This window comes from Cyrtonyx montezumae, unplaced genomic scaffold (genome assembly GCF_038088225.1).
Source record: "Cyrtonyx montezumae isolate F1298 unplaced genomic scaffold, pur_monq_1.0 scaffold_3, whole genome shotgun sequence".
Lineage (NCBI taxonomy): Eukaryota > Metazoa > Chordata > Aves > Galliformes > Odontophoridae > Cyrtonyx > Cyrtonyx montezumae.
This window is the reverse complement of record NW_027072034.1, coordinates 108,055,669-108,344,026: the sequence shown is the minus strand read 5'-3', so window position 1 is coordinate 108,344,026 and position 288,358 is coordinate 108,055,669. Positions and strand designations below refer to the sequence as shown.

Here is a 288,358-nt window from a genome sequence, read left to right as displayed (position 1 = left end):
TTACACACCAGAAGAAACAACCTTTCAGATCACACCGATGCTATCCTTCCATTACAAAAGGCAATCTTTTATTTACCCACATTTCACATTAATTAAAAATACATGAGCATGATGGCTCTTAAAAGATCACACATTGCAGAAAATTGTTACATTAATGCTAACTTGGCTCTGAAGTGAGACTTTTCTAAAAATGTTACATAATATGAATAATTAAGTAATTGCACTTATTTTTGACTGTGTTTCCTTTTAATTGAACTACTGAGGTACTGAACTTTAGGCTGTCACCTTTAAATAACTTGTTACGCTAATAAGATGAAAAGTCTTTTACAAACTTTACTATGCTTGGAAGTGCTTTATGATCTAATTATTCCAGGTAAGGCACTGCACACAGATACACTGACACTGATAACAACGTTCACCTCTAATTCCAGCAGAACCAGCTTGGAGTTCAGACTAGAGAAACACAAACAGCTTTTTGTGGCAAAACAAAGCTAAATAAAGCCAGGCAGGGAGTGCATAGCTGGAACCCATCATGCCTGCTACAGATGTCAATGGTGTGGCTCAACCACCCAGCCACAAGCAGCCCAGACCCTGCAGTACCACTGCCTGGTGATGTGAAAGGAGATAAGAACACTCTTCTGCTGACCTCCTGCTCCTTACGTACTCTACAGGACCAATTTTCCCCTTCTCTTAAACACTTCTGCATCAATCAGAGCTGACTGGAATTTTTTTTTCTAGCAGAACATTTTCTGTGGTAAACTTGAAATTTAATTAAACCTGTCTGTCTCTTATCAGTCTATCAGTCTCCTTATCACCCTATGAAGTCTTCACTGAGACAGTTTCTTTAGCCTCTTCTCCCAGAAGGAGAAGCCTCATACCTTTGGTCATAAATTCACACGTAAAACACACTTACTACAGTGATTCCAGAATGAAACACCAGAGTTCCCATTTCAGAAGAGACATCAGGATTTCATAGGATGCATAATAGTTTCACTGAGGAATTTGCAGTAGGAAAAAAACTTCCTTGTTCCTTGGATCTAATACACATAAATTATTTAATATCCTATTACCTGAGTACTGAGAGAATCAGGAACACAGCGATGACTTCTAAAGTTACATTTCACTGAACTGTAATGTATGAGAGATTTTCTTCTTTTAATACCTGAAAGACTTTTTCCCCATTGCTCTATTACTTCACATGCCACTTTGATTTTAAGAACAGTATTTAGTATTTGCCAGTAAGAGTCTGGATATGCAAGAAAAGACAGTTCAAAACCAGGAAAAATATTATCAGTGTTGTTGAAAGTATGAGACAATCATTGGCAAATTCTTAACTGTATATTCACTTAGATTATATCTAGTTAGACCTCATCACAAGTGTCATCTCCAGGCTCTAATTCTCCAAGTCTATTTTAAGCCAGCATTATGATGAAATTAGTTAGCATGTAGCATCTTAAAAATAAATAAATAAATAGCTTCAGGATCATAACTTTCCTTTCTTCATATAAAAATCCCTCTAACCAATCCCAATATATTCTCATGGAGCATTGTTAGAAGCTGTAAAAACTCACCTCTCTCTTAGAGAACCACGCTTCTTAAAAACAACTTTCTATGTTTGGAAATTCGCTGTAAAGGTTGCCATGGTGATTAATTTTAAAAGTGAAATTCTCACATTTTAAAGTTTTTCTTTAAAGAGGAAATGTTCCATAGTAGTGCCCAGGCCTCATCAAGGCAAACGGGAACGAAAATATCTTTGTCTTGAAGGCTAAAGGACATGGCCTCTGTGTAACTGAAACTTCAGAACAGATATTTTCAGAAGAACATTGGAAATGTGTATTTCTACCTGAAGTTGAAAGAAAAATACATTAGTGGGAAAAGAACTGATGGGAAAAAACAGCATCTGCCAGTGGTCAGACTACAGCCAACAGGACAACTTATAATAGTAAAAGGAAGGAAGAAAGATAAGGAGGGAATGGCAGTTGTAACTGGCAGTTAGCAAAAACAGTTAAGTGGAGTCAACCATGGTAGTTATATTGCATGGCAAGAGAGAGAAGAAAACTACATCCTCAAAGAAAGGGTCTTGAAGTTAAAAGTTATTAATGAACAGCTCTTTACCCAATGAATGCATCTTCAGTTTTCTTTCATGAGTCAAGATGCAATTCCACATGGTCATCTCCATCTATTGACTCCTCCTCTGCACACTGCTGCATTAAATCTTGGCTTCCACACAACTGCATTACTGTGGAGAGCAGGGAACATGTATCCCTGTTCCCTCAGCGAGAGATGGAAAAATACCATTTCTTCTCTTAAAAAAGATATTCAGTCTTCAGCATCACATCATGCAACTTCTCACTATGTGAGTAGTTACTGGAGAAATAATAGCAGATATTGTGCCAGTTCAATACCTAGGCAAGGTATAATTTCCTTATTCACATAAGGATCACAGTACTGCAAGATAAAAAATTAAACACACAGTGAATAATGCATCTATCTCTCTAGGCAGAAGTATCCATACAAGCACAATTAAAATGTCTGACATAAACAAAGCTGATTTTAACACAATCAAATTCTTTCTTCAGAGATCTTAAAGCTACAGTTTAAATGGCAAGAAGGAAAAACATGCTGCAGCTCAGAGGTAAAGCATCTGAGTGTCATTCATTTCACTTTGCCCAGGAAAGATTTCACTTGATCTACTACAATACCAAGCCACAGTAAACATAAAACCTTCCAAGTTACAACAAATGATTCAAATGATTTTAAAAAGATAAAAGAAATGATCAATTTGACATGGCAAAACACATAAATAGTTATTACTACTGTTCTGTCTTTACTGTAATTTTTAATAAAGCCTCGTGTTTCATATTTACCCACTAGAATTTCTAGGGAAAAAAAAAACAAAACTGTTACTTGCAAGATGTCAAATTTACAGAAACACCTGAAATGAAAGCTGGGTAGAAAATAGTCATCACCCCTGCTCCCAGCCATCAGTAACAATGGCGGTTCTAAATCACTTGTTCAAGTCTGCACCATTTTACCTTCTCTGTAAACACAGTCATTAGCAACTCACTGATCTCTAAAGAAAGCCCTAAAGAAAGTTTAGTTTCAAAGCACAAAAAGTCCCAGAGAACTGTGTCTTGCTGCACATGGTTTAAGAACAACCAAATGCTTTATGTTGAGCAGGAAGAAAACTGGAGTATAGTGCGCAAATAGCTAAACTGGTACAAGTATCTTAAGATATTCTTTTCCCCTCTCTTATCAACAAAGAAGTTAACTCTTCTGCACCCTAACTTTCATAGAGAAAATAGATAGATGAAATCTCTTACTATACCCTATGTTCATTCTTGAACAAGGACCTTTTTAAGAAGGACAAAGGCAAACCACGTGTAATGCTGTAATACAATGGAAAGCACATCAATAAGAGCATAGTAGCAAAGTCCAAGGCTACTCGCAAGCGAGGATATGCTCAAATGTGGCAGCTATAGAGGTAGAAACAAAGGAAAAGATCTGCTTACCCTTGGATAGCCTCACATACAAGGGGACGTCCAACAAGATACCCTTGCCTCCACTGCCAACCCTTAAATGAGATCTAGGTCCACCCCTTCAGGTCACTCAGGTATACTGCACACACCTGAGCTCCCCTGGGTTGGCCCTGCATTCCTACCAGGTGCTCAATCGCTAGTTCAAGTCATGGCTTTGCATTTTCACTACACCATACTACAGAAATCCAAACTTAAAATTTCCCAGATATCCTTAGAGATTGAATGTTTCCAATGTTCCTTTACTTTTATGGAAAAAAGTATAAAAGAAAGGTAAGAAAACAAGCATTTACCAGCTTCAGTCCACAGTGAAGGGGGGGGGGGCAACTAAAAGGGACAACTCTAACCAAAATCCTATCTTCTTACTGGGATTTTTGTCACAGAGCTTTTGCTCCTAGCCCTAAAATCACACACACATCTTTCAATGAGAAAAAAATAGGAAAGGAAGACTCCAGAGGTGTTTTTTAGAGAGATTGTTAGCCTCCGTATGCTTATAAATGCTATGCACACACAGTAGCCTTGTTGGGTACAGAACTGTTAGAACTGGGAAAGAAACACCAGAAGAGCGATAAAGCACTCCAGCCACTGCTCATGATTAATACTCAGCTCCATCAAAGACTAATTTCTATGTTCTTGATTTATCTTCATTTAAAGATATGAATGTTCACATCGGACTTGAAAAGCCCCATATCTCTGTGTCACTGGAAGACACAGAGATGAGATGGTAAAGGTCACTGTGTATTGCAAATATTCCTCTGTAATAACTTTCAGTGGTCTACAAACCCACTCAGCCATTGCTTGCTATCTCCAAATACAAAGGTCAAGATCCACACAGCTGGGAGCAGAGATGCAGCTGATGTAGACCTCCATTTAGTTGAGAACAAAGATGAGAATCACTGGAGCTAAATAATTCCATTCAATATCTGTGAAAGCTGACACTGGTTTTGTGTCTATGAATAAAGTGAACGAAGAACAGTACTGAAACATCATTCATGTGCTTTGTGCCTTTTCTGCTTCGCTTTTGTCTCTCCTGTTTCATTTACTTGAACTGCAATCTTTCTTAGACAATGATTTGCCTCTCATTTTCTCAGCTTCAGGAAACTGCAGAACAGTTTCTACTTAGAATATTGGTAAATGGATTTAGAATCACCACTAACCAGAAGAGACAAAATCTAGATGGGAACTAGTCCAAATTTTGATCAATTAAAGATCAGTGAAGCCTGTTACACCCACTTTATTTGAAAGGCAACACCATATCTACATAGCAGGTCTTGGATATGCATGAATTCAGAATCATGACTTGCAGATGAAGGCAAAAAAAATCCCTAAGCGTGACCAGATTGGTGGCCAGAAAATTGCACTACCTGTCAGTGAACAAGACATACATCAGGCCATACCTGCTGGCCTGGGAATCCTGCAATACATGGACCTAACCACCAAAATCAGCCAGAAGGAAAAATGTGCTCCTCACACAGTGATGCGAAGCTATTTTGCACCAATAAAACCAGGGCTGAGCTGTTCAAGCTTTGGCATACAGTTGAATAAGTATATGAAAGATGAACAAAAATATTCTCTATAATTATCCTCTTTTTAATTTGTTCTGAATTTTACAAATACTTATGCCCAGAAAGGTTTAATTTAAAGCATAAGTGGAACTGTTATCTTTGAACAGGTCAGGGCACATTGATGGAATTCTTTAAGATTACACAGCCAGTTAAGTATATGGTACCCATCTCCCTTTGATAGTATTTGAAAATGGACACTTGGCCTTCTGGTCCTTCTCTAGGATGGTATCAGCATTCAGAATGAGCAGACAATACACAAGCATACTGCGGAGGATACTCACTGGCTAATTACTGACACTGTAAAAGAGCAGAAACTCATGAAATATATTTCCTGGAGTTAGAAGCACTGTTTCCATCCAAGCCAAGACTAAATGAACAAATAAACTAAAAGAAAACACTATGCTTTTAGCTGAACCTTTTCCTCAGCAACTTTGCCCAAGCTGCTGGTGTTTCCCTTGAGTCCACACTGACATGCTACAACCAGCACCAAAAAAAGGCACTTCAAGGAGTTCTTATCTCCTTTCCTTAATGCACATCTGAGGTTCCCCTAGGAACTTGTTCCCTAAGAAACAAAGATAAATGAGCAAAGGAAGACTCAGCTGCCCCGTACAGTATCCAAAACATATGAATATGTGGTAAAAGTTCTGTAAAATTTTTTGATCTTTCACAGAATGTAAATAAAAAGAAACATTTGATTTTCCACTCTTCTTTCAGAAAGAGAAGACTCTGAATGAGAAATATATACTTTCATTATAAACTTAGAAATTTCACATTACACGTAGCCCTGAAGACAGAAGGGACTCTTAATTAGAGATAAAAATTTCATGGTTGTTTCTAGCCGTAAAGAAGGCCCTGCAAAGACACAAATCTAAACATAAAGATACATTTCTAGAGGGTAAGACCAGTTGAGATATCCTGGGACTGCATCAAAATGATGAGTGCTAGTACACAGAAAAAAATAAGGCTTAAACTCTCAGAAATGAAAGAGAAGGAAAAAATTTACCTGGAAATCTTCCTCCCTTCTCCAAGGACCCTTCACATTAGCACGGTACAGTGTGATGGATCAGTGTCTCCTAGTCCAATCCACATTTGTACCTACCCCATCATTTCCAAATGAGAGAGAGCTGCTATGTGAATGTAGCACATTTAGTGACTCAGTATCCTGCATTACTAGAACAACCTGCCAACAATTCAGCTGCTAAATTTGCAGCTTTGCTGAAATCAATGACCAATTCAGCCCCAGCTGGATGGGGGGAGTCACTGCAATGTAATGTCCTGCAGCTCTCCTAAGTGGCACCATTAGACTTTGGAACTGTGGCCAAGAACTATTAATATTCCACAGAAGCTATCTATGAATGCTACAGAAATGTATGGCCTCTAGCATATCCACAAAAGAGCAGACATTGTCATTCACAGTCTTTAGAAACAGACTTTGGGAATGCCTTCCACAATACATATCAGAAAGGCACACCCAAGGTATGAGAGTAACCCTGGGAGTGACTGGTAACATAATGCTCCCCAGGTGCTTCATGCTTAGAGGTCAAGCAATCAATCATCTGGTGTCACTGTATGCAGCCCCAAACTTCCTGAAACATTTGATTATGTTACCCACAGAGGAGTCATTGAAAAAACAACTGCTCTGATGGTGATGCAAATGTGTCCACTGAAACAAAAAACAACTTAGTACTGGGAGGAAAGCCTCTGGTAGAGAGCTTTCATAGTCCCATGGACCAAAGCATTGGCTATGAATTCCTGTTTAGTACCTGTGAAGGACACAGGAACCAATTTATAGTACAAAATTATCCATTGCTGTCAGTATTGAGGAGTCCTGGCATAATGAAGAAAGTGGCTAGCTTTCTTAGTGAAATTGACAGGAAGGTCAAAATATTGTTGACTCTGATCTGCAGTAAACACCAGCCAGGGTCTAGAGGGGAAGCGAGAGCTGAAACAAGGGTCAAAATTTCAGCAAGGACTCTCTAGGAGAGAGAGAGATGAGGCAAAGACAATGCAGGAACATGTTATTAAGCTACATCCAATTCTTTGCAAGTACTTTAAGCACAATACCAGGGAGGCTGTCAATCCATCAAACATCAAATATTGAGGACGTTGGAAAGACTCCAGCTGTTATCTAGAAAACACTCAAACTAAGGAGGCAAGAGGACTCAAACAGTGATCAGTTGTATCTCCACATTCTTCACACAGCTTAGAAGATCCTGAGGATACTCAAGGTAGCCAGTACATGCTAATGACAAGTGGGATGGTCCAAGATCTAGGAACAGACATTCGACTGGACAGGTGAAGAAATAAGCAAAGCAGTGATCCTAGCAAACTACCACTGGATTAATATTGTTGAAGAGCTGGCTCCTGCACCAGCAAGAACTGCACTGCTGTGCAGGAGAGATCAGAGGCCACAGTCTTCATGCAGCCCCAGTAGTTTAAAATGCATGACACAGTCCTGGCAAAACAGAAGCTGTTATTATAGAGGCTGAAAGCATAGATGGCCACTACTGCTGGCAGAAATACAGAAGAGCACATACTTTCTATAGCCACATCATAAAGATTTCAGCCTCCTGCAATAAGCTAACACACCTGACTGAAAACTCAAGGCAATCCAGGAATGATGAAAAGGAAGAATTAAACCTGCTCCTTTGAGCACCTCCAATGGGAAAGATCAGAGTGAGGGCTGTTGGGCAGCTTAATTTTTTAGGTGTTTAGAAATTATTCACAGGCAATTTACAGTTTAGGCAAACTGTAGAGGGCAAATGGACCTTCTTGCACCTCCTACTGCTGGTTGAGAGATGTGGTTCTCATTCAGGACTGGATTCTATCTCAAGGAACTTCTATGCTGTCCCAGCAGAATTAAGAGACAATAACATGAGATGAGCAACACTACTCTTGAAAGGACAGAGAAAAGAGAAGGAATATATCATGCCCCCCATGTCCTGGGCCATGAACATATGCCTGCCTCATATCGTGCAAGTCAAGGAACAGTGCAGAGTGGGATTCATCATTCTAGGAGAAAATAGAGGTCTGTTCACCTTCAGTGACAGGTAGCACCTAATCACAGCAGGTAACTCTTGCAAATTCCAAGATGTGGACTGTCCAGGTGGCTGGTGATGGTTTACAATATGTAAACAGAAGGCAGATGTTGTACTATCCAACTAGTGAGTTCAAAAGATACGCCAAAATTCAACACAATTAAACACTTCAATCCCAGATAGAAGTTTAGGTACATATCCTCTTTACATAGATATTCAACAATTAAAAAGTGTTTAGTACCAGCAATCTCAACAAAAAGAGAAAACATTTGCAAAAATATACAATATCTTGAAATGACAAAAGCAGAAATAGAAACCTGTGCAACGTGCACAACACTTGGAAAGAGGAGCAGATATTGTAGAGAAGGCAGGCTGAGGACTGATCAGTCTAAATGTATCTCTATGGCTGGCACTGCAGCTATATTTACAACATGTCTGCAAATAGCTAATTCAGTTGCCTGCTGTTACATGACTCACGAAACACAGTGATTTTCCTTTCCCTGCTGAAAAAGATTAAAACATTACTTCCATATACTCAGGAGAAGGAATAATAAAGTTATTAGCCAAAAAAAATTGAAGTGAGCTCAAGATTTCCAAAACAGTTTTATTTTACCCTCAGAGTTCTGCTTGAGCAATCACTCATTTTTAGTTCTGTCTAATTTTAATTTTTGCTCCCCAGGTTTTCATAAAACAAAAGTTTTTTTTTTTCCCTGTTTTTTTTGTTTGCCAATGTATTATTAAAGATAATAAAAAGTATTTACACTGTCATAAGCTTTAATTCTGGAGCTACAGAGATTTTATACTAAATTCAAGAACTTCCAATACATGAGGCAGAGAAAATAAGAATAAACTTTCTTATACTAAACAATAATCAATTTTAGTGATCCTACTCAGTCCTTCATCCAAGTCAAGAACAGATGTAGATTCCAGTCAGACCAGGTTCTCTTCACCCTGCTTACCAGGAATCAGAAGGAAGAGAAATCTCACTGCAAAATTACTTAGAAAATAACTCAAGAAACAACAGTGAAGGTGACTATCTAATGACGTGTCTCACTGAGATTATCACCCACCTTTAAAACTGAGAGGAGGAGATTCCTTTCCCCAGAAATCGTGAAAAACCTCAAAAGAAAGCAAAAGCCCTGGCAATTATCATAAATGTTTTGTTAAGAAATATCACTTGTAGTCTGAGAGCTCATTATTCATTTTTCATCCCTGAAGAATCAGCTTTCCTCAGAGTTATGCCATAAGCAGTGTGATCATGTACTGCCACTGACACAATCTAATTTGCTCTGTATGCAGACATTTATGATTTCATATTGACCTACTTCAGACTAATGGTATAATAATGTCAACTTGTGGTTTTTAGAAGGAAAAAATAAAGTAGTAAATCTCAAGTAAATGGCCATTGTAGCAAGAAGCCACATTTCCCAGAAGAGGACCTGGTCCTGCTGTTAACGATGCCACCTCCTGTCAGCCAGCTCTGTTCCATGTAATGCTGTTTAAAAAGTGAAGTTGTTGGTGTAATTCTGGGGGACTTGCTAACCATCCCCCAGCACGAAACAAGCTGTCACATAGAGAGGCAGTGCGTTGAGCTGGTGACAGTGTTGTGCAGCCTGGGATCCACACTGATGCCATCACTGATGTGATGTTGGCCTGGGCCAAGGTAAGGCCAAACCCTCCCAGAATGGGAAGAGATAGGCTCTGATGATGAAGTGGTGTGGTGATGCCCTCATTTCTGAGAAGATCTCAACCTCAGGTTTTGCTGCTTCATCTCCTCTGCCTCACCAGCCTAGCCAAGGTTGCCTTTCCAGGACGATGGCTCAAGCACCAAGAGCAAAGCTATTTACTCCCTAACCTCAGCAGCTACCAATGGTACCTCTGCCAGGAGCCAGGCCTGTCTTCTTGGCCCTTGGGCCCTGTCTTTGATGAAGTTCAGCCCCCCCTCCATCACCTCTGGGACTGCTGTGACTTTCTCATCAGCTCCTCGTCAGAGTGGCCTGCTCCCCTTTCACACCCAATCTCATCAATCACTCAAAGATTTCCCTTCTTCCTAAAGAAGTTCTCATTACACTTATTCTTCATCTCCTTTCTGTTCCCATAAAAAAGACTTTCTTTCATTTTCTTTATCTGTGATCTTTTAATTAATTTGCTTTCATTTGTTCAACTGCAGCACAATGTCTTTGGAGCGCTATTTTCTGTGCCATGCATTACCTGAGTTATCTTAAATTCTCCAAAGACTTCTGGGGATGGCTTATTTACAAGGCATTCTGTAACTATAGGAAGGTTTTTACGTAGTGCTAGAAATGAAGCTGTCATTGTGAAAGTAGTAGTGAAATAAACTGTAGGGTTTAATCCTTATACCTTATACTCAGGCAAAAACAGTTTACTCCCAAACAAAACAGAAACATCTTCCCATAATTGCACCCACTGAAATGATCTACTAATTACATTTTAAAATCAGTATTGTGGAAAAGTTGTTCCTGCAGGTACTATACTGTATGTCATTCAAAAATATTCCAGTATGCCAATTGATAGTTATGTATACTGTTTAATGCTTCTGCTCTAACAGCTGGGAAACAGCACTGCTGGGACTGGCATAACACAAGACTGAAGTCTGTTCTGCAGTCTGTGGTGGCACACAGTGACAACACTGTTCTGGCATGCAGGCAAGTACTTCTGTAGTGAATCCATGTAGCATGTGTTTCTATTGCAGGCAGCAGCAGAAAGCAGGAAAGATCATAGACCTTCATTAATGTATTTTCAGTATGTTGTGGGATGCTGGTGACTACAGTCAGTAAATGAATTTCTAGCACCAGAATCCCTTCCTCAACAACCACAGACAAGGAGTAGATAAAAGTATGAATCCAGTACACACTGATGAATTTCAGCAGGACACCAGGACTGCTGAGCCAGCACTGTCACTCTGGTTACTTGGTTACATTGATTGAAAGATGTGAATGAGAATTTAAGAAGTACTTTTTTGGACTAGGATTCTACAGCAGCTTTAGGCATTCAGGTTTCTGTATATTACATACCAGTTTACATCTGGGATTCCCTAATACACTGTTTGTTCTAGGAGGCCAGATTTTCAAATTCTGTGCAGACTCCTGTTTTAAACATCAGCTTCTTCTTGGGATTTTAGAAGGCCAAAGTTCCTCTGCTATCCTCGTGGTAAATTCAAAATTCTTATTTAAAGGGCAAAATAAAATGCAAGAAAAACTTATTTTAAGGTACTTTTGATGGTGTAGTTATAGTTGGTGTAGCACAGTGCTTCTTGTAAATAATTCTCACAGCACATAACTGAGTTTGGTTTTATCTACCTAGAATTTCATCTATCGTCATGCTGCCCATTATCTTCAGTTTGTTGGGTCCCATTAGGGATTTGCAAACTTCTAGTTTTGCCTCACCTAAATAATTCTTTACTGTCTGTAAATGCTGCTGGTCACCCTGCACAAACCCTTTCTAATTCCTCTCCCAAATGCATCTGATCTCTTTCATGCTTTCTCAGTGCATACAACAGATTCTTCCATTCAGTTGTAACTAAGCTCTTCCAGCCTCACACCTTTTACTTCACCCTGAACTACCCTGAAACATGTATTTAAGGTTTACCTTCTTACTATGAACCATCTCCTTCCTAGAAGAGCAATCCTGGATAGACAAAGAATGAGACTAATTTCAGTGGTGGTTTTCATTCAAGGTTTCTTCTGTGCTCACTCCCTTCATCCCTCCCTTCTCTGCTCAGCTCATTCCTGGGGGTCACAACTGCACCTCTCTTATTTGTCAGTGAAATGCCATGGCAGACCCTGACATTATGGGCAGAAGACATCAAAGACTCTGACAAGGAAATAAAATGTCTCATATTCGATGCTTGAATTAGTAATATTAATGTTACAAAAGCTGTACCAGATATTTCCCTGGCTTAGATGCTCCAAGGAACTCCAACCACAATGTGTCAGATTTAGCAGTCATCTTCAAACAACTAGAGACACTTTCACACCTGGCCTCTGGAGAAAACATGCACTGCTGACTTTTCTTTAAATTAAATCAATAAAAACACAGCTGGTTTAAAATAAAACAAAGCAAAACATAAAATTGACTAAAGAATAAAAGCCATCTACTATAGACCTCTGTCCTACCTATAGGAGATGTACCAGAAAACCAAAAGGAATGTACAGAACAGTGATTTTTCTGCCTCTCTCTGCATATGTATACCTATTTAAAAAAAACCAACAACACAGCACACATTTAATGGTGTTAACAATCCTGATTTCCCATGGGAACCCTATGTTAAGAAGGGAGATCTTGCAGGCAGTAGTAACATAGCAGTATCACAAAAATGCAAATATAATGACAAGAAAGGTAAAGCAACACTTTGGAACAAAACTACACAGGATAACAGATTATTACCTATGTAGCTGTTAACATGGATAAGCAGCCTGATTTGAATGCCAGGGGTTCTTTTGACTCAAGAGTATTGGATAACCATCTAGAATAAAAGTAAGTTCAAGGCAAAGAAAAATGCAGTGTGCAGGTAAACTCACTTGAGCTCATAAAATGTAAAGAAGTTCAATGAATGATAAGGGTGGTGAGGCAGTAAAGCGGGTTGCCCAGAGAGGCAGTGGATGCCCTGTCCCTGCTGACATCCAAGATGAGGCTGGAGGGGCTCTGAGCACCTGATTGAGCTGTGGGTGTCCCTGTTCATTGTGGAGGATTTGGACCACATGATCTTTAAGGGTCTCTTCCAACTTAGATGATTCTGTGATTCTATGAACTGGAGCCAGGGCAGCAGGTGGACACACCAGCAAGTGAATAAAATCAGGTTGCAACTCAGCTGTTGCCCTGCAGGGTTAAAAGAGATGTGCAGCATTGGGCCAGGTGTAGCTGTGGGGCAGAAAGCAACAATGCCCGGGGCCATGGGTAATAGAGATAAACATTGCACAGAGTGGCAAATGCACAACACTTAAGAGGGTATTTAGAACCACCACCATGAAAACTCTTGCCAAGATCCCATGTTTCTTCATTCTCTTGATTAAAAGCACAGCAGCAATCTAATATTAGCACATTCTGACAATTCAGAGCCTCTTTTACTTCAAAGTGAATCTTTCACTCTCAACACACAGTTTTTCTTTTGATGGCCTCAAAACACTTGTGATCTATTTTCCAATCCTGTTTTCTGCTCTCCTAATGGTCAGCTATTTAGAAACTAAACCAAATAATCAACCATAATCTGCAAGCAATAAAAATAGCACACTACGCATATGGAAAACACATTTTCTTTGAGACAAAGGGATGAAAGAGATCATTACTTTTGCACCTTCTGTCTACAGTTGATTCCCCAAATACACTGATTTTTAGCTGTGTCTGTAGTCTTGCTGAGACATGAATTTCTTGTTATAAAAATATGGAAAAGTGTTCTTTTCAAAATAATTTGAGTCTATATCCCATCAGAGATGATTGAGATAAGAGCTATAAAACACCAAGGAATGAACACATAAGTACTGACTGCAGCACAAAGCAACTTAGCCTCAGTTCGTCTCACAGATATCTGGTTCCTCTTCTGCCACAATGGCAAACGATTTTCTTCTCCATTACATTTTTCACTCTTCACCTTATTTTAGCATACATGGTATCACTGCAGTGTGGGCTGCAAAACTCTCGACCACATCGCCATTGTAACTGCTTACAGACATGGAGTGACTGAACACTCACCTAATACCGCTACAGAAACTTGACAGAAACATCCAGAAACCTCAAAAGACACTGACATCTTGCAGCTTGTGTGCCATGACTCTCTGCAAAGTTTTTCTCTGCTGCTGCCTGTGAAAGTCCAGGTCGATTTGGATGATGCCAAATGCTAATTGCAAAGATTCTGTCTTAATATATCCACATTTTCCCAGCACAAGGCACAGACCATTACTGTCTTACTACATATTATCCTTCTATTGTTATTATTTGGATAAAGTCAGCTTATCCTGTTGCCTTTACTAAAAAAAAAAAGAAATTCACGTATTTGTCTTTTAGTGTTTTGTTTGATTCCTGGACATAGAATTTGAAGTGACATAGTAAAATGGCACTCATTTGGTACCAAAGCATCTGGGAAAACTGATCATTGTTATATGACATACTTTCTTGGGCACATCTTTATCTCTAGCACAATTGTAGCTCCTGTAAATAGAATAAAAATGACTATTCCCATGTCCTTTAGAATAAAGTTCACATTTCCTTGTGAAAAATACTGTTACCTGGGAGCTCTGAAGCACAATGAACTGATGGTGCCTTCTTCAGTCATCAAATGTCTCAGAGAGGAAGGTTCATTTCAGTTTGAGTGGAGTGATTTTTGACTACATAATTACCACCTGGATTGCCTCTAGCATGATTTTTGCTATACAGTTCTTAGAAATATCAGTGCATTGCTGATCTAATTCTATGTGTGTTATAAAACTTCCTTTGGATTCACAATGCCAAGCCAGAGCTAATTGCATTGCTGAGCTAAAGGCAGGGAAGAGCTGGCAATTGAGCTCACTCTTTTTCTCAGCACAACTTGAATTAAAATGTCATTACAAGTTTGTTGTACTAGGTTTTATCTCATTTACCACCTTACCTCTTTGTAACACTTCCTCTCCTTGCTTAAAGCATAAAATATTCGCTGATTGTCTGCTTAAACCAATACGGTTTTTATGAGGATACACTGTAACTGCTTTTTATCAGATGATGAACTTATTGAAATTGGTCTGTTAAAATACAGCCACACTGAAGCGCACTAGCCCTTTTGAACATGAGTGATATTTGTTCTCATAAAAGTGGGTGGGTGCACAGTGGCTTCGCAGCGAGGTACACAAGTGGCTGTAAGTACAGTCCAACTCTCATCAAGACATTGCTCACAGAAGATATGGATGCCCCATCCCTGGAGGTGTTCAAGGCCAGGTTGGATGGGGCCCTGGGCAGCCTGAGCTGGTGCCTGATTTAGTGGCTGGCAATACTGCCCGCAGCATTGGAGTTGGAACTAGATGACCTTTGAGGTCTCTTCCAACCCACAAATTCTATGATTCTATTTTTCACTGTAACAGTTCAGGAAGACAATTTCATAGCCCACAACTGTTCTCAGATGCAGCAAGAGGCATTTAAGAAGTGAGACATATGAAAGACAAATCTCATTATGTGAAATGAGGTTACTTAGTAACTGGGACTCTTTTGAAGTATTACCTGGAGACATCCATCTTAAAGAAGGCTCACACATGGCCTTGTAAACCTGTAATATTAGTAGGAATTAAAGCCCTAATCCTAACACAGGGACAAAGCATTGCAAGGACAGCAGGCATGAGAATACACTTGGCCCAGAGCTGACTGACTCATCTGGATTCAAAAAGTCAGAGCCCAGACTGATATAAAGGTGCTCCACACTGTAAAAGCACTGTAAAAGATGCTCTGAGAGGTTGTTCCCTTAACAGAAACAGGTAAAGCCTACAATGACCTTTAACAAGTTGACCACAACACTGTGGCATCGTCCCCCCAGTAGCACCAGCCGGGGTAATGCTTACACTGTACAGAGTCACTGAAGAACTCAGCTGGAAGGTACAAACCCAGCTTTGTCAGGGCAAATGTCTCAGCAACATGGGAAACAGAGCTACAAGGACCTCGCAAGGCTCCCCCCAGCCTCTCTGCCTTCTACTTTGGCAAACCAAAGCCATGCAAGACACAAGATAGTTTCACCCTCCCCCCCCCCCCCCCAAGAAAGATTACAGGATTCATTACACAACCATCCTATTCTGTTTCCTCTTCCAGTCTTCTGTTCTCCTTACAATTAGAAAGTTTTCTTTAACATACAGAGCTCACATGCTGTGGGATAAGGTTTTTACTCCCTCATCTACTCATTGTGGACAGAGAGTAGATCATTCCTTTCCCATCTGCCACCACTTTTGCTGTGAGATAACAGAAGAGATGACCACAATCCCCTCAATCTGTTCTCTTGGGGTACACTCTTGGAAACCTTGTCTTCCAAGCCTTGACTGTCCTTGCTGTTCTATACCAAAATTTATTTCCCAGCTTTTTCACCTTCTCATGAAAGGTACTGCCCCAAACCTGGCAAAATACTGCAGATGAAATCTTCTTGTTGAGATCTGCCAGCAACAGAAGGAGGATTTCTCCACGTATCTTCCAGACAGCTATCTTCCTCCTACATCCCAGTATGTTGTCTTGTAGCACTACATTATTGGCTTACGCTCATTTCTTATATCACTGTAACTCTCCCACCCATGGATCTTTTTCTAGAAAACATCTGTTTCTTGTTCCCCACCCTTCACAGTTGCAGGCTACATTTTTTTTCTACCTAAATGCAGTCACTCTGACTGAAGAGCATCCCATATTTTCAGACCACTTTTTCTATTTCACAGTGATCATTTTGAGCTTTACTCCAGACCCTCAACACATTCACACCCCAATAAGTTTGTGTCATAGTTTGTTTTCATAGAATAGAATGTTCTATCACCTTAGTTTTTAACAAATTATTGTGCAGTACAGAGCACCAGAAGGAAAAGACTTCTTGACACACCCTGTTTGAAACATCCTCCAGGGTAATGGATTCAGTATCTCATCTTGGCCTGTTTTGGGTGTCTTTTTTTTTTTTTTCTGAACTATGAGGCACTCATCTTATGAGTTTCCTAAGTATCAGGATTCAGTAGCTTGCAAATGAGAACACCATCAAAGACTTTGTCAAAAAGCCAAAGAAATATGTAAACTACTATTTCTCCCATGTGCAGAAAACTTGTTACCCCATCACAGAATAAAATAAGGTGGCTTTCATACAATTGCTTCTCAACAATCCTGAGGCTTCAGCTCATCCTTGTTATAATTTGCATATGTATCAAAAGCTTATTTGCTAAGTATCTTTTCCCAATTTTATTCCAGGGATTAACGCCAAACTAACTAGTCAGTAATTTCCTGGCTCCTCTTTTTTTTTTTTTTTTTTTTTTGCTTTGTATATGTGATAGATTTATATGTTTTCTAGTTAAGCTGTCCTGTGCTGTCTTGATTAACCATAGTTCTTCTCCAATACATTAAGGTCAAATTAGCTTCTTTACCAGCACTGTAAGATAGGAAAGCTTTGTCAGCACTGCTCTTTCCCTCTAATTACCTTAAAAGGTCTTTTTTTAAGCCATCTTCTTCTCTTTCTGTTCCTTCTGCCTTTGAAAACACCTCTCCTACTTCAAACATAACTCCTTTGTAATGGGATTCTGCACTGGAAGGCACACTAGGTTTGAAACTACTGAGGCCAGCAACACTGCTAGATGGGGATCCCGCAGGGCTGATGGGGTGAGTTTTCATAAATCTGATACTCTAACTGCATATACCCAGAGCTTCAGTCATCACTGAGTTAGCAGTGGTTTGCTCAGGAGTGTCTTTATTTAATTCACACAAGTTGTGTGCCAACCTTGCCCCAGAACATTGAGACTGCAATTCTGCTTGGTAGGTTTTCAGAATCAGAGATTAATGGTTCCCTTTGAATAAACTCTTTAGCCTCCATGTAACCTTTTTTATATGAGGACTTGGATCAGGAATTTTTTGAGGTGGGAATGCATTTAAAAATTATCTTCCTCCTGAGAACACCATACTACTCTGATGCTGCTGAATGAGGCAACATCAAAGTGCACCTGCTGCACTGAAACAAAGAACTGCCAATGCTTTATTTTTTTCCCAATTGTTTCATGAGGCTGCAATTGCTGAATTTGTCTTAAATTTTCAAATCAATTAGATCAACATAAAATTACATATGCTGCTATTTATTTTAGGGTCAAATAAACACTCTGAAATGTTTACTCTGTGCCCATATTTTCTGAATCAGAACTATTTTCTCACTTACTCATAGTCATAGGATTATTTCCAATTTTTATAAGGTTTGATATCTTAGCAAATTATGGGTAGTTTTTCATCAAAACAGCAAAGATATACCACTGTCAAAAAAAACCCATTTACTGTAAAGATTTGCTACAGCTACTGAGTAGAATGGTTATTAAGCTCTTACTAACATTAGCAGAATATTTCCATAATGATATATAAAGAAATTAAAATGCGTTAGTAGGAACTTCAGAAAGGTAAGAACATCTGACAAAAGAAACACCAAACCTCAGCTGTTTTTTCATAATCCACCCTTTTCCTTGTCCCTCACTTTGTTGCTGCTGCTCAGATGCTACAGAATGCAAAACCTAACTGCTCAAGCTCTGCACAGATGAGTCCTATCCACAGAAACAGCTGTTCAGTGCTGGCTCCTTATTCATCAAAATTTCAGGGCACCAGGCTAGCACAGTTCTGTCAGTGCAAAAAGAACAAGCTGTAAAAGTCGTGTCTCTTCTTCTTAATATAAAAAATATGGGACTTAAGTAATTACAAGAGAGTGAGAGAGATAAGAAGGGGAACATCAAGGTTATCAGCAGAGCACACAAAGCACTAATCCTGGGTTTGACCTGAATTTTTCTAGTAAATGTTGGATTAGCTCAGATACTTTGCATTAATCTTTTCCATCAGACATTCTAATTCTGTGGTCTGAAAGTGGCTGGTTTTGCACAGCTTCCCTCCCAGGCCGTTTTTGTCATCATTACATTTATTAATTTAAAATAATACAAATAATCTGCTGAAGAGATAATGGTCTTCCCGATTTATTTTACATCTCACTCATTAAACTGGATTCAGCTTGTCTCCTCCAACATCATATATAACCTTATATTTATTTATTTACAGCCAAGGTGCCTGACAGAATAGGCTTTCCTCTTGAGCACATACACTCTATAGCTCATGGCTGATTTAACTTGAAAGAATGACAGTTGTAATTACAAGTTTTCAGGATTATGCAAAGGAAAACTCTTGAAAAGTTAACTTTTTTTGTTAGGCATTCCAAACAATAAATTAATCAGTTCTAAATATTTTCTAGATATTTCCTTAGGAGACCTTGTAGGAGACCAAATTCTTTTCTGTCAGTTTATGAATGAGATATGGAAAATGTTCTTGCAGAGTAAGGGGTATACTTTAGCAAAGCTCAGCTTTATTGGCAAACATCTTCTTTAATGGGTCATAGTATGGCTAGTTAGTTCTGAATCTTACATGCTTTATATTGATAATTAAACTGGAATATCATGGATAATCCCTCAGTACAGGAGTTGGAGGTAGTAAAATTGAAAGAGAATTAGAATGAGTGAGACAAGATGATACACTGTCCTGATACAAAAATAATAGTATATATGGCTTAATAGCAGTATGATTACTTCAGTGATAGACTATGTAGATAACATTGTTTCTTCCAAAAAAGAGATAAAGCAATCGATCAAGATGATATAAAGCTACAACAAAATTCAGAATTGTAAACTTAGGAAACCGTGCTCTCTAGGAAAGGATGTTACATTTCAACAGCTACACCTACATGAAGAAATTCTAAGAAATCTGATCTTAAGAAAAGCAGAGACAAAGTATTAGCAGAAGTTCCTTAACTTCCAATACAAATTAAAAAAAAAAAAAAGAAAAAAAATGAAAAGAAAGAAAGAGAGAGAGGAAGAGCAGATGAAGCAAGCAGACAGTGTAGGCTTTAATAGATCAGCAGGCCAGCATTCCATGGCTTCTCTCCTGGACAACCTATGGCTTTTTCCTGCACTCGCCCTTCTGCCTCAGCAAACACGGCTACACCTCAGGAAGCCTAACAGCAGAGAGGTTCAAGCAGTAAGGCTGGATACTGCTCATGAAATTAGGGGAGCAGAGGGTCCTGGTATGAATAAAACTCTATCTTTCCATTGTTGCTTGGCCTGCTTCATACCATTAACATTTGTTTCGCTACAGAGCAGAAATGAGAGGGAGCTTTGTCAAATTCAGATAAATTATGGCACATCTACTTTATATCAAAAAAGATGAATATATTTATACTCTAAATAAATATTTAAAGAGCATTCAGTTTCCAGTTTATTCAAATTACCACATCTTCAGTCCTGCATTCAGTTCCTGGCAGGAACCTGCACCAGTGGGACCAGCAGCACTAGTAACTGCCAACCTCGCACTCCACTGCTGACAGCAACTTCCTCACTCGGACCACAGAATCATAGAATTATTAAGGTTGGAAAGAATTCTAAGATCATCTAGTCCAACTATCAACCCATTCCCACCATACCACTAGACTATGTCACTCAATGCAATGTCCACTCTTTTTTGAACACCTTTGGGACCAGTGACTCCACCAGCTCTCTGGGCAGCCCATTCCAGCACTTGACCACTCATTTGGAGAAGTATTTCTAACATCCAGTCTGTATCTTCCCTGGTGAAACGTGAAGCCATTCCTTCTAGTCCTATCACTAGTTACAAGAGAGAAGAGGCCGACCCCCAGCTCACCACAACCTCCCTTCAGGTGGTTATAGAGAGCAACAGGGTCTCCCCTGAGCCTCCTCTCTCCAGAATGAGCAATCCCAGCTCCCTCAACTGCTCTACATAAGGCCTTTGCTCCAGACCCCTCACCAGCTTCATCGCAAGGTAGTCCTTGAGCATTTTCTATGGAGAGCTATGGAAATCCACGCTACCTAGCTACTTTTGTCTTTGTCTCCTTCTCTTGGTGTTCTGTCCCAAGCATCAAGCCATCTCTCTTGGGGATGGGTGACTGAGGACAACAAATGAACAAACAAACATGACTACTTGGTACAGAAAGCAGCAGGCATTTTCTAACTTGCCTAGTCCTGCAACATCTTATAGCTAGAACAGCCCAACATAAAAAAGAAAGTTTTTATATTTTATGCTGCTCTTTGGGGTCTTAATTTACAGCTTGTTTAGGTGAAAAGCACATTCAAACCTCACTGCTATAGACAAACAGCTCAAGCATGTCTCTGCAACCCCAACTTCTGAAAATGAAAGTGGAGTTGTAAAGCCAGAAGGATTCCTAGCCTGGGAAAGCAACTGATACTGTATTTTCTTCTCATGATGCAAATGCTAGACAATAGGTACCAAAACAGTGGTACCTGTGGACATAATATCTGCATTGAAGAAAATAACTCATTTCCCTTCCACAGGCCCCTATTCCACGCCTTCCATGGGTGTACTCATCAATCAGATTTTTCTTTTAACTTAAAGCAAACCTATGAGAAAGTTTATGCCCTGTTCAGTGCTCCACAACACTGATACCACACTGATCTGCTGCTGTCACTCACCATAGGAGGGCACATGGATGCTCACAACACCAGAGGCACTACAACAAAAAGCAGAAACCCAGAGTTTCCCCATCATGGTGTCAGACAGCAAGATCCTGGATGCTATATCCCATCACATCCAACTTTGGAAGCAGCTTGGCCCTGCAAACTCATAAACGTGAATAATCTTGGCTAAAACAAAAGCAGAGGAAATATTCACATGAATATTTCAATATTTCAATTTTCACTTGAATTGCAAGCACAAGCCCATGATTTAGCAGAGTACACAGCTGGTTACAAAACCAGTCACTTTACATTCATAAGGCCCTCAGGCATTATGCCTGCTGTTGCTATTTATTTTTTCTTTTTTTTCTTTTTCATAGACTCAGTTTATTTGAATCACTTAGCTTTGGAGGCTAATTAAATAATAAAATATTCTGTTTGCAAATTGTAGCACATTGCCCTCACACAATGCAAAGTGCCAGATGGGAATTTGCTCAGCTGCTAAAGGTTCTATGGTTGTTGCTTTGCTCTCACTTTAAGAACTGTTAACTTCAGGTCAGGATTTTTTCAGCCCCAGTTTGCCAGGGGCAAAACTGGTCTCTGGCCTGCAGTACAAAGCTAGCTGTTCTCTTGTGTAAGTCTGAGTAACCCCTAAGCACTCAATTCTTTTGAAAACAAGACTATTTACTTATCTCCAAGTATACAGACCTGAGAGCTCTGCTTTTCTAAAATACTGTCTTAATCAAATAAAAGAAAGCCAACTCTGTTGTTTTCAAAGACATTTTTGAACACCTATCCACTTGTTCTTCAATCTCTTTTGCAATACTAAAATACTTACCAGTGCATTGACAGAAAAATGCAACATGGTGATGCTGCCACTCATGCTGAAAGTACAAAAGAATATGAATTCTATCCAGTCAGTGCTAGCATCTGTCTTTCAATGACCAGAGTGTCATAGACATCCCTACTCCTGAGGAAAAATGGGAGTACTTCATTGACAACGTGATATATGTGAAGCGGCAAGTGCACATAAGAAAATAAAGACTCCTTATGGAGTTTCAATAATTCATATTAACTACATTAAAAAAAAAAGATAATAGAATTACTGTGACCTCATGAAATGATGCCACATAAAGATATATTGCTTGTGTTCCTAGCATTAATCTTTCTTAAAGTCCATGGATCAGCCTCATGGGATCTGAATGTCTCAAAGATATTCATTGGTTTATTCTCATAAAAAGAAGTAAAATAACCAACCAAATAACCCCCCCAAAAAGACAGAAAAGTTACTCTCCTTATCCTCCTAGATGCACATTGCCTGTAATTTCCCTATGGTCTCACAGGGAGAACACGGGCAGCCCAGACACAGCTATTGTAAAGACCTGATCACTCTGCTTTCTTGAATCCACCCCTTCCAGTCAATAGATATAGCAGAATGAAAATATAACTATTCAGAAGTATTAAAAGGTTCTAGACTGTGTGAGGGCAGTAGCATCTCCACCACAAAAGTCAGAGCTAAGAACCCAGTAACACAGCAGCTCTGGCCTACCAGTATGTATTTTAGTTTATAGCACTATTAAAGAGCTGATATATCAGCAAGCTTGATTTCTCCATAAATAAGAGAATCAACTAAAGTAATTTATTCCCCTGGGCTTCTGTTTTTTAAATAATCCCCTAGTATACATGTGTATGTCTGTTTGTGCTTAACTCTACTTGCATCACAGATGGCTGCACTTGAAAAATTTTCTTGTATTTAATATTTTTCTTTACCTGAACCAGTGTATTTCTGGAGAAGCTAGGTAGTTTGTCTGAGACCACACCACATGTCAGAGATGCAGTTGGCATCAGAAGTTTTAGCTACCACCTGCAACTCTGTAGAGAGGTTCTCTGTCAAGGCACACTTGGATTGTGCTGCCTCTGCTGCTGCTAGCCTTCCAATTGCTGCTGGAAACAGCTGCAGCTTGAAGAATCACTATCTGTGACAAAATGGCTATGTGACATTAATGAGCTCAGTACCACAGAAACACAGAATACCTCTGGCTGAAAGGGACCTTAAACTCCACCCAGCCTCATCCCCCTGCCATGGGCAGGGCTGCCACCCACCAGCTCAGGCTGCCCAGGGTCCCATCCAACCTGGCATTGAACCTCCAGGGGTGGGGCACCCACAGCTTCTCTGGGCAGCTGTGCCAGCACCTCACTATCCTCTGAGGGTGTGGATTCATGTCTGACAGCTCCTTCAGTGCCATCACTGACCACTTAAATGAATTAAAATCAAAATAACTTTCAGTACTTAAAGACTGTGCCCTCACCTAAGAAATATAGGGCACCATTCCTGAAACAAAAGAACCACAGAAGATACAAAATCAGAGCTTAGACACGAACTTAAATGCAAAGTAAATGACTTCCAGCAAATTCAATGGCATCACTACTTCCCATGTTCTTACTCATGTGTGTAGCTGCTTGGATCTCCACTAGACATTGGGAACAGACTGAAATCTGAATGCATTCATTTTGGGAATTCTGATACCAATTTTTTATGATCATTATCTCATTAGTTTGCAGTTACACTCTGCAAGATAAGCAGTGTCTGGTCTTTCAGTCTTGCAGGCCTCAAATTATATCAATAGTGGTTCATAATCCAAGCTTGATCCACCATTTCTCTTTTTTAAAATTAAATTCTTATTTCACAAAGCATATTCAAGAAGTCTCCAGTTCTCTTTTCTGGGCTACAGTTCAGAAAACAGGAACACAAGAGGATCCCTACCCTAGTCTCTGTTTTCAACAGGTGTTTCTTTTGTATTTCATGACATATTAGGGTCTTCTTATAAGGAGATTAAAAAAATAAGGAAAAAAACAATCTGTTGTATAGTTCAATATTATCTCTCTGCTCTGCAGCCTAGTAGCTCTTCAGGAATAGTAAATTAGCTTGCAGCACTGATTTTTCCCCAGACACTTCTCTTACTTTGAATTTGCATCCTTATCCTGTAGATTATGTATGCTTGTGCGTCACTGTGACTGAATTAGACTACAAGTTCCTCGTAGCAGAATACTTTATTCTGTTCACAGCACTACACTCAATTTTGATGTTCAAATAATAAAGTAACATAGGAAACATAATAGAAGAAAAATCAACCAAAATATCCCTAGCACAAGATTGACGGTAGGTCTAACAGCTACTTGACAAAAATCAATAGACCTCACAACCTAAATGTTTACAGTTGAAGACTTAAAAATGTAGCTTCACAGCCTTCACATGATCAATTCTTTTCCTAAATGTTCATCGTGGGAGCTTTTCTACTGAGAGAGAAGAGCTCTTCCTAAAATAGCTCCCTGCATGGAAAGGCTTATTCTGAGATCCTAAGCATAAATTCTTGTTTCCTCCTTTTTCTGGATCCCTAAGAGGCCAGTGGGGTGGACGGGGCCAAACTCTACCTGGCGGCTGGGCTTTCAGAGATGAAATGATCCTCCCATGTCCAGGTGTGTGTGGTGGCAGAAGTGACACCATTTTCAGCTCAGTGCAAGAGAGCAGTAAGGAAATGTCTCAAGACTCCAGACTTGCATGCAGAAATCTTGGAGAATTATGAGGAGGAAGAAACACACTTTGTACTGAGCTCAGAGAAAAGAATCAAGAATAGAGTCTTGCCAGCTGTGTCAAATGCAGAACATATACAAAATATATATCATTAAGAGCAGTCCATTGTCAGACACAAGGCAGCAGAATAAGAAATGGCTTGATGAGCACTTTCTATTCTATTTTGTAGTCATTCACAGACTTGCTTAATGTGCTTTAGTGACTTGCTAATCTCAGTTTTTCCATCAGGACCTTGTTTTTTGGTAGGGAGACAATAGTCAAACAAATTACACTGCTGTATATTATATTTATATTGTACCATATAATGCCTGGAATCACTGCAGAGAGAATTACAGGAAGGGAGCAGTATATTCTGTCTAGTCAGCTGTTTTTTTTCTATTTGCACCAAATGCTCTGTGTATGTTCTTGTACTCAGGAGCTCCAATACCCATTTTCATTTTCTGTTCTCCTTCATTAATCCTGCTCTGTAATCTCATAAGTCCTGCCTTAGCTGCTGCTATCCTGGACTGGATACAGCTGGATGCAGCTCTCTCATTCAGCAAAATATTATTTTTTCTATATATTACTGGATAAAACATTTATACCTGCTACAATATTTATGCAGCAAGCATAAGTTTTAGCTCCACATTCTTTGGAGGCACCAGGAGGGGCATCTCCAACTCTCAGCTCTCATGTGTGCTTCCTGCTCTCCCTCCACCTGCTGATGTGGGATTGCTCACTGCTCAGAGCTATGCAGAGCATAGGGAGAGGAGATATCACGCTATGGTAGCTTCCAGGAGATGCAGTGGTTGTCTCAAAGAGAGCAATCCTTTCAAAATGGAGAGAGCAGCTTAATCAACAAATAGTTAGTGACCTGGAAAGACAGGTAATTTAGTGCTTGGCTGCAAGATGAACACTTAATTGAAGCTTTTTCAAGTGCTTGAAGAACTTATTCCCAGAGCTTGCAAATGAACCTAAATACCCCATAAAGCAAAAGGGATTGGTGATTTCTTCCACTATCCAAACCAGTGTTCTTGCATTTTCAAGCAGCCAAGCAAACCAGATGGAAATAGATGGGGCTTCCTAGCACTCCACTGTCTTCCACCCTCCTGGCTGGCAATCTTCCGTGGTGCCAAAACAGCCACAGATTAGGCACTGCAGGATAAGCACTAATGCTCACATTCATTATCTCTAGTTCAGAGGCATGCCTGTGTTCAGGTAGCTCTTGAGTTCTCAGTTTAGACCACACAAGTGTAAACACGGCTGGAGTAGGGTTAAAACCACCAGTTTTTCATTTTTCATCTACCACTGGTAAGCTGACCTCCAGCCTAAGCTGGGTTACAATACACTACCGAACAGCAAAAATCTCAGAAACCAGTTGCCACCTGCCTGTAAATACTAGCTATTGTGCTGCATCTATTCACTAAGGAGACCAGTCCGATAAAAGCTATTATGTTAATTATTTAATTGACTTTGGGAATGAATAAGAAATGTTTTGGATCAGTCTCCATCACTTCCCTATGGTCAGAACCCCTGTCATCAGGGCTGTCAATCAATATAAATGCCAGTCTTTGCAATGCTTCTGACCAGACTAAGTAACTGCCATGTCAGTTCTTTCCCCTCTGCACCACCCAGAAAGTACAAATAGGACATAGCTTGGTCCTACCTGCCAAATGGAGATCAGCATCAGTGGAGGGGAACTCTCAGCAGGCAGGAAGGCAGCCAAGGCTGTGCCCTGCACAGGCAATGGGTTACGTCAGAAGGGAGAAATCCTTGCCTGCAGTCTGCTTGTGCTGATGCAGCAAGGGCACCTGCTCAGCCAGGTATCAGCAAAGGGCAATGCAAGAGCTGGGAGCTGATGTTAATACTTTTACACTTCTACAAAGCAAATGATGGAACTTGAGAAAATTTGGACCTGCACTTCAAGTGTTCCTATTTGTCAGAAGTAAGTAAAAGCCAAAGCAAAACCTTGATCTAGAGGTTAATTAGTTTTAAGACATGAAATAAATCTCCATGAAGCTGTTCCTCATGATTCTTTCAAATGTGTATTCTTATAGCAATGGGTGAGACACTATATTCCAGTTCTTCTGAAACTTCTGCTGGTGTTGCAAAATGCACAGTCAATTTAGTTTACTGCAGTGGATTACAGATAAACTTGCTGATCTGAAGAAATGACCTTCAATTTCTTTTTTATCAGGAGCTCAGTAAGCTCTTGGATGTCATTGGCTTGACAGTACAGCAGAGCATTTCTCTGAGCCACTTGCAAATACAAGTAAAAAATGCACTACAATGGAAGCTATGAAGTCCAGTTTAAACCCAAGCACTGTACACTGCCGCTCTGCCTGTTCTGTCACTTTATCCTGCCCCAGGTGCCACACTGATCAATTTACTACAGATAACCATGCCTGTAGTCAGATAATTACATTAAGCAATCTTGTGCCATTTTCCTGTCAATTTAGAAATTTACAGCTTTAAACGATTTTTTATCATATGTTTCTAAACTTTGGTTAATCCATCTTTCAAACCTCTTCTACAAGACAAACTATTTTACACACAAGAAAGAGAAGATAACCATCTGTTTCAGTGATTGGTGTAGCATTACTGATAGACAACACGACATGAACAGCTGTAGGTGTCACCCATTCCTGCATGGATCTGGTGGAGTTAGAGCAATGCTTGTAAAATATACTAACCAACAAAGCAATAGGCAAAGCCCAATTGATTGACCCAAAAGCCAGACTCCAAAGTATTGCCAGAATCAGAAAGCTTTACACTTGCTATGCTAATACTATTCTATTATGCCATTTTTGTTTCTCTGTAGAAGAGATATTTAAAAATCAAAAAGGGTTAAATAAATAAGAAGAATTATAGTGATTCGATAGCGTTCAGAACAGCGAACTGATTGTAACAGGAAATCAATGTGAAGAAATCTACCAACAATGTATTTGGCTGCAAACATTTACTACACATTAGTCAAGGAAGCCCATGCCTAAAAATTCAGGATCTTCCTAGGTCTGCAGAAGTACTAGGGTTGGTATGTTGCCATCCTATACCGACAGCTTCATTATGCTCAATATAACTGTAGTGTTACTGAAGAAAGTACCGTAACATACACTGGCTCTGATTAAGTACACTGTCTCTAGCTAATCGAACCCAAGTAATGCCTCTCAGTGTAACTCAATAACCATGTCAATGCTGTGCTCCACACATCTACAGTGTGCAGTGACTTTGCAGCTTCTCTTGTATGGTCCTTTGTTTTTGTTGCCATTTTGTTTTGCTTGATTGGTTGGTTTGCTTTGTTTTATTTCAACAACAGGGTAAACTTTCTGGCTGGTTTGCACTGCAGCTATCTAGAATCAGATAAACACCACAGGCACCATTAAAATGGATTTAAACCTTGTAAATTTCTTGCTGCATTTAGGAATACCTAACCAAGATTACTTTTACTATTACTGGTCACTGCTGATGGGATTCCTTAATTGCTGCGTCCATAACATTCTAGAGGGTTTTGCCTTATTTTCTCTAAAAATCCTATGCATCTGAACACATCTCCCATGCAATTTCATTAAGCAGTTCAAAAGCACTTTCAACACTATCTGTTCTATTATCTTGCAAATATCAATGTTTTCTTGTCTTTTTCTCTGGGAAGTTGCATGCCACCATCATAACCAAGGGAATTTTACTTCCAGATATGATCATTTCAAACTAGTTCTTATGGACAAAGAAGTTTGAAGAGCGATTTTTATCAAGGGAGATCTGTGAGATGTTACAGAATTAAACCTCGCCTAATCTCGATTCTCAGCACGTTCACTCTGATGATTTGTAAGAGCTGCCATCCTGAAACTAGCACTTATATTCTGTATTTTTTATGCCATCTTATTATGATTGTGCTGAGGTTATGTCATGGGAATGGTATTTTTAAAAACTGCATAATTGTCTTCCACATTTCTCCCTTTTGTAGTGTGGTCAGGGTACTCACTGAATAAACAGAAATATAATGTATAATTACTTTCCAAATTCTTTGAGCTGTTTATGGAAATAAGAAAATGGTTTTTTATTGATACCATTTAAGACTTATTTAGTGTGAGCTTTACCTTTGCTTATTTATTTACACAACTGACAGTATGAAAATGAGAAGTAAGAAATACAATCCAAACTCTTCTATGGATAATGTTGAAAAGTGGCCATGAAAAACATGAGATTAGTTTCCTCATGATACTACTTATATTTCCTCTGTATAAATTAATGCTCTGCAAATTGAGTGTTGGTTTTCACAGGACCAAATCAGCACCGAGAGTACAAGAGAACAAGGCACTCAGTTTGAATGGCACTTCTGCTCTTGCTGAGGTGGCTTCATCTGCAAGTTGTCAAGAAATGTCACAGCTCTCTCACTGAAAATTTTTGACATCAATAGCTCTAGACAGACACCTTTCTCATCAGTTTCATGCCATGTTCATTCATTTCCAATATCCCAAAATTTCTAGTGCCCTTTAAAGGGTCTTCTGAGACTCTGCTATTACAAACCAGGCAATCCATTGCTGCTCACAAGTCTAACCACAACAAGAAACACTCCCCATTTCAATCTCAAATTAGGCATTGTAAGCATCTTGGAAATAGCAACAAAAAACGACAATGGGAATCAGCTAGCTGGAACTGAGGAGCTGCTTCTGTCTGCAAATTAATGTCTCATATTAAAAATTAATTGGAAAAATAATCTGTTTATTTATTTGGGGCACTTTCTATCCAACGATCCTGAAAAAAAAAAGTTACTTCTAAAGTAGAACAATTATTTTTTTCATTTCTCAGTTGATCATTCTATAAGCTTCAAGCAAGGCACTGTTAATTTCTAGTAATTTAGTCTTCAAACTCAATAAAAGATTCAGAGTCCGTGAAATCTATGGGTCTTCTGTGATTATGGCATGAATATGAACACAATTCATTCTACTCTAATAATCTAATTATTTCTCTGTGCTGGCCTGAATACATTTATGAAAGACAAAATTATATAGAAAAAAAAACGCTTAACAGCAGTGAACAATGCAAATTTCCAGATACTATATCCTATCCTCTTTCTTCTGCAATTCTCCTGTGCTAATGCTCTATCTGAAACATATTTCTTCATCCCAATTCATTGTTTTGCATTCAGTTCCCCTTTAACAAACAAAACTGATATTTCTTCCTAAAGACGAAAGGTACAGGATAGAAACAATTTTCTTTCTTTTCTCTTTTTTTTTTTAATCTTTTTTCTTTTTTTTCTTAACCCTGAAGAATAGAAAAGCCTCATTAAAACCAAAACTGCATAATTCTGAATTCCCTGGGCTCATACACTTTTCCTGCAGCCTGTATCTGCTCCATGTAGGCCGCTGCTATGCATCAGAAAATGGAGTGAGACACTGTCATCACCTAGAGTAAGTGAAGATTAACAGCTGCCAGCTCTCTCTTCCAACATGGGCAAGAGAAATGCAAAACACCCTACCTGATTTCTTGAGCATACTCAGTGAGACCCAGCTCCAAGCTCAGTACATCTGTGCCACTCACAAACTGTGAACTGTGCTGAAAAACTCTTAACCCTGCTACTTCTCATCATTCGCACTTCCCCTTGTTCCTGACATCCATTTCTTCTGCTCTAGGAGTGTTGTTCTTCTTCAAACACTGGGAAACAGAATTGGTCAGAAATTTGCATAGAAACAAAAGCATATTTTGCTTCATACCTCTACAAAGAATACCTGTCCAAAGCAGACAGAGAGGGATTTGATCGCTGTCCCCACTGGTAGCTTTATGTGCTGACTCCTGTATCCTCTAGGGCTATCTCTGTAATAAACTTCAAAATTATCCAAAACAGGCTAAAAAAGGTGTGAGCTTAGAAACGTAGAGGGCTGCAAAAATAAAGTGATTAACAGTAGATTTCAAGAACCCACAATTCCAGGTATCAAATATCATGTGCTTTAAAACAAATAAATAAATCTCCTGTCTCAAATGCTCATGGCGACAAAATCAGCAAAAAAAAGAAAGTAAGATGAGTTTAATAATAAACAAGAGCTGGAACAAACTTTGTTACTTTGCTTGCTTGCCTTTCTCACTCATTCCCCATGGCAACTGTACGGACTATTTACTAAAACTCCCAGAATAATACTTCATAAAAACTGATACCAATACATGAAAGATGACTTTGAATTTTAAACTTAACACCAACCAGACAACTATCACTAACCACAGGGAATCCACTGACTACAGCTGAACAGAAGCTCCTCCCTGAGCCGGGCAGCAACCTGGCACAGGAGCAAGGTGAAGAGGAAAAGCATACATTTTTACTTATAATGGATTTCCTGACAAACTGGAGCACTAGATTCTATTTCACACTTTCACCAAAGATTTTCAATTACATCAATTCCTGCTGATATTCTCATGTGGGGAAGAAGATCCTCAATGTGTCTTGCATGACTCCATTTATCAGCAACACCTGCCTCTGAATTAGTTAATCCCACTTGAAGCCTGAGCTTGCTCAGCAAAATAGCAATACCAAATCCAGAAGGATTAACGTTGTAACAAAGTGCTCAGCATCTTACAGTTAGCAGGGTGCAGTATTATTGGCTTGTCAGACATTTTATGAGAGGAGTAACAAAAAACTTCTCCACTTTCCCAAAGTGTAAAATTCAACACAGAAGTGACCTTTTGCAAAGGTTGCAAGCCTGAATTTTCCTACATCAGCTGATAAGTTGTGCAGGGAGGAAATGGTCTTTGTGGGAAACCAAGGGTTCTGTATATCCTCCAGTATAAATCAATAAGTCTCTAATTTCCTTGGCGCAACATTAGGTACTTACTTCCCTAAAACTGCCCTGCAGAGGAACTGAATGTACTGTTTTGCTCTCCACGCTTCTATTCACACTAATGGCTGCCTCTGTTACCACGAAACCATAAGTGTGATTACACGTAAAAACATTTCCACGATATATTTAAATTATAATAGTAAGAGATAAACAATGATTGGAGGAACATTCTTAGTATTATTTTCTGACCTCTGAAATGTCTCTGCCTTTAACTTCCAAGTGCATTAAGATCATGACATATCCACTGCTTCAATTCAGAAAAAATCTAAAGTGAAAGAAATTATTTTAAAGCATGAGAAATTGAACTCATCATTTTCTGAGTCCCAATGGGTAGAGTCAAGGTCAGGCCCTTTCCTGGGATCTTGTGTTAAACATGATCTATTTCTATCTATTTCTTGCACTGGGACTGAAACGAGCAGGTAACAAATCCCCAAAAAGCCACATGCATTGTGGGATCCTGTGCTGTGACAACCCCCTGCAAATAGTGCTCCAAACAGCATTTCAGATGCTTTTCTCACTCAAAATTTGCAGTCCCTGGCCATGATTCACAGGACAGACATTCTGGTAAAGCTTCTGAAGCATGGCCCTACCCCTGAGAGTTTCAAGGGCACACAAGTGAAGTTTTAGCTGTTTTTCTCACAGCACTTAGGACAGAAGAAGAATTCTTGAGTTTGAGATTTGTCTGATTACAATTACTACTTGCACTACTTATATTATGTCCTTTACTAAAAACGGTAATGATATGGAGGGAAAACATTTTCACAGTTTGATTGGATTTACATTTAACACAAAAACTGTGAAGATAAAACTCATCCTCACTTATAGCTAATCAAGATTTACCTTTCTTTTAAAACTGTAGTTTTAAAATATTCATCACATCAGTGAACACAGTAGCCATGCATATACAAACATGGGACATTTGGTTTTACATATTTCAAAGCAACTTTGCTTTAGGATAGCAGAAGTAAGAAGAACCATACTTTATTATCCCCAGAAATATATACATATACATATATTCTCGGTATGTTAGACCAGGATTTGATATTTGAAGAAGCTCAATAACCCATTAAGGCTGGCTTTCATCAGCCATGAGAAATCTACAAAACACGTTTTACACTAAAAACTTCAAGAAATAGTGTACAGTTAGGGTTGATTATATTCTTGTGCTGTGTTCAAGAACACCTTAACAAGGACAGTGTTTTTTCACCTGCACATAATCCCGTTACAGTGCAAGGGCATCCCTACAGCAGTCCGAGTAAGAAAGCAGAGACTCTCTTTCCTGGGATCTCCTGGACACCAACCGTACCATATAGCAGCAAAGGAAGAATTACCCTGACAGAGAGGAAGAAAGGTTTGTAGCTTTCTTCCTTTAAATTACTCATTACACATTATAAGCAAACTCCGTAGTAACAGACACACTTCCCCCTTGTGACTCCTCTGCCTAGAGAATATGGAGCATGGCTCCAGACTGACTTTGCAGTATGCTCACTCCTAGAATGGAAAAAACTGAAGCTCTTAAATATTTGTCCTACATATATTGCCAACATTTTTCTCAGTATCAGAGGATGATATTCCTGGATTTCATTTTGCCTTTTAAAATATTTAGTGGTTGACATATTAAAAAAACTATATCAAAAGAGTATTTAGTTTGCAATATCAAGCCACCAGACATAAAGAAATGCCAAGTTTAAGGCTGCATCAGTGAAATATGCTCAACGTTTTGTGCTTATGCAATATGATATGACCACAAATAATTTTTATCTTCAGTGTGCACTTGGGAGACATTTCTGAGATAACCATCAATTCCATGTGGCCTCTCCCTCAGCAGAAGGGGAGCTGCATACAAAAATGGAGATTGAAGCTGTATGAAAAGAAATGTTAGTCTCTGGTTTAAAGAATCTGAATTTTTGTCTTTAGGAAGTTGATTGTATACCCACCTCTGCCTTCAGTGCAAAAAAAGGGTAAATGTGGCACTGAGGGACACGTTTACTGGGCACAATGGTGGTTGGCTAGATTATCTTAGTGGACTTATCTTACTTTAATGATCCTATGATTGTAAATAAATGGCTTCAATGGGTGCCTAGCTTTCAGCACAAGACAGCTATGGTACTCATACCTCTGGCTGGTATCAATTCATACCTGATTTTGATTATATGAAATGCTAAAAAAGGCAACGAAAAAATCATGCTCTTTGGAGTTCAAATTCAGCGCCCTAAGCTAATCGGTATTTCTCACTTTCATACAAAATCTCCCTTTATCTGTAAAGTAATAAGAACTGGCAACAGCAACAAGAAGGGAAAATGATTTGCCATCTGGTGATTAGCAGAAGTTATGGTGATAAGACATAAAAATACATCTATCAAGATTTTTATTTATTTATTTATTTTGAGTACTGTTTGAATCATACATACATAAGACAAGGAAGATAAAATGGGACATAGAAGAAACTCAGTGAAAATCACTGCATGCGAACATCTGACTAAAGCCTACGGAAGAATGTATAGACGCAGCCAAATTCTGCCACTTATTAATTCTCAAATCATTGCTTTTAAACTCTCATGTGCCTTTTAGTGTAATAAACCATGCCTAGACTGCACAGTGCAACCATTCAGGAATGCACTGCACTACTCACAAAGCCATATCTGAGGCATAAAATCTATTTGCAGGCTTACAGATGTTTCCAAAAAAATGCAGTTCAAAGGATAGACATGGTAACAGTGTGTCCCCAGAACATGTTTTTCCCCTGGAGTCTATAAAGGGGAGAGGAGATATGTTTGACAACAGCGAAGCAGAAATATCACTTCAATTGCAAGTCAGTTAGCCCAGAGTGCACTGCAACTAGAATACTAGTGAGTGCTTCAGGGTACATAAAAATCTAACCAGGCATTGTGATATGCCCTGGAAAGAAAAATAACTGGGAATGTTTAGACAGGCAAAGACAAGCATCAATGATACCAAAATTATTTAGCAAATATCCTAAATATTTCTTTATGTTCTGTAACAATATGATAATTCCCTTTTCCCATCACAATGTTTCTGGAATAATAAGCTATCTGGAATGAGCTGGGCACTGTTTTTGAGAGGCCTGGGTTCAGCTAAGACACACGTTTTTTCTATTATTCTAATAGAAATAATCTTTGACAATTATCAAGTTTATATGCAGTAATTGCCACTGTGTGATTGAAAAGCAGAAAGTGCATTGCAAATCCCAGATGTAGGGATCATCACAAACTGACCTTAAGAAAACACTGAAAATCACTGAATCTGTGTCACATCGGTCTCACTGCTTCTCACTCCTCTCCCTCATGGGACTGAAATTAAGCAGATATCCTAAACCCATCTTACTTTTCTCACTACTTGTCTTTTCAAAATAACCCAAGTGCCAAAGTGTCCTTCAGCAAACAATGTCACACTGGGACAAGCAAGGGCCTGCTGTAAACCCTCACTGCTTCACCTATTGAATTTCAATTCTGACATTTTCCTTAAGTTTAGGAAATGAGATTATCATACTGAAATTCCACACTGTGCTTCTGGTTTGTTCTGCCTCTGCATTGAAATGTGACCTTTAACTCTGTCATTGCATTATTTACCAAACATTTAACGGAAAATCATTATTTGTTGTTGCAAGGAATGTTAATCTGTGCAACAATCATTGCTGAACTACCGTAATTCAGAGGTTTGAGTGGATTCCCTTCCTTCTCCTGAGGGCTGGGGAGCTCAAAACTCAATTTTCCCCTTCCCATCTAAAACAGGGAACTTCTATGGCAATAACTTCAAAAACCCTGGATGTTAACCAAGGCAGTGTTGCCAGCTTCAGTATGAAAAGCTTGAAACAATTTTGGCCAGTATCAGTTGCCTAATTCTGCTTCATTATGGTTCTAGATTTGATAATTATGGAATGTACTGTTTTCCTAGCTTTTTCCTATTCAGAAAAAGTGTTCTTGATAATAAGGTCACCATTTTATTTGGCTCTTAGGTTCCAGTACTTTTGTCCTGCTAACTCCTGCTCTCTGGTTTTCTACACCAGCTTCACAATCTATTGAGACTGCAGCTCAGGCTCTTCATCAGAAATCACAATCTTTGCTGATCCCTGGGGACTGAAGCTGAGCTGGGCTCAGCACAGACAGAATACAGTATATAGTAGAAATGAATAGGGAAAAAAACAATCAGTATGAGAAAAAAACCTATCATCCCCATGAAGAACAAAGGAGAAACAGAAGAAAACAGAAAATAAGAAAAAATATGAAGACAACCCAGTACATAAATAGGCAAAAAAAGTATGTGTCAAGACTGTGAGAGAGGCAAACATGGAGCACAAAGAAGCTAGCCTGAGAGAGAGACAAACAAGATGGAGAGAAGTTGTGGGTTTACAAGGATACATGGAGATATACAAATAGGATCATAAAGGCATTTTATACAAACTCATCCTCCAAGAACATCCAGGCTCATTAAGAAAAAGTCCAATATGACATGTGTGAAACATTGTGCCTAGTTTTCATGAAAAACAGTTTTGTCAAAGAAAATGATCTGAAATGGGAATAATCTCCTGGAATCCAAAACAGATAATCACCAGGCTAGTTTTCCCTACAGCAAATTGGCTCAGAGGAGGTTCAGTCTTGCTTCTTATTATTCCTAGCTTCCTATCATCAAATAGCAATAGGCTCCTCTAAGAGACTTGGCTTACAGATCTTAGATATGCTTCAAATTGGATTCTAGGATCTCTAACTTCTACTGTTATACCTATGGAGAAAGCATGAGGAGCCAAGCTGCTAGAATCCTGGGATTTTAGACACACAGCCACTATGACATGGTCCTAATCTGGGTTTGTCATATAAATACTGACTGTTCAAAAATGGTTACATTTTTAGGGTGCCAGACTGGTGCCCATGTGTGCTGGTGGCTCTAATCTCATGTTGATGATGTGCTGTTTGAATCTGACTCTTAACAATCACTATGAAGAGCTAACAATACTGAAACAATTCCAGGGAGTGTATTCAGATTATTTCAGAGAGCATATTTAAATAATAATAATAATAATAAAATTATCTGTTGGTAATATGGACTTTCACATAACCAAGTTGTGTAAAATTCTTGGACAGCAAGCCTGTTGTTAAGCCTGACAGTCAAAACCTAAGTGAAGAGTCTGGAAATCTCTGAACTCAAAACTCAGACTTTACCATCTGGTGGGGATCAGTCTTCTCTCAGGGAAACACATTTGGAAGTATGCTTGATGTAACTCCTCCTGAGATAGTAGAGGGAAGGGAAGGTATTTTGAGAGATGAACCTTGCAATGTTGTAAGCTTCTTCATCCAACTTTCAAAAAATAATACTATTTTCTCTACTATAAAGAAACATAAATCTTTTGTGAAAACGATCACTAGGATTCATGCACTCTTATGCCAAAATCCACCCATGTGCACAAAGCTATGTGATTTCAGGTCTCCTATCTGGGGATTTAATTGCAGCTTCAATCGTCCTGTTCAGAGATGGTTGTTCTTAGAGATCAAACACTTGCATTAACATGCTTCAGGACTAAAACCCCTTCCACTGGGATGCTGAGGAGCTGTCCAATACCTTTTCACCAGATTATTATTTCACTTTATTCTGCTAACAGAACAACATAAACGTTTTGATTTTAGACATCTCAGATGATCAGAACAAGACCACTTGAATTTGGTTGACTCAAGTAAAGGTAATTTTGTCTTCTTCACACCTTTCACCAAAATGGCTACAAAGGTTTCCAAAGTAATTCAGAAGTAAATACTTTGTCTTAAAATTTTCCAATTAGATTTTAGATTCAAAAGTGCTAAAGAAACCTATAAAATAGAGCAGTCCTTCAGGAATGCTTCAGTTCTTCATTTTTTCCCAGAATAAGCAGGCCTAATTCTGCCCCACTGATTCTGGAGTGACGTGGTTGTGATTAAAGCTATGCATGAGAAATTTATTTAACACACAAAATCTCTCAATTTATTGTCTGTTATTTCCTAGGAATAAATTGTTCTTGAGCAAATCTGCAGAGCATGAACAGAAAGCCCACAGTTTCCTTGAAGAGTCAGTCAGATCTATGCAAGTGTTATACTGCTATAAAGACAGAAAGCACAAGTGCCTGAGACCTGACAGGCATAGAATGAAAGCACTTAGTAAGAGGGCAGTGCAACCACAGAAGATGTGTCAGACATATTTAACAATGCCCTAAAGGTAAGTCTTCCACACAGTTATGGAAAAAAAGCCCACAAACACTTCCCAAAGATCCAAACTCCTTCTGACAGGTTATGTTGCATGGCATCCAAGCACTGAGCTCCTGGACATCCACAAAATGCAAATGTAGCAACTGGGCTGAAGATAGATAACTCATTAATGCCCCAGACATACAGAGACAGATTCATAATATTTGCAGTATTAAGAGCTGTAAAGTCCTTGAAATCAATCTGTGCAAAATCTACAGACTTGAAGAGATACGATGTTCAGATAAATCAGTAAACATTAGCTATATGAATAAAAGAAAGCCTAGAAATTGCAGTCAATTCTTGATATATATCAGTATTTTTATCGCCATGGATAAAGAAGTAAACAAAACTACAATTAATACCACATGTAATACATAGATTTAGTGGATATTATAACAGGTAATTACATGAACTTCATAAGAGTATAACATGGTTCATTACCAAAACATTTGCCAACAGTTTTCACAAGGTGCTTTGAAAATCACTAACCAGTGCACTGCATGGTACTGATGGCTTGAGCTCTGCATCGTGCACATACCAGCATCATATGTATCACGTCAGTCTGGGGCACAGAGGGAAACTGGGGTGCAGTTACTCCACCACTTGTATTTTGTAGCCAGTGACAATCAATAGCTGTGTGTGTCTTGTTGAAAAGGATATGAGTACACAGAAAACATAAAACTAAATAGAGTACTTGTAAAGGAAATTAGTGAGCATTCTGTAGAAAAGTATTCCTTAATGTCTGCAACACAAAGGTGTATGACTGAGTATTTGCGGAGCATGGAGTTTTAAAGAACTTGGTTTTATGGACAAATCAAGCGAGGAGTGCATATTTATCATATTCAGGAAAAAAAAAAAAACACCAATGCAGTGACTTCATCAGACCATTGGGTGATTTCAGCTGGCTGCTTTTTTTTTTTTTTTCTCCCTGCAGTTGTTTTCTATGCAGTCCTCAGACATTCTGCAAAGGAATTAACATGACACCATGCTGTGAAACAAGGAAGTACTATGAGTGCATCCCGATATCTCAGCTTTCATGGAATTCCTAAGAATTGAAAGGAGCATCGACCTACTTGGATTTCTTGTTATTCGGGGGTTTCCCCCTTCTCTCTGCCTCTTACAGATTTTACAGGAGATTGCTTCTTTATTTTTTAGCTCAAAGCTGCAATGGGATGTGCTGGCAGAATTTAGGTGCAGTCATCTCAGTTGCAGTACACAGACATCAGCTTCCAAATGTAAACATCCCATTGCAAGCTAATGTGGTTTAAACTGGAAAAAATACTTCAGGATTATTATTTTTCCTCCTTCTCCTTTTGCCTCATGACTTTGAAAATCATACCACATTATATATTTCAGCTTTTAGACTTTTATTGAAAAAAGGCATGATTATTCTTGTAGGTTAAAAATCAGCTTTTACAATATAGTCTTTTAGACACACAATGTTTTTCAAGTGAGAACAGTCCTTTGGATTAAATGTTAGGTAAGAATGCAGATTTTAAGGTATGGGAATGTCTGATATTATAATAATCAGTTGAAAATAAAAATAATGTGCCGTGTCACACTTAACTAATCGTCAGAATCATTTTGATTGCACATGTATTTTGCAAATCCTCTTAAAGTTTACAATAATTTTCTTAGGAACAAGAGGGCACAGTAAACAGCTCAACGTGCAGATGCCTACACACAATTACTTATTACTTTTAATCCAGAGAAGGCTAAACTCGGTCTCCTAAAAGCAATACTATGACCTACAGGCACTCAGGACTGTTTCTCCATGTGTGCTAACAAGATCACCACTGGTCTCATTTCACAACCAAAAGTTTCTTTACTGCTGCAATTGTATCAGTGCTTATTGAAACAGGAACAGAACAAACACAGATATCTTTGCTCTCCACTTGAAATGCAGACCTTAGAGCCTTTGTATAACAGACAGTGGGTTAGACTACTTTTGGGATAAATGTTGCTTAAACAACTCATTGAGCTGTATAGATGCCAAGAGAGATGGAGAGGAAGGTTTGCAGCATGCCCTTCTGTACTGGTGAGGAGAGAAACAGGTCTCTGCTGCACCAGTGGGTGCAGCGTGATGCCATCATGAGCTGATGAGGCAGCTGACTTGGGCCACTGACAGGTGGGCATGTGCTGGCCCTGACCATACTTTTGTTTCATTATTTTTCCCCCCTGAAAGCAATGCAGCAGGTACCTCACTGCACCATGAAGTCCTCTACCTGCAGATCTATGTAAGCACTCCTACCCCTGTACCTCTTGCAGGTGCTGAGCACTGCATGTCCTGCTTTGATCTCTGATTGTCCTCCCTTCCACAACACACATACACACCAAGCCAACCAGACATAAATATCCTACCTTTCTTTTCTGTACTTGAGTGCAAGAACAATTGCAGTGTCTGAAAGTTTTTACTTTTTTGGGAAAGGGAAGGAGGTACACAAACCCTGCTGATCTAAGCAGCTCATGTGAAACAAACCCTTCTCAATTACAGCATAAATCACCAGCAGAACTATTTTATTTAGCAATGACAAAAAAAACACATTAAACAATGAAAACAATTTCTAGATACTAGCATTTTCCTTTCTTGAAAAAGGCATTGCAGAGACAGAATTAAATCTTTATTCTTATCCTACCTCATCAAAATATAAGAACATATCACCCCATTGCCTCCCCTGTCAGCCAGGGATGAGTCTGAGCCTGTGTTATATCTCTGCCTTCGGCAGACCTGTTTAGATTAAGTGAAGTTGTTATTATTCCTGCAGTGTGTAAGTGCTATGCGTAGTCAACTCACATAATGGATTCACAGTATGCAGTGTGTAAGTTAATATTTTTGCAGTTCTCTCATACCAAAAGGCAAGTTTACTTTATGTCTCATGCAACAAATAATAATGTCTGAGGTCACAGATGCCTGTGGAAAAAATAACAACTTTTCTTACTTGCAACATCAATGCTGATAAAATAGCTTAGGACATGAATTAAATAAGAAAAGATTTAATTTAGTTGCACTTCTTTTCTACTGCAGAGTTGTACAAGGGTAAGAATTTGCAATTGTATAGATCAGAGAGGGACCAGGGCTATTGGGTTGCTTGTCGTCCCAACTTCTCGTCCCAACCACTCAGCACTTCAAAGATGCAAAAGGTCCAACTTAAATCTATGTCATCAGGTGTTTCTATGTTTAAAATGCTGGAAGAGCAGATCCTTCCTATGCCAATGACACACACTGGCACAAACCACATGTACTCCGCACTCTTGCACACAGGGGTTTCAGAGTTTTCTGGATGAACAGCCAAAGCAAGGGCTTTCTGTGCCCTTCTGCCATAGCAGTGCAGACCAACAGAAATGAGTCATTTTTATCAAATCTCTCCTTCAGTTCCCCAGAACCTTAAGCCATTGCTGCCACCCACAATCGCGAGCAATGTTCAAGCCTCCTGTTTCAAGGACAAAGAGGCAGCACTCAGATTGCAATCACTACTTCAGAGCTCTGAGCCAGAGAGGGGAAAAGAGCAAAAATCAAGAGAAAACTTATATTTCAGTTAGCTCACAACTGCTGTGAAGTAGATGAAAATGGTAACTAGTATTGCGTGAAGGTCACGAGGCTTATCTAAGAACATAGTGGGAAAAACAGACAGGGGAAGGAGAGAGGAGAGAGAGGGAGGGAGGGAGAGAGCATGAGCACTGCAGCAAAGAAGCTATGCTCAGCCAATACATGCTGGCACTTACCATAAAAATAGAAAGATCCAAAGAGAATCAGATTAAAGATCCTTTTTATCTCTCTTCAATAGAAAGATTTCCACATGAAGCTCTGAACACAGCTGTCCAGGGAAAAGCAAGGCAGTTTGATGCTACACAGAAAACACTAACACAGCAGTGGCAAGTCCTTGCTCAGCCTTCCAAAACCTGCAAGCAGTTTGTGCTGAAAAATCTACAGAAAGAAGTCTGGAGACGACTCCTACATAACACTGCAGCTAAAGCGGACTGCTGTTTTCCTCCAGTCACTCAGGCTGCACTGTTTTCATGTTCATCTTCTCACCATTACTTACATCCTAGAGGTGGGCTTGGGGGTGGGGAAAGAGATTTCTCCTCCAAGTGGAAAAGAGCGCAGAGACGGCATCAGCATTTTTAATCAGTGGCTGCGAGTACCCAATCAGAGGAACTGAGTTATGCCGGCGTGACAGTTGTCCAAAGCACGGCAGCCTGGTGCGGTCCCTGCTTGCACAAGAACACTTTAGGTAATCTGCTGCTTAACCCCTGCAAGCTTTTCCGTGCCCACATGCAAACAAACTGTCGTCATGCAACGTGTCTCCCCCTCCAAGGAAAACAGCTTTGAAAACTATGAGCTGCTCCTGGGCTGCTACTCTGATATGCTGTTTTCTGTATTCGTGCCGTAGTACAAAAGGAAGAAAAGTTTAGAGGGTTGCATCATTTCACTTTACAATTTATTACCCAGTAGCTTTCATGTGTAAAACACACATGAAACTCCTCCTTCTTCAAAGATCTCTTTTTGGAAGAGAAAGCAGCCTGAGAGAGATTTTACAGCACAGATCCACTGCTTTGGAATGTCTTATTAAAGTCAGCACTGTTTATGACATGAACTCATGAAACTCTGACAGCAGCAGATCCCCCAAAATATATTACCAAGGTCTCCTCCAGCACACCCTCAAAATACAACTGGTATTAAATATTTGTGATGTTATCTATCATGCTATTGGACATTTTGAAAACAAAAATGAACAGAACTTAACCTAATTTGTAATAAGAATACCCACAGTCTGGAAACAAACCATTCTGTGGCATTTAACTCAATCAGCACAGGACAACAATGCAGTCAACATTAAAGCTGCCAAACACTGCAACTTCCATAGAATGCTTCTGCTTCTAAAATGTAAATGCCTAGATTTAACTGTGGAGGAGAAATTCTCCTGATCCTACTGCACAGTGGAACAGGCAAAAATACAGCATATAATTTGCCTTTAATTAAGCAGACACTCTGCTAGTAGACATGCAATGTTAAATGTTCACCTTTTAAAAGTACTTTTAGAATAGTCAGTCCCAGATTTCTGCCATATCATAAAATAAACATAAATATCACCCAGCTCATATTCACATTTCAGAAGGTAGCCTGAGTATCTATGAGGATATTTTGGAAATTCTTCCCGTTACCTGACTCAGCTCTTTCTAAGGTGCCATGTTGCCAAAGGACTTGATTTTCAAGGCCCAAGATAGTATTTTGGGCAGCAACATAGTACATAATATATGTTTCCAGACCACCAGTGGTTGCTTCTACCATTGAAAGTACATTGAATTTGTCATGGCGGGTTTGTTGGACTATGATATAATCAACCTGCAAGGCCTCTCCATACCTATACTTCTGCCATCATCCTTCATAGAAATGAGGCTTTATCTGCCTGACTTAATTGCAGTGCGTGTTTCAGACTCATGGACAACCTACATAATAAAATAATACATAATAGTCTACATAATAGTCAAGTCCATCCCTTGATGCCCAGTCTATCTATAAAATGCATCCCTTCCTTGATAGCCTAGAGATGTAACCAGTCCACTGAACTAGAACTAGTTCACCCTTATGTTTTCAGTCTAGATCTAAGGCAGACTTTGGTGGACAATGCTATAAATATTTTCCAGTGAGACTCTTCAACAAATAAAACTGGATCTTATCTTTGTAAAAGGAAGGGATTGCATGGTCTGTCCCCACTTTTTTCATGTAAGCATGGGTGGTGTGAGAAGAGGCTGCTCACAGGGGCAGGAAGAACTGAAGAGGTGCCATCCAAATCCTCACTGGTGTCAGCTACAACAACACAAAAGATATGAATAAAGACTAATAGAGAAGTTAATTCAAGCTTCCTACTAAGAGCAGAGGATTGAACGCTCAAGTAGAGGATTGAACGCTTTATGTAAGCTCCTACTGAAGCCACCTCCAAGAAATTGGAAGAACTCTCTGGCAAATGCTCAGGGTATATTTAACGCTGGATCTATGTTTCTGGTGAACAAAACATCTCAGTTTCTTTGGAAAAAATATACATATGTCCACAGATAAATAATTATCTCTTCTGTTCCAGAAGAACAACTACTGCCTGAAAAAAATACTGAAACCAGCTCTTCTTCTACATCTAATTAGAGGAGAGGAAAAAAAATCTTTTTGTTTCAGTGAAAGAGAGCCAAGAGAGCACTGTCTGTCAAAACTCAGATTTCTTTTGTCCTACCTATGTAGCTGTTAGTCCAGAAAGAAAAACAAACTCAGGACTCAGTGATTCAGAACTGTTCTCTGTATTCCTCCTCAATAATTTATATGACAACAGTTCAAACCGACTTTCCTCAGCAGGAAGTTAAAGATGATATGCAGGATCCCATCTCACTACTGCTTCAACTGAATGGCCAGCTATTCAAAGTGAAAGGTTTAGGAAGGCAGAGGGGGGATGGACTGCCAACATGCCCATCTTCACAGTGTACCCTGACAGGTGAATGTGTGACTGTTACAGGGAGGTGAGTGGAGAAGTAGAATTGAATATAAAGGAATAATGAAAATTTCAGTAAAAGATGTTTAAAGTTTCACTGAGTAGTTTTAGTGTGTTTTATTTCTCCATTATGTCAGGATCAGAGAGACCTGGACAGGCTGGAGAGCTGCACCAAGGACAAATGTAGAGTCGTACATCTGAAGAGGAATAACCACATGCATTAGTACAGGTTAGGGGCCAGCTGGCTGGAAAGGAGCTCCGGAGAAAAAGACCTTTGGTTCCTGGTGGACAACAGGTTGACCATGATCAAGCATTAAACAGAGTATGACCTGTTGATTGAGGGAGGTTATTCTCTCCCTTTGCTCTGCTCTGGTGAGGCCACACCTGGAGTACTGCGTCCAGTTCTGTGTTTTCCAGTTTAAGAAAAACACAGAACTAATGGAGACAGTTCAGCAGAGGGCCACAAAGATTATTAGGGACCTCAGTCTGGAGAAGAATGAGAGAGGATCTTATCAATACTTATAAATAAAGGGTAGGAATGAAGGGAATGGGGCCAGGTTTTTTTTTGGTGGTGCCCAGCAACAGGACAAACTGGAACAATGGGCACAAACTGGAACACAGGAATTTCCATCTGGACAATTACAGAGTTCTGGAACAGGCTGCCTAGAGTGGTTGTGGAATCTCCTCCTCTGGAGATATTCAAGACTAATGTTTTTCTGTATAACCTAGTCCAGGGAACCTGCTTTAGCAAGGAGGCTGTACTAGATGATCTCCAGAGGTCCCTTCCAACCCCTGTGATTTTGCAATCACCTCTGAATGCAAAATATTTCCAAGCTCTGAATTAAATGAAGGAGATAGGAAGGCAATAGTAAAATTAAGAATATAAGAAATATGTAAAACCTTCCTTCTCTGCTTTGTTAGGGCATCTTTCCAAGGAATTCAACACAACTCTAATATCTTGTATTGAGGTTCTTGATGAAAGCAATGAAGCCTCAGCTTCTACTAATTTTGCCCTGGGTAACTAAGAAAAATTAGTACTGCTCAGTTCAAATACCCCTCAACTTTCTTCCCCCCCCCCCCCCCACTTTTTAATTTTAATTGTTATTATCCATTAGATTGTTTTCAGTTATCTAACCTCTACAAGGATCACTGTGCACTGTGACAAGGTTTCTCATTAGTCATCTTCATGGCAGGCTTAAAACATTTTCCGATATATTAGCCTGCCACATGATGGTTCTTTGTATGTTTTGCATACTTTCTGGACTATTTTTGAGTCCATGCAGGATTTTAACCAGTTCTTTTAAAACACACTGAGAGAAGAGATCTTTCTGCTGATTCCAAAATGGTTTGCTTTGTGGTTTCTAATTAGAAAATTCTTGAATTAGTGTTGGAGCGAAGTATTTCAAGTTATGATATTGTTCTTCCCTAAAGGCAAAACAGAAATAGTTATTACATTTTTCTACTTTTAAAATAATTGACTATCCCAGTATTTCTACAAAAGAATTATAACAGACAAGAACAGTTTAAATAAAAATGCAATTCCTATCATACTGTAAAATCTTTCCTGACTCTAAGAGATGCTTTATCTATTTTCTACTCTATTACACATTAATATTCATAGCTGTCAACATAGCAAATTTTCAAAATCTATTTTATGGCTTTCCCTGTAAGATAAAAATTATATATTTTTAACAAGAGAAGACTTCACTCTTCGAAATGTCCTTTCCACGAAAAACTAAAATGTTCTTAAATATTCTTCAGATAAATAATCATATAAAATTGGCTTCATCTTCAAGTCTGCTAATAACAAAGCAAGAGTATCAATGTCTGTTCAGGGAGAAACTTTATTTATCCTTATTTTCTAGATAAATGAAAGCCGAGGACTTCACAAACTTCCACAAACACTGCTGATGCAGCATTTGGAATTGAGTACATGAGGTTCTGATCAGCTCATAGAGATGAGAAAGTAAGGAAACTGAAAGGCATGATCGAATTCAAGAAAAGATGCTGCTAACACGAAATCAGTCTGACCACTACTAATACGGGAGTGTATAAACAGGAGGGGGAACAATTGTTTACACAAGTTAATAGTAATAGGACAAGGGGAATGGTTTTAAACTAAGAATGGGAGATTTAGGTTGGATGTTAAGAGGAAGTTTTTCACTCAAAGGGTGGTAATGCACTGGCACCAGTTGCCCCAGAGGTTGTGGATGCCCCATCACTGGAGGCATTCAAGGCAAGGCTGGATGTGCCTCTGGGCAGCCTGCTTCAGTGGCTGGTGACCCTACCCATGGCAGGGGGATTGAAATTTGATAAACTTTGAGGTCCTCTTCAACACAGGTCATTCTATGAATCTAATACTTTCAACCTTGGGGTTTTTATTTATTTATTTATTTATTTTGCATCATTCATATAGCAATTTCAGAAATATCAGAAACATCCAGATGGAAAAGATGAGAGTAATCAGTTATCTAGACCTTCATTTCTACAACATAAATTTAGTTCTAATGTCTTAATTGTAATTAATACAGTACAAGTAACTGACAAGATTGTGTGGGTAAAAACTATAGCTGCTGAATATGCCATCTTTTGTTCTAATTAGACTGTTTGTAAGACTAATTTGATAAAAACAAGAAAAGCTGAGTTCTTCAATGATGAAGCCAAAATACCTAGAAGAAAATCAGTTCATCAAAACCAAAACAAAACAGAACAAAAAAAAACCAAACAAACAAAGAAACCACCCTGAAAAAACAATGTCTATAAACATAATTTGGCAGAAAAAGCTGTAATATTCTTGACAGTATTCTAGAGACTCTCTAAAGGAAATTTATCTAGGGAATAATGATAATCTCCCCTTACAGGTTTTTGTTGTTTTTTGTTTGTTTGTTTGTTTGTTCGTTTGTTTTTCCACTAATGTTGAAATTTCCTGTCTATTGTTACATATAAAAAGATCTGACATTTAGCTTCATCATGGGAGAAAGGCTAGTTGTTCACCCCCATTTGTCAAACAAAGCCACAAATTCTAATGTCTAAGCATAAAAATGGAGTATTTTTCATTTTCTTCCTACAAGAGAAGGTTTCCCCCTTCCTCACCTCCTTTGCAAAGAAGAATGTAAATCAAAGCCACAGCGAGGTAACTGAGAGATATGACTCATACCAAGCATGCCATTACCAGTCCTACATTTAGAGTATCACATTTGGTCTTTATCTCAGGATCTCAGAATTAGACTCTCTATAAATCAAGTATGAAAAATTATACGTATATTACTTCTTTAAGCATAAAGTGCATCTTGTGCATCTTTAAGAAGGCTGTAATAAGCAACAACAACAAAAAATCCACAGCCACTTAGCCTGAAGCCAAAAGTAGTAGGTACAAGCAGGGAATATACAAAGCCCACCAATGTGAAATCTTAATTTAATGTCACTTTTTTTCAAGTGGAAAATCAGTATTTATGATTACTAATTTTAAAATATTTTAAACTGAATTATGCTGCTGCTGTTTTCATTATATTAATGATATTATGCACAATGAATACAAAATTACCACCATCAAATCAGAACAAAAGCATGGGAAGCAATTTTAACACTCTTTACAGATCATACTTTAATGGTACAGAAGATTCTATTAATTTCAATCTATTTCCCTAATTTAATAAAATTAAACTCCCAGAAACGAATTGATCTTATAATAGGCCATAAATGTTACATTTCTCTTCTAAAAAAACACATTTATCTCCCTACCCATACTAATTCCAGAACAGATGGTCAGGAGATAACCCAGTCAAATAGTCAAAATAAATAAATAATTTTATTTATTTATATATTATAAATTATTATTATAAATAATTTTATTTATTTATTTATTTTTAAATAATGCAGAAGTTATTTTGCCACATATTGCTGTGTTTTCACTGTAAATAAATAGAAAAGTTTACTGTTCATCTGAATCAAAGACAAAAAGGACAAACCCTTTCAGGATGAGTGACTGGAGAGAAATGATTTAGAATACACCTAGGACATAATCTCCTGAAGCCCATAGGTCAGTTCCTAGCATAGATAAGCACGGCACTAAGAAGATGGACTACCCAGTAAGAGATTAAACTGAGGTCTACTTGCCTTTTAATGACAGAAGTTAGGTCTTGCCCTGAAAATGCTGATGTTAGCAAAGAAGTCAGAAGGCTAACTCATTACAAAATAAGGAAGAAAACTCAAAAACATCACAAAATAGGATACACATGCAGACATGCACATGAGAGACAAGGATTTCACTTTATAATATTAATACAGGGAGCACTGCTGAGCATATGAACAATTGGCACCTTTTCTGTTAATTTTTAATAGGTTTATAGAGTTACATAAAACAGTAACTGAGTATTTTGAAGTTTAACATTCCTTGATTGAAGGGTATGAACCTGATCTAATCAAATCCTGAACCTAGATCTAATCAAATCCTGAACTAAATAAGCTGTTTCAGGTTGGTCCTGTTTTCTGTGGAAGGCTGGTCAAGACAAGCTTCTTCAAATCCCTTCTAAACTAAATTGCAACACTCTCAAATAAAAATTCTCAAATGAAACTGCAAAATAAGCATCAGTGATGTGCTGATCCATATACACATATATATGTATCATAATAAAAGAACATGAGTATCTTTTAACAGCATACAGGAAAAGAGAAAATCACAGGAACAAGAGAAGTTCCACCCCTCTTTTCCTCTCAATAATACTCTCTGGGATTTCAGAGATAATTTTATCCTGGCTTCCCCCAACCAAGCAAGGACCAAAATGAGAGGACTCACTCACTGAGAAGCTTCAAAAACTGACTGATCAAGCTTTGGAAACTGACTCCATCTAATGATAAACTTCTCCACTTGTTACTCATCTAATTCAGAAACATGGACCTTTTAAACATGCTCTATTTCTGTATGCACAGACAAAGTAGATAAAGACTTGTGACTTACATGTGATTACAGATTTTTTATGGATTTTTAATGTAAAAAAAAAATTCTAGAAATTTCACCATTAATAAGCCTATTTAATGTATGTAACACCAAAAGCAAGAGGAAATAAAAACAAAAATATTGAAGTATACTCGGAAGTATACTTCTAAATGCATCTCTAGGCCACAGTCATAAATACTGCCAATTATTGACAACACTATTTCAATAAAACCTTTTATCAGAAGCTCTATTGCCTTATAAAAGATCTTTCACAAAGAGCTGAAAAGTACGAACTCCTCAACAATAAATGATATAACATGCACTTAAGACACAATATAATGGAAAAATGTAATAACAGGTATGTTTGTGATGAAATAAATAGTTTAAATGTATTTACTGACCATGCTTGTCTGTATGTGACATGAAAACATATGAACCAAAGTACACAATTTCAGACCATTGTTTCTTATCCAGTGGTAGAAAGTCAGAGAAAGGCAAGAGGAGAAAGATGCCAAGACAACAGTTCCTTTAGCTTGACAGGTTAAGATGAAGAATTTTAGTGAGAAGAGAAATAAAAATGTTTGAGACAAGCCAGAGTCACCATTATTTTTACAGGTTCTTCTGGTGTAGGCAAAGAATCTTTCTGGGACAGTGAAATCTATCCTGATTGAAGCAGACAGTATCTAGTTTATAAAATCTTTCTATTGATTCACTCCCTCCTCCTTACCTTCCCTTTACTTAGATGCATTTTTAAATGTGAGGGGAAAAAAAAGTTTGCAAAGTTTTTTGACAGTTTTCAAAGCTTCAAAAACACTTTTTTTTTTTTTGGAAGAGAGACCTTAAAAGAGAATGCTTGTCACATAACACTTGGCTGTTCCCATCCAACTCCAGTGCTTATCCTGGGAGTCTGGTAGGAAGCCAATAGCCTCAGGGCACAAAGAAATCAAATTTACAGCTAAATGGGTCCCGCACCTAATCATAAAGTCACTTTCTGATAAGACACACAGGACCAGTCAGGAATTTGGGGAGCACATGCCTAAAATTATAAATCAGAAGAACAAAAAAAAGCATTATCAATAGTGTAGAAAATACTATTTCCCAATAGTATTTTCCCTATTTCACTATTTCCCAAGTGAAACACATTGATGTGAAAAAGGAAATCAAAGCCAAAAAGGGACATTGCAACAGTGCTGCCTAAGATTATTTGTCCTGGATTCAGAGTTTTAGTTCCAGATACAGTTTCCTCATGCATACATCCAAATCCACCATGAGCCTGTAGTTTACTACTTTCTTATTTTCATTGTATATGCCATTGCTTAAATAAAACATAATTAATAATAGCGATAATAAACTCACCCAGTCTAGAGCAGCTTCTCATTTCTAGGAAGAAGCAGAAAGCTTGGACAGTTCATTCTTGGACACTTGCTGGCAATGTGAAAGACAACCACACATTCCTCAGCCATTCCTAGGAGAAGCTTAAAGTGTGAAATCCTACACAGCTCAACAGATTGAGTCAGGAAGAAAATCCAGATGTAGTCCAACAGGCCTACCCTCATTGCTGACTATGAAGAATTGACATGTAGGATATATGTTGCTTTAGGTCCTAAGCAAATTTCCCCTGAAACCAGGGGGAAGTTTTCAAGGAAAGAAATGTCCCTGATGGAAAAATTCTGTCGTAATATCTTAAAGGATTTGAGAACCCCTTTTGTTGCACAAAATTAAGACTAGTTCAAAAGACTGCTGACTTTAGATGGATTACTTTGCAAGATAGCAGTAAATCATCAGGGAAACAGCCATGTCCAGCTGGATCTAATAATACATTGCAACATTTCTGTCTGCAACTCCCCATGTGCATTCTTTGAGGGGAAATGCTGTCCACAGTGCATGAGATAATAGGGCAAGAGAGACGAGAAACATAGATAAAACACCTCTTTCTTTTGATCTACTCTCAGTTCTCCAGTACCACCACAGACTGATTAATGGTCACTGCACACTGGGAAGTATTAGTGGCCATTTGCTCTTATATTTTTTCACCTTAAATGCTATTACTCCCTGATGTCAAACACAACTAGAAGACAATCCTGAAAGCTGGAGGAAGTTCTGTAACCAGACATGCTGTCACGCTTTTTCCTGTCTTTGCCTGAGAAAGGTACCTTGCATTCCACAAACCAATGTTTTGATATCTTCAGTACTTTCCAAAAAACACAGATTCAGAACAGTTTTATAACGTGATATTTTGGCTCTTAATATTTTTCAAGTGTGGATCTGAAGTGTTAGCATGGCCCTGGAAGAAGCAATTGTTTTGCTCTTCAGATTCACGGTCATTTCTACTCTGAAAATCCACTGTAAAATACATGACATGAGAAGGCAAAAGAACATCAGCAGAGGAAGACAGAAAATAAGTCAAACAGATTATTATATAAACTCACCATTTTCTTTCACCTTCCTCCCTTGCATTTCTTTTACTTTATTGCCTGGGGCTAGGAAAATGAATTGACTAGGTTTCTGTGAAGAAGCAGAACCATCTTATAGCAATAAACTCAGAAATATACCTTGCTAAGTTTAAAGACAGTCTGTCAAAAAAGCAGCTTACATGAATAGATTCACATACATTTCTTCCCAAGACCATGTGAGGCCATGCACACATTTCTGACCACTGTGGCTACAGGGCAGACTGGAGGAAAGCAAGGACCATCACATTCTGATCCCAACTAGATCTCTACTGATGCAGTCACAGAATAATGCAAGCCAGGTCAGCAAGGCAAACGGATGGCAGACTCCCTCCAGGGATCTTGCTGTGGCTGCCACAGGTCCAAGCTGTCAGTCTGCAGATGTCCCTCACCAACTCTGACTGCCAGCCCCAGGGCAGATGTCCCAGATCAGCCCATTTGCTGGAGGTACACAGGGCTCAGAATGCTGCCAGCTGCTCTGCTGGCTGGTAGGACTGGCCTTAGCTGCAGGGCTCTGCCATGATGGATGCACGTGAGCCATTCTCATTTCATCTCAGGGTACAAGATTGCCTTTTAAGGGTGTTTTATCATGTTTTATCATCATCAGTTTTATCATGAAGTGCTCGCTGCTGCTTGAACACATTGTGATCCCTTACTTCTCTGATGACATAGTTTGCACAGCATTTGTTGTTGATGATGTGTTAATTTTTTTTTTTGGTACTTCAAAAGTTCAGTTTTCAGTTTTACATACACCACAGGCACGTGTGCTTGCTGCCAACACAGCAGAGTGTCTGACTGCCCTTCCTCCCTTCCTCAAGAAGACCCAAGTGTCCATCCTATAAGCATCCTGCCTCTAGCTCCTCAGCTTTAGAAGGTCTCAGACTAGTGCTTCACCTTACTTCTCTTCCTCTGGATTGCTTCACTGGCAGGAAGACAATTCATAAGCATCTGAGGATGGTTCAGGATATATGTTTTTTGATAATTCAGATGTAGGAGGACAAACAGAACAGCATAACTCTGTGCTCTTGAACATGTCCACATTCTATTCTTTGACTGAGCTTAGGAATCCTGCCCATTAGTCACGCTTACCTTTAACACTGTTTTTGTGGTTTCTGTCTATGCAGATGTAGAAATGAGATGATGAGTGCTACCATGGATCTGCCTGCAGCTGGAACACAAGACCAGCACACATTTCTCCTTATTGCTCCTCTTCGCATGCAGAAGTGTGTGTCTGCTACAAGGGCCTCCATAGACTCAAGAGGCAGGACTTCCCACCAAAGATATTCTAATGGCAGTGGTGCAATGACAGCAAGCATCACAAAAGAGACCTCCAGTTTCTGCTGCACTGGTGACTCTGGGGTCTCTGGTGGCCACAAGCAGCAAAGATTTAAGTAAGGGCTCTTTGAACTACAGACAGCCATAATTTAGAGAAACATGTAGCATTAGCCTCTGCAAACTTCTCTATGGGTTTCATATTGAGCCTGAGTTGGCAGATAAGATCTTTGTATTAGCAGGATTTTTTGCAGTTGCCAGGGGAAGTAATAGCATGATACCAGTGAAAAAGAATGGCTGCAGGAACCAGGACAGTGTAAATGACTCCTCAGTGCAAAAATCAAAACCTTTCAACAGCTTGGCATGGAGATGAAACCAATCCAACTCCAACAACCCCTTTTCTCAAAAACAGCATGAGGCATCCAGGGAAAGATTGAAATGTTTCTCTTCCACCTGTACTTGTAAGGACAACACTCATCTATGCCAGACTCTCTCGTTTTACCTTGCAACTTGGCCTCTTCTAATACCAGTCCTCAAACTGCCCTTGTTGTTTGGCACACGTTACCCACGCCCTCCCTCACGCTTCCCAAGTGGCTGTCTATATGTACTCACTGTAATTGGAGGAGTAACGTACATTAACTTTGCCAGCTTCATTGGGATTCATTTTTAATAACAAGATTGAAAAGGTGAAAGAAGTACAAATTCATTCTGTCAGAGCCAAAGTCATGCTCCTGATGACAAAGTATCAGGAGAGAACAGAGGAACCCAAACCTGTTTTATATGATGACAAATCCTTTCTTGGGCTGTCACTCAAAACCTCTGGAGCACTTTTTTTGCAGTAAAAGCTGCTCCCAGCTTCATGCTCCCTTTCTAACAACTGTGCTACCACTTTCCAAGTCTCAACCCCAAAATCCTAAAGAGGAGGAAGAGAGACCTCTCCTGTTCCTGCAGTCTCTCTCATCACATAGAGTCATCATCATGGTAATATATTTCTCCTAGGCTTAGTATTTTTTCAGGTGCTTGCAGTGCTCTCATGGTCATCATACTTTTTTCCATATAGCAATCCAGCACTAGCGTTTGTCATACATACATATATAGGGTTTGCCTTATAAAACTTGAACACCTTGCAGAATAAAACACAGGAGACCGATCTGGGTTGTAAAAACAGCCTTGCAGTTATCCCATTGATCAGAGCCCACAGAGAATTCTGGTTTTCTTGTAGAGGCTCACTTCCTTAGTGCCTTTTGTCCACACCCTGATTGCCAGTGAGTCCAGTACAGCCTACATCAGCTGCAAGATGTTACAGAATAAAATGAAGAGGAAAAACCTTTCTCTGAAGTCTGATCCTCACTCATCAGGTGTAGAGAGATCTTTAGTTCCTTAAGAGAGATCAGAGTTAAGAATAAATTCATTTTGAGACTATTCAGCCCAAAATTTGGATACTGTAGCGCCATTTAAGAACTTATTCGTATTTCAGTGCAATACAAGAATTCAACTGAATTCTTTCTTCACTTAAACTGCTACCAGAGTTTTCATGAGTGGAACCTCGAGGAAGCCTCACACTGACAAGTTTCTCTGGATCTTGCAAAAGTGTAATTTGACGCAACGTGCACAGGGGACCAAGAGCCCTCACTGGAGAGGCATCAGCCAAGACACCGAGAATTCAAGGTATTGTCCATGATGCTGAACATTTTCCTGTACCGTCCATGAAGTTCTTAGTAGTATGCATGATTTGTTGGCTTCTTTGGCTAAGAAAACTAAAAGTCTTTTAAAAAAACCTGAACATATGGCCTAGACCTCCAATACGAATATGATTCAATTTGTTAGAAAAGTACCTATTCTAAAAAAACCATCAGCATGAATAATCAGATAGTATATTCAGAATGGTTTACTAACACATTTTTACTGATTAACTATCTACCTTCTTTAATTGTCCTGCATAAAAGCATATTCATTTACAAAATTAATCCAGATTACTCAATTAGAACATTTATCATCATCAAAAGTCATTTGTTATTAAGTAAATGCACTGTTGAAAGCAAGCATATTTTTACTTTATATGGAAGGAACAGGTTGAAAAAACAGGGAGAAATTTAACAAAAAGTTTTAAGCATGGACAATAAAACAAATACCTTTGTACAGACTATTGCATACAGATTTGGACTTTTAAAGAACTATGCACAGAATCTGCAGTCAGATGCTTATCACTGTTGTTAAAACAGGCATAAACATTTTAAAATGAAATAACCAAATATGCAAGTAATCCTGCATGCAGCTTCTAGACAACTAGCACACTTGAGGTTAAATACATCTTTAAGTTGCTTCAGAATAAAGTCTAAATCAGTATAAGGCAACATTACAAATCAAATACAACCAGTAAGTCTTGTAGTCTTCTATGCTGCATCTCCTTAGCTGCTGAAGAGGGCTTTAAAAGCTGCTTGAAAACTAAAAATGAAGCCTCTGAGACTCATTTATTTTGAAGAATCACTAAACAGAAGGCTGTAGCATGCCACTAAAAAGGATTCTACCAATAAAAATATGTTTGATCCCTAGGTAGAAGTGGGTGGGAGGGCAGCTCATTCAAAAGAATGTCAGAATGTTGACTTAAAGTATGACAAAAATCCAGCAGTATTTTCCACAGCTAAAAAGGAAGACAGGACTTCGAGCACCCACCGGAAATAACAAAATAAGATGGTGTCACTGTAGTACTGATCAGAATTCTATCACCTGGTGAAAAAATTATGAACACCTAATCAGAATGTTATCCTAATACATTGTAATTACTCTAAAATACAAATTAATAGACACTGATAATGAATTTATCAATAAACAATAATATAAATTCCTTATTTAAAGTAAAGTGTTGTACACTACTATTTAAGCTGATAAAGATTATAATTGGCAATTAGATTTCTTCAAAGGTGGATTCCTTAAATTCCTACAGTAGTACTTTATCAGTTCTCCTGTGCATAAGGACATTAAATAAGAATGTCAGTGGCCCATTTCTGTGAAGATAACCTTGTCTGATGTTACTCTGAAACGTTTCAGGAGCTGTTTAACTGAAATTTACATCAGTCAAATTTCCAGATTTTTAACTAAAACTCTTTGTTCGACTGTTGATGATTATTCTGGTTCAGCTTTTGATTATGCACTAACTAGTTCATATACTTGAGCTCAGAAAAACTTTTTACTGGCAGGTTTCAATAATATTTTTAGCAGAATATACGTCTATAAACAATGAAAAATAAAAGGCTAAGGTCATATTTCTGGACTAAATAGCCAGCAATGTAGGATATTTGGATGTTTAAAATGAAATGCAGTGATATTATGTTTGAAAATGAACAATTTTAATCTCTGGTTAATTGAAAGAATTTTTGACTATGCTTTGAATTATTCAACCTTGATGTATACCCTAAGAGCTGAGCAGTAATTGTCTTGAGTGGAGTCAGGAGTTGATTCTATGTTCCCCTTCCAACTTGGGATCACCCACGATTATAATATTTATTATGGTATTCTGCCATGCTTTAAAGATGATTCTTGGTATTTTGCAGCTTCCTCCTCTCTAACATCCAAAAACCAACGTAAAGCCCAAAAGAGTACATGAAAAAACTGAAACCACATGATGTTTAGTGTAATTGAAAATTATTAGAAAGTATTAATAAATATACAGTCTCTTCATCAGAAGTCTCATTTCCAAGATGAACAGCATAGGAGCCTGAATTGACTCAAACAAGGATGCTTTTTTTCCCCCTTTAGTGATTAACCAAGTGGAGATTAAAACTGCCATAATTCACAGTACTGTTTAATGTAAAGAAATGGGACCTGATTGTGGAAAATATCACAAATACTTATGGTATTGTGCTTATGAAAAATGTTCAAAGAATTTTTAAGTCATCTGAATTACTGTGACAAGCAATTGAACCACTGTTCAGGTTCATCACTCTCTACCTTGAAGTTATGGAGGAATACAGTTTATAGTTTGATACATTTTGACAGACGAGAAGCACTCTTTTCCACTTTCTGAAATTTTCTGACCACAGTTCTAAGTCACCATTTCCTGCTGTGCTCATCATTAGAAGTGATCTCTTCTTTCCTCACTATTAACCCGCCACAAGACAAACTCCATTCTTACCAGCTTAAAACCAAGTTGAGCTCATGATTTCCTGTATTTATCAATATAGTCTCTTTCTACTTCTGCAATTTCTAGTTGCCTTATTAATCACTTGACGACTTGTTATTCATAATATGAAGTAAGATTTGAAAGTGTTGTGCTTCATTTGGCACAGGAGGCAACACTCACTAGTGGACTAGTGAGATGCTTTACTTTCCCTTTGTCAGTTGTAACAATACACACAATTCCCAGATCATTTCCCTTTTCAAGCATTTTTTTTTAAACAACTAACTAAAATTGCCAGTAACTTATAATAACAATGAGCTTAATGTATCACTTAAGGTTTTATATAGCATAGACACGGCCAATTCATCACAGCAGATTACATCCTTTGTTCAGCTGCCCATCTAATTCAGGTCCAAATCCTATTTTTAACAGTGACTCATTTAATTTCATCCTCACCATCCTGCTATATCAGCTCAATATTATTACATAATTCAACCCAACAGAGCACAATAGAAAGTTTTGTGCTACAGCTTCATTACTTACTCAAAATCAATGATGCCTTTTACTTCAGCACAACAGAGTACATTTATTAATGCTGATTCTAAAATCAGTTTTACTAATAACAGCAGAGATAATAGTTTCTTTGCTATCCTGAAGATAACCTAGAGGGGTCTGATTCCTGCTCCTATGAAAAACTACATTTGTGACCTTGCAGAATAGTTGCAAAACTGTTCCACTTTTCTGTCTCTTCCTCCATCACCTACCAACCATATAAATTGCAGTTCAATATCTCTGCCTAAGAAAAAAATATTGAAGCCTATTTTCAGCAAGCATTTGGTGCATGTTCTTATCTTTATGTATGGAGCTGCAATGATAGTCTCCCTTCCCCCATGAGCTTCCCCTCAAATATCTTGCTTTCCTTATACTCTATTTCATCTTAAAGACTGAAGTTTTCCAAGAATATGAATGACAAGATTTCTGGCAACTGAGAAATGAAACATCTAGGGGAAGTATTTAAGCAAGAAAGAAGCATGCAGCTTCTTGCAACATAAAGTGTGTTTCTAGTTTTTATTCGGCAGGCAAAGATGACTGGGCTTTAGGAACTTGTTGTATGCAAAACTACAACTGTTTCTGTAGCCACAAAGTAGTATCCTGAATGTGCATTCTTCTTCTCTGCAAACAACATTAAGTGCCTCTTACAGGGGATGTCTGAAGTTTATTTCTAAGAGAAAAAAGGAAACAAGGGTATAGGAAATGACTGGACAAAAAAGGTAGGCAGTACACAGAGAGAGCAGTTGTGTGACAGCAAAATAGAGCTTAGTCTATAGACAATACTGAAAGAAAATGTATGATCTTCACTAGAGGCAGCAAGGAGCACTTCTAAAATACATTTGAAGACATTCGGTCAAATTTGAGTAGAAGTTTTGCACATCCTGGATTATGTCACTTCATATTCCAGCACAAATCAGTCTTCCCATTGATTCTAGCGGAGTATAAACACAGACCTGAATTTCAAACTGAAAATCGAAGTTAGGGGGTTCATGCACTCTGGTCAGAGGGATTCGAGCGCAAGCACATCAGTGGACTTCAGAAGTACATCTGAGGATTTTCCCCAGAAATAAACACTTCTCAGACTTCTCAACCAAAAGGCATTGCCTAGGCATAAATGTCAAGAGTATTAAAACCGATGATACACAAGTACAAAGCAGCTGATAATCTAATGAACACTAGATCAGCAAGTGCCAAATAAGCTCCTACTTCTCTCTACAGTGAAGGGAGCTGTGTGCAGAACAGCTCTCTGGAGTGAGGGGGATCTGCTCTCTCCTTGGCCCTTGCCACTGGGTCAGCAGCCTGCATCTCCACCAGCCCACAAACATCCATCCTGATTTTGAGAGGTATGCAGCGAATACTAAGAGAATGACTAAGGGGAAGAAATACAACATTGGAAGAAAAATATGGGCAAAAGAGAAATAAACAAATTGGTGAAAACAGACAGCTTTCAATTTATATTTCCAGTTTTTGCATATCTAGCTTTCTTGAGAAAATTTATAATCTCTCTTCTAATTGGGGAGTGAGGAGAAACCAAGCAAATTATCTTAAGTCAAGCTTTAAAGACAAAAAGGACAAAATAAAGAAGGGCTTGATTGGAGCTTTTCTGCATTGCTCATTCCATTTTAATTTTACGGCTCCTGCTCACTGTCTCAGTCTTGAACTATAGTGCTAAATTTGAATGCTTCCTACTTGACATCTGCAATTCTGACATAATCCTTTCTCTTTCGAAGGACCAAGACTTCATTACCTATATTGAACTGGAAAAAAAAAAAAAAGAAAAAACCTCATTAAGAATTTGTGTTTTCTTTATAGTTTTGCCAGATTAACAATTTTTTTTCCAATTCAGTTTCTTCAATACAACTATCAAAAGGAAACATTCAGTTTTTTTTAATGGGCTTTTTTTTTCCAGCACAGAGATGTATGTTACTTATACACACAGCAAATCAATTTTTAACTGTGTTGTACTCACAAACGAGCAATAAAATAAACATTCTTCTGCACACTTAATTTCTCTGGAGACATAGTTGGGAAATGCACCCATCTTTGTTTTGCATAGTTAATAAGATTTAAATACATATTTTATCCTTGTCTTTTCCTATACACTATTAATTTGATTATAAAATATGCAAGACAGGTACACAGAGTAGGGTGTGTCTCACTGGGGGTTGGACTCGATGATCTCTTGAGGTCCCTTCCAACCCCTATGATTCTATGATTGACAGAAGAGCTAAACAGACTGTTGTTTTGCAGAGTATCAGTAAATCCCTATCATGTTTAAGTACTAATTAAACACTTCCATCTTGCACTAAGACTCCATAGTGCTGGAGGACTCCACTAGTAAAGTGGTTCAGAGACGCATTCTTATGTATAAACAATATTGTACCATCTATAACTCCATCCTAATCCTTTTCAGCTTTAACCAACCAGTATGCAAAAACAGAATGTTGGACAGAGGAAAAGGAATCTCCATGAAATCTGAAATTCAAATAAAAAATTTTGTATCTGTTATGGTCAATACACATTACAGATATAGGCAACAAAGAACACAGAAAGCAAAATGAAGGGAAACTTATAAATCCAAGCCTGTTAGCCAAGCATCAATATGAGAAGAAAAGTGCATTACGGATCCTGATGAGTTTACATGAAACTCTAGCAATGTGCAAATGGTGATAGCATCAATTTAAATGTATGCAATAACAGGCCAACCTCAGATCAGGAGAAAGGGCAAATGCCCTCAAGGAAGACCTTGTAGCTAATTTCAGAAGAGATGTTAACAGAAAAGTCTGCAATAAATGTACTTGTAGCTCTAAAGATGTTCAATAAAGACAGCATAAGAATCACTGATGTGGCACTACAAGAGGCACGTGTTAGCACTGTCAGTGCTGAATGCCTTTGGACGATAGAGCACAATTAAACAGCACAGGCTGTTGGCATCTCTAAAAATAAGAGTTACAAAAGGAACTGACAGCTCACTGTTCTTAGATGAGTTTTGGTTTCTCATTGCTAAGGAGGAAGGTCCAGTAGAGAATCAGATAGATTGATTTCAGTGGAATAACTCTCAAGTTCAAAATTAAGCATATGCTTAAACGCTTTTCTGGATCAGAACCAGGCACTTCAGTAACTTCTAGGCTTGAATCTATTAGAAGGTCAGAAGACAAACAAGTTTCAAAATTTTTGTTTAAATATACACGTTCAGATATTTGAAAATATAGTCTTAACCGTTCTCTGTGTCCCAAGAGTCAGCAAGGATGGCTAATGTTACCAAAATACTTAGGATCCTAATTCATCATACTTACTGAATACAGTATGGTTGTTCTTTTTGCGTTTTTCTTTCACAAGTGATAAAAGCATACACTGCCCTTGAGAAGCCAAAGACAACACTGTGTTTCAGGGAAGGTATTCTGTAGCAAATTGCCCTTCCTCTAATTTTGATAGAAGTAGTTATCAGTTGTCATTCATTACACTGGGAGACTGCTGGTAGCTGAATGAAAGAACTGAGAAGGATAAGCATTCTATCCATGGCCACATATTGCAGCAGAGGCAGGGTGCTTGCAATCAGGACACAAGTTATCACCTGGGCTGCATCATTTTCAGGGTTCAGTTACCTTTAGGGCTCCCAACTTGCATTTTTGGAAGCAATGTTTTTTTCTTATGAACCTTATTATCCTTATGACTGTCTAGCATAGAGCTCCTAGACTGCTGAAAACTCATTCTATTTCAAATTCTTTTAAGATGCTTATAGAAAAAACACCAAACAAACCTCTCCAAATGATACCTGTCTTTATATAAGCATACAGAGTATAAGCAGAGAAGCAGAAGCAGTCAGGACACTGTAGGCACAGCAAATACTGACTTTGGCATCAGTACATGGATATTATGTCCCATCAGGTGAGGACTCTAATCAGAATCCAGGCGTCTAATGAGAAACATGCATTTTCTTTATAGTTCTCAATGTTATAATTTCATTAACCCCTTTGCAGCTGAAAGCAGAGCAAAAAGAAGGTACGGTCTCATGATTAATAACCATCATCTTTCTAGTTCTCATTCTTTTCCTCTGATATAAGGAATCCTTACTCAGATCCCTTAAGAAGAATCTGTGCACAGTGACAAACCATAGACCAAACTGAGCCTATGACTGGAGTCACTTTGTAGACGAGCACGGAAATGTCCCTAACACCAAAGCCACTGCATATTGCTCTGCTGCTTTCATAACGCTTCCACCCGTGATAAGGAGAGGCAGCACCATCTTGTGGCTTTACCCCTTACACGCAGTCCCGAGAAATCGGGCAGTTTATGAGCCCTCCAAACCAGGATTTGGCACCAGAGCCCATTAACCGCTAACATCAGCGGTTACACCTCTGGGGTAACTTAATAGTTTCATCGATCTCAGAAGCTGCTGGTCAGGTTATGCGAACGAATCAGATGCCTGTTATTTTGTTAAGAGGTATTTCTTGGACTAAGTAAATAATTAAACAGAAAATGGAGCCTACTGGCATGGTTTTTATTTCTTTATTTTTTTAAATTGCTTTTGCTTTGCTAAACACAACAAGCTTTTTTACCCTCTTAAGATACAATATGCTCTTCTCTACTCTATTTTATTTTTCTGCTTAAGTTCCAGTATGTCTCTGTCCTTTTTTGAAAATAAGCAGTTTGGTTCAACAGCTTCAGTCTCTCCCTCTATCAGATATTTCACCTGACATCCCAGGCTTCCATTGGCTTTTTCAGTTACAGCACACTCCTTACTAGTAGTTGAGTTTATATTCCTCTGCCTTTTCCAGTTGAGGACTCCCAGTTCTCATGAGAAAACAAAATCTTGAAATCTGTGATTTTGTATTTTATCACACTTCACTTTTTCTGTTCCCAGAAGTCATCCATTCCTTCCCACATGGATTTCAGGTTCTCCTCTGTAGTATCAATTATTCCACCTTAGAATCATAGAATGATTAAGGCTGTAAAAAACCTTTAAGATCACCTAGTCCAACCATCCACCCACCACCAATATTGCTCACTAAATAATGTTCCTCATGGCACATCCACACATTTTTTGAACAGCTCCAGGTGCAGTGACCACTTCCACGAGCAGCCTGTGCCAGTGCAGCACCACTCTTTCTCTTCCTATGATCCAACTCACCAGCTCAGCCTTTCTGTGCATTCCTCTTTTCCAGGCAGATGTCATCCCTAAAAAATATTAATCTTATTTCTAATACCAGCAGTGAGGAAACTCCACTATTAATCTTCCTCTTATTTAGTATTCCTTCTCCCAGGACTCTTGTCATATCCTTCTCAATCATCTCCTTACTCACGTTGTAATTCTAAGCTTCAATTTTCTACAAGTGAAAAAAAATATATAAAAAATCCCAGATAGGCCTATACTATGCCCTTTACAAAATTCAGTTAATATTAGATCCATTGCACTCTCTTCCTTTGTGTCTATTTTATCAAAGATCGTTAATTGGATTCTTCCATCATACTAAGAAGTAATCACTGTCACAGTTATTTCTTCATACAGCTTTTTGCTGTTAGTGTATGATTTAAAAAAGGCCTTAAAACCTGCATGAAACAACATAGGTGTAAATATATATATATAATTAGATGGAAGCTACACAATCAAAGAATCCATTTAAGTACACTCTTACATGTGCAATGTCAAAAAACACTAATTTGATTTTTGACCATGACAAATATAGCATTTACAGCAGATGGCAATATTACTGTGAAACTGAACCCTGCATCATAGCATCAAGGGGAAAGTTTTGATGCTATAATCACATCACTAAAATAAAACAGATGTGGTGTGAATATAAAAGAAACAATGTGTTCTGAACAAAGACACAGAAAATGCAAGTTCTCCTGAAACTGCTCTGTCTCATACATTCACACAGCAGGCACACAGGCACAGACCCAGGAAAGACAAAGAGGTGCCTACTTCACGTTTTCCATAACCAGTATGACCATTACCTACTTCACGTTTTCCATAACCAGTATGACCATTACCTACTTCACGTTTTCCATAACCAGTATGACCATTACCTACTTCACGTTTTCCATAACCAGTATGACCATTACACATTTTAAGGAGTACATCAGCAAGCAAGAGTGAGGTCAGGTCTAGCAGTGGAGAAAGGCATAATAAAATAGTTTGGGTAATTACAGAGCAATCAGCTTAACATCGATATTTGAGAGGAGATGGTGACAAATTAGAAAGCAAGCAATAAATCAAGCAGTCGGTAAGCACCTTCAAGAAAGTAAGATGACAAAGAGCCAATAGATTTTTCAGAAACAATTTCTGGTAAATCAATATAATTGCTTTCAAAACAGCTGATCTAGCATTTGAGAGTATCAAGCTGCTATAATAAACAAAAAAGAAATACAGTCTTGAGGAAGACATGCTAATTTCATTCAGCACAGAAATGCTTGAAAGAAAAGGGTGAGATTAGCAGTAGTAGAATTGGGAGGTAATATAATAAACAAATCTTGAAATTTTGTATTTAAAAGTTGTCAATGATAAAAATTTGTTATGTACTGTAAGCCACAGGTAGGACTAGTTCAGAACTCAAAATGAACCTCACAAATGTAAAGGAATGGTCTAAAGGTCAAAGGCAATTTCAGGAAGCAAAATAAAAGAATCTAGAAAAGATACAACAAACAATATCAAAGTCTTAAGAGGAGAACAGATCCTTAAGATAGCAGAGATGAAGAGGAGTTATCAGGTTGTACTGGTAAACACATGCAAGTAGAATCAGTAATAGTGCTCTTCAAAAAGATGTTTTAGCTAGGGATATTAATTTGCATCTTTATAAGTCAGAGGTGGTAACTATTCTATGCTAATTAGTGCTGGTTATACTTTCATTGCAGAGCTATACCCTGTCCTAGGTACCACACTTCAAATGAAGACAAATGAGCAAGCTCAGGCAAAGGCAAAGATGAAAAAATGTTGAAATAACAGCCTTTGAGAAGAGGACCAGGTTTATTAATTCTGGGAAAAAGAAAAATAGGTATGACTATTAAAAGAACACCGCAACACTGAAAAATTATACAGCAATACCAGGTGAGCTATTTTCCAACTCCCCAAAGGAGGGCAGGGAGGCAACAGTGATCTGGATTAACTTTGGAGCAAATAACATTGAGGATTAGTAAATACTAATAATAATAAAAAAAAACAATGTAATTTTAAAATCTTATAAATTGTAAAGGATACTAAGCAAATGTCTGCAACAAAGAAAAATGAAATATTTAAAGATATAAACATTTGGGAATACCAAAATATTTTAAAAATGTATTAGAAAAATCCTTTAGGAACTGATATGTTTAATAGTCCAATAGGCTTTATGCAGTCACAATATCTATCTTAAAACCTTCAGAACATATTATATCCAAAGAAATCAATGTATGCCATGCAATTATCATTAAATAGTTATTTTTATTATTATAAGGCGTCTTTATTCTGAGTAATTAAATTACCACTGACTATGTAGACTATTTTCAAGTGTCACTTCTTCAACTAGACAGAACACTGTGTGCTTTTTTTCTTAATACACATGAATGCATTTCCAGTTTTAATGTAGTTATCTTCCTGTCTGGCTCAGCACCAGCAAAACTGGAGTAGATTACATAGACTCATAGAATCATTTAGTTTGGAAAAGACCTCTAAGATCATCAAATCCAACCGCCCACCTACCACCACTGTTGCCCACTAAACTAAATCTCTCAGCACCAGATCTCCACATTTCTTGAACACCTCCAGGAATGGTAAATTTAGGTTTTATTTTTGTTTGTTTGTTTTTGCTGTTGTTTTTGGTTTTGATAGGCATTTTTAAATTTATCTGCAACCAGAAATTCACATAATAAATGTAATCCAGTTTAAAAACCTTAATTTTTTTTATCAAACAGTTATCAAAACTATGTTATTTGCCTGTATTCTTAACAAGATTTCTGAGTTAGAAAGCTAGCACAGAAAAACTCTTCATGTTTTGTCCCATTCTGAGCATAGGTATTCTTTTTCTTTTGTTCTTATCAGTGAGTTGAAAAAAATAAAAATTGAGAAGTTTACAAACAGAAGTCATATTAGAAAGTCAAGGTTTCCTTTCTGAAGTACAAAAAAATGGATTCTGAAGTCTATTATACTCCAGTGTGCAAGAACAAGATCCAGTACCACTCTCTAAATTATCTAGTGTTACAGAATGCCGTGAAGTAACAAAGGCAGTGAACTGTAACTAATGTCTGAAAGTATGATGCAAAGTACCCACTAAAATATGCTTGCCAAATGCTATTAGTGACAGTTCTACATCTTTCATACTGCATATCTAAATGCACAGTTTTATTGTGTCAGTATCTCATTTTCAGCATCATTATCTTGTTCCGTATTGAAATTCAGCTCAAACATCCCAAGCACAGCTCATTACAGGGCTCTGAACATGTGCTGCTGAGGAGGAAGCAGCCAGCATTTTCCTGATATTGGTGGTTAGAAAATAATTTGTTTGCAAATACAATCTATATCTTCAATTTGTCTGCAAATACAGTCTATATCTTCATCAAATACTGGTGGTTTAGCATAGTTTGTTTTTCAATTATGCTATCAAAGTACTAGAGTTTGGTATGAATTCTCAAGAGAGTAGCTGCACAACTCTGTGCCATGGTATTCTTTTGCATCTTTCCAGAAAATGAGCTATCAAGCAGTCTCACACATAAGCCTGGATGCAATTTTATGATATGCTTTACCTCATTAATCCATCTCTAAATTACCCTCTGTCTTTTCAGAAAATCCACCCATTTCAGCTGATGCAGTGCTCTTGTCTGACTTGCACTGAACTCTGTATGCTACTGAGCAGCTGTTCTCTTTGCTGAAAACAAGCTTCTCCCTCATCACAAAACAGGCTCAGAAAACTTGGTGAAGTTATATATATATATATATATATATATATATATATATATATGTTATAGAGTGTTATATATGATACTATATATGATTACTATGTTGCAATCCAGTCACACTGGATAATCAGTTTTTGAACTGCTTAAGAAATAAAAAAAAATTAACTCAGGGTGAAGATTGCATCACCTTGGGCCACAAGCCATGTTATGCAGCAGCACTTCCCAGCCCTGTTGGGAATGGGCATTGCCTCAGCTATGCTGCACTGCTACTTTGAAGCAATTTGGTAGAATACCTACATCAATTTCTTAATGCATGCCCTTCAAAGACACTGTAACTCAAAGAACAAAACTAGGGCACATGCATTTGACTTACTAGTGTCATACCAGCACCTTTGACTATAGGTAGCCATGCTTTAGATCTACGAAGGTGTTTCTGCAAAGCTGGCAATTCTTTACCATGCTTTATTATAGTTTTATTATTGTACTACTATTTTTACTAGTATTTCACTCTCATCCACATCAGCTCTAGATGGCAGGAACACTCAAACCTTGAAGTAATGCACATATGCCATTTAAATACTTCACAATCAAATCTGGGTTATTACTCCTCATATGGAAATTGTATTGAGTATTTCACAGCACATACAGTATTTCTATAATTACAGTAGGTGGTAAGATATATAAATTAAATTTCTAGGATATAGTCACAGAGTTCATAAAAAGATCACTGAATTGTGCACAAGGTGTGTGGATTTATACTGCTCTGAGCTGGAACTAGCAATGTAGATGAGTTAGAGATACATTTATTCTTGCATGAATTGCTTAGCAATTGCACTAGCACTCCTACTTTTCAAGTGGCACTGTCAGAGCAGGCATTAGGAATCACATTTGAAGTACTGGATCTCGGGATTTTTGGCTGCCATGACATATCCATCCAATTTGAGAGGACAAGTTATTGTATCATAAAGCTCTGGGAAGTAGGAAATCAGTTTTGCTTGGATTTTGCTTGGGTTTCAGCATCGTTCCAAGCCCATTATTTTTAGGTGACATGATTACATCAATTACAGTGAATTATATTTATGTACTACAACAGCAACAAAAAAGAGCAGTAATACCATCAACAGAATAATATATACTTCATTGTACTTTTCATTACAGATCAAATTCAGCCTCCTGTTGTCAGCAAGTATTATAGCATTACATACATTTTAAGAAGTGGAACAGAACTAGGAATTCAGACCGGCCCTTTTCCGGTCTTACTGCCTTCAATGCTGGGTCCACTAAGACCTCATCCACAAACCTCTCTGCATCCTGGCACCTAGGCAGAACCTTGCTAATCCCACCCTATTATCAGCACAAGAAAGGAGGCATTAACCAATCCTTATAGAAGAATCCATTCAGGAATCAGAGAGACCAGGGCCCCATCTGCAAGTAAGAAAAATTCACTGAGTTCATGACCCACTTCCTCATCATCACCTTAATCAAAGATCCTTCAAATATAAATGGGAGCAGACTATGGGTCAAGTGATTTGTCTTCTCACCACAGTTCCTCACCAGTCATCCCCTTTCCTTCACACCTTCAGAGGCCTCTGAATCTCAGAGTGTAAGCACTCCATTGCTGAGCAGTGCACTTATTTCTCCAGTTTCTAATAGACATGAGCCTGTAGTGGCTGGAAACACGAGTGCACTCCCATGCACATTACTGGATATACATATATCCCATACACATTACTGGATCCATGTACATGACTGCTTGAGATAAGCCAGATGCTCATAGAATTTTGAAGGGATGATGAACATATCAGAGTATCCACCATCACACATCTTACCATAGGCACAAAAGAGATGGTGTTGCCCTGAATGCCTCCACATGCTTGTCAAGAAGTTTGTCTCCCAGTTTTAAACTAAGCATACCAAATAAAATATTGTTATGGTAGAGAAAGTCACTATTTCTGATACTTTTTAAACCATGAGACAAGTTGTTTGAGTAAGTATTACTTCTTACATCTTACATTCAGCTTCTGTGATCTAATCCTTCCTCAGGAGCAGACAAAGCTGTCTGGTAGCAGAAAGTTATTTAACTTAAGTACTAAAACTGCTGAATAAATTAAATTCTGATGTGTAAAAAAATTACCACTTACCTGTAGAGTCTTGACTTAAAGTTTCTTGACTGCTGCTGCTGTACGAAGGCACTGGAGTGATAGAAAGTGAAGCTGGACAGGATAATGGATATAAGTCATTTTGTGTATGAAAACATTGAAATGCAGGAGCACAGGCATCTTCAGATAAGATGACAGGGTGATGAGGGTTTCCATACACATATGGATTTTTCCAGCGAAGCAGTCCTACAGCAAGAGTGCCAGCAGTGCCCAAACCTAACAACAAACATCTGAAGTTAAAACTGGTGCTCTTGTTACATAGTAACTTAGGATTTTGGAGAAGGAAGCTATAATAAAGTAATGTAACTCCTATTTTGAGTTATATGAGCATATACACACATCAAGGGCTCTCAAGTTTGGCTACTTTGGAGAAAGAGCAGGGTAGCACTACAAAAAGTTCAGTGAACTGTAATAAAATACCTACCACTACTTAATAGAGAGGACTGTTATTAGTAGCAGACTTAGTAGCAATAGATATCATTTAACAAAAATCTATCTTTCCTACTTTCATTCCTTTCTTTAGAAAAAATTCTAATTCATTCTTTTCTTGGCAACAGGATTGATGAATTTTCTAGAGAGCTAACCTTCATTGTATAATTAGATTTCTGTTGGAAATTTGAAACACATTTCAGCATATCAATAATACTGAGAGCAGAGCTAGCAATGCATGGCTTTGTCTAGGTACCTGAACCATGGCTTTTTACTCAACTTTTCTTGTTGTTATTTAAATTTCTCTGAATACAGAGAAGATTCCCACAGACTAAATACTACACCTACATCATACTGCCTGCTTACTTTATTAAAAATCATAGAATAACAGAATTGTTCAGATTGGAAAAGACCTTTAAGATCAAGTCCAACCACAACGTAATCATACTAGCCTAACTCTAAAAACCCAGCTCTAAATCATGTCCCTGAGCATCATATCCAAATGAATTTTAACACATTCAGGGATAGTGACTCTACCACCAATGCTCAGGAAGATGGAAGCATTACTACATACACACATTGTATAGAATTTATAGCTACATGGTATAGAATTTGTAGCTACTATTTAACTTGGATATGACACTGAAAAATCCATCAGCATTTCTAACATATCTCTCTATGTTCAGAATTTAAAAATAAGCTTGCAGCCCCTCCTTGCTCCATTACCATTTCCAGTAGACATCGATTTTCACTTTGAGCAATAAAGATTCAGTCTGCAAACTCATCTGAAAGCATGTTATTGATTTTTTTTTCAATGAAAAAAAGAAAACCCCAAACCACAAATATAACACATGGAGAAGACTATTAGTTTTCTCATTTATCCATTAATTGATTCAATAACATAATGCCTACACTAAAACTAGTTTCACTTTGAGGTTTATCTGCAAAAGAGCATATGCTGTAGCTGTAAGCATATAACGTACAGATTGAGACTGACAAATGAAACTTATAAATGAAAGACGCTCAGATGCCTTGAGTGAAGACAAGACCCTCCAAGGCTTTAGCTGATGTGGCTATCAAGATTAAACAAAGTAAGTAACAGCTGTCACCATAATCACTTTTTGTAGCCACGTTAGAATAATTGTGTAATGAAAATACTGTGTACAGAAATGTGTAAGTATTGGTGGTACCTAAGTGTACCGAAATACAAATATTGATATATATATAATTTCCTCACACCTAGAAGCATAAGAGAGAGACATCTCTCTCTTATCAGAGAGTATCTCATTCACAGAGTATCTGGGACACTCTGTGAATGTCAATTCTAAATTACTAAATTGCAAATCCATAACAGTTATTTCAAAAGAAACAAAAGTTCATGGTGAAAACGTAGGAAGCTTTTAAGGAAAGAAGGAAAAAAACGTCTCCAGACATGTAGCACTTCAAAAAGCAGAAAACACTTTATAAAGAGTTGTCAGAACTCACAGATCTATCTTTCAGGGTGTTCACAACTCAGTGGATCACTGCCAAAGGCATGAACCTGGCTAACCTTGCTGCTGCATGGACAGATGTGCTCAACTGCATGGCAGCAAAGTGGCAGCTGAGACGAAGTCCCAAAGAAGAAACTTTGCAGTGATATCTGAACAAAATCTGTGCCAAGATTTTCTCAATTTGAAACAACCACAGAAAGAACTATCTAGCTCTCAGTGCAGCTCCTCGATTGCACAGCAGGGAAGGGGTTGCTGAGATGAGCAGAAGAATGTTTCACAGCATAATAGCGTATGGTTGGAAGCACACCAGCACTTGGGAATCTGCAGACAGCGTTCCTGCCATAAGCTTAGTGCTGTTCCCTGATGTGTTGGTACAGCTACACTTCACAGAACAACAAGTAAACATACCCTTCATTAGCAAAATGTAAATTAAATTCTATGTTCTGGAACCTTTTCTCCAGTGTAGATGACAGAAATGGGCTTGATATTTCCCTAGAACCTTGCAGATACATTGCCCGAAGGAGTCACTCTTATGGTTTGAAAGCAAATACAAACCTGGCTACCCCAGTCCCTTAGCTTGCCTATCAGCCAACCACTTTTTGGGCTGCCCTGCTCTAGATGCCTCCCTCCCTCTCTTCCCACAGCATTCTGAGAAGCAGTGGATCTATATCACCAAGTTGTCATTGCTGAGCGCTGGCAGCTCCCAGGCTGATTCTCTCTCAGCCTCCACCATGTATAAAAACTCACTGGAAACCCTTTATTGCTATTATTATTTTTTAAATGTCCTCAAGCACCACTAATCCTTAAAAACAATCCATAATATTCCTCCTCCCCTATCACCACCTGAGTGCCATACACAACTGCACAACTGAGTAAACTCCTGTCTCTGCTCTGTGACAGAACAAACCCAAACTACCCAAGCGAGAAAAAAAATATATTATTTACCCTGAGTGGTCTGTGAGCCTGCTCTGCCTGAGCTGCAGGCTGATGCTGCTGCAGCAGCGTCACAGCGGCTGGTCCCCTGTGCCCCACGCACCCGCAGACCCCTGCTGCCAGCTGGTGTTCGGGATGCCCCCATCCTGCAGAGCCTCTTCCCTCCACTGCTGCTGCCCAAAGTCTGCAAGGTACGTGCTGTCACATGCTACAAGCTCAGTCCTGCCATACAAAGCTTTCCTTTTTTTTTTCTCTCCTCCTCCTCTCTCCTTTGCCAGCTTGCCCCAATCCTCACAGTCAGACACAGATGCTGCTTCAGCCAAGCTGCTCTGTAGGAAATTAAACTCCACCAGAGAGAAAAAAGGAACCAGCATACTCGAGAGGCTTTGCAGAGACATACATGTTTGTTGCTAGCACCTTCCCAGTGCACAGCCCTCCCTGAGTGACAGTGGTAAGGACAACCAGGCTCGGTCTCACACAAGGGCATGAGTTTGCTGAAGGATGAGCCAAACACATCTGCAGGAAAGACTGTGTGGCAAAAAGAACGCACACATGGAGACCAGGTGGGGCAGGATATCTCTTGTCTCCTGGTCTAAAACTGCCCTGGTTCTAGCAGCAGCTCTGAGCCTGTCCCACAGAGGACAATCAAAAGCTCTGTAGTGCAGGGAAGGAGGTCTGAACAGGAGCAGGACTGTATCTTGAATCAGAATTCATCTTGCTACCTGCCCAGCTTGCTTTGGAGCCTGATTCAAAGCATTCCCTGGGTTACCTGCTCTGAAAGATGGTCTCTTCATCCTCTATTTAATCCTTCTAGGCTGTTAAGGGGGTTTAGACACCTCATTTACAAATATCTTTTGCAGTTTGAACAGTCTTACTCCTTTTTGTTCTCTACAGATATTGATTATCCCGTTTTCAGGTGACCTACTTAATACATTCATCCTCACCAAGTGGAACTTCACCATCTTAACAGTTTTACAGTCTCTACCAAGCTATACACTATTGTGAACAAAATTGCAGAAATGCTGTCTGTAAAAAAAATGTAAGCTTGGCAGAGAAAAGAAATAGATGAACGATCACTCAGGAAATATTCAGGAGAAAATATTATTGGACAAAAAGAGACAGAGCATAGAGGAATATGGTGCCCAGAGCCCAACAGCCAACTACCTAGTTTGCAGTACTGTGTCCAGTTCTGGGCTTGCTGGTACAAAAAAGACAAGGATCTCCTGGAAAGACAATAAAAGATACAAAGATAATAAAGGATGTGGAACACCTCCTTTATGAGGAAAGGCTGGGGGACCTGGGTCTGTTCAGCCTTAAGAAAAGAAGGCTCAGAGGGGATCTGATCCATGTCTTTACATATCTAAGGAGTGAGAGGCAAAGGGATGAGGCCAGACTCTTCTCAGCAGTGTGTGAGGGGAAATGGCCACAAACTGAAGCATAGGAAGTTCCACACAAACGTGAATGGGAACTTCTTCACAGTGCAGTGACGGAGCACTGGCACAGCTGCACAGAGAGCTGGTGGAATTCCCTTCTCTGGAGACTTTCAAGACCCACCTGGATGCCTACCTGTGCAACCTGGGCTAGGGAGCCTGCCTTGGCAAGGGAGTTGGACTCAATGATCTCTAGAGGTCCCTTCTGTGATATGCCATGTTTAGATCAAGCTAAGGAAAATCCTTTTCATCCTGATTTTTCTTACCCCAACTATTCTGTTTGAGGATTTCTGCCCCCAGCAGATTCTGCCCTCACTAACTTTAGAAAACACCTATTTCTAAACAGATCATCACCTTGCTCTGCAGCACTATGCTCATCTGTCTTCTTCACCATCACCCTATACCCACCTGACTCTAAACTCATCTAGCAAACTGGCATTTACAATCCAGAAAGTGGAGGCACACTGTAGCAGACCACATAACTCTTCTGTATTGATGAGCCACATTAAACTATGGTGGTTCAGCATACGCCTTAATAGGTTACAGTTGGCACTGCCAGTGCAATTAAACAGACAGACATACCTAGAATATTCGTTTCCTTAACTGCCATTCTTCACAAAAAGTATATAATAATCAATCACTTACCAATATATATATATATATATATATATAAGTATCAACAATACCTTAGCATATAGGTGATTTATAGGTAATGCAGCAACAAAAAGCACAGCAGCAGATCAACAGTACCAATCTCTACAGAGTAAAAAAATCCTAAGTTGATATCAGCACATTTTTATCTTGCATATATTTGGTACATATACGTATGTAGAGATATATTTAGCCAAATGGGATGACACCAACTACTTTCAAGAAACTCTGTGCCAACTAAGCATATTTGACATTTGCACACAGCATAAAACTGAAAGTGCTTGTGCAGGACTTCTTTCCAAAGTTTGGGTTAAGCAGAAAAACAGCTTTTAGCCTCACTATATTTATATGTGCCCCAGTTCAAACTTTTGAACTTCACGTCTCCTTGCCCAACTTTTATATGCTGGCCTTAGCTGTTAGAATGGCTAACACAACTGGATACAAAAGAGCAACTTAACTATATTTTGATAAAAAAAAATAAAAAATAGAAAAGTTTTTCCTGTTGGCAATCACCATCTTTTCCCCTTTGTGGAAAGGGATTTATCATTTAGTTGTCTCATATTTAGATATTTACTCTCAAGGGAGAACCAGATTTCCCATGGCTGTTATTATTTGCTTCATATCTAAACTGAAAGAGAACCAACATTTGTGCAAAGTTTTGCTAAAAGCTAAAAATAGATATTTAATATAGGAAATAAATTGTAAGTGCCACTTTTTAAATATATATACACACACAAACATATACACACATTAAATAAATAAAACAAGTACTATGATTGCATTTACTGATGTGCAAGCAACTTTCTACTGTTGTTCCTACTGAAGATTATGGCTTCACATCCAAGGACATAATTCATGGTTCAACCACAGAACAACTGAAACATGGCAGACCCTAAAGCATAATGCAGAGGGGCACATTCCCTCTGCTTAACTTCAGTTAACTGACTTAGATGGCTGATGTCCCCAGGTTCTTTAAATAAATTGCAAGAGCAAGGATCATCTCAAGAGTCGTTCGCAGCAAGATCGTAACTCTGGTCTGTGAATTATTCTCAAGAGTTTTTGTCTGACTCCTTTAAGTACAGATATAGCATAAAGTAACTAGCTACCTTATTTAGCTTGTTAAATTAATTCCCTGAAGAGGGGCAATGCAAACAATCACTTCAAGTATCCATTTTGTGACTCAGTCTTCTTGAAATTTTTCAACAGGCATTGAAAAGTTTATAGGAAGGGTTAGAGGAGAAGAAATCAGAGACCCTAAAAGAAGTTTACATGCTTTTAATCTTTATAAATCATTCTGAAAAAATCTTGAAAAACTACTCATGCAGGTTTTTTTGTCTTTTTTTTTCTTTTTTTTTTTAACATGCACAGGAAGAATAATTACTGTCACTTATCACAGTCTGCTAAGTACTCATTTCTGTTAAAATGTTCAGAAGGAGTTTGTTGGCTAAGTAATCAGTGGCTGTTAATGAACAAACAAGCAAACACATAGGCTGTATGTTATCCTCAGTTACTCTTTACGATTTCTTTCTTTCACCTTTGTCACAGGAACTATTGCTCTGTAGCCCTATCTGAGAACCCTATCTGAAACTGGCCTTTTTTCTTCCACAAAACACTTAACAGGAATGCTTGAGGCAGCAACCTTTTCAACTGGAGTGCACCCAGTTCTGAGCCCTCTGACATAAGAAGGACATCAAGCTGTTGGAGCAGGTCCAGAGGAGGGCCACAAGGTAATCAGAGGACTGGAGCACATCCCCTACAAGGAGGGGCTGAGAGAGATAGGGCTTCTCAGCCTGGAAAGAGAAGGCTCTGGAAGGACCTTCTAGCAGCTTTTCAGTACCTAAGGGGGCCTAGAGGAAAGTGGGAGGGACTTTTTATAAAGCCAGGTAGCAACAGGATGAGGGGAAATGGCTTTGAACTGGAAGAGGGTAGCTTTAGACTAGATATTAGGAAGAAATTCTTTACTGTGAGGGTAATGGGACACAGGAACAGGTGGTCCAGAGGGACTATAGATGCTCCTACCTTGGAAGCATTCAAGGTTAGGCTGGACGGGGCTTTATGTACCCAGCCTGGTCTAGAGGGAGGTGTCCCTACCTGTAGCAGAGGGCTTGGAACTAAGTGATTTTAAAGGTCTTTTTCAACCCAGACCATTCCATGCTCTATAATATGATCTAGAGCTTATAGTGCACCAGATACAGTTCAGATTTTTTTCCACAGAGCAACAAGCAAATAAACAATGCCATGGAGTAAATGTTATAAATATAGAGAAAAAAATAGATTTATCAGAGTGACACAAACCTCTTGAATTCAAATTTCTTACATGTTTTTAAGACAAGCTGTAATCCCCTAAAGACTCCGCTTCTGTTTCTATAGTGCTGACGGATGAGCCCACTTCAGGATAATTGGGCAATTCTTCTGCCTTCTGCATAAGGCATCCTAGAGGCAATTTATGCCTTTAAGAATATAAAATATATTATGTTTTTCTCTCTCTGAATTTCAGCATGGTACCAGACAAAGAAGCTAAGTTCACCCTCTCATAAGGCAGCAGAGGGAGGTTGGGGTTTCATTACGCATTCAAATTCATACAGATGCCTTAAGCCCATTAATCACACTTACTAGCTGCTAAACACTCCCAGCTGCGAGTAAAGTCCACTGAATTTATTCAGTCCTGCAGGACACTAACTACTTTGACTAATGAAGGGCAAGACAACTCAATTACCTCAGCTGAGTGGATGCTTTAATCTCAGCAACTTAGTCTCAATTTTTCTTTCTGTTTAAGGAGAAACGCCTATTTGTTTATACCTCAAGAAATAATCAAAGTCCAGTGACGTGGTCCTGTAGGAACTCATATGGCAATGAATCATGGTTTTCAGCACAGAGTGGAGAAATGGGCAATGGACCACATGGTGAAGGATGGGGAGAATCCCAAAGGCTGAACATCTACTCATGTAGTCAGTGCTCTCTTCCATATAACATCCTGGAGTAAAAATTTTAAATAATAACTTCTAATGAAAGCATGTGTCAAAATTCAATCATACAGGAGAAATTTGAAGGTAGCACTAACCATCTGAATTGCATCATTTTCTAAACTATGAATACTTGATTTTAGAGTCCCAATAAGTTACTTTCACAGTCTAATTAAAATAGGTTGTGAGTTGAGGTCCCAGATTTTTAAGAAAACTACTGGGTTTTGAAAAAGGTATTCCAAAAAACTTCCCACCATTTTCATTTGCAGTCTCAAAACCAGGCATCATCTCGTGTAGAGGCTTCTATGATCATTTTCATATGGGCCATTGGATACAAAAAAATACTACTTCCTTTTTATGCATTTGTCAGTAATTTCACATGGCTAAATACCATGCTATACCTGAGAATGCATTAAAATTTAGACTATACAACTGTACATGTACAATAGAGGAGACTAATTCCAGGACTAGAGACCCAAAGCACATATATTTGACTTTTAAATAAACTCTTTCTGCTGTTTTTTTCTTTAGATACAGCAACAAATAACTTCAAGGTACTGCAAGGGTCAGTGCTGCAGTACGTACACAGTAAACATAATTTATTATGGTTTCATTTCACAGGTGTCCATAGAATAGTATGCTCAGCAAAAAAAAAAAAAAAAAAAAACGAAAAAAAAACCATACTGTTCATCATCATAATGACACACCATTCTAATTATTTACGTTCTTCTGGGAATATAGGTTCCAGTACAAAGTGCTCTCTGTTGCAGTATCTACACTTCAGAAAAGTGTAAAGTATAACGTTTATATAAAGGATCAGAAAATTGAAAGATTCTGAACCTGAACTTCAGCAGTCACTTTTATATTTAAATACATGAAAGAGTTTGAGGACATTCTTATTTCATATCTGTGAATACACATATAAACATCTTAATATTCTTCTTGAAACATGCCATATTTGAGTATTTTGATAAACATTAGTTTGTGCTACTTTTCCTCTGTGTGACTGCCTAGCTTTTTTTTCTTGAGGAAATATGCAAGCTTGGCTTTATTTTGTAGGACTGCAGCTTTGCACAGCACTTTCTGACTCAGCACTATGTGCCAAGTCTCTGAATCTACCACCAAAAACCTCTTAACACAACTAATCTGTCAACTTTTTCTGCCTAAGTGCATCCCTCAGAGAAATGACCAGTTGTCTCCTGCCCTGTAAGGTTTTTCTTCCATCTGGAACACAACACTCCATACAGAGTGCCATAATAGCACTGATCTTAAGCAGCACCAGTTCCCCTCTCCAACTGAAAAGCCATCTGCTACTGGCATCTGCACTGGTGACACGCCAGAAAGTCCAGCTCCCAGTTAATAGGGACTACTGGTGAGCAAGATGAATTTGCACAGGAAAAACTAAAAAAAAGTAGTCTTAAAAAATTAAACCTTCTGCATTCTATACCTGGATTTTACTAGCCTAAAGCTTTAATTTGAATAATAAAAAGGTTTTGCCTGCAGATTTTAAGATTTAGAGGTCGTAACTTGCGTGAGGTGCGTCTATATAACCGCTGGACACCAGAGGGCCCCATAGCACTCATTGATCTGACAGACAGGTTCTGGTTTCCCCACAGGAACACAGGGAAGTCTGTATGGTGTGCTGTTTGAAGCTAAGGCTGCTTGAGCCCTAGAAGGAAAACAGCTTTGAATTTTACCGATTTATGTATATAAAATTGTCAAGCAATAATGAAGTCCTTCAAACTGTGTATATGCAGTGCATTCATGGTTGTGCACTTCGCTAGCCCAAGCTCAGGAGCTTAGTAGTTATCTACTGCTCACATATTCATGTTTCTCCTGAGTCAGATACTGATAGAGGAAAAAAGTTTTGAAGTGCTACAGAGCACTGCAGCTCTACAGGGCTCTTGTATCAGCCAAGAGCAAACAAAGCTCTCAGAGTCTTATCTGCACACCTACATTCATCAATGACTTTGTTGCTGTCTCTTAAGACTTTGGCATCATAAATAAGGTACACTAACTATCTTGGAGCATTTTTTTTCTCCAGGGCCAAAGTCCATTTGAAATAAGCAGAAGGCAAAGGCAGTCCATTCTGAGCAAGATTTGTCTGTGGAATCATCCAAGTGGCTTTTCCTGTTATAAGCAGAATGTCATTCATACCAGGGCCGGATTTTACTATGTGAAATACCTTTGGGAAGAAAACAAAGTCATCTGTAGCTTGATATAACTCTCTTGCATTTTTCAGGATGACTTTGGAATATGCATTTCGTAATGGATGATAGACCATTGACTACTAAAGGATTTCAAATGGCAACAGCATAGAAGAATGCAGCTCTGCTGGTTCAGATCAGGGTTCTACACAATCTGAGAAGATCGGAGTGAAGTGACTAGATGGGAGCCTTCAACAGAAGTATACTTAGCCTCTAACACTGTCAAAAATCAGTGCTAGGTAATTTGATCAGCACAAACAATAGAACCTGTTCTAGTTTGTCATCCCAGAGAAAATATTACCAGTGTACAGCAAGGATTTCTTCTCTGTACCAAAGGGATTCTCATCTAACTAAAACATACAAAAAGTTTTCTTAACTTGTGCTATTATGAATCAGTGGAAAGGAGGATCACTACACAGCACTTCTCCATCTCACATGCTAGCAAGTAAAGGGAGCGAAGGTACAACTTCCTGTCCTTCCTCCTTTCTCTTCAAAACAGCAAATCTGAGAAGACTCAAGGCCTGCATCTATATATATGAAATCCAGAGGGCATACAGGATCCAGACTTCTGTCAGAGGAGGATTGCTTGATGCTTCCTGCCAACTGGATTAACTATATCTAAATGAGGAATGGAACAACACTGATGATTATTACAGGCAATCCTTTCAGAAGTCAATATTACAGCCAACTAATTACTAGTAAAGTAGTGATAATGCTTTGAGGAGCTTGTCAGTTGCAGTGAGCAATATACTTCTGGCAAAGGAAGTAAAAACAAACCTCCTTGAATCAATGTTAGCCAGCTGCATGTTTTTAGTATAACAGTGGAAAAAAAGCACTTGGCTTCTCCAAGTTAGGAACACCGCTTAAGCATAAAAGATGAAGCTCTAAGTCAAGCACATACAACCCAGCAGAGAAACTGCTCTAGCATTGATTTTACCTTAGCAATGAAGTAGTGTTTTCCATTGCCTAGTTTGAATAGGGCCAAAACTTGAAATTACGTTCTTCTGTGAAATTTGAGAAGCAAGAGCTTAAAGTTTCCTCTCCTCTAAGTTAGAAGAATGGCTTCTAACTGCAGATATTAGAAGTAAGCTCTTATTAAAAACAACAGCAAAGCAAAAAACAAAATAATCCCATATACATACTTGTCAAAACTATGAATGATGCCATCCATTTATTATTTTTTATGTCAAATCCTAGCAGCTAGAAAGGTAGCCCAGGAACAAGATGACCTTGGTTTATCCTCATTCAGATAAAACATGCAGTGTTTCCAGAAAGCATGAACCTAACAGCAGTGGGAGTTGCTTTAGGGTAGGAGGAAACATCATTTAAAGCTTTACTGGTAGACTTAAGCAGGTCTAAAATTTCCTGGGACAAGGATACGTGACATCTTAGTCCCATGACTAGGATACTTACCCTGAGAGAGGAGAGCCTTTTTAGTTCATTATGCTTTATTGACCTGCTAGAGTCATAGAATTGTTTGCATTTAAAGACCTAGTTCCAGCCCCTTGCCATGGGCACCATTACATTGTCGTCTCTTAAAATAAAGCCATAACAGCATCTCTGCAGAGCTTGCTAACGGTAGAATGCACTTCTTAGACAAAGCTTAAGTGGAAGAATATCTACATGACATAGGTATCAGCATGAGACTGGCAGAAGCCAAAGCTACTTCAGAGTAGACAGAGAAGGTATTAAAAATATTATTCATTTAATTTATTTAGTCAAATACAGTGGAAAAGTGTTAATGTAGATGACACCAATGCAAAAACCTACTTCTCTTAAGAAAAAAAAAAAAGGCAAAAAAAGCACCCCACAACCAAACAAAAACCAATAAATATAACCCACTATGACTCTTCCATTATTGATGATAACAAAAAGAGAGATGGATGTAGGTCGGTTCCATATAAGCACAGAAAGGACTGACACACAAGTTCTTTTTATTTTAAGTAGAGCTGTAACAAATAACTCTTAGATGTATGTATGGCAAAAAGAAGGCAACGATAGCACCTTCATATGGGATACAGGCACTATAAAGCAACAGCAGGTGATAAAGAAGGAAAATTAACTCACCCCTTACAACAACCTGCAATGGCTTAAGAAGAGCATAATCTCTCTCCAGAGAGATGGGGAGAATCTCTCCCCCTCAGTTGCTAGCCCTTAAATGAGGGTGAGGAAGGTTGGATCCAGGCTCTACTCCTGGCCACTCAGCTATACTGCTTGCACCTGAGCTCCCTGGGTTAGTCATGCCTTCTCATCACCTGGTGCTCAAACATTGGTTCAGACCATGACCTGGCAATTCCACTGTAGAGGTATATCTGAAACCACTTAGGCACATTACTAAGTAGGAAAGAGCAAGAAGCCCCTTCTTCTCAAATACTGTTTTACTGAAACACAGTTCAGAGATCTTGAACTCCAAACAAAACAATAGTTATTTATTTTTATAACAGCCTGATGCAGAAGCTATGATTATTTAAGTAGCGATAGCTATTTCAGAAGGGTTGTTTTTGCTCTAACTCCATTCCCCCCACCCTCCTCAAAAAAAAAAGACAAATGACAGTAGAAAAAAAAATGTATGCATGTAAAAAGGTGCAGTATAAGTTTATTTAGAGTAAGTACTTAAAGATATCAAAAACACATGGAGAATTCAGTAAGATTCCTGTTCCAAGTTATCTTTCCCACACAAAAAAATAATACAAGTTGAAGATTAGATTTGCTGTTTGGCAATATAAACATTGTGAAAGTATTTTCAGCAGGAGGTATTTTGTTACATTTTGATTATTGGCTCACCTTGTGCCACATGACATCATTAGTTATAACAAGACTGAATAAAAAGTTGAAGACTGCAATTACTTGCACAAGTTGGATCACGGTTATTCTATTTCTGTAATAAAAAAACAAACCAAGCTAACCCATATGTAGCACGTGAACCATCTTTAGATTAACTGTTGAGGTTTTCAACAGTAAAATGATTTTTTTTCCTTTTTCAGTGTCTGTGTCCCAGCTTACACTTTTCCATTGAATTTTGAACCACAAAATTCAATCTATTACGTGAGATAACAGATTACAGAATTGAAACCCTCCACTTCATATTCTCTCAAGTAATTGTTCCCAAAGGTAGATGCTGAGATAAGCATTACACTTGGATCCAAGAGTCTCAGTGTTTTAAAGTAGTACTACACAACTTGTAAACAGTTCAAAAAGTGTTGAGGGTTGTTGAACCCAGTGAGAAGCCAAGCACCTACTCTCAGCCCACTTGCTGTCAGGGTCAGCATGGGGAAAAAAGAAAGCCCTGGTGCCATGCAAACAAATTTTGGCAGCTGCCCAAACCCTGCTGTGCTACCAGCACCGTCAGCTACAAATCCAGAACACAGCACCATATGGGCTGCTATGGAAAAAAACGAACTCCACCTCAGTCAGACTTAGTACAGAAAGAAACCCCAAATATATCACAGCTCACTATACTCACTATATGGGAGCTCAAAATCGAAAGCAAGTCATCTACTGCAAAATGCTTTCAGAGCATGAAATAGCATGTCAATTATAGCCTAACTCTCTCCTACAATCAATACTATTCTTAACATTTGCAGTAGTGGCTTTGGCCAGTGCATTTATCAAATAAATAAGCGATCAGGCCTTCCCCAAACATACAAGTTTGAGTAAAAGTTTGTGGTAGTTGTTATTAAAATTGATGTTTTCCTCCAACAGTTTGTATATTATTTCCTGTTTACTCCCAGCAGGTTGTAAACAGAATTGTACAGTAGATACGCATAAACAGAATGATAAATAAATGAAGCTAACAAGGTGCTCAGAAAGGTAGCTTGATGATGCCACCACTGCACATGAAAACTCATCATTAGTTTACAATGCTTGCTTACTCTAGTTTTAGGAAAAAACACTCAGTATACAGCATCAGAAGCTGCAGTTTCCATATGTCTCTTCTACTCATAAGTAAATATCCTGAGAACAGGAGTAACGAGAGCCTGAAGTCAGTGGTAGCAGTGTCTCTTCACAGAACCTGAGCATTCCTTGGCATTCATAGGACCAACTGTTCATTAAACCCAAAAATATCTCAAACAATGCTACCTCCAGAGACAGTAGTTTTTATTCATCTACCATGAAACTTGTTTCTGCTAAGTGCCACAGACCCACTAAGAGCCTTCAGGAGTTGAGAGTAAGTGTCACTTAACTCTGTGGCACTTTCAAATTCATTAAGGCCCTCGTTAGCTCTTTGTGAAATTACTCCTCACCTCTGAAAACCTAATACAGGAGACCCAGTAGTAAGGTCTCCATAAACAAAACAAAGGCCAACACAGACTAAGACCGCCCACAAAAATCAACCTCAAGCACTAAGAAGTATTCAGAAATTCAGTTTTGCAGAAAAAGGCCACTCCTGCAGAAAAGCAAGGCTCTGCCTGAGCAGGCCCCATGCCAGCCCCACGGGGTCCATCTTGCAAGAAGTGCCCTCACAGCAACTAGGGTACTTCTCCCTATACAGAAAGAGCTTTTTGGGTAAAATACAGGCTTACCTGTAGCCACATCTGAACACACACAAAGCAAAGTTGTCTCCCCAGACCTTCACAAATAGCGTTGCCAAGGCACAACAAGAAAGAGAGTGATCAAGGCCATGATGTTCCATGCACAATTTAACGCAAGCTGAGGATCCACGCCCAAGCAAGCTGAAGCCATGTAAGGCACGTAGGGGCACAGTGAACACTGATAGCTGCAGCAGTCAAACTGAACATGACTGGAGATTTCTCCCTAAACATAGAATGGCTTAAGTTGGAAGGGACATTCAGTCCCACCCTGTGCTGTGGGCAGGGCTGCCATCCCTGTTTGGGCTGCCCAGGGTCCCATCCAACCTGGCCTTGAACCTCCAGGAATGGGGCACCCACAACTCTCTGGGCAGCTGTGCCTGCAACTCCCTGCCCTTTAAGTGGAAAAAAAAAATTATTCCAACATCTCCAATATATGGGGGAGACCCAGATTTGGGTCCTAAAACACTAACAAACCTAAAAATTAAAAGAAGATGAAAAAAGACCACAATAATTCTTTTTTGAGGTATCAGAAATTTTATAGCATATGCACAGCTTTATCACTTGCCACAGGCCTTGATGCAGACGTGCCTAGAACAAGCAGAATTGCTCAGCTTAACTCCCTGGAAAACAAAAAGCAGCAGCAGCCCTACCTCCCCTTCCTCTCCCCTGCCTTTCCCCACATCAGGTCAGGCTAGCAGCAAACAGGGGTGCCCTCTATTCCACAGTGCAAGCAAGCTTACCTCTAAATATATCTAAAAAATTTTTCAAACTGCAAAATAAATACAGTTATTACTGTAAGTTATGGTGCAAAATTTAGTTATGCCTAATGTTTGGTGTGGCACGTTAGTGTTAGATAACTTGTTTTCCTTCTTAGTGTAACAATTTTCAGAGGCACATTTGAACGTTAATGGGACTTCCACAGAAAGTAACAGATGATTTTACTTTCTGGGCTTTTTACTCCCTGTCATAACAAAATAGTGATCATCTTGTTTGCTCTTCAGAAGAGGCCCTTTTGATGCACTAGGTGCTCCTTTGTTACAAGCTGCTGCAGATTTTCCTTTAGAGAGAGATTTCTTGGCTGCTGGGACCATGTTTCCATTGGTTTGCAAGTCTCTGTTTGAAGGCTGGCTTTTTGTGGAGGGCTGCACTGTCTTTTTGGTCACTGCCACTTTGGTTGAAGTTTGAGGAAGCCGCACAACAGAGAGTGGAGTGCGTTCAGGAGGTTTGGATGAGGAGGGTCCAATCTCAGGGGGCTTAGTGACATTTTGGGTCTGGAGATGCTCTGTAGTTGGTGTCTTACTGACAGATGCCGTTACGTTTTTGCTTGCAGATCCCAGTGCAGGTGGTGACTTCAGTGCTTTACTAACTGCCAGGGAAGGTACAGAAGCTGAGTGCTTTAGGATTGAAGCAGTCTTCAGGTTCCTTGCCAGGTTAGAAGATGTCTGTGGAGCTTTCCGAGGATGCTGAGACCCAGTTCCTGATGTTTGAGCAGTATTTTCAGGAGATTTCACATAGAGCTGCTGGGAATGTGCAAACTTGGCAACAGCACGCAGATTGGTAATGGGTGGTTGGGCTGGCCTTGAAGCAACAGAATTTACTTTGGTTTTAGTGACAGATACAGGTTTAGATTTAGAGGGGACACACTTCTGTTTCGAAGCCAATGATTCAGCTGTTGCAGGCAATTGAGACAACTGTTTCTTAGATGTTGAGATTGCAGAATGCATCCCTCTTGCTGCAGAGCCTTGGGCTGGGGCAAATCTAACCTTTGGAGCATCAGGGGACCGAATACGTTTGCGTAACGTTTCAGAGTGTACAAGAGCTGTTCTTGATCTTGTAGATGAAGAACTTTTGCTTGCAGGCAGTGAAGGAGCAGAAGCTGGTGAGTGGAGTGCAGGAGACTCCAGTTTCTTTGAAGTGCCCATCAATGGTTTGAAAGGAGACTGAGCATCTGTTAGTTTGGGTCTGGCTGACAACAACTTGGCAGCAGAAGATGGGTGTACTGGCACCTTTGGTGACGTCAGGGCAGGGGACTGAGCACGTTTAGACAAAGGCTTCTTAGCTGTGGCCCCATGGAAAGCCTTTAGGGCTGGAACAGGCGTAGGGGGGTTTGATGGCTGCTTCTGAAACATATTGACAGCTGACATTGGGTTCATGACAGGAGGTTCCTGAATTCTGGCTGGTGAATTGGAGACATTGTCACTGGTGACTCCCTTCTGAAATGCCAGAATTTTTTGCTCTAGAGTTGCAAACTGAAGTACCCGGCAGGGATCATATTTAAGCAGAAAACCTTGAAGAGTGTCCCAGCCCCCACCAACACGTACCATCACATGTTTGCCATGTAGCATCTGAGAATGATGGAAGATGAGCAGAAGAACATTAGAAACCTTGTTTTATGCAGCACTAAGTCATATTATAGAACACTGTCTATAAGAAAGGAGATCCTATATCAATTTCAATCATTTTAATAAAGAATTTATGTGATAACTAAGAGGTTTATGTTTCCCAATTTTTTTATTATTCTTGCAGAAGGAGTCATTATGTGTCAGGAAATAACTAAAAGTGTATATGCAGAAAATACATTAACCATTTTCTCAGCATCCTTACTTAGTATATAGAGTTTTTTGGATACTGGTTTTGTTCAATTTATGAATGTCCCCTTTTTTTTTTCTTTTTAATCCCACAAATTCTTATTCCCATTGAACCAGCTCAGCTAGCTGCAAATTATGTATAAACTCATTTGTATGGATTTTGAACAAGCAGTGTTTTCAGAATATTGTATTGCATTATCCTTATTTATACTACAAATCACTACTGAAATTTTACAAACGCAGAGAAGTATTAACTTTCTCAGTCTAGTGTGGTTCTAACTGTAAAATCAGTGATTGTAGCATCTAGTTGACTGGACCAGTTTTAAATAGAATTTGATCACATGGTATACCACACTAAATCATTCTGAAATTCTAAAGTAATATCACAAAAATTAGGTGTTTCACTTAAAAGTATTTCTCTTCCATTTTGAATATGGATTGTAATATTGAGAAACTACTTACCCGTATGAACAGTATTTTATCTCCTAGTCTATAGCGTCCCTCAGATAAGTATTCAATTGAAAATCGATGGGAGCAGCTGCAGGGTGGATCTTCTGCTATGTGTTTAACCTAATTGTTAAAATTGAAAGCATCTGTTAGTATGTTAAAATTGAAAGCATCTGTTAGTATTTTGACAGAAGCACATGTTTAACAGTTTACTGAGATATCATTATCTCATCACATTTAATATTTTCTACCCATAATTTAAGAGAACATGAGAATTTTCTTCCCTATCAAGAAAATCATAGCTACATAAAGCTTCAAAATGGAGAACAAAAGATTGAAAGAAGGAACAAAACTGTACATGCAGTAAAATATTTTGAATCCAATTGTTATGATTTCTTCAATTTCAACGTATTTCTATTTTCTTTTTAAAGATTTGTCCATAATATTATTCATAGCAGTATCAAATTCAGCCAGAATCTTTTCAAGAAATTGAAACACAAGTACCTGTATCTCTCTTGAGACTAAATCAGTACCAACCAGTTCCATTGCTACACCTTACCCAAGGGCACTTCAGCACTGTCCCTCACTTTTTAGAAGGGTTTTATAAGTTAACCTTCTATGTGATAATCAAGAAGGAAAACACTGTAGAAAAGAGAAAGATAGCCCCTGAATAAGTCTAGAGTTAGAAAGGATGTGTCTGTTAAAGCCACTTAGAAGCTTCAAAAAAATTAGAAGACCGAAACCATTGGTAAGCAGCGAAACTAGTGAGTTATCAGAGTGTGTGGATCTGGTGGCTGACATTCCCTAAGAAGTGAAAGCTTTACATTGCAATACAAGAGTCTGTTTAAACAAGTTAAATTTCAAGCCTCATTGTGCATTCATTATTGTTCATCATTCTTTCAGACCAATTCACAGGTTGTACAAGTCATTTCCTTTCCTGCACACATATTAATTTCCATTTGGTACAGCTATACAGGTTTCTTTTCCAAGTCTTCTTCAAAGCATTTCATCAAAACTTTCTTTAACATTTTACGAAGTTCGTATTAGTCATAGCATATTGATGGACAACACTTTAATGAGAGTCTGCTCAAAGCAGCAGTGGAAGAAGGGATGAATTAAGGTAAGTTACATGCATTGAAGCATTCACTTCAAAACATATAGGACAGTATTTTTACAATATTAGAATTTATTGTTCGAAAGTTTTCTTTTTAAGAAGACTTATAGATAGTAGATGAAAAATCAGCCTCTGTCATATCACACAACTACTAAGGTAAGTGTTTAACTTAAAGGCCACAATAAATAAGTACTTACTGCCTCATGTAGCTCCCCATGCTGACAACATGACTTTGCTGTGTTAACAGGTGATGCTGGTCCAGAGGTCCTTAGCAGTGTTTCTTCTAGCTCAATTTCCTTCTCCAGTTTTACTAGCACAGGAGGTTCAACTCCATATCTCAACACAATTACATAAGTAGAAATTTTAATTAATACTATGGTAAAGAAAACAAAGAAGTGATTATAACAAACAAGCAAAGTTCTGAGTAGCTAGACTAGGAGTGAACAGCACTACAACAGTCACAGGAAGAACTGTCTTAATAATCCGAAGAGAAGGAACAAGGTTTCCAAGTTTCTGGAAGAAGTCCTCTCAAAGGGGGTCTTAGAGCTACCCAGAGAAGGTAAAAACAACACTGTTAAACCTGCAAAACTTAAGTTTATCTGAATTGGTGATGAAGTACCTTAAAGCTTCCTACTCTGTGCTGGAATTAAATCAGAAGTCAATTTAGAGAACAATAAAGAGTTGATTACTACTTAAAGCCTTCATAAAACTGCCAAAAAGCTTAAAAAATTAAAGACCTTAAGATGATACTTACTATTCACTGAATTCTTCCAAGATGTACACATATCTCTAAGCTGAAGGTAACATTTAACCACAAAAAGCAATGTGGATCAGCACCTCCCCATGAAAAGAAAGCCATAAATATGTGGAAGAAAACAGTGGTCCCGGAAATGCTACTCATTACTTCCTGCACATAATTAACATCTACTGCTTTGCACTTAATGACCACAGTCTGTCTTAGCTTTTGACTAATAGCATACATTCTTCAGTTTCTATTTCAGGTCATGAATGGATCAAATACCTGGATACAATGCGTCCAATTTCCAACAAGCAAAGATACACTTGTCTTGGATCCTTATGCAAAACTAAAAAATAAAAAATAAAAGGGAGTTGTAACACATATTTATTGTGGGAAGGCCTCTGCAATTGAAAAAAGAGAATAAGGAAATGATTGCAATTCAGTCATCATTCTGCTCAGAGGCAAGGGGCAGTGAGCCAATCTGAAGTGCCCTGTACTGTGGATAAAGCACTAGACGCTTTCCAACTCTAATTTTCTTGTCCAAAGAGCGTCTAAATCCATTCTAACACAGCTTTTATGCTGTTTCTCCTAGATGTGAACTGGAAAACAAGAAAGCTGAAGAGCTTTTCCTTCTCTTTCACATATACATTATAGCAGTCTTGCAGATAAAGAGCGTTCAACAACAGCAAATAGGAAAATACAGGAAAACATTCAGCTGACAAATGGATGCCTAAGCACAACCACAGCTTCAATGGTTTAAAACACTGACTGTGAAAGAGTAATCCAGGTGACTGTAATAATTACAGGAATGTCTCTTTTTTCATCTCTTCAAACATTCAGTGCCCATCTCATGGCAGATCTGCACATTTGTACTAGAAGACATCACTTTGCCAGTGATAAGTACCCTGTGGATCCCCACCCCATGCTGCATGGTCCTTTCACTTGGTTTATTACCCCCGCCCCCCACTATCCACCCAAAGGTTTTCTTCAGAACCATGTATCCTGATGAGGCTGTGCTCTGAGAAAGAGGGTGGAACCCTCTGACTGTAAGAAAGGGGTGAGGATGACATTGATCAAACACTCAACCTCAAGTATCAGGCACCAGCAGTGATCACAGCAAACCAGAAAAATAAGCTCAGATGTTATTAGCACTTCTGTGCTAGGCTTTGCTTCTCCACAACTGTGCCTACATTCATTGCTCAGCACACCCCTCATTTCAGAACAGCTCTAACAGTTGTGCATACTTGATCATGTAGGCACACAAAATCATAAGCTCCTGAATCTTGAATCATGAATAGAGATGAATCCTGAAGCTGAAGAATGAGAGCTGCACATAGATGACTCTGGCAGCTGCCCTTGGTCTTCTTGACAACTTAGAAATGACAGCATTCAATTATTTTTGCTACCTCTCTAAAGAATGGAGGAACAGAAGAAAACCAAGATCTATTTTGGTTCTGCTTCTTGCAGCTTCTATCCTTACCTATGCAAATAGGAAAGGAAATAAAAGAAGGAACAGAATGGTTTAAAACATCACACAACTAAATACTTCCTCCTCAGCCTCCATTTAAACCTCAAAATTGAGACTCTGTCAATAGTTTCTAAGAAGTCCACAAACAGTTGTATGAATGTTGTAGAAAACAAATGAGCCTCATGCTTTCTTAGCCATTGAGGAATGCTGCCTAACAACTCAGAAACCAAAGGCTGGAAAAAATGTCATTCAGGTTGCTTCACTCTACACAGACATCATTGTTCTTTGCCCACCATTAAGTATAAGAAATGGGAAAAAACATAGATAGAATTTTATATGGTACCATTTATATAAACTTCCTTCATGCTGTGCAGTAACAGTATTAAGTAGAACATGAAAATTCACTCTGAAGAGAAACTTAATGATTCAGCTCCATATTTACAGATTAAACCTAATATCTTTCCAGATGTTCAACTTGGTAAGTAAAATGACTTCACTCGAAATAAGACTGAAATGTTTACTAAAGTAGAAGCTGAACATGAAGTCAGATGTTCTTGCTTACACAGAATCATAGAACGGCTTGTGTTAGAAACATCATCTAGTTTCAAGAAGTTATATTATCTAATCCAATTTGTAACTCTACTTATTAAAAGATCTGATTATGGTGGGTAATTCATGAACACAAAGTTGACCCAGCTATAATCCAAAAGATAATAATCACCTTTTTTTTTCACATGTCAGCACTAAGAAAAAGGCATAATTTGCCTGAATCCAGAAGAAAAAAATAAAAATATACCCAGCAGAAACCAAGGCTCCATGTTAAAGGGCATCTCATAATGGCTACTCACCCTGATATCTCAGGAACAATTACTTTTCTCCATCACCACCCACACTTACCAGGAGGTGTTGCTATGCGTGTTTGACAGGAAAGCAACAATTGCCAGGTTGTCTTTCCCCTATTTCATTCATAAAGAACAGCTTGAAAGTTTGATGGGGAACATCAATGGAAAGAATAAGTCATCAAGGAGACATCAAGTCGTCTCCTTTCAACTGCCAAATAGGCTTACAGATTATATTTATGCAACACAGCAAGCTTGTGTCATGAGTTGCAATCAGACTTCAAAACAATTCTTGGTGATGAGCAAAAGCCACAGCATTATGAAATCCTGTCTACTTATCTCAGGGAGACTAAACTGGTTTTAGTTATCCAGACAGTTAAAGGAACTAAGATGTTTAAACAGTGTAATTCATTTAAGTAAAAATTAATAAATACTAGAACTAGTTTTCTTATATCTCAATTCTACTCATCTGCACTTCATGGCTCTGAAAAAAAAGACAGTCCCTAGTTAAATCAGAATGAGGCAGATGCAAATAAGGATGTTTTCTCAACTGCTTTAAAAGATGTGTGGTGCAGTAGGGAAGGCATAGGTAGTCCAACTAACAAGGAGAGTTTAAAAGAAAAGTAGCTAGTCAAACCAGAACCTCCAATTTAAATAGCATTAAAAGGCACAAAGACTTCAAGAAAATCTAGTAAGTTTTGTGACATATTCACATGATTACCGAAAACAAACGATCTTCACAATTTTTTTGCTGTTTCTCTTGAGAGGAAGATTTTTTTTTCCTCTATTTTTTTTTTCCTCTATTTTTCTTTTGGCTTGCCAAAAGAAAAGTTTATATTAATTAGTTTCTATTGACATAATAACTGGTAGAAGAGTGTTACATGATTTCCATACAATGGAAGCAGTTTCTCTTAATTAACAGTCAAAAAAAAATGTATTTCATCTGGAACTATTTGTCTAGTAGCTGTTAGTTACAAGGGATGGGCTGTGCACTGTGGCAGGCATACACACAGTTGGCAATATTTATTTTTATAACTATCCTGTTAGACAGGAGAATAAAAATGTTTTATAGTTATGCCAAGTAAGTCTTGAACTAAATGTTAATTACCAACAGACTGTTGTCATTTCAGGCCTAGTCCTCTGCTGTAGTTACCAAACTTAGTAGTCATAAATGCATTATTCTGAATGCTTTCTCCAGTAAGAATTATCTCCATTACCAAATAAAGGATCTTATTGTGAATTGACTCTATGGCCCTGTGGTATTCCAGCATAGGGAAAGCATACGTAGAGAATGGAAGGGACACCACAACTTCTCTGTTTCTTGGTGGGGCTTTTTTACAGAAGGAAAACATGTGAGTTAACTGCACAGCTCTCACTACCCCCCTTCCTCCCACATGGCAACTTTTAGAAGGCTGGAAAAGCATCCTTCACTGAACTGTGCTTTTAGAATAAATAAAATCATTAATAGTTTGAACAAGACAGACACAGTCACGACAAAAGCTTTTTAAGACTATATGCAACAGTACTCCCTGGCAAGGTGGTTTTCCACACACAGACCAAAGCAATCTTACAAAAAGATAGATTTACCTAAACCTTCAGATTCAAAGAGGTAAGTCTCATCAACTCCAATGGCCCTACACCAGTTAAGAAAGTTGGCTGTGTTATCTCTGGCAAAAAAAGATCCTGACGGAGCATCTTTCTTACATGGAACCTTTCTCATTGGAAAATTCTGGCAAGAAAAGAAAACAAAAGTACATTGTGCACATCAACACTGCCAACAGAGTTAAAAGCACATTTAAAAAAGATAATCCAACATTCAGAGTACAGAAGCAGTGGTCAGTAGCTATTACTGGTTCAAGAAAATCATGTATTCTATTAAACAAGCTACTCTAATGTAGATGGTATTCATTCTTACCCACATTAATAGTAAATGGAATTAACAATACTTAGGTCTGTAACCTCTCACAAAAAGTTGTCCATACAGTCACTTCCCCATTTCCCCCTCTGCTGGCTTATAAGTCTTACTGTTGGTTTCTCATGTCTAGATAATGATTACTTCTTCCCAACTTCTGTTCATAGCCATAGAACGAGCACGGACAGAGAACCTTGATCAACTAAACTATACATGACTGCCTCACTGCAACATTTTAGAGCCCAGTTTAGAAAGTATAGGAAGTCATATGGGAGCAAGGGACAATATAATTTCAAGATAGTAGCCTTAAAACAAACAAATACTGATTTGTTTTAAACAAAAAGGTTTGAACAAAAATAAAAAAGTTAGGTATCTTCTGTTCCTTACTATTTAAAGTGTTTATTATCTAGGTATCAAAAAATTAAATATAACTTACTCTTAAACTATTTGAGCTACATGATTTTTTAATTGCGTTTTGAAGAACGCCAATCAATTGGCAGAGTAGTACTCCATTATCAAGCTCTTCCAGCAGTTGCTCTGCCGTGACTTCTATTCCTAAAAAAGAAGGCCAACACTGGAGTTACTCCACAGAAGACAAAAGAGTTTCACACAAACTTACAGGCAACTCCAAGAGTGTTCCAGTGCTAAAGTCTTCAATTAAACTACACTCCACAAAGGAAGAGAAGCCTGGTGGCCAACATTCAGCACTGTTGTTGCTTAGGCTCATCTAACATAAGCTGGCTATTTGAATAGTTCTTCCCATCTATGGTCTAGACCAATAAAAGAAATTGCTGCTGAAATAATAAAATAGCGAAAGCTTTTAGAAAGAAGTTTCCAAAACATTCATTCTAAATAAATACTTGAGTATCCAGCCCAATTACATGTCACAGGTATCTCCACATAATAAAAGAAAATGGGATTTAACAGACAGAAAATTAGAAGAAATATAAAGTAAAATCAAATGTTCACTTAAACTAACAAGATTCAGAACTATACATTATAAGGATTAATCACTTTACCTCTAATAGTTGGAAGCTAATAAGATCTGAAACCAGAACGTGCATTTTAATGCAATTCTCTTAACAACTCAGGCTCAAATACATCAAGTATTGATAGTATTATGGATCTTAAGTGTCAGTGTTGAGTTGGATATTTGAATGTGCTTTGAAATTCATTAGACAGTGATTTATTTTTAACCTCACCCAGCAAGCCAGACAGCCAGATTGATAGGTCTTCTTGCATAGGCACCAAAGTTGCTTCATGCCGCACAGATATCCACTGGTCATACAGGCACACATCTGCCAGACCCGGGCCATGTCTGGGAGTCAGAGGGCTTCGAGGACTTAAGGGAAGGTCATCTCCAAACCACACCTGCAGGAGATTGTGCTCAAGACAGTGAGCTCTAATATTCGCAGACAGAGAGTAGAATCTCACAGTTCTGAATAAAATATATTTCTATTTTTGAAGCAATTTACTGATATGCAGGATTTTAGAAACACTTCACTAGCAGTAAAGTTTTAAATTTTTTAAATTTTTTTAAATTTTAAAAATGTTTTAATTTTTTTTCTTATCCTTTGACTTAGAAAACTTCTCAGGAAATAGTGCTTAGAAAGTGAAACTATTGCCTATCTGACTACAACATTGGGTTATCTATCTCACCACAGTGCTCCACTTGCTGAAAGGGAAAACTCTTATTCATTTATTTGTTTAAAAGGCTAGAGATTATCCTGTGGATTTCATCACTTCATCTGCTTCAGGGCAGACGTTTGCATAAAAACACAATATAGAATTCAAACATTACAAAAGGCATTTACCTGAACTGCATTCTGCATGGTCACCTGCATTTACATTAGTTTCTCCCTCTGGGGAAAGAGAAATTTAAATACAGTCAATCCTACTTCCTAAAAGATCCCAACAAAACCCACCAGGCAAAATACAAGCAAATCTAAAAAGACAAAGATGGAAGAAAGGAATAGTTATTTTAGTGTTTAAAATGTTAATTCAGTATTCAGGCTCCTTTAGCACTCTGTCCTTAAATAAAGTAGCAGTTATTACAGCTTAAAGTAGCAACTAACTTCAAGTGCATAAACAATGCTCAAAGGATTACATTGGTTAAAGGAGCTATAAGGCATTTCCCTTTCCAAAGAGAAATATTAATACTCAAACAGTTCTTAGACTTAGCATGGCTGGCACTTAGTCTCCCAGCCTATCACAAACATATCTTATACGTGCATGCAGACACACATATACATCCTGAGGTTACTTAAAATACTTCAAAGATTAAGAATCTGACTCTTACATAGATACACAAGAGAAATCAATGGTTTTACTCCTTTCTATATGGATTTTGACACGGATTTTCACACAGCTATCATAAACCTAAGTTTTCAATGGAATGCTGCAAGCAATTATGGCAAAGTCTTTGCAAAACAATCCTTAAATTAAGTTTTAGAAGCAATCAGGTCAAGACTTCCTTGTCCCTTTTTCCAGCAGTGCTTTCAATAATAGGAAAAACCAACACAAACTGTGCAGCAGGCTGGGGGTCATGAATTAAGCGTCTCTTTATAGGCTTGAGGTTTAGAGTTGTGCAATATTAGTTATATGAGCACTTACTGGAAGGAATTTCCTCAGCATAATTCTCCACAGCGGTAGTAGAGTGCATTACTGACTACAAACATACCTGTGCATGTCTTGGAGACAGTTAAAAACAATTTTCTCAGTTCATTAATTAAGATCACCTTACTAATCAGGCTGGAAATCAGACTGCAGACAGACGACATCAATAGTTGAAACACACATTCTCCTCTGAAAATTAATAACTCCCTGCTCCTGCTCCAGATGCAACCTAACCTTCCTAAGATGAAAGGCCCATCTCAGAGGAGCTAATCCTTCCACAGAATCGAGCCCTATGCATTACATAGGACCACACATCAGAAATTTCAGACAACTTACCTCTGTCACAGGACACGGAGCAAGAACTTTGTCTCCAGACTGAACCCACTTCCTTCTATGAGGACTGCCAGCGCTACTCCAACGTTATCAGATACTTTAAGTGGTATCTTTCCCCTTCTATTTCCTAAGGGGAAAAAAAAACAAACAAAAAAAAGAGCCATCCTCTCCATAATGCCATTTATCTTCTGATGAATGAACAAGGGAAGAACAGAGTATACACCAAGCATTACTAATGAGCATGTTATGCTTCCCACAGCGCTGTCCAGGGGAATACATTTTCCTTTAGCATAAGGAAGCTATTGTCCCATGAGAGTTGCAGTAAGAGGCTTCATTATAAAAAATAAATAAATAAATAAATAAATGAAACAGCAGAACAGCCAGCAAAGAATCTGGTCTCATTAAAACAAGGAGCTCCACACTGGCCTACAAACTGGCACTCTAACTAACTGCCAAAGGAAGAACAAAAGGCAGCCTAATTCACAGGGAGCGCTCAAAGAACGAACAAAGCAAAATATTCACACGACAGCTATCGCAAGAATGTTCAGCATCTGCAGTTTTGTAGAAATGCCCAACAAAATCTGGTCATAAATATGGAGATTGAGGAGAAGAGTCGTGGCACTTGAACTTCAAGGGCCTGCTGTTCTAAAAGAAGTTGTTTTGTAAGCCTGCGTGCACTGAAGCTCTCTAGAAAGAGAAATGGGTTCAGTTAGCACTGGGGTACCTGAATGGCATTTACCAAAAAAATTTCATCAGAACAGACTATCCTGCATGGATTTTGAGCTGACAGTTAAAGTTAGTTTAAGAGTTAGTCTCAGATCCCACACTGTCTGCTCTCAGATTGCAGAGAGCGCAGATCAACACAGCCTCATCGCTGGCAAGAAGGATGGGATGAGAAGAGCCAGTAACCTCCTGCCTTCAAGTGGTCAACATGCAAAGGTGCAGTCGTTGCCACGGTGAGGAAAACACTGCAGGAGTAGGTGTTCACAAACAAATCAGATTTCTCATAAAACCAGTGGAGTTTCCTGCACCAAGATGTTACATGTAATGAATGAACCAAGTATTTGACATGGAATTCAGGCAGCTCCAGCTAGAACCATCTGCATTTTTTCAGTTCATCTTCATTCAACAAGCAGCTAGTGCCCGGGGCTCACAAGTGTGAAAGAGAAGGCCCCAGAATGACTATGTAATATGCCATTTCACCACACCTGGCCAGCTGGTATCCTTAAGCTTCCTAGAAAGGCTGTCTACTTGCTCACGTCTTTAAACAGGGGAAGATGAAGAAACTGGAAAGTGCTTCCTAATCAGGGGACAAAGCCCAGTGCTTGCAAGATGTAGAGATTCCTGACCACCAGCACCACTCCCAGAAAACACATCCCATCCAATCTCCTCTGGCTCTTCTGCTGCCCACAGGCTCCATGGGATGGGTGGAGAGGAGAAATACTGCTTAACAGCACCTGATGGCGAGACTGATAGAGCAAGACTTATTCGCAGCAAGACACGTGGGCAGCCCCAAATGATACACCAGGGAAGGCAATAGCTGCTGTCAGCTGGCTGAGTGCTGAGCCTCCAGCAAAGGACTGGAGCTGTGGATTAACAAAGACAAGTGGATAAAAAGGTACCTAACAAAGCACAGAGAGAGACGTTTCTCAAGAAGAGGGGTGCAGACACACTCTGACAGCCTCGCATGACCACTTGGACCGCTTTGCACTCCAGTGCACTGTCCACCACAAAAGCCCTTCAACGCCAGTACTCCAGTGTGCTAAGCACATGCTCTTAGATGCTCCCCAAGATATCCTGCTCAGTATCAGTTATATCAGGTTGAATACATGGTCCCCAACCAGCAAGACATGCTACCCTAATTACAAGCCATTCAGTAGCACAAGATGAACCACATCCAAATCTCATTTCATTAGATGGCTCTGTTTATGAGCAAACAAAAAAGTCCAGAGCTCTGCAGCTATTTAATACACAGAAAAAGCAACCATTCCTCTATCATGTGGAACTTAAAGGGATTCACAGGTTCATTGAAAACCCTTGGTAAGGAACACTTTCACATCCTCACCCTTTGCTTAATATCACACTTCATCTTCAGTTCCATCAACACCCAAAGGCTGGTACAGCAGACTATCCCAGAGCAGCTGGAATCTGCAGGTGAGCCTGAGAGCACCCACTGAAACCCACATTTTTAAACACTTCCAAATGAAAGAAGCTGTCAGAACAGGATCTGTTGAAACCTACTATAGAAGACAACCAAGATGTTTTTTTTGCACATAGTCCCTAACATGCGGAAGAGAGGTTAGCACAACACGACACATCCAGCAGAGCGCTACTCCCATCACTACGGCAATTACAGAGCCCTTTCGCTCACGGCTGAGTCAGCAGGAGCTCTGCTTCCCTGGGGAGGCCTCAGAGGCATGAAAGGGAAGGAACCAGACGAGTCGGTGCAAGGCACAGTAGGGCTGCGGGGCGGCAGTGCTGGCAGCTCTCCTTGGGGCCACCTTTGCACATCCTCCAGCTAGGGCAGGCACTGCCCCGGGGCAGCAGGGAGGGCTGAAGCCCACCCGAGCTTCAGGACAAGCACGTTGTCTCGGAGCATCCACTTTGAGAGCCGCTGGTTCTACTGTGCCACGCTTGCACTGAGTTATTCTGGTTCATGAGAACTAGCTCCGTTCTCTCACTTTTCCACCCCGGTTTTCTTCCAGTTAAGTAATACACAGTGAAGCAACACGCAGTGAAGCAGTGCTCCTCTGGCCAGCAGGAGGAATGTATTGGGACTTAATATAAAATCCCACCTTATTATGAAAGACCCACCTGCCACGCATAGACTAGCTACACCCTGAATCCTAAGGGCACCCACAGTCACTCTTTTCCCCACGTCTCTGCCTGATACTTACGCCCGACAGCACGCAGCATCCCTGGAGCACTGCCAGGTTTTTCGGCAGAGAGGAACCGACGTTTCCCAGCTCTCTCAGCGACACCGACGAGCACCGCAGCCGAAAGCACGGGGCACGCTTCCTACAACACCAGCATCGCACCCCCCAAACGCGAGAACTGATTTGCAAAGTTCCGTGCGAACGCAACCCACTTCCCCCCTCCCCTTACATCGGAGTCTCTGAGTTCCGAACCGCCGTCCTCACCTGCACCCCAACTCCCACCGCCCCGCGCCGACGCCGCGGACACACAGCGCAGCACCACCGCCCCGCGCCGGCCGCTCCGTTCGAAAGAGCCAATCAGCGCCCGCGGGGCGGGGCCACACCTGGCGCCGCGCCACCGGCAACCGCGCCCCGCGCGGGAACCGCGCGCCCTCAGAGCCACTCGGGGTGGGTTGGCGCCGCCTGATTTTAACTTTGAAAGACTAAGAACGCAAAGCGACGCCTCTGCGTCGCGAAAAGGGCTTTGTGTGTGTATGTGTTTGTGTGTGTGTGTGTGTGTCCCTCTGCCCGCGATGTTTTTAGTCTTCTGAAGAAATCGGAGCTTGCCTGAGGCGAGCACATTTCAGTGACACACCGTGGCAGTAATGATTTCTGCTGGTTTATTGCGGTAAATATTTGGAATATATTCTTTAATGGAGGCCAAGCACAAAAACACAGCTACGGAAAAATGTGAGTGGAAACGCGCATCACCCCATTCTGCAATAGGAGCTCTGCAAAATGCACAGCTGGGATTAGCAGGGCTCCTGCGATGGGATGCTGAATTCTTCCTGATCAGAGCACATAAATACAAAGAAAGTTACAAGTCACGTGTGGAAATCTGACAGCTATACAGTATTCTGTGTATAATGTATGAAACGGCTTTTGTGAACGGTGAAGAAAAAATGAATGCACTGTGGTATATTTCTTCTCCCTATGAAAATAAATGCTGTGTGGTCCATTAAAAAGACGTTTGTCCTAAAATAAAAACAACCGGTATCCATCACTGCACATCCCAGACCTCACAGAGGAGAGGGGTGAATTTGTGGTCGTTCACTCTCCAGGACATCAGCATCTCTGCGTGGTGGTGGTTAAATGTCCGTAACTCGGTGAGGCGGCCCAGAAGGCACGCAAAGTGCTGCGGGTTGTCCGGGTGGTGCAGCTTGCATAACTTCTGCAGGATGTCCAGCAGCGGCTCCTGAAGCCTTTCCACTGACTCTCTGTCCTTTATGTATTGTCGGTCTGGTTTGGGTTTCAAAAAGGAAAGAAGTAATTAGTAATTTCTGCAGGAGCCATTTTGTTTGAGGCACCGTACAATCATTTGTAGGTTACTTCAGTCTTGTCAAGGAATTGGTTCCCTGCAGGACCATCCAAAAATCAGATCATGTGTCTGAGAGTGTTATCCAGACACTTCTTGATCTTTGGCATCATGGGGCGATGCCCACTGCCCTGGGCAACTTGTTCCATGCCCACCACCCTCTGGTGAAAAACCTTTTCCTAACACCCACCCTGAGCCTGCCCTGACGTAGCTCCACGATGTTGCCTCGGGCCCTGTCACTGTCACCAGCCTTCTGGTTAAACAATAGAATATTCTGGACTAGAATGTATGTTCACTTTCTCTGTGTTGCAAGTGAGTTTTTCTAAGTCACATTTCTCACATCTGTTCACATTTCTCATACTTTCTCTCCCAATGCACTAATACTGAATTCTGAATTAGGAGTTACCTGGGGACAGGATCACTATTGCTGTGAGCAGTGCATATTCCTCCTGTGTCATCTTCAGCTCTCCAATGCTTTTATAAAAATTAAACATGGGAGTTATGAATTCATCTGAGATACCTGGGAGGAAAAAAAAAAAAAGCTATGTTATTTCTTTAATTATTGAAATAGTCTGGCTTATTGCCAATGAGCAATAAGTCAATATTTAAAGCCATGACTGTTTGTCTTAGTGGGAGAAATTTACTACACAAATCAAGTCTGATGCAATGCAATTAGTTTACAAAAGTGCAAGCATGTCCTTGTTTTCCAGAACAGAATTAAAACAGGTAAGTGCTGTCAGTTTCACTGGTTTCAAAGTCTTTCTTTCAAGTAAGTTCCTTTTCTCTCCAGGTTTGTCCTCCTAGCTCCTCATAACAACACTCGTTTGTGTTCTTCTTGCTGTCTGCTGATTTCCCAGTTGTCTTATTTTTCCAGTATTCACAGTTTGCAAAACAGTCCCCATTTTCATATTAGTTATATGGAAATCTCTCAGGGCATATGGCTTAATTCTAGCCCAACTCAGCCGACTGCTGTGGGCAGTTACTTCGGTTGTCTTCATAAAGAGACTAAATTGCTCCTTTTATGTAGCCTGAAACTTCAGCTAGGTCTAGGATTACCTGTAGTCCAAGATCAACTTGCTTGCAATTATTACTGCCTCCTAGCACGAACCAGTGTATTATGGAGTACAGAGACATAAATAAAGAAAACACAGCCTAGTTTGAGCTGGGATCATGTGATTGTCTCACCATCGTGAAAGCCACTGGGGTTATTGCGCTGGGGCATGTGGACTGGGCTTTCTCTTACGGACTTTGTCATCAGGTCACACTGTTCTTACACAGCCTTAAATTACAGATGTATTTCACTCTGCCCTTTGGTGTAAAAGAGTAGTAGGTCCTGTGGCATCATTTTTTTTGTTTGGTTTTTTTTTGGTGTCAGTCACTCAGAACAGGCAGTGACTGCTGCAAATGGCCATGTGAGCTCAGAAGTGGCCACACCTACAAGGTCTAGAAATTCAAGCCAGGGTGAAAGGAGAGGGGCCTTCTCTGTTCCCACAGAGGAGAGCTATGGGATTTCTCATCCTTTCACTGTGTTCAGTTTTAAACCATTCTGGGATGAGGCTTTACAACTTAGTTTGGAAATTGTGTGAAACCATGCAGTTTTGAGTATTTCAAACAACACGAAGCTGAGTCCAGATCTGGTAGTTAGAGACTGCTGTGAGGTCTGGAGTGCTTTCAACAGGGGAAGTTCAAAACAAAACCCAGTAGATGCAACTCAAAGAAAGGAAGTGTGAAGTCACTTGGCTGAGCTATGAATAAGTCGCATTTTGCTGTGACAGTGACAGCTGTTGGGAGTTGGACTCATTGATTCCTTCCAACTTGGGATATTCTGTGATTTCATGAACTTATTTTGATCAATAGTTATGTGACCCAACAGAGTGAAAAGTATAGTCCTGCATGGAGTGGTACGTTTTGTGGCTGAATAATGTATTTAAACATGTGACATTTGCAAACTAAATTTGCTTCAGGTTACAAACCACGAATCTAGTGGTTGTGACAAGTTCAGTGTGATTGAGAAGAGTCTGTGTTCAGTAAGCAGATCTATATGATAAGAGCTCATCCTGTGGTAGTCAGTGACACAGCTGGAGTCTTATACAGCACAAGCAATAGTTACAGCATTGATGTGCCACAAACTTAGTCATCAGAGTTAACTATTTAAAAATTTGAACACTTGTCCTTGCTAAGTTTTGAGGAACCGCCTGTCTATCTGGCAGTTTTAAATGCCAAATTTCTTTCAGTATGATGTGTAAGAAACACATGCATGTGATTCAAGGTTCACGTGAATCTGGAAATATGAAAAAAAGAAGTCTAGTAGAGCTCTAAAGTGAAGTAAGTTAATTCCTCTTGTGAGCGGTTTAGCAACAATGAGAGAAGTCAGAGCCAACTGCAAATATTTTTAGTACTACCCAAGCAAGGTGTCACGCTGCACATCAGGCAGCAGTCAGGGAACAGGAAGAAGTGGGCTGTGACTATGACTCTCCCATTTGTTTCTCATCTTCATCATTTAACTAGGTTTTTGTTTGTTTGCTTGCTTTTTACTTTAGTGGGGAGAAGGGGAGGAAGATTCGTTTTCAGCTGAAAGAACTTTCTCATTGTCTTATTGACTGCATTGTTCCTCAGGTTCCCCTGAAAAGAAAAGTGGGATGAAAGGGGCGCTGGTGAAGTGCAAGGTGTGAAATATCTGCATTCAGGTCCTCCTTGTGCTCATATGCAAGTAAAACAGTCCTTGCACCAGAAAGCTTATAGGCTAACATTAAGAAACTTAAGGAATGGGAGACAGGGTGGAAGGGGTGAAAGAAAAGTTGTGGAAGGAAATAAAATTACATCAGAGGGCTTCTCTGCACTACTGCAATTCAGAGAAATAAAATAAAACAGAAGAGGTAAAAAGGAGTGATAAAAAGGAATGTAATAGCAATGCAGCTGATGTTTATTGCTTTTATGGAAAAAAAAAAAACCCAAAACAACCCAACAACAACAGAACTTTGAAATCTTTAAACAGATATATATCATTATTCAATTCTGAACAAAACAATGAAAAAGAGCAATGTTCAGTCAGTCTAGAATAATGTTTGGGTTTCTTTCTTGATTACTGGTATGGCCCCTATCTCATCTGTGCTGGCTTTTCCTGGTTATTTCCTCGTTTTGAATGTTCACATTACACAAACTGCTATTCCATCACAAGAGGGGGCTGTTTTCTAACGTGATTGAAAGGACTTTGGATTTAATAAGCTCCACTAGAAAGAAGGAAAAACAAAACAAAACAAAACAAAAAAACAGCAGGAAACAGATGTTTATAGTTCTTGCTTTTTCTTCCTTATCTACTGTATGAAATGTCACTTCCATTCAAGTTATCAGAAAAAGAATTAAAGGAGATTTGTCGTTTGCAACTGGAAGGGCTGGTGGAAAAATGAATTATATAGCTTTTCAAATGCCACTCCTACCAATCATACTCCAACAGTGAAAAAAAAATCAAATAGATAAAGTTATAATGTATTTCTGGCCTCAGTGAGAACAGAAAACTGCGTTGTTTATACTTCTTTATTTAGCACAGACGAGAGAGCTGTACTTATCAGACAGGCAGAACTTCCTGCTCTGCATTTAATGATGTGCCCTGCTTAGTCTTTTTTCAAGGTTTAAAAAACTTTGCATGATGTTGTCTTAAGGCAATAGAAACTGGACCCTCCTCTGTGTTTTGTTGTGCAGCATTCTGAATTAGGCAGATTTCTACCTAACCACCAGCCTAGCTCTATCATCTGCTGAAGACACTGCAATTCAGTTTAATTGATTTTGCTGTATTAGTGCCTGACTGGAAGGAAACCTCGGGGTAGTCCATGGGAAAAACTCCTTTTACTGAGTATGGCCTGGCTGCATTAGCCTAGAGGAGATGTAAATTTGTGAGCATTATTCATTTAGCACCCTTTACTTCTTATACAGTTTCATCCGCCTCTGTAGCTTAAGACACAGTATTGCTTCAGGCTTTGCCTTGATTTTTATGTTTTTGTTCCTATTATTTCTCACTGAAGGGTAGAGGACTTGCTTTCATAAGGTTTGCAGTTTCAGGCTGTCAAAAATTATCAGGTTCACATAGCCCTGGAATATACTTTTTTTTTTTTTTTTCCTGCAATATCAAGTCAATATTGCCATTTCTTGAGATCAGTATTCTGTCTTTTATTCTGGCTAATTATTAAAACAGAGCAGATCAATCTATTGCAAAGGAAAGCCTGCAAATAAATGCTAATTAATAGCAACTATCACTGTATGATTAATATGGATGAAGAGATCTTTTTTGCTTGATAAATATGGAGATGTCTTGATATTAAATCAAGAATATGATAGTAGGTGTTTTATGAAGATAAAATATATTAATTACTCAAAAATTATACCTTATATTTCACAGTGCTTCATATACCAGAATTGATTTCATGCTATCAAATATTTGTTATGAGCTCTTCACTCTAATCTGTTCAGCAGCCTTTTAAACATGGGCTGTATTCACTGTATTGATGCTGAGAGCTGAAAAGGGTGGAATATTTATCTAGTGGAGAAGATGTACCAGGATATGGACATGGGACCTCTCTATCTCCTCTTCTAGAGGTGAGTGACTTAAACAAGTAGTGTCTGCCAGGGAGAATAAGCAGGATAGCAAAAACCCTTCCTCTCGAAGTCAATTAATAGTACCAGTGTGGAGCCATCAGTGCAAGTGAAGAAACTCCAGGAAAGCAGCAAGGAGGATGCAAACAGCACTGTCACGTCACATCCTCTGGCAGCAGCCGTGTTTGGGCAGTTGAGAGGGAGATGCAGCCAAGCAAGCATCTGCAGTTGTGTTGCCTTCAGCTAATTCTCATGGGCTGAGGCTACTTATCTCAGTATGTTTTTGACCTAGAGAAGCACACTTACACAGAAGGAAAGACACTGGGTCCTCTGACATCTGTTCTTATATTCATATACATAAATTAACTCTGTAGTTCAACCACTCCTGTAAATTTCATTTGTAATTCAGAAACACGGCATTCAGCAGGAGAGATCATACAGGACCATACAAGCCAAGAGGTTCTTTCCTATACTCTGTTCCTTCCGATAGTCTTTAATTAAAAGAGTCCCTAATTTTTGAATGCTCTGTGCAGGGTGCTGATTCTGGGTCAAGTCACAGGATGGGAAATGTCACCTTCCATGTGAATGCATGCAACCACTGGCAGAGCTGAACAGCTCAGGTTTGCACCTATGTTCAAAAACAAGGAATGACATGCACAGATTACTCTCTCTTGATTATCTGGACTCAACAGCAAAGATTATTTCATTGTGTTTCCCCATACAGCCTCCAGCACAGCATGCTTTTGAAACACTACGGTTACTCAGTACTAATAACCAAATAACGAAAGCCAAAGGCAGCGGAAGTGGTTAGGTAGCCACCGTTCCTCTGCCAAATTTTGCCCTTGGTTGAAGGAGGCCCTTGTCCAAATCAATGGGAACTTTGTATCCACATTCAAGGGTGACAGGTGGCCTCTTGCCAGCGCTATGAAATAGTGGCTATTTTGTGTTTTCTTTTCTTGGGTTCCATTGCACTTCAACACCTCTAACCCATCCAGCGAGATGAAGGTATACTTCATAATGACAGGTTTCCTGCTGCCAAATGAAAGTTTGAGTCCTGATTCTTCTATTCACATCAGAAAGTGTGCTATCTCTGATTCTAAAATTAGTGGAACTGTTCTGTAGGATAAAATAATGAAATAAAAATCTGTGGCTCTTAATGACTACTGAAAGTTTTCCTTAGGAGAGCAAGGTATAAATGCTCCCTCAGAAAACATTCAGTATTTCAGCAGTGATTTTTTAAATGTTTGTTCTGCTAGACAGTGGGGAGAATTTGCTTTCAATACAAGAGAAAGAAACTAGGTATTAAATTGCCCAGATCTCAGCCTTTAACAAAATGAGTCTATCGGTGACAACACAGTGTATTCGTAGTGAAGCATCAAGAAAGATGAGTAAGTTGTAAAGGCTCTCATTAACATTCAATAAAACGTCTATATTTCTCATTAGTTCTTGATATAGATTAAATAAGAGAGGATTTCAGTTTCAGGAGAAGTGAATAGAAGAATTTCCATAACACCTTCTGGAGGAAAACTGTACAGGCATAAACAAAGGCAGATGTACCAGGACTTATGCAATCTGCTTAAGCTAAGAAATAAAAATACACCTCATCAGCATGAGAATAAAAATGAATGCTGATAATGCTCAAAGGTTGTCACCATCAAATCTCTGTCTTCTTTATTAGGAAAAGTAATAATAATAATAATAAAGCCAATAGAGTCAGAATGGGGAAGGCATAAATATTAATAGATGAAAGCAGCTTCTAAATGAGAGCGGCTTCTAAATGGACACAGTGGCAGGTGACAGAAGTCTGGACAGCCTGTGACTTTTAGGCAGGATCCCCTTCTACCCACTTGATTTTACTGATAAGAATATCAAGGCTTGACAATAGGACTTATGTGACATTCAGACATTTGTCTGCATCTAAAAGATGTGAAGTTCTGACTAATGACAGTCTATGGTTGATAGCCTGATAATGCTTGGTACCTCACTAGGAGCTTGATGCTTTTCCTTCACTGAACTCTCAACTGTCACTGCATTTCCTTTGCTAATCTCACTTGGTTTTTGCAGGGTGTTTTGGTTTGCTGTGTTCAGTCAGGTATATGTTAAAGTTCCAGACTCTATACTTATGTATAAGTATATTCTCTTGGTCTTTCTTCTTTATATAACTTGGATTCAATCCCTCCTGGCCAGCTTATCTCTTGGAGCAATCTATAACATGATAACATTCTGCTGTAGCTTTTAGTAAGTAGCATGTTTCCATACCGGTTAAGTTTAGGAGAGGTCGCTAAAGTTTCTACCCTAAAATCTGTTGTGGTTTAACGTGGAAGGTGCCTGAGCACTACACAGTCTTGTTGCTCAGTCTTCCTGTACCCAGTGGGATGGGGGAGAGAATCAAAAGGGAAAAAAAAAACAACAATGTAGAACTAATGGGGTTGAGATAAAACTATTTTCTAAGATAGAGAAAAGGTAAAGGATGATATTTATGAAAAATATGTATGTGAGTGTGTATAACAAGTGATGAACAAGCAATTGCTCACCACCCCATGACCGATGCTCAGCTAGGTCACCGAGCAGCAGAAGAGAACAAGATGAAATCCCACTCCCTCCAAAACTCTCCTTCCATGTGATGTCATATGATATCGGATAACCCTTTGTCCCTTTTAAGTCAGTTGTCCTGATTCTGTCCCCTCCCAGCCCTTCGTTAACATGAGCTGAGCAATCAGAATGACCATGGCTCAGTACAACACTGCATAGCAATATCTGTAAACATCAATGTGTTATAAACACTGTTTTTCTCCTAGAACCAAAACATAGCATCTCACCAGACAGTTTGAAGAAAGAGTCCCATCTGAAAATAAGACAAAATCAAATCTGTTCAAGCCAGAGCCCTGGTGCTGTGCCTTGCAGGGCTGTGAGCTGCATTTTAGAGCATTTCAAAGCTGTATGCATAAGCAATGACAGCAAAAGAATTTGAATGCCTTTCTTTTAATTCATTTAAACTCAGAATACCTGCAAATAATCATGAATTAGACCACAAAAGAAATATGACCCAGTAGAAGATATTTTACAATATTTTGAAATGAGTCTATTTACCTAAATGTGTAATTCTAGAATTTATCAGAAACTACAACACAGCATCCTGAAAAAGTGCACTAAGGCAGGCCTTAACATGAAAACAAAAGTCTCCAATAGTTTGTAACATAGGAACAGAATTCCTTTGAAAAGTCAGAGAACACTGTGAAATACCTTTGGGAAACTGGAGAGAGTCAAACCCATCTCTTGAGTCTTCCTCTTAGAAACACATCTGCTTGCATTGCTATTGCAAAGAGAGTGATAAAACTATCTAACCAGCACTGAACAGACAGGCAAAGGGGCATTTTAAAAGCACATTTAAGCAGTTTCCTGTAAGAGACATTGCCACTGATACTCTCTAAAATGCAGCAATGACAGTGAGGCAGTATTCACCCAAAATGAGGGACTCTTGCTCTCGGTAATTCTGAGTGACTTCTGGTTCTGTTCAGTAGCATTTACAGACATCAGCTCCTTCAGCAGAATCAGTAGCAACTCTTAACACGGCTACAAACACAACGATTTACGAGCTGCTTTTGTTTACTGTCAAAACCCCATTAAGTGCAGTCAAGGATACTGGTTTTAAATAGCCTTGAATTTGCACAGGAGAAAGAGAATACATGGCAAAGATTGTTGTCTTGTATTCTGATTTTTAATTTTTAAATATATAATTATTTTCATCATTTTGCATACATCTGTAGTCCCCTCATGTCACAGGTTTTAATTACATCAGCGCAGAGTTCAAGCCCATTTCTATGATTAGTATTGTTCACTCATACATATTTTCCTTCTGGCCCTTGTAAAGGAGGGCCAGAACCCAGAATCAAAGCAGCCTCTCTTTGATTCAGAATTTTTATTACATTTGAATTTTTAATGATGAGATGAAGGGCAGATAAAATTTGCTAGTCAAGACAGAAAAAAACAAAACACATTATGAATTGCATCAGTGGAGCATAAAGGCTTTGTAACAATGCAAAACATGGTTTTGCCTGCTTTAAAAAGCAAATATCAAGCCTAGTTCATCTTTTTGTAATGTGCCTGACCTATACCTTAAGAAGGACCTTAAGAAGTGGCAAATATATTGAGAATATTCCATATTTGTAGTTCTTCTTTGCATTATGAATCATTTTTGCCAAATTGACCCTAAGAATAGATGTTTCCCTTCTACAGTAACATCCTAAAATCCTCTCTCTTTCTTTTCTCTCTCTCTTCCTCTCTTTCTTCATTTCATTTGCAAGTATAAATCCTGATATTTTATTTGAATAATTTAAAATGGAATCTGTTTTCTTTGTTCTTCCATGCTTATCATTGGAAAGTTTTACTGGGTTTATTTGATATTTCATTAATCATAACAAATTGCAATGTATTTTTGAATGACCTTTATGTGATGATCTTTACACTCAAAGCTGAATTAGATCTGTTCTAGAACAGCTTTCAGAGAAACCTTTTTCAATACTAGTAAACTATTTTACTAGCTTTTCAAGGTCAAAATACTGACACAGAACTGCGACTATTTTCTTGCCTTGTGAACAAGATGTTCATGATAGCTTACCACTATTACGAATTCTTTCTTCTAGAAGGACAGTATGTCCTGTAGGTAGTTTCCTGCTGAAGATCTCAGCTGAACGGAGGAACATGGCTTCTACAGCTGAGCCCTTCAGCAAAGCAATCTGATCTTCATGGTCGAGGGTTTGGAAGCCTAGGGAGACATTAGAATAAGTAAGGCATCAACAGAAAAGTCCCCACTACATTCTCTGCACAGAACTTCTCAAATGTGAAGTGCTGCACGTCTGTGTAACTTTGATGTTGTTATTAGCTTGATTGACAAGTACAGAAGCTGAAACTTAGATTCCACAAAATAACAACACTGACTCAAACTTCACCAAAGCCAAGCAGGCATCAGTTGTGGAAACTTTAAATCCATGCCTTTGTCTTTTCCTGGGCATAAGGCCATGTGGCTTGCAAAAAATCTGTAGGGCTTTTTCCCTCTTATCAAACTACTATCACATTTTTAGTTCATAGCTTTGCTTCCTCCTAAGGTGTGTGTATGCACACATAACCCTGTGCTTGACCAGTGATTGCATTCAATCAGAGCAGTATGTAGCATATTGAATTATTTCTTTTGTGCCATAAGGGAGTTGTCTTAATATCTTTCAGTTGATACTGCTGTACTTTTCTTTGCTTAATTTGTACCCCATGCACATCCTGTGAGCCAGTATTCCTGTTAGTGTAAAAATAACATTAAAGCTGTCGCGTTATCCTTTGAAGCAAGTCTGTAACACACAGAAAGGTAAGGAACGTGGGAATGACAGGAGCATAATGCTTTTCTACAACTAGGCATTCCACTGCACCTTCCTTAAAAAAAGTAGGGCCTGAAGAATCACTTTAAGGGTGGCTCAGTTTAAGTCTCCAAGGCTGAGAGTAGAGAAAGGAACTGGAGTTTTCCAGTCGGAAACTGGCTTTGAATGGTAGGCAAGTGCTCAGCGCTGCTGAGAAAGCAACTGCAAACACTGCTTCCTGGCAAAGAAGAAGGGGTGGGACTTGTCTCATAAGGAGTCTACCATGCCTAGAATTCACTCCTGCAATAACATCACTTGGTAGTTGAAATTAATGATAATAATAATATCACACCTCAGATTTTGAGTGCTTCTCCTTAACACACCATGCAACGTCCATAAATATTTGCAAACTTCTTGTTTAGCATCCACAGTTCATGTCTGTAACACTTTTCCAGGAAGGCAGCAAACTGAGCAAAGCAGAGTCTTGCTGATGTTAGTGGCAATTTAGAGGCAGACTATTTGGCATTGCAGTGGTATATGAGAACAATGTCTCTCTGGAGATATAACCCTTTTTCTGAACATTTTGTTTTTCAATAGGCAGAAAGTGCCACATCTCAGAGTGACATAATTTGAATTATTCAAAATATTCTCTGTAGAGCACAAAGCTCCTTTTCTTCAGACAGTGTCTGAAGAATGCATGTGTCAGAAGAGGTGGCATGATGATATACAAAATATGCACAACAATCAAATGGCAACTGAAAGCATCTAAGTTTTGAAATAACAAAGCGTGGCCCAGTAGACTGGATATACCTGGTAGTTTCTTAGTGAATTCCACAAGAACTTGAACATGACTAGTAGCCATTTCTGTTAAAATCAGAAAATTCCCTTCAGCACTGAATTCCTCGTGTAACTGTTAAAAATCAGATCAAACAAAATCTGTTAATATTCATCAGCACTTCACATTTAAAGACATAAAATACAGTTAATATTATAGGGGCCTGGGCAAGAGGCCTATCTAACCTTGTAATTTGTCTTCAGCCAATCTCAAATAAGGTGTTTTGGAAGGCAATATAACAAATAGATCCAAGATATAGGAAGTGTCCTTTCCCTTGAATATCTGTCTCACTTTCAGTGTCATGTCTAGAAGTCAATGATTTAGGCACTTCCTGACCTAGAAGTTACCACCACAATATTTCATTTTAAACTGTAAAATGAAAACAATCAAAATATCTTTTAGACCCTTTGTTAATAAATGGTTGGCTATTTCCAAATCTTTTACCATATTAGCATGATAACTGGAAGTTTTTAAATGGAAAACGGAATTTCTAGAAGGGAAGGAAGAAAAGGAAAGAAAAAGGAACTAACAAAAACCTGAAAGATGCTGGGAATTTGGAACAACAAATTGAAATATATTTAAGCATCCAGGCTGCTAACTTTAAAGAAAGAAAGCTTGATTACATGTCAAACTCAAATCACTGTTTATATTGATAATGAAAAGAAACAAATCTCCAATCATCAAAAATTGGATTTGACCATAAAAGTGTATTTTCAACGAGTGGAAATCTTTGTCTTAGCATTTAATTTTGGTAAACAAAGATGTGGTCTAATTAATGACTGAATAAGAGAGACTCTGCCCCCTCACAGCATGTTTAAAAATATCCATAGCCTACTTAATCCTCAGCCTCTTCATCCACAACTCAAGAATTAATTAATCAGTGCACTTACCAGCTTTTTTGACACCTCCTGAGGTATTTGTTGTTTACTGTATGAATCCATGATGTAATCAAGAAGGTTCTGCTGTTCTGGGGTAAATTCTACTTTCTCCTATACTGGCAAAAACAAAAAGCCCATCATGAAATGCAGTTATGTAGAAATGACCTGGCATCCCTTGTTTTAGGTAAAATATATACATCTATTTCTCACACCTGGAAGTCAGGCAGACTAGGTTTGCTTGCCACCAAGAGACACTGGATTTCTACAGAAATCAAAAGAGGAGAGGCATTTCTAAACAGCATGAGTTTGTGTGATTTAATATTAGAAATATGGAAATGATTAGCAACTAACCTGGTTTGCTCAAACATCAATACCACATCTTGCTGTATGTGAAGTATATCAGATATATATAACAAAAGATATTTCTATGGCTATTGTTGCAAGAATTTTATTACCCTATACATTTTAGTTGTAGATGTCACTTGTTTCATGTCATGACCTTCATTATCTTCATTGACTGTCTGATCTGGGAGCTGTTTCACATTTTTCCGTAGCCTTTTTGACTTGCACTGTATTTCTGTTAACAGACCTGGAACACATAATCAAATAGATTTTGTATATATATGTGCTTTAGGCTGAGTCAGTACATAAACATGTTAGCCCTTAATGCTAACAAACACACCTACCTGTACAAGACCATATCCTGAACATGCTGTTATCTTTGGATGTGAGTCTAGTGAAGCAAACAAGTATACAGCAATGAATAGCCTAGCCCAATAGTAGCCCATCTGCAGAGGAAAGCAGTTGCTGCACAGCACCAGTTGGTGCCCAGCCTCTGCACAGTGTGCATATGAGGGGGATTGTTTTGAATCACCTCTAAAATGGTCTTACTGACACTGTGACGGGTCTGCGCTGGCGTACATCTCTAGTTAAGTTTCATCCAAAAGAAAACCCTTTTTTATGCTCCAGGACACAAACCATTACACAGTAAAAGCGGGCAACTAGAAGACCATCTCATTTGATCCAAAACAGTGATCTGGGTGCAGCTGTTCTTACACAAAGGGCAGCAGATTTTTTCAGTAATCGTTAAGCTGCACTATGGCTGTAGTGCAGCTTCTTTGTAAAGTTCTTTTAGAAGAGAACTCCCAGGCCTTAGCCATTAGTGTCAGTATTCAGATAGACCAAGAGCTGAAAACTTAGGCCCAGAAGTAACTGAGGCTGGCAAACATAGCTGAAAAATATATTAATTTAAAATGTTACCCAGTTGCTCTTGACATTTTGCATTTGCATCTTAGAAGATTGGATAAAACCCTAGTTTTACTCTAGAGTTTCATTTAACCTAATGAAAGGATATTTGCATTGATGTATTTTGTTTTAGATTACATTTCTGTCCTTTGAATTGGGGAGCATCCCTGTGTGGATGTCATAAAAACTAGCAACTTGCTTGTTAACGAAAGAAAAGGACAATATGTACCCTAAGCAGTGGAAGACAGCCAGAAAGCACAAATGAAAAAGTAAACAGTTAAGTATTCATCTAAAAATAAACATATCACCACAGGACTTTTATTCAAGCATCTTTCCCATTCTTCACCTTTGAAAATGCCGAGAAGGGAAAGGTGCTCATTCAGTGAGTGTATGATGGTAGAGGAAGATACCATGAAAACAGTGAATCTCGTTGTGAATGTTTTTAATTTCCTGTTTAAGCACTATATAAAATAACCTACCTGAACTGCTGAGAGGAGAGGAAATTTACATGATTAAAATAAGACCTGAAAATAATACCTTGAAAGGGGGGGAATAGGAATGATGGAGATAATAATTGGTATTGAACCATGTAATTTGTGCTTCTGCACAGCATCATAGACTTCTTTTTCTAAATGATAACATTTGATGCATCCTTTGGCAGTGCTAAAGGGCTTGCACCATTTTCCACCAGCTTAGGATCTAGCCTGCTGCCTTCCTAGGGAAAATGTGGTTTACTTTTGTCTTACGCAGTAAGACAAGATTTTCCTAAGCTTACTGCTACTGACATCTTATTCTAGCTCCAACTAAGTTGATTGGAAAGCTTAAGTGAGAGACAGGACTTTAGTTTTTATCTCAGAGCTAGCTGGCTTTCAATGGTTATTAAATGGTCAATAAATCCTGGGAAGAGTAGAATTATCTGGGTCTTCCCTTGGTAGGCATTTCACACAAGAAATGTGCAGTTTGTAACAAAATCACAGCGAACAACTGAAACTGATTGTGAGCACTTTCAATCTTTCATGTATAAAGGGCAGGAGCAGGATTATTGAGTAGCCATACCATAAATGTTTATAAGACTTTACCTCCTTATTCAGTGGAAAAAAGGAATCCACAGTACTTGTAATTACAGTCCTACAAAATGAGTAAGTGAAACAAAGTTCAAGGTTGCCTTTTATTTCCTAGTCACTTTTTTCAAATAAATGCTCTGTACTCCTGGAAGCTTCATGTTTTACTGTCCCGGACTGCCTTGAACTAAAAGCAATTATGCAGCACACTCCTACTTAAAAGCCATTAAATAGTACCTTGCAAAACATCCTCATTGCAGTGCATTAGAGCACGCTTATATTTAAGTCATGAGCGACACAAGATACCCAGTGTTTCCATTGCAGAGAGAGAGTCAAATGGCAGTGCCACTCACTAGCTTTTATTTCACATGTGCCAGTTTGTGAAAATGATCAGCCAGCTTAAAACTTTCATGTGTGCCCAGTTGGTATTATTTACGCTGACCTACTTTTCCAAAGATTGCTTGTTTTTGTACTGAGTCACTTGGGCTATTTTAAACCCTACAAATGTTGGAACAATGGTTCTGGGATCAGCACCACAGGGGAGTCATTTTCCTTTGACGTGGAGGGGCCCATTGAGTGCTGTCATCACAGTGGTGGTGTCTGCTCATATATTTACATATTGCACAAGAATATGTCATATCGTAGGATCTCTGTAGCCTGTTCAATTTGCAGAATGGAAGATTAATTAGACTATGCTGGCAATGTATTCCAAACACTGATGGAGCTTATTGTTTCTCACATAACCAACAGTTAATATAGCATCTTCTGATCAGATTGAGGGATGGAAGTATATTAAAAATTCCAAGTAGATTAATTTCCTGTATGAACGTAAATTGGTTTCACACATATGCGTATACTAAAATGATTAGAGCCATCAAGAAAAATAAATTGTAGCCCTGTTCATAGAAGGCAGAAGAGCAGATATTTACAGACTATTTTCAGGAGCTAGCTTGAAAAATATATTTTACTGAAAATGCTTTATCTATGCTTGAAGTTGCACTCCAGTATCTCCGTTCTAAGTTGGTCAGTGTAAAGCTTAATGAAATGTATAAGCTGTCAGCCTGAACAGAGTATTCTCTTTAAATGAAACATTATTAAAGTCCATCTGCTTCAGGAGTCGGTCCTATCTATGTGTCCATACAAGGGCAAGAAAATCCATAGTCCCACTCAAAAAGCAAATGATACTATAAAAAAGGGCCAACCTTCAGCAGTCTCTGCCTGATTGCTGGGTGGGGTCTGGGAATGTACATTTGGCAAGCCCATAGTAACTGCCTGCTAATGGCAGCCTTCCTCTTTTGGAAAAATGGCGTTGTTTGAAAGCCAGCATTTGGACTTGGTTAGCAAGAACTGGACAGGGAGAGGACCAGAAAGAGTAACAAGAGGAAGCATCAGGACTTTTCCTCCTCTGCCTCCCACAGCACTGCAGACTTCTCACTGCCAGGGACTTGCTCCACCTGACACCTTTCGCTCACACTCACCTACTGAAGAACAACCTTTCCTTCATCATAATGTTCAGCTCTTATACCTCCGTGCCCTTAACTACCAAATCCTGTTTCTTATAAATTTGTTTGCCCATCTCAATAAGATTTGATGCACAGTTACAGCATCATTTTTATTGCACTTTTCACCTGCCAGACTGTATCTTTTGTAAGTTCACTTATAAGACCAGACAAATTAAACAAATACAATATTTGGTGTGTTCTCTGCTCACTCTGACTGTATGATGCAAATACCTGTATACATACATTCAGCCAACATGCCCATTTGCTTGCATTTCCTTAGACGGCACTCCTGGCACTTCCTCCTCATGTACATGTCCATCTCACAGTTGCCTCCATTTTTACACTTATACACAGCATTTTTTGTGATGCTTCTTCTGAAGAACCCTGCACAACACAACAGTGACACAGATTAAAAAAAAAATTCCCAAAGCAGAAAATAACGATGTTGAAGAGCACCTCCACATGGTTTTTCTGAATGACACCAGTTTTGCTGCACTGCAAAGGTTTCTTTCAGTGCCTAGGTGATTAAATTCTTGCTGTCTGCATTGAGAATACTATCAAAGCTGTGTAGTTTAATAAATGAGCGTGTTAGATAATATGCCCACATTAGAAATTGGCCCCAAGTAAGGCCTTGCAAGTGCTGACCTTGAGAAAATTCAGACCCAAATTTGACACCTGCCAGGAGCAGGTTGAGCACCTGCTGTAAGAGTGATACCGTACATACTGATGAAAAAAATACCAGCCTGTTAAGTCTCTTGAGGTACAGGATACGCAGGAAGAGAGCTGCATAACTAGTTATACTTCCCCCAGCTCCTGGGAGCTGCAGAAGCTCTACATACTGGTCTACTTGCCCATGCCAAGTCTACTGAAGAAGCTGTACCATATCCACCTATTGTTCATGAGGTCTCCTCACCTGTTAAAAAATACCTCAGTCCCTTTCCCTAAACACTGTCCCCCTGATGAGCTAAAAACTTACCTGATTTCAACTACACAAGCACTTGAATTGGTATTGTCACTGGATTCACACAAAAGATGCACAGCAGTTACTGCCAACCAGAAGTCTACAGGGACTTGACTCAAGAAATCTACTACTTGTTGCTGCCTAGCACAGCTCTGAGACAAGGAACTGTGGGGAAAATGTGCAGTGCTCAAGATATGAAATTTTTTACAATAAAAGAGTCATCACAAAAACATCAGTCTTTGCAGCCAACTGTGACTTAAATGTTTCCTGAATTTTTAGTGTGACTCAGTGTGCCATCACAATCTTTTGAAGTTACCCTTCATATGGCAGAGACTATTTACCATCAGCTGCAGAGGGAATTAACTCCCTTTGTCATAGCAGGGAAGGTTGACTCTCCTCCTCACCTGAGGGAAGGCTTTTGAGGTAGACTTCTGGGAGCTTCTCCTGCTACATCACTGATTTATAATGCAATTCAAACTAGAGCTCTGTGAAAATTTACAGTAACCAGAGCTATTCCCAAAACTTTGCTTTTTCCTTGTCCCTGGCCAACACAATAAACATGCAATTGTTTTCCAGCTTGTCACTTTCATGCAATACCAGAGGCACCAAATAATATCCAGTCTCCCACACTCAAATTGCAGGGCAAATTTAGATGTGATTCTGAGCTTTTGTCCACTGAAGAATTAGTCTGTGTTTTCAGAATGTGTGGAGCTAGGATAATATCCTGCTGAATCTGAGTAAGGTAATGTGGTAGATGACATGGTGATTTTGCCATTGTCAGATGACAATTTCCCAATTTTAGCCCAAGTTTCTATAGCTGTTTCATCTCTTTGAGGCACCAATATGTAGCTTCCAGTAAAACTATTCTGGTCACTAAAAAAATCTAGCATTTCTCTAAATGCTGTATTTCCTGCTTGATACAGCTTTCATTCTTTGCTTCTTTTCAGATAAGTATACTTGACTGGCATCAGTCTCTTTTGAAATGCAGATTGCTTAGAACCTTCTGCAGCCTTAGGCATTATTTTTATTCATCATTTGCACCGTGTTTAATACATTATTATTTAATGCTCAGGGAAGGAAGAGAAAAGCCTGGATTTAAGCTGTTGGTTCTCAATGTCAGTTAAAGGCAATTATTTGTTAAATTTAAATCCTGTAATTTGCGATAAGTATTAATTAGTAGTAAATATTAGAAAGCTCTGTTCAAATATTTATGACATTTTAAGTCCAATTTTTCTCTCATGCTCTCTGCTAGTTTGCTTTCTCACAAGGGAACAAAGGAATAGTGCCTTAGTAAATGAGTGTTTAAAGAACATGAAAGAATATGAAAAGGTGCAAAAGTAAGGATGCAAAAAGGTAGGAGATAATAGGACTCAAATATTTACTCTTGAAACAAAGTTTTTGGAAAAGCAAAATTATATGGAATAAGAAATTAAATCCTTTTTTTTTTTTTTTTTTTTGCAAAAAATAGTTTTACTCCTACTCTCATTGCAGTTCTATCATGAAGTGACTCTTGAATCATTTTCTTCTTGAACAGACTTCATAATTAATTTTGAAATAAACATTTTGATACAAGTAAGTTTTGAATACATTGTCTTTACTAATAATTCCAAATGAACTTATATTGCTTGAAGTATTTTATGCACAATTTCCTATACCAGAGGGCTTTTTACAAAAATTTGGAGAAATGGCATCTGTTACAATAATGAAGCCCCCAAAAACTGAAGGCTTTTCTGGCACAGTCTAACTTTTATCTGATCTTACCAAACTACAAAAATGCTGGCTGGAAATGCTGATCTTGCCTTGTTCTTTTGACTGGTCACAAATATAATTAGTTATGGCTTGAGTTGCTCCAGTGTTACTGATCCTGATTTTTCCTAAGGAAATTATAAACACTGAAGAAAGACAGCTGTTAAAAATATAGATAAAAGCTTTGTAAGTATCTCAGTTTGCCATCCTGGTATCTAATTGATCCAGGAATCTCAGTTTAAAAGATTTTGAAGTTCACAGTTGCCAAAGCACTATTCCACTCTGCCAGACTACCAGGACACGCTATGGCACTCCCTCCACCCATGACCACATGGTGGGTGCGAATCTGAGGAGAAGATTTAAGTAGCACTTCATTTCAGTAAGTATGCTCTGTCTGATATAAGAGTCATTAAGCATCATTGGCAATGCTTTGCAGAGTGCCAAAACTCATGCTGCTGTTCTATGTAAAATGAAATCACAGTCGGCTTTTCTCTCAACAAACATGCTCAGTAGCTTCACTGAAGAAACACAATACTGCATCACACTTGTTCTGCAGCAAAAATGGCCTTTGAAACCCAGTACCAGTATGCAGAATAAGCTGTTCCTACTGCTTATTATCTTTTTTATGAAATGGCTTAGTGTATTTTTTCAAAGACGTGTAATCATAAACTATTGCTTGTTTTTAAAATGTCTTTGATGTCCGCCTGCAAAGATTATCTCAGAAATAGCCTCTAGAGGAACAGGCATAGTACAATGGCCCTCATAAAGTACAAGCATAGTACAATGGTCCTCATAATGAAATGTTGCCTGTGAACTGTCTTATCCTTTACGGACCATGACTGTGATGCTAGTATTATTGTAGAGCAAGGCAACATCTCCTAAAATGATGTGTTAGGGTTGAGAGAAACCTCAAGAAATCCACTTACTTTATTTTTATTTTTATAATACTAGAGGCAACTGTCCTATGAGAGCAAATGTTTTATCTGCTTTTTCATAATATGCAAAATATTAATTAAATAATATACATATATTTCTTAATGGATGTGCATGTATTGAAAAAAATAATATAGAAATGTATAATTCAGTCCATGTCTTCAGATTGCTAATCTCATGAAGGATGACAAATAAGATCTTAATACTGTTCTACTCAGGAAAGAAGAATGGGGAGTGCTACTGAATATACAATCTAATAAAGTAATAATGATAAAAAAATTCATACATTCATCACAGAGAACTGAATCTCGTATAAATATGTGCTAAGGGTCTGACTTTGAATCAGAATCTCCACAGCATCAACAGAGTAGGGGCACTGCAGGGCAGGCAACAGTCCTGCAGAAAGAGGTCTATGTATTATTCAGGACACTCAGTGAGCATGAGTCTTGTCACTGAAAAGAAGAGCTAATCCCATAGTCAGATATGAGATGTGTGAAGTAATCTTACTGCACTGATAAGAGTGCAACTGGCTTACCGAGCCTGGTTTTGGACAATGTGTCTTGAGGCAATAGCAATGTGAAAAATTCCACAGAGGCAGAAGAATGATCAGAGGTCTAAAAGAGACCGTACACTCTTCACATTGTAAAAGTAAATTACTGTCCTCAGCACATCTTTTTCCTGAATCAGCTATTACTTTAATGGCCTCTCAAGTTTATTGTAGAAATTGAATGCATCATCTTTAAATAATTCAACTTTACTATGTTTGATCAAGAGTACTATTCCTTCTAATTGATGGTGCAGTCATGAAATAGGGAGAAAACATAAAATAAATTATCCTAATAAAGTAGTATAATTATAGCTATGCAGAGTGATTCAAACTGAATCAATAGAGAGATTAATATGTATTGCCTGTGCATTTACCTGATGGTTTTAACTAACTCCTAAATACACTCCAGAGTTTTTAATCGTAAGCCTTTGAAAAATATACTGTCATTTCATAACTGAAATAATAAACAGTAGGAATAGATAGCTAAATGAGTAGATGTATAGTGACTTGGAATCTTCACATTAAAACTGAATATAAATTGGGTTTATGAAGACAGCATTAGTATGAGTTATTTAAGTCTCACCCAGGCATCAGAAAGAAACCAATCTCTTATTTAATGGAATTATTGAGATAAGCAATATGACCTTTAATTGTATTTGTGTTTACAGTATTGGACCACTGAGGTCTGTACTGCACTCAGAAATGAACCTGTAACAGGTAAAGCAAAAAGGTAGTTCAAAGTCCAGCCTCAGTGACAGCAAGCTCCACATTAAGATTAGTACCCATATTCATACTGTAGCCTTTATGCATGGAACTGAAACCCTAATTAAAGATTTATTCACAATATAGGAGGAAAAACTAATGCATTTTTCATTCTACCTTTTACTTCAGCCTTACCACAGAATAACCATCTTTAGGTACAATGGTTATTCCGTCAGTATTTTTTTTTTGTTTCCTCTGTTGAAGTATCTGGCAAAAATGTTTTCAATAATGGCAATGGTTTTCTATATCCTATTTATCCTGATACAACTGTGAATACTGTTCGCTTAGGAAGCAAGATACTTAGGCTGCAAATTCAACCCGAAAAAGCTCCCTTTATAGGGATAGAGGCTGTTTCTTGAAATACATCTAGAATTAGAAAGGTTCATTTACTTCACAAGCCTAAAGACACACTCTTTATACACTGGGAACTGAAGGAAAGGGGCTCTTCGGGAACAGTTTATGCATGGGAGCTGACAGCTTCCACTTCGTTTCAATATGCATCACATATGGACTGAAGTCACAGCTGATTTCTAGGGAAGTCTAGCACAAAGGCAGATTGTAAGGAGCAGTATGGGATCAATAGCCACTGAGAAAGCAGATCCAGGCTGCCAGGCAGTGCATGGAAGCTGGTCTTCAGCTTACTGAAACCTAATGGTGGTTCAAGAGTCACAGGTTGGCCAACTGAGCTCTATATTCATGGGAAAATGGATTCACAGGTAGAAAAGGCTGACAATTTGTCTCGGGGAAAATACAGAATAAAATACATCAAATCCAAATGTAAATTTCTACAATACTTAGTGACTTGGACAAAAAATATTAAAAAAAAGAAAAAAAAAAGAAAAAAAAAGAAAAGCTGTTAGTGCTTTGCTTAACAGCCAAGTAGCATTCTGTAACTGATTTCATCCTACCTTTGCATCCTTCACAAGTAAGAGCGTTGTAGTGGTACCCAGAGGCTTTGTCACCACAGACCACACAGAGCTCTTCTCCTTTCATTCTTCCTGTGGAGTGGCCCAGTCTGGGCTTTTTGGCTGCAGGGATATCCATTATCTCTGTCTCTCTTGTGAAAAAGGTCTCTGAGGGTATTCTCCTGAGCTCGTACATTCCGGGGGAATACCATTCCTCGTGCTGTGGAGGGTAGAAGCCCAGGTTGGAGTAATAGGGTGGTGATGAAATCTGAGGCTGAACTTGGGGAAATGGCACGCTGTTGTACTGTGTGTAAGGTGAAACATCTGCTTCTTGCACTGGAGAACTCATTGGATCTGGAAGGATACCTGGAAAATAATAAATGAAGAAGAAACCCAAAACAAAAATTATTACTGTTGAGAAAAGACAATTATCAATTATCATTCCATCTCAAAAGCAATAAGACACAATCACAAAGACTGGATGGTCTGAGCATATATTTTGCAAGATGTTTTAAAATCACCTACTCCCAGCTACTCCCTTATTAATGGTGGAATGCCACACATTGCTGTTCACATTAAAAAAATTGAAATATTTCATGTAGCTGGTAATATAAATGTTCAGTTTCTGAGAATGAGTAATACCTATCACAAATAAACTAGTAACTTGAATTCAGATTCACAGCAGAATAAAAGAAATGCAAGCAAAAGTAAAAACATCTTATGGTATTGATGAAAGCTAGATACAAATATTGTGTTAATTTCTATATAATTCTGAATGAATACACTGTGAAGGGAAAGCTACATTGGAGAAAGACAAGAGAGAGGCTTAATTACGTGACTAAGTACATGAAATAAACTTTCAATAAAAGTCTGAAAGGGGGCAGTGAGATTGCAAGGAAGAAGTAGGGAAGATATTCCTGATGTAAGTGGCAAATGGGACCTTCTCAGCAGTCAGCATCTGTTGGTCACCCAGCCAACCTCTGCAGCTCGGCCTCCAGCCCCTACAAGCCTGTGGGACTTAGAGCAGTGGCCCGTCTCTTGTGGACACACCTCCCTAGCCTGCACTATTCACCTTTGAGCCAACAACAAACTTGGTAATGGTGAATGAGATATGACAAAGAATGGCATCATTTCCTGAAAAAGTAGCTTGTAAAGTTGATATCAGGAAAGTACCTGGAGGCTACCATACTTCGTTCATTAAACTGCAAATTCATGTTCTGTTTATCTTATTCAAAATACGAACAACTTAGATCTCATTTTTGCAATAACACAAGTAGAATTGCATCTAACACTCTTAGATATGATTAAAAGGAAGCTCATCTCAACAAGATGAAAAGGGGAATTAAAAAGTTATTTGCAAACTATTTTGTGTTTTCTGTTGGAAAGTCATGTTTTGCTATTTCATGAAAACACTAACACTGCTCCTCTATTAATTCCAAGAAAAATAGCATGTTACCAGGGAGACACTGAGTCCCACTCTTACTGAAGGCAACAGTAAGAATTTACGAGGAAATCATAGATAAAAGTTTGTTGGTGATCATTACTTAACAGTGCTTCTTTCCTGGAAAGTCTCCTTCACTTCTAAAGAATGAGAAACAATGGAGAAATGCTAATAGTGAAGAAGGAACATTCTGCAGTGACAGCTAGGAATAAAAGTCTGTAGCAGGGGATTTTTTCTTCTCCTTTTTCTCTCTTGGGTTAGTGACAGAAACTAACCTTTGCTTTTCAACTACTTTTTCACTTTCAAGATCCCACACTTGCTGTGCAGCCTTCTGCCCCTCCTACTTTACTGTGCTGCAAAAGTGATGCAACTCGTTTGGATTTGCCTGAACACTGTACTGTCCACAGCACGTCTTTGCCAATAGCAAATATGGAGGTTCAAGATTAAACAGAAAGATGCAAGTCTGGAAAAAGAAGACATGAACCTAAAAGAGAGTGATGGTGCTATTTATTGTTAACAATTAGTTTGGTTATTATTGCGCTTCGTTCTTCCCGAAGATGCCGAGACCACATACTGCACTAGTGTATAGCAGAAGGTACCACCAAAGCCCAAGTTTATGCCCTTCAAATCAATAACATAGACAGCTGGAGACCTGAGAGAAAGCACTGATATCCTCTATAGAAGAGCCTGGAGATGAAGTCAGAGCTTTGTGTGTCAAAACTAAACTGTCACTGCAGTGATACCTGTGAGCTGCAGTGGTGACAAAAGGTGTGAAAGGTGAAAACAGCCATGATTTAATGCTGACCTTTGCTGCTCAGTATGAAATTCTGATGCAAGGAATTCTAATGCAAGGCCTTGCAAAATATAGATGTAATGAGTAGGTGGTCTTTCTTCAATTTTATTTCCAGTTTGTTGAGAATGGTACCCTTTGAGATTGTTCAAAATACTTTAGGTACAAAAGCAGTGTTAATTTAACTGCAAGGCACACAGTTATTATACACATCATTCAGTCTCTTTGGGAAGGAATCTGTTCACCATGGAAACCTAAGTTGTTGTTTGCTAGTTGGGAATTATTTTGTTGACTAAGTTTCCTAAAGGGAAGTGGAAGATCCCAAAATGAAAACAAAAAAACTGTTGATTTTTATCTTTACGCCATCCACCAGAAATTCCACAAAAGCTCTCTATCAGTCACTCTTGAACCGCTCAGAAGGCAACATTCCTTCCACAACAAAAAATCATCTCTGGGCTTATTAAAAACTCAGGACTGCAAAAGAACTGCAGCACATGCTGAGACAACGTTGAACATTTATATAAAGTAGAATTTGCATTACAGAAGTTTACAGAAATCTTCATAATTACTAATAATATTCTGCTAATGAAGGACAAAAAAAATAAAAAAATAAAAAAGCATCTATCCAAAAAGTAAAATATAAAAGAGAGACAAAGAATTTCAGCTGAATCTTGTCCGTGGTTCAAACAGTGGAAAGAAAAAGTGAGAATAGGAATGCTCGAGAGAGACCAAGAGAACACAATCTTGTTTTATGTAAAACAACTCTGGAAGTACACAGATGGCTCACTGATAGAGACCAGAGTGATTTTCAAGGTTATTAAGGCTGTAATTATGTGAGTTTTCCTGCTTCTGCTTAAGACTTTTATTTTTATTTTTTTATTTTTTCAATTAAGTGGATCTGGCTAGTCTGATTTGAAGAACTTTGGTGGGTACTTCTGTTTCATTCTTAGAAATTAGCAGGCTTGGGCTGAGATGCCTTTACCAAAAGTATACCAACAACAGCTGCCAAATGATTATTTCTCCATAAAATCATCAATTGAACACTGCAAGAAGAGCATTAGCATTTTTTCCAAAAAGTATTTGTTTAAAAATGTAGAGACCTTCCATAAAGATCATTTATAAAAGAAGTTCTCATTCTTTAGTTGAAATTTCCTTTTATTCTGAAATATTTTTGCTAAAAAGGAGAAGGTTGAAATAAAAAACTAACTGCCTTGAAGATAACAGGATGAAGAATTTCTTTGTCCTGGCCCAAAGCATGTGGTCTGAGCAGCAGTGTGCAGTTTCTCACAAAGGCTTCAGGGATTCTGCTCTCAGAAGCATGCAGTGCACTTCTCTGTCTAGTGTGAACTTTAAAATCACAGCAACTTTGAGAATTATGCTCTGCAAAGTACATGTGAGTCTAAAACAAGTAGTTTCTTATCGCAAAGAAAAATCCTAATCTTATCTTGCTAACCAGAATGCACATATGCTTTTATCAAGACATTAGAAGAAGTAAGTCTGCAATGAGCTGGTCTCGTGCCACTGTGAAGCACGACCCAGCCACTGAAATCACTGGCGTTGAGTAGTAAAAAGCAGTGAAAGTGAAATCAGAAATAGACTCACTGCTTTACAGTTGTCTTTTTTATTTGCTTCAATCTTAGCTATTGTGAAACATCTGTTTTTCCTTCTGAAATACTACTTCTTACAATTTAAAAAACTATGCACATATAGGTGACATCACTTGCAGTTGCTGACTTTGTAGGTTATCTTTTGCAAATAAATAATTTTCAATTAAAATATTTTACAAAAACCAGGACAGCTTACAAAGTGAAACATTTATGTGTATGTAGTCAGAATTTTGTAAATATTTTTCCACAACATTGCTTGCAACTGAAACACATGGGAGAGTTTTGAGTTTGTTTCTTCAAACTCTACACTGAGTCTTTTGCATACAAATTAAAGAATTCTTGATGTAGGCTTAAGCACTTGTAGGACTTAAAAGGAATTTCCCTTGAATGAACTAAAGGAATTGTTTTCAATTAGTAGTTTTAAAGTGAGGTTTGAAATTCAAGAAAAACAAGTTGATTAAGGATATGACAGAAATTACAGTGATATCACATTTCAAGGTAAAATGTTATTATTCCATTAATACAAAGCTAATAAGGGGTCAAAAGTCCAAGAAGGTTTCAAACATGAACCTTTGGCACTGTCAAGGATATTCACAATAGAACTTAAGGAAATCAGTATAAGCATAAGGATTAGGTAATTTGAAACCTTAGACCAGCCATTAATGAAATCCTGATATGATTCCAAACAAATTCTTTTTGGAACATTGAAGATCACTTGGAATAAACAACCCAATAGCACCCTACAGTTTCAGTTAAGAATACAAGTTCAGATCAGACAAACACCTAAACAAGAGCATAGCAATATCCTACCTCAGCCAGTGTTCAGTCAGACCATATCTTGAAGCAAAATACTGTCCTTACGTCACCCAGTTCTTCTTTCCCTCCTTCTCCACTTTTATTTTTCCCCTACAGTTTCTGCTTTGTCTATATCTCGTTGACTCCCTTAGAGTGAGAACTTTCTTTAAGACTCACAAAGGAGTGACACAGGCCAGAGGTTATATCGTTTACTGATTAACTTCATTACAGAGAAACTTGTTAGTAAATGCCTGAAACAATAGCAACACCAGCATCCACTGGTAATTTAACTGGATAAAATCTGGTTTCCATGCAAGGGGGTGCCTCCAAAAAGCCTATATATTGTAATTTTCAGCAACTATAACAATAAAAAAAAACTATAACACAGCAAAATATTCATCAATAAAGATTTAATGATGTCAGGTGATTCTGTGCAATAGATTAACCTCTTCAGTATCACAAAAAGTCTGTTTTAGTTGGCTGGATTAACAGTTGCTTTACAAGCCCAGAAATGATTGTATTTTCCCAAACAAGCCAGAGTGCTTCCCAAACAAGCCAGTTTTGCTGGACAGATATATATGATGACATAGAAGAGTGCCAGGGAGATGCCCTTAACTCAAGGCCAAGTGCCAATTCTTCTCTGTGTTGCTTAGGGGTGAAGCTAACTCTCCAAAGAGCAGGTATGATGCAGCTGAATTCATAGTCCATGTTGCTGACCTTAATCTTCAGGGCTCACACAGACTTCCTGTTGACAGTCAGATATTATCACTTAGTAGGTGTCACTTCAGCTCAAATAATCTGTAATTACGTGAGGGTTCTGTTGTGTGCCATCACTGTATGCTGGGAATGCATGAAGCCAGGAGAGCATGTTGCATGCCATCATTTGATGTCAGCTAAGGTGTGATGATGTGCAAAACCCACTGAGGTACAGTGTTAGAGACAGTGTAGGGCAAAGGTAGTCAAACATGCAGCAGTCTTTTGAAAGCTGCTTTTCTGGAAATGGTTCCTGCAAGATGCCTTTGTAATTTCACAAAACAGCCAGCTTTCCAGGCTAAGATGCACACAAGGAAGTAGTACACACACATTTTAGTTTTTCCTTGCTCTGTGGTGCAATCTTCACTCTTAGTCCTGTTCAGTAGCATACTTTTCCTTTAATTTCTCTTTTTTTCCCCTCAGTTCCCACTCAGTTCGCTTTGGCTCTCCTCATAATAATTATCAAACATACATGATTTTCTGTTTTAATTTGTGTTGCTTTGTTCCCTTTTGATCTGGGGGTCTGTTGCAGGCCTAATTATCTTCACTGCAAGGAGGAAGCCAGATGTTTCATTGCTGACCAGGTGGTGCTGAGAACAAATAGTTATTTAACATATGATCTGGACAATCAGTTTAATCAGTTTGGGCACTTCATCCTACCACTGTTAAAAATAAAGGAGATGAGCATAACTAGAAAAAAAATATAAATTTATCTAAAATGGATTGAGCCTCTCTAGTTGATTTTAGATAATGTTCTATGCATACAACACTTTTCAGTGGTATTTTAATTTTTGTATATTGTCAAATGCAGATTTAAAGAGCACTTTTTCACCTTACAATATTCTTCTCAGATATGTGCAATTAGGAAAACATTTCTTGCCTAAATTATATTTTGATATTTCATTGCAAGAAATTTTATAAATCAATATTTGTGTCAGGTGTAGTCTCACAGTGATCATTTTGCATCTTGATGTCTAAAATCTAGCTTAGACACTTGTAAAAACAAAAACAAAAAAGGCAAGTGATAACTACTGAAAGAAATGAGATACTGGATGCACAGGCATTAAACATATGTAAAAGTTCTAAAATGGAAACTGAAAGATATTATCAAGTATCTTTTTGCATCAGTCTTGCTAGAACAGTGCTGGCCCAGCTAAATTTCCAAACCTTAGAGCAAAGCTTCTCAGTGACAGCACAAAGCTGCTGTACTGCCACATGGCCTGGGTCACAGCTCATGTCCAGACAATCTGGAGCAAAACAGAGGAGCTCAGTTGGTTGTAATTGTGGAAACATCCACAGGATGAAATCGTGGCTTTAAAGTGAACTACAAAGCTCCCAAATGTGTTAAAAGAGACCAGGACTGTGGTTTTAAGTTACAGGGGTTCAAAAAGACAGGTTGGTGTGTGTGTCACCTTCTTGAAGTTGGGATTGTGAAATTGGGCCAGTCTTCATGCAGCTGGTTTTAATCGATTCAAATAGACTTGTGAAATAAGAAAGAAAGTTTCTCTGAGGAAGAGAAGCATCTTAAGAAGGACAAACACCACGTGCAGGCTCAGGCACCCCTGGGATTTCTTGTCATTAGGAGTCCCTTTCCCTCACTGTGAAAACCAGAGCTGCAAGGAAGAAAAAGTTGATCTTGAAATGCAAATATTATTTCAGTGTGCGCTTTTTATGTAGCTGGTTTTGGCCACTTATTCAAATAGATGTTTTCTGTAAAGAGATCTACAAAATTTCTAAATCACATGAGTGGTGAGCTAGAAAAATAGAAGCAGTTTTGCCAGAAGACAGGATGGCAGAGAGAAATACCCACTTCAGCTGTGGTTAGAGATGTTTCCTGCTTCCTTGTTCCTATTTTGAGTCCTTCTTTCCAGAGGTTCATAATGACAGAAATGAAATATCTCTTAAAGCCAACTCCAAAGACATGAAGAGACACTTTACTCTAGATGTATGCTGTTAAAATAGCAATGTACGATTTCCAACTCCTGAAAGGTAGAAAACCCTCTTTCTTTTATGACGTTCTGAAATTTACTGTGACTAGAAGTGCTGAGGGCAGCAAGGAGCAGAGCCCTTGGAACAACTGTGGTGATGAGGCTCATAGCACCAGCAAGTCAGGATTGACAGCCTCACTTCTGAGAGACCTGGACCCAGTGCTGATGTTCAGAGAGGCATTTAGTTGTGAATGTCTGCAAACATTCTTTTTAGAGTTTCAGTGAAGCATCATGAAAAGATAATATACTTTCAAGGATTTCTTCTTCCAGAGTGTGAGCGCATACCTTTGAAGAATGAGACTATTTATAAAGGCTGATGTATGTAAGGCCACAATTTCTCATTTATATTACATCAAAGCTGTAATATGTGAGAACTCCTTTAAGAAATGTATATTCTAAAGGTGTCATTTAAGAGAAAAATTTGCTTGGGTACACAAAGGAAAAACAGGATGCCAAAAATGCAAGTAGCTTACAAATACAAAACGTAGAGAAAGCCAATTGCTACAAGAATCCTGAAAAGAGAGAACCGTGTCTTCACAACAAGCAACTGCATGAAATTGGTTACATTTTATTTCTATTTTTGGGGGAGTTCTAAGAGCAGAAGACATCAAACTTATGAAGAACTCAGTTTTGAGACTTAGTTGAGTTAAAACCCACAAAATAAGACTGATAATTAAAAAAAAAAAAAAAAAGAGTTGAAAGTCAACTTAAGTGAAACTGCAGGAATGCCAAGCCTCCTTCTTAATGGGACCCCTAAATCTGCCCCATAAAATACATTATTACTTTCTGTTACTGAAATGTCAGTTTGAATTAAATCTCCATAGAGCTAAGCTCTGTATATCTATAATGAGAGACACAGTTACTCTTCTGAAGACCTGAAGGTTTCTGAATGTGATTTCAGTGTGGAGGAGGTCTTTTACAGTAACACCTTTGTGTTTTGAAGCTACCTGAACCTCTTGAAAAATAATTAGCAAAAAATAATTGTTAGAGGACCTGGACAAAAATCTGAAGTAACTGAAACAATCAGGAGTAGGAGTTTTAAAGGGATGCCTGAATATAAAATTTAGCTTCCAATATTTGGATGTCATTCTCTTCTTTATATATTATTGCCTGAAGTGTTTGAATTATTTTATGTACCCTTTTTTTTTTTAACTATTGACAAAATGTTTCATCTGCTAAAATATTTATTCCACCAAAACAACAACAACAACAGCAACAACACAATAAAACCACCAAACAAATTTAGGGAAAGAAAAATAGCACAATAACATACAGTAATTTAATGTTTGTGTTTATCTGTAGTGAGAGTACTTCAGGTTAGTTATATGGGTTGAGATGATGGCAGTAGTCTGATTTGGGGAGATGCTCCCAGCTTCTAAGACATTTTCAGCAAGACCTCTCCACATCCCTCTGTGCCCAAGGTGCTATTCATGCTTCAGACAGAAATAAATCGAAATGATGGCAGTGTTTTCCATCATTCAAAAGAGAAAATTTTGGTCTTATTTGGAATGGAAATTTCTGAAGTGTTGTAGCTTTCTGTGAGGGTCTGTATTATTGTGAGGCCATGAATGCATCAGGACTCTCAACAAAGGTCCCTATATGTTGCCAAAAGAAAGGCTAAAAATTGTCTTATTCTTCTCTTTTTCTTTTTTTTTCTCCCTGAGCAAAAGGCAGCCTCTCCATGGTCATAAAATACGGATCAAAAATTCTTCATTTATTAACAAGACCATGTTTATCCTTGAAAAAAATGGGTAGAAGAGGAGCAAGGATGGATTTTGCAACCTGCATTATATGTTCTTTTGTGCATTAATGTTATTAGCATAAGCTTTTAATGGTCACAGTTTTAATTTAGATGAAATTATTATCATAAATACATGTAGTATGGCAATGCAAATAAACAGCAGCATAATTTTGTTTAGAACTAACTGCAAATATCTTTCCTTAGCCTGGTTTAACTGACTCACATGAAGATAACATCCAGCCTACATATGAAAGTCTGCCTTTCTTTCCTCCCCTGCCTTTCAGCTATTCAAAGTGCTATAATGCATAATAATCTAGAAGTGCTGCTGTCAGCATTGATGATCACATGTGGGATTAAATTGCAAAACACTACAGACTCATTATTTTTCCTTCTTTCCATAGGGACTGGTGATTTAAGAAGGTGGGCACACGTCAACCACGCATCCTTGGCTTTGACTTGTTTTCAGTGCATTTTTTTCTAGGTTTCTTAGTAAAGTTAAAATAGCAAACTATCCTTAATTCATTGACTTACCAAATAAATGAGGACCTTCAGCTAAAGAAAATCCATCTGCAGTAGCTAGCTGGGGATGTCCTATCAAATTCATTTCAGATCCCATTTATTCTTCAGTTGAGGAGGAATATAATTTAGAAACAGTTTGAAAACAGATCCTGAAAGATATAAAACAAGAAGGATATTTAAAACAAGGTAATTTGTTTTTGTGTACCTGATGCAAGGCAGGATCAAGGAGGTTGTTTCAATATTTACTGTAACAAACCTTGAATAGAAGTTACAGTACCTAATTCAGCTTTCAAATAAAATGCTGCGCCTAGTTTGTTTGTTTTTTTCCTTTGCTCTGCTGTATCATATTTGCCATCCTTCTGCTTTTCAATTAATACTGATGGCAGTTTATGGTCAACTTTATTCAAATATTCACAGGCTGAAGCACTGGGATGACCTGCTGAGGGCAATGCTGACCAGACCCTCTCCCAGGGAACAGCAGTTGTTTGTTTTATTTTTACTTTTTTTTCCATCGCTCTTTCATCATTTTTTTGTTTTCACTTACTGAGAAAGTACAAGCTTATGGTTAGGTCAGAAGACTGCAAGTCAGGAAACTTGAGATTAATTTCCAGTGACTGGCTCTTTATCTTGCCTTCAGTAATTACTGCCTGAAGAAGATAAATGGTGGCAAAAAGAAAGCAAATCCTTGCTCTAATAACCAGGCTAGCTCACCTGCTCCCTCAAGCAGCCATACGACTTTCTTGCTTGGGGAGGTAGGGAGATGCTTGTGCCTGGTCACTGGCAGACTTTCCTAGTCATTAAGCACAGCTGCCATCTCCCGGGGTTGCCAGTAGGTGCAGAACACAGAAAAGAATAATTTTCTCCCTCCCACTCCGAACGCTAAGCTGTTGGGAGGCAAGAGGCCTACCACTGCCTCTTGCTCAGGTGTGGGGCTACAGTGGTAGCAGCACCACAGTCAGCAGAAAGACATGCCAAGAGCCACCTGTGCCCAAATCTGGCCAGTTTGGGTGGAGCAAGAAAGGGGTAGTGCTCATTCACATGTGTGGGATGGATCAGCTCTAAGTTACATGTGGGGCAGGGCTGTCAGCAGCTGGAGAATGCTCAGAGTACATCTCAGAGCCTCAACACAGGCACCATGAGGATTCTGTCTTAATTCTTTATTTGATTTCATTCATCATGGGACTATTTCTGCATCTGTGTTTCCACTCTCTGAAGCTGCTTGAGAGTTAGAGCCCAGTGTGCTGCCCAGTGAGGGCTCAGCATGCTTCTCAAGCACCAGTGAAGTCATCTGACAAAAACGTGAGTGCAGCAGGAGGCCCCAGAGCCCTGCAGACTGGGAATGAGCTTGTGAGACCAGCAAGCACGCTGTGTAATTATATTCAGATTTGTCCATAAGGATTCATTAAGTTCTTTCTTAACATAAACAAAGGCCCTCTAATTAGACAGATGCATCTTAAATGTCTGCCCACAGATAATTTAAACAGTTTACTCAGAAATGTCAAAAGCTACTTGTGTCACAGACCAGATTGAGGTCCTGCAGCAAATAACATGTAAACACTCAATCTCAAATCTAGTGCAGAAATGGTTTCACAGCAGCAAAAAACTCCACATATCTTGAGATGGGGTTTAGCAACCAGCCTAGCCATCCCAGAAGGCTCACGTCCACTTCCAGCATGTCTCTATCACTGTCACGTTTGCTGGGGAAGGTTTCCACTGCCAAAACCCCTCAAGAAAAGGGGTTGTCCACTGAGACTGCAAAGGGAAGTCAGCAGCAGTATGGTGAATTTCTCATAAACTTTCCATGACAGACTCTAGGGACAGGGGCACCTCTCACAGCTCCATACTAAGGGTCCTGCAATTGGAGAGGAGAGCAGCAAGGTCGGGACTGGAAAATGATAATAATGGAAAATATCAAAAACGATAGAGAAATGCCAAAATGAGGCATCTTTGGAGGAATTCTGAAGTTCTATGTATTTTCTTGCTAAAGAAGAGGCCCTCTTCACCTTTCCTTCACATGCAAGCCCACCAGTAGTTTTCTTACTGCCCACAGGTGCACAACCCATGAAGTTCCCATGCAGGATTCTCTCTTTCCCTTCAACAAACCTGAAGATTATGTTCTGTTATTACTTTTAAGTCTCATGATTCCTCAGCAAGCCCAGGTAACACTGCTACAGCTAACATAGCAGCATTGGTATTGCAAATTTCTGTATGTTCATACAGAATGTAGCCCTCATGTTCTTAGAGTATTTTGGGTGTTATAGCAGGTTATTTTAAAGACAGACACCTAAGGCATTATTTACGGAGTATTTTGGTGTACAGTTAAAATTTTCATGCATAGTTTCTTTGGTTATATGATATATATCCTATAACTGTTTAGTCTGTGATGCATATAAGTTAATGTGCATGTTAAACCCTATCAATATTTGCATTATTACAGTCTCTTTGAACTGTTCCTTTGAAGCTACCCAATTTATTTTTTTTTAACATATCTTTAAATTACATCACTCAAGACAGATTTTTTAGACTCTGTTATTCTTTACACAAGCACAAATACACAAATAATGCCATTGACAGTGGATCATTCATTGTGATAGATTTGGGCAATATTTTGTATAAATTCTCTGTATACTTGGACATCACGGGTTTTGTATCTCCGCCCCTCCTACCACAGTAATTTTGATCCAGATAGATTCAGTTCCAGTCAAATATTCATAAAGATTTTAGAGTCCCCACTTTTATATATATATGTGTATATCTATCTATCTATAATTTCCTTTAATATATTCAGCTGATGTAGAGAATTTACTGGATTTCATGAAAGAAACTGATCGTATCTTACTAGGATTTTTTTGCCATTCACAAGGTGTGATCACCACTGAAAAGGCTAGCAATATTTTTCCATTACATGTAGCTTTGCTATTGTAAATTTTCCTGAAATGCCAAACTCTTTGTTAAATACTGATTTATATTTTGTTTTAGAATGCTCCTGACTACAACCTGCTGTGAACCTGTTAGATTTATCCAGTTCATTTCATCCATAATATAAAAGTAGCAGCTACTTATTTTCAGCTTTCAGGGTTACATCACGTGCACAGTGTAGGAAACCTGAACACCATTTCTTCCATACTTATTTAAGTTCTAGGAAATAGTATAGGTAGGTCACTGTAAATCAATGTCACAAGGCACCACAGACCCAGAGGGAGACTCCTCTGCTTTCAAATAGCTGTTTCTATAACTTACACCCTGTCATTAGCCACTTCTCAGACTAATCCTCTAGGGTTATTCCTGCAGTTAAACAGCCAGTTCCAGCTTGCTGCAGCTCTCACAGTGAACTCCAAAATCATTGCTCCAACTGGCAGGGCAGTCCCACTCAGCAGGCATATGAAGGTACACTATCTGCTGGTGACATGGCTGGGAGACATATAGAACCATCTGCAGCACCTACACACAGAATCTCTCAACACAATTTTTGTTTTCCTAAGATAAGACATTTATTTGTTTTGGTGCCATAAAACTATGTTGTCTCAGATTCTAGAGTCAGTTCATCTCCATGAAGGGAGATCAGCAACGACTCTCTTAATTCAGTTTCTTTATCCACCCAAAACCTCAACTATCATACCACACTTAACTGATGTTCCATCACAATGTGTAACAAAGAAAAAACCATCAGATGAGGGAAAAGCTGAAAAAAGGGCAATAGGTGCATAGGAAATCAATAATGTTCTCCAAAATAAGAGCTCCTCAGGAGAAGTTAAGAGGCATGAAATAAGTATCAAAGCTGTTTGTTTATGATTACTTCAGATTATTCAAAAACTATTTACTCCACTTTTTGAGATGATTTTCATAGGAAAAAATAAGGCAGGAAGGAAAACGAGAGAGCAGTACTTATAAAGTAAAACCTATACTCAATGTCTTGAAATTATCTTCACCAATTACATATTAAGAGCTCTGAATTACATAATTTAATACACTCTTTAGCATATGTCAAAACATAGTTATGCGTTTGATGTTTAACTGGAGAAATTGGAGATATATATGGTAAAAAAACAAATATACATGCACACATGTTTATTTGGCTTTGTTGTGGGAGATATGTTCCTGGGTGTATGTATACACATATGCACACAGATGTGGGTGTAATTTCCAGTTTTACTGTGTACTCTTATCAGTGAACTGCCTCTCTGCCTTCTATCATCAATACAAAATCTTCCCCTGGCTTCTGTGTTAGCAAAACCAAGCCTCTTAATGAAGTAATTAAAATTGACTGGGCACACTGAAAGAAAAATGTGCCAAAGACTCATCATTTCAGCTAAAGAAAAAATACGTTTGACCATCAGAAAACCTCCATAAAACTTGAATTACTTTCAGAAGACTGACTGAATCTAGTGCAAGAGCTTGGTCAATAAACATATTTCAAAGTACCGGCAAAAATTTTCACAAATATTAGTGAGATACTTTTCCCTCTTTCTGCCTTGTAATATTGTCCTATTCTTTACATCTGGACACCAGTTCTCAGAGAAGGTTCAGTTAATCCATGGCCTGTTCTGTTAACATCAATGGAAAGGTTCCCATCTAGTTCACAAGCTTTTGATCTGGCCTCATAGTCTTTTTGTACAATATTCAGTGTGAAGCCTCACTTTTATGAAAGGCTTTTTTGTTTGCCTGCCTGATCAATTAAAGTATGTCAAAAACATGAAAGGATGAGGAAGATTTGCACTCCTCATTTCTAGCCTTTCATTGCCAGATCACCGTGGCACGCATGGCACCATGAGCAGCTAAGCAGCAACTGATGCACTACACAAGCAACAGTATGAACAAGTTTGGGAATTGTGTTTGGTTGAAGTTTACTCTGTGTGTAGCTGTTTGTTTTTAATATGATATTCAAAATCAAAGGAATAAAGAGATGCAGAACACAGACAAAACACGAGATACAGCTTATTTTGAGGTGACAAATTGCAAGTAGAACTGAAAGCACTGCTGAAAGACTTCATGCCATTTCTGAATGTAGGAATGCGACTTCAAAGAGTGGGGCATCTTCTGTCTCTAGGCTGAACTGAACTCCATTCCTTTGCAGTTTCCTTTCTCCAGCACCTTTTTTCCTGTCTCACCAGGCAGGACTTCCTTTCTTAACCTGTTTTAGAACTCACATATAGCTTACGGGGGCTCCGTAACATGAACAGCAACAGTAAAAATAAGAAATGTACATCAAATGTGTGCCACTCTTGCAGTATCATGAAGGCATAAAGCTAGCAGGACCATTCAAAGTAAACCAACATTTTCCTAAATTTAAAGATTTCAACAGTAGTCACTTGAAATTTGAAACTCCTTTTTGCTTGTGCTAGTTACGAGAAATAAGTGCTGAAGTTCTGAACTTCGGAAGATGCACCCATATTCTATACACAAAACTGTCAAACAGGAATTACATAAAATGAGTATAACTATTCCTTTCTTGACTATCCTATGTAGGATTATTCCGTTTCCCCATTAACCATTTCTTTTCCTTTTCTTAAAATGAAAAAAAAGTGAACAAGTCAGTGCAACCATAAAGCTGAAGCACATAATTAATGAGATTGTGTTATTTCAGGAAAGACTCCATGTCAAAGTTATGCATTCTTTTCCACCAACACAAAGACACTGAAGTCAGCTTTCTAATGACGAATTCCAACTACGTCAGGTTTTTTTGTGACCTTAACTTTTTTTCCCAAGGTGAATATCAGTTGTTCCACCAGTTTTATAGATGAAATTACTTCTCCTTATGTTATTCTTTTTAAATTCCTTCTTTACTGACCAAGAATTCATTAACATCCTCTAAGTAATTCCAATGAGAAAACCGCTTTTATACTGTGCAACATAACAGCAAGATAAAGCAATGTAAGGAGTTATTACTTACTGTCCTTTTCTGCAAGATCGTGGATGGCAGGATGTAAAACAGTTCTGCAGTCAGTTCAGTATCCTAATGATTCTCACACAGGAACATTTTTGTTTTGTTTTTAGTTTTAGCAGAAGCCTGTAGTGATAACACAATGAATCAAAGCCTGGGCTCATTGGCTCAGTGCCCTAATGGACAAGGATTACTCATTAACAATTCTTTCTTTGCGAAACTTTCTAAACACAGGCTGTATTAAAACATTGTGAATCCCAGCCTGTCCATCAGCACAGAGATTTGGGATGCTCATTAATACTCTGACTTCGTGTGGGGGGGAAGCTGGCTCAGAAAGTGCAGTGATAGTACCATGTTGTTAATTGTAACACTTTTCTTGCACACATGTTTTTATGACAATCTCAGCATCCTTTCCTTTTCCAGTCAAGGAGTCCAGATGGATTTCCAAGACATACCTGATTTTTAAGTATTTCTGGTATATTTACACTTCTGAGGGCAATTGGACATTTCAGAGTATGATACTAAATATTGAGAAAGCAGAATGGGCCATGAATTACAACATTCCAAAGATCATGAGACATTCAAGTTCAGTTCCCAGGTTTGCTGCACCCTCTAACAAACTGTATCATTTTGATTCTAGCTCATCCCGTAGAGGTTTAGGAATGCAGTTGAGATCCTTAACTTTAAACCCAGTAGTTTCTTGTGCACAAATGGAAGAACGTAGTACTGGGAGATGGTGGATCACATCCTGGCTGCACTATACATGAAGATGCTGATCTCTTACTATTGATAGAAAGGTAGGTTTGAACAATTACATCCTCACTTATACCCAGTAAGGAAACTGATAGTAAAGAGAAGTGAAGCCAGGCTGTTCTGTTACAACATGGCATCCAGACAACAAGGGTAGTAATACCTTGTTCTGTATGACATCTCCTCTGGGGATGAGTTGATTCGGCAGTAGAATTGAGGAATGTTTCAGCCAGGAAGGACATCCGGCAGCATCACTCATGGTAAGTGAGTTCAGGTCTGCCACACAGTAGTTGTTCTCCCTCCTTGTCCTTTTCATATTTGCACTGTCTGATTAAGAGTGCGTGCACACAAGCTGTGCCTCTTACTCCAGGAGAGAGGCATTGGGCAACAAACACAACCCTTTCTGGGAGAAAGGTGACAGCTGCATACCCTGAAGTTATCAACAGTAACATCCCCTTCTTCTCTCCAAGTTAAAATAAATAAATTAGAAAAGGTGCATTCATCCTCAAGCTTACCTCAAAGAAAATGGAACTCGGTCTTTCTCTTTAAAAATGTAATTAATAATTGTCTTTTTCATGTTCTTCCTCTTGTAGATTCATCTGTCTGCCAAACATATATGGCCTGGCAGGTTTCTGATGGGATCAATGCCGTAAGGCTGATGCAAGACACCACTTTTTTCAGGGGTTTGTGCCTACAGCTCCTTCTAGCAGACGCTGGCTACATGATAAATAGATCAGTTGTCTGTGCTGATTCTCTGAAAACCATCACCACTGTAAATGATGAGATTTGCATTTTACAAGTTCATTCTCAGCAACATTTTCAGTGCTTGAAAAGAAGATAATTCTTCCAAAATTACTCTGTCCACAGAAGCAGGTGGTCTCACTCAAAACATGCCAACATCCCATCTGACAACTTCCAGTAAATATACACTCTGCTGGTGTCTAGGAAACACATGTAAAAAAAACTCTTCAGTCATCCTGAGGACAGTAATGGGGTTTTGTCAGTTACCAAGTGAAGCAATAGGAGCTGCATGAAAATATCTCACAAATACCATGTCTCACACTGTACAATGTCTAGTCTATTGACTAATTCTGAAGACATTAAATCGTGTCTTCCAGCTTTCAGTCCCCTGCAGGATCAGTCCCTGGTATTTAGCAGCACAGCTCAATTCCTATTTAGTAGTCCCTAGAAACCAGCCTTCAGTAAAGGCTCTTCCTCTAAAAGCATTTTTCTCTGCATAGATGCTGTTCTTCAGATATAAAAGAGTTCACAAAAGAAGGAAGCAGAATTTAATACCTGCATTCACCAAATAATTTGTTAGATTAAAATATTAATAAGCCATTGCTTATAGCTTGCAGGGTGTTTCTGACTTGGTTATAAATAATAGTCTAGCCACCATACAGTGGTGCACCTACAGGTACAGTCACCTGCACCTTTTCTTGCATCCTTGCACCACTCTATATTTACTGCTGCTGCACAGAGGACACAAGTCACTTACAGCACTTTGGGTCACAGTCTGTCTCATTGGATTGGCCGTTACATACACTTGTGCACTCTGAGAAATACCACAGTTCACCAATCTAATGAAAAGAAAAGCATTTCATTTCTTGAAGGATGGCCAAAATTATCTCCAGCTTACGATAAATTTTATCATAGAAAGATAATTAAGTAATCTTAATAGATAAGGGTGCTTCTGTACTGGCAAAAAATAGGAAAAGCATGGGGTGCAAAGTTTCAGTGAGTTAACTCCAATAACTTTACATCGTTCTTTTGCCTCTTGCATTTCAAAGGCAGAAGGTTAACTCCACTGTTAAGATTAGTTTCATTTATAGAGTAAGTCTTTCACCAACCTGAGCCACTTAGTTACAAGTTACTCTCTGATTATTTGGTTCCTGGGCACAGCAGAATTTTTCAACAATCACACACTTTGCACTGATGTAATCCAACATTTTGCCTTTATCACTCACATATTTAAAGTGGAAAGTCATGAAACAGAACAGCAAGGGGGGAATTCCTTCCTGATGGCAAACAGTTAATAGTTAGCCAGTGTGCTCTAGCAGGAGCACTTATGTTATTAACGTGATACCATCTCACAGCTGACCTGATGTGAGGGAAATACTGAGCAGACAAGGAATAAGAAACATTATCACATAGCAGACTTCAATGTGTGAAACTTGGTCTACCTCCCTCTAGCTGACTTCAACTGGAATTGAGAGTGTATTTTGCTATAAATAAGTTTTATGGTTATTTGACAACAACAGATTCTCTCATTGGTTTCAAATTTTAATTAAGACACTGATGTTATGTGCTTCCCCCCATTCTCCTCCTTTCTGCTAGGGGTTACAAGTTTAAAAGTTACTAGAGGAATCACAGCTTTAAGTCAGAAGTATTAGTACAGTGTCAGCTGATAAGTTCTGCTGCAGGCCTTGGAGTAAATATACACTTTATTCTTTCATTTTTTTCCTCTTGATATTTTGATGTTATACAGTAAGATAGTAACTGAGTTCAATTAGGGTTAGTCTTCATTTATGTAAATATTTGGAGAGAGAAAAATATTATGAAATGTTGATCTGTTCCAGTAAATGAATGCACTACCCTTTCATTAATAAGTAGTTCTTCTAAACTGAATGTCAAAGGTGATGACTGAAGTATCATTAATAAGTAAATATTAGAATATTTTAGTGATTTTTTTTTAATTGCTGCCTGAAAAGCACTAAGGAATTTCCTTCTGCAAACATTGAAACTCCTGCTTGCTTTTAATAATGTACTTTGCATCAGGGGAAAGGAAAGATGTTGAGGACTGAGTCCATGACTGACAAGAAACTGATTCTTTCAGGGTAGGAGAGGACACTGCACATAACATGAATGGACTGTAGAAGCCATAGATCTTTGGAGGTGTAGGAGGAGCCTCTACCAATGTTATTTGGCAAATCAGAGTCACTATTGGCCTTTGAAGTAGTTCATTGCTCTATTCTGTACCTTTTCTCCTAAAAGAGATACTACCACATTCTGAAGCATGCAAGAGATTGCTCTCATTGCTTGTTGACAGGGAGGGCTGCAGAACAGGTGCTGTTCTGGTACCGGACGGTACCGAGCCCAGGGAAACAGCCCCATTGTGTTTCAAGAGATCCACGACCACTCAGGGTACAGAGGACCATCACATACTCAGTAGCTGATAGCAAGCTCATTGTCTACATGTGTCTACACATTCAGGAGTAGAGGGAGCATCAGATTTGTCTATGAGGGGTCGAGTTCAGTTTGGGAGAAGCTGTATTCTTCATTCTGCAGGGAAGATTTCTGTGTGTCAGGAAGGAGCAGGGCTGCTTCAATAGGAACAAAAGTCAGGAGACAAAGTTAGCCTTGCTGACAATGCACAGTCCCACATCGTCTGAGCAGCTGTAGAAATAGACAAATGGGGTGGCAAATCAACCCCACTGCCCATCCAGAGATCAGTCAAGAGCAACAGGAGAAGGCAAGGGTAGATAATAGCCTAGAGATACACTGCCTGCAGAATCATCCTGAGGTTCACACAGGAGGCAGAGCAGAAGCAGGATAAGATATGATGAGGCTACATCTCACACCTACAGCAAGCCTGGATAGAAGACACCAAATGCAACTTAAACTTAGCTCAGGCTAGAACTGAAGGCCCAAGCTTGAGCCTGACCACTGAGGGGGTCCAACTGAGGAAAGTCAGGGCCACCAAGACTTCTTAGTGACCTCAGGCTCCTGACACATAGTTGTCTGCAAAGCCACCGTTGTTTTGAGAACTTCTTGTTCCTTGTTCCTTACCAGAAGTAGGACAAGTGGTGATCAATTTTAGATACTTGCAGCAAGCAAGAGGAACAGCACCAGGACTAGACCCAGTGTTCAAATCTTCCATAAAGATTAAGATGAAAAGTCCATTGTCATACGTTTTGTTGAAGAGTACTCATGATTCCAGCTGCTTAAACAAACAAAACAAAACAAAAAAAAGGGCTGAAAACCATATTATTTTGGATCTTGTACATAGTTGCAACATTATCAAACTCAGCGAAGTGAGGAAATAAATCACATTATATTATCTCCATCTGATTTCTAGCAGAGGTATCCCTTAATGTGTTTATAGAGTCCTTCCCATCCCAGAAGGAGATTTTGTTGGGATAACTGATGAAACTGGAGCACAGCTAATAGGTGCATCCCAGCAAAAAGGTCTAAAACAGCCATGACTTTCCCAGAACAACAGTCTCCCTTTCCACAGAGGTGAGCAGAAGTGCAAACAGAGCATGAGATACTGTCATAGTGCCCTACTCTGACACACGTGAAGTGCTCATTAACCTGAGGGAACCTTGTCTATGTACTGTTATGTGTGGTTGGGTAAAGAGCAAGTGAGTAGGCAAGTGAGTGTGTGTTGGAAGATAAGAAACATGGTGTGAAATGGAGGAGACTAAGAACAAATATAAACAGCTGTGTGGAGGATCCTAACACCATGCACAGGTCACTGTCCATTCCATTGGCAACCACCTGAAAACAGCAGGTACTGAGGAGAGAAATATCTGGAGGAGAAATAAAGGTGTGGAAGTTGAAGAAGGGGATGTCAAGCAGTAGATCTTGGGAGAATTGAGGGATTACATTTATTTTCCTCTTTCTTTATCTTCAGTTTATACCTTGCCATTCTGAAAACAAATTACTTCCCTTTATGGAAGAAAGAAATTAAATGCAATAATAATTCTATTACATTTAAACAATGCAGATAGGAAAATGCAAATGTTACTTATCTCATAGCATTATTCACTTGGGCCCACTGTGCAGATCTTTGTACATCAAAACCTGATCTGACCATTCTTTTTGTTCAGAATTGGGTTATATCCCAAAATATGAATATTTGCATTGGCAGTTCCTTCATTTATTTCAAATCTCACTTGGCAAATACATTTCATTTTCCCATCTCACACTGCAACAGAAACAGTATAACAAAAACAGTTTATCTAGAGAATGGTTTAGAGTACATTATTATTATTTGCCTGAAAAATGTGTCTAATTCCTTTTCTGCCTATGGGTTGAAAACCTTCACAAGGAAGAGAATCTTACAAATTCGTGGCTTTTAAGATTTTTCCTGTTTCTGCAAATAGATGTGTAGAGCCGAGACACTATACATGAAAAGTGGAAAAATCAGTTCACAGCATGGGTACTGTTCCATTGTCTGTACTGGCTTCTCAAAAATATGGAGCCAAATTAGAGGTTTCTATCCTTTTCTTCAAGGTTTCCACAAAACTGCCTCAAGCCAGGCAGGGGATGTGGTCTTACTCTCTCTACTGACAAACCTTTCCCCAAGATAGAGTTGCCTGCTCACAGGATGAACTCTGTTCATACAAGCAGTGGCCAACCAGTGCTGGATTAAGTCCTTAGTGCAAGTGGGATTGGTCTCAGTGTTCCAATTAGCCTATTTTAGATATATTTGCATTTCTTGGGCATATATACTGGTTACCACAATTGCAGATATGAAAAGGAAAGTGTTACTGTTACGGAAATAATGGCTACTCTTTGGAATATAGGCTGGAAGTAAAGTAATGAATTAAATTTCAGTGAAAAGTTAAAACATGACAGAACAAGCAATCAGTAACTGAGGAATTGTTGTTTTGGTCATCGTGGGGACTACAGCTGAGTCTTAGCCGCAGCAAACTTTGCACATGAAAGTGCAAGTTTTGGCTGAAGGATGTGCAGGTGCTGCTATGTCTGCTCAAAGGAAACAGAATCTGCGGCTATGATTGACAAATAAATTAATGTCGCTGACATCTGAGGGGCAAATATTTTGCCCTATTCTTTTCCCAGTACTTTACCCTGCAGTAGTTACTGATGGTAAAAACAGAAGCAGAAGCTCATGAGAGCATCAAAGGTATCAAATGCTAGAGCAACAGAATGCTGCTTAGACAAAATAAAGCTGTTTTAAAGATGCTGTTCTAAAATTTTTAAACTGATAGCTTCTCACATGTCATGCTTGGTCACATAAACACAAGAAGAATTTATGTGAGTTTTCTTCCTGCAGACATGGAAAATCATTTTGTGCAGATACATTTGTGCAGATGACTGCAGTTCAGATTGGATGTTTTACTAATGGGCAGCCAATAAGTATACATCCTGCAAAATAAAAGATTGATAGAGGGGAAAAAAATCCATGTAGCAAGATCATTTTTTAAGAATGGAAATCAGTTTTCTCTTGAATATGTGAAATCAACTTGGAAATACACATAAACCCTGGAACTGCATCCTCTTTGCATATCCAACTCATTCCAGAGAGGGCCAAGGAAGGGTATATCTAGCTCTCACCATTTTCAATTTAGTCTAAGAAGATAACTCAAAATTAGAAAATAGGAGGGAACTGCTGTTTTCCAGGTGAGAGAACTGGTATTCAAGTCAGTGATGAGCACCTTGAATTACACAAGACCTCGATGTCACTGCAATAGCACAATACCCTCTACATTCAAGAAGTTTGATTGGAAAAGCATCAGTTCTTAAATATTTTGGCAAAATATAGGAAAGAACAAGCCTGATGAAAAGTTGATACAAATATGAGATTTACCAGATGAATGCCTTTCCTCCAACATTAAAGATGATACAAAAATAAATTTACCAAGAAATATAATTAATAAATATCGAGGACTTTATTAAGTGGTAGCATGCACAAAAAAATCACTGATGCTGAAAATCTGTTCAGCTTACAACCCAGGGAAGTGTATTTTACATACCTGATACTTTCTAAAGCTCTTTTAAAACTATCATAGTGGATACTTATTTTATCAGTTTAATCATTAACTTGTTGCTTAACCTGTCTTTTCACTCAGGTCTTTAAAAGTCAACAGATAATAATATGAAATAAATAAAACCTTTGTCACTCACTCCTACATCGTTTTACGTAACTCTCCTAAATATGAGTTGCAACAGAAACCTTTGAACAGCATGCCAGTAAAATGTGCAGTATTGCAAAGGAGCTGATAAAGTCTTATTTGGAATATTGTCAGTTTATTCCAGGAATTTAACTGTGTGTAACCAGACACTTTAAGCTTCTTGAATGTTATAAGTCTTTGTTCTGTAAATGATGCTGTTCCTTATTTCTTTAAGTGGTAAATCTTGATGTATAACCATCGTCTGTTTCAAGGTTGCCAGCAAAAGTGGGCAGACAGAATGATTTCTGTAACGGGAATGCCAGCCAGCAGGTGTTAAAGTGAAATGTGACCTTGGCTGCCTTTACACCTGACCTTGGATTACTTCAAAGCAATAACTGAGGTGTGAAAAAATGTGTTTCCTGTACACACCCTTGATCCCTCCACATAATATCCAATGCAACAATATTATAGCAATCATCTTCCTTGTTTTGGAATTGAATGAAGTGAATTAAGAACTTAGGATGCCTTCAATTTTTTTTCCTTTAGAAGATGGATATTCACTCAGTTCCTGCTGCAAAAAATTAACTGCTCCCTAATGCAGCAAAATTAGCTGCTCCCTTACACAGCTACAGGTGAAAAACAACAGAAATTACACATATGCATGCAACTGCAGGGCTCTGGTCTCACTGGGATCATAGAGACATGGTGTGATGGTTCACACTACTGGAACGTTGCCTTTTATGGATACAGGCTTTTTAGGAAAGGCAGAACAGGACAGTAAGGAGGTGGAAGTGCCCTCTATGTGACAGCAGCAGGAATGTGGGAACTCTGCCTTGGGATGAAAGGTGAGCCAGTGTGGAGCTTGTAAACTAAGGATTAGAAACAATTAGGGCAATGTTGTGGTGGCTGTCTCCTCCGGATTGATGAGAAAGAAGTATATGAGACCTTCTCTGGTCAGCTAGAAGTTTCTTTTGTTCAGCCCCTGGTGTTCATGAGGGATTTAATGACACTGATGGGTCCTGTTGTCACTGGAGGGACAACACAACCAGGTACAAGAAATCCAGATGATTCTGAAGTGCATAGATGGTAAATGATTATAACTGATAACAGGTGATTAAGGAACCTGAGAGTACATGCTTTGCTGGACTTGATTCTTTAAAACGGGAAAGTTGAGGAGTGCGAGTGAGGGCCACGGGCAGCTGAGCTGTAAAGAAAATGAGATAGTGAAGCTTAAGACCCAAAGAGGTAGAAGCAAGGCAAAAAACAGGAACACAGCCCTGCAGCAGGGGAGAATCCTTTGTCTTATGTAGGACTTGCTTGAAAGAATCTCTTGGGAATATGGCTCTGGAGAGGATTGATTTGGAAGAGCTGGTTGATAATCAGAAGTCACCTCCTCCATGCTCAAGAAAAGTCCATTGTGGAAAGCAGGAAATCTAGCAAAGGCAGCAAGAGACCTATCTGGTTGATCAAGTTGCTCATGTCTAAAATAAAAAATAAGAAGCTTACAATATACGGAGAAAGGGTTTAAGGTGAGCCATAGGGAATATAGAACATGCAAAAACTACAGAGAAAGGGTTAATAAAGCTAAAATGCCCCTGAGATTATATCTGATAAGAGATGTGAAAGGCAACAAGAAAGGCTTCTACAGGTGTATCAGGAAAAAAAAGAAGATTAGCAAAAATTTGGATTTGGTGACAAAGTACCTAGAAAAGGCCAGTATATTTGATGCCATCTTTGTCTCAGTCTTCATTGGTAAGACCAGTTCCTTGCTCTGGATTTTCACATTAATTTCAGGGATCTAGGATTCCTGGAGGCAAGGAAGACCTGCTCTGTATAGAGGAGTACCAGTTTAGGAAACATCTAAACAGAATGAACATGCAGATGCCCACAAGTCCTGATGGGATTTACTCAGAGCACCGAAGGAGCTCCCTGTTACTGTGAAGGCCACTTTCAATTATTCTTGAAAGAATAAGAAGAAAGTAATGACCCTAATAATTTTCTACGATGAGAAGGCTGTCTTGCTGAACAAGGGGAGAGCTTCACTTGAGCAAGCCTTTCAGTTTCGTATCCCCAAACATCCATAGAGAGGTGGATAGAAAGCTGAAGAGAGGTGTCCTGGTGGACAACCTGAACATTAGCCAGCAGTGTATCCTGACAAAGAAGGCCAGCAAGTCAAAAGAGCCTAATCCTCCTGTTTGCTCAGGCTGGAGAGATCCAAGTGGAGTGCTGGGTCCCGCTCTGAGCTCCCCAGTACAAACAGGACACAGACTTAGTGGAGCAAGTCCACTGAAGAGCCATGAAGATTTTTAAGGTGTTGAAGCACAGTATGTGATGAAAACTGAGAAAGCTGGGACTGTTTAAAGAAGACAAGGCTTGGGAGGGATCTCATCAATATGTATGAATACCTGAAGGAAGGAAGTAAAGAAGATGGAGCCAGACTCTTCTCAACAATATTCAGTTACAGGCTGTTATGTTTTAACCTGGAAAGTGGTTAAGTATCACACAGCTGTTCACTCATCACTTCCCTTACCCAGTTGGATGGTGGATAGAATTGAGAAAAAAACAACAGCATTTTCAACATTGTTTTTCACCTAAATCCAAAACATAGTATCATACCAACCACTATGAAGAAAATTAACTATCCCAGCCAAAACCAGGACATAGGAAAAGACTGGAAAATACACAAAAATTAACTGAAATTTGGGTAAAAATATTTAAATTTAAAAAAAAAATCATTTCATTGTGGGAGTAGTAAAAAACTGGAACAGGCTGCCCAGAGAAGGTGTAATCTCCATCTTTGGAGATACTCAAAACTACTCAACTGGACTTGACCCTGGGCAACCTCTTTTAGCTGACCCAGCTTGAGCAGAGAGTTTGTACTAGGTCTTGTCTAGAGTTCCCTTCCAGCCTTAATTATTCTATGATGCATTAAGAATTTAGGTGTTTTAGAATAACCAAATTAATCAGGTCTCCTTTCAATAAGTCACTAGCTACAGAAATCCAGCTTTCTGAATAAAACTAACATCACAAAATAAATGAAAATGTTACTCACACACTGGGGCACAAAATGTGCAGAAACTCCAACTCTGCCCAAATTTGACAGCTTTGCTGGTCTTTAGTTATTTTGTAATTTTTTCAGGGATGGATTAATGAAAAATATTAAGGAGGAAAAACTATGCTCTCAAAAGTGATTTGTAGCAAACAATCCTGCTGAGGAATCCTGCATGTACAGTGTGTTGGGCTGAAGGGGTTTGGTGAGCTTCAGCTGTTGCAATAGTATGATGGCAAAAAAAAAAGGAAAAAAAATCAGTGATTCTTGAACGTAAAATGTGTCTGTGTCCTCTAAGAGCAAAGCCAACTATTGACAGAAGCCAGAGAACAACCTGTTAGCAAACTTCTCCCACGTGCCTTTCTGAAAAGTCAAATTCTTTTGTGAAACCATGGGGAAGTCTTTACCAATAACTGGTTTGGGCCAACACCATTCCTTCTCTGAAAGATATATCTACCCAAGACCAACTGATGGATGATTCGACCTCCTGAGCCACAGCACATGAGAGCCAGCAGGTCAGTGGGCCATAATCTGCCCTTACTCCTGCCCATCATATTGTAATCTGTGGGGACCCCACAATGTTAGGAATGATCATATCCTGCAGGGCCAGCTGAAGTCATCCATCCCAATGGGAATACAAACACATAATTCCCCTCCACATGCAGACAGCCTAGATATGGCTCAAGAACACTGGGCTGGACTGGGAGCACTGGAGAAAATGAGGGCTTAGCTCTGTATACAGCTAAGGAGGGAGAAGGAACTAGCTGTGGGCTGCTCCCTCCTATAAGTAAATATAACAGCACTGGGAGTGGGACAGCTTAAAACTGGTCACAGTTATTACTGAGGCTGGGACAGAGATTGGCACTAGTACAAATCTTAATGAAGTATGCAGAAAAGGACTCAGAAACACCAGCTGTTTCTCATGCTGGTATAATTCCTGTAACCACTTTAGCCAGCAAGGGAAGGGGACAGATATCCCAACTGCAGCTTCCCTCCCAGTTTTGTCAGCAACTTTGCCCTCCAGCTCTGTTCAAGGGTGATGTTTCCCTTAATGCAGAGCAGACGTGCAGGGCAGGCCGGCGCAGCCTTGGCCTTTGGCCACCCAGGGTAACACTTCAGCACCACAGCTGCGCTGCCACTGGGAGCGGGAACTTCAACACAAAGTGTCCCTCCTTCTGGTAAAAGAAAGAAAAAGGAAAAATAAATAAAATCTGCTAAAAGCCAGACTCTTGTTATTATTGTCTGTGTGTTGTCCCAAAGCCCTGTGTACTGTTCCCTAAGCTAGCAAGGGCTGGGAGAAACCACTCATGAAAACAAGAAAATATACAGTAAATATAAGGTCTGGCACAACTGCAGCTCTTCTCTGTGCTGTGCCCAAAGCCATGTTAAATATATATCCTGTAGTCAGTATAGAGCAATGAGAACCAGGGAGCAAACAGTGAAGGACAGAAGATATTGTATTCCCTTGCTAAGGGAAAACCTACCTTCTCACCAAGCAGCTTCTGCCTGCCACATACACTGTGTTGTTCCACAGGAGTAACAATAGGCACGTTAGTGTTGATTGTGCTTCTCTTGTTTTTCTCCTCAATGTAATGTTCTTCTCTTTTAAATTCAGGCTACCCTTTAGTACTATGATTTTCCCTTGCCCATCATGAGACAGGAGGGACCCATAAACTACTTCTAAGCTCTGTACAAACTACTGATCTCTGTGAAGAAATAGATGACTGAATGTCTCAGGACAGAAAGACTTTGGGTGTTTTTTTTTTGTTTGTTTGTTTGTTTGTTTTAATAACACATGCAGGAAGGCAGCAGGGAACAAGCAGATAGGTTCAAAGTCTTCTCCCTAAAGCAAGTGAAAGCCTCACTGCCCTTATCTTACTCACAGCATCAGCAAGTTTCTCTAATTCCTTTACCATTCATTACTCATATGCCCAGCAGACAGAAAACATCTGGCATAGTGCTAATAATGACTGCCAGTTCCTGAGAGGACAACTATTTTTATTGACTGCCTTAAATATTTACTTCTTTTATGAAAGTTTTTCTTTTCTTGAAGTTGGTGCTCCAAAGAATAATGAGAAAACTCTGAGCTAATGGAGATGTATTTTTCATGAGTTCCAATTTTTGCCTAACACTTATTTAACAAAACAGCCATGACGTGCTCAAAGAAACTCTAAATTTTATTATTGTTTTTTTTTTTGTGCAGGTAGAACTACTGAGCCTTAAACAAGAATAAAGGTAGATGCCATTATCTGACAGCACAGTTCTGAGCTCTGGCTTTACTGAGCAGATAAATCCAGTTATAGGTGAACAAATACAGTCTGTTGACTGCTGCAAATACACTAAATGAGAGGTTAAATGAGTCAAACTTTTATTATGATGAAGGCTTAAAACATCCAAATGGTATGCTCTTGGGAAAAATGCATTGGCTCTCATTTTATTTCCAAGATATTTCAGCATGAAAGAAAACAAATCTTACTGCATTTCTTACACACATTCCTTTCTTTCCTCATGTAATTCTTCATATAAAAGAGCTCTAAGAATAGTAAGCATCACAAGTACTAAAACCCAAAATGTTTGAGATAAGAAAGGACATTTTTTGCTTTTACATCTAAACATTGCTGTTAACTGGATGTTAAGATAAAGCTGATATTGGTATGTAAGTAATTAAAAGCACTTTTTTGAAGAAGCCTAACAGACGTTCTTTTGTATATACATATGGATCAACATAGTATAAGTTGTGTTATCTATACGACATTGGCATTCAGGTGGCATAAGAATGCAGAATTTTGAATCTCCCCATTTATTTACTTTTGATTTCATGAGAGTTAAACTTTGAAGGAGATTGCTGAACTTTTGGACTGTGCAGGACATCATGTCTTGACTCATCTTGTTGACTTCAGACTCAAAAATCTGCAAAACGTTGAGTTCTTTTCCATAATTTGGATGAATGCTGGTCATTCCTCACCCCACTCTCTGTGTTGGCTCTCAGCTACAAGTTGCATTCTTTTTTTCTCTTTTCCCCTTCCTGCTTTTTCACCACACAAAAAGCTTGCTCTTCTATTTTAAAATGCACATAATTAAATAGAACTTTCTAATTATGATCTTTAAAGGATAATGTTGGGTATTTTTACAAAATTTTTATTAAAAAAAAATCCTCAACATGGTGACTAAACTCAAAGATCTCTGTAACTGTCTGACATCAACTGGAAGTACTTGCATGACACAATTTGCATAACCTTGAATTAATTTTTGCTGCTCCCTTCAAATTAATTATGTTACACACATGAGGCTCCTCCTGGCACTTTGTTAACATCTGGATGCCTTTGTTATGTTTTTTACCCAGAAGTCTGTATGCTTTTTTGGACCAAGTGATTATTTCCCTGGATAAGTCTCTACTCAGGTGAATTTTCATTGTTTCTGTCATTATTTTTTCCCTTCTTAACTACAGGGAAAAAAAAATTAACTCTTACATTAATATAAAAGGAGCATTAAGTACCATCAAACTTCTGCTAGTTGTACCTGGAAAAAAAAGCAGGTGCCAAGGAATTATAACTGCAGCTTTGTTAAGAAAGACCAGTGGTTGCTTTGAATAGTCTACACCTAGGACTTGCAGTCCTACTGTTTCTTCTCAGATATAAATCCTTATTCTGTGGCCTATCTTTATCATTTCACATTGATGAGAGTTGGGTAATTGCCGTGGAATCTTAGGGTCTCTAACTTGACAGAAAGCTTGATGATCACTTTTCCAATATAAATCAAATTTTGCTTCCTTCTACAACCAGAAAACATTTTTAAAATCAAACACTGTGTGTATGAGTGCTATCTTATATAGGGAAACATGAAGAAGTTATTTTTGGCATGGGGACAGAAAAATATGCAAATAATGCAGTAACTGAGATTTAATCAATATAATATCTCTCCTTTGAGTTACTTGCATCCATTAGCATTAGAGCTATGATGTTTTAGGAGTCAGGTTGGAATGTTCCAGCAGTTTCCTTTGTTCTTTAAATGTTTCATAGTCTAACATATTTTAAGAAGACACTTTTAGAAGAAACAGCTTCAGTGATTGTGCTCTCTCAGATCTTGCAAGAGAAGACTGATGAAACAAATTGCAGATAAATAGTTTCAGGAATCCCAGAATTATGAAGGCTGTTTAATCCCCATACACTGGCTTCATTCTTGGACATACAGAAGCGCGGAAGCCACCAAGTAGATCAAACACTTGATTAACTAACAAAGATTTCCAGGAAAGAAAAGTTACTTCCAAGTAGTATTGCTGTTTACATTTTATGCAATGTATCTGAGCAATTTTAAAAAGTTGAAAAGGAAAGGGAGAAAGCCCCAATATCTTAATGTGATTGCCTAGAAAAGCATTGTGGTCTGTAAATAACTTCAGATTCTCAGACATTATATTCTACTCCTGGCAGAAGATAACATTAGAAGAGACTGAAAATAGTTACTTCAGTGCAAAAGCACTGTCCACAAGTTTTTGAACCATTTCTTTCAAGGCATTAAATAAGGCTCAATTTTCCACTGAAGTCAAACTACTACTGCACTAAGTCAGTGTAGTCTGTTTGCAGGAACAAAATGAGCTCCTCACTGTATTGTCACTTGTGACGGTTGTGATGCATAACCGTAAGAAATAGTAGCTGCATTAACTACAGGAGCAACAGAACATTGGCTATTTCTGAAATTGTCAGGATGCTTGTAGTTTTTCTCTTAACAAAACACTCACATTGTGTTCTTAGTAAAACACCTCATCAGTACTTGAAAAATTACCATTGTGTGGTCTTATCTTTACTATGGTCGGCTAATTCTCTTCCTCTTTCCACTCTGCAAGATTATTCATAGATTCTTTCATTAATTCCTTTCATAATACTACTTTCCATATAAAGAGTTCCTGCAGTAACTGTGTGTGCTCCACTTTATTGAAGAAGGAGTTGTTTCGTTTGTCCATATGCAATGAAGTGGATCTCTTTCTTTCATAAGATGTGGTAGATGTTGCAAAATAGTTTAACATCACGTTCAGCGGTTTTGATATTCTGGTGGGAACATTTGACTACTTTCTGACACTTAACTCCCCAGATGTTGACTATAACCTGTAAGAAGTCCAAGTTTAGGTTTTCAGAAAATAGTATATTCTGCCCTAATAGAATAAAGCTATAAGGGTTAGGGTTTTTTGTTTGTTTGTTTGTTTGTTTGAAGTAGCTTGTTAATAAACCACATTGTGTCAAGGTAGGATTGCTCTGCACCATAGCAATACCTGTATCATTAAATTATCAGTTAATACCAGTTTAAAATTCCCCACTGAAGCCAAATTAGATGTGCTTTTGCCTCACTTTACTTTTCATCCACATATACTCTTGTAGATTGGATTTTCCTGGGTAGAAAAGGAACAAGAGACATATGAAGAGAATTAGCTAATTTCAGGGTCTCCCTGTTTAGTAACACTTGTAGGAAAGATAAATCATCCATGGATTCAAGTGATCGTACAAGTGTAATTCCAACTCATGGTATTCAATTGTGCTCCAACAAAACAGTAAAACAAGCATTAGCGATTTTCTCCTCTTGTGTGCATCACAGCGGCTGTACATGAGAACAATAATACTGAAATATCACAAAGCACATTGTAGACTAGAGAGGATAGCTTTCATTTGAGTTTAATGAGGCAGTATAATAACTTAAGACAAATTAAATCATATCTTACTGAAATCCTCCATTCTGAAATGAGTATTAATGCCACAAAGAATCTGAGTTGCAGCTGTGTGCATAATATGGCATGTTCCACTGGTTGATTCTAAAAATGGTGGAAAAAAAGCTAAAGCCACATTATGCTGTAAAATATGTACCTACAGAAAAAGAAAATTACTTTTAGACATAGATATTCTGCTATCTCTCAGATGCCATAGTACTACATTTTTTGCAACAGTGAGACTGTGGCATTGATGAAGTTATAGATCCAGAACTAAAGACTTTACTCACCCACATAAGCTAATTCATCTAAATAAGGGCTGTTGGGGTTGAGTCCAGGAACTCTATCAGTATAATACTAGAAAAATATATTTAAATTACTTCACAATAATGAATTTAGTGAGAAACTTAATCCCAGCAGGACAATTATTTCCTTTCATAAGGATTTATAATATTGAACCACTAATGATGATTTTATACTTAAAATTATCTTATGACAGCACAAAATCTTTGTAGAGGGACAAATCTTACAAGTATCCATTTTATTGCTTCATCCAGACCCTGTGGATTATGCCTATAAAGCAGATTGAGAATCAATTTAAGGGAAGTGTTGAAGCAATACTGTGCCATCTCTGCTACAATTTACATTCCTGTTGAGTGACCATTAGTGGTTACAGCTTCATGTCATAAGTCTGTTTGTCCCTCCACTTTGTTCTTTTGCAGTTTTCAGTTTGACATTGGTTAAGCAGTGCAAATGTTAACCTACAGGAATTAAAAAAAAAGGCAAAGCAGTTCCACTCAGGACAGACTCTTGTGCCACTGGAGTCCCACCAATCACACACATCACTGTAGATCCACCATTTGGTATGACCTTTTCCATTGTCCGTCCAGATGAGAAGGGCACTCTTTATTCCTACAGTCATAGCCTAGCACCAGGCAGGAGCTCTGCCAGGACCAAACATTTAACAGGTACAGGAGCTCTGTCCAAAGGAATCCAGTAGCAAAGTGAAGGTTTAGTGTCACTTCTCCCAGTCCCATTGTTGTTTGATCACTTCCACAGTATTAGAAGGCATTACCCCCTGTGACCAGCCACAAGGACAGACATTACACAATCAAATAAGAAAATAAATGTGGGTGCCAAATGATTTGGGGCAGCTAGGCAGAAGGGAAGATGGAAATAGCTGCTATACAAACCATACTATTTCAAGTATTTATGATGATGAATCTTGAAAATTCCCGTTTTCGTAATGGTAAGAAGTCTGTTCTTCTATATCTTGAGTTATCTGTTTTTGCTTTCTCCATTCCCTTCTCTGTATTTCACTGTTTTGACTGGTAGCACCATACATTTTCTTTGGACTTACAAAAGTTTCATTGTTCATCTCAGTTTCTTCAGCCAGTTCATCCTGGTCAATTATACCACATTTCTCTTCATTCAGATTTTCAGGGTCAGCCCATTCCTGTTTCTCCCCAGAAGCAAAAATAGCGTAGAATATTACTCCACTGTAGTGCACCAGGGCTGCGATCAGAAAGACATTTTGCCATTCTTCGCGGGTCTGAAAGAGCAGTCCAGGTCTCATTAAGTTTGCAGTAAAAAGAAATATCAGTGTCTGAATTATACTACGAACTAGCACATACTGAACAACGACTGTGATCGTTGTTTGATTCTTGATGCTACAGATAAAATGATTTATAAGATGTGAATATTTTAGATTTCATATCAAGGGCTAATACAGTAGGAAAAAGGACAAGAAATGTTCATGGAAAAGCAGACCTCTCCCTAACAATTGAATTAATCAATTGCTCAGAAACCCTACTATGGCTGCACTGCAGAGGTGTTTCCTAAGTAAGCCCATTAAGTATTCACTAGGAGCATGGGAATATTGAAGAGATTCAGCCTGAGGTGGAATAAAAAATTATCTACCTACAAAGATAATTAGTTTATAATAGCTGAGAATCTAGCCCCTTCCCTGTTGTAAAAGTGAATTTTTAAAACGAACAGCAATAATAGAAAACATCTGAAGATATTAACAATGAAACTGAGTTCCCAGGAAAATTTGGAAATATCTTAATTTTCACTGCGTAAACCAATCCTTTCTCTAGGAAACATGGAAAAACATTACCTTATGTTTTGTCATTGCACCAACAATGAGTGGGCACACCATGCCTGACAGCGTCCCCACACCATTGGAGATCCCCATCAGGATGCTGGCATAACGTGGAGCTATGTCCAAGTGATTCACATTGAATCCTACAACACAGCAAAGACAACTGTCAACTTCATGCTACCAGGCCAATACAGTTTTATCTAGCTGTTCTGGCTGAGGAAGCCTGAAACAGGTGGGAAATGCTAATTATACACATATTAAAACAAAACAAAACAAACAACAACAACAACAAAACAGAGTAATATTTTCTTAGTGATAAAATGGAAGATACTGTGTAACTCTTTATTCTTCTACAAAACCTCTTTTTTGATTCTCCAACTATGGAGGCCTTGTTGTGTAGAAAACATGACTCATTGTGGCTTCGCAGTGGTTTAGAGTATCCATATCCAAAGATGATAAAGTGTGTGGAACACCTCTCTTATGAGGAAAGCCTGAGAGACCTGGGTCTGTTCAGCAGCCTCGAAAAAAAAGAAGACTCATCTGATCCATGTCTATAAATATCTAAGGAATGGGAGGCAAAGGGACAAGGCTGGACTCCTCTCAGTATTGTGTGGTGATAGGACAAGGGGAAATGGCCACAAACTGAAGCATGGGAAGTTCTGCACATACATGCGTGGGAACTTCTTCACAGTGCAGTGATGGAGCACTGGCACAGCTGCACAGAGAGGTGGTGGAGACTCCTTCTCTGGAGATGTTCAAGACCCACCTGGATGCCTACCTGTGCAACCTGGGCTAGGGAGCTGCTTTGGCAGGGGTTGGACTAGATGCTCTCTAGAGGTCCCTTCCAGCCCCTACAATTCTGTGATACTGTGATTCTTTGATACTTCCTATCTTCTCATAGTGGAACAATGCGTTCAGGAAAAACACTTAATTAGGGAGAGAAAGTGTCATGTCTGTAAAACGTAGTTTTCTTTTTGAAAAAAAATATATATTTCTATTTATCTAGTAGTGTTTTTAAAATATATTTTCTAATTCTTCAAGTTTTTATTTAAACAATATAGTAAAAAAAAAAAAGAAACAAAACAAGAAAACTCCCACTGTATATAAACCAGTAAGAAAATCAATTATCCCGACTGTAGCATATCTTCTTGGTAAATATTTCATTGAGAAATAAAAAGAGATAGTAAAAATCAGCTCAGATAATTATCATGCTTTCGGTAATGAAAATTCGTCATAAGTGCTACGGATGATCACAAGAAAAGATGATGAATTTCAAATCCATGGGATTAAATACAGTAAAAAGCTGAGTGCTGGGAAAATCCTGCAATAAAAATTGATTGATAGAAATGGCCTGCCATGCAGGCACCTCGTAGCTGAGTAGCACAACTACTTCCCATCTGTGTAACTCCAAAAAGATGGAAGATCAGCAGTTTCTTTGTTCTGTTCAATAGATCCATCTTCTTGGCAGTCTTCCAGGAGATGGGCTTCCATCTTCCTAAGAAGATGTATGACTTTTAATAGCAGAGGTACTGGTGGAACTACAAAGTCAGAGACTTCTAAGCCTCGTGAAACAAACTAGAAACAAAACAGAGCAGGTTCTTTCAAAGCTTCACATCCTACATGTTATGCATTTAATAGATACTGAAATAAATAATTTCTGATATAGGAAGTAGTAGAGAACACCTCGTAACTAGCCATGCTAAAAACAAACAGTTACAAAATGATGACAGGAATAACACTGAGGGCAACATCCCTTATATCAATAATAATGAAATCAATAATAAGATGAATTCATACCTGAAATCGCAAAGCCACTGAAACCTACAGCTAACACCAGAAAAGAAATAGCCACACCTTTTGTATGAGAATAACCAACCACCAAAAGCAAGGTCGCTTCCATCCCAAAGCCTGCAAATTAAGCACATGGAAATAAATTACATTCTAAGTACTACTAGTCGCAGCACAAAACAGCAACTTAAAGTGAATCAAAGTTCTGTCATACCTTAAAGCTATTCTTGAACATACTTTGTGGATTTTCAGGAGTATTTGGAATATGTACTTATGTATTTGTTGCTGGGAATACAGTTGCAGGAATATTTTAACATTTTTCATTGAGAATATACTTTTTATTCCTCCTCCCTGTGTAAGTGAGCTGAGTGATAGGATAAACTGACTCATTAAGCAGTACAGAGGAACAATGAAAAAGTGATTATCTATAAGACACTGTAAAATTCACAAAACAAAGCAAAAAAAAAATAAAAAGGGTGGGGGTTAAGGAGAGAAGTATTTCTTGTCTTCAGTTTCTTATGGCTGTGGTGAAGTGACAAGTTCATGGCAGGTGGAACAAAAGACTCTTTTTCATACAAGTATGTCATCAACAGAAGAGGGCATGCCTGGATATAACAGGGATCTTCCAGGCTTTGCCTTTAGTGGAAATGAACACTTCCTGATATTTAACTTTACAATCCTGTTTTGCTTTGTTTTCTCTTTCCTAATACTGCTGAAAGTAAACCTTGAAAATACAATTAATATAAGAATCCTTTGTGAAAATGTATATCCAAGCACTGTGGCATCTCAGACTGTAGGCATCTCTATTTTAGGCAGCCTATGCAATCCATAAATAACATAAGCCAGGAACCAGAAGAAGAGCATGACTCCACAGTCATGCTACAATTTAGTATGTACCAGTTACATGCAGATGCCATTGATTTTTCAGTTCCAGTGACCAAAGTAGAAATAAACTCTTTTGTGCTCTGTAAAAATGAGTCTGTCCATCCCCCATGTTTCTTTCAGTTGATCTCTGCAGCCTGAATTTGTCAGTGGATTCTTCTGGAAGTAGCATACAGGACCACAAACAGTTAATACAAGGTTGTGAAAGGGTCTCTGCAGCACCACAGGATGCGGCTAGCTTTGTCAAATCAGGTTTTCAAGATGAGGCCTATTTTATCATAATCTCTTCTGAGCCATTCCTTACTGCCCTTCCAATTATTAACGATGTGTGTTGCCTGTCTTGCCTCCTCTCTTTTTAAAAGCATGCTTGTATGAGTAAGGACTTACAGCATAAGGATGTCTAACACCCGCTCTCCATTAAACATTCCAGATTAACCAGCTGCAAATGCAAACTAGAGTAATTTTCTCTTCTTGCAATAAAACATTGACCAAACTATGACATCTGCACTAGGTGCAGCACACAGCTGAAGTACTATATTTTTGGAATCCGGTAGTACCTCCACAATTCATGACCTTCCTTACAGTGGTAGTAGTTAAAATCTTCCTGCTCCGTAAGAAGTCAGCTATTTGCCCTCCAATGGGGACGATGATTGTCATGACCATGTGGGGAACTGCAGACAAAAGGCCGACCTGAAATTAGAAAAGTAAATGCTTACTGCTTATATCTTTTCTTAGGACTTAGGGGGAAAAGAAAGGAATCATATAGCACATCTTTGGCACATATCCTTGTGTGAATTGTGGACTTTTTCTTCAACAGAACCTGCAGCTGACCTTAAGCTACCCTTGTCCTAGCTTTAGGGATTTCTAGGAACTTGAGGGACTCCAGCATGCTCCCAGACAGGCACTGGTAGCTTTTCTCCCAGCTCTGAGTATTTGTATAGAAGCCATAATGGGGCTCAAGCTATAATAAGAGGGAAAAAAGGGAACACTCTCTAAAAATTCTGGACTTAGTGCTCTAGAGGAATCTTCTTTCTCCAATCACCAGCGTTGGAGCACAAGACTACTCCAATTTAGCTCATTAGAGTAAATGCCCAAGGTGAGGTGGTGTAAATATCTCCTCATGGTCCTGGAGGAGAAGGCATAGCACAAGAGTCTCACCTTAGAAATGTCATGCAATATCTCTGCTTTTCGGTGGTTGCTCTAAAGAATGGCATAGAGGACTACAAATATTTTCTATTGTAGATACCAGGAAGCATTTATGTCTTCTTACTTATGTGTTCTACAATAAAGTGTTCCATCTGTTTTCAACTGCTTTTATGTATTTTTATTATTCTGTTCTTAAGGAGCTCCTTTCTGTATTGCAAATCTGTTTCCTGGCACTATTATAATGAAGGCAGCACATGCACACTGCATGGGCAGTAGATGAATATACAGTATAAAATCAGAGGTTGTTGTAGAATCTTATAAATAATCATACATTCAAATGTATTTAATCATACATTTGAATTTATACCTCTAAATTGATACTCATTTTATCACATTTTCTGGCAAAGAGTTCTTAACTTTTTCTGAAGGCTCTGATACGATTCCAAATAAAAGAAGACTGTTTTTGCACAATTTTAGCAGCCAACACATGATCTTATAGAGGCTTAACTTTGAAGAAGTAATTTAGTAGGAAGTTTGAGTTTCACTTTCCATACACTGACACTAAATGAGCTTTACATTTGCTTTTAATTAGTGAAGATTCTAACATTTACTAAAGGCAAGTCAGAATAAACAAATCTGCTTTGTCTAAATAACTGTGCTCTTTATACCAGTGCTACATTAGGCCATTCAGATTGTCACTGCCCTGAATAAATAATTTATTGCTATAATGAAACAATATGTTACTATATGAAAATTATTATATAGCAAGTAGGTTTTTTAAAGAAAAGTTGTAAACACTTTCTGATACAATCATTCCACAGTCCTCATTCATGCTCTAAAGGGAAATTATAGCAATATTAGTTTTAATGAAGTGGCAGGAAATATCAATCCATGGAGAATTTGATCTCTGATTCATTGAAATGTACTGAAAAAGAAAGAAAAGGAGGAAAAACATTGCCTGGCAATTACTGCTAAGCCACCAGCACTAAAAAAATGTGCATTTATGTTTACTTACCTGCTGGTTTCTTTGCTATCAGTGAAAGTAATTCTTCTTTCTTTTTGCTAATTATTTGATACTAGCATGCTTTCATTTCTATCAAGTTTGTAAACTTATGTCATTCCAGTTACCTTGAAAAATCTACTGAAATGACTCTAGGGACTTCTGGGGATCCTCTGGCTCCTGGACTGCTCTCTGTTTCATCTCAGACATTTACCTTACTTATTGCAAATCCAAAGACTTCTTCAAAGTAAGCAGGTTGACTTATAAGGAGCAAATAGAAGGTCCAGCTTCTACAGAAGTTAGCCACAATGATTGCATAAACTGGCATTGAGGTGAAAAATCTTTTCCAGGGAGTACTAAATTTCTAAGAAGAAAAAAAAATCACCGATTTTTTAGTAGGCAGGAGCACAAATAGATAAGAAAGTATCTTCAGTATTGGGACTATCCAGTATATTGCATAAAATTTACACTGCAAATTGCTTACAATGTAAGTGGATGAAAAGATATCACCTGAATTAATGGGAAATGAAGAGAGGCAGAGAAACCATCTTAGAATAGTTAAGATTTTTAGGATGACTACTGTACTATTATTGCTCTGCTTACTGATATTACAAAATTTTATTCTGAAATCCTGCTGTTTGGATAATAGGATCAATTACAGAGTCAGAGAAAACTAGAGGAAATATTGCTCTGTTCCCTACTTTCTGTCATAATGAGGTTTGAGACCGTCCTGCAAAGGGATTACAAAAAAGTATTCTCCCAGCTAAGAAACACCTAGTCACACACCAGCAGGCAGCTACTTGCTTCAACCTAATTCATTTTATTCTGCTAAAAAGCATGCACTAGAGGATTTAATTCATATAATTTGCTTTTGACATTTCCAATTTCTATTTATGCTTAAATACTCCGCACAGCAGGAGCAAAAAACACTTAAGAGTTCTATTCACTTGAAATAAATAAATAACTATAGCAATATTCATTAGTATCCTCCTTTCTTTAAAATAGTAGCTACGTTCCACAGGCAACTGTGAGCCTGCAGTCTTGTGTGAACACACAGTGATGGTAGTAGTGTCCTCTGCAGTCAAACATCTGTGAAGCAAGGGCAAAATCATGGCCTGGAGTAAGTGTGTGTGTCTGCAAACAAGACCTGAGTGACTTCAGCCAAACTTCAGAAGCATGCCCAAAAGGGGAGTCTGATACTTTATACTTTCTCTTACACTGTTATCCAAAACACATAGAGGAAGTGGTTTGGAGATTTGAGTTTTTGTTTTGTTTTGTTTCTAGAATGTTAAAGAGTAAAGCCAAGAAGGAGCAGTGTATTGAACCTTTCTTTCTTGCCTGTAGCAAAAATGAATTGCTTAAAGGAATGGATAAAATTTGATAAGAAAATAAGTTTTGCTTGTAAGTTCTCAGGATCCACCTGAGGAGAGAAGTCATAAAACAGAGCACTGAGCTACTGTGAGAGTGCAGGGCAGAAATCCCAGCCTGAACTCTCAGAATTTCTGTCATCCTTGGCAGGAACCCATAAGGCAGATAGATAATTTAACATCTGGAGCCAGATCCTTATTATGGTATTTCCATTAGACTGGGGATTTATTCTAGAACAAGTCTGATAATTACTCAAGAACATACCAGAATACACTGTTTCCTGCTCTCCTCATTCCATTACCCTTCCCAGACTAGGGATGATCTGTAAACCAAGAGCTGAAACAGCCATACAAGTTTTTCCTGTTGCTGAACTTGTCCTGTCCACTTGCATAAGCCTGATCCTGCAGTCTTCATAAAACAAACAGCCCCTAAACATCAACAGAAGTAACTCTGCTGTTGTTACAAAGCTAACTGTATCCATCCTATTATAAGATGATGTTACACAAAGAGCTCACAGACTAGTCACTGAATAACCTTTTTTACTTACGTTTGCACTAGCTAGGCTGGCTCCTTCTCCAATACTAGTTTCTATATATACTCTTTCTTCTCTGGTTATTGTTGGGTGTGCAGCTGGACTCTCATAGGCATGAAGCAGCCAGAACATGTACCAAACAATCCCAAACATTCCTAGAGAGGCAGGAAAAGCAAAAGTCAGTTTTAAAAGCCAATTAAGCCATACTTCTATATACTTCTATAAAGACATTCAGATTATTTCAACAGCCAGTTAAAAGAAATATGTTCAGAGAATGGAGAAAAAATGATTCCTAACTCTGTATGTACTGTGTGCATGTTTGCAAAGTGAGTGTTCTGTTGCTCATATGACACAGTATGTGCAGGGCAGAGAAAAGACAGAAACAAAGTTTTATGTGGGACTGAGAGAGGAAAATAACAGGCTGATCTTAACATGTTCACATCTGCATACAAAGGCTTCACAATCAGATGAGACATGGAAAACCCATCTCAACTACATGAGACAGATTTTTCAAGGCAGAAGGTTTCTGAAGCATTAGGCTCCCCATCAGCAGCATATGTTGACCCATATACTGTGTAGGTTACTCTGGGATACATAGCACTTGAGTGCTTGTGTTGCAGAGGTGCAATGAGCCCTGTCATGGGATGACCATGTGTCACTTCCACCAAGCACATTTCACAAAGCCAGAAAATGCCACAACCACTTCATTACTCAGAACAACTTTGATCCATACCGATCACACAGGCTTAACAAAATGGAGGCAATACCAGTTGGGGAGAGGAGATTCTTTATATAAAAAGCTCACCATAAATATAAAAGACTGATGACCATCCTATATACTGTACCAGCACACCTGCCAATGGCATGGCAACCACTGCACCTGCATAGGATCCTGAGGAGAAAAAGGATTAAGGAAACATATCAGCAATGTTAAATGAGTCCAGCCCTCACTAAAGGCTGGCATCTTTTTTTTTTTTTTTTTTTTTTTGTGAACATTTGTGATGGGATGGCAGCTGTTACATTTTGACTGGGATGGAGAGACAGACCCTTGTTGGAGTGGGATTATATGGCTCATTCTGTAGCTAAAATGATCATGCCCTCTAGGTTAATGGGATTCACAAAGCTGACACCGATGGCATACCACCACACAGGCATAATATTTAAAAGCTGAAGAGTGGATTCCATCCTAATACTGTGGTACATGAAGTAAACCTCAGAGAAGCCAACAGCTTAAGTTTCAGAAGCCCTCCTGGTGTCCAGAAATCCTTGTGTCATGGCTCTAGCCCCACCACCCGACGAGCACTGCAAGTGGAGGCTCACAACAACCCTGAGCCTGTTTAACTGTGTTTAGTTTATGTCAGCGGCATGAGCAAACACACAGAATAAATAGCTCAGTGTTGACATGGGATCAAACAAAAAGGAAAAAGTGGGCTGTGCCAAGGTTTTCAGTCTGGGAAACATACATTACTGGTGAAATATGTTTCTGAATGACTTGCAGAAAGAGATGAGAATTTAAGTACTTGGAAAGAAATTTCCATGAAGATTCCAAGAAGGATTAATGTAATTTGGACATTTGGTATCAGCACAAAATAATGACATGTGAGAAGTGTTACTTTGAATTATTCTAGGAAATAAGATACATGTGTTTTTGACATTATTACATACTTTGTTAATGAAGACCTATAACTTAGAACTACAGGTAAATGCAATACACCTCATCCCATTCATTAGCAAACACTTCTCATTGCAGAGTCCCATTGCCTCTGTATAATTAATTCAGTGTTCTTGCTGAAGTAGTGAAGCCCCAGGCAAGAAAACAGAAACCAGAACCATAGTTAACACTGGGCTTCCTATTCTTTCCTTCCTCCCTATTCACTTTTCAAGAATAAGAACTGATATATGTTGCAACTGAAATGTGTGCTGAGCTACAGGATAATCTTTCTCTACCTGCTGCTGGGAGCTCAGAGCTGAGAGTGGAGGAACTTCTTTTTTGGCCTGTTTCTCTGCAGAAATCTGAAACTCCTAAATAATCACTAAATACCAGAGTCATTTGTAGTAAAAATAGCATTCCCAGAGTATTAAAAGAAATTTTTTTTCACATTTTTGTCTTATTTTTTTCTACTATTCCATGTGTATTTTAGCCCTGTATTTTCCCAAGTCTTTCAGTTGTACTGCTAATAGACAGACAATTATATCCTGTGACTTTTATATTTTCTATTGAATATTCTCACTGACATGTGTCTTCACCTGGCTTTACCCCACCAACAATGCTCATTTTCTTTGTTTTCTCTTCCTTCATTCTCAGCTGCTCACTTTTCAAAGCATTACTATTTCTGATTTGTCTTCAGTATTATTAGGCACCTGCTCACCATTCCAATTTCCCTTTTACAAGTGGGAAAGGACAAATAGAGATGTGCATCTTAGAGGATGAGAAGCAACAGACCAAAGTGATGAGTAGGTCTTTTTCCTTTACTCTCAATGTAACCCATCTGAAATTACAGTAGAATCATTTCTGCTCCATACTCAGCATATCTGGACCTTTTAGGGTATGAGAGTGAAGGAAGTGCATTTGGGTTGTGCTTTATCTTTTTCCCATTTAGCCTTCTATCCAAATCCACCATGGAGGCAATAAGAAGCTATGAGCTTTCCATGAAATTAGCAGGCAGGCTGCCCATTGAAATAAGATGAAGAAATGAAAGGGCCAGAGAGGTATGAGAGTCACAGTAGTCTTTCTGGAAAGAAAATGTAGTAGTACAAAAGCATCTCTTTTCAAAAATTGCTACCCAGAGGATAGAATTAAAAGAAGAAAAATGCATTATTCTTCTTAATTTGTCTGTGAACAAGAGAACAGTGGGTAAAACTTAGTATTTTTCCTGCTCCCTGTTTCACAAAAGAAATTAAGGCTCTCATCAGAGGCTAGAAACTGAATGAAATAATTCTATTTCTCCTATCTTTCCACTGAATTCCTTTCCCCAGAGCCTTCGGAAATTTCCTCCAAGCCACCTTCAAGAAGGCTGTCTGCCAGCAGTAGGAAAGTCCTGATGAGCAGAGCAAAGTACAAGCCTGACCAAGCTCTCAAGTCCTTTAAAATAACTCTTAAGTAAGTGCACACTTAATTAGAAAAGTCAGTTCAACGCATACTGCAAATAGAACGCCTAAGACAGAGTGAATGAAAAAAAAAAACAACAACCATAAAATGAATAATATATATGTCAGTACACTTATGAGCCTATCAACTTACCACAGAATGATGTCGTAGCCAACCTGCTTCTCTCCAGTGGAGGAGCCCACTTACTCCACATCCCATGGCAGGCTGGGTAGGTGACGCCCTAGCAGACATTTCACACGTCATATGACTTGCTTTCACTGCATTCCTACTTTAAGCAGTTGCAGAAAAAGTCAGTCTGTCTAGCTGGTTGTCACTATGTAGGAAGAGTTAAAATAGGCCTGGGAGAGTTTTATTTTGAGGGGTATGAAGATGGAAAACTCACCTGGACTGTCTCGTAAATGGTTAGGTGTCCTGCGTTAAAAATGCTGCTTAGCACATGCAGTGGATGGCTTAAGCAGGCTAAACTAGGTCTGCAGTACTATAGATCTATTATTTTAATTTCCTTTTAGGATGAATTTAAAAATAAGGATAAACGTAAGAAAAAAAATCATCACTGTAAAAATACCAATGAAAAAAAAAAAAGATCAACAAATAGGACTGTAGATGGACCAGAAAACCTGACCAAAATGTTTATAACTTTTTAAAACCAAATTTCTCCAAATGGAAGTGGTGAATATTCTTACCTCCACCAGACCTTGCAGAATTCTTACGAACATCACACAGCCGTAATGCACTCTTGCTGCAGAAGGGATGAACATGTTCAGTGTAGATGTTAGAAAAATTGCTGCTCCAAACACCCTTTGAAAAAATGTAACATAAAAGAGAATGTTATTATCCACTTTTCAGAAGCAATGCTATTCACAATTACAACCTCAAACCTCACCACTGCCCACCAAGTCACCAACACAGATAATTGTAAAGTCGCCTTATTGACAAAAGGGGTAAGTACCCATAAAGTCACTGCATTTTCTTCCACGAATGAAACAGGAGTTTTCTGCACACTTAAACAAAGGTTTTGTTTTTTCCTCTATATCAGAGGACGAGACTTGGGTATAGTTTCTAGAGGCTAAGTTGTTTACAAGGGCTCTGAACTGAGAGAAGCATTCCTATTGTGGGACGTACTTGAATTCTTTTGTATCAGTAGGGTTTAACTTAGATCAGGTAAAGTCTAGGTTGAGTGCCTTGCTGAAATGTGACTGTGCTGATTATTTCCACTTCCTGCTGCTAAAACTCATAATAGCACAGTTTGAGATCAACTCCTTCTCAACATCTGCTCTGTAAACAATAGCTAAAAGTTCTTTGCAACTGTGGCATAAGAGGGATGCTTCTACAATAAAGCTTCCCTGAAAGACATGAAATGAACATTTCATAAGCCTGCTTGGGAAGAACATTACCTGCAGCTGGGTGCAAGTCAGTCAGGGCTCTAAAATCACCCGGGGCCTGTGGGAAATCTTTTGCAGCCTCCCACAGGTCACCATCCATTAGAAAAATGGGCAGCAGAAAAATCTGTGTGGTAGTTACAAGTCCAAGCAAAACTGCAGGGCACTCAAAGGCCTTGGGGAAACACTCAGAACTGGGTCTGTCTCATTCCCCAGTCTATGGGAGCTTTTCCCAGGAGAGACATGGGCTTTTCTCAGTTTAACTGAAGAGCAGTGCAAACTTAATGCATTGCATGAATAATAAACAATAGTGATGATAGACACGATGGACAGCTGGGCCACAGCGCAGTCATTTCAGTATAGGATGGTTGCAGGCTTGCATACATTTTCACACATGGTTGATTGAAGTCTCAGGTTCCTTCTCTGTACTACAGACAGGGTTCAATAGCTGCCACACTCTGAATATCAAGAGTTCATGACTCCAACATCTTTGGAGGATGATGTGCAAGGACGATCCCCTCTCAAATCCTGTTTAAAGCACCAAAAACTACTAGAACTGGCAGAAAGAGTTCTCCACAGATGCTGAAGAACTATTCAAATTGAAAGGTTTACTCTTAATCCTCTGAAGTATACTGACATCTTTGTGTTGCTGCAACTCAGAGTACCATGTCTGGTTCCATGCAGCCTACTCTAGTGCGGGAAGTTGTTCATTCTGCAGATAGAAAACTGCACTGGTTGATGGCCTTGGGGACCACAGCATGTTAGAAGAGGGGAGGTCAGGTCAGAACAGCCTTGTCTTATCCCAAGACTCAGGTTCACATCTTGAGTCATCCCTCCCTTGTGGCAGAGGTCCCTAACTCCTGGATACATGAATGCTAGCTGGCAGCACGGTGACCTTTCAGGTCCCAGTTCACATTCCCTTTTCAAACTGCTCAAATTCCATGAACAAGTTCTGAATTGGTTTATTATGACTGTGGCATTTAAAAAATAACAAATGACATGTTAAGCTTTGTTCTGATATGAATGTATTAGACAAATATTTAAACTGAAATAATGACAGCAAAAATATTTTCTCCTTTTTGACTTTTTTGCCAAAGACATATGCAGATCTGCATATGTATAGCTATTTGTCATCTTCCATTGCAAAATAATTGTAAACATTTAAAATTCTTTGTTGATAGATGCATCTTTTTTCTTAAAAAAAAAAAAAACATTCACAGGAAATATACATTATATCATCTAAGTTTATTATCTATGGCAGTATCAATGGTGGCATTATAGTGCAAAGAATCTACAGTCAGAGATCAACATTGTTTTACCTCATCCTGTACACTTCTTGACAAAAGCAACAGTTCATGCCTGAACAGCTCATAACCTGAATGACAAGAAAGTCATCAGCACACGAACACAAAAGCAAAGAAGCTGAGCAGGCTGACAGAGGGAAGTGACAAAGGAATTAATTTGTATAGAAACTGATCTGAATGTCTGAAGTGGCATACAAAGCCTGTGATCACATCTTGACATTTAGGAGGCTGCTTTCAAGGCCAAGCAAGCATTTAGCTGAGAAATAAGCATTACTGAGAGCTCTGTTATGATCAGCGAGGAGTTTTGCACCTTGCCTCTTCCTTGTCCCTGGTAGAGATATTGGGCACGTTATCATAATGCTACTGGCCATCTCAGGGAACTAACTACAGCAAATCATGTAGAAAAGTAAGTTACAGAACAAGTAGAAGAATAAGCCAGAAGAAGGAGAACATGTTTTACTACCCAAACAGCTAGCTCTGGGGATTGAGTTTCCAATCTTTGCTACTTCACTTAGTGCCAACTCTTAACACACCCAGGTTGTAAACACATCATTTACACTGTTAGAACCAGCCACTCTTTTGTTACTGCTTAAGAGGCCAAGTAGTGTTTCCACAAATAGCAGCATCTTTACAGCAGTTTCCCACTGTCAATCTCAAAGAAGCTGGTCTCCACCATGGCCAAAAATACGCCAGTTTTTTTCAGTTCATTGACATATTTTCTCCTCACTGCCATGATCTAAAGCCAGCTGCCATGTAGGATCAAAAAAGCCTTCTCCAGCAACTGACTCCTCTGCCCAGCAGGGTCCCATTACAAAAGGCTGAAACCACAGGGTGTCTTATGCTTCATGTCTCCTTGTCACCACCAAACCATCAAGAAATTTTGTTGGGATGCATGTTTGCAGATAAGCAGCAAATTAAAAGGATATAGCCACTAAATGGCCATGAACTTTTTGGTGGAACATAGATCTATACAAATTTGGCCATGGATAAAGCAACTTATATGGCATCAGGTGCCAAAGAGTAAAACCCTTAATATTTTTCTCTGTTCTGAGATCTGTTTGAATACCACATTATTATACACATCTGCATTAATGCCAGGGGGGTTTGGGAAGGGGTTCCATGTGTGTTCAAGGTTCCACAGTGCTGAGCAGGATTTAAACAGGTAACAAAAGACTCTATACCTAACTCTGTAACATCAGTAATAGGGCAGAATAATACATCCCATTACTGAGCACAGTTGCAAAACAGAAAACATTTCTCCTTCTGGGGGTGGTATGTTCACAGTTTGGCCCCAGATCAGCCTGTTTCCTGCCCTGTGGTCTTAGCAAACAGATGTTACCCCTCTGAAAGAGAAATGCTGCTGAATCTACCCAAGCAGGAACTGGTTGGGAAAACAAAGAATAAAGGAAAGAAATAGAGTTAGTTAGATCTGTGGCTCCTATTACCACAAACAGGAATTCTCCTTTAGTTCATCTTTTAGGATGCTGTTCTTCCTCAAGCAGATTCTACTCCCAAATGCAGTTACAATTAAATCTACAATACGGTGTCATGATGTAGTATCAGAATGAGTCTGAAAGTATAATCAGGACAGAAGTATAGCTTTCTGTGCCTATGCATGATACATACCTAAGGAAGTAGTCAGCTGATATAATACATTAAGCTATAGGGTAAATTTGGTTGATTTTACTGTCAGTAAAAAAAAAAAAAAGGTAACAAAATCCAGATTACTAATATACTGAATTATTCAGCCAACAATGTGCACATCTGTGTTTTTGAACCCTTCAGCTGTGAAATCTGGTGGCAAGACTGGGAAGAGCAGGAAAATTATTAAATCTAGCTGATTTGTTTGGCTTCTTAAATGGAATGGAAAGTACCCTGCTTAGGCTCTTCATGTAGCAGAGAAATGAAGGAACTGAGGCTGCTAGTAGTGTTGAAGAAGTGCAAACTGAATTCAGAGTGACTTTTTGTTATAGATAGATAATAGTTAGGGCTGAAATTCTGGATAACTCTGTGGGGTGACTCCACCCTGGAGTCATTTTCACGTGGGACATGGGTGAGAAGAATGTCTAGACAGCCTTGTAACTCCTATAACTCTCTGTAGAATAGAGAGCAAAGTACATTTATTCAGGGCAAAGCGATGCAGAGCTGGTCTTTAAAATTTTCTCCAGTTGTGAAAGCTTTTGTAGATGTCAAATCTTGTTTGTAGAGAACAGTATGAGTTCCAAGCCTTTTTTTTCCATCTGTAGATCTTAAACATCTTTCACATGCACATCTCATGAGTTCGTTTACAACCAGCTGTCTTCAGACAAGCTCTTTGTTTCAGTTGGGATCATACTCCAAATACAGAAGACTTTCTGAAATAAAGCCTAAAATTAAAGTTACCTTTGGCAAAATTAGCAGCTTTTCTTATTTTCAAAAATAGTTTATTCAAATAAATAAATAAATAAATAATAATAAAAACAGCCCACAAACAAAATGGGCATGTAAGTAATCTGAATAGAAGTTTATACTTTGCCATACAGAAATCACGAAGCTCTGATAGAATAGTCCCAGGCAACCCTAATTACAGGCAACAGTACTGTATTCAACCACAGTCAGTGTAACTAAGTGTTGATTTCACAGAAATGTACATGAGAATGGGTTTGTGTCTTCAGAATATAAATAGTTCTATATCTTCTAAATGGCTCATAATTCAAAATTTCTGGAGAATCTCAATCCAGAAGGAAATTTTAAAGGAGAAAAGTCAAATTTATTCAGAAAAATTTAGTTTGGTAAGTTGAGCTAAAAAGCACTTGAGGCAACTTCTGAGAGGCAAATGCTACAAACATTAGGTATGATGTCTCTAACAACCTCCAGAAAGCATTGTTGTTTAGAAAACAATAAATGTGTAAACTTTTGAGATGAACAAGGTCAAATGGAAGAAGGAGAAATCAGATCCATAACAGAAATCTATCTCCATTTCTGGTTGTAGACATAAATACTGCAAGTTCCATTTCAAGTTCTTTTAGCACTTTTATTCACTAGTATAGAGTGTAAAACAGATATTTGTAAGGATGAAAAGCTTGATTCATTTGATTATTGTTTTCTAACCTGTTAGCAGCCAATTTGTTTGCGATGAACCCTCCTGGAATTTGTGTCACAATGTAACCCCAGAAAAAAGAGCCGTGTATGAGTCCCACTGTCTCTGGATCCCAGTTGAACTGGGCTTTCTGTAAAAGAAAAAAGAAAAAATGTAAAACGAAGCATACTGATTATGAGGCAAATGCTATTTGGAAGTCTCACAGAAGTCACTCCATCCTATTAATCAAGACAGTCTCTGCACTGCTGTAACTGAGGTTGAATTTTCTCCCATTCATGGCAAAACGCTGTTACATTGCTAGGTAAGATTAAGGCATCTGCTCTGTCAGGGTGACTAAGAGAAAGGAGTTTCAACTGAAAGGCAGCTGGCGCTGGCCCTTCATCTTTGGCTCTTGCCACTGCTTCCCTTTGAGATGCTTAGTATTGAAGACTGTTTTCAGCCCTGCTTGGTATTATAAGAAGGATATGCTGCCTTTCAATAAGCACATCCATTTACACAAGATTTCTCAAGCTGAACTTTGTCTTATCGAGATAAAACTCTGACCATCCAGCATCTACATTAAGTAGTAGTGTAGGAGCAGAAAATGATTATGGGGGAAGGGTGAGAAGGAATAACATCTGAAGAGGTAATCTAAAATTAAAGCTAGGTTAATGCTAGCTGACTAGTGTATCTTTTATAAAAAGGGATGCCAAATTTTAGATTTTGATACAGAATACCAGAATACCCCAAGCAGGTCACAGATGGTTCCTAGCCAGTAATGACTAGAGCTAAGAGAAATACTTTCACAACACACATTATCCTTGAATACCAAATAGTTTCAGTCTTCTCAAATCTTCCTGATTAAGGATACTTTTCTGGTGAGTCTGTTTTAACATACTCTGTTCAGAAGAGAGATAGTCAAAACTCAGGAAAAAAAGAAAGGGGCAGTGAAGAAAACGTGACCCAAGGTACCCCTCCTGCCCATCATTCTGGGACATCAGAACTGGACTCAATATAATCACATTAATGTAAGGTCAACTTTTTCTCCTTAAGCCTTCCATTCAGAAGAGCTATTTTGAAGAAAAAATATGTTGCTTTGCTGCATGATTATTTGGGGGCTAATCACATGGCAAGGAAAGGTGGTTAAGCATCACAGCAAAGATAGTCTTATATTCCGTTTTTTAAATACCTAATTTTCTACTAGTGATTTTCAACTTAGTTTCTTAATTTCTAAGTGCAGAGACATCATGAGACTTAGAAAAATTTCCATTATCAGGAGCCTCTAATGCCCAGACAGAACAATTTGATTGCATTATCTCAAGGGAAACAGGGGGAAACATCAGGTAAGAGTTAGTATTCCTGTGAATAACTTGTTATAACAGAATCCAAATGTAAGTCAGTTTTATACATGCAAGATATGGGACTCATAGAATCATAGAATTTCTCAAGTTGGAAAAGACCTTCAAGATCATCGAGTCCAAATGCAACCTAATCATACAGAGGAGTCCAGTCAGAACTGGAGAAGGAGGATGGCTTCTCACCTGCAGTTCTGGTTTGCCATTAATATAAACAGTACTATTGTTCACCATTTCCACGATGGCAACACCCAGGTTGCAGCGAATTCCAAAGGAAATGCAAAAGCCCAGGCCGCTCATGATGGCAATGATGTAGCGCTTGGGCAGTCCACAGCAGTAGCAGTCACATGCTTGTGGCTTGTGGGTGCTGGCCTGCACAGGTCTCCCTTCTTCTGTCAGCTCAATGTGATCCTCCTCGATGTTAGTGCCATCGATTTTCCTAAACAGAAGGAGGAAAAGAAAACGGAAATGCCTTTCTGTGAAATATAGATGGACAATTAGGTGCTACAGTCTGCCGATAAACCTTTGCATAAGAGGTTTGGTGCTGTGATGAGTTCATGCCAGGCACACACAGCCTATATTTCTGTCCTGAGCAACCCCAAAATTCCTAAATCCCAGACATTTGGCTGGACAGCTTGTACAGAAGTGCTTGCAGGCTTTTCACAAGCATGGTTATGAAAGGTCTGATGAGCTCTGCTGTGATAAATCCTTCTGCTTGTTAAGAATATATATACACATGAAGAAATCCATCTGAACTTCTAATTAGATCCAGCAACAGACTGGGAGCTGGGTTTCAAGGAAAGGGCTAATACAGCACAAAATGTATTTTTTGTTAGATTTAGATTGGATGTTGGGGGAAATTTTTCCATGAGAGGACAGAGAAGTTGTTGGTGCCCCATCCCTGGAGGAGTTCAAGGTTGAATGGGGCCCTGGGCAGCCTAGCCTGGTAGCCTTAGTTAGTGGTCAGCAACCCTGCTTGTGGTAGGCTGTTTGGAATGAGATGGTCTTTCAGGTTCCTTCCAACTCAAGCCATTCTATGATTCTAAGAGCCAGGCCCAAGCTCTCTCTGCCCAGGGGGATTTTATGACAAGTAACCCTCTGCTCTGAAACCACTCACTGCAATGATTTATCTTATTCAAAAGCTCAGCTCCTGATGTTGAGCATTTTACCCTTTTTTTAAAAAAAAGAATGAATATTTGATGAGGTCTGAAAACTAAGCAACTTTCTGCTCTGCTAATTCACTGCCAATCAGCAGCAGAGGCTGAAGGGGCTTCACTAGGTAGCAAATTTCATGTGGGACTGCTGGAGGAAATAGGGAGGGAAGGTCCAGGGACATGGACTTTTCTGTTTACTTGGGAAGGGGAGCAAATGGTACCTGTGCATATCGGCCTTCTCTCCCTAGAGCCCTGATCCACCAGCATGGAAAGGGAGGCCCCATGGAGGGCAAACAGCTGCTGCCATCAACCCAAGTTGCACTCTGGAGCAGCATCTTACAACGCAAATGGTCTCATCAGTACAACAGTTGCTCACTGCTATTTCCTGCTTTTATGGAAACATATTCCTGTGGTAAAGCAATTTAAAATCGATTTGGTCTCCCAGTTGGATTGGAGATACCGACACCATGTGATTGTCTCTGGTAGGAAAGATGAAATCAGAAGGAACTGAAGACACATTATTAAACTGGAGCTAAACACTTCCTTTTGTAACATTAATTTCGTATGCTTTTGTTTTAAATGCAGTATACAGGCGTTCCAACATGCTGAAACACTTAAGATCACAGTTAGTTCTGAATACGTGGCTGCCTTCTGAACACCACCTGCAAGATTAGGGCCTCAAGGAAGGCCTCAATCAGCTGTTGCATTAGAAAGCCTTTTAGTTTTGGCACTGATGTGAAACAGTGGGTGCAGGATCCAGCTTCTTTTGTATCTGCCATGGAGGTGCTCTCACTGCTAGTAAAATATGAGCAGGTACTTAGTATAAAAGAAGCCCAGCTTTGTGTATAAGATGATGAAATGATTTCATTCACTCTTTTCTGATAAGGAGTAACTTATTTCCTTCTTTCACACACCTGGTCTAAAAAGTATCTGAAATCTAAGGCACTTCAGTCTTCCATATAATAATCAGCTATTAAAAAATGTTTCCAGAGCATACATGGATGGGCTACACCTCACAACCTACACAGTGGTAGGCTGTCTCTTTCAAGAGAAGAGTTGTTTGTTTAAACATAGCTTTCTCCAACTGCTGTATGCCTAATGTACTGCCCATAACCTAATGGAGATACTCCATACTAAATGTTTTGCAAATACAGATGCTATCTGTGGTTTCTTGGCCTTCCGCATGTGGATTTAATAGGAAATTTCACTTTAAATTTTTAGCATTTCTAGTTTCAGTGCTACATTTCTGGCTTCAGATGCATCATTTGCTACACTACTCATTTTTACATCGTATAATAAAACTGTTAAACCAGCTTTACTCTCAGCAACATGAAAAAAAAGCACGCTAGAATACATCAGTTCACATTTTGAAGAAATACCAGAATTGAGATGGTTATTTGATTTAACCCATTGCTCAAAGCAGTGGTAACTCTGACATTAAATTGGTTTGGTTTAGGCTGAAGTGAGGACTTTGCACTAAAGAAAGATAACATGGGAAACATGATATGTCTATGGTGTTATTGAAGGTGATTGAGATCTTGCAATTCATCGTCAAAGAGACAGCACTGTTGGTGAAATGAGAGTACAGACAGAAACATAGCCAGGCACTCTTAAAGGCACACCCTATGTTTTCTGTGCCCTGTGCTTGTGTCAGTAGGTATAAACCATACAATGTCAAAAAATGAAGAAGGCAAGAAGAGAAAAGACAATTTAATGAATATTTCTATGGCTATTGGTAACTCAAAGGATCTATTCAGAAACAAAAAAGTATTTTTTTGTCAAGACAACGTTTTTGTCTTACTCCAGCATGATCTAAGATAATGAATGAATTAAAAGATAATTCCTGGTTGTTTTTTTTGTTGTTGTTGTTTTTGTTTTTTATTTTTTGTACTTTATTTATTTTGTATTTACTTTATTTTGTACTCTATTTATATGAGAGAGATTATACTTTAATTGGTGCATCATTATTGGGCGGCTGGCAAAGATCAGACACTTCATCCAAAGCCAAAACATCTGTTCCTTTCTGAACGCTTTTGGCAAGCTGTCAATTCACATAGGCATGAAAATATCCTTTGACTCCAAATTCACTGTTAGGAGTGTTGACGCAAGATGAACAGTATGATCCAACATTGCTTATGTGGTGGAATTGTTTTGCTATTGTATTCAACTACTCATTAAGAAGAGCAGATTGAGAACTGATTCATCACCTCAGATTATCATAGCATATTTGGTATCTTGAAAGCTTAACATTAACCCTTCTACCATAGCAGATTTGTCTCAGAGAAAACAGTTTCGCAACAGCAATCCAAAAATGAAGCTGGAGCAAAGTGTAGGCAGTGCAAGCATTCACAGAGTTTGTGCTTGACCTTGAGTTTTGGCTCTGCATCACTGAACACATAGAATGAAGGTATGACAAATCCATAAAGGATAAGAAATATATCTCCAAGTTGATTGGTATATTTTGGCAGTGCCACTGAAATTTTAACTGTGGTACGCTAATAATTTAGAAGAAAGCAGCTTCAGAAACAGCCTTCTTTAATTATCTGAAGAGCATTTTGCTGCATGGGAATATGTTTCCTTGGTATTTATATCCCTCTGCTGTTTTCAGCAAACACGCAACACTTGGCACATAAGAACATCTTGACTATTTGAAGGTATCTACACCTATATTCCATACCCAACTATTGTAACTACTGCACGTAGCATTCTGCATCTGAACGTTCCTTCTCTTCTTTTTTGACTGGCTTTGTTTTGGCTTATGCAAAGTTTTGGAAGAAGGGAAGAAATTTTTAAAACTAAATCAGTCATAAATAAAATTCATAGAATACATACACATTCACCAATCTGTGCCTTATGTGATTTAGTGTAGGAATTAGTTCTTCTTTTAATTATATAAGTAAGTGGGATAGAACTATGGAGGTTGCTCCAAAGGTAATGTTTCCTACTTATTTCTGCAGAAACTACAACAAAGAGCGTAATAACTCCATTGCATAGAGCAAATTCTCAGCTACAGAACACTGTTTTCCAACATTGCCACCATCATTAGCAGTGCACTGTCACCAGCCATGGACAAAAGCCTGAATGCTGTACTTGTGAATATCTGCACAATTGAAGGTGACTTCACAGCTGCTATAATGATGTCATTGCCAGGAAGACGTTGTCTATGCAGTCCAACTTTTATTGTGCCCAGATCCACTTTTTGGTCTCCATAAAGCATTCAGCAAATGTCAATGAATATCAAGGGGTGTAATGTTTTCCACATAGAAGAATTCACTTACATACCTTTGCTTCATCCACTCTACCATGAAAGATGCCATTCTGTCAGAAATCCCCTCTAATGCCATCTATTGCAGAGCAATAAAACGTAAAGGAATACTGGTGGGAAGGTTTCACCTCTACTGCTATACCACCAGCATCCACCTCTGGCATTATGGGCCAATAAAATACAATAGGAGGCATTACTTTTGGAGCAGACCTCATCTATTATTTAATTTATTAAAACCACATGGATTCTACAACAACAAGAACACATTTATGCTTGCCACGTATTAAAATGCTTCCTCAAATTAATTCTACCAGTCTAAAGACTTCTGTAGCCAGCAGAAGCTCCAACTTCATACCCACATGTACAACCAGAGTCACCACACACAACAATTATTGATGATCCTGATGTAGTTTCAGAAGCCTACACACTGGCTATTGAAAAATATTATTTATATATAAATTTATACATATTATTTATATAAAATAAATCTTCTGAGGTCTCATCTACTATCTGTGGATTTGTCTGTGTGATAGTTGTCAATAGCAAAGCCTGCGGTTGTTGCAGTAGCACAATGTTCCAAGCAGAAGAACCCCATCCAACACAGGGGTAGATCAACCAGCTTCAAGTTGTAGTTTTTAGCACTCTGAGATGTCTAAAATTGAGGGCAGCTTGCAGAAGCTACACCTAGCAGGGCCCAGACTACCAGCAGCAACTGTGTGATACAGCCCATATCACTCCTCACGTTAACATTGTTACTGGCTCCTTCCTGCTCTGTCGTATGCCCACTGCTGCTACTGACTGACCAAGGGCTCCTGAAATCCTCAAGATAGGAAGAGCCTGAGATTTGAATTCACATTTTTTTTCTTTGCATGCGCCGAGCACACAGATGGCCAAAATGTTGGTACCTGACAAGAATTTCTGCAGAATAAGTTTTCTCTTCTGGGAAATTTAAAGCGTTTTCAGAGCTCCAGCTCTGGGGTTACTCACCCAGGCCTTGAATCCTCTAAATTGATTTTATTTCCTGCCCTGCTGTATTTAACTAATTAAGAGCAAGACACATTTTGCATCTGGTGATTTTTTTCCAGCTGGAGGTATTCTAACAACAAATGGAAATTTCTCTGAGATCTTGCAAATGAAACTGCCCAGAGACAGGATGCTTCCTGGGTCCCTCCTGTTCCACTCCCATTTGCCTCCCCACCAGCACCTCAGCTACCCTAACATAACCTCCTGGGGGCAGAGTCCTGTTTTGTTGCACCCACAAAATATTTTGAGGCTGTTACCCACCTGTGAGGAGGCAGCAGGTCACTAGTGTTATTTGGGCAGCTGCTATGGAGACAGGACCTGGCAGCTGGTCTTGCCAGACACCTATTGCTGGATCTGCTCTTTTGTTTGATTAAATGTAGGAGGATTTGTCTACTTATATTTACCAAAGCTAGAAGTACATTTTCTAGCTGTTTTGCTGGTTAGTACAGCCAAAAATATCCTCGGAGACCTGATCTGTGCTAATATGACTAACCACCCATAAATCTGAGAAGTGAAGCCAAATTCTTTGATGGCTTACAACATATTCATGTCAGTTAGCAAAGCTGAGGTCACAACTGGTAAATACACATGTATCACCACACAATAAATAACCGTATGCTCTTTTTTATAGGCTAAGTTGTGGAGAGTTAACTTCAAGTTAAAAGCACGCATGTTCCCTTCAGGAAGCTTTGGATGTGACTGAGTATTTCCTAAGAGACTGCTAAACCTGAGGCAGTTCTTTCTTGGATCTGGTTGCAGACACAATAAGAAAACTTACACCGTTTGTAGTATTTCCTTCATTGGCCAGCACATCTAGGAAAGGCACAAGCATTTTAAGGACAGCAAACTTTCTCGTATGTCAGCTCAGATCTGTTTTGCTCTGATTCAGCAGTAATGCTGATGAAGTTAGGTATCAGAGCAATCAGCAGGGCATCCCTGATGCACAGCTACAAGAGGAGAGCGATACAGATCATCCAAAGCCTTCGTACCACAGGCAAGTGGCAAACACTCCATACTGACACAGTACACGCTCACTGGACACAAAACCTGCAGATATTTGGGTGAGTTATCAAAGGAAGGCCATAGTACTTTGCATGAGTGACTGAATGAACAGTGTGAAAGGAGATACTCTGCTCATTTGGTGAAGGAACAGTGCAACTGGCAATGTAATAGTGAGCATTAGTAACTTCCACAAAAAGGTATACACACATGCTTTCCTGTACATACAGAACGTAGTACAATACATGCAAATTACTGTCCATTTTCTTGAGATCAAATGCACGTTCAGACGTGCCAAGAACTGTATCTTAACTCAAAATAACTTTCCCTAGAGAAAGTAAGAGGATACACACAAAAGAAAATCAAAACACTAAAAGGAGGTAGGGTTCAAGCAGTGCCCTGCCCTTTGCAAAGATGAGGAACAATTAACATGAAGCATGCCAGCAATGCTGCCAAGCTCCCTGGCTCTCAGCTGTCCATTGCACAGCTCAGTGCTGCCAGTAGTCACTCCAATAGAAACAAGCTTCCATTTAAACCAACAGTCTCATTGACCGAACTAGATATTTGTTACCCTGTACTTTCATTTATCCAAAACAAAAAAATCTTGGCTTACTGTCTTGTTAAGTTATAAATCTTTAGTCCTCTTTCTGCAAGCAAACAGCAGCTTCTCCTGTTTTCTTTCGTTACTCTCGATAAGCACACACATGCACTCAACACACACAGCTGAACTTGGTATTATTTATTTTCCTTCTTACTGTTTTAGTAAGAGAAAAAAAGAATTTGCCAGTACTTTAGGAATGTTAAATCTGATTTCCAGAGTGACATCATTTGGGACTGTGAATTCTCATTAAATCAACAGTTTTTCTCATGCAAGTTAAGACAGAATAATTCACATTTAATCACTTAGAAGTTTTCTTAATTAAAACCCTTCTTCATGCACTTTTTTACATCAGAACAGTATTTTATAACTTATTTTCACCTCTCTTTTTGCTCGATATAAATATTCTCTTATCTGCTGCCACATGCTGTTCCACGCCGCTCCTCTGGCACAGCTTGCTTTGCACAGCAGGGTGTCCCTCACTATGGGGACTCAGTAATTTTGCAACTCCAAATTGCTTAATATTTAGATAATTTTGTTGGTACTTCATTTCTCTTTAAGCAATGTGATCAATGGAACTCGCTAGGAATTTGCTATCAGATTTTACCTTCGCAGATTCCCCAGTGAGTCGCTAATGGTGTTCTTCACTTCTTCCTTTCCTGGGTTAAAAAATCTTTCCTTCAGCGAATCGAACCCTTTGAAAGGCATTCTGTCCTTTTTCCTCAGGAAATCCCTGACGTTAACAATCGCTCACTTCTGCTGTCATATTTCCCGATGTCAGACTCAGGAGCCTGCTCCAGTGCCCTTGGTGACCCCTAAAATAACAACCAGTTGCTCGAGAAAGGAACACAAGGAAGAAAAAATTCAGAGCAGATCTTCCCAAGCCAGCAGGCCAGCTCGGGAGAGCCGTGGTGTGGAACCCGTGGCAGTGCTCTGGGTGTCAGCAGCACACTTGCAGCAGCTCCACCGTGCATCTGTGCACCTCACGCTGCCTCGCCAGGGCTCATCATCTCCGCCTGCCTCCCTCCCTCCCTCCCTCCTTCCACACCGAGAGCTGTGTGAGATGGTGCTATAGTAACAGCCACAATACCTGTCCTCAGGCCACGCCAGTTCAGTAGCAGGACATCATCTACGGCAAAGGCAAGAACTTTATTAAACATTTATGAGTCTTTTCTGCAGGAAGGGGAAGGCAAGCTGCAGCTCCCATTCTCTATTTACCCCAACCCAGAAACCCTGCATCGGCCCACGGCCTCAATCCCAGCCCTGGCATTAATTATGGATGCCACTGGGGCCTTGGGCTGACAGGCACAGAGATGTGCTGCCACAGTGCTGTTTGACTCATAGAATCGTTAAGTTCAGAAAAGGCTGCTGAGATCATCAGGTCCCATCAAGCAGTGAAAGAGTGGCCGTGAATTAAACGCAGTATACGTTCGAAACACAGCGTGAGTGAAAAAGGTGAACCATTTCAACTCCGCAGGAATTTGTGATGGCAATATGCCTTTCCTAGCAAGAAGAAACATTTCATGCAAACTCCTGTGGAAATGCTGCCTCATCAAGCTCCTGCGTTGGCTGGAGTCAATCAAAGCATGACCTCACTGGTCGAGGAGAGGAGTGCTTGGGAACTGGGGAGGCTTTACTTGGCTGGAATCCCTTTTGCTGCACAACTGGTTACTGTTTCTTTCTGCCTCTTGAATAATTGACATGCTCTACAGCAGCATTGAGGACTCCAGGTTCAGCACAAGTAACCCATGCACTGGGTCTAGAAGACAGCACTCTCACAGTGAGCAAAGGGGCAGTGAGGCTGCAAGGCCATCTCTTAGCATTATCACCCATTCACTTTCGACAGAGCAGCAAGGCCACTGTTTTGGGAAGGAACATGGGCCCAGAACCATCAGCCATACATAGAAAAGCCAGGTCTCCAGTTTTCAAAGGGGATCTCTTTCAATCCAAGCCATTCTATATGATTCTGCATTGCTCACCTCACTTCTAGCACAACTGTCCATTTCTCACTGCTCCCTGCTCTTTACAGTTTGCAATCCTTCTGCTGCCTGCAGCTCTGCTGTGCCACAGTAGCTGCCCATTTGCAATTTCCTAACCTTTATCCCAAAGCTTAAAGCAAGGGTGTTGCTAACTCACTTTTCTGCAGGGAGGTTGTTAGACAGGAGCAGCACTGCTTTTTGCCTCCCACTCTCTGAGTTTAAAGGGTGGCAAAATGCCCTGCCTGCAGGCAGCTGCTCTGACACAGGTCTCAGGAGCAGTGCCCTTCTCTCAATAGACACTTTCCATGGGACATCACACAGCTCCCAGCAAGGATGTGCTGGATGAGGAAGTTAAAACCTCTGTCCAAACAATCCCTGTATGTATTTTGAAGGGTCACCTGAGGACATCACCTGTCTTCCTTAGCAATGAAACATGGTAGCCCTGCTGGCCCTAGCTGCCATTAGTCTTCCATTTTTTTTCCTGTTCCAATCCTATACCTTAATTCTCTTTTGTAGAAATTAAACTGCTCAATTCTGATTGTTTCTGCTTTCTCATACCTTCTGAAAACATTCTGTATTACACCATCATAAATATTAGTTTTTCACTGCTTACAAGCTGGAAACTAAGTCCAGGACACAGCACAATCCAGGTCTGGATCTGCAAAGAAATATTTTCCAAAATTAAAACTACTTCTGGCTGCTGAATGTAGCTTTGACTGGAACTACATACTCATATAACCAAAGGCTTCTTGCTGTCATTACTTTGGGTGCTCAAAAATAAAATGAATTGTAAGAAAACTTAGATATTGATCAAGCTCACCACTCTGACCATAACTATGCATTGAAGGCACATAGCTGGATTCAGGATGGCAGCATCCTCTCAAGAATGTCAGGCATGAAAACGTCAGAGCTAGCAAGAAACATAATCCTCAGCTACACACGTGTACACCTGGAGGCTATCTATTTTGTTAGAGTTTTTCTTTTGTTGAAAAGACTAAAAAAAGTCACCTCTATGCCTTGCCCAAAGGCTGCTGGGGTCTTCCAGTGGAACTGCACGCAGGTGTGCAAAGCATCCTACAGCCTGGCCAAACCCAGGCACACCAGAAAAACACTGTTAATTTTTAATCTATTTCTTCTTCATTACAAGCCATGTGATCACATCCCTGGTGCTCATGAGCTGCTTATTGGATCACTCTTCTTATCCTTTGGAGAAACGTTGTTTTGGTAAACCCAGTTAAATCTAAAGCACAGTGAGTTTGACAATGCTCTTTTCACAGGCAAGACCTTCATTAAAAGTTGCCTCATAAATTTGTTGGTATCTTACCAAGTGTGTGCTACCCTGCTGCTTATTGCTTGAAATAACATAGCAACTTAAGATCCTGGAAATTTCTATCCACTAAAAATTGTTGAAATTAGCTCAAAAAATAGAAAAACAGATGGGGCTGTCATGTGTGCTTTGTAGTGGTAGGACAGAAAGCTAGGATTTACATTAGGTGCTCCAAGAAATCATAAGAGCACAGATTAGAAAGCACAAGAGTCCTTATCTAAATGCATAAATTTTGCTTTCCTCTTTTCAGACAGAATTAAAGTCATTCAAAGCTGAAATAATCAATTCACTTCAGGAGGCAGAGCATTAAGTAATGCCAATAAAACTCTCACAGTGAGAGGCAGGACTTGTAATGTAGCACTTCTCCAGGGCCTGAAACCAATCGTTTCTTAAGAAGTCAACTGTATGAGAGCCTCTTTCAGTCACTGTATTTCCAACAGAAATCATAACTGTGGGTACTGTAAGGAAAACCAAGGAAAAGAATACATTTGAATATCCGGAGTTACTCAAAACCTGCCTGGATGCTCTCCTGCACAACCTCCTGTAGGGACCTGCTGTAGAAGTGGAGTTGGTTGAGATGACCTCCAGAGGTCCCTTCCAGCCCCTGTGATTCTGTGAAGAGATGGAGACTCAGGATGTTAACAACAAATCAGTAATGAAAGAAAGAAATAGCTTGCTTTATTGAAAACTGCTAACAGAATGATAATTTCTTGTACCTTACATAGTGAGTATATTTCTATAACATTTGCAATTTACTTCAAAGTTGCTTGGGCTATAGTGACACCTTATGGTAGTTTTATTGTATTTTACAAGTCGTTTGGAAATTTAAGCTCTCTTAAAACCTTTAAAGCTGGTCATTGCCAGTGAGGAACTGCTCCGATGTTTTTAGAAAGTTTTTTTTTCCTTTAAGTTACTCAAATACATGTTTAAAATACAATGTAAATAACTTAAAAACATTGAAAAACCAATATTTATTTATCTGCTCATGAGTCCATGCATGGATGGGAAAATGCTTTCTCACACTAGGAGCTCCCAATCTACTGAGCAACTGCAGTGGACTCCAGCTAATGATGTGAGTGCAGGGAGCTTCAGAGATGCAGGACAAAAGCACATTTGTATCTAACAGCAGAAGAATATCAAGCGAATAGCTTATTTTTGCATAACTCCCCACAAATATCTCATTTGCTACAACTCATTCTTCACAACTGCAAAATTGGTAACACAGATAGGGTAACACAGCTCTATAAACACTGACATAAAAAGGATTAACCTAAAGCTTTGTAGTACTCAAAGGGAGAGTCTAGAGATACTAAGTAAAGGGATGAAGTGGAGACATAGCTGCCAGTATCAAAGTGTCCCAAGCAATGAATAATAAAGTGCAAAGATCTTCAGCTTTTCCTGTTTGACTCTGTAAGTTAGCTGCATCCATGAAAGAATTTATAAAACTGTGATTTCTAAGCCAATGCAAACCAACCCAGAACAACTGGATTACTGCACTTTCCTGCTCAAGAAACAGACAACAGTTACAGATTTTACTGATGCCTGGAAACAGGGGATGAAGAGAATATTAGGATGGTAAAGGACACTCAAGTCAGAGATAGTGACTGATTTTCATAGTGGGATACCACTAAGTTCATCTTCACTGAAACTTCACTCTCTTCTCTCCTATGACCATTGACTGAAAGCTGGCATACAATATGGCTGCCCTCCATGCTTTACTTTCCTCTCTTAACAACCCCAGCCAAGGATGATCCTTTTAAGATGAGATCTCTGACATACTTGATCAATTTATGACACTGAAAACGTTGAACACTACATTCCTTCAAAGCTAGCAAGCTCAAGAGCCAGACAACACAGCATATCCTGAAACTCAGGTTCAAAGCAAGTGATGGTTTTTAAGAAATGAACGATGAAAATGAAAATTTAGATCACCATGTAGCATCAGAATGCCAAATTCAATCGTGGGCTTAGCGTGCTTTCAGAAAAAGTAAAAGTTAATGTCAGAGATATCCAGTCTGTTAGTTTTTCCCCACAACTTTCATTCACTCCATGGGGGAAATAAATGATCAAATTTCACAGCAACCACTTTAAGAAATAAACTCAAAATTACGTTCCATAAGCTATAATTCAAACTAAATATAAACTGATAAAGTTCTCCACAGAAGTTAGTATTTCATGGAAATTTAGAATAAAATTATCTTTCAACACAAACATATGAAAAGTTCATTTATTTCCATAGGCAACCTCATTCACAGTACAAAGTGATAAGAATTTCTCAAAACAGTCACTGTACCTTTTACATATTTTAAGTAACTGATCTAAAAGTTGATACAAGAATAAATTTGTTTTTGAAGAGCTGTCCATTAAATTGGAGATACACCAATGCCATGCTATGACAGTTCTAATTATGAATCACAGCTGACACTACAGTAACACTACTTTATAAATGAGGATTTTCATGTTTTACAATCAAAACATAAAATTGCCACTAGTACAGAGACTGTACGATTAGACAAATAAACAAATATTAAATATTTTGCACAAGGCCTGAGTTCACTATAACATACTTTGATTTACAACTTCATCTCAGAAATCTGTACAGCAGTTAGAATTGTTTCAGAGAACTCAAAGACAGTACAACTTCACAGGCTTGTACGTTCAGTTGATAGAGGTGTGAGGCCTGAAAGGCAAGAGGATTTGGTGTAGGAATCCAAGGTTTCACTGCCTTGCGTGACTTCCTTGTAAAGCAGTCAAAACCTACTGGAAAGACAGATACAAAGCAGGACCTCACATGAAAACCAGCTCAATCATCTGATGTTCTCCACACAGGTTTCCTCACAGCTATTTCAGAATAGAAGTTCATAATTGAGTATATAAAATGCAGCATATCTCTTAACAAAGAACATAAAAGGGTTACATGTACAACAGGATATTTACGTATTCCCCTTCCTTACATTTCTTTAATTAGAAGTGGCACAAATTAGCGATATTTACCTCCTCGATAAAAAAAAACTCATCAACAAACAAAAATCACTGTAAAGTCCAAAAAATTTCTGTAATGAGAGACTCAGTCTTCATAAACTTACCTTTTAAAAACCATTCTTTTCTGCTCAAATCACGTAGATACAGGCAGACTAACCGTATGGATGAACAATACAAAACAAAGCAGCATATAATTGTTTGCCCAAATGGAAGCCTTGTAGAAAATGATTTAAATCTAACTTCTCATTTAATCTTTGCTCCTTTGGTGCATTTGAACTGAAAAACCTATAGTCTCGTTGTCTAAATACACACCTATCTGTAGATGTACACAGACGAGGTTACAATACTAAAGCTACCACATCTTCCTTACTCTAAGGTGCCACTGGGATATTTATGGAAACGATATGTGAAACAGATGTTGCTACAAAACAAGACTAAACAGAAAAGTTTTAAATCGTAAGACTTGGTGCACAATGTTGCAAGCATTCAAAAACTCAACTGTTTACCTGGAGTACCCAGCACCTGGACAGACCTTTAAGGCCTCAACTTCTCCAAGCAATTTAAAACAGATCACCATCAAGAGAGGAAGACATACAGTATTCAATAAAACAAACGAGGAAACACCCTCCGTTCTCAGTAAAATTCCTTACTTTATCTCCCAAATGGTGGATTCATTAACTTTCAAAAGACTGGAACTGCCCTTTTACATACGAAGGCTCCACAGGCCGTAACATGCCTCATCCAAAAGACAAGTGGGGAAAAAAACAAAATCTGATCCTTCCACCATCCTTGAAATGGCACAAGTGTCATTTCATTTCTACTTCTCTCCTCTTGAAAGAAGCAGGCCTACGGATTACTAAGCAAGCTACTCAGTAAGGAACTAGTTTCAACGTTCCCCTCAATCAGTCCCAGTAGAGTAGGTTTTTCTCTGGCCTCTTTAATACCATCCTTCCATCTATAGAATTCATTTTCTAAGACTGGGTTTTCAGAGGATGCTTCAGAGACTTTCATACTTCAAGAATTTTGAACTAACAGTTCTAATACAGAAAAACCACTGTCTTGGTACAAGATGATCCATTTAATATACACCAGAGCAGCCAAAGGACAATTTATGCCTACACTTAAGATATGCAGCAATGTCCACTTCTCCTCTTTGCACTTCTCCTTTTGCTGTAAACATTTCATAAACAGCTCAATTAAAAAACATGAACTTTCTCCCTTCTCCTCTTTGCCAGTCCTTTCCAAATGAATGGAAAGTAAGCAGGAGGGCCAGGCAAATAAAACGGATGCGCAGGGTGGAGACCATGTGGTGATGATTCGACCAGCCAGCTTCCACATTTTTTCCTTTACATTAGGCTGAATACAAAGGGTAGAAACTTGAAGTATTGTTCAGAGAATGGAGACATGCTTTCTATCAGGTTACTTTTTCAATAAGGAGTTTGCAAAATCTTAAATCAGATACCACCTTCAAAGCTGTCATATCCATTTGGTTTTGCATTAGGGCTAAACAGTCCCCTCTACTTCAGGCCAGTGTAGATGTAACACTGTTTTCCATCTGCGTCCAGAAATAGAGGGCCTCGGGCATACCCACAATTTTGTGATATTGCACCTCCTACTCCTTTCCACAAACTGAACTGGATCTGAAGAACACTGCTTTCAAACACTGGTGTTCACTCTGGCCATAACATAAGCCTTTCATCCTCTTGCAGGGCCTCAGAATGATGATGTGCAAGTGAATAGATGAACTAGATAATGCTTTCTTTAGAAAGGCTATTGCAGCTGGAGCCAAGTGGGACATGGCCTTGGTGACTTACCTCTTTCAATTCCTCCTCCCTTTAAGTTAAGCAGAAATAACTGAGATGTTCACACACATTTAGTTCTGACAAACTAAATAGGAAGTACGTGCAAAAAAGAGGGATGTGATCCTCTGATTTTAACTGAAATTGCTTTTCCAATTCTATTTTTTAGTAACAGGAGAAAAAATGCTACAATTTTTGTAAACTGCCTGTTTTCTTTGTTTCTATTCTTCTACTCTGGTCATTCTGAAAACTGAGACAAACAAATCAAAATTACGTGCAGAAATGAGAAACAGAAAACATCTCATATTACTTCAGCCACGTAAAAATATTACTCCAACACATCAGCATCTCACAGAAGAACCTTAGTTTTTTACCTTGTAGGATAGTTCTTGCTTTGTTCTTACAAAATACATTATATTCTCCAACAGCAGATGCCAAAAGTGTGTGCCGCAAGCGCCAGAGTTCACGAATCTTATGCATAAAATTTGATCACAATGTAATAAAATTTTTTCAGTCAAGTTTCTCTTTCTTCTTAAATCTAAACAAAGTTCTGGAAGATCCTCAGGAGGATCAGAGACCGAAAACCCAGATCAGGACACTAATATTTAAGACTGCCTTTACCTTAGGTACATTAATTGAAAACATTGTAGAGTCCCAAGAGATGCTATTTTGACTATAACCTTATTTTCCAAATAATTTAGAGGAATACAGATTCAAGTAATTTTTCAAAGTCTTGCCTTAAGTTATTCTAACAAAATGTAGCTTTCAAAAAGTTGATGTAAAAGAAGACATTAGTGTGACTGAGAGTATAGAGTACTAGTAACCTTAGATGAATTTAAATAATTTAACAGTTCTAGTATTGTACTTAGGTTCACACAGATAACATAACCTATGATGTTCACCATGAATAGTAACAGCACATAAGTATCACAATGTGTTAGGCATTGTTTTCTAAATCATAATTTCACTGGTCCCAGGTATTTTAAAATAACAGGGCTAAGGCAGCAGCTACAATACCTAAACGATTATTTAAGAAATATGCTTAATGCTATTACCACTCAGAATTGTGGAAGTATAACAAAATACAAGTCACATTTACAGCGTAAGGCCCTTTGGTTTCTTAAGCAGCAAATGAAAGAACAATTTCTTCAGTGAAAGGCTTTGAAAAATAAAGCATGTAGGCTTTCCATAAAAAAGGTAACTAGTTCTTTCCTTCTTGAAATAGCCAGCTATAGTCTCCAAAACATTACATCAGAAAGTTCCTGAAATTCCTAGGAAAGAAGAAGTTAAAACCCAACAGTAGTATCTGACCAAGCAGAGATTCTATCATGGGCAAGCTGAACATCTACCTTCTGTGAACTAGAAGAAACTACTGCTTCTTTTTCTGGAGAGCTTTATTCAATTTGGAGTAATACAATAAAAATGATCTGAAATATCTGTGTATTTACCATATATTCTATAACTTACAAATTTGTATTTGAGAACTTACTTCATATTCACCTATCCTTCACGAGGACTTGAGTTAAAACAAAACTAAAATGAAACTGTTTATTCTAGTCAAGGCAATTTATGGCAGTCTGCTTTTTCACAAAACCACATGAAGCTTCTAGGCAGGCAACTCTTTCCCATCTTCCCAACAGAGCCACAACCAAGTCATTCAAGACATTTCTGTTACCAGAACAACTGTAAGAAGTTGGGGCAGTCAACACTTGAGTTTTACAGACATTTTTTCCTGGAAGCTCTGTCACTAGTCATATTGTTTCTCTCCCCCTCCCCATCCCACCCACCAGTCAAAAGCAGTATCAAGCAAACCAAAACTATTCTGAAATGAATAGCGAATGTGACTGTGTCACCACATGTATTTTAAAACCCTGCTTAAGTGGTATGTGGCTTTTGCTATGGGGTTGGTAACAAGGATCCTAGGCTATAAAACAAGTTGTCAACTGTAGTACAATTTTCCCTCTGTCCAAAATTTGCACAAAACTTTAAAACCACTTAATCTTGTAGTTTACTACCACATTAAGTCTAATCGTAAGTGAAGAAAGGCAAAATATTTTTTCATAGTGTCTTAAACAGTTATCAGGTAGAGATATTTCTAAGTAACATGGCTACCAAAACAGTCTGCATCAGCGTATTTACTTTCTACAAACTGTCATGGGACGTAACAGTTTGTACCAAATTCAGGTGACATAAATCATTAATAATAGTTGAATTCAGTAGGCACCAATAAGACTGATCCGTGAGATAGGACAGCACTAAGTTGCATTTCTTAGTGTTATTATCCCCTAAACATTTCTGTTTAAGAAACACAGCTTTGTTTCAATCCAGGAGCTCTGAATACACTCGTGAATAATTTTGAAGCTTTTAGCTCCTTCTTTTTCAATTGAATTTATGCTTACTACCTTCAGTGCTTTGAAGTTGGGAAAAAAGATGGGAAATCTTTAGCACTTAAGATGCCTTTGCACTTACACAATTCCACTGCAGTAACAGGTGAATGCAAACATCAGTCATTTTTCTGGTGCAAAAATCTTTATATTGCTGGGTGAAGTCTCCCCAAACCATGCTTTTATTGTTAAAAAAAGATGTTAATCAGCTTACCCACGATTCAAATCATATCAACCTTTGCAAGAAGAAAAGACATATTACCCAAAAAGATCTTTTAAGTCATTACTAGCTGAGCTGCTGTTTGTCATTGTGTTTGCAGGTTGTCCAAAGTTCTGAGGAGCAAAGAAAGGATTACCCTGTATACCAAAGCCAGTCTGTCCTATCATGTTCATCTGAGGTCCCATGACTGAACTGCTGACACCTGGGGACCCTTGTGGGGGCACGAACTGATTAACCCACTGGTTTGACTTCTGTTGAGCCAGCTGTTTCATACTAACTTTGGGTTTTTGAGGACCAAAAAGATTATCTAAAGCAGACATATCTGGGGGTCTATTCTGTTGCGTAAGTGGAGAGATTGCAGATGCGGCACTCATTGGGCTGTAATTTGGCATACTGGCAGTTGGTACGATGTTCATCTTGGTTGTTCCTGTTGCACTTGGACCACTGAAGAAATTCTGAGCAGTGGGACCACTTCCCATACCGAATCCAGCAGTCTGAAAGCTGTTCAGTCCATTTGTCATATTTCTCTTTGTGACGTCAACAGGTGATGAAAATCCCATTCCAACACCCATAGAAGAGACAGAAGGGAAGCTGTTTGAAGATGCTTTGTTGATAGAATGGCTAGTCAAAGATGACATGTTATCTATTAACGTATCTGTCAAGTCTTTAGTCTGCAAAATACATAAAACTTAGTTAAATGTTTTTTCCTTTACATACATGCTAACACAACAGCTCTTAATCACTGCTCCCACAGAAGCGACATTCATTGTTTCAGAAATTCTCATTTATTGCATGGAATTGGGGATGCAATGTAAACTAATTCATCTCATGGACAATTGCTTTTCTCCTTGCTACTTGGAACTGTCTTGTAGCTTCAGCTTGACAACTATGACTATATAGCAAATATTGCTTGGTGTATACTGATTATGTCATTTACTTGCATGCTCCATTATCAACTGCAAGCCCTCTATATTATTTAGATAATAAACTCTTTAGAGCAAAATCTTTTTCTATGTGCCTTTTTCATATCTAGAACAATGGCCATCCAGAAAAATAATGTCTTTGGAAACTATTGCGTTTTAAAAAATGGGAAGTACTGATAATGATGCAAATACATGGCGAAATGCAATGTAGTTTTTCTACAACTGTACCACTGCATTACAGGTAAAAACTAAGATGACTCATAGCAGAAAAAAATTGCTAAAAGCATAGAGCAGGTGAGAAAAAAAAGCATCATGTCTCCAACAGAAACAGTATAATACTTCACTGTGTCTCACCTGCTTCACCGGAGGTGTTACTGAAGTTGCTAGGGGCTTAAGAGGTTGTTGGCTTTTCAGTTTCTGTGCCTGTTCCTGTTCTTTAGCTAACTTCTGCTTCTCCTCAAGTGTAAGTGATACCTTTAAAATAGAAAGTACTAAGTTGAACAGTATAACTGTGGATAAGAACATACTGATGAAAAGTACTTAAAACAAATAAAAACAATATTGAAAGCAGCATGACAAGAAATTCTGGTCAGATCTCAAAGTAGTATGACAACAAAATCATTTTAGCTTTGACTTTTTAATATTGAACAGAATCACAGAATTGTAGGAGTTGGAAGGATCCTCTAGAGATCACTGAGTCCAACCCCCTGCCAAAGCAGCTCCCTAGCCCAGGTTGCACAGGTAGGTGTCCAGGTGGGTCATGAACATCTCCAGAGAAGGAGACTCCACCAGCTCTCTGTGCAGCTGTGCCACTGCTCCGTCACTGCACTGTGAAGAAGTTCCCACACACATTTGTGCAGAACTTCCTATGCTTCGTTTTGTGGCCATTTCCCCTCACCCTATCACCACACACTGCTGAGAAGAGTCCAGCCTCATCCCTTTGCCTTCCACTCCTTAGATATCTAGAGATGTGGATCAGATCCCCTCTCAGCCTTGTTTTTTCACAGCTGAACCGACCCAGATCTCTCATAAGAAAAAGTCTTTTCAGTTTTTGTTTTCACACAATCAACAACTGGCACTTGACATAGAATTTCAACTGACAGCATTGTTTATTTTAAGACTGTTTAGATCTTTCAGGATTTTAACTCTTTAACAAATAATAAAATCATAAAATCATTGCCCCTTAGATGAAAATTAGGAAGAGAATTCAGATGACAGAAACGACTCAGAAACAGAAGTGATAAACTATAAATAATCTCGGGGAGCCACCTGTTAATAGCCATGGCTAATAGCCATGAAAATAATTTTATAATTGAATAGTAACTATAATGATAGACTGCATCACATCACGCTTTTTCTTTGTTTCTTGTACTTATCCTTATATTGACTACTCATTTTCACTTGACTTTGAATTTTTACCCTAGATGTGTCACCTACTATACGAAATTCTGTTTTTGATGATAATCTCCATTTGTGATTTCATAATAAAATTACTTGACCATTTTGATTTTGGCCAACTAAATCCTCTGCTGAAGCTTCAGTTTCATTCATATCCATAATTAAAGAGGAAGAAAATGATCAAAAATGTTTTATCCTAATCATTGCCTTCTTTGTGCAGAGCTATTTTCAAGTATAGGCTTTCACAGAAATTCAAAGATCCTATTTGAACATTTTTCAGTGGATCTTCAGATGTGACTAGGTTACACAGCATTGGACTATACAGAAAATTTTTCTTGAATCACTTAAAATACAGTATATTTGTATACATATTCTTTTTAACATAGCCATATCAAACTTCCATTAGACAGAAAAATGTAAGAATATCTAAACAAAGAAAAGCATACCTTTTTCTGTACTGATGACAACTCATTTTCTTTACTATCAGGTCCACTAGTTAGAAGGTCAGTTCCAGTACTATTGAATACCTTGTCAATCTGTTTAAGGTAAAAAAAAAAAACAAACTGATTTATTTGAAACACTGTAATTTTAAGCATTGTAAATACTAAGTTATTTTAAATTTCCAATTTCTATGTTTAAGTAATACAATAAAATATTGACTCTTACCTGATTATTTGTACTAGTAGATCTTGCCTCTTCAGACACATTCATTTGATTAGCTATATCCAAAGATCTATATAGTACAAAGTACACATATTACAATAAGAAAATTGTACAGTTACATCCACTACATTAATATAGCACCACAGATTTAAAAATAAACAAGCCACTATGAGAGCAGTGTCATATTCAGAATGCACATTGTTTGTGTTCTCAACAACTACAGAAAAGCAACTGCTCTTGCTGTACAGATGCAACGTATAACTGCACTGGTAGAACTCAGAATGGACTTTCATATTTAATGAATTTCTTAATTAATAAAACAAACTAATAAAACCGTGACTGAACAATGTAAAGGAAAAGATTTTACACTACAAAACAACTGACATCAAAATAATACTATCATTCCATGAATAATAAATAGGTGTTGATAATTGCATTTATTTGAGGTAATTCTCAACCACTGAACTGAGAATTGTCTATATTTTTACTGCTATGACTGAAGTTTTCTCACATTTTCCTTGAAGAAAAATAAAAAAACATGGAAATTTATCTCAGCTCACTTAGTCCATCTCAAAAACACTTACTTCTGTTGTTCTTGCATGACATGAAGTTGTTCGAGTTTTGTTTTATGCTCTGCCTCCAATCTATGAAGCATATCTTTTATAACACAAATAAAAGAATTGAACTGTAAAAGAAATGTACAAGAAGTTTGGATTTTGTAGTGACAGAATTCAGATGTAACTTAAAAGGTAGTCTTCATGAAACTTACAATATACAGTGTGAGATAAACTACATGCTTCTAAATCATTTACAAGCAGGCTTCACTATCTTGTGTTAGATACTCGGCTACGAGCAGAGTGCAGTGAAAACTGTATCTCTAAAAAAACACCACAACCACAACAGAAGTGAGACAACTCAGACAAAAAAAACAACAACCACAGATGAATATTACCAGATTCACTAAAAAAAAAAAAAAAAAAAAAACAACTTAACGAGATATCTACATTTGCAGAATACTTGTCAGGTGACAGTATTCACTTTGAAATTTTATACTAATTAGTTAAATTGACTGCAATATAATAACTTTTAAACATGCAAACAGTAATACTGGAAGTGGTTTTATTTTGTTTTACTTTTACAGGAGAGAGACCTACACAAATGTATGAGTTTTCCAGTGACAACTGTTTAAATCTATTCTCTGACTATTTATTAAGTAAAAGCATGCAAAATGTTCCTACCTGATTGAGATTAAGATTATTCTCAATACTAAGAGGAATTAGATGGGGCAGCACTCTTCCTGCAAGTTGTTCTTTGGTAATTCCCAACTTCTTATGAGTAAATGTACATTTGTAAATACCTGACATACAACATCAAAATAGAAAACCTGTTAAATTTTGTAAATAATGTGAAAAAATTCTAAGCGGTACTCTCTACATGTATAAATCATCTGAACATACATTAATTCTAAGTTACCATAAACTGATAAATTGCGACCAAGAAACTAACATGCATTAACTAAGACCATGTTCTCATGTGGCACTTCAAGTGACTAGGAGTAACTGTCATGCTAGTGTATCTAACACACCAAATTCATTTGACAAAGACTCCTACCAAAAAGTTTATAGCTGTGTTACACAAAAGATGAGAAATCGTGGCACATACTTTCTCTATTCTAAAAATCACTAAAAAAAAAATAAAAGAGAATAGTGACACAGACAAGGGATGCAGAATCAAGCATACCAGTTCTATAGGGTTTCTGGCAGGAGGATTCTTCTGTATTTAAAATAGTTCACACCTAATGGCAGACACTGAACATACTGGCACAGTAGAGGAAGCAGCTTTCCTCACTTTCCATGGCTAGTTTTAAAATAGAGCAGTCAAATTGCCAAAGAAGGTATTACACACACGTTGGAAAGTATGATTCCAAATAAAAGGGAATATTAAATTGTATATTAAATTATAGTATATTAAATTGCTTTCAGTCCATCATTTCCAACAACTGTAACCAACTAGAACTCAGGAATACAACAACTGAAGTAAAAGATACACTGCCTCTCATTCTCAGAGAGTAAATGCAAGAGTTGGAAATTAAGAGAGAGTAACTCTAAATTGCTGCAGATAAATGCTCTCCTACTGACTTTGAGCAAACTAACATAGTTCTCCCAACATTTTCTTACTGTGACGTTGCAGCCTAATGAGAGTTGTCTGTACAGTTCAACTATTAGAGATGGTCATCTATCCATCTCTTTGATGCCATGAAGCGGAACGGTCACTGTCCTCCATACTTGGCACTCAGTCACAGCTCCTTCTTAGTCACTGACCAGATGGTCTCCTTTAATACTCAAGCTGCTAAACAGTGCATCCTGAATTGGCCAAGCACCTATCTTGCTAGGAAAGCTCAGCTCAGCACTGGAGGCCTCCCCGTCCAGAAGTAATGAGCCATTAGGCTTTGTTAACTGTTTTGTGAAACCTCATCCAGACTATACTCCATAGATTTGTACAGCAATGATTTATAGCATCTGACATGCAAGAGTAGGCAATAATAACACCTTAAAAGCTTCCACCAGGTGCTCAGCATTTGAAAGAGGACAGACTGCATACTCCTCTGAGGAAAGGAGCCCCTGACATCATGTGGGCCATATAATCCATGAACCTCTCACAGCCCAGTAGAGTACTCTGAAGTGCACTGGGTCTCAAAGATGGCGAATACATATACTAAAGATTAGAATTACCAGCAATACGTAAGTATATCTCTGTTCAGTTTCTTTATAAAGCAGAAACAATTAGTTTTTAGTAGTCATAATAGCAATATGCTATAGAAATAATACCAAAGATTAAACAGACTCTCTGAGATTTACAACATCAAAAGCATAAGAGAGAGGAAAGTTTAAAATGCTAATTACCTAAAATTCCCATTAGCACTGCAGGTTCCTTGGATGGAATTTGTTGTAGAAAAGGCAGAATATCATCAAGCACAAACCATTTATCTAAGTACTCCAAAATCTTTCCTAAGCAGACTAGGGAGTTTACCCGGACCTAGGAAGTATGAGAAGAATTAAACAAAATCTTAACTATGCTTTTGTCATAGAAACTAAAAAATTCAGAAGTAGATAAATGCTTCTGAAATTATAACCATCATGTCCAAAAATTCAACACAGTTTAAAACAAAATTTTGTGTCATGAAAGGAAAACAAGCAGTTATACACTGTTCACAAAATCTTGGCTTTTCTGCAAGAGAGGCATTAGTAGCACATAGTACTCAGGAACACACTTTAGAAATTGCTACAGGATTAACTTACTGTTGTTAACAATACTTTAAAAATTCCTAAGTTTTGAAGTAAATTGTGCTTTGAATTTGAAAAAAGAAAAAAAAAATCAAAAAAATCTGGGCACACTGTCTCTCCTTGGAAAGCACAACAACCAAAAAGCCAAAGTAATGAAAAGCAACAACATTTTCTAAGGACCAAGAAAGAGATAAGATTTTAGAATACTTACAGCAAGAGAAGAAGTTTGCAAACATGCAGTTTTAATTCTTGGAATTAATGAATTTTTCATTGATGGGTAATCTATTAAATTGGCAAACGTGGGAATTATGTTTAGGCAAAGCTCCTATAAAAAAAAACATTCCACATAAGTTTAAGAATAAAAATAACTTTTTATTATAAAATTAGTATTAATATTACTCAAGATGAAAATCAGCTTGAAATGTCTCCCTAAGCTTTCCATTTAAGGAAATGTTCAAGTAGACTCATTTCAAAACACACTGAAATGATAAAACATGATGTTATGAAGATAGAATTTAGAAAATGTATTTGAAAGTATATTCATACATTTGTAATAAAACACCTGGATAACAAGAATATCTTGCATTTTCACAAAGCACCTTTGTGTGTGTGTATATATATAATGTTTTATTACAAGACAATCATCAAAGTGCAACACTTTTCTACAAAAGTCAAGCAAATTTGCCTAAGCACTATTAATAACACTGCACCAGCAAAACGACACACTGAAAGACAAAAGAGGATATTTAGCATATTTAACCAACAGAGAAGAAATTACTCAATTTCAGCCCAATCTCTAGAAATAAGAGTAAGTTGTATTAATTATAGATTGCAAGTAAATATCTGAGTAACCAAATTGATACTGCAGAGAAATCTGAAGCCACATCTGTTATCCAAATTCTTCTTTCATTGATATTATATTTATCTCCCTCCACCCACACCTGAATGTCTTTCATAGAATCACAGAATCTCCAAGGTTGGAAAAGACCTACAAGATCATCCAGCCCAACCATCCACTTACCATCAATACTTCTCACTAAACCACGTTCCTCAGCAGAACACTTAAATGTTCTTTGAATACCTGCAGAGTTGGTGACTCCACCACCTACCTGGGCAGCCCTTTCCAATGCATGACCACTCTTTTGGAGAATAAGTATTTCCTAACATCCAGACTGAAATTTCCCCTAGCACAACATAAAGCCATTTCCTCTCATCCTACCACTAGTTACAAGAGAGAAGAGGCCAACCTCCAGCTCACCACAACCTTCCTTCAGGTAGTTATAGAGAGCAATAAAGCCTCCCATGAGCCTCCTGTTCTCCAGACTGAACATTCCCAGGTCTCTCAGCAACTCCTCATAAAGCCTGTGCTCCAGACCCCTCACCAGCTTTACTACCCTTCTCTGGACACACTCCAAGGCCTTGATGTCTTTCTTGCAGTAAAACGTCACCAGAAATTGCACTAGTACGATTTTACAGCATGGTTACCTTGGAAGACAAAATATCAGTATGTATGTTCTTACCAGTGGAATTGCTGAACAAGCTACCTATCACTAACTAGTAAGTTAGTGCATGCACATTTTCTGCAAAACAGGTAATAAATGCTAAAGGTACATTCAACTCTTTGCTATTGGAACCTGGTAAGGATTTAGGATTCAAGCATTGGACCAACACTCAAGTGGTTACTCTGGAAAAATCAGGAAACTAAAGTTTATTTTATTAAGCCAGACTGTTAGAACATTATAATATTTCAACATCCAAGTATATTACACCGCTATATCCCTTGAGAGTTTTCCTCCTTCAAGTAGTCAGGCAAGAAGTTGGCATACATGAAAGAAAGACAAATAAACTACTAAGCAATATTAAATAAATAAAGGCTGCAATTACTATACCTGGATCTGAATTGAAGGTGCTTCCAGGGCTCTATAAACCATTGGTAGAACACTGTTCTTTATTTCATCTGGTGGAGTTTTGGTTAAAAGTAAGTCCATCTTTTGCAGGAAGATCAGTAAAATCTATTGAAAGAAGGACAGTTAAGAAGTCAAAAGGTTAAGTTGTGAGCATATCTTTCTGGAGTTAAAAGTGCATTGCACCATAACATTAAAGCTTCAGAAGTTTTCTTGTAACTCAGTAAATGTGATCACTTACCATGTTGCTTGCCTGAAGGCATGGAAAACAAAAAACACTTTGACATATTATTGCATTTTAAAAACAGAAAATACAGATCAAACAAAATATGTCTTCTAGACTAATTATTCCTGAAATAAGAAATCATAACAGCCGTGAAGGGAATTCTTCTATTTACAATTTTCTCTCAATAATTAAAATAAAACTAACCACATAAATTTTTCTGCATGTCACTATTAAAAAAGCTAAGCCCCCCTAAAAAAAACTTCAGATCAAATGTCCACAAAGCATTTGATCACAACTCCACCTAGAAAAGCTGCATTCCATCTGAATCTAAAAACAAAACTATGACCTGATTAAATAAATATTACAGCTACTATATGAACATAAAATAGCTTTATTATATTTTACATTGGAATGTCTATCATAAAAAGAAAAAATTCCAAGCACAAAAAACAAGAACAAAAACAACAATAACAAAAAACAAACAATAAAAAACCAACCCCAAACACCACAAACTCACATCACATTTAGCTAAAACGTAACACTCAAATGGCACGTTTGCAAAGTGAGATTAATCTTGGCTAGGATAGCCATCTAAAAGCTAGCTGATAACATGAATTAATTATCCAAACTAAATCTCCAGTACAGAGAACTTAGCAACTAATGTCAAAGGTGACCATTTGAGCTAAGTAAAATAATATTTTACAGGGACTGACACTCCACCAATACCCAACCTCCTTTTAGAAAACAGGTTGGATTGGGTGGAATAATGGTGATAAATAGCATCACATCCATTATAAAAAGCCAAGTATTTCAGAGAAGGAAGTGATTTCAATGTTCAAGTCTTAAAATATGTAGCAATCGGCATTGGTGTATGTCAGTACAGGTCAGATAACAGAAGCATCAGAATGTAGTAATGTGTATCAAAGTAAAATACAAGCTTTCATTTTCTTTCTGCTACAGGATAGGATATTAATTTGCACCACTTGTACCCCACAGTAACTTTGAGACTGATATGAGCAAGCAGTTTAACAAATTATTCCATTTCAAGATTATAAATTCCCTTATGCAAAATAACTTTAAACACTAGATCATAATTTCTTCCTTCTGAAATACAGTAGCATCCCAATACACACCTGCTTCCTAACTCAGGTATCTTACAGAAGACAAGCAACATGCCTTATACACATCCAAAACATCTTGAGAGAATGTGTGGAAGAAACACTGCCATCCTCTTCATGAGTTACAAACACATAGGAAACGTAAAGTTTGTGCCTTGCTCAATGACGTGATGTTGCCAATCAGACCTGGAATTCAGTCCTCTAGCACTTTTTTTTCCCCCTGAATTCCTAGTATACTGACTTTGAAAACAAGTCTGGTTCGGATAAACCTTCCCATATTGAAAAGTCCACAGAAATAGAAGTGAAACAAATCACCTAGTACTCAGTGCACAATAAAAATATCAGTGTAAGAGTATACAGTATCTAGCAAGCTAAGAACTGTTGCAAGTCCATATTTCAGTTTCCCTTTATTTCCCCAGAATAACATAGCTCTAAATACAATAATATATCTTCTAAATATATATGATTTTTAAATAAAAAACCCATTATGCTTCAGATAAAACCTTGAGATTTGCAGGAAGGATCATCTCACAAATCTGATGTTAGAGATAGAAAAACTGTTTTATGTTTTATAAAAAGTGTTTTATGAGTTTTTTACAATGAAACAGCAGAAATGAGATGTTTATTGGCTGTGAATTAGACACTTAGCAAGACTTTCAAGACAAAAATTAAGAAAGCATAAACCCACAATGTACCAAAGGAAAAGAACATGAAGAAGTTCCAATTTTGTGAGCTATTTGAAGGTAATACAGATGTCCTCCTTCCTTTCTCCCCAGAATAATGGAAGTTCTCTGCTCTGGTTCTTTGAAATTCAGCCATGAAGCATCTACTTGCTCATTCCTACATTTACCTTCGCCCTTAAGTGCTTTGCAGAAAAATAGCCACAGCAAGGATTAAAATGAAGTGAGCTGGAAGAAACATAACTATGTTTTCTCTCTTGATGCCCGATGCCTAACTCAGTGACAGAATTCTCAAAAAACATCACACACAGAGTTGACAAAAAGGATGCAAATCTTGTGTTTTTTTGCTACTTCTATTCAAGTAAACAACAAAGATATAAAACATATTTTATTTAATCCATCATGGTAATATTTGTCAAATAAAATGAAACACTTTTCAAACTTGTGTACAGCCCTCAAACAAACACTATTTTATTATCATCAGTAAGCGGCACTTCAAAGAGAGCATCAAATTTATGACTTTTCTACCCCAAGATCCTGGTGTTACCAATCCGGACACAAGAAAAAAAACAACATAGGTTCAGTTACTGGTAGAGTGTGTGTGAATATAGTACCATATTACCCAGCTTAGATCAGCCATAATAATAAGATTTTAAAAATATACCTTCAACAACCACCTGAAGATGAGAGTTAAGTAAAAACTTTCCTTTTTCCTAATCTAAATATCATATATAAATGCAAATATAACCCAAGTAAATAAGAGTAAAGACTTGGTGAATTTCTTGGAAAGATCTGTTCTATGTGAATCAAGGCTGACTTCTCAGATAACAACAGAAATAGCTGGACAAGCTGTGTGAAGTTGGAAAAGAGAACTAGAACAAACTTTTCAGGGAAGAAGTGCTGAAGAAAAAAACTGTAATCTGAACACCTTTAACATACCTGGATTGGTTCTTGTTGCTTAAAAACAGGACCAAGATCAGGCAGAATGAGCCTGATGTATTCTTCTTTGGTGCATTCCTCAGCAATTAGTAGAACATTAGGCAAGACAAAGGGTACCATATCAGGATTCACAAACTCAGAGGTCAAGCAAGGCAAAATTCGCTGAATTATAACGCGCTAAGAGAGAAAAACAAGCATACATCACATTACATCATGCTACTGTGCCAGCTCAATGGCTTTTGCATTAATTTGATATTAACAAAAAAAAAAAAAAAGATAAAACTTAATTTTGAACTTACTTTCACCACGTGCTTGAGCTAATTTACACTGTTCTACTTTTCTTACTCATCTCTGTTTGTACTCAAGACACAATTTGAGACTACAACAACTAGGAAGGTCAGTAAAAACTTACTAACAGTACAAAAAACAGGACTGTAAGTCACTTATATGAATTAAGAAAACCTTATTCTACATATTTTCTTTAGAAAAAAACTAAGAAGATTTATCACTCAAGACCTCAAACTTTCACTACCTCAAAAACACTGAACAAACTTATAAACCTAATATAGCTCCCTGTAAACTCCAAGTACATTCTCTAAGAGGGATTCAGCTGACAAAATACAGATAATTACACTGTGGATGCCTAATGTAGAGATAGGCAAGTTTAAATGCTTTAAAAATCATTAAAGAGAAAGGGCACAGTCCATTTCCCTAATAATCTTTTACCAACAGAAAAAAAGTGAATTCCCTAAAGGCAATTTGTGGCTGTTTGAAGTTAGGTGAAACACATCCCATCTACGCCCAAATTCAAAGTGTCAAGAATTCCTGATCAAAGGAAATAGTTACTCAGTTGAAAAGGTGACAACGTTAATCTGAATTTTGCACTGTGTAGTTCAAAATTCAATTAAAAAAAAAATTAATACTACTTCTACATCGCATATGCATTATGCCTTACACAAATTAAAGAGTACAATAAGAAGAAAAGAGTCAGTCTAGACAGTGTCTAGCACTATACAGGAGAAAGAGGGAATGGCAGACATTTGCTTCTCAGGTTTCTGGGTGCTGCTAGCACAAGAAAGCATTTAGTCTTTTGAGGGGAGGATACTTTGCATCCTTCAACATAGAAGTACTACCTTGCTATAAAGAAGTTGAACCAATCCTATAAACGGTGAGAAAAAATGGAAAGATGAGTTCAAAGAGCTAATGATAGTGTCTGGAAATAAAGGGAAAGCCTTCTAAATGCAGAGTAGGTAATACCCTTTCAAAGCAGGATGAACTACATAGAGAATATACAAACAATGATTTCATACATTTACTAATAGCACATTTTTTCCATTTCATGTTTCTAGATTTATCAATAGCTTAGAAGAATCTACACAAATTATTTTCCATCTCCCTTTCTTTCCTGCTACTCTATTCTGACAGTCTCTTGGGAGTGTACTATGATACAGTAATACTTGAAGTCCAGAATTCTGAGATAAAGAATGTTAATATATGTGTATGTACTTTTAAACTATTTCAAGAAATCATACATACATACCTTAGGCAGCTTTGGCAGAACCTTTGGTAGACCTTTAAAAAACTGTGATTTCTGAAGGTTATCCCTTTGAAATAATGAATCAAAATATTGAAGTGTCATTGCTCCTACATCATCAAAGAATGGTATCTAAAAATAAGAACAGTGCTGTTAGAAAGGTTACTTACACGCACATAATCAAACATTTACCTTCTCAACATACTACAGTCAACCTTTACAATGAAGTGTCTGCAACCAACACTTAGAAAAGCAAATATTTACATACTAAATATAATATTCACAGACAAAGGTTGATAATTTATACCATTTTCCTAGCATTTTAAAGAAGTATCTAAATCAGCATATATGAAATAATGCTTTATTTACAAAAAGAAAAAAAAGAGAAAAAAGAGAAGTAAAAACAAACTAAAAGTTCTCTAGGAATACATATGCCATCTAGGTCTAAGTACAAACCCTGGGATGTTATAATGTTTCAACAAGAATTTATATGCAACAGATATCCGATCACATAAATCTTTCTTCAGTGCTCTTTCCTGCTCATAAAAAGCTACAGTGGGTAGGATATACATGATTTCTCTTGTTTGTGTTACTTCAGCTGCATCTCTACTTGTCAGAAAAGAGAGTACAGGCCTTCTTAAGCTTTGTGTAACAACGTAGGTTTGTCTATATATGTAGACCAGGCTTATGAACAATGGCATCAACAAACATGAGTGGACTGTCCTGGTAAACCATTATTACTGACATAGCTCCTTCACCATTAACAAAAGACTGACAGAAATGCACAATGAGAACAGGACTGTTTTTATATCTAAAATCCATCCCTGAATATTCAGCTTTCTGCTGGCAGTTGAATGAGAAGAACAGAAGAGTGTCCATCTCAAACCTACAGAAACCATAAGACATTTGAAAACTTGCATAAGGAAGAGTCCTCCTATCTGCTAGTTCTCAGTTAGGGAAGGATATATCAAACCTTAGAGTCTTGCTATGCTTAGAGAGAAAATGCTCAGTCTCTCAGATCATTTAGACATCTGTTTTCAGTTGAAAAATCTGTGCAAAATGAAAGCATACAAAAACACACAGGGAGGCTGTGCTGTCAGGCAGAAAAAGAAGTTGATAGGAGTAGGGCAATAAAGAAAAGGAAAAAAAATCTATCAGCATCTACCTCAAACTAGTTTGCAATGTAAGACAAATTCAGTATTCCTGATCATGCACCAATAGAAGTCTTAACAGCAAGACTGTGAAGCTCTACATAGGTTAACTTAACCTTATTAAAAATAACAAGGTAAACCAGTCCATGAAGAGCTCTATATTCTTGTATCATGCTGGACCTAACTAACTGCTTAACTAACATATTTTACAATATATATTTAGCCCTAATATTTCTACTCTCCAGTGCAGCTGCTGCTGATGGGATTAAAGACACTTACAATCTTTATAAAATCATGGTGCTTGATACAATTATTTACAATTTTAAGTTCTCCATTCTGCATATTCAAGAATACACACAAAAAAATCATAAGACAAAAGTTAATCCTTACATTTACTATCCTTTATCAACTCATGGTTTTAAAGACTGAGCAGAATAACACAGAAAATACTTTTAACTGTATTGGAAAGCAACAAAATAGTGTTGTATTTAATTATTACATTCAATTCTGTTTCAGTGCATGCTTCTTTCATGTTGTTTAATGTTAGTGACAATACTTGCCACCAGCTAACATCATTATTTCCAAAATAGTAATAATATTAATAATAATCTAATACTTAAACCAAAAAGATTAACTGGGGAAAAAAAACCCAAACAACTTCAAAAGAGCTCTATTAAACAATTAAAACAATTCAACATCATTTTCCCATTTTCCCATAGCTACCGTATTTTCCATCAACTAACCTTAGTCATCTGATCTGCATCTGGTCTGACTGCTGGAGCTACATTTAAGAGTAGCTTTACATGTTCACGCACCTCCTCTGGTATATTCTGCAGAGTACTGGAGCTTAAACGGCTCAGCTGCACAGAAATTTAAGCACAGGTACCATGAAATCAGAAAATCCTGTTTAAAACTATTTCCAATATAAATTTGCACTATACTTAGTTTCTCTTACTGGGTTCTTTAACCACTTCTTTGATATCATTCCCTTCTCCCCTTTCACAACACATTTGCTCCTGATCCTTCAATAGTTTTCCTTCTACTTTCCACAGCCCACCTGTGTCCAGTCACATTCTCCTGTTCCCAGCTTCTAATTGCATTCAGGTTATTGGATAACAAAAAATCAGCATTTTTAAGAAGTAAGGTCTTGTTTAGATACATTAAAACACAATACATATGGGTAAGGCAACGGGCACCCAGAAGCTGAAATAACAGAAACTTCCATATGAAAATACGTTACATCAGCTGTTCCAATTAACTTCACCTCTGTATACTCCATAGCCCACAAAGAACGTGAAATAGCTGGTAACTGAATGGCTGCCAATTGATCAAATCACTCGAAACTAAGCAATCCCCACCAGCCCTACACTGGTCATTCACTGCCTTGTGTTTGGCACTATTTGCCCTAACAGTTAGAGAACTTCTCTCTCAAGACCAGTATTCAGCATGGTTACAGAGAAACCAGCTGAAAAACAAATCCTCTAGTTGATAAAGTTTGTACGCAAATTTCTCTACACGTATTTTCATTTTCCATATTTTGCTAGCATTTTTTTTAACTTGTGTCTAAAATATCTAAATTTGCTTTAAAATAGTGACTTCTCAAATATGAAAATAAATTCATAATATTCATAATGTAGAATAGATACCTGATCAAGTTGTCTACTAAAACTTTTATAGATATCCTGTTTGTTGACCTCAAAAATTGGTTTCCCTTTATTAAACACTGCATACATAACTGCTCCTAGAGAGTACATATCACTTGCTGTCTCACAGCTCACAGAGAGTATGTATTCTGGTGCCAGATATTCAGGATTTGGAAGACACAAAGATGGCAAGTTTGGATCCCATTCCTTACAAGGGAACTTGGGCTATAAGAGAAGGAAAAAAAGTAAACTTATTACGGATTTAAAAAACCCTACTTCAGAAAGAACTTAGAGCAGCAGCAAAAAAAGAAGTTTTAATCCCTTCAAATTATGAAACTGAAATGAAGTAAAGCAGAGCTGTTAAAAATCAATGGCTGCAACTCGCAGTGATTAGTTCATGCAGTGAAATCTGGATATTAGAATTAAGAACTCTGAAGCAAACATAAAAGCACTGCTGTAAGGAGAGAAACATAAACTATGACAGGAATTAATTTGAGGAGGTAGCAACTAGGCACTGAATAGATGTAAGATATCCATATCATCGAACGTGCAGGTGAGCAGAATAAACATCACAGGCACTTTCAGCCTTTGTCTGAAACTACCACTAGCCTATTCTGAGCCTACTGAGCCAAGTCAGGCTTTTTCTCTGACGATCAAAAGCAGAACTTCAAGGTAGACCTATGCAATATGTTCAAATTTTCTGCCAACAAAATACAGATGTGAATATTACATAAATGTATTGAAATGCAAGCATAAGAAACTGGTTTCAGACAAAGATCTGAATATGAAATGTACAAGTAAATAAAAATATAAAGATCTAGTACCTCCTGTTCAGATGGATTTGTTGACTGGATACAAAAATCAAAGCCTGTGATTTTCCATGCTCCACTTTTATTCAAAATTATATTTTCAGGAGTAATATTTCCATGTACCATCTTCACACTGCTATGCAAAAAGGACAAGCCTTCAGAAACCTGTTAATAAAAGATTATTAATTCATGTTAAATATTTCCTAAGATAGGTTGTACAACATCTACAAAATTTTCTGTCTCATCTACAGCCTTATTTCCTGTGGTCATGGTTATACTAATATATTAACTAAGAAGCAATTTTTCATCCCTGATTTTGGGCTATGTTTTAAAAACTATGCATGAAGGAAATTAAATACGGATGTGAGCAAGCAGTAGGTAAGATTACTAATACTGATTAACCACCAAAGCATACGAACAAAAATGTTTTTTGATGTTGAACAAAATTTCCAACCAAATAAAACCTGGAAGCTATTGTTCCTCCACAGAAGATAAAGAAAAGATTCATGTACAGAAGAGATAGTTGCAGAACAGGTATTTATATAGAATATAAAAATTAGGTTTTTTTATTTTCTGTATCAGAATAACAAAAAATAGAAGCAACTTACAAAGCCTCCAGTATTCCCCTTCTCTTATACTTAAAATGTTCAGTACACTATCATCTTTCTCTTCACAATTAATTTACTATAAACTGACATGATATTCAGAAAACAACAATTAAGAATCTAAATGCATGAAAATAATAAAACCAAAAATGCCACACCTGAAGCAGGCCATATTTAGTCTCCACGTCATAAAGTTTGTATTCTTTAATGTCGGTTGGTACAGGAGAAGGCAGGTTGTCCCAGCTGCCAAGAACATTAGCTAAACTTGCACACACTGGTTCTGTACAAAATGCCAAGCAATCTCTATAGAGAAAACAGATTAAAAAAGGAAAAGTTTCTTGTAAATAATGTAATACAACTCATCTTGACTATGAACAACCATGAAGGCATCATATTATACATCACCAGACGCTACTCTCTACTGCTAAACTACTATCTACTGCTTTATTCCAGAACAATAGGTCTTTTTAATGGACCTGTGTTAGCAGAGTTTAAAAAGCACATCAGAAGCAGAGAGCAGAATAGTTCTAACACTGTGCTCCAGAAAGTCAAATTTGCAAGTCCTAAAAACAAAATGACATTCAGAGTAACATCATAAAAGGAAAAAAAAAGTTACAAAGAAAAGTAACAGCCAAACATACATATGCTTTGGGAAAAACTACAACAGATGGAGTGTCTATGAAATTAAATATCTGGAAATCTTTGTTCCTTGGGAATGGTTTTACAGTTCGACCTTTTCATGTTTTTCTGTTACTAGAAGCCAAAACAAACTGTAAGTAAACGTGTTATATGCAATGTTTAGTATAAATAAAAATATAAATAGCATATATTATATAAATGCATTTAAAATTTGTATCTATATTTATATATTTATTATATTTATAATCAACATAATTATGTTGAATACCTATTATATGAAATGGAAACATTATAATAGCAGTAGCTACCTTCACAGGGGGATCAAAATGGTATGGCCTGGATACATCTGCTTGGTGCAGATACACCAAAAGCACTCTTTTGCATTGCACCACAAAAAGAGAATAAAGTGTGATCTGCAAGCAGTTCAGCACAACTGTATGGAAGATTTAGATTAGACCTGAGGAAGCATTTTTTCTCTGAAAGAGTGGTCAGGCACTGGAATGGCCTGCCTAGGGAGGTGGTTGAGGCACCATCCCTAGCGCTGTTTAAGAAGCGTTTAGATGAGGTGCTAAGGGATTTGATTTAGTAGTTGGGTAGGGATAGTGATAGGAGGATGGTTGGACTAGATGATCTTGTAGGTCCTTTCCAACCTAATGAACCTATGAACCTATGACCTCTGGACACACCAAAAAAAGACCAGCCCAGAAGGAGCCCTCTGCAGATGTCTTCAAAAAATAAGTGCTCTGCAAACACCTTCTTCAATTCTAAAAAAAATATCAGTCTTACAGTACACTTGCACAGGGATACAGCCTAAGCAAATTTTCTGTTCATGAACCCCACAAGTCTCTTACACCACTTTCTGGCACAGCAAACAACTGGGCAAGTTAGGTCACAGCAATGCTCCTACAAAGAGCGTTCTGAGTACGAACCAAAGACCAAAGCAGTGTGTTACTAAAAACTCATGAACAAGAACTCTGACCAAATTGCAAGATTACTTCTACTCAAAAGGCTAAAATTGTTTGCAGAAAAAATACCTAAGACTTTCTATATCCTCAAGGTATGAATCTTATCATCTTCTTAAGTGTAGAATTTAGGAAAAAATAGAAAAGTTCAGGGTCAACTGAAACACCATGTCAATTTTAAGTGAAAAGCTTGAGGTATATCCCAGGATAAACAATTCACCTGCAGAAACAACAACTGAGGCAACCCTAAGCTTTTTAATGACTGATAGTTTATTTACTACTGTACAACAATATTGATAGTTCTCTTCAATTAGCAATCAATCTTTCACTTATACAAGAAGCATAATAAACCAAATGACTATAGTACAAGAGGAAAGATATATTTGAATACGCAGCTGTCATTTTATGCAAGAAATCTTTCCCAAATTAGGCACTGTAGAGATAAAGACGTACTCCCATAGCTTTCTCAGCAACTAGAAACCAGTGTCATTGGAAATCTACAGATTAATAGAATAATAAGTGGACAAGTTTGAAACGTAATGTACATGAATCTTTATTAGACTCCACTTACAAAAAACTTCCTTGGAAGAAGTTGATAAGCCTCAGTAGGTTCAGCTTTCTATTATAAGATGAAATCTTCATTTTATTTGCCTGATTTTAGTGCGTTTCTATCACTACAGATGAATAACAAAGGTGTAAAGCTAATTCATTATAGTACCTAGTGATCAATCTTACATAAATCAAATAAACACTATAAAAATACAAATTCATCTCCCTCGTTTGGCTCTTGAGGATCTTTTAAACACCTGTGTGGCCAGGAAGATACAATTTATCAAAAGTCCCTAATCTCAAAACAGAAAAAAAAAAAAAGGAACAATCTTTTAAAATAAAACAAATTTAAAAGGTCCTTTAAAAGTGAAATTAAATGAACTACTATGTATCCTTGCTGTAAGGATCAGAGCCATGCGTAGTCTTCCAACTGAAGCTGGACTTAAATCATGCAATAGATTATCAATTAGATTCACACAAAGGATGAATCCTGTGACATGATGAATAAAGATTTGAGGATGGGGAGAATACCATTCTCATGTGAGCGAATATGTTAAACTTGAACCTCATCAATTGTAAGTGCTGAATGTTCCAGACATTTTATACTCATAACAAAACAATAATTAAGTCTGTTCTCACCTTTACTACAGCTTACCTAGATTCTTCCAGTGGATGCTGAACAGTAAGCAGTCGAGGGTGTCGAAGCCTGGTTAGCTGTTGAACACCTCGTTTTAAAGAATCTATAATCTGATCCTTTTCAAATTTTTGATACTTGTCTATTAGCTTCTTATCAAACACAAACACAGCCACTTCCTAGAAATAACCAATGAAATTCACTCAGCACATAACACATCCAAAGAATGAAATCTGTATAAAATTAGGTACATGCATACTTTTTTAAAAATCAACAGCACAATTCCATCAGTGCAAGAAGCATTTCAATACATATCTATAGCTACATATTGTCCTTACTCTGTCCCAGCTATTTTCATCGTGATTGTATAGAATTCCTGGAATATGATTTTTTAAGAATTACTGTGCTCCAAACCTTATTAACTATTGCATAAACTACCATCATTTTCTACAGAATTATAGAACAGCAGATTAACAGGACAGAAATCAGCTCCATTTTTAGGTAGACAAAAGAATTTATATTAACTATGAATAAACAAAATATTCTAAGGATACTCCCTCATTTGGCAGCAAGAGGTATTTTATTAAACTACACTCTTTCTCAAAGTTCTTTTCCAAACAAGTATGTTCCATATTAAAGTATACTATCAAAAGAGAGAATTTGTGGTGATGAAATAATATCTGAGAGATCTATTAACCTGATCGTTCCAATGATAACAAAATAAGTATAAGAAAAAATTCCTAAATGTGTAACATGAGTCCCAGAAACATAATAAATGTTTTAACAGAGGAAATAAGACGTTCCAGTGAACCTCTGCAAATGGAGTGGAATAAAATGAAGAAATGTATATGAAACTTCAAAATTACAGAGGTGGATATGAAAGACTTAAAAAAAAGAAAGAAAAACCAATGATTGGACATGTCCATCACGGAATCCATTAAAGACAAATTAGCTGGAAAAAAGTGCACTTGCATCCATACTTAACTAGTAAAACACCTTATAAAGCAAAGAGAACACAAAAGTCCAGTTCCCATCTCAGCCAATATAACTGCAGAAAATAAAAAAAAATTAAAAAGGAAATAAAGAGAGAGAGAAAAAAAGATATTTCTTAAATCTTAAGAAAGCAGGTAGTGAAGAGCCCAAACTAAAAAGCTAAGCCCTACTCTATTCTCATTAAAAAACAACAACAAAAAAGTATAGCTGATTCCTATCACAAAGGCCATCATCTAGGGAAAGAAATATAAATAACCTTATCCTATGTATTTTTTTCTGATTGCTCTAGTTGAAAAAAAAAAAGGACAAATGCCATATTATGCCAGAAGAATATCAGAACATTCAGACTACGTAAGCAAATCCACAATGGGCAGAAATTCATACTATAAAATAAGTAATGTGTTACTTCATGTAACATGTTGTATAACTAATAAGTAAAATTAGAAAAGACTCAAAATTATTTCAACTGAACAGCAAATAACACCAAACACATGCACATGAGTAAGTAACTTCCTTGCATTCTGTTAGGTTGTTATTCAATTGCCTATAATGCAAGAACAGACAAATAGGAATACTATCAGACATATCTGCTATCACCAGAGATTGAATTTTGGAATTTCTGTATATGTCACAGAATTAAAATAAGAACCAGATTAATTCACACTTGAAATTTTAACTTCAGCTGACCCAACTTCTCTCTATGACAGCTGACTTCCCTTTGTTCTAGGAAACAAACGTTTCAGATCAGCACTGCTGATGCAGTACTGAACTCCAATGTGGCCATTTTATATGGCTACAATGACTTAAATTACTACTTGTGTTGTAAAATAACAAGGACAATAAAGCCTTACATTCTCTTCTGTTTAATCACTATAGTGTGTTTGTTTACAATAAATGTATAAGTGCTTGCAGCTCCAAGTTAAATACACGTTTGCAGTACAGGAATTGCATGCAGCACTTGACAGAAGTGACTGCAACCACCTGGAGAACGACAACCAGCCACTTCTGTGCTGCCCAACCAACCTTCAAAGAGCCCATGCAAAAGAAATACAAAGTAATGCTAAAGAACAGGCACGGCCAAACACAGTTTTGTCCTGATGGATAGCTCTCTTTTGCAGTATTAAACTGAATGTTGACATGATGTTACCTACCTGGTAATATTAATAATGAATGGTAATTGCCAGCTAAAATTCTCTGCTATACAATTGCTACTGTATTTTTAATGACTGATGATGGGATATGTACGTACAGGTGTTAATCAACATTTACAGAGAGAATGCAGGTTCAGATGGTGACATCTGAACTAACACCCTTTAAAATCAACACTCAGAACACCTATTCAAAAGCTTGGGAAAAAAAAAGAGAGAGAAACAACCTATTGAAAGGAATGGATTTCCATATACTCTGTCAGTTGGGCAGAGTGAAAGGAATTACAACACTCCATGCCCTCTAAGCTATGTCCACTACTGGTCACTTGCTTATGGAACATGGTGATTGTATAAAACCTATCAAAACTACAATACTTTCAGTATTACTACTGTGTTGTATGACTGAATAAAAACAAAAAACACCACAAAACAAATAAAAAATAGCACATTTGTTAGATTTAGTAAATACTATATGCATAAAGTCCTGTAATGGCTACACAGATGCATGATAAACATGGTACAACATATGCTTAACATTATGTAGAATCTAACACACATCATACAGTCCCCACTCTTCTCTTCCACTAGCTATCATTTGACTGGCTGTATACATGCTTACCAACTAAGTTACTCTGTGTCCATTTCTTTTGGTACATCTATAGCCAGCTGATTCATTCTGCAAGTGACTTCTATCACTTCAGCATCAAGTTTAACTGTATCTTCTATTCAAAGAAAAGTCTATTTTCTCTCCAAGTTTTAGAAAGGTATTTCACATTTCTCTCAATCAATAAAAACATGTTCTATAACACCAGCTCTTAAATTCTGTTTCTCACAGATTCATTGAGTTGACTGAGCTGGAAGTGAACTTGATCATCTAGGTCCAACTCTCCTTCCCCTTGCAAGGCTGCCACACATCAGACCAGGCTGCCCAGAGCTACTCTCACAGTGAATGCCCCCCCACCCCAGGGATGGGGCATTCACAATTTCACTGGTCAGCCTGTGCCTCACTGCCATCTGAATGAAAAACATTCCCCAGTATCTAACCTCAACATCCCCTCTTTTAGTTTAAAACTATTCCCCCAAATCCCATCACTACCAGGATGTATAGAAAGTCGGTCTCCCTCCTTTTTATAAGTTCATTTTAAGTACTGGAAGGACAAAATGAGGTCTCTCTGGAGCTTTCTCCAGTCTGAAAAAGCCCAGATCCCTCAAACTTCCTTCAAAAGAGAGGTGCTCCAGCCTTTTAACATCTTTGTGGCTCTCCCCTAGACCTACTGCAACAGCTCCATGTCTTTCTTTTGCTGAGGGCCCCAGACCTGGACACAGCATTCCAGATGAGGCCTCACAAGAGTAGAGTAGAGGGGGACAATCCCCTCCCTTGTCCTACTGGTGGACCCCCCTTTTGATCCAGCCCAGGATACAGTCAGCCTTCTGGGCTGAAAGCACACACTGCTGGCTCATGTCCAGCTTTCTTTCCACCAGAACCTCTCAAGGTGTTCTCAAGGAGTTCTCCTAGTCTTTAGTTGCATTGGGGATTGTCCCAGTCCAAGCACAACACCTTGCACTTTGCTGTGCTGAACTTCATTAGGTTCATGTGAGGCCACAGGTTTCTTTGTAAGGTGTACTTTCCTTCTATTTTATCAACTACACACTCAGCTTGGTGTCTCATCTCCAAATTTGCTGAGGATGCAATCGATCCCACCAACTCTGTCATTAATAAAGACAAACCTTCCAAAATCACAGTCCCACTTTTATCTGTATATGCATCTCCAAATGAAGCAAAAGTACATGTACTAGTGCTCTAAACCATACCACTTTAAGAAGACAGAGTTACTTCTCAGGCAATGATGTTCATCTGAAAGTTGCACAACCAAGACAGAACTCACTTCCTCCACACCCTCCTCCACTAAGCAACACCTTTCTGCCGTTGTATCTCATTTCTTAATAACATTTCTAACCCTTCAATTTGTCTGTCAAAGTTGATTCAAAAAAAAATCACAGCCTGTTTTGCTGTGATCAAATAATGGCACAGTTCATAGTGTTCTTTTAACACTATAAAAAGCCAGTATAATTGTGCCCCAAATCTGCAAGGTAAACTAAACTGGAGAAATGAACCGTGTTAAAACAAACAAACAAACAAACCTTTTCCTTCTTGTCAGATCAGTTAACTCAAATCAGTTCTTGATCTTGGTTTTGAGTTGCGTACTATGAATATAGAACCACTTCTTTCTCCAGCAGTAAAGCTCACTTAAGTAGTTGATAACATTATATTTAAATAATTTTGGGATCTTCACTTCATTTTTACACCCTTAGCATTTGTCTGCACAGCTGGATGTTGCTTTTGAATACACTTACCAGGTGCTACCTACAGGACTGTTATTTAACACTTATGAACATAGGCTGTTACTTGACAACTCACCTGCTTTGTCGATTTTTTAGTTCCATTAAATATCTTCCAGGCAAGACCATTACCACCACTGGCAATATGTCGACCAACATCAAATTCCCTGGTAACGGGATTTCCCATGACTGCACTGGTGACATCAGCTGTTACTTTTGTAACAGTACTCTTCAACTTATTCAGCATGGACTCCATTGTGTCAACTGTACACCAATGTACTACCCTAAAACGACAAGAAAAAAAGACTCATAGTCTTTTAGAAGTCCTGTTAACAATGACAAACGTTGAAAATAATATTAAAGTCATCTAATCAAAGATCCATTACGATGCAGGAATAACCATGAAAAAAAAAAAAAAGCATAGTGAAATGTAATTTCCAAGGTAAGTTCAAACTGAAAACACGTATTTGTGTGGAGCTGTATGTTCTTGCTAATCCTTCTCAGACACTGCTGAATCTGTTGATCACTCATCAGTAAGATCTATCAAAGCAACTGATGACTGAAAAACTCAACCATTTATTGAAATAAATGATTGAATCAATTAGAGAATATATAAACTTCCCCCATGTCAGGAAAGGTTCACAACTTCTATATTAATAACAATCATCTGAACCCAAAGATGAATGAAACCAAGCTCCATTAATTCAGTGCTCTTGGAATCATACATTTTCTGAGGGAAAAGACTGCCCTGGCTCCCAGGCCAACAAAAGGAAAAAAAAATTCAATTATGAAGAGAACAATAAAAAAGATAATAATTCTGTTCTTTCCTACATTGTGCCTAACAAAATACAAGCTCAAAATGTAGTACTTTACTCATTAGAATTGCTGACATTATTTGCCTGACTTGAGTATTCATGAGCTGAGCAGTTGCTGTGAAAGCAGGAAACAAGAAATTGTCTTATTACGCTTTTTTCAACAAAACTGCACATGAAGGTTTATTAGCATAACCTTACAAATTTGAGAGCTAAAAGACAGTGGCTACTTACAGCTTAGTTCACCTTCCTCTCCCTCTACTATGTCTTACAGTTTCCTAAGTTGACATTATTAGTTCAAAAAAAATCTGATTTTTCTGCCAGAAGAGGAAGGATATGCCCCATTTATACAATTGTCTCTCTGATAATGGATATATAAGAAAGAATAGAGACAAGAAAGAAATAGTGAAAGAGAAAGACACATTCATCTTCTTTATCAGTATATGCAAAGAGAAATGGTTTCCTGGAACTGGTATTATATGACACATTTCAAAGAAACACTGAAGAATATTTCTTCATTCTTCCTTTCATATAAGGTATGAAGCATACTAATGTCTTTAACTTGTAGGATAAACCTAAGATAACACATTAGCAAATATGCTGAAATACAGCCTTACTTGTTACATGCTCAATTTATTGGGTAATAATTTATGCAAAACCACCTTGAAAAATAGAGAATGTCACTGCTAATCAAATGGAAGAGACAGGAGTCTGTTGTGATAAAGATGTTTTCCAAGTCATGGTAATGAGGACAAAATAAGCAGAAGAGAGTAACAAGTAATCCAGGGAGCACTGAGGCTAATCAGCCCAAATGTCAAATAGCTTGATCTATTTGAACAAATTAAAGTCTTTCCCACCACTTGGGTTTTATAGGACATTGTTCTGGTGAGTTCTACACATATTCTACACATAACCTGAAATCTAATCAGACAGGCATTTAAACTACAGCTTTTTCCACATTCAAGCAATAGATGGAGCTTCTTTCTTCTCTATGGTTCCTTAGCCTCACAAACTTGTAGCAATCTGACATCTGTGTATTTCAGTCAAACTTGATTGAAATTGATCACACTACTCAGACATGCAATCTTTCTCCCCCTTTCCTAAAAGAAAATAGTCATAGTAAGCAAATTTTCTTAAAAGAAAAAGAAGAGTAACTGAAAAACTCATTCCAGTGTTGATGTATGAAGCAATACTAATGCAGTTCTAAGCAAATCCTAGATCCTAGCCCAGCCCTGGAAACATCACTGCTATGTTGCTCTGTACTGATTACTGTTGCAGTTACATTCCATTTTCAGCATGACTCCACAGTGAAATGTAGAAACACACTCCTGCTGTGACGCAATAGACATTTCTCCAATAGCCATGTCAGATGAGTAATACAACTTTGCACTTCTAAAGACAGTACCATAATCAAAAATTCAAGAAAAGGTACTATATAAAAAAGAGGTATTATTATAAAAAAAAGAAGGCATCAGCTGCACAGATCTCAATCTCACACTCAGCATTAAAACTGGAAGTAGCAGTTATGGCTTCAACAGAACCACCCAGGAGCAGAACCAGATATGATGCATATGCAAGATGAAGCAGGTCTTAATTATGGGGACCATAAGTTTTAGAGAGTGAGGCACTGAGTCTGAGTATTCTAAGTACAATGAGATAAGAATAATTATGTACTTGCTTGGTATGTATTGTTTTACGGATAATATCTGGAAATGAACTACAGAAACATGGAATTCCTTTATTAAATTATATTACTATTTATACGTGACATTTTATAACAACAAATCAACTTTATCAGTTATGCTATGTATGAAATCCTTAACTGTGCAGCTCAAGACCAAACAGTTATTAGATACTGTCCGATATTCCTTTAAATAAATGAACTTTTTATTAAAATGATGAATAGGTAGAAACAAGGATCATGAAGTATTCTGAACACGGCAGTAGGCATAGCTGCAGAAAAAATTCTAGACATCTCATGGGAAAAACTCTCCATATTAAAGGACTATAAAATCAATCTTAATGAGTTTAAAATACCTAAAGATCTCATTTACTTGCTGTTAAATTTTGTGCTATTTGTATTCTATTTCGTTCACTCCGTATCGAAAAGTCTTCTGTAGTATCAATGCAACACATTCTTCTGTTGCAATCCCAAAAACTGGAGAGAAATTTCACAGAATTAGTTGCAGAGATAGGATGAAAGAGATGTGTGCATATGCACAAATTCCTTTGTGTAAACCTGAAAGATTGCTTCTCTAGCCAGAGAGTGGAAAAATGGTATAGCATTAATTAATTCAGAACTGCTCTAAACTGCAGGTGACAGACTAACTATAACAAGAAGGCTAGAAAAGCCACTAAGTGAGAATGCTCACAACATCCAGGTGTCCGAAGGGTCAGGATTTAAACAGCAATCCTAGCAGGCCCTGTCCAAGCTGGACAGTACAAAAATTGCTCTAGCCTGACAGTACAAAAATTACTGATCAGTTCAACTAAGGGAAAGGAGTACTGAGAAATGTACTCATCAATAAACAGTTCTGGTTTTAAGCCTATCAAAACCTTTTTATACGCCTGTAGAAACCCTCATGTCAACATTTGGGCTGTGTTCTAAAAGAAGCCTTTCTCTTAGGCTCTTTAGAAATGACTGTTACTATTGATTTCAGTAAAAACTCACATTGACATCAATAAGAACAATGTACTTCAAAAGCCCATGTGCAACAAAAATAAACCATACATTCTGTTTTGGGTAATTCCTAGGCACAAATCTTGATATTACTGACCATACCTGAAACATGTAATTTAGTTCTCAATTGCAGGAAATGGTTCAATTGTTCAGTTAAGACTTAACTATGTTATATAGAAGAATTAACAGCCACAGGGCAATAACGCAAGGCCATTACCCAGAATGACAATTTCATCTTAAAAAAAAGGTAAACAAATGAGAAAAGTACAAGATCTTGTGAGTGCTAGTACTCATACAAACAACACAGGACATGTAATTACACTTAAAAACTTCGCTTTCTTTCTGTTTGAACATGAGGAGTTATTAAGAATGAGTAGATGAGAGCAAGAGCCTGACATCCATACCAAGTCTATGGAAACTGGAATCAACTCTAAAAACAAATCCAGCATTTGCTTAGGGTACTGTTCTCATGAAGTCACTTCACAACTGCGGATGGTCTCTGTGCTGATACACACTAGCAGAAATGCATCAGCACAGTGACAACCTTGCCACTGTGCAGGGAGAGTAAACAACAGCCCACACAGCAATAAGAAGTGAAACAAAACACTGAAAACGTTGAAATAAAATCCAAAGTAAACCCCCTGAGTAAGTCACCTTCATGGTCTTATTTTGTTTTGGTTTTCTTTCCTGGTTGTGTTTGTTTGTTTGTTTGCTTGCTTTCTTCCAGCATTTCGGTACCGAAACCTTAACAAAACCTGACAGGAGGCGGATGTGCCGGTCCCCTGCTGACAGGAGAGCCTTGACCTGAACGCCGCACAACGGCCAACCGCCTTAGGCGAGCCGGCCCACCGCACCAAGATGTCACTGGTATTCAGAGCCAGAGCGGACTCGCACCGCAGCTGCCCCAGGGCGGGCGGGAGGTGCTGCGCTCGGACCCCACGTCCTCCGCTGCCGAGACGGTCCCCCCTCCCCGGTCCCGAGCGCCGCTCCCGGGACGCGCGCTCGCAGCGGCACTAGGCCTCGGGCGGCGCCGCAGGGCCGGGCTGCGCATCTCACCTGAGCCCGGTGCGAGCCGCTGGCGCGGGGCCCAGCCGCCCGTCGCCCTTTGGGCCCGGAGGACCGGCTGTCAGCTAGCTCTGGCGCCGGCTCGGTCCCGTCCCGCTCCGGCTACTCCATAGCGACAGGCACGGCGCCGGGAGAGGGGCGGCCTGCGCGCGGCTCACTTCCGCCCCGCAGGGGCAGGGCCGGGGCGGTGGCGGCGGGCGGGAAGTGATGCGCGCGGCCGTTTCCGTTATGGCGGCTGTAGGAGGGCTGCGGCGGGGCGGCTCGTGCTCGGCCGAGGAGCAGCCGAGGGTCGCGCAGAGAATCTCAGCGCCTTGGAGATCTCCGGAAGCCGCCCGGACGTGGCCCTACGGTGGCTCTGCTGGAGGGGCGGCCAACCGCTTGGTGTGGAGTTGTCGGTTAGGCTGATGTGGTGTGGTATTGAGAGCAGAGTGGGTGTTGGATCACCACCGCCACAAACTTCCCTGCTTGTTTTTAGAATATCTGTTGCTTTGCTTCTGTTGACTCTGCTCCAGTGGGTATCAGGAAGGACCGATTTGTGAAGTGGTATCTTAACTCTGTTTTGGTAAAATTAGGTATGGTTGCTGGCACAGAGAACTGATGTCGCACTGTAAAAGTCTCTAAAATGTGGAAGCAGAGCTTTTTTGCAAATGCTGACAATCCTTTTCAAGAGACTCAGCTGTGGAATCACAGAATATCCCACAATAGAAGGGATCATCGAGTCCAACTCTTGCCCCCACACAGCAAAATCAAACCATTGTATTTCTGAGGGTTTGTTTTTTTTAATGGTATCAGTAATAAAACATGTCTGAAAACAGCAAGCTCTGCTATGACTACTGCAGTTAACTGATGCTGCATTTTCAGAAGACGGTGTCTTCAGTAAAGAGATCAGCAAACGTTTTGGCAAAGGAGAAATGATGATCTTTTCCTGGACAGAGGGGTTACACATAGCTTAAATAGACACAAGTAACCAGGCTACAGCTGCAGACATGGCTCACCACAGACGTGAGCCTGGTGGAGTTTCCAGAAAGATGAGGAAGGGGTAACTTATTTGCTCTCCTAAAAAATTAACAACAAAAAAATCCAGCCTCTTTTCAAAACAGAAATGTTCAAACTATTATTTTTCTCAAAGCCAATGTGTATTATCAGTAGCAGAGGTCACATCTCAATTATACTCCCCTTATGACTAACATAACAATAACCAAGACTCACGTATTCATTTTCAGAATGGGCAAAGTGACCTTTTAAGAACTGGTTAATGTCCGTTCAGTTACATAACAGTAATATTCACTTCTGAAAAGAAAAATAAATCTTCATTTCTTACCATGTGTGTTATACTGGTACAACCATTCACTATTTTAATTGTTTCAAGCTATTAACACTTTTTGCACTAAGAATATAATGAAGCAGTCAGTAAAGATTAGGCTTGTAAAACTTTATTCTGAAAGAGAACTTTTCCCAATCCAATTAAGCAGAGGAAAGCTAAAACACAATCCTAACTGACAGAACAAGCCACAGCTCAGAGCTCCACTCTGAATAAAACAATGGAATAACAATGTCACTAATTATGCTACTTATATATCAAATTTCTCTTCACAGATGTTGTGTCCATGTTCTTCGTAATCTTCTCTGGTTACTACCATGTCTTCAAAATCATCATTTTCAGAAATGAGCTTCCCACCTTCCCAAGAATAAGTAATAGGGCTGAAAAATGAACAAAACCATTGTCAATCTTGTGCAAGTTCATTTAAAATACAGTTCTTGGAAATCATTGTTGCATACTTTTATTTAACTGTATATATTAAAAATATATCAAATCAGAAAAGACTGTTCTAAGAGGTTTTTTTGACTGCTAAATGAAATCAACCATCCAGCTCCAGCCAAGTTTTCAGACAAGTCTGAAACTTTGTCAGGGTTAATTGTCTTGCCATTTTATAAAAATTAACTTTTGGGAGGCAGGCGTGAAGGGGGCAGGATATAGAAATGTATTTGTATTTTCTTTCTGTAAGTAATAATTCTTCAATATTCAAAAATATTCTCTAATAGTTCTTTAAAAGGTAAACAATTTTTTTGTATGACCAAAGGCTACTTGTTTTGCCTCTACTGTATATTCACTCTCTGCAAAGATGTTATTCCTTCAAATCCCTGCATTAAAACTGACACGTCAGAATTAATATACTAATAATTCTTTTAAGTAAAGGACTAAACTCTAATCATGCCTACTTATGTATTCACTTCTCTTGATGAGACTACAATCTTACTGGTCTATTTATAATTCTTATGCTGAAAACAACCACTTATGTACTTAACTTTATTAGGTAATACACCAGACAAGCAGATGGTCTCTAATACATTCAATTTGTCTGCCAATACAACAAATGAAAACAATCCTTCTTGAACAATTTTGGATCACTTAAAGGGATTAACATTACGTATCTTATGAGCAAAAGAAATCCTGCTTAATAGTTTTTTCAGTACAGTTTAGGACTTACTTTTCAGGGAGAACAACAGAAACATCATAGTCAGTTGGAGTAAGGCAACGAACTTCAGAATAGACTCTATCTCTGAAGCCCGGGAAAAGCGTGTTTCCCCCAGTCAGAACTATGTTCTTGAAGAAGTGAGGCTGCATTTCTTTAAGATAAATAAAACCTGTAGTTAGAGACTACGGGTGTATTTAGAAATTAGAATTTTCTTCCCCTGTTTTGTTATGATTTAGAAACAAGTTAAGAAATACATACAGAAGTTGTGATAATCTATTGAACATCAAATCACAGTTGTATTTATTCCAAAATACAACAGATGAACCATCCTCTGTTCTTTAACTCCCTAAAATCACTTTTTAATTGTCTGTTATATTTCACGCCTGCCAACACATTCCCCTTTCAAAATGAATTTTATTTAGTACTGTTAAAAATTGTACCATTTCGTAGTCTCAAAACCTCCATCCTTATATGGCATCATGAAACCTATGAAAGTCTTTGTTGTAGTAGTAACATTAACTACGTCTATATAATCTATACCATGAAGGCAATGATATTACTTCTGTCCAACACAGCAATCAGAAAGGTTTTAGACTTTGATGCTTAATGACTGATTTTGGCCAGGTTGAATTTTCTCTTCTTTCACTGATGAAAAATATCTACGTATATTCTACCATCTAAGACAGGTAGATCACATTAGTAAAGGACACTGAGGAGAATTCAATATACAGTGATTAACTGCAGCAGAAGTAGAAGCCAACCTCTGAAACGCCACATAACTGGGCATCTTACAGACAATTATCAATTCTAGGCTATTTGATACACGCCAGAGGGCAGAACAGTTCACAGCAGCCTAGCTGACATACTGCGAGTGTTAGCTTCTTACGGCTCTTTGGATGCCAAGGCAAATATATAAGAACTTTCAAAACAGTTTTTAAATTATACCTTCAGGTAAATTCTGAATAGAATCAACAATGGCTTCGGGAATTCCCATCTCTTGAATACCAATATCTGAAGGATGGAAGAGTATTTCTGGAACTGCGAATCTTTCATTTGTTAGACGGAGTATTTGCTCACCAGTTTTGTATTTTCCACTTAGCACCATCTCTTCCCTTGGCTAAATTAAAGACATGAATAGTAAACACTGCTTAAGAAATTATATTCTGGAGTATTCAGCTTATCTTTTTCATGTACTATAGTGGTAAGCCATATATTCCCTATTAAATCATACTACCTGTAAGTCTTAATAATGACAATACATACCCTGAAATTTGAATTTACCAACTTGCCAGCTGCAGATCTGCACAATGCATAATAAAATACATATGCACGAGAGTGACACTTTAAATACTGGGACTGCTTTTGAAACTGAACTATGGCCAACTGAAAAAACAGCACAACACTTCAATTGTTGTCACTAGTATGAAGATTTTTCAGGCTCTTCTAATGCACAGCTTGGAGTTTTCTACTTAGTAGCACACTTAGAAGAAATTCAGATAGACTTACTAACAACAGAGAGAAAGCATCTTTCAGCTTCACAAAAACAGTGATAATTAAGTTTTATGACAGCACAAGCACATAAAACTTCATGTATTGAATAAGTGGACATGAAATGCTGTGCTAGAAAAGAAGCATTTCATCTTCTTGTCAGCTTTCTAAGGAAATGAGTGACAACTTGTCTGCTTCCCTTCCTATCACAGAAGCAAATTAGAGAACTTTCAGGTAACTGTTTAGAATCCAGTTTTTCTAAAAAATTTACAGATCTCAGAAGGTAGGCAAGATCTATGCCCAGCAGGAAAGGTAGCAAAAAACATCAAATCAGCACATCAGATTACCAGGTAACTGCAGTGGTTGCAAACAAATTTAACACAATACTGCACTGACAGCAGCCTGAAATCTGAGGATAGCAAGTCAGTTTCTCTTGATGATTACCTTTAAATGAATACTACAAGTTAGCATTAATACATGCAAATTACTTCAAAGGAACATGCTTCAGGAAGAATGAAAGCTAAATAAATTCTCAGTTTTAAGCAACAGTTACAAAGTGTGTGGAATCTTCACTACGAAAAAGCAACATAATTGTTTCACAAAGTCTTCAAAGACAGATGACAACACATCTTGTCATTTTTCTACCAGATTAACGAAGGAAAAGACAGAGCCTTCGGCATTGTTCAGTTTTCAAACCACGCACAATGTTCCTATAAGCTTCTGAGCTACTTAAAGATTTGACACTGCAAAACAATACATCTCAAGATACTTATTTCATATTAAAAATTTTACCTATCAATGCAAAGAACAGAAAGAAGTTGCAACGCAGCATTAGAAAAAATATTTTTAACCAACTGGAACAGGGTGAAACAGTCCAAAAATAATTAAAAACTCTAGCATCAATACCTTACAAAATCCTTTTTTGATTGTGCTGAAGTCTGGCAAAACATAATCTACCATTACAGTATTTTCCTCTCCTTTTAATCTGAAAAACAATATAAAATACAACAGAATAAAGAACAAGTCCTAAACCTGCACAATTTTATACTGATAATACTTCCTTTGACTTAACTTGAAAATTTTCTAATTAACAGTAATTTTTCATTTGTTTGTACGGATTATTCAGAAGTACCAAGTTTTACACACATTAGCATTGCATACATACTTAGCAATCTCCATGTCCTTGTAAAAGTCTTGAGATACGTAACACACATCTTCTTTCACTTGATTAATTACATGTGTTTCATCCATAACATGTAACTGCCTGTGCAAAACAAAATAACAAACCACCATTTAAAATAGAGAAGTTTGAGAAGAATAATTATAATTCCTAGCATTACTTGCCCAGCTTTTTATTTGAGATGGATTACCACAGTTTTTCAAACTGCAGAAATCTAGAACTGCAGCACATCTTTGACAACTATCTCAGTCAATTACCATTCAGCTGTCTCAGAAGATTTTAAGAACTTGTATAGTTGTGAACACACAGGTTTCTTCAGCAACTTCAAAAGTCCTGGCATTGTGATGAATTAAGCTGTTAAGTTTTTATAGAGACAATTTTAAGCTCAGGACAGCTGCTAGCAGATTATAACAGACAAAAGTTCCCTTTAAATAGTATTTAATCTAAAATTCACAGAATATCTTCACAAACTGGCTCATTTTATATCAAGCCCCATGCTTTACCTGTAAGAGATTATTTCCTTCAGATGGTTGGTTAACAGTTTTCCTCCAACATTAATCCTGCGTAGAAGAAGTAACAAGGATTTTTGATAACTTCAGGTATAGCATACAATTGTTCAAAAAAAACCACCAAACATGTAATTTACCTGATAATTAAAAAAAAAACCCATTTAGTTTACCTGATAATTGCTTCCTTCTTCTTTTTACTTCTGCAATAGGGTACAATATGTGTGAAAGAATATCCGCTGTCCACAATGATACAACACAGCTCAGATGGATTATCCCGGAAATACCTGTGCGCACTGAGAGCTCCAGCTGAAATACAGAAAACTCACTCAATATTTATATGAGTATACACTTTTAGAATTTACACTGATATCAAAGTTCTTCCTATTTTAAATGCCCTTGCCAGACTTTCAAGAACTCAATACAGAACACTACAATCAACATATGAACTAACTTTGATAGCTCTTAAGATCATGCATTGTATATTCCCACTCGCCTCACTCCTTTTTTCTTTATCATGGATTTAAATGCTTGCTCTTTGTCCTCTCTTAAGGTCCAGATAAATTGCAACATGATTGTTCAAGTCTATCTAAAGAGATATCCTACATCTAATAATGTATTTCATGACAGCAATGCTGCATTTTATTTGCTAATACAAAACAAAACTGAAAAAAAACCCACCACCTTCCTAAAAGAAGAAAGTGTTCACATAACTGCCTGGTTGACTTTCTCAAATGCTATCTTATTTCAAAATATATTAATTAGCTCTGCCATGTTTCTCTCTTCTTAGATTTCCTTTAACTGAATTTAAAGGAATGATGCCCTTAGAAAAAGCAGTCTGGGAGAATGCCTAATCCAGTTTCAACGCATGGAGTATCATATTACTCCAGAGCCATGAAGGAAACGAAGTAATTTCTACATATGCATGTATAGATTTATATTTATTTATTTTCAAGTTCAAACTTCCAAATGTATAAATGTGAAATTAGAATGGGATGTACTCACCATTTACCCTAAGAACTGCTTGAAACTGATATTCTTCAAATAGGATTTCATTCATTGACTCTTGTATTGAACTGAAGTTAAAATAAGGTTCCGTGATAATAATATTGGTATCCACAAAATCCACCTATGAAAAATAATAATTAAAAAAGCCATTACTTTCAGAGAGACCTCACTGTGGCCCTTCAGTATGTAAAGGGAGATTATGAACAGGAGGAAAATAGACTTTTCACAGAATCTGATGGCAACAGGACAAGGCGTAATGGTTTTAAACTAAAAGAAGGCAAATTTACATTACGTGTTAGGAAGAAATGATTTACTCAGAGAGTGGTGAGGCATTGGAAAATGTTGCCCAGAGAAGTTACAGCTGTCACAACCCTGGAGTTGTCCAAGGCCAGGCTGGATGAGGCCCTGGGCAGCCCAAGCTGGTGAGTAGCTGCAAGGGGCTGGAACTAGGTGAAGTTTAAATTCCCTTCTGACCTAAGCCATTCTGTGATTCCATACTACATTTTGCAGCAATTGAAAATTATGTAAATTTAGATACACAATTAACACGTGCCACATCTGTTAGCAAAAGCTAGGCTTGCAAAGTTCCACTTTATTTTCTTTTTAAGGAATTTATGAGCAGTGACAGATCTTAAAACAGAAATGGGTTACAATACAATAGAAGGGAGCACTTTCATTACGTACTCTGCTCCCTTCACCATCCTTAATATTATAATGCAGTATTTTAAAGGGATATACATAAAGAACACTACAATACTCAAGTAAGATTCTACTATAGAAAAGCATCTCTTCAATAACTCAGCATTTAACCAAGATGAAATTCCACAGCAAGTAGTGAATCTAATCAGACCAGAAAAAGATGACAGGCTTTCCACATTTACTGATTCCTTGAATTTAATACTGAAAAGTTTACAGTTTTTTTTTGCTACACCTAGATATAGACCCAAGCATATTACAAACCTTATCTCTCTAAGGCCTTTACTCACAAAAAGGGATTAAAAAAAAATCATCTTGAAACTGTGACTGAAGAGAACTCTAGTTCCAAAATTTAAATGAAAGCTGAATATGAAAATCCAGCAGTGTATTTTTAGGTACAGAGACTTAGCGTTTTGGGACATTATTTTCATTCTGAGTACAGTTCTACCCTCCTAGGTGTCACAAAAATAAAAACACCCTGAGTTCCAGGATAAATAACAATACAGCACTGTTTACAAGAACAAAAACATAAGAGCAGCCTTACTACACTTCTTGGGGTAAATCTAATTAGTGTCACAAATAATTACATTTCAGATCTTTTATATTTTATTCATTCAATTGGCAGAAAACTGAATGAATAAAATAGCCAAAGATATAGTTAATTCATGTAATTTGGCCCACTGACCTAGTTTATCACTTTCCTTTACATCAACAGTTCTTTAAGCTCTAAACCACGCTGTATCTGCCCATAATGATTTTTTCTTGCTAACTTGAAATCTTAATTAGATTGACATGAACTTAACATTAACATACGTAGATTGCACTCACAAAACTGAAAATGTCAAATGTTCTTCAAACTCCTACACCAAATCCCAGTCATAATCTTCCTTAAAAAAAACCCAACACAATAAATAAAAAAAAATCCCTGTAATTTCTAATAGAAGTCATTTTCAAGGAGAAATGTAAGCTCACCAGTTTTATTTAATAGTTGTGTTTACATTAAATCTATCAGTGACTATATAACCTACAGAAATTGATAATTAAGCAAATCAACAAGGATGCTCTTACTTGGTACATTTCTTTTCCAAAAAGATAATCCCAAACCTGTCTCTGGACATCCCAGTTTACCAAATAACCCTGTAGAAATTTGGAATAAAAAAAAAAAAGAAATGATTAGAAAATACTGTTAGATCTAATATAACTATTAAAAAATATACTTTTAGAAAATACAACCTTACTTTATTTTTAAAAATAACTACCAGATACCTAAAAATCTCAAAAAAATGACAGACTAGTAGCATAAAGGGATTTTAAAGTAAAAATTTCTAAATTCTTACACTTCTACGCCAAGGAATAGATGTTACATTAAAAGAAAAAAAAAGAATGTTATTATGATCTCCCATTGATACGTTAACTATTACATTACAAAAAGAAGATAGTTTCCTGCAGGCATTATTCTGTCTGACAGAAGACAGAAGCGTTGTCACATTCTACACAGTTTCCTGCAGGCATTATTCTCTCTGACAGAAGCGTCACATTCTACACTGTGAAGTTTGGTCATCTATGATGCCAGCTGCGGCCTATTGCATGAAACATGTTCTGTAAAGCACCAATTTCCAATGGGCTACAACAGTAGACTGAAGTTAATTTACTCACTTTCTGAAATGGGAGAATATAGAAGAGGCCGGAGGGGTCTTTGATTTCATCTAGTTGATTTGCCGTGAAGGTTTTCAAGCGTGCAGTCTTGGATCTGAACTGGCAGTTGGGAATGACGCTGAAAGAAATGGGGACACCACCTACACATCTCAGCATAAGACACGAGTTCCCTTTCCATGTTACTTGCATAGCAGCATGGTTTCAATGACATATTTGCAGCCACACTTTGCTTTTAATTGACTGATACAGGCTACCAAGAAAAATCGCACAATTACTCAGAGGGCAGTGAGGCACTGACGCTGCCACCCAAAGAGCAGCGCTGCCCCATCCCTGGAGGCGATCGGCATCACGTTGGCCACGGCTGAGCTGGTGGCTGGCAGCACTGCCCACGGCGTCAGGTCGGAACCGGGTGAGCTGTGAGGGCCTTTCCTCCCTCAGCCGCCCCGCAGCGACTCATAAACTCACGGCTCTCGCAGCACCCGCTCCGCACAGGGCAGGCGGAAGTGGGCGTGGCCGCCACGCGCCGCAGGGGCGGGGCCGGGCAGAGCGGCGGTGGGAGTGGGTGGGCGTTAGGAGACGCTACCGAGTAGCACCCGCGCACCGAGATCAGCGCGGGAAGCGACCGGGGACGAGCGGACGGCGCCCGCCCCGCCGCGCAACCTCACCTGACGTGCGCGTGGCTGTAGCCGATCTTGGCGTTGTAGGCGCCGTTATCCAGCACCAGCGTCGCCATGCTCCCCACGGCGCCACGGCCGCCGCCGTCCCAGTATTGATCCGCCACCGCCGTGGATCGCTATGGTTACCATACAGCGGAGGAACAGCGCTCGCGCGCGTTGCCCGACGGGACGCAGGAGGGACGTGAAGACAACCTCCGGCTCCGGACGCTCGCCGCTCACGTGATGCCGGCGACGCACGAGGAACAGCCGAGCCCGGCGATTGGTCGGGCGCCACCCGGAAGCGCTCGCCGCGGGAGGTGGCGGGCGTCAGCCCGCCCAGCCGCCCCAGTGCGCCTGCGTCAGCGCCGCTCCCAACCCCGCCTTCCCCTGGCTCTGCGGCGCGACACAGCGACCCCCGGCGGCAGCGGCGGGCAGGGCGCTCCGCTCGGTACCAGCTCCGGCTGCGCCGCACGGTCGCGTTGTCGTTTAATTGCCTGTATTAAATTCAGGGTTAGGTTGCGGTGGGTTTTTTTGTTTGGCAGTCATTGGATCAGGACTCAGAGCAACAGACCCATGGAGATTCACGCATAGATCTGCCTGTGCAGCCTCCTTTCCTTCTCAGGTGATGTTTGTTTCCGCTGGTACAGGGCTTAACACAAGTACACCAAGAGCAAAGAGCCAGAAGAAGAAATCTTTCATTGCTGTGTATTTAATGGCAAAGTATTTGGGAAGAGTAAATGACTCTCTGCTGCTTGTATTAAGGCTGCAGCTGATGACACTCTCACAAGTGTCATTCTTCATAAAGAGTTGCCTTCCTTTATTGAACACAGGAATCATTCTTTGGATGTCATACCAAGCATCATCTCCACATAGCAGCACTCTACAATGCAGGAGCCTTCTAGCACTCGTCTGATGGAAAACACTGGATTAGAAGGCAGGAAAAAAAGTCAATCCCAAGACTAATAAACACAGTCTGAGGATATTTCGCTATTAACTTATGTCAAGATCTAAAATACAAGATATTCTGCTCAGAGCAAGTGATAGGATGGGCTTCTTATCACACACCCTTCTAATTCCTTAAGGCAGAGGGCTGATCTGTGCCAATCAGCGTGCTCCAAAAAATAAAAGGGAGAAAGTGATTTCACGACTCAGATAAACCATGCTGGGCAGGAAAATTTCAGCTTTCTCATTCTGATAATTCTGTCCTCTGCTAGACCTAGGTCAGCAGAATATTTGAGAGGGAGCACACAGCAAGGGTCTTGCTTTATTCCCACCCCTCCACTTTCTTCCTTGGTAGGAAACTGTCACGTTCTCAAAGTTTTCTACAAATTCAGAGACAACAGTGGATTTTTTCTAGTTTAGAAACATTGACTAAAACATAAGTGGTGCTTCATTTTCACTTTATAAATCTCTCCAAGTAATATAATGAGGTCAGTATCACAAACAAAGCTACTACAGATGGCTTAATTGTGTTAAACTTTGCTACAGCATGAGAACTTAACCTCTTGAAATCATAACCTACAGGTTTTATAACAACCATGGAAACCACCTGGAGAATAACATGATCTTAAAAGTCTGAGAGTTTGAGTAATTGCCAAGACATTCTGGTTAAGGAAAATGCTGAGCTTGAGCCAGCAACATGCTCTTATGGCCCGGAAAGCAAACTGCATCCTGAGCTGCACCAAAAGAAGTATGGCCAGCAGGGGCAGGGAAGTAATCCTGCCCCACCGCTCTGGTGAGACCTCACCTGGAGTACTGCATCCAATTATAGTCTTCAGCATAAGAGAAGCATAGACCTGTTGGAGAAGATCTAGAGAAGGGCTACGGAGATGATCCCGGAGATGATCCAAGAAATGGAACATCTCCCTAGGAGAACAGGCTAAGAGAGCTGGAGCCAGAAGCTACACCTAGGCAGTTCTTCATCTTGCTGGCAAGGCTGTTTATTGCTTTTGGGGTTGTTACTTTGCTTGATGTATCATCTTAAAATGACCAGGGGATTCTGAAGAGAAACTAATTGCTTTTTGTGGCTAGAAATGAGGTTACTTTGAAAGAGAGGTGAAATACACTAGTGTTACTTTGAAAGAAGGGTGTAGTGCAACGGAAAGCACAACAATGACAGCAAAGCTGTAAGATCCCAGGCTGCAGTAAGTAATGGTTTGCTCAAACTCAACAGCCATAGGCACAAAAACAAGGGAAAAGAAGCTTCTTACCTTCAGAAAGCCTCAGGTATGGAAGGATCTCCAGGGAAATGTGCTCACCTTCACTGCCAACCCTTAAATGAGGTCTTGGAAGGGCTGGATCCTGGCTTTACCCCTTCCAGATGCATTGCATGCACCTGAGCTCCCCTGGGTTGGCTCTGCCTTCTCACCAGGTACTCAATCACTGGTTCAAGCAGTGACTTAGTATTTCCACTACATGAGATACATAAAGAATAAATGTCTTACAATGCTCATCGAAGTGAATGTATTGTGAAAGAGAGGGAATATTAGAGTTTATCTGGAACATTGAAAGCAACTTCAAACACTGTTTCTGTGAGTGAACTTTCAGACCACTTGCAGCTCTGGCACTTGGGAGGCACATGAAGTGCAGGTATTGACAGCAGCTGTTAACACATGCATGCAAATCAGCATTTTATTTGGGTGAATCTTTACTATGTATCAAAACATTTTTTATTACTGTTGCTCATTATTTCTTTTAGCTGCACTTTTCAACAGCTTTAAAAAAAAAAAAAATCTCCACACAAAAAAAACAGTGCTAGTCCCTAAGGGTGCAGGGAATAGGCTGGGTGCACTAGGTGATGGGCAGGTCATATGGCCTGCAGGAAACATGTTTCATAGGCAGAGAAGGGACTGAGAAATGCCTTTTAGTCTGGCATCTTGTCATCAGTGGGTGAAGAACAAAGAAACACAGGAAGTGGTACCCAGAAAGTAGTGGTGAATGGTGTTAAACCCGGCTGGTGACTGATCAGGAGTGGTGTTCTCCAGGGGTTGGTAGTGGGGCCAGGCCTGTTTAATATTTTTATTGATGATATGGATGAGGGGATAGACTGCATCCTCAGTATATCTACAGATAAAACCAAGTTGGAAGGAAATACTAATCTGCATGAGAGAGGTGGGTCCTTCAGAGGGATCTGGATAGGCTGGATCAACGAGCTGGGGGCAATTGCATGAGGTTACACAAGACCATGTGCAGGGTCCTGAACTTTGGTCACAATAATCCCAGGCAATGCCACATGCTTAAGGAAGGGTGGCTGGAAAGCCGGGTGGAGGAAAAGAGTCTGAAGATGCTGACTGACATCCAGCTGAACATGAGCCAGCAGTGTGTCCAGGTGGCCAAGAAGGCCATTGGCACTGTGGCTTGTATCAGCAACAGTGCAGGAGCAGGGAGGGGATCATCCCTCTGTACTCAGCCCTGGGGAGGCTGCAACTCGAGTACTTTGCTCAGTTTTGGGCCTCTCACTGCAAGAGAGACATGGAGGGCCTGGAGCGTGTCCTGAGAAGGGCAGCAAAGCCATGAAGGCTCTGAAGCGCAAGTCTTATGGGGAGTGGCTGTGGGACCTGGGATTGTTCAGTCTGGAGAAAAGAAGGCTCAGAGGAGACCTTATTGCTCTCTACAGTGACCTGAAAGGGGGCCGTGGTGAGCTGGGGTTGGCCCCTTCTCCAAGGTAACAGCGATAGGACGAGATGGGACGGCCTCAAGTTGTGCCAGAGAACATTCAGGTTGGATGTTAGGAAAACCTCTGAAAGAATGGTGCTACACCAAACCAGGCTGCGCAGGGAGGTGGTTGAGCCACCATCCCTGGAGCTGTTCGAGAAACGTGTAGATGTGGCACCGAGGGCCATAACTATCGGGCACGGTTGGGATGGGCTGGCGGTGATCTCAGGACTGGGTGATCTCAGGAGTCTTCCAACCTCAATGACTCTTTGAATGGGCGGCAGTACGGACTGCTGGCGCCGAGGGGCGGCAGTAACGGAGCGGGGTCCGCCTCTCCCCGCGCGGGGCGGCGGCTCCGTACCGCCCCCCGTCACTAGGTGATGGTGCAGCCAAGATGGCGGTGGGCACCGACTGAGGGCGAGTGGCGGCTTCTCCGCTCCCCGCGTTCTCCCCGGCTCGGGCTGGGGGAGGCGGAGGGATGAGGCGCGTCCCCGCTCCGGGCCGATCGTAGTGAAGGGGTACGCGCCGGCGGGCGCCATGGCGGGGATCATCAAGAAGCAGATTCTGAAGCATCTCTCCAGGTCAGCTTGGCGCCGGGGTGGGCTGAGGTGCGCGGGGGAACGGCGGCGGCTCCCCGCTGGAGAAAGGCCCCGGAGGCCCTGCGCGGAGCGGAGGGGCCGCGCGGGGGGCTGTCCCGCCGTGACACGCGTGGAAACGGCCGCCGTCCCCCGCCCGGAGGCGGCCCCGGGGTCCCCGGGTGAGCCGCGGCGGCGTAGGCAGTGCCGCACGCAGCCCGGGCGGGAGCACGAAGCGGGACGGGCATCCCTGCGGAGCGGGCCACCGCAGCCGGGCTTGTGCCGGGGGAGGCAGGATGGCAGCGGGGGCCGAGCGGCTGCACGGAGCGGTGAGAGCGCTCGCGCGGCTGCTGGGGAGCGCGTGGTATCGCGCGTGGTATCGCGCGGGTCTCCTGCTCGAGGGGAAGAACGGTAATGCTGTGACGTTTTGCGGCTGTGCGTGAAAGTTGGGGAAAGTCTGCGAAATACGACGAGTACACGGATTTAGAACGACATAACGAAGTTTCTGCCGTTTTGTAAGGAGGGACAGCAGCCTGTTAGGTATCTCATCTGTACCTCATAGCGCAGCATTGTTATTCTTCGGGATTTACTTTTACAAATTGGCTGTTACCTGAAAAGTTGATCCCATGCTGCTTTGCTTATATTTTTCAAGGTGTTTCGTTCTAATTCAGTGCAGTGCTTCTGATGGCTTTTTCTCATCAGTGCTGATAGAGACCCAAAGCAAATACAGCAGTCATCATTTGACAAATCTCTCGATGGTGCACAGCAGTCATCATTTGACAAATCTCTCGATGGTGCACAGTGGAAACAAAATTCTCATTCTGAACATTTTGCTATCTATCTCTTTAAGCTGTTGCATCAGGCAGTAGCAAAACAATGTAATGAACTCCTCCACCTTTTCATTTGAGTTTTTGTAGCTGGGAATGCTGATAAGGAAATCTTTTCACAAGGTAATAACAGCGCTATGAGAATGGAAATGCAGTACCATGTCATCCTCCTGGAGTGAGCTTTCTCATCAGGAGTGTGCGTGGAATCAGTGCACTTAATTAGTTGACACAGATCACTTCCTGCAGTGCTGATAGCGTGCTGTAAGGAGAGCGAAACGAGCTGTGAAGTGTGTTGGTCTCAGTGCCAAAATGTGCCTCATAACCGGGCATGAGTAACTCAAGCTGCTTCTTGTCTGGTTTGTGAAGTAAACAGATTTAAAATCAGCAGAATCATTTATTTAATGCTGATAAATCTGCATGTTTTTGTGTGGGATGTGATGATGTTGATTCAATGAGACTACTGTAATTATTTGCTACAAGTTTTTGGCATTTTTAAAAAGTTTATGGGATATATCTAACGATTTGAGGTTTGCAGTTTGAAACTGAGGCTCCTGAGCCACACAGCATAATATTAAATTAGGAAAGCACAGACATTATTAACGCCCTTATTATGGGTGTTCTTAATCATGTGATCAGATAATATCTTTCTTCTTGTAGAACTGGTGCTTCAGTGATTGCACAAGATACCCAAGGGAGCAAATTCAGGTGGCTTTTTAAATTTTGTGGATTTTTTTTTTCCAACAAAAGTGACAATCTTGATCTTTATTTGGGGTTTCCTTAGTATATATTTTATAAGAACATGCTTTGTGCACTGTTTTATTTCAGTTTGGAGTAGAAAATGTCAGTAAGTTCCTGTAACACAGGGTGACAGAGGATACTTTCACTTTGGATTCTGTCACTGGTTCCTGCCCTGCAGTTCTCATAGTTCCTCAACACTCATGCCCTTTTACCACCTTCAGCAAGGCAAGTGTTAGTGTCAGGATTGGCATGTACTGGTAAAAGTTCACATATAATAAAGGAAGAGTGGAAAATTATCCAGTTATCTCTTTCTTTAATCTTTTTCTCTCTTTTTATTCAATTAGTATTATTATTGATTCAATACCTCTTTTTTTGGACAAAGCCTACTATAATTTTTACTTTAAAGAACAAAGGGAAGACATAAGCTTGCACCTCCAGTTACAGTTCTGTACTTCTTTTTTTTTTTTTGTCACAAATCACAGAATGGTTGAGGTTGGAAGTGACCTCTGAATAGCATCTCACCCAGCCCTCTCCACAGATCACTGATTAAGACACATTTACAATGGAGATTACTGCAGTATCTGCCACCACGTGTACTTTTCAGCTTTTCAACTTTCTTATAGCTGTCTGAATATTGTTTATGCAAAGTTGTTTATGCAAAGTTGGAAGCATATTTTGTGTCATTTAGTTGTGTAGTTTCCATTTAGCAGTTTACGGTTCTTATAGATGGACACTGGGATTGTGAAGCAGCCTTACCCTGTGGATGGATACAGGTAGACTGAATTGATGGGGTGAGGCCAATTGCATGAGATTCAACAAGCCCATGTGCAGAGTCCTGCACTTCAGTCAAACAACCCCAGGCAGTGCCACAGGCTTGGGACAGAGTGTCTGAAAAGTTGTGCAGAGGAAAAGGATCTGCTTGATCAACAGCCAGCTGAACATGAGCCAGCAGTGTGCCCAGGTGGCCGAGAAGGCCAACAGCATTGTGGCTTGTATCAGAAATAGTGCAGAAGCAGGAGCGTGGAGCTGATTGTCCTGCTGTACTCAGCTCTGGTGAGGCTGCACCTCAAGTACTGTGTTCAGGTTTGGGCCCCTTACTACAAGGAGGACACTGAGGCCCTGGAGTATGTCTAAAGGACATAGAGCCATGAAAGCTCTGGAGCACAAGTCTTATAGGGAACGGCTGAGTTAACTAGGATTGTTCAGGCTGGAGAAGAGGAGGCTCAGGGGAGACCTTAGCACTCTCTACAGTAACCTGAAAGGAGGTTGTGGCGAAGTGGAGGGTCAGCCTCTTCTCCCAGGTAACAGTGATAGGATGAGGTGGAATGGCCTCAAGTTGTGCCAGGGAGGGTTCAGTTTAGATATTAGGAAAAATTTCTTCTCAGAAAGGGTGGTGCTGCACTAGAACAGCTGCCCAGAGAGGTGGCTGAATCATGTCTGTGTTCAAGAACCCTGTGGATGTGGCACTGAGGGACACAATGGGCCATGGTGGGGATGGGCTAATGGTTGGACTGGGTGATTGTAGTGGTCTTTTCCAACCTTAGTTATTCTTCTAGTGAGGGAAATGTCTTACACAAATAATGAGTCTTTAAAATCTGAAAACAAGAAGGGAGATCCAGACTACGCAACGGAAGAGTTTTGATATCTGAATAGCTTTTTAGCTTTGTAGAAGATTTCTCTTAAAATCACAGCTTAGAAATAATAAAGGTTCACAGAGCTTTGTTTGTAACAAATCTATACCTTACGTCAAGGTCTAGCATCGAGTTTTCACTTTTTTCACAGTCTTTTAGAAACTTTGGAAGTATAAGCTGTTCTCTGCCTTCAACATGCATTACTCTTCTCCAAGGCTGTGGAAGATGATGATGATGAGGAGGGGAACAAATTACATTTTCCTTTTATTCTTCAGATTGTGTGGTTCTTGATATAGGACATAAAACTAAGCACTGTTTACTAAGTGAAGAGATGAGTTTGTCATTTAGATACCTTGAGTTTTTGACTGCTCCTTATTGCATTAGGTTTCTTTTTCTTTATTTTATTTATTTATTTGGAGGGAAGAACATGGGTGGTGGAGTGCTTTTGTTTGCTGCCCTAAAATTAGGCAAGCATATCTGTTACAAAGTTGGCAATGAGACATAGTGGCTAGGGGTTTGCTATGTATTGTTCAGATCACTTGCTTGGGTTGTCAGGTTCTTCCACGGTCAGCTGAAACATAGAATCTTAACCATGTGCTGTTACACCTTTTCATGGGTGAGAGACGTGCGTGCTTGGTAAGGGATGTTGTGACTCCAAGAGACTGGAGGTTATTCTGGAACCTGCCAATGTAGCAGTTACACATTTGGCCAGAGTGAATGACCTCCTTTTTGTAAATAATTACCTGCAGTTGTTTGGAAAATCCTTAAACTTGCAATTTATTCTAGTAGCATAAGAAGTGTGTATGTTATGCTTATTTTCACACTTCTGAGTATTGCACTTCTATATTCGTGTAATTTTGTGGAAAGTTATCTTTTTTTTATTTTTTTGCCAGCCAAAGAACATGAAAGTGTTCATTTTTTCTGGAATAAGCATCAATCAGGTTCTCTCTCTGCTTTTACTGAAGTACTTACAGGGTGTATTCTACATGACTGACTTTATTGGCTTAGGTAGTACGTGGAAAAACTTCACCACACAATGTAAGTGGAACAACCCGCATTGTTTGGAATAAGTCTGTCATTAATCTGAGTGGTTATGGAAAGCATTAGTGTGGTGTTTATCGTGAGCAGAAGCTGCACCTACTGAAAGAATCAAGCGTGAAAAAGAATACAACAGGTAGTAAAGAAGAACTGCTTGAAATGGCAGGAGAACACAAGGAGAAATTACAAAATTTGTCTGTATTTCCTTAATTCCTAATTTCTTTTAATTTTCAGTTTGATTTACCTTATTTTTGTAAATGCATTACAAATTTGGATGCTGATTCTGCAGACGTTTTATTTGTTCTCTTAAAGTTCTGCTGAAGTTTTGTTTGTCAGACAACTCTTCTGTATGCATATTAAAAATTCATACGTCTACAGAACCACCATGAATTAATCAGTAGCATTTTGGTTGTATAGTGGGTGATCTTTTTCTTTGAAGCCATTTTCATGATAGGTTTACTGGGAAATAAGTTTTGAGAATTAAGTGATGTTGAAGATTACTGTGTGTACAGGCAGATGATACACTAGTGCAAAGCATTCTTAGGAACTCAACTATTTAAATAATACACTTGAGGAATAAAAGTGTTTTGTGATTATGCAGTGAGGAGGAATAAACATATAAAAAACAGAACATTTGTGTGTTTTTTTGTTTTTTTTTTTTTAATCTAGTATTTCTCTTGCTGGAGACTTGGTTTTTTTTTTTAATATCAAGGAGACAAAGCTATATACTTAAACATATTTCATTTTAGTTGCAGTTTTCTTGTACAAGCAGATTGAACAGAGGATATCAAGTTGCTGATAAAACACTAACAGTATTATAAGGGCTTACACAAAATGATTCACAGATTTTGCTGTGAGAAAACTTGCTAATGAACTAATTATGTGACAGATAGTGTTTTTCTCAGGTTGCAGGGAAACACAGGTTTCTCGATCAGTAGCTCCTGCAGTCCTTTACACACCTTTGCAATCTGATCCTAAACAAAGTTTGCACCTCTTTCACTCCATTATCTTTTCATTAGAAGAAACGGGAAAGGAATGTAAGAGCTCACACTCAGACCGTGGCTTTCAGTACTCTTAGTCTTTGCAGTGTGGATCCAGGAGCCTTGCTCCCACAGGTGTGAGGCAGGCTCCCAGCACAGGTTTTGTGGCAGCTTTGCCATTCCATTTACTGCACAGTTTAATACCAGAGCTTTTGTCTTCTCTGACTAGTTGGCTTCTGGCCTCTGACTCCCAAGGGAGCAACCTTGGGACACGGCTATCCAGGAATCTGGAAGCTCTGTGGCTGTTACTGGAACAACTTTTGCCTTGTGGCTGCTCCTATTGCTTGGGGATCTGGAGACCGTAGAAAAATTCTCATTCATAACTGGGCATCTGTAGTTCAGTCTTGAGATATATCTCTTAAATGTTATTCAGATATACATAGAAATGCCTATGAAGAGCCATGTCCAAATGCTAGGAATATATTGTATCCACAATGGTATTTAGGCTGAGGCATCTTTTCAAAAGGATGATAGTTAACAATGATTTTTTTTTAAATTATATTATTACATTTTATATATAGATATTAATTTTTGACAAGCTTAACTTACTAAAACTCATAACCTTGTGAAATCAGAATGATGAAAATGTATCAGTCTTCATTCCACAGCAACAAATACAGTCAAATAGAAAAAGTCCTATTCTATTACCTCTGTAGTCATGTTTCTTTAGTGCAACCTTTAAATACGTGTATTTGAGACACTGTATGGAACATATGATGTGGATTGAGGCATGTCAGGTTAGGCAAAACAACACTGAGAAGTTATCTTGTGCTTCAAGATCTAGTGAAAGTTTAGGATATCTGCCTTCTTAAGTTGCACATACACTGAGTATCTCTGAAACCACTTGGCTATGTTATATAGATCTTTCCTGCATGATTGAACAGTTTATGTAGAAAACTTCATTTAAATACAGCTGCAACATCATAGTATCAGGCAGCAAGGGATATTCCCGTGGGAATCTAGCACTTTACACAGCTCTATCCTTTTCAATTATTTAATGTCATAATGTATAACAAACTGTTGTGACTGCAGTTCTCTTCAGTGACAAATCTCTTACATTCTTGTATCGCTCCTTTTTCCCTTTGAACTTGATCCCTTGTGTGTCCCCTGTGTCCCATTCCCTGCAGCGATCCCTGCTGGCTCTGGTGGAGATGGGTTTGCTGTGAATATCCTTACTACCAAAATGAGCACCAGAAGCTTCTCAGAAACTGTGGCAACTGACCACTTGCTTTCATCAGGAATAGGGGCCTTTTGTCTGAATACCTTGCCCTCAGGTAACTTCCCCTCTCCCACCTTTGTAGATTGAATGTAAGAGGTGGTATGTATTTCTACAAATCTGGCACTAAAATGAGCTCTATAAAATGTTAATTGGATTTTCTCTCTTTTGTTTGCTTTTGAAACTTACTGCTCTGCAAAAAATTAATTGCTTGCTGTACAGTTATGTATAAAAAACAAAGAAGTTCGGAATTAATTTTGCAAAACTAGTTGGTGAAGTACACCTGCAATACCTTTACATATGTTCGTATTAAATTTCTAAATGTAATCTTTTAGGTGTTTTGTCATATCTTTAGGCCACTTGACATTTGCTACTAATTGTTTTCACTTAATGTTTATTTTGTTTGTGTCGATAGATGTTTGGAGGGTCAGTTAGCTTTTTATATGATCTGTATAAGAGAATCGCTGTGTTGTTGTTTTTTTTTTAATTATTATTTTGAAAATGTCTTAGCAAAAAAATGTTTTGTTGTAACATCTGATCACTTTGCATTAATAAGATATCTGTTTCTGTTACGTAAATCAGTGGTACAGTTTCCAAAAGGCAAATGGCCTTATGCTTTTGTGCCATACTGCTGTTTCTTAGTTTTAATTTATAAAATTATTTTGTGTCAGGTGTTGTTTTTATTTATTTATTTATTTATTTTTTACATTAGCAGCCGGCTGTTGTATTTTGAGTGAAATGTAACTTACCAGGTATCAATAAATTCTCAGTATGTGACACATTATTTTTGCTGCTTGCAGTATGGAAATTGCACGTGCTTTCCCAGATGTCTTAGAATGTTTGTTAAAGATTTTATTTTCCTATAATCAGCATTCATTTTAAGGTCTGTCATGTAGAAGATTTTCATATCTGTAACAAGTTTTGTAGACTTGGTATTATTGAACATTTGTATGCATGATAAGTGATACATTTGGAGTAGAGTAGCTAACACTGGTCTGTGTGAAGTTTTATCAGGAATGAAATAAATTTAGCAATATTTTACTTACAGGATCATTATTGTTCATGCAGCATGAACTCCGTATCTGTGCACAGTGCTTGGCTATGTCTGAACAGATTTGGTGTATGGCACATCATTAGGTAGCAGATATTGATTACATTGATGTCATCTACTGATGACTATTGATGAGCTGCTGTTTCTGTTTTATCTGTACCCAAAGAGTAATGCATATCTTTGAGGGGAGGTTTATATACTGCCAACACAAGAGAGTTGGTAGGAGTGTTGTTATTGGAAAAAGTATGGAATAAGACTTGGAGTGAATGGATGAGTATATTGTCTTTAGAAATTGAGCTTGAGTAGGAGTCTACACTGAAGCCCATCTGTGTAGTGATGAAATAGAAGCAATTATTTGGAAGATATAAAAAAAAAAAAAAAAAGAAAACCAGATGTAATACTGAGGCACCCACCCCTTCCCTCCTCCCCCCCTCCCCCAGAATGGGAGAGATAAGGGGGATGGTGTGAGTTGTAGAAGGGTGGGTTGGATGTTGAGTCAGAATCCTAATTAGTGGTTTGCCTGGTGAGCAGGTAGGGAGAAGGTCTGTCTTTGCACTATACTAGATCAGAAGACCTGATAAGAGTTGCATGTTTCAAGTTATGTATAGTGGCCTGAAATGTCCCATCTGAAGTTGTGGGATTGTAGGTAGAGTCATGGTCTTGCCTTGTGTTCTATAATCCGTATCCGTAGCAGTACCTCTGGGTAGGGAGCACAAACAGGGCAATGGCCTCTTACTCTCCCTAGGCTTGGCTTCTGAGCACCTCTGCAAGATGATCTGCAATACCTGTTCGTGGAGATTCTCACCACACTGGGTGTCCAGCAAGTCACGCTGAATGCAGCTCTCCGTCTTGCACTCAGTCACAAAATACGCTCTTGAGAATTCTACAGAAGTTTGAGGACTGTTAAATAGAGTATGCAGGCATTTGTGTGGGCTGGCCATATTGACCAAGGGGTTGGACCTTTCTCCTGTACAAACTGATGTCAAAAGGTGGAAGAAAATGGTAATCTGGTACCATAGATAATGTCAGGTGCCCTTGAGAAATCTGCACGTTGTTGCAGCTGCTGCGATTGGTACTGCCATTTACGAGTCTCCTATGGATGACTATATGAGAATAAGGAGAGTGGCAGCCCTTGAAGTGTATATATCCTGATAAGGGCCTTTTGACAGAAAATTGCATTGGTGTTTATGTGTCAAAGTCTGGCCAAATGTACTGTGTTGTAGGCATAGAGTGTGTTGAATCGCCCTATAAGTCCCATCATGGCTGCCTGTATTCAATACAGGTCATGCACTTCATTGCATCTGTAAAGTCTCTTGTTTTTAGATTACACCTTTGCTCAGTGACAACTAAATATTTTTAATTCAGTATGTCTATTTAGAGTCTGTCTCATTCTTTTCTTTCTTATCATACTTGGTCAAGAAGGGACAGTTCCTAAGGACTCTTCTGAAGGTTGTTGTGCTTAATGCTATTGGTATAAAAAGTTGTTTTTTAATCTAAGTCTATCTTTTCTCATCTAGGATTTGCTTGTTCACTTTCCTCTTCAATGCAAATACAAAGTCTTACAATACAGAATTATACAGTGAGAAGGATAATTCTCTCTACCAAGTGTCATGGAAACGTATTTTCCACACAACTACCATTAAAAAACAACAAAAAAAAAAACAACAAACTGAGACTGTTTCTTGCCAGGTGGAACATGTTGTATACTCAGTAGATGTGCAGAATGGCTGAGAGTCCCATGCCCATTTGCGATTCAGACTTCTGTAATTTCTCTATTAAATTCAGAGGTTGTGGTTTCTGTTTGACAAACTTGACAGGGCATCTCAGCAGCCTTTGTGGAGCGCTGTGCTAAAATTCATATCATCTGTTGACTCAATTTTACAAAACGCTAGCCTGTCTTTTTTAGTATAGCTTCTTACCTTTGTAGTTACTTAGGTGGTTTTTCTTCTTTTTTTCTTGGCCATTTTTCTTGAATGCATCGTGGAGTGCCCATTCGGAACTCCAAGCCTCTTTTGTCACAAGCAAAACATAAAAATGTTTTGAGCAAGGAAAAACAATTATCTCCTGTATGGATTTTTAACTCTTTTAGGGACACCTTTAATTTACTATTCATTGTAGTCCTAACACAATGCAGTGATTGTTACTTACTACTCTACATATGATTTTCAGTACTATGCGGTTGTTGTGTTGTTTGCTTTTCACTGAACTCATTATCAGTAGTCTTTAAATGGGAAATTGAATCATCCATCTAACTTCACAGTATTATTAATTGTGTATGTGTACATGCACTAAGGGGAGTGACGTTAAGTTACTCATGGTATTGAGATTTAAACTGAATTGAAATTCATGCTATTGGGTGTAATAAGTCAAACCTCAGATGATATGTTTTGAGAGGGGATGGATATTTTGTTAAATTGAAAATGAATCAATAAAACATTTTTGTGCAGGATAGCTGTGGTATTTATAAACAAACTATGTGTTGTCTCAGTAAGAACAATGTTTTACTGCCTCAGCAAAACAATGTGACAGCAAACATTGGCAAACTCAACCATGCACTTTATTATATTTCTTTTCCTCTTGCCCTTTTCTTTTAATGTGCTGTGTTCTCCTTTACTCTTTTCCTGTATGAAGTAGTGGTTATTTAATACTGTCTGAATTCAAGACGGAAGCTCATGGGATGCTGTGCAGGGAAATGGCCATGTTGCCTAGGCTTCTGCTCTCAGTGTGACCCAGTTTTTAAGCAGTAACTAATTTGTTCTAAGGAATGTACACCAGGGTGAAAAACAAATGGCATGGTGAGGGAGCTGTTCGCATGAACCAACTCAGAGAGAAGAGTGTGTACACATCATGGAGTTGTTTACACTGTTAATTCCAAGTAATTACATGAAAAGCTCAGAGAATTTTAAAATGTTTTCCAGATAACATGTTCACTGTATCAAATATGATCACAGATTTTTGATTACCACTAATTTTGAATAACAAGATTCTGTGTTAACTTCCTGGTAAGCATCTCTATTTTACGTAAAATCTGTATAATAAATATGATAGTCTACTATGTTAGAATCATTAGGATCTTGGAACTGTTAAGGTTGGAAAAGACCTCTAAGGTCATCAAGCCTAACCACCAAAGTTCAAGAAATATATGCATGCCAGGCTACAGTACTAAGGAGACACAGTAGTTATTTAGATATTTGCCAATCTAAAAATCCATGCTGTGTTCTTTCTAAACATTGATTAACAGTGAGCACTTGAAAACATCTTCAAGGCATTGTTACCACCAGAGTTTTCGGAACTGTATTACCATTCAATGTAATATAATTAAAACTTAATGGTATTACAGTACTAAGTTTCACATTTAATCTGAGTAAGATTGTTGGTGATGGTTTTGCTGGCTCATAGCAAGCTGAGTGGAACATCAACATGCCTGTAACTCGTTTTCAGGGCATGTCCTGGTTTGATGTACCATGGGATCCTAGAACAAAGCCATTTGGAGAGTAGTAGTTGTCCTTAAGGTTTTTTGTTTGTTTGTTTTGATGGAAAATGCTGTTATTCTTTTGTTTGCTCTTTGAATTTCCTCCATGAAGTTCTGCATTCCTCTGATTTCTAACTAGTACGATCACATTGTATTTTTGAAGGGTTAGATGCCCAAACAGGCAACTCATATTTATTTGTTAGAAGAGGCTATATAAAACTAAAGTGTTTCCAGTTATTTGAAGTAGAATGAGATGGTAGAGTGTTAAGTTACAGTTACTATATTTTGTTAGGACTACAGTGAACGCTAATCCAGAGGTCTCTGTAAAAGAACTAAAAATCCATATGGAAGTTGATTGTTTTCCTTGCTCAAAACTTTTTTTTTCTGAAGTTTTGCTTGTGACAAAGAGAAGCGTGGAGTTCTGAACGTTTCTGTGAAACAACTGAGTTTAGAAGGAACAGGGAATCATCAGAGATGCATAATGATGACATCCTCTGTGGAAAAAATGGCTCTGTAAAAAGCAGATGTGGTCATCATATGTTATGAAGTTACTGTGAATTAGGGGGAGATGCCACTGTGTCACAAGCATCTGCTCTTCCGTGGCATTCCACTGTAGAAGTGGAATGAAGAAATGTGCTTCTAGAGTGCCTAAGCCTCAAATACATTCTCACTACTCACCTGCTAGAGTTCTGTTCTGTTGCTTTTGAAATGAGAGGAGCATTCTTCCCGGTGCCTGGTGGATATCCTCTTGCATTGGCTTGTGCTAGATGAAGCAGCACACAGCATTCTCTCTGGCTGGAGAAAGGGAAACATTCAAAGCAATGCTCTCAGAAGAATTTAAAAATAAAAACACAAAAAGTCAACCCTGTGCAGAAAATGGAGGGAAGTAACACTGCTTGCTGAGTTTGTCTTACAGTCCTTCTGCTCCTTATTGGGAGGGACTGGCTCATATCTTGTCTGCTTGAAGAATGTTGAAGGTGTCTTGAGAATGGCTTTATTGACTCTGTTCTCCTCAGTAGTATTGTAGTATCTTTCTCGTTGTGACGTTTGGAAACGTTCCTGATGATCCCCTGGGTTTCGCTGTGATTTCACTGCAGCTGAGACCAAGGTGACGGTTATATCTGCCTCCACATTGTGTGGCATTTCTTGTGTGGCACAGCAATTGAAGACCCAGAGAGGAGTTCCTACAAAGGGCATCAGTCTCAGGGGACTGTGTGTGTATATAATGTGGTAATATTTTGGCATTTGCTATATAAATGTGATTTTAAAATTACAAGTTGGTATTATTTTCTAGATGATCATCATCTAGAAAGTTGATGTACCGTGATGTGACTGAAAACATTCAATGTCCACTTCTTTATTTTAGATTTTTGTATCAAGCAAGGCAGGTGGGACTTGTCAGTATGCTTTCTGTTACATGGGGCTTTACATTTTGCAGTAATTGACAGGACAGTTTACTGAGGCAAGTTGTTCAGATAACCATTTTGCTGTTTCTTGTTAAAAAGAACAATGAAAGGTAGCTGGAAGACTGAATAAATTAAATCCTCTATTCCACACATAATATTTCTAAATGGAACATTTAGAAGTACATTAGTTGCCCAGGAAAATGTATTTGTCAAAACCCTAATCTTAATGTTTAGTACTGTTATTATTAAAATATATTCTTCAATCAGAGCTCTTCCCTTCTGGATACTTATTCTTTTTAAGCAATGCAGTAACACTGTAACTAATCAGTCAAAGCAGCACGCCTGGTATTATTCGCCAATAAATCCTGGATAATTTCAGATTTGGTATAATTTAAATAAACAGATAAGCTTTTGATTATCAACAAACTTATGTGCTCACTCCCACCCCCAAATGTATTGATCTTTGAGAGTTCCTCTTTGTGATTAAACTGGCAGGTGATGAAATTCTGTAGGTTTTTATGATGTCTAGCTGAATGTTTATAGGAGTGGTAAAGTGATCGTTTTGGTTTTGTCAGGGTAGGTAAGCATACCTCCAAAGCTTACAGTCACAATAAATAAAGCACTTGGACTGAGAAAATTCTTGCTGTGTTTCAAGACACAATTGTAAACCGTTAGGCCTGCCAGGCTTCTTCACCGCCTTCATCCATCTCTTCCTGACTATCTTACTTAATAAGGACCTCATAGTCTGTATAGAAACCAATGTCATGAATGGAGAGGATATATCTGTGTGTCTGCAGAGCAATTGTTTTGGACAGACAAACTTTTGCTCTCTGCCTAGGGAATATCAGCCCAGGTGGATTTCAGTGGGACAAGTCCAAAGTTAAGAAGCAAATAGCGGTATTTTTTTTACTAAGTAATTTTCCAAAATAAGAACTGCTCATGAGCAGTTCTTAAATTGCCATGACAGAATGAAGGTATGAATAAATATAGCCTATTCTTTTGCTTGTAGTAGATAGAATGCTGTGATTGTTAACTTTGTATATCAGACTGATCTTTCAAGCTTCTAATGTATTATAAACACCATATTTTTCTGTGTCTGTTTTATATTTATGTGTACCTATATAGAAGTTCTTTATTAAATACTATGGTGAGAATTTTCATTTACAAAATTATTTTAATTTCAAAATTTTAAATGTGTGTGTGTATATATATATATGTGTGTGTATATATATATATGTGTGTGTATATATATATATATATATATATATATATATAAAGGTACTGTTTAAAAACAGTGTGTTTTTGTTACCCATCATGACTGAATTGTTTTAAAATAAGTAGTTAAGTATTTTGAATTAAGTATTTGTTGTTCTGGCTGATGGACAGTTTGGAAAATGTCTCATATTTAATTGTTTATCTATTTGTAAATGGGGTTGGTGAGATGCGAAAATGCTGAGGGACAAAACAAATGCTAAGTTCTGTGGTAATTATGATTTTCAGGGTGAAATAGTATCTAAGATAACATCTGTTCCCCCCTAGCCAGGCCATTCCTCTAAGTTAAGTTGTCAGCTGTGTGTGTGGGACAGCTCTCATTTGCTTTATGTGTGAATCAAAGCTTTAAGATGCATATTTGTTCTTAGGTTCACCAAAAATCTGTCGCCTGACAAGATCAACCTGAGCACGTTAAAGGGGGAAGGTCAACTGACCAATTTAGAGTTGGATCAAGAGGTGCTTCAAAACATGCTGGATCTGCCAACGTGGCTTGCTATAAATAAGGTCTTTTGCAATAAAGCATCCATTAGGGTGAGTATTTTATGGTGCCAGCATGGTAGTTAATCCAATCTTTTTTTCTCTTCTGTCTCTGTAAGCTTTCAAGCAGAATTATATTAACAGAAAATTGCGGTAAGTACTTGATGAAATCTTATAGAAAAATGAAGGTGCTACCAGCAGTAGTATCTCACTGATTTTCCTTTGTCATATGATGACGTGAAGCACTTACAAAAATAATGAAAACAAGCTGGGATTTGTATTTTTTTTTTTTCCATTGTGTAGAATTATTCATCTATGTTCTGAAATACAAGTAGAAGTATAATCTTGTATTTGCCCATGGTAATTAGTACTGTTTAACTTACTATGCTCTTTCTTCACGATCTGTTTCTATTCGTACACACTTCTTTTTTTACTGCTTTCTCTTGTTCCTTTCCTAACTCCAAAAGTATCTTTGAGAGATTCTGGTCTTTGTGGGAAATGTGGAAATGCTCTAAAACTAGCCAACATTGCCTGATGACTGCTAACAGTTGAAGCAGTATGTATCATCTACTGTCCTAGACTGTTCTAGTATGTAAGAAATGAAGCTATGGGTTGTTGTGACAGAAGTGGTCTGGTGAAATAGGCTTTAGTCCATGTATTTTTTTAATTGGAGTCTGTCTAGTTATTTGTAGGCCACCAGAGCAAATGCAGTTTTTTCTTCCTTTTAAAGGAAAGAATGTGGAAGACAGTGTTGCCTTTGCTGATGCTTGCCAATCCAGTATTAAAGAAACATATTCTATTTTGTTCCTCTGCTTTTCTTCTGGTGCAAAGTAAATATTGAAGTTTTATTTCTAACACCTATATGAAAATCATTTATCTGAAGAGTCATAGAATATACTGAGTTGAAAGGGACCCATAGGGATCACTGAGTATAAGTCCTGGCTCCATAAGTATAGAGGAAACAATATTTTGAAAGTAATATTGTTTTGAGTCCAAGAGTTATAATTTGTACATCTAAATATTAAAGATGCAGTAAAATGGTGATTTACTTTAGAACAATGTTTTCCTTTGCAGATACCATGGACAAAATTGAAAACACACCCCATCTCTTTGGTGAGTTCTGAGATCAGCTCCTAAATATAGAATACAGAGCAAAACATATCTCAAATATTTATGTATATCTCTCAAATTTATTCTAGAAATAGTTGAAACATTAGTGCTCACTTACTAATGAAACCTCTTCAAGAGATTTGCTACAGATAACATTTACAGGATTTCTGTAACAACCTAGGATATAACTTGCATATAAATAGGATGTAGGAGATGTAAATAGAACTCAAAAACTGAATAAAATAAGTGCAAGAAATAGCATTTATTCTGTACTTCATATTTTAGCAAGTATAGTGGGAAATGTGGTTAGCATGAGAAGTAATTTATTTGATGGGGGCTGAACTGTCTTAATTGGATTTGCTTACAAATGAGTTGTCCTTTCACAGTTGTGTTTCCTGGACTTGCAGTGAGTTCCTGAATGTGCTTCTAATTCCTCAGCTCTGAATCAGACTTGGAAAAAACATGTTTTAAATACTTGATGGATTTGCTAGTGACCTAGTTGTAATGCATGGGTGTCTGTACTACTTTTCCTGACACACAAGGCTTAAAGCATGGTAATGCTGCAGTGGGATGATTCAACCTCTTGACTGTGGGTTGCAACAGCTAAATTAGGAAATTGGCTTAAGCTGTGCTATTCTTAAAGATTACGTACGGGCCTATAGGGCCTGATTGTTTGCTTTGCTTGTTGTGAACTTACCTTAGCAGTCTTTGAGACTGAGATTGTTTTCAAGGTTACCTTTGTTACATAACGTTTCTCTTGAACAAATGTATTAGTTGAAAACTGGTATCAAAAGACGACTTTTCAGCGGTAATTGTACAATAGGATTTCTGATTTCTCACTGAAGGCAAATGTAAAGGCCTAAATGTCCTCTTTAAGCCCTTTTCTTGCATATCTTCATTTCTACTGTTTTAGCTGAGGTATTTTTACTGCCTGAAATCTGATTACCTCTTAAGTAATTTTCCTTAGTTGGCTTTTCATGTATTTATTTATTTATTTTTCCACAACCTGGGAGGTATCCTGAGCCCAATTGTCCAGATAAAGGTGCTTGCTTGGAACTGAGTCAGAATACATAGTTTCCAGTGGGGAAACAATAGTCAGGTGCCTACATCCAGTTGTTCTTAGTAAACGTTTACTTAGGTTATAGAGAGTCCTGAAATCAGTGCCCTACTGTTATTTGCATAAATCATGTAGCAAAAGAAATTCTCCCAACTGTTTTAATGTAATCTTAATTTCCTTCTATTTCCCCAAATTAAGGAATTAGTTTTTCATTTTTTTTCTATGTTATTTTGCAAGGCAACTTATTCACTGAGACAGCAGAGAAAGTTGTTTTTATGATGTCCAGATTTGCTTTTAACAGCTATTGTTCCCTCTGAGCATTGCAATATGGTGAAGTATAAGAAACTACAGAGTAGGAACTTTTGCCTTTCAGGTAGCCATCATCAATGCAGTTCATGGATAAGAGCAGCGTAGAAAAATGCTTGTGGAGCAAGTGTGGAGATGGGCTGTGATAATAAAGTGCAGTAGGTAGAGCAGGTTGAACTGTGAAAAGTCTAAATTTGAGGACAAAGCTTTTTGTATGTTTTGTCTGACTGGAAAGGGAGTAAATGGAGAAAATCAGATAAGGTGGTATAATGTCAGAGCTAGACAGAACGGAATATTAGCTGGTGTTACTCTCTAATGAGCTTGAAATTGGACAAGGTTGCAGAACTGTAAGCCTTAAATCAAGAGACTTCCCAGCTTATGTCACAAATGTAGGTAATGAATGTTGCACTCTAAGTTAGAAGATTACTGGATTTACTTAGTTGCTAGAAATAAATTGTTGATTTTTGGTGTTTTCACATTGGCAAATCCCTGTTATCATGCAATATGTGTAATTTGTGTTCTAGCTCTGCTATTTAAATAAATCCAATTTTCATTGAAGGCTTTAGATATCTCATTCTCTTAATACCCATCTCCTTTTGTAAGGATCCCAACTCAGGTACCAAAAATACAGTGACTACTTACAGTTACACTAGAATATATGTTGAAAATTATACTAGGATTTATCTTTTTAGAAAATACTTTTGCTCTGTTAATGAGTAAGTCTGTATGTACAGACTTCATCTTAAAAGATGAAAACTAAACTTCATCTATTACCAGTTTTGGTGGACTAGGTTAAGATATTTTCCATTAAAGTTTTCTGGACTTATTGAGCTGTGTAAACATTTCACTGAAGGAATATATATATGGGAAGAAAATCCACATTAGGATGGATTAAAACATGTCATTTTCAAAATTCTCTTTATGAAAGTATCTATGATGGGTAAATAATGATTAGAGGTCAAGAATTCTGCATTCCAGTATTTAACTGGGACTATCTGTTAGAATTCTTGTTTATATAATTTTTCATATTTTTAGTTTAAAAAAAACCCAATAATTCTAGTAATTTGCAAAGGTTGACAGGAAAATGACACGATAAGAAAAGTTTTGTGAATCTTTACAGAAAGATTTTTAGTGTTTTTCTTTTTTATGTGTCATTTTTTAACTTTGTTACCTCTCATGTCTCCATTGTTTGTTCTGTTTTTCAAGTCCTTGGATAAAGTTGTAATGGAAATGAGCACGTGTGAAGAGCCACGTGCCCCTAATGGACCCTCTCCTATAGCAACTGCATCAGGACAGAGGTCAGTGATGATCATTACTTGTACTTGATCTAAAAAAAATAAGGGTAAGTTATTATTTTCAAATTAATGTAGGACACTTAGAAGCAGTGTCTTTCCTGAAGCTTATAGTACTGCAACTCTTTGTTTCTTATGGGTGGAGTTACATACGTAGATAGAACTGTTTAATTTCAGACCTAAGTTTGAAAAGGATATTTGAGCTGTATATGCAACTTGTTAGAGACATTTCATTTGAGTGTAACTACATCAAAAATATACTCATTTAAATAAATTGTTTGATGTATTTAGTTTTCTGAAAGCTTACTATCTTTAGCTTGTTCAGAAAACTTATGTAATTTTGGGATGCGTGTGTGTTTGTTTTTTTGTCTGATAAACATTATTAGTGTTATTTGTTAGTATGGTATTTTAAAACTCTAGTTCCTTTATTTTATCATACAAATCTTTCTGAAAAAAATTTAATACATCTTACGTAGCCTAAATGTCATATAATTTTGGGGGGGAAAATATACCATTAGAACAGTTTTTTTTTTTTCCCTCCTTCAATCTTTTTGTGTAATCAAAGCATTTTTCAAACGAACATAGCTGTATATATCCATTGATGAACAAAGGTCCATATATAGAGAAATAATTTGACAATCCAGTTGGTTTTCTTATTTTAACTGTTCTGTAATGCTTAAAAGTGGACCATGGGTCTCTATCTCCTAGAGCACCGCTTGAAAGTCATTGCCATAGAGATTCTGTGTAGGATGGAAGTTATGAAAAAGAAAAGGAATGACAAACTCTAAACAAGCAGGAAAAAACCCAAAGCCAAATAATTTTAAATTCTGAAAAAATATTAAAATAGAAATTTCCATTCACTAGCTGAGAATGTTCAAAATGGTATAAATGTTGAATTGGTCTTTTAATTCAGCCGTTTAGGATGCCTTTATTTAAGAATGAAGCAAAATAAATACCTTTTTGTATGTACAAAGCAGTATGTTAGTGGTAAGAGGTGGTAGAATTTAGCTCATAGAAATTAATAACTAGCCAGATGGGAACTGTCAAATAAAATGCCATGAATTTTTCTTTATGTATACATAAAGAGGAGTATTAGTATAGACTGTTTTCTTATGTAAAAGTAAATGTTATAAATATGCTAGATTGCATTAAATGTTATAGTTTGTGGAAATTAATCGTTGTCCGAAATATGTTATTTAATGATCATTTTGAGATTGTAGGGTGAAGAAGGAATTACTGTCAATGTATGGTCAAATATATTTAACAAAAATATGCAACTGGTTCTTATACATTAGGAACTGGTTCGCATCATGTTGCATTTCAGCTGTTTAATAAATACAGTTTGTGCCATTTCATTAGATGTGCAATTAATATGTTTGCATTTCACCTTCTAGTGAATATGGTTTTGCTGAAAAAGTGGTAGAAGGAATTTCAGTTTCTGTGAACTCCATAGTAATAAGGATTGGTGCAAAAGCCTTTAATGCTTCATTTGAACTTTCCCAACTAAGAATATATAGTGTAAATGCAAACTGGGAACATGCTGATCTGAGATTTACCAGAATACAAGAAGCTCAACGTGGAGAGGTAAATCTTTCCTTTAGCTTGTTTCCTTTTACTTTTTTTTTTTTTTAATGTTGTTGTGGTAGAAGGGGTGGTAGTTGAACTGCACTGTTTAGGAAACATGTTGTTAACAGGAATGGAGACACTGCTCTCCATAATTTCAGCTGTTTTCTAGGAACACAGGGTAGATGTGAGTCAGATCAAAGGTTATGTCTCTAGCTGCAGCCAAAATTGATGAGGAAAGCAAAAACCTGTGGAAGCCTGTGTAATGTTCCAGTCTTGCGTTCTCCAAAACAGTGACCATTTTAAAACTCAGTCTGCAGCAGGCATGAAGAATGCAGGAAGAAAAAAGAATGGGATATTAAATGTGAAAAGATTAGGTGATGTGCTTTTTAATTCTTAAAGCTTTAACTGGTCATTTAGTTGCCTTTCAGAGTTTGCCTAATAAGGTGGGGGGGTTTTGGTAATGATTTTAACTGAGTTCTTATGCAGGAGTTGAATATTTTTCTGGTAATAACTAAATCACCTGTACAAAAATAGTAGTAACAGTGAAGTACATACTTTGCTACTGTCTGGGGAAACTAACATAGAAGTCCTGTGTTAGTGTGCTCCATTCTTTTGTTTTCTCCTTCACAGCCAAAGTAAAACAATAAATCTAAGGCTAGTTCTAAATAATGTATGATTATGTTCTTTGAGAAATATCTTGAATACCTTTTGAACAAACATGGATCAAATGGTAGAACTGATTATTCCTGAGCAAGCAGAGTTTACCTTGCTAAGGAGACTGGTAGTTGCTTTTTACACAGGCAGAGAAACCCAAACTGAATGTTGAAGGTACCACAGAAATAAGTTAGAGCTTATTTTCTTGCAGTTTGCATTATGTCTTTCCTGTGGTTATCTGTAGGATAATGAAGACTAAACAGAAAGAATTAAATTTTGACTAGACAGAATTTTGTACTGCTCTATTTTTTTTTTTAATTTAATGATATTAAAGGATAATTTGATTTTGAATAGCCTCCTATACCCAGCTGTGTTTTCCTTGAGGAGTACCCCATTTTGTTCTGAGTTCTGGGAACACGAACTTTCAGATACCATAGCAAAGGAATTGTTAGCAAGAAACTACATTAAATTAAATGTTGATAGAAGAAAACCAACACTGTTCCACAATGATAATTTATATTAGAAAGCTTTTTAAGGGAGTAAGCACTTCTAGGTTTGTGCAGTACCTACAGTCTTAATATACTGAATCTCCTTAGAATCGGTAGGAGCTTCCATTTACACTGAATCTCCTGGATGAGAAGGTTAGGTACTCTGCTTTTCTGCTAACCGTATTTTCCCTCTACCTTTGAGTTTTTTCACATCACCGTGTGCATCTCCATCCCAAACATGCTGAGTTTGTTTTACTTATGCCCTGTGAATGTTAGCAGAGACTGAAGCTGTACACTTTTCAAAGTGACAAGAGAATGGCAGCTGAAAAATGAGACATACCTAACAAACTTCCATTTTCCCCATGGCTGATCATTTTATTTTGCTTTTTTACTTATTTTTAGAGGAACTAGAATTAACATTTTTATTTCTTCTTTATGTGCCATTTGTTTGATGTTTTTCTGTGTAACTGCTGGACAGCCAATCATTTTCTTATAGTTGACCTCCTGACCCCATTCCTATATAATAGGCTTCACCATTCTGGATCCATTCTAAACAGTTTTTTCTTCCACTACCAAAAGCAACCTAGGTTTTAATAACTTTATCCCTTTATTTTCTTCTGAATGTTTTAAATGCTGACGTTCCTGTGACTTTCTGTAGGTAGAGAGTAAGATCAGGTTTTTAATTCCTGTCACTTCTAAGTGGGATAGATTAGTATAATGTTCTTGTTCTGTTCATATAGCCCTGTACGAAGTATTGTTTGCATCTGTTGATACATGCACACACGTGCACATTTGCATATTTTTTGGTAGAAGTAAACTCCCAGATTTTCATAAAGGTCTTTTTGTCTCTGTTTAAAGGTGTTGACTTTTAAAGAAATCAACTGGCAGATGATCAGAATAGAAGCGGATGCAATTCAGAGTTCAAAGCATGAAATCCTGAGTGCTCCAGTTCGACTCATTACGAATCAATCAAAAATTAGGGTCACACTTAAAAGAAGGGTAAACTTGAAAAGTTTAAAATCATTTGTTGTTTTATGAATATGTATTTAACTCATCATTTCCATGCATATGTGCACACAGTAGTTTTTTTAGAATTCTGTATAAAATGTGGAATTCCCTAACGTAAATTTTTAATAACATACAATCAGACTGTAGAGTTTGCAGGCAGAATTTAATGCTGAAGAACTTGCACAGTTTCTACTGATAAAACAGTTTGATCTCCAGAGCTTTAGTTTTGATTGTGCATTTTGCTTTACTTCTCTAGATGTAGACTGTATTTGTATTCCTTATGGTTGATATCCAGTTTAACGTTCAGTGCATGCCACACAAGTAAAAATTGAGGAACAACTATAGATTCCTTTTCATATCATAGATGTTGCATCTCTTCCTTAGAAAAGATTTAAAGTATCTTTTGAATGCAACATCAAATACCTTTAGTGTTATTTTCAGTACATATATATATTTTAGGAACTGTGGGGTTTTAGTCAACCTTTCTTTTAATGTTTGGTATTTGAAACTCGACTTAAATTTTTATTCTACAGCTAAAAGACTGTAATGTCGTGGCATCAAAACTGGTTCTGATTCTGGATGACTTGTTATGGGTTTTGACTGATTCTCAGTTGAAAGCCATGGTGCAGTATGCCAAATCTCTTAGTGAAGCCATAGAGAAATCAACAGAACAGAGGAAAAGCTTGGCTTCTGAAACAACGCAGGTATGCGGCGTGTTTTCAAATTCAATACAGTGGGGTCGATTGATTTTTGAGAATGCAAGTTTATTCATTTTCATTCAACTGTATATCTTGAATTACATCAGAAATGATCACAGTAGTAAAAAAGAGACTTTATTTGACAAGGTTTTGGATATTGATTTCAATTACAGGAAAGAAAATTCTATTTATCCACGTACAGAGTTGTTTGATTTCTATTTTACTTAACAATTGATTACATAACAATTTACTACATTTGTTCTCAAAATGTGTTCTAGTTAAGAATTAAAAAAGTAGAGAGACACCAAAGTAACCTCAATGTGTAGTTAGATACACTTTCTGTAATGGTCTAAGCAGCTCGTCCCATTTGTTTTCATGGTACAATGAAATAGAAAGAAAGCTCTTACTAAAACTTTCTTACAGCTCTCTTGTTGGATCACATAGTGAAAGATAATTCTACTTTTAACATATATCTGCTGATGCAGGTGTGATATTTTTGCTGCATGTGAGATAGACTTACGTAAAACTTTGTCATCTTTCAGATAACAACATATAGCAGATTAGACCAATAAGGCTTTTTTCATGAGTGTTGCGGGAGGGATTTCTTGTTGTGAAAAAGGCACAAGTACAGTGATAAAAAACAGTCCTATAAAAATAAACTGCAACTCAGTGCGAGGAATTATAGAATCATAGAATTGCCAGGTTGGAAAAATCCTCCAAGATCCAACTGTCCACCTACCACCATTTCCCTAGAAAACCACGTCCCCTAGTACAACATCTGAATATTTCTTGAACGCCTCCTGGGACTCCAGTCTGAATCAGTAATTTCTGTAACAGTTTTCACAACAGAATATACCTTCTAATGGATCTGGTATTTCATCCCTCTCATCTTCCTGTTATGGGGATGCTATTTAGCCATACAGATTCACTGGTGAAGGAAATCACTTGTTGGACTTGAAATGAAGCGATCAACTTCTTTATCACGAAGAAATTAATCTAAAGACTATAGTGCAAGGGTTATGTAAAGAATGACTGAATACGAACTGTAGAATCTCATCCAATAAAGCTAGTGTACTGTAATGCAGAGTTCAGTACTTGTGGTCCTGGTGACTTGCAGAATGATTTGATGATTCAGCTACAGCAATCATGTGGCTCGTACTGAGCAGGGATATCCTGATTCTTCAATTATCTGTGCTTACATCTTAGCAATTCCCTTATCCTGGTGCGAGCTCACGTTTGGCCGTATAGTGATGTAGTTTGAGGAATTAAATGAGTATATTTCCCCAGCAAAAAATGGATGCTTTTCTGCTATTTAAATTTCCTGAATAGCTGGCAACAAAACTTAGAGAAGGACTAGTGCTGCAACTGTCAGGGTGTAAAAGACATGGGGAAAGATGGGGCATGAATCAACATTGCCTCTTTGTGGCACTCAGCCATTATTTCAGCTTAGCTATATTCTAAAACAGCACTCATAAATCTTACTAGTGATCCAATGTGTTCATATATGATGTGAATATTTCTTTATTTGAAGGGTTTGTTTTAGGTAAGAAAAATACTGTGATGGTTTTATGCTTCAAGGGAAGGATAAATTTCTATGCATTGACATGACTAAATATTTTCAGAGCTCTACTCCTGCACCCAGCTCTCAGCAGGTGAAAACGCACCAGACTACAGCAGCACCTGATCAAAACGATGTGATTGTAAAATTGTTTAATGACTTTGATGTTAAGGAAACGTCTCATCATTTAGAAATCTCCCATTTGGACCTGCATATATGTGATGACATCCATTCTAAAGAGAAAGGTAGCTATTTTATGTATTTATTTATTTTATGTAACATTCCTGTGAACCATAATTGTCTGGCTTGAAGGAGTCATTGTAAAACCTGCTTGTCATAGTGTACTATTCCTTATAAAATACAGAAAGTTTAGTCTAATAAACAAGCAACTCTCTCTGTTATTGATTTAGAGAATTTAAGATGTTCTTCAGTTTGGAAGAATGAAACAAGTGTTCTGATTTTGTCTGTAGTACATGTGCTTCACTAATGAGAGGTGACTGCAATGCACAATATTTGTAATCAGGAAAAAAAAAGGCAAATAACTTTTTTCATGACTTTCAAAGTGATCAGAAGAGGATGATATATCAGTGTTGAGGAGATGGCCAGTTGCTGGAAAATGTATGAGGGGATACAAGGTCCACTAAAAGAGAGAAAAACATAGAACTTAGTGAATATATTTCCCTGATTTTTTGGGGAAGATACTTGTACAGCAGCAGAACATAATGCTCACTGGCGAGAGACAGATATATTTCCTGTATCTGCTCAAGCTGGATTTTATTGTTCTTGTCATGATGATGATTATTTTTTTTTATTCATTACATTTTTTGCTATGAAGTCTTAAATTTAGTAGTGGAAAGATCAGGACTGAGTGCTCAGAAAGCTTCTTCGATACGATAATGTCTTGTCAGATAAAAAAGATTATATTCTCTGTTCTGGAAAGTCAGTCTTGTTTTTGAATTACTGATCATAATCTTCAGTATAAAAAGTTTTCCTTCAGAAAAACTTCAGTAGTATTTGTACAAAGAGTTGCATTTACCTTTCTGGTAGGATTTAAAGCAATATGCAGTTATCAGTGATGACTGAATACAGAGCATGGAGTCCTTTTTGCAAGCTGATCTTTAGAAAGCAGCAAAGACCACCTGAATGAAAATTTTGAGGGAGAATAGTGATGTTGTAATGAGATCTAGTAGAAGGAGTAGCTGTTAGCTGTTTCAGGGTAAGCGTGAACACAAGAATTACCTTACTAAATCTAAGGTTTGTAGAACAGCTTTGCTTTATTTTACAGACTCAAATAGACGTGTAACAGGTGGAGCCATGCAGCTTTCTTTCAGCTATTTAACAGTGGACTATTACCCGTTTCATAAAGCAGGTATGAACATTTTATGAATTACCTGTAAATGTAACTGTGTAGCTAAATTACTAACAACAACAACAGTATATGTAAAAGGTTTGGATAATAATGTTGCAAACCCTTGAAATGTACACCTTCTATGTACTAGATGAAACAACAAAAGCAACAACTTGAAAAAAATTTAATTCCTTTAAATGAACTGTTCTAGACCAAAAAGTTTTCCTGTTTGCTGTTTTGTTTGGCCAACAAAACGGTGTTTTTACATTTCTGACATGAAAAGGATTGTTTTTACAGCAGGAGACAGTACAGCAGATTGAAAATTCTCTAACTGGATTCCTACAGGAGTCAGAGGTAGCCTTTTAATACAGCAGACTTCTTTCCATGTAGAAGTCTATCATTTTGTGGCCATTTACTAATTACTAACTCTTTTTTTTTTTTTTAACTTTGCTAAATAAGAATGCAAGTGTGTGGAGAGCCAGTTGTACAGCTTTTTTGTTAGGCTTTTAGGGATTTGTTATTGAACAGATGCTATCAATGCCCAGCCAAGCATTTCTTACAAATAATTTCTAGTTAAGTATGTTTTTCAGAAATCTGAAAGGGAAAAAAAAAATAATTCCAGCAGCTGTTAACAAAGAAGAGATTCAAGTAATCTGTTGTTGAACTTGAGATCAAATTCAGTTCAGTGAAGGGAGTTTAATTGCTGTGGAGTGATATCTACATGCACTAAAAATATGTATTGGCACTAGATTGCTGCAGTTCCTTCTTTGTCACTCACGGTTGTGGATAGGATCCTGTAATGTTGATCTGTTTAATTCATATTTTTATGTTTAATTCCTGCTATGCTTAGGAGAGAGCACGATCTCACTACTTGTGCTTTCTGTGAGGTCTCCTGTAAGAAAACATAGAAGGGAAATAAATAATAATTAGATCTTTTTTTTGGAGGGATTTTATTTTGGAAGCTGAAGCGTGAACTGTAGGATCTTGGACAGGTATGTTGGAATCTGACTGAGAATACTTTAAAAGTAATGGAGATGAGGGACTTGACTAACACCATGTAAAACTAGAGATGAAAAAAGTGATCTGGAGAGCAGAGGTAGAGTTCTCCTGCAGTCTTAACTGATGTTCTACACAAGTTCATTTGAGAAGCAGAAATCAAGGTTCCTCTAATGAGCTATTTATAAACCCCATCAAAGGCTTCTTTCTTTTTTAAAATTTTTTAATTTTTATTTTATTTTATTTTTTAAGAAGTCATCTTTGTATTAGAATAATGTGTCAATACTGTGGGCAAACTGTTGTCACAGGTGGGAGAGACCATTTATGCAAGGGAAAAGCATTACTAGACTGTTCTTCTGCTTTGTACTTTTCTGGTCTATGGAATATGTAGAAATACCTCTTCTGGTATAGTCTTCCTGGAAATGAAAATTATCTTTCTCGAAGAAGCCCTTAATAATCTTTAAAGATGGAGCTCTTGTGGGTTTTTGTTTCTTTCTTAGCTTGCTGTGACCACAGCAAGAACAATGGGAATGTGAGGCATAATTGCCTTAAGACAAACTTGTAATCCATTGAGCATCAATCCTTTCAGCAATTAGCCTTTCATAATACTTAAGACAAGTGAAACAGGATGTGGGCACATTGACTGTAGTAATAGAATCATAAGCCAAGACTGTCCTTGGATGTTGTAAAGCTGTCTGTACAGCAGACTAGCAATAAATTCAGATGGTATCAACATCAGCACCAGACCCATTAAAATGCTGTTTTCTTGTTACAGTCTGGCTTGTCTTTTCACTTTGTTACAGATAAAGGTGGCAGTAATATCTCCATGTATAGAACTGTAGAGTAATTGAAGGTGGAAAGGACCTCTGGAGACCATTTAGCCCCATCTTCCATCCTCCAACTAACGCAAGGTCAACTAAAGTAAACTACCTGGGAATGTGTTTAGTTAGGTTTTCAATAGCTTCAAGGATAGAGCCTGATACCCTACTCAGGTGTTCAATCAGCCTCACAGTAGGAAAGTGTTTGTTTTGTTTTGGTGGAACTTCCTGTATTTCAGTATATGTTTCTTATCTCTTGCACTCTCAGTGGGCAAGAAGAATCCAACTCCATCCTCTTTACTTCCTTCCCATCAGATATTTATATGCTCTGATAAGATCTCCTGAGCCTTCTTTTCTCCAGATTTCTCCAGGAACAGCTCCAGCTATCTCAACTTTGCCTTGTCTGAAAGGTGTTCCAGTCTGTTAAGCAAGTTGTAACCTTAGCTGGATTTGCTCCAGTAAGTCCATGGCCACCTCATACTGGGGAGCCTAGAGCTGAACCAAGCACTCTAGATATGGTCTCGCTAGAGTTGAGCAAAGGGCAGAAATTGTTTTTCTTGACCTGCTGGCAGTGTTTTTCCTAAGCAGTTGTAGATACTGTTGGTTTTGTTTACCTTGAGGACACGTTGCTGGTTCATGTTCAGCTTGTTGTCCACCAAGATTCCTAGGTCTCTTTCTGCAAAGCTGGTTGTTAGCTGGCTGTATCCTAACCTGTACTATTGAATGAGGCTATTCCTGTCCAGGGAATCCAGCTTGTATCTTTTTTTTTTTTAAACTTCCTCTTTAATTACTTTTCCAGCCTTTTGGTGTTCGTCTGAGTGGCAGAGCAACTACCTGGTGTATCAATCATTCCTCCTGGTTTTGTAACATCTGCAAAGCTGTGATCTGTCCTATCATCCAGGTCATTAATGAACTTACATTGGCCCCAGTACTGATCCTTGGTGTACACCTCTAATGACAGCCTCCAACTGGACTTCATACTACTGATCCTAACATTCTGAAATCAGTTTAGCCAGTTTTCTATCCACCTCACTGTGTACATCTCTAGTCTATATTTTGCCATTTTGTCACTGAGCATGTTACAGAACGTTGAAATTCTTACTGAAGTAAAGGTGGGCAGCATCCACTATTCTTTTCTCAGCCACCAAGCCACCCATCTGATAGTAGAAGGCAATAGAGTTCATGAGGCATGAATTCCTTTTCATAAATTCACGTTGACTGGTCTCAGTCACATTCAGTGTGTTTTGAAATGGTTTTCAGAATTGTTTGATCTTTTGCCTTTGCAAGAACTGGGGCTGACCAGCCTTCTTTTATTCTCTTTCTTGAAAGTAGGAATAACCCTTACTTACTTCCAGTCCTTAATAACCTGTCTTGATCACCATTCACTGGTAACCTTTCAAAGATGATTTGGAATAGCTTCTCCATGATATTAGCCAGTTCTCACAGTTCTCACATGCATCCCTTCAGGATCCCATGGACTTGTGTATGTCTGATCTGTTCAAATGTTTCCTAGATTAATGCTCCTTTGCTGAGTGGAAGACTTCCTTGCTCCAAACTTCCACATTGGTCTCAAGGACCTGGGAGTTCCGAAGGTAAGTGCTAGCAGTGAAAGGTGAAGCAAAGAAGGCACAGGGTACCTCTGCCTTCTGCAAGTCCTTTGTCACCAGGTTCCCTACCCAATTAAGCAGCAATCCTTAGTTTTCACTAGTCTTCTTTTGCTGCTGATACACTCGCGTGTTTCTTATTGCTCTTCACCAGGTGTTCACACCTCACCAAATACCATGTCAACCTGTTAAGTCAGCTTTGGCATTCCTAGTTTCATCCTCTGTATTCTTCATGGGTTACCTGATGCTGCTGCTTCCACATCTTGTATCATTCCTTTTTCTATCTGAAACTGGCTCCTGGCTCACCCACAGAGGCCTCCTACTACTACTGTTTGATTAAGCTTTTCAAGGTGGACTGTTCTTGAGCTTGGAGTTGATCCTTTAATGTCCACCAGCTCTCCTGCACTCACTTCTATCCAGGGTTATTATACCATGAAATTATTTCAAGTACACCAGTCTGCCTTCTTGATGTCCCAGAATGTTTTTCTGCTTTTTGCCTTGTTATTCCACCTCAGGGTCCTGAAGTCACAATCTCATGGTTGTTGGAGCCAAGGCTACTTCACATCCCTGCCAAGTTTGACTTTTTCTTCCCTATAATAATTGGGTCAGGTGGAGCAGGTCCTGTCTTTGACTTTTTGACTACTGGTGTTAGAAGGATTTCATCAGTGCACTTTGGAAACCATATAGATTGCTTGTATCCTATGTGTTGTCATTCCAACAGATAGTGGAATATTTAAAGTCTGCCATGAGAACCAGGGGTCTGTGAATATGATACTGCTTCCTGTTTTCTGAAGAGTGCCTCATAGCATCCATGATTAAATGGTCTTTAGAGATATCCACCACGCTGTCATCCAAGTTGATCTGCCCTGACCTGTAAGCTGTGAGTTGGCTGATCATCTATACTGAGGCAGAGCTTCGTGTATTCCTGCTGCTCTCACAGTAAGGGAAACTCCCCATCCTTTCCTTATCAACCTGCCCTTCCTAGGGAACTTATGTCCATCCTTTGCAGCATTTTGCTTGTATGTGTTATCTCTGTGTTTCTGTGGTCCCAGTGAGATCATAGTCCTGCAACTGCATGCAGATCTCTTAACTCCTCCTGCTCCCATGTGCTCCTCATGTGCATGTGTTAGTGTACAGGTACTTCAGAGAGACGCAACCCATCCTGATTTTCAGGGAGGGTATGAGACCCTTCTGTAATGCTGCTGTCCTATAGTTATGTGTGTATGTTTGAGACAACCCTATTTTATCCCCGTTTTGGAAAAACAGAGCTTTGTGGACTTGAATTTAATGTACCTCTGCCGTGTACTCTTGCTGTTTTCTTCCCTTTCTTCCCTCCTCTTTCTTAGCTAGAAAGATAGAAATAACCACCAGAGAAGGCTGCAAAGCAGGAGGATGGGGTGAAATGTCATCTCTTGTTGTACATTTCTGCATTATACTCTCTTCCATGTGAAAGTCTTTGCATTCAGACTCAAAATCAAATATTTTTCCCCAGGTCATTTTCCTGTTTTAATACCAACTGTATTTACTCATCTCCAGTGTTAGTTCAAAATGAAGTAAGTTTTCACATGCTGATATTTGAAGAACAGTACATCACATTTGGTAGAAGTTACTTGTATTGCACACTTACTGTTGAACAGATTAGTAGACTGTATTTTTACACAGTCTGGTAGAAGAAATCTCTATTTGTTTCGGTTGTTTTTATTGATAAAGCATTTAAACTTGTCAGGAATAAATTTTTTTAATTTTTAAGGCTGTCTCTGATTGTGCTTATCTTCTGATTGCATGCCATGAAGGTGCTAGAGAAACAAAACAAACAGTACACTTCTGAAAAGGGACCAGCAACAATTTTGTCCTAAAATTTTAGTGGAAAAAATAAGATTAGAAAGAATGTGTATGGGAACGTTTTCCTGTTATTGGCTTTCACATTTTTTTCCTGAACTGGATGTGTTTTTTTGTTGTTGTTTTGGTTTGGTTTTTGGGTTTTTTTTTTTTTTTTTGCATCTTCTAACATAGGAAACCAATGTCATCAAATTTATCTGAACGACAAATATCAAGTGATGTTTTTAGCATTAGAGGTGTTAAAAGATAGGTAACAATAAGGTAGCAATATTATGTCATTTTCGGAGTGAATTTATAAAGCTGCATGACTTGCTTTTTATGCAGTATATAACTGTTGTAACATCTGTTATAACTTATATTGTTCTATAACTGCAGCATGTGAAGGGACTATATTTTGAATAAAATACAGTAGTGAAGTAGTGAAAAAGTAGTTACCCAGTTGGAAGCATGTTTACAAATGAAATGAATTAATATTTTCCACTTGTTTTCAGGAGACAGCTGCAATCACTGGATGCATTATAGCGACGCCACTAAAACCAGAAGTGGGTGGGCCCAAGAGTTATTAAATGAATTCAAAAGTAATGTTGAATTGCTGAAGCAGGCTGTGAAGGATCAAGGCGTAGGTTCTCCTACCACGTCACCACCTGCTGTATCTCCTCAAAAGCCACAGACAGGTACTTTGCTTGTATTGTTAATGCTCTAATTCCATTATCTATTAAAACTATCCTAAAGATGACTGTTGTTTTCTCTGATTCCATCACTTTTGTACAGGCAAGGAACAGACACTGAAAGGAACGTCCCAGCAACCAAAGGGCAAACTGATGTCTTGTCCTGTTGTGGTTAGACTTGCAGATTTCAATATATACCAGGTATGCTTCTTCAAGCTTAAAAAACTGGGGCTACTTTGATCTTGACTGCTATGTAAATATATTTTTTTCAAGGAGAGGTCTAAAATCCATTGAAATTTAGTAGAAGGCTTTCCATTCGTTACTGGATTAGACCTTTATGGACTTGCTAATACTATGTTAAAAGTGGTGGATATTTCCTTACTGACTTTATATTAAATAACCTTTCACACTTATGTTTTAGATGCAATTCCTGCCATCCTGACACTTTCATCCTTCATTATTCTTTCTTAGGTACCTAGTATTTTAATGTGTTCTTTTTTTTTCCCCCACTTCATGCTTCTCTTATTGCTATCTTTTTCAAAGTGCATAGGTTTTCTCTGTTTTCTTTTTGTTTTTATGAAATGTTTTTATTGTTCTCCAATACCTCTTTCACCCAGTGAGATTTTAAGTATTCTTTAACTGTTAATTTTTTATTTGTTCCAGTTAGCAGTTTTAGTTGCTTGTTTTTGGTGCAGACAAGAGTGGAGAAGGAATATAATCATGAAATGGTAGTGGTATTGGAGGATCTGCTCTAAATTTCAGATCCTAACAAAAATGCCTAGTGTGTTCCCTTAGTCATTGTTACTTCTGCTTGCTCTTCTTCCTGTTTCCAGGGCTTTTAGCTTTATCAGTTCTGGTAAGTGGGAGGTTAGAGCTTGCTTCCAGGAGCCTTCATCTGGGTTTAAGTGTTTTTTTGTAATATCACTTTGTACTGTCAGTGTTTTCATTTGTCTTCTGTTCTTCAGATGCTCGTCATCTTCTCCTTCCCACACAGCTACCTTTTCAATGTTTTTAATGTCATTTTTTTCTATCAATTTACAAAAAGCTATTTTTCTAGATAGCTTTATCTGTGCCATTACTTAAAATTTGTGTTAATACAGCGACATTGCAATTTGAAAGTAGCTTATAAGCAGGCTTATAAAGGTTATCTATTCATTATTTCCAGTGAAAATAATAAAAGTATATCGTACATTCAATATTAAAAAGTTGTCTAACCTCAGATTAGCAGTCAGACCTGCAAAGTGTTGGATGAAAGAATTTTGTCTTGAAAATGTACGTTTTCTACTCTGCTATGTTTCATGAAATTTTGTGTCAAATGTATATCAAAATGTGATCTCTTCCTTGATTCACAATTTACACTGGAAGAAAGCTGAAATGGTAGATTATTGTTCTGTGATGTTTTGATTCTCCTGTCAAGTAGGCATTTTGGGCACAGCCAAACTTACACATCCCTGCTAGGTACATGCTGAACACCTTGCTTAGCAGTATATAGTCCACAGTTGGCCAATGTGCTGGAATTTGTCCTTGTGACAGTGCAAGGACATCATAACACTTTTCGTTAACAAACTTCTTTAGTTTATCCCATATCATTTAGATATGGGACTTTTTTGGAGAGCTAGTATGCAAATATGCCGTGTCCTAACATAATTGCTTATATAGAAACTGTAGTGTTTTCAGTAAACATATCAGTTTACTCTAGACTTCTACTGAATGCCTTTGAAAGTGACCTGCTTTACAAGAGTGAAAGGGATTGGGTGCCATTAATACTATATAGTTTTATTGTGCAGACTCCTTTTACTGCAAGGCAACTGGATATTTCTTGTTTGCACTTCATGTAGTTGGGGGTCTACATCTGAGAGCCGTGGAATGTAATCCTACAGGGGGAAAGCTCTGCAATTACAAGAAGTGTAGTTTATAAAATGTAATGCAGTAATGAAGTTAATCTTCTACAGGTCTCAACAGCGGACCAGTGTCGTTCTTCCCCTAAAGCTTTGGTCTCTTGCAATAAAAAGTCACTTTATCTTCCACCAGAAATGCCAGCTATTCATATTGAATTCACTGAATATTACTATCCAGATGGAAAGGACTTTCCTAGTAAGTTATATTTTTTTTTCTGTGCCAATACATAAATCTTGTATGTAATTTTCACCTTATGAAGCTTAATATTGATTTCAGGTCAAAGTCAAAAATGGTAAATGGTTTTCTAAATTGAAAACAACACAACACTGCTTCATTTCTGCTCCTCACAAATCCCTATAAATATCGGCTTTTAAAGACATTGTTTATTAATTCTGAAATCACACACAATATTTTTACTGAGACATTACTCATTCTTCACCGTACACTGTTTCTGTAGTTACACTGCCTGGCTATATAAAAAGTCAAACTACTGTTGTTGTATTGTAGATGTAATGAAAGATCTGTGGGAGCTGATTTCATTAACGTGTTATGGGACTGGCCCTGTTCTACATTATAGAAATGTCAGTGGTTTTCTTGGGGATGGAACATGAGGGCAGCAAATCTCCTTGGTCCTGCCCTTCTTTGGTAATGAGGACAGCCTCCTCCTCTCCTCTGACTTCACTGTATTTTATTAATTTAAAGTCAAAAATTTGGTTTGTTGCTTCAGGTGAGGGAAAGGAATATCACTTTAAGCATCTTCTATCCAAAAGAGTGGGTTTCTGTTACTCTAATGTAAAATACAAATGAAAATGGAAGTCTACACTTACTTTAAAGAGCACAACAAACAAAACCCACAGAACCCCTACATGTTTTACGTGTTCTAATGATTTTGTTTTGTCTTCTCTTTTAGTTCCTTGTCCAAATTTGTATGGCCAGCTGAATGCTTTACAGTTCACCCTGGATGAGAGAAGTATTCTATGGCTAAACCAGTTTGTGTTGGATTTGAAACAGAGTCTTATTCAGTTCATGGCCATGTACAAGTTAAATGACAATTCAAAATCAGATGAACATGTTGATGTCAGAGTTGATGGACTAATGTTAAAGGTATAATGCCATTGATGAGGAATTCTGAGGTTCTTTGGAAGAAAATACTTCTCCTCTGAAAAGCTATTAGCCAAGCAGCTTAATAAATGAGCAAACAACCCACGCAGTAAACAGCACTGCTGTAGGAAATCTATGCAGATTTGATTTGAATGCAGACTTCTTTGTTGATACTAATTCATCTACGTCCTATGATTTTTTCTTTTTTTTTTTCTTTTTTGTTGAAGATCTAAACTGAGACTATTAACAAAAAATATTTCAATGTTTATTTCAGTACGTTCAGTAAAACTAAGTCTGCAAAGAAAAAACTTGAAGACTAACATTAAATAGCTATATTAAAGTAGTGAAAACCTCATATTTGTAAGGGACCTTCCTTGCTCCTCTGGTTGTAGTATGTCAGGGCTCTTTGGTATTGTTAGAAAATGTCTAAGGTAAAGAAACTAATCCATTAGAAGTCTCGTGTCCTTCTCCAAAACCCAGTTTTACCATTTTCTATTTCACAGTGGCCTTTTGCTGTAGTTCAGGTACAAAGGTCTATTCTCTGCTTGTTTATTCCAGAAGAATGGCATTAGATATTACAGCTGTACATCAGCTTTTTGTCTTCCTTGCCATCTTCTTTGAAAACAAAGGTTTTTCAAGCCATCAGGTTTTTTTTGTTGTTTTTTTTTCTTGCTGGTCATCTGCTTCCAAGGTTTTCAGTAGCCCCACAGGAGAGTTTTCAAGGGTTCTAAAAATTTAGCAGTTTGTGGAAAGATTGTTGCCTTCCTAAGGCTCTCAGTGCACCTTTAATGTATCTCTGATGAAGTGGTGCTGAATGAAAAGGTTATTGAGAGTTAACAACCAGTCAGCTGCAAGCATAGGCTGATAAAATATTTAATGACTATATATGAATAGTCTACTAAGCTAAGAGAAGCTAGAACTAAAGTACCCTTAAATTCTTCAAACCCTGATTCACATTATTTAATTATATCTTAACTGCATTATTTTTTCTTTCTAACGAGTTATGAATCTCTTACTGGTGTGGATGATATTTGCATATTATACTCAATTGCTACATAGTTACATAGTTATTTTGTTCTGAGTCTTTTTATTTAGGTGGAGAAGGCTAATTCATTTCCATCTTTTAAGTATCTTTAGGGTGAATTTTTCACTCTGATCTTTCTAGATCAAATATGAAGATGATAATACCTTGTGTTGTAACACTGATACTAGCAAGATGAGTATGGGCAGAGTGCATATGAGCAATATCAGATAGAGGAACAGGCATTAAATACTCATTTCCATTAAAACTCAAACGAAAGATATTCAGGTTAAAATTAAGTCTAGAATACTCACATATTTTGAGTATTTTTAGGAGTTGGAGTGTACTTTGATTTCTTTTTATTTCTTATCTGAAAACCATAATTTTCTATTAATTGTCACACAATTCCGTATTTTGCAATGTTAAGAATGTTTCCCGTGTTAGCATATTGAGTTGTTTTCTTGTATTTTACAATGCAAATAAAATACTGTAGTACTCAGTGCAGGGAAAAACCCCAAAGCAACTGAATTAAACTTCGCAGTTCAGAGTTTTAAATACTTTGAACACTTGGAAAAACTTTCTACCAAGCCATTTCTGAATTGAACTAAGAAATGAGAAAATTTAGCTTAACATAGCTGTCCTAAACCTAAGTGTTTTAGAGAATTAAGGCCTGAGTCCCATATATTTTCGTAAAAACACTGAATTTTAGATACCACATTATCCTTCTAAAAATTAGAAAAAATATAAATGATAATTTGCAAGCCTGAATTTTACACCTTGTGTCATGGGTTGAGGGCCTTTTGTCCACGATGGGGGGCTAGGCCCTCCTCACCCCTCCCGCCACAGAAAAAACATAATACCTTGTTCCTTTAATAGTGTTCTTGAATTCTCATAAGATTACAATTATATTCCTGTATTTTAGCTCTTGCGGTGACTGCTATTATTATTTTTTAGTTGTATTTTTAATCTATATCTTTATAACTAGATAAAATATATTTCTCTCTTGCAGTTCATCATCCCAGCTGAAAATAAACTTGAAATTCACAAAGATCAACCTCGTGCACTTTCCATTCAAAGTTCAGAGATGATTGCTACCAATACAAGATACTCACCAAATTGCAGACACTCTGATCTGGAAGCTGTGTTTCAGAACTTCAAAGACTGTGAATTTTTTAGCAGAACTTTTACTATGTTTCCTAAGTCCTCGAAGAACTTTAATCTCTTGCATCCAATCTTCCAGAGACATGCTCATGAACAAGATACTAAAATGCATGATGTTTATAAAGGTTATATCATCCCCAGATTGAATAAATATGCGCTGAAGACATCTGCAGCTACTGATGTTTGGGCCTTGCATTTTTCTCAGTTTTGGATAGATTATGAAGGAACGAAAAGTGGGAAGGGGCGACCAGTAAGCTTTGTGGACTCATTCCCTCTTTCACTTTGGATTTGCCAGCCACTACGATTTGCAAAGTCACAAAAAGAGCTTTTATCACACAATCAGCCAGCTTTTAACATTCCAAAAAGTGAATCTAGTGATCTTGCTAATAGGTTGCAACGTAAAAAACTTCTAAAACAATATTACAGCAGTGAGACAGAGCCCTTGGCCAATGGCATTCAAATGTCTCATTTCTCTGATGCTTCAGGAGTGCTTTCTGAAAGTTCTTCCTCTGATGCAGATGTACATGTTCTTGTCCATGTTCAAAAACATGTAAGCATGCAGATCAATCATTACCAGTATCTTTTTTTGCTGTTTCTCCATGAATCCCTTGTGTTGCTCCTGGAAAACTTAAGGAATGATGTAGAAGCAGTGACAGGAAAACCCGCAAAACAAACAGATATCTGCATTGGGATACTGTTGAAAAGTGCAGAACTGGCCTTACTACTCCACCCAGTGACTCAGGGAAACCCGTGTAAGTCTCCAGTTGTGGAAGAAGAAAGTCCTATGGCATCAGAGCACTCTCCTTTGGAGAATGGGGAAGCTCTTACTTCTGAAAACAAATTGGTCAATAATAAGATGGAACAAGCTGGTATTAATAATATTGATTATGTATCTAGCTGTAAGCCTATGAATGCTGAAGTCAAAGGTGTATTAATGGATCCCCTTTTGTTTAAATCGGACAGTACTATGGATTTTCAGAAAGGAATATCATTTTCAGATGATGCATCAGATAAAGGTTTGGGAGATACCAGTGAAGGAGGAAGCAGTGGGCTTTTTAGTAGAAGCGATTCAGAGGAGGTCTATGGATCTCTAAGTGACAAAAGTGGCTTGCATCATAGGGATTCACTGTCCATATTAAATAAGAGAGAAGATTCTACGGATTTTTTCATTGATAAAGAGGATGACAAAAATATGTTCTCAAATAAGTTAAATGAACAGGAAGTTACAACTGAAGCCTGTCTTAACCAAGTCCCTGACTCGGAAACAGAAACTGCCTTAGAATCTGAAGAGCTTGATATCAACAAAGAGAAGGTGACCTCAGTTAGAATGTTTGCATCCCAGTCTTCATCAAGGTATAGAAGATCTAATACTAGATCAGTATTACTGCTATTTGAAAAATATTTCTCAACCTTGTTGTCTGAGTCTTCTTGACAATGGTCAATAAAGTGGGCTTATCTACCATCTAGTAGATGACAAATTTAAAAGGGTATAAATTCTGAAGATATGTGGTAGCATTCAGTAAAATAAATAATAAAAAAAATAAAATGAAAATGAAAACAAAATTAATTGGTTTAAACAACTTATTTAACTTTCAATCTAAATGTTTCAAAATACTTATTGAGTAAAATGTTGGCCTACATACAGGAATGCATGTTGTTTCTTCACTTGTCTGTTCCATGCTAAAGGACTGTAAAATAATCAGATTTTTTTTTCTTTTGTGTTTTGCCTGGTTTAGATGATTTTTCTAAAGTAAGTTCTAGAAAATTCCCTTAATGTGAAACAATAATTCCCTGTGCCTTTATGTTTCAAAGTGCGAAGCCTAAGGAACGCTGTCCATCCAGTCTTCCTGCATTCTCTGTTTCCTACAAGAATATGAAAAGAAGTCCATCACAGGTCTCTCTGGATACCATCTCTATTGATAGTATGATGCTAGAGGAGCATTTGGTGGAGAGTGATGGAAGTGATAGCCAAAGCTTTCTAGAAAAAGGTAAATACACTTAACAAAGTATTTTTAAGCAATGCATGAAAATGTTTTTCGTGAATAAAATAACACTCAGATGGATTGTGGTGCAGCAAATCCTGGGTATGTTACAGTACTATTTCTGGTAGCTCCACTAGTGAGTAATACCAAGTATTTCTACAATATGTCATCTCAAGGGAAAGCAATTGGTTGTGCTACTTAAGTAGCGCAAATTAATTTCAGCACTGCATAATTTTCATCTCTTGAGAGCTGATGCATTGCAGTGCTGTGTTGGAACCCTGAATTAAGCTGTTTCCTTTAAGCACTTGCTTTGGTTCTAAGTTTTTGCAGCCTTGTACCCTGGAGCACACTTGAAGTGGTAAAGAAGCTCCAATTTTAAGAGTCAGTGGGGGGGAAAGGATGGGGAAGGGATTTTCATGTATACTTGTCATGCTAATTCACCAAGCAGATAATTTGGTAGTCTACTTGCAGCTCATTCCTTATTAAGCAGTTCCTGTCTAGTGATTGTGTAACATTAAATACTTGTTTCATTTTTGCTCATCTGTACATGAGCCTTTGATTCTGATCAGTGAGAGGGAAGAATTCAGCCATATAGTAATTGTCTCTACATAGTCTGCAGCACTGTGATCTTGTGTAACTAATGATGTAACTGATGAAGTCATTTTCGAACATCAGGAAATAAGAAGACATTATTGGTACCTGGTTTCTAATGAGTTCTGGTTTTGAATTTGAATGACAGTAATTTTTCCTATAGATCTATTGTTCTAAGCCAATAATAATAATAATAATAATAATTCTGCACTTGCAAATCTGTTCTTTTTTTTGGATTGTAGGAGTATTTGTGCATATGTAAGAGCATGCCATAAAATAAATCTTCCATTTTTAATAACCTTTATATGTCTTCTTAACTTGAAAACTATTTAACTGCAAGTTAAGTCTACATGCTTCCTAGCATGTAGGACACAGTAACCTCAATGATGACTCCAGTGAAAATATATACATGTATCATTTCTTTAAACATAAAACTGTATTTGCTTTAAAGTTCCTGTATGGTATTCTAGATATACACCTTGGAATCCTTAACCTTTTTTCTCCTGAATTAGATTGATATTTGATTTAGAAAACTGAAAAAGGCCCTTCAAAAATTTCCAGGCAATCCATGCAGAATGCCATTTCATTTTTGTCACCACCCTGCTTTACTTGCATAGCATCTAAAACTTCAGGCTATTTGTATGAGGAATAGATTTGGCAGTTCAGTCGTAGGTATTTGTTTAATAAGCTGTTTAGCTCATTTTTTAAAAATCAATTTGTGTATGCATACAGTGTATGCATATCTGACACTGACTTTATCTTTAATGCAACAGTGATTCAGGTTATACTGTGCTAACTTTGTATTTTTTCTGATGTGTGTGTGGAAGGTATTACAGCCACAAACTATCAAAGCCCATCTGAAAATGCCCATGAAGGAGGCACGGTGACTGAAAATTGTGATGGGTCATCTCCAGATGCCATGAGTGCTGCTTCAGAGAATGCCCATGAGACTAGTGAAGAAATGGTAATACTATTGAATTCCATTAGAATATATGGTTTGGTAAATTCAAGATTAAAATAGAGCATAATTTTTGAGGTGATTTTCAAGTAGCTTTGGGAGCTTTTGTTAGTGCTTTATATAGGCCTGCAGATCTGATGCAATTATAAGAAGTACAAATGAAGATTATAATCCAAGTTATGCTGAGCATTCTCTACCCTTGCTATCTCCTCTACAGCTACCATTGAGAAATGACAGTAGCTATTTTAAAATGCCAGAAAATATTTCTGTTCTAGTGCACAGCAATATTTTGTAATATCATCATGTTCTTCTATGCTCTCAAGTACTGAATATGGTATTTTAAAAGTTTTTTCACATATAGATTAACCACTATATTGGATTAACACTATTGGATTGTAAGAACAAGGGCATGTAGGCAAATGTCCACTTCCTGAGACAGCATGCAAGTGCCACCTTTTTTCACTTGCTTATTCACTTACTCCTTGCTGATCTTTACACTAATCAGTACTTTCGGTTATATTCTTGTGTCAGTTAAGGTCGTGAACCAGAAACCTAAGGATGCATGAGTCAAATGAAACAGTGAGTTTCATTTTCATTTAAAAATAAAAACAAATGAAAGAATGCATAGCTAACTTAAATGATTGGCTCTTAAACGATTCCAAATAAGCTCTCAGTCACTTCTGCACATGAGTAATATGGAGAGTACTAAGTTCATGCAGCTTGTTACACAAATATAAGCTGGCATGTTTGTTCTACTTGTGGAATATACAGGGAAAAATAAAAAAGAGAATATGGGGCCTGAATTTGTAGTAGCGATGATGGACCTAGATATTCCAGTACCAAGGCTGACTTTTGAAACTGGCTTCTACTCTTTTCAAAAGGAAAAAGGACTGACTACTGTGCAGAATGCTGAACTTTTGCATTGTCTTGGTTCTTTATCTTGATCTAATTCATCATAAGCACAACCAAGTATTTTCAGTGCTATGCAGGAAGTTCAGTGCATTCTTAGAAAATTTCAGGTTATCACACATGCCATGTATCAAGAGTAGGGAAAGTCTGACTCAGGACTCTTCTGGGCAGTTCTGAATTGTTATTGGTGGGTTATGAATACAAGACTAATCTGAACAATTGAACCAACCCATTGTCAATCCAATGGCTGCAAAATGGGAAGTAAGAGAACTTTCTGTGAGCAAGAGCAATGGATATGAAGATTCTTCTCTTTTTAGAGAGGGTAGAAAGGTTTAGGCAACTTCATAGACAATAAACAGTATAAATTCAATTTAAAATCTTGCATTTTATCTTATTCTTTGTTGACAGATGTCTGTTGTGGTTTTCCAAATATTTGGTGTTAATGGTGAAATTGACATCAGAGGTGAAGACACAGAAATATGCCTTCAGGTCAACCAAGTGATACCAAATCAACTTGGAAATATCAGTGTTCGGCACTATCTTTGCAACAGGACTGTGGGTAAGAACTAACAGTGAGATCTCAATTAGGAAAATAAAGCATTTATTGCACTGAATTCTTCTGATTAATTTGTTTTTGTTTTTAACTCAACTAGGTTGCATTACATTTTATTATTGTTTAATCAGGATGTAATTCCATTACTGCTCTAATGATACTTTGCTTAATAGTACCTTGCCCTGTTTCTGAAGGTAGTTTATTCTTTTCTCCAATATATTTTCTGGACTTTTCCAGAAAAAACCCACAGATTAAGCTAATTTAAAAAAAACCCACAGATTAAGCTAATTTATTGTCTGTGCTGTAAGAAAAGTGAAACACTTTCCTGTGCCATGAAAGATGTGCCACTGTGACAGCCTTTTTTTCCTTTTTTTTTTTTCCATAAAGCTTGATATGAATGTAGTTTCATGCCATATACTGGCGCAACTAGATCAACCAGTGTATTAAATCAGAGCTGTACTTGAGTGTGGATCTGTGTACATTCTCTGCCAGAAAACTTGTTCACATACTGTGTGGTTTTTTTCTTGGCTTGCTGTATTGGCTTGTCACTTTGTCTCAGTTTGTTTTCTTCCCTTTTGCCAGCCTTCTTATACAGATTGTAGCTCTGCTGTACTATAGAGTTTTAGGGGTGGATGCCTGATGAACCTGTCTTCTGCTTCTGGTTCAACTCTTTTCATAGGAAAATGTTACAGCAGTGGCTGACGACCATTTCTTTTCAGCCTTGCAGCAGCATGCATTTTCTTCAGGAAGCTTGATGGTACAGCCTTTGGTGTCCTAGCTAAACCAAAGCAAAACAAAAAATTTACTGGTAAACTGAGTGACTGCCAGTAGCTGCTGCCTGAACAGCTGTTGCATGCTGTTGCAATTGTGTTCTTGCATCTGAAGACAAGAGAGGTCCTGCAGGGGAGGATTTATGTCTGACTTTCAGTTCATGCATCAGCAGATGGGTTTGGTTTCCTGTCATGTCATTATAAAAGCAAGAGGGGAGTAAAGAGTAAAAACAACAACAGCAAAAGTAACCACAGCACATGCTACAATTATTTATAGCTCTAACCTGGACAGAAGGGATTTAGGTATTAAAGTCCTTAAATATTCCTGAGAGGAAGAGAAGCACTCTGCTGTAGTCTACACTTGGCTTTGTTGAACCTCACGAGGTTCTCCTGGGCCTGCCACTTGAGCCTGTAATTTGACCAAGCAGAGTGTCAGTGTGACTTATAGAAAACCAGGCAATTATTTCATAGTTCTAATCTGTGCTGCTTCTGGTTCAGAGTATCAAAAACCTGAATCCGTAGATGCTGACACTGTGAATGATTACTATGGCATTGCAGGGTCAATTAACAGTGTACCAACTATGCCTTTTAAAAATATGTTCACGTACTGCAAACATCTTTTCTTTGACAGGCAGCCTAAGTATGTCTGTAGGGACATGATGTATCAAAAAGCTTATGTCTCATGAATGTAATGTGATCAGCAGAGACATCTTGGAATTTAAACCAAGTGCCTCGTGAGCTGGGTGCATAATTTCAGAAGGAAAACAATTCTGTGAAGTATGTTTTTTTTATTCATTTGGAGGTGAGCAGGATAAGCATTACTGAACAGACTTCCAATTTATTTTCTTTTCTTCCCCTAGCTAGACATTACATGCACTGCTAATAGTGATTTAAACTGTGTAGGAATCTCTGACCAAGAAGCAATGTAGCTAACTTGCAGCTCACCAGTGTACTGGTTTCTGTGATTGTTTTTGTAATGCTTGTCAGGTAATTCAGAATATCTCTGAAGCAGAGGAGTAAAGGGTAACAAATACAGTATGCTTTATGACTTAATATCAGTACACAGCAAGGCAGTCACCACAGGAAACCATAAGATCACAGGATAACTGCCCTCATTCCTTACCTTTGGTTTCAGCTTGGGCTGTTGTCACTCAGCTAAGAAACACTGAAGATCCTGGCTCTGTCCTTACTACCTTATCCTAGATAATTGAAGACTGCAGACATCCCCTAAGCTGTCTCTTCAGTTTTACTCTAATTGTTCGTATTTGTACAAGCAGAAATTAAGGAGAGATTTCAACAAACTGCATATCAGTAATGTGGGGAGAGCAGAAAGAAAAGGATAAAAAGGAAACACGAACAGAAAGGAAGCTTTATTCCACCTTTACGTTTAATCTTATCCTCTTTTTTTTTTTTTTTTTTTCCAATATCTAAGCTCCTGTGTATTGGATATGGCTGAAATAACTACAGGTTAAACGAAAAAGCGTCTCTATGAAAAGAAAATCTTGTTTTAATTGTCTTTTAATCTGTTAACAGGTGGATGCCCTACTAACAGAAACAGATATAATTTAGATGGTTTTACTTAAGTTACTTTGTTTTCAATTATCTTTCACATTTCAGCGCTTGCTTCTTAGTATAATTGCTGTGAACATTATATGCTTTTTGTTATATAGATTATTTTGCTAGGTCAGCTGTCACAATGACAGATATGACTTCAAAGAGAATCCCTTGGGGTAATTATTTCTGGTGGTGAACCCTTTTTTCTCAAGTACAAATGCATGTTGGACTTATTTCCTCAATATCTCATTAGCTTAAATCTTTTATTTAATTTCTAGAACTGTTCAGTTGAATGTTGCAATTGTCCTTACTGGTTAAAAACATTGAATCTAATAAGAGAATGCTAGTTATTTAAGGTTCAAATCTACTGCTACAAATAACAGAAGGAATATATGGTGATGTTCTCTATCTTAATTGCTGTTTATTCCTGTGGGTTAGCAAGTAAGTTGTTGTGCCACAGAACTCTGTCTTTCCAAGGTAATACCTTCTCTCTTAATATGAACTGTCTTCTGTGTTTTTTGAATTAAAATTGAAGGAGTTGGGGGAAAAATATGAAAATAATTGCTTTTTGATTGCCAAGGCACTGAGAAAATACAATTTTTTTGTGTATAACAATACTTTCATGTTGTCTTGTTTGTCACAGTGAATTCAGTACAAGTACTTGTTATATACGGAAAATTTCTCTTTTTACTTTTAGGTGATGTAATTAGAAAGTCAGTCAGAATTTACTATGTACATGCTATGCAACATTATCCTGAATAATACTTCCAAAGTACTTTTGGAAAACTGTTTGAACAATGGAGATGGAAGTAACTGAACCCGAATTGCTTTTTGTACGTTGCAAAATTTTAATGCAAATTTATTTTTCTTTTGCGACAGGTTCTGATTGTAAAGCTGTGGCTGGACCAGTTAAACCATCACCTGAGATCAGTCTGAGATGGGAGAGTGGGCCTAGTGCCATCATACATTCTCTACTGGCTGTAAAAAATGGTTTTCTTCAGTGTCACATTGAGAACTTCAGTGCTGAATTTCTAACGTCTTCCCTCACAAACATTCAGCATTTTCTAGAGGATGAAGCTGTTGCAGAAGTGATGCCTATGAGGATAAAAGTTTCTAATGCAATGATTAATTTAAAAGTAGGTTAACAAAGAGCTATATAACTGCTTTAAGGAAACTGAATTTTCATTTCTTTGATAATGACTTGGTAATCTGGATACAGTTAACTTCAAAGGAAGTGCTTTGTAATGTCTTTAGATAATACTAAAACAATTTAAAGATCATAGATGTAGTTAACTCTGGTATGCACAGAGAGGAATACTCTGCATGACCAAGCTATTTACATAAATTAGTATTTGTTACTTTTTTTTCCCATCTTCTCCCAGATACTTTTTTAGAGTGACAATGTTTAGGGGCATTGCAGGTAAGGTACTCCAAATGTCTAAATGCACTGTGGGTTTGTTTTTTCTTATTTATTTTTAAACTAGGCTTTTTTGATTAGCAAAGTAATGGTATTTTAAGTACAAAACAGTTTTTTGAGGTTAATTTTCTTCTTTAAAGGACAATTTTCGTAATGAAAGTTCAGTACAAAATAAAGAAAAATTAACAAGAGTTCCAGTTCAAACCTCTTGAATGCTGTTTCTCCAAACTCACATTTTCAGGTTGTGCCCTGTGTAGGAACAGTTACAGTGGTGAGAGAAGCTCCATTTAGTAACTTAAAATAGTAACACTAAGAGGACAGTGCTACTCAGGTCTCCTCAAAGACGTTCTTTCAGACACTTAAAAAAGGAAGTGGTGAGTTCTGTTCTGCAGAACCATTGGATGCAGAAATGAGGACAGTTCAAAAATAATAAAAGATCGTTGTAGTGTTACTTTGAAAATTAATAATCACCCATGTAAATGGTGAACACAGTGAGGACTGGAGTAGTAGGTCAGATTCTGCATGTGGGGCTAAGGCCTTGATTCTATTAAGATCATTCTTGACTAGAATGTCAGCTGCTGTCTGTTCAGTGTTCTGCTCAGACTTGAACATACTGCATCAGTGTTCCCTCCCTCCTTTGTGAAGCTTCTCCATCCCCTGAGGATCCTTAGGCACTCCTTTCAGGCTGTTTCCACAACAGAAGTAGTGCAAGGACATTTGTTAAGAATGGATCTGTTCCCCAGATTTCAGTGCATCACAAATGTGAATGCTGAAGTGGAAAAATTTTAAAGTTTTTAACATACAGTCACCTAAATCTAAAAAACAGAGTTTTGCTGCCTTATTGGCAGAAAAGCAGACTTAGGCAAATGGTTCTTGAGAGAACAGCTGTTCGTGGTGGGAAATATACACCAATAAAATGGCATTAAGATTCTGCTTGACAGTGTAAGCACTGAAGTGCTTGCTCAGCAGTGCATATGTTGCAATTAAGTTGCTTGTGATAGCTGATGAGTGACAGATCTGGCATACACATGATTCATTTTTATGTCATTGTTGGTAATAGAGAGCAAGAGAGTATGGCCTTACTTATAAGCCTTATGCACCTTATGCCACGTTGTCTGTTCAGTGTTGTGTGTATTCTGCTGAACAAGACTTGTTGCAGGGTGTTTTGTAGGGGAAAAATAAAATAACCTTACTTAAACTCCTGATTTTTCTTTTGTATTTTCTGCAGCAGTCTCAGTGATGTTCAAGAAACTTTGACAGTTACACCTTGGCAAATTTCTTGCTGTGTGCTTAATGATAATATGTATGATTTCTTTTTTTGCATTAACCTATTTGGTAGGGATAATGAACTGTACAGATTTCCTGGGGAGACCCCAAAGGAAGTAATTAGTGATGTTTTCTTTCCGCTGAGTACAAAATGAACTCAATTGCAGCTGGTGTCACACCAAACTAAATTCTAAAAAGATGAAGTTCTGTCAAGAATGGTAGCTGTGCTGCTGAGTCTTCAAATAGGTCAGGGGAAGATCAGATACTATGTAGTGTGGGCTTCTTATCTCTGACTGTGAGAACTCCTGAGCTAATGAGTGTCTTAAGTTGGGATTAAATCTTATTGAAATGTCTGTGAAAATACTTTGAAGTATTTTAGCCAAGATGTATATATTAAGTTCAGCAGACTTAACTCGAGAGATAAATTTAGGCCTTTAATATGATCCACAGGAAAATAAAAAAGGCACAAGTGGACATCCCATTAAAAAATTCTGCTCTTCAAAGTTCCCTGTCAAGTTCCATTAAAGAAACTTATGTTTATTTTCACATCTTAGCTATTTTTATTTCCCGCATACTCATTTTTGGGTACTTTTATTTTTCAGGATGATAGTCCACGTGAAAATCTCAAAGCATGTGACGTAGTACCCATAAAACTACATATAGACCTACTTTGGATAGAAAGAAATGATGATGGCTCTTTCTTCATTAGAGGTTTGTATCTTTCTGCCACTGGCTACCTCAGTATTGAAATCCAATTATTACTAGTTCTGTTCTTGTCTGTGTGTAAACACGTAGCTAATAATAAAAAGGTAACTGGTGATATTTCATGTAAGTAGTGTTGTGATGGACCTTAATTCTAAGTGTAGGCACTCAGAAGAAATTCACTTTTATGAGTAGTGTATCGTTTGTGGCAGCAACCTGCAGCTGAATGTGTCTGGTTATTGGTAGTAGATAGTCTTTTGTTTTACAGTTTGTGCTATTTTGCTATCAGGTATTTTAAATAGTGCATATTATGGTAGCATCCTGTCAGCTCATGACTAGGTTTACTGCTGAGACTTGCATTTCAGACAGAGACTTAACATTATACACATTTCATAAAAGGTACAATGTGTTAATTTTCTTTTCTAGGCAAATATAGGCAAATACAGAATACCGGTAACTGCTGACTTGTACAGATAGGTCAAAATATCATGGAGTAATCTGGTCCTATCCCTTGCTCAAAGCAGGGGTAGAGTTTGTCCACCTTCAGAAATTAGACGTGGGATGAAATGGTAATTTAATGAGAGGATTTAGAAGGATGGGGAAAAAAAATCAGAATGTTAAGAAAGATGCCTTTATTTCACACTTGTTGTACAGCAGAATGTTTTAATAGATGTTATAGTGCACTTCAGCTAGGAAGTTTCCTCAAGTCATTTAAGTTATTTTCTAATGTAAAATCTTAATTTTGCAGGTTTATCCCAATATCTTTTAACATAAATGCAGTCCTCAGATCTGATTTGGACCTGCAGATATTATTAATAGTTCTCAAATTTGTGCCCACCTCTCCCCCCAATGTTAATGCATGTTCCAGGCATATGATAATGAAGGTCTGAAATACACAGTTATTCAATTATGTTTTTTGAATCACAAGCTCCATTGTCTTTGTTATGTAGCTAATTACTCAGAATGCATTCTCTGCAGGAACGGCAGCACTCTGTATAAAAATATGATAGTTTTCTTTGAGCTAGAAGATCTGTGTGTTATTTCTTCTTCCTCCTTTCCTTTCTCTATTCCTCTGAAAGAGTATTAGGCTATTATTTGGGTTTGATTTCAATTTTTATTTTTAATTCTGGAAGGTGAATATGAACGTGCCTAATATTTCAAGTGTATTTGTTGAGGTGGCTTTAGTTTACTGCTGCTGCTGATTAAATTTTATTTGCAAAAAAAAAAAAAAAAAGCCACAAATGTGAACACTACTCTCAAGCATCGTTCTGTGATCTAGATAATCAAAGGGTAAATGATGTGTCAAAGATGAAGAATTCGAGTAGTGCACTGCAGCAAGCAACAAGACTTGGTGGACATAACACAAAGGACCAAGCCACACAGACTACTTGTGAAATTCCTAGCCCAGTTAAACGGAACAGAGATTCAGCTGACTTCATCAAAAATGAGGTATTAAGAATTCCCATTGTTGTTTGTTTTTTTTACAGTCATCACTGTTGTTGGATTATCTGAGAGTGAGCTGGAGATTTACTTCTGTTTAGAAATGTATTTCAGTTGGAAAGTATCAATTGCAGATAATATACTATGGTTCAGTACATAAGCATTCAAAATCAATTTAATACTGCATTCCAAACAGAGTGGTCATACGCTGCAGAGCAGTTCTATCCCTTTGTATCAAATGGAGTTTTATGAAGGAGAAAAGGAGAGAGTCACAAACTGTAATACTCCTTTCTTCCTTCTCCCCATCTCCCTGATTCCTGTACAGCACAGCTATCAAAGGCAAAGGACTAGATGGCTGAGTCAGGCTGTTACGAACCTGTCAGCCATATCTGGGTTTTGAACTGATGGTGACAAAATTCACGTCAGTTTAGCTTTTTATTCTCCCCAGATAAGCATTCATTCTTAGGCATCAGAACCTAGTGTTACTTCCACTCTGCTCCAGAATGGAATCTGGGGTGTCTTGCCTTTTGAGCTGTCTGCATCAATTCTCTCCATTTTCTGCTGTCATTAACTGGGAATCAGTCACCTGACCCCAGCAGACTTTCCCCAGACAGCGACTGTGACCACTGATGCATGTCATTTTACAACTTAGTGTAATGGATAATGTTGACAGTACACAAACACCAATAACATGGTTTTTTTTTTACTCAATCATTTCAGCTTATTGAAGAAAATGAATGTCTCAAACAGGAACTAGCCAAAGCTAAAATGGCTCTTGCTGAGGTCCAAATGGAAAACGATGCCCTGCTTCATCGTATAAAGAAGATGAATGCTGATCATCAGTAGGACACTGTTCTGTTGGTGCAAAGCACTGTCAGAACTTCAGGTGATTGCAACCTCTGAGGAACTGTTTGTGAATTGCTCGAAAACATGGTTATTACTTTTTTGGTCACAGACAAAAGCTTTTCATTGCAAACAAAATGTTTTTGAAAGTGTTCCAGTATCTAATGACATTTTCAGAATAGTAACTTTTTTCAGCCCATTTTAAACTGAAATGACTTTGGAGGAATCGGTTTATACTGTACTATATTAATTTACTGAAGGAAAAAACCATATCACCTACTTTCAATATTATCAAAGGAGATGTTATTTTTAAAATGTTTTTTTTTTTTTTAAACTGGATGGCTCAGCAACAAAAGAAGGTGCCTAGCTGCTTAACTGAGTAAGGTGTACCATGCCTCATTAACAAACTGTACCTCTGTTTGTTAAGGTTATGTTCTAGTATTACTAGATGGTTTCTGTATAGGAGGTTACATTTGCACTATGATGATACATTAGATCCTCTAGAATAGTATAGCTCCTGAAAATTAAAATAGCCCTAAACCGGCCCTAAATTCCATGTAATTTGCCCAGAGAGGATTTTAAGAATAATCCTCTGGTGCTATGGAGTTCCATATACCCTTTCCACATGTACTGCTAAAATACCGCTGGAGAATGTAAGAGGGCACAATACTGGACTTTATTCCAGCACGAAAGCCCACAACATCTGTACAGCTAGTCTAATTTAGACGTTCACACGTATACTTTTCTCCCTCTGTGACGAGGAGATAGCCCCACAGAAGGATCCAGCAATTTGGGAAGGGTGAACTTTGAGCCATTTTGCATCCGTGTCTGATTCCGTGAACTTTACCAGACACGCCCAAGGATTTGGTCCAGTGTATTTAAATATGTAAGGTCAATGCTTGTGGGGGTGGGGAGGGAAATTCCTACAAGGATTCGTTAATTGTATATTGCTTTTTTGATTATAAATATATATATATACACACACATATATATTAAAAAGCTTTAGAGAAACAATTACCCTATAAAATTGTGAGATCACATGAGATGTAATTATGCAATTTAAACCATGGGTGATTTGTACAAATTAAACAATTTTCAGCTAAAAACTGGTACGAATGAATAAAAAAGCACAATGCTGTGAAACATATAATCAGTGTGCTTCTGGGAAACAGCATTAAAAAAAAAAACACATACCTGTAAGAGCCTGTTTTTGCCTGAAGTGAAAAGGACTGAATAATTTCACTGGTGACCTTGAATCTGACAACTGGAATCTTTCATTTACTACCACAAATTGTTTCTGCTCTGTAGGATGTCTGAGGGAAGTTTTGTTTGTAGATACGCAGATAAATGTGGATACATCTCAAGAAGTACTCAGTACCCAATGGTTTGACTTTGTGTATTCAGGCTATCAGACTGGTTTAAATTAAACTGCTTTTCATTAAAACTTTTTGGAGGACACAGAATTTTCACTGCTGTAAGAGGTTATTGAAAGTGTGTAGTTTTAATCAAGGGCTCTATGGAAGAACTGGTTCAGACACTATTTTAAAGCCTGCCCCCCGAAACCCAGAACTCAGCTCCCATTTTAATACCCGTGGAAATGTATATTTTACTCTGAATAAGGTGAAAAAAATACGTGTGACTGTTTCTGATACAGAAACTTAATGTGTATTTCAAAAAGGTATTTAAGACATCACAGTGTTAAAAGTGGGTAGTCCACTTTACACAGATACTGTGTCAGATTTAGGGGAGGTGTTCTCAGTGGGTTGAATTCTCATTTTGTACTCTTTAAGTTGGTAATTCTAACTCAGCTTACCCCTGCCAAGATCTAGTTAGAATCATTCTAAAGAAAGGAATGTATGGAGTAGTTAGCAGCATGTTGCTGGAGTAATATATTAAGATGTGTTTAATTTTTAAAAAGAAATTAACAGTGATATGAGACACTACTTCCTTGTCACTGTACAAGCTGGCACCAGTTTCTGTTAGCAAAAAGGAAAAACAAAAAACCAACCAACCAAAGCAGCTCTTCCCAGAGCAGATACAGAAATTCCATGTTTTGTCTTTTACACTTCATTACAACTGAATACATTTCTTTTTCAGGACAGTTTTGTAGTAATGAGCATAATATGTGGACAGTTCAGAAGCGTGTGCTTGCTGGTGGGCTTGACATTACTGAGAGTGATGGTAATGTGTGACTCTGACATGAGTTTTAAATCAAAGTTATGCAGCCTTACAGGATTAGTTATAAAAGTCCTGTGGAAGAGGTAGAGTTGTGCAGATCCTGGCTGCTCTCTAGTGTGTCTGTGTCCCTGTCCCTGCTTAATGACAGTCCTTGGATCACATATGCCATGACGTTTTTGGAGGGAAGGATGCTGCTCGTTTGGAGGGAACTGCATTCCTGGCCTGTCTGCATCCATTTTCCCTGGTCCTGTTTTCCTTGTCTGTTCAGTTGTGAGCATCCTCCTTTAGGAATGGACTTTGAGCCTTAAGCTGGAATCATAATTGATCTCTAAAGGATAACTGCTAGCTACAGAACATTTCCTAAGCCTGATGTGGTGATGGTTACCCTTATTTATATGAAACATACGGGGAACGTGACAATAAGAACTTCTATCAAGAATCTACACTTCCAAAAGTATAAAATATAATGATACAGTGCAGAAGTGAACAGCTCAAAGTGAACAGGGTAAGTAAAGAGAAAACATTTTCTATACAAAAAAAAAAAAAAGTGCTTGTGTTGATCTAGTTCTGAAAGCAATGATAGAAAGATCAGGTTTATCACTAGTGGTGGTGTCAAGAAAACATAGGGAAAGATTACCAGCAGCAATCACTTGCTGGAAGAACAAAGCTCTGTTTTTCAATTAACTTAACTTTAAGACTGGAACTTTTCCTTAATAGAAAACACGAGCTGTGTAGTTACAGTTTTGCAGTGTCCTTCAGCATTCTTATAGGAAAAAAAATATCTTACTCTGCCATTATTTTCTCTTTGAAATGTCAGTGACTTCAATTTGATGATCTCCTCTCACCTGTTGCCACTTCAGTTCAATAATTATTTTGTTTTACAAGCTTCAAGTAGTTTAAACTTATCTTAATGAGTATAAGCAAGGATTAGGCATTTTAATTTACATTGTCTAGCTACTAATTAAAATATTTGTGTATTGGAAAATGTGGATTTTGGATATGAAAAATCAGACCAATTTTACAAAAGGGGTATTTTTGGAACATCAAAATGAGAATTTAAAAACAGACTTTTTGCAACTTGCAGCTTCTCACATAGTGTAAAGCAATGCTCAGGTACATGGTATGTCTTTGCTATCTGAAGCAGATTGCAGGAGCAAGTCTTCAAAAGAGCAGCTCAATGCCTTCATAGCCTCTGCTCTTACCCAGAATCAGGGAACCATTCTGTGCTCAAGGAGAGCACTCTCATATTGTCAGCTGCTTAAATGGGTAAACATTATTACCTTTGTTAAAACATCATTTTGGTTTTATCTGCCATTGCCAAAACCAAAGCTAACCAGCTACACAAAAGTTTCTCCATTTTGTATTTGCTATCTGCTGTCGTTATTCATTTCAACGTGATGAGAAGTGGAGTGTATGCATTTCCTAAAGCTTTTTTCCCTGTCAGTGTTGACTGTTAGACTAGACTAAGAATTTTTGAGGGCATAATTTTGGACATAAAAATAAGTTCATCACAACTCAGTAAGAACTACTGAAAATGCTGACTGCCTTGTGTAGTATTTAAGAACTACTGCTGCATCATCTGTGACAGTAAGCTGGTAGCACGGGGATGCAAGAACTATTTAATGCAGTTCTCCTAGGCTAGAGGATGACTGAAACGACCACCATTTGATTTGAGTTACATGATTGGTAAAATCTCAAATATCTGACTGACACGGGCACAGATGAATGCTGCAGAAGTGGTAGTGTGAACCAGCAAGTGCTGAGTAAGAAATGAGCCTCCAAACAGCCCATCTGTAGAACAAATCTAGATGACTCCTGACCTCAGCAAACCATTACCATGGAAGGTGCACCTGTCATAAATTTATGTCACAGTGTAACTGCATTGTATGAGTAATTACTGCAGGTTTTGAGCAGTGGAAAATACTTTTGCAGTAAGAATAATCAGATTTAATTGTATTGTGATCAGTGTTTTTATTAATAAGAACAGTGCTAAACAGCTCTCAGAATTCAGAATTATTCATTCCCTATTCATTCCTTCTTTTTAAACACAAATACAACTCGGTGAGCAGGATTGTCCTCACCTCAGAACCACTAGGTGGCAGTCCAAGAAGTCACTTGCAGCTCCGTTTCTTTCCTGAACAGCCTGCTTTGATTATCAACTCAGGAGCAGTCTCATTAAACCAGAAGATGTCGGTATTGGTAGCTGGAGTTCTTATAAACTTTTGATTATTCATTTCATAATGTGATTTTAAGATGGGTTTTGTTTCACTTCTAATTCAGATAGCTTTTCAATTTTTCTACCTCCTTCCTTATGGCATATTCTGTTTTCGTCTTTCAATAAAACATGTGAACTGCCTGAACACTGAAAGATTACTTTTCTCCCCTTTTGGTTTAAGCAAATAACAAATATACGTACACACACACACTCTTGTATCTTTTTTTTTGGGGGGGGGAGGGCTGGGCTTAGTATGATATAGTAAAATGTTTATTGTGTTTGTTGGACTAGATGATCTTAGAGATCCTTTCCACTGTTAATGAGTCTATGTTTGTAGCACTTTATGATTATCTCCTAAAATAGAATGTTTTGGGCTTTTTTTTCTTACTTTTCCCTCAGGTTCTGTAGATGAACAATTCCACCTTGATATCATAAATTTATTTGTTCAATTATCCTGCTAGCTAGGAAAAGAACCACATCCATTTCTAGAAAATGGAACATATGTAGAGGCTTTCTGCATCTGGGGAATAACTGTATTTAATCCCTTACCCACCTTTGCCAGGTGGTGTAGCAGAAATGTTAAGTCATGGCCTGAAGCAGTGATGGAGCACCTGGTGAGAAGGCAGGGCCAACCCAGGGGAGCTCAGGTGCATGCAATGTACTTGAGTGACCAGTTGGGGTGGACCCTGGCTTCACCCCTTCTCAGACCTCATGTAAGGGTTCGTAGTGGTGGTAAAAGTATTCACTAGAGATCTGTAGTTATCTAAGGACCTTATAGGTCCTTCTGAACGTAACCAGCTTCTTGCCCTTATTTCTGCATCCTCTGTTGTTGTATCTGAGTTGATACCCACTTGCTGTGGCCTGGGATCTCGCTGCTCTGTTGCCTTGTGCTTTCCATTGTGTTACAGATAGCAAGATAACAAGATTTACATTAATACTATAGTGCATGATCTGGAGTTGTGTCTTTTTATACCCTGCTCAGATCTCCAAAAAACTTGCAAGCAGGATGACTAAGTAGAGCGAAAAGCAATCTACATAAAATTACTGTAGGAATGGGGCTGTGTTATTTTTGTCATAGTTGAAGAAAATAACACAGCAAGCAGATGTCTCTTCATTGCACTAGGTTCTTAATCTGATCATTCCACTTTGATTTTGTTAATTTTACATGAAGTAAGAGACTGCAATTAAGGATAGGTATTATGGGGAGCTGTTTCTAAGGTGTCATCCTGCAGTGCCACATAGAATGTGTTGTAGAACTGGGGAATATAGTGGACACCGATATGATCATGGCTGAACAGAACTTGGAGTAGAAACGAGGCAACTCTGGTCAGTTTTATCAGGAAAAATACTGACCAGTCATTACACAGCAACTAATATTCAGTATTTATGTACTAGAAAACATTCACCAACAAACAAACAAAAAACAGCCCAATATAATAGCCTGCCTTTAAAACATAATAAAGTGTAATTCCCAGCACGTTATTACCAATACAGAAGTAGTGCAAGGATATGGTAAATTTCAAGTAGCCATTGGAAGATTCTATTAAGCAGATCGAGCTGTTAGCTTTAATGCATCTGAAGTCCTCCTAACTTGCTGCCAGCTGGCAACGTGCAGCTCCCAAGGAAAGTTGTGACCTATAAGTTTCCAACTCCTGCTCATCTGAAGGCATAACTGAGAGAGATCGTGACCTGAATGGTGAAGCTCTTAAGCCTTCATTTGCAGTTATCAGGAGCACTTTCATCTTATACCACAGGAAGGTGTTCCTTCGAAGTTGTAACTTGAAGATTTTAGAAGACACTTCGAAATGGGACTCAGGAAAATATTCCAGTAGGAGCAGACAACTTGGTTTTTTTTCTTCTTTGCCATTATGCAAAATGTGCCTTTAGTTACTTCCTGTATATCGCTGCTCACAGGAAAGAGGGAAAAGAGTTTTTAAGTGAAGAGAAAACAATATTAGAACAAATTCTGAGTAACTTACTTGAGACAGTCTGTGCCTGCCTGGCTGAGTAGTTGCCATTGTGATGACTTTGTGCCTTTGAGTTTACAGGTTTTGTAGTCAAAAAAGTTTTACCTAGCAGAAATCAGTAATTTATAGGCAGTAGCACCTTTTATTTCTGTGGTGATGGAAGCTTTCACATGGAGCAACACCATCATGCACATACTAGCAGGCTACTGGTCAATAAGCACTACCATTAGAGTATCACTGTCGTAGTTTCCCGCTTTGCTGATGCTAATTGCTTGGAAGTGTATAATACTAATCAGTATAACCTTCTTAAAGTGAGACTTGAGAGTAACAGGGGACTTAGCTTCATCGAGTAGTGCTTTGAAGGGCTCACCCATAGCATGGCTCCTGAGATCTTCCAGAAGTGGGCCAGCAGGAGAAGGGGAGGCTGTCGAGCAGTGGAGGTGAAGTGTTCTTGCTGGTCAAGG

General features: G+C 38.2%; 6 protein-coding genes across 9 annotated transcripts; 1 reads left to right on the top strand and 5 right to left on the bottom strand.

The window, feature by feature from the left end:
• Nucleotides 1-84,269: 84,269 nt before the first annotated feature.
• GAS2L3 (growth arrest specific 2 like 3) lies at nt 84,270-98,470 on the bottom strand. 2 transcript variants are annotated; one of them, XM_065742752.1, is made up of 10 exons: nt 98,334-98,470; nt 95,440-95,563; nt 94,302-94,349; nt 93,690-93,858; nt 92,924-93,042; nt 92,163-92,304; nt 88,551-88,614; nt 87,727-87,865; nt 86,431-86,538; nt 84,270-85,725 (listed from the first exon to the last, which is right to left on the bottom strand). In XM_065742752.1, exons 3-10 carry the CDS (start codon nt 94,329-94,331, stop codon nt 84,319-84,321), a joined length of 2,178 nt encoding a protein of 725 aa, XP_065598824.1. In that variant the 5' UTR covers nt 94,332-94,349; nt 95,440-95,563; nt 98,334-98,470; the 3' UTR covers nt 84,270-84,318. The 2 variants fall into 2 exon arrangements, with proteins under 2 accessions (XP_065598824.1, XP_065598825.1); XM_065742753.1 differs by lacking the exons at nt 92,924-93,042; nt 93,690-93,858; nt 94,302-94,349; nt 95,440-95,563; nt 98,334-98,470 and adding an exon at nt 92,601-92,640.
• A 784-nt stretch (nt 98,471-99,254) lies between these two features.
• On the bottom strand, nt 99,255-136,589 carry NR1H4 (nuclear receptor subfamily 1 group H member 4). Of its 2 annotated transcripts, none has more exons than XM_065742748.1 (10): nt 136,498-136,589; nt 130,620-130,756; nt 120,977-121,339; nt 115,351-115,503; nt 111,767-111,900; nt 111,324-111,422; nt 110,409-110,508; nt 108,872-109,018; nt 100,073-100,186; nt 99,255-99,590 (listed from the first exon to the last, which is right to left on the bottom strand). In XM_065742748.1, the coding sequence occupies exons 2-10, from the start codon at nt 130,702-130,704 to the stop codon at nt 99,352-99,354; spliced, it is 1,434 nt and encodes a 477-aa protein (XP_065598820.1). In that variant the 5' UTR covers nt 130,705-130,756; nt 136,498-136,589; the 3' UTR covers nt 99,255-99,351. The 2 variants fall into 2 exon arrangements, with proteins under 2 accessions (XP_065598820.1, XP_065598821.1); XM_065742749.1 differs by having other exon boundaries at nt 115,363-115,503.
• A 17,460-nt stretch (nt 136,590-154,049) lies between these two features.
• SLC17A8 (solute carrier family 17 member 8) lies at nt 154,050-179,644 on the bottom strand. The gene is made up of 12 exons (XM_065743450.1): nt 179,511-179,644; nt 172,051-172,303; nt 170,542-170,660; nt 165,452-165,566; nt 164,901-164,988; nt 162,465-162,551; nt 161,675-161,814; nt 159,974-160,123; nt 158,171-158,303; nt 156,741-156,851; nt 154,959-155,086; nt 154,050-154,391 (listed from the first exon to the last, which is right to left on the bottom strand). The coding sequence occupies exons 1-12, from the start codon at nt 179,609-179,611 to the stop codon at nt 154,050-154,052; spliced, it is 1,767 nt and encodes a 588-aa protein (XP_065599522.1). The 5' UTR covers nt 179,612-179,644.
• A 9,118-nt stretch (nt 179,645-188,762) lies between these two features.
• Nucleotides 188,763-214,010, bottom strand: SCYL2 (SCY1 like pseudokinase 2). Of its 2 annotated transcripts, XM_065742746.1 has the most exons (17): nt 213,816-214,010; nt 209,277-209,434; nt 206,630-206,774; nt 205,882-206,031; nt 205,061-205,282; nt 204,158-204,274; nt 202,270-202,395; nt 200,730-200,906; nt 197,752-197,874; nt 196,074-196,187; nt 195,482-195,614; nt 193,817-193,935; nt 193,163-193,263; nt 192,582-192,648; nt 192,362-192,451; nt 190,872-190,991; nt 188,763-190,265 (listed from the first exon to the last, which is right to left on the bottom strand). In XM_065742746.1, the coding sequence occupies exons 1-17, from the start codon at nt 213,990-213,992 to the stop codon at nt 189,633-189,635; spliced, it is 2,772 nt and encodes a 923-aa protein (XP_065598818.1). In that variant the 5' UTR covers nt 213,993-214,010; the 3' UTR covers nt 188,763-189,632. The 2 variants fall into 2 exon arrangements, with proteins under 2 accessions (XP_065598818.1, XP_065598819.1); XM_065742747.1 differs by lacking the exons at nt 204,158-204,274; nt 205,061-205,282.
• Nucleotides 214,011-219,710: 5,700 nt separating this feature from the next.
• ACTR6 (actin related protein 6) lies at nt 219,711-228,192 on the bottom strand. Its single transcript, XM_065742745.1, has 11 exons — nt 227,970-228,192; nt 227,305-227,422; nt 226,717-226,785; nt 224,950-225,073; nt 224,118-224,253; nt 223,942-223,998; nt 223,424-223,522; nt 223,165-223,243; nt 221,716-221,887; nt 220,783-220,921; nt 219,711-219,994 (listed from the first exon to the last, which is right to left on the bottom strand). Exons 1-11 carry the CDS (start codon nt 228,035-228,037, stop codon nt 219,865-219,867), a joined length of 1,191 nt encoding a protein of 396 aa, XP_065598817.1. The 5' UTR covers nt 228,038-228,192; the 3' UTR covers nt 219,711-219,864.
• Nucleotides 228,193-232,025: 3,833 nt separating this feature from the next.
• BLTP3B (bridge-like lipid transfer protein family member 3B) lies at nt 232,026-283,700 on the top strand. The gene is made up of 21 exons (XM_065742744.1): nt 232,026-232,195; nt 246,249-246,411; nt 247,432-247,470; nt 250,037-250,128; nt 251,517-251,706; nt 253,689-253,829; nt 254,372-254,542; nt 256,159-256,339; nt 257,380-257,463; nt 263,191-263,373; nt 263,471-263,568; nt 265,320-265,461; nt 266,177-266,370; nt 268,398-269,902; nt 270,362-270,537; nt 271,950-272,086; nt 273,398-273,548; nt 276,746-277,002; nt 279,152-279,260; nt 280,531-280,700; nt 281,412-283,700. Exons 1-21 carry the CDS (start codon nt 232,152-232,154, stop codon nt 281,535-281,537), a joined length of 4,353 nt encoding a protein of 1,450 aa, XP_065598816.1. The 5' UTR covers nt 232,026-232,151; the 3' UTR covers nt 281,538-283,700.
• The last annotated feature ends 4,658 nt before the right edge of the window (nt 283,701-288,358 follow it).

Coding starts and splice junctions, on each gene's coding strand:
- GAS2L3 (XM_065742752.1), bottom strand. CDS start 94,331: ATGCAGGTGACCATGCAGAATGCAGTTCAG. Junction 93,859..94,301: donor CCATGCAGAATGCAGTTCAG/GTAAATGCCTTT, acceptor AATCTCCTGCAG/GTGTGGTTTGGAGATGACCT. Junction 85,726..86,430: donor ATAAAATACTGTTCATACGG/GTAAGTAGTTTC, acceptor CATCATTCTCAG/ATGCTACATGGCAAACATGT.
- ACTR6 (XM_065742745.1), bottom strand. CDS start 228,037: ATGGCGACGCTGGTGCTGGATAACGGCGCCTACAACGCCAAGATCGGC. Junction 225,074..226,716: donor TTGGAAAAGAAATGTACCAA/GTAAGAGCATCC, acceptor TATTTTTCATAG/GTGGATTTTGTGGATACCAA. Junction 221,888..223,164: donor TCAAAAAAGGATTTTGTAAG/GTATTGATGCTA, acceptor TCTTTAATTTAG/CCAAGGGAAGAGATGGTGCT.
- NR1H4 (XM_065742748.1), bottom strand. CDS start 130,704: ATGGGATCTGAAATGAATTTGATAGGACATCCCCAGCTAGCTACTGCA. Junction 110,509..111,323: donor AGGAGGTGTCAAAAAAGCTG/GTAAGTGCACTG, acceptor GATTTTTAACAG/TTACACGAGGAATTCAGTGC. Junction 99,591..100,072: donor AATAGTGATCCTGTCCCCAG/GTAACTCCTAAT, acceptor AACCCAAACCAG/ACCGACAATACATAAAGGAC.
- SLC17A8 (XM_065743450.1), bottom strand. CDS start 179,611: ATGCCTTTCAAAGGGTTCGATTCGCTGAAGGAAAGATTTTTTAACCCA. Junction 161,815..162,464: donor ATCAGTCTTTTATATTTATG/GTGAGCTTTTTA, acceptor CTGCCTCTCTAG/GAATGTTTGGGATTGTTTGG. Junction 155,087..156,740: donor CAGTGGCTTTGCGATTTCAG/GTATGAATTCAT, acceptor GCTGTGTTGTAG/GATTCAATGTGAATCACTTG.
- BLTP3B (XM_065742744.1), top strand. CDS start 232,152: ATGGCGGGGATCATCAAGAAGCAGATTCTGAAGCATCTCTCCAG. Junction 265,462..266,176: donor AGATGGAAAGGACTTTCCTA/GTAAGTTATATT, acceptor CTTCTCTTTTAG/TTCCTTGTCCAAATTTGTAT. Junction 272,087..273,397: donor ATGAGACTAGTGAAGAAATG/GTAATACTATTG, acceptor CTTTGTTGACAG/ATGTCTGTTGTGGTTTTCCA.
- SCYL2 (XM_065742746.1), bottom strand. CDS start 213,992: ATGGAGTCCATGCTGAATAAGTTGAAGAGTACTGTTACAAAAGTAACA. Junction 192,649..193,162: donor GTCATGCAAGAACAACAGAA/GTAAGTGTTTTT, acceptor TGTACTATATAG/ATCTTTGGATATAGCTAATC. Junction 192,452..192,581: donor CTACTAGTACAAATAATCAG/GTAAGAGTCAAT, acceptor TACCTTAAACAG/ATTGACAAGGTATTCAATAG.